The sequence below is a fragment of the Engystomops pustulosus genome, chromosome 8 (assembly GCF_040894005.1).
Source record: "Engystomops pustulosus chromosome 8, aEngPut4.maternal, whole genome shotgun sequence".
NCBI lineage: Eukaryota > Metazoa > Chordata > Amphibia > Anura > Leptodactylidae > Engystomops > Engystomops pustulosus.
Genome location: NC_092418.1, coordinates 68,436,127 through 68,724,484, shown reverse-complemented (window position 1 = coordinate 68,724,484; position 288,358 = coordinate 68,436,127). Strand labels below are relative to the sequence as shown.

Here is a 288,358-nt window from a genome sequence, read left to right as displayed (position 1 = left end):
GGAATACTGTTCACAAAAAGAACTACCACGGAAGTCTTGGTTCAGGCTGACAGAATGGAGGGAATGGGCCAACTTACCCTGCGCTGATCTACAGACTAGACCCTACAAAGGCAGAAACCCCCTTGAAGGTAGGCAGCCTCTGCAAGGTCATGGGAGGAGAGAGGAACCCAAATAGGTCTGTCAGCCGCTGTGAGGTGGTGCAGACAGAAAACTGAAGTGTGAGGGTTAGGACAGTATTCAGACAGGGGGAAAAAACAGAATAAAACAAACGTGATACAAGACAGTAAAGAAAACTAAAGCAGACAGAAGAAAAGAGAACTAAATACGAACAGACACAGAACATAGAAAAATGAGCAGAACTGCCAGGTCACAACGGAGAGTATGTCAACGTCAAAAAATGCTAGTCAAGGAATAGTAATCTAACTGGTGAAATACAACACCATGGATAAGCAAACAACGCTAAGGGAGAACAGGAGACAGGAATCCAGCTAGGCTGTGAGTTCCAGAAGGAGAAACACTGGCACAGGTGGAATGACCAGATCCAAATTACGCAGTCTGAGATACGCCCACAGAATCCCGTAGGAGCAGGAACCCAGGCTGATTCAGAAGACAGACAACATTAAATTCCCTAAAGCGAGGGAAAGCTTGCTGCGGAAAGCTGGCGGAGCTAGAGCAGAAACTCGGGGAAGACCGCTAGTCTATAGTTGGGGAGTGTCTTATTTTCAGGGAAACAAGGTTGCACTACTGCAATTGTAATTAATTTACATATGGATTGGCACTCATAAAACTATAGAAAATATACTAAGGACTAGAGATGAGCGAGCACTAAAATGCTCGGGTACTCGTTATTCGAGACAAACTTTTCCCGATGCTCGAGTGCTCGTCTCGAATAACGAGCCCCATTGAAATCAATGGGAGACTCGAGCATTTTTCAAGGGGACCAAGGCTCTGCACAGGGAAGCTTGGCCAAACACCTGGGAACCTCAGAAAAGGATGGAGACACCACAGAAATGGACAGGAAACAGCAGGGGCAGCATGCATGGATGCCTCTGAGGCTGCTTAATCGTACCATTATGCTAAAATTAAGGGCAACAGCATGGTCATGACAGAGTGACCGAATGAGGCTAGATAGCATCTAAAACATCCAATAATTGACCCTGAGACTATAGGGGACGGCATGCAGAGGCAGCGGCAGCAGTGGCAGGCTAGAGAGTCTCATGGCGACATACCCTAAATGGACTCAAGTTTCACCAAAGGAGGTGAAATGATTTCCTATGTGAACAAAAGGTTGACGGTATATTTAGTCGATAACACAGCATGGTGGCGACATAGTTCCATAATGCATCTGGTGAAACACCCGAAAAATGAGCCTGACACAGCTCTTTTGATAAGGGGACGACATGTGGAGGCAGCCATGGAGACGACTTCCATGATTAAGAGCGACAGTATGGGGAATTCATATTGCGCTGCTATGATTGCAACTTCAGGTCTCCAGCATGGCGGCGACAGATGGGCTGAGTTCCACTATGTATCTGGTGAAACACCTGAAAATTCTGCCTGACACAGCTCGTTTGATAAGGGGATGATGTGCTGCATATCCTCTCGTGCTCCAGCGTCTGGGGTATAGAGAGTTGAAATGAGACATTGGTGGACGCTGTGGAGGATCGTGGAGGCAAAATGGACAGGAAACAGCAGGGGCAGTATGCATGGATGCCTCTGAGGCTGCCTAATCTTGGGATGGAGCTGGCGGTCCACTGCCAGGCGAGATTTCGCCTGTCCAAGCCCCTGTCTCTCGGCTCCTCCCCACCCAAAATGGGCCTGGGGGCCAGAAGCGTTTACTTTGAAAAAATTATAATTTTCAAAGCAGGCCGGGTCATTTGAATATTTCACCTAGGAATAATGGAATAGCATAGTGGTTCTATTTTTAATTGTTTTTACGGAAATGGTTCCATGATTAAGAGCGACAGTATGGGGCATCCATATTGCGCTGCTATGATTGGAAACTTCAGGTCTCCAGCATGGCGGCGACAGATGGGCCGAGTTCCACTATGTATCTGGTGAAACACCTGAAAATTCTGCCTGACACAGCTCGTTTGATAAGGGGACGATGTATGGAGGCAGTGAACTAGTAGTAGATTAAAGGTGCTGCAGTTAAAACTATGTTAGTTGGATCTTGAGATGGAGCTGGCGCTCTGCTGCCAGGCGAGCTTTTGCCAATCCAAGCCCCTGTCTCTAGGCTACTCCCCAAACAGCACTTCTAAGAACCTTTTGTATAAGATTAAGTGTAGTAGCGTTCTTATAAGTTTAGGATATGGCGGGTGAGGGGAATGTAAACAGATGCGCAAGAAGCGCTGAAATAATATCAGTAAATGATAAAAGTTTGTCAGTATATTTTGTGGATTACACAGCAGGGTGGCGACAAAGTTAACAAGTTTGATGTGGAAGCCATGAAAACAACCCAAAATTCTGCCTGACACAGCTCGTTTGATAAGGGGACCATGTATGGAGGCAGTGAACTAGTAGTAGATTAAAGGTGCTGCAGTTAAAACTATGTTAGTTGGATCTTGAGATGGAGCTGGCGCTCCGCTGCCAGGCGAGCTTTTGCCAATCCAAGCCCCTGTCTCTAGGCTACTCCCAAACAGCACTTCTAAGAACCTTTTGTATAAGATCAAGTGTAGTAGCGTTCTTATAAGTTTGGTATATGGCGGGTGAGGGGAATGTAAACAGATGCGCAAGAAGCGCTGAAATAATATCGGTAAATGATAAAAGTTTGCCAGTATATTTTGTGGATAACACAGCAGGGTGGCGACAAAGTTAACAAGTTTGATGTGGAATCCATGAAAACAACCCAAAATTCTGCCTGACACAGTTCGTTTGATAAGGAGACCATGTATGGAGGCAGCTATATGGACAACTTTTGGAGGCAGCTATGGCGATGACGTGTGGAGGTAGCAATGGAGACAACGTGTGGAGCCAGCTAAAAAGACGACATGTGGAGGCTGCTATGGAGACAATTTCATTTGGATAGTGCCTGTATGTGGCAGTCCAAAAAAGTTTTAAAACCAGAGGAGCAGGTAGGTGGTCCTCCAGAAAAATTAAATAGATTGAGTGCCTGTATGTGGCACTCCCAAAAATTGCTTAAAACAGAGGACCGGGTAGGTGGCCCTCCAGAAAAATTAAATACATAGAGTACTATAGCTAGAGCCAGTTGGCCCTGTCAAAAAATAGCCAGTTTCTTATGCTTTAGTGTACAAAGAGGAGGAGAAGGAGGACAATGAGGAGGAGGAGTGCATACATTATTCAGGTTGAGCTTCTTTCACCTGGTGGAGAATGAAAATCCGGAGAAATCCAGGCTTTATTCATCTTGATAATCGTCATCCTGTCAGTCGACAGGCGTGTACGCTTATCGGTGATGATGCCACCAGCTGCACTGAAAACCCGCTCGGACAACACGCTAGCGGCAGGGCAGGCAAGAACATCCAAGGCGTACAGCGCCAGTTCGTGCCACATGTCCAGCTTTGAAACCCAGTAGTTGTAGGGAGCTGTGTGATCATTTAGGACGATGGTATGGTCAGCTACGTACTCCCTCACCATCTTTCTGTAAAGATCAGCCCTACTCTGCCGAGACTGGAGACAGGTGACAGTGTCTTGCTGGGGTGACATAAAACTGGCAAAGGCCTTGTAAAGTATACCCCTGCCAGTGCTGGAAAAGCTGCCTGCTCGCCTACTCTCCCTCGCTACTTGTCTCGCAGAAGTACGCTAGCGCTGTCAGAAGGGAAATACTGTTTCAGCTTGTGCACCAGGGCCTGCTGGTATTCATGCATTCTCACACTCCTTTCCTCTCCAGGGATGAGAGTGGAAAGATTTTGCTTGTACCGTGGGTCCAGGAGAGTGAATACCCAGTAATCGGTGCTCGAATAAATTCTTTGAACACGAGGGTCACGGAATAGGCAGCCTAGCATGAAATCTGCCATATGCGCCAGAGTCCCAACGCTCAAGAATTCACTCCCCTCACTGGCCTGACTGCCCATTTCCTCCTCCTCCAACTCCTCCAACTCTTCTTCTTCTGCCCATACACGCTGAACAGTGAAGGACTGAACAATGGTCCCCTCTTCTGTCTCGCCAACATTCTCCTCCTCTTCCTCCTCATCCTCCTCCACCTCCTCCGATATGCGCTGAGAAACAGACCTAAGGGTGCTTTGGCTATCAACAAGGGAATCTTCTTCCCCCGTCTCTTGTGACGAGCGCAAAGCTTCCGACTTCATGCTGACCAGAGAGTTTTTCAACAGGCCAAGCAGCGGGATGGTGAGGCTGATGATGGCGGCATCGCCACTGACCATCTGTGTTGAATCCTCAAAGTTACTCAGCACCTGACAGATATCAGACATCCACGTCCACTCCTCATTGTAGACTTGAGGAAGCTGACTGATCTGACTACCAGTTCTGGTGGAAGTTGACATCTGGCAGTCTACAATCGCTCTGCGCTGCTGGTAAACTCTGGATAACATGGTTAATGTTGAATTCCACCTCGTGGGCACGTCGCACAACAGTCGGTGAGCGGGCAGTTGGAGGCGGCGCTGCGCTGTCCTGAGAGTGGCAGCATCTGTGCTGGACTTCCTGAAATGCGCACAGATGCGGCGCACCTTCGTGAGCAAATCAGACAGATTGGGGTATGTCTTGAGGAAACGCTGAACTATGAGATTTAACACATGGGCCAGGCATGGCACATGTGTCAGTCTACCGAGTTGCAGAGCCGTCCACCAGGTTACGGCCGTTGTCACACACAACCATGCTTGGCTTCAGGTTCAGCGGAGCCAGCCACAGATCAGTCTGCGCCGTGATGCCCTGTAATAGCTCTTGGGCGGTGTACCTTTTATCGCCTAGGCTCAGCAGTTTTAGCACCGCCTGCTGTCGCTTAGCGACGGCACTGCTGCTGTGCCTAGAGCTACCGACTGATGGCGCCATGCCCACGGATGGTAATTCGGAGGAGGAGGTGGAGGAGGGGTGGGAAGAGGGGTGGGAAGAGGAGGAGGCATAGTAGGCCTTTGAGACCTGGACCGAGGTAGGCCCTGCAATCCTCGGCGTCGGCAGTATATGAGCAGCCCCAGGGTCAGACTCGGTCCCAGCCTCCACCAAGTTAACCCAATGTGCCGTCAGCGGACCTTGCCAGAAACAGTGTTGCTCAGGGCACGGATGATGTTCTCTGACACGTGCTTGTGCAGGGCTGGGACAGCACATCGGGAAAAGTAGTGGCGGCTGGGGACCGAATACCGAGGGGCGGCCGCCGCCATGAGGTTTCGAAAGGCCTCGGTCTCTACCAGCGTATAGGGCAGCATCTCCAGGCTAAGCAACTTGGAGATGTGGACGTGGAGGGCTTGGGCGTGTGGGTGGGTTGCGCTATACTTCCTTTTGCGCTCCAGCGTCTGGGGTATGGAGAGCTGAACGCTGGTGGATGCTGTGGAGGATCGTGGAGGCGAAGATGGGGTTTTCGCACGGGAGGTGTTTGGGCCGTGGTCCTGGGCAGGGGGCTGACTAGCAGATGACACAGCTGAAGGAGCAGTGGTGTGCCTGGCCGGAGGTGAACGGGCTTGGTGCCATTGAGTGGGGTGTTTAGCATTCATATGCCTGCGCATACTGGTGGTAGTTAAGCTACTAGTGGTGGAACCCCTGCTGATCCTGGTTTGGCAAAGGTTGCACACCACAGTCCGTCGGTCATCCGGTCTTTCTTTAAAGAACCTCCAGACTTCTGAAAATCTAGCCCTCGCCATGGGAGCTTGACTACGGGCAACATTTGGCGCTGATGCACCAGCTCTGGCCCTGCCTCTCCGTCTGGCCCCACCACTGCCTCTTCCAACCTGTTCTGCTATAGGACTCGCCTCCGTCTCAGAAGCACTGTGTTCACCCGGCCTATCAACCCAGCTTGGGTCTGTCACCTCATCATCCTCCGATCCCTCAGTCTGCTCCCCCCTCGGACTTCCTGCCCTGACAACAACTTCACCGTGTCTCCTCATTGTCCGACACCTCTTTACACACTTCTTCCACTACGTCAATAATGTCGTCATCACCCACAGACTGCGACCGGTGGAAAACCTGGGCATCGGAAAATTGCTCAGCAGCAACCGGACAAGTGGTTTGTGACTGTGGGAAGGGTCCAGAAAACAGTTCCTCAGAGTATGCCGGTTCAAATACCAAATTTTGCTGGGAGGGGGCAGACTGGGGGGAAGGAGGCTGAGGTGGAGGAGCTGGAGGAGTGCTGATTTCGGTGACATGGGTGGACTGCGTGGAAGACTGGCTGGTGGACAAATGGCTAGAAGCATTGTCCGCAATCCACGACATCACCTCTTCGCACTGTTCTGGCCTCAACAGTGCTCTACCACAAGTCCCAGTAACTTGAGACATGATGAACCTAGGGAGTGTAGCTCTGCGGCGTTCCCCTGCTCCCTCATCAGCAGGTGGTGTCTCACCCCGCCCAGGACCACGGCCTCTGACCCCTGCAGTAGTTGGACGCCCACGTCCACGCCCTCATCCTCTACCCCTTGCCATCGGGTTAAACATTTTCAAAATTAAAGTGTAAACTTCAAATTTTTTTTTTTGTGTTTTTTGTGTGTTTTTTTTAAACAAAACAATGCTATCCTATTGCTATGGCTAGTTTCTAACCTACACTGACAGCACACAACTGGATTTTGTGCTGTGCCAGATGACTTTGAGTTGTAAGATAAATAAACGTAAAAAATAAATAAATCAGCAGACTCGGCGTAATTCAAATCAAACCCCTAATAAATTGTCCCACTTCGGTGTTTGAGGTGGATATGTGTGTCACTAAGAGCTAAACACAACGGTCGCAAGTCCCCCTGCAAATTCCTCACAATATGGTACTAGCTGCACTACTAATGCCAGCAAGCCCAGCCACAAGCAAACCAAAAAAAAAAGGAAAATATAACGCTATTGTAGGCCTAAATAAGCCGTTGGGGTTCTCCTATGGCTATTTTCTAGCCCACACTCAAAGCACACTGCTTTGGCAGATTAATGTGAGTTCTAAAAAGAAATAAACGTAAAAAAAAATAAATCAGCAGACTCGGCGTAATTCAAATCAAACCCCTAATAAATTATCCCACTTCGGTGTTTGAGGTGGATATGTGTGTCACTAAGAGCTAAACACAACGGTCACAAGTCCCCCTGCAAATTCCTCACAATATGGTACTAGCTGCACTACTAATGCCAGCAAGCCCAGCCACAAGCAAACCAAAAAAAAAGGAAAATATAACGCTATTGTATTGTATTGAGGTGGATATGTGTGTCACTAAGAGCTAAACACAAGTCTCCCTGCAAATTCCTCACAATATGGTACTAGCTGCACTACTAATGCCAGCAAGCCCAGCCACAAGCAAACCAAAAAAAAAGGAAAATATAACGCTATTGTATTGTATTGAGGTGGATATGTGTGTCACTAAGAGCTAAACACAAGTCTCCCTGCAAATTACTCACAATATGGTACTAGCTGCACTACTAATAGCAGCAAGCCCAGCCACAAGCAAACCAAAAAAAAGGAAAATAAAACGCTATTGTAGCCCTAAGAAGGACTGTTGGGTTCTTGTAGAATCACTCCTGCCTAATACTATTCTAATAGAACACCCTAACGCTTTCCCTGACCAGCAGCAGCTCTCTCCCTAGTGGCATCCAAACAGAGAATGACGCGAGCAGCGCGGGCAGGGGCTAGTCTATTCCAGGGTCACCTGATCTGGCCAGCCAACCACTGCTATCGACGTGTAAGGGTACCACGTCATGCTGGGTGGAGTGCAGAGTCTCCTGGCTTGTGATTGGCTCTGTTTCTGGCCGCCAAAAAGCAAAACGGTGGGAGATGCCATTTTCTCGAGCGGGCAAAGTATTCGTCCGAGCAACGAGCAGTTTCGATTACGCTAATGCTCGAACGAGCATCAAGCTCGGACGAGTATGTTCGCTCATCTCTACTAAGGACATTTGTTTGAGAAGTTGTCTTTGAATTTGTCTAACCTTAGAAAATATGGAATACACTCACTTAGATTCTTAAACCATTAATAGGTTACCATAACCAGAATGTTACTAATTTATGGACCACTAGTGTACAGTAAAGGAAATCAACCACTAAAAAAAAAAGGCTAGAAATACTCACATCCGTTTCTCTTCACATTGATCTCGGGACAGTCCATCGTTAGTCTTGACATCCCGGAGTCACCTAGAAAACAAACGTTGGTTGTCAAGATGTCCAGCGCTCCAGGCTGCTAATTATGCATGCATGCATATACAGCAAACGATATAAACAGAATAAAACTTGACTGATGGTGAACACATCAAAAGAGAAAAAGACTATATAAATTAGCATCAATAAACATTGGTACATTAAATCAATTCTATTGTTCAGACCTTTAGGGTTTCTAGTTTCAAGATTTAAAATCCAATATGCTTCCCTATTGCCTAACTTAAAGGAAATCAACCACTTCAAAAACACAAAAAAACTAGAGATACTCATCTCTGCTCCTCTTCATCCTAGAACGCAAAGTTATAAATAACAGCACGGAGCATGGGGACAAGATGTCCAGTTCTCTGTGCTGCTAATTATGCACGCCGCTGTACCTTTCTATCCCGTGCTGGAAGAGGGAGCTGACCTCACGTGAAAGACATTGGGGGAGATTTACTTACCCGGTCCATTTGCGATCCAGCGGCGCGTTCTCTGCGGTGGATTCGGGTCTTCCGGCAATTCACTAAGGCAGTTCCTCCGACGTCCACCAGGTGTCGCTGCTGCGCTGAAGTCCACCGAGGTCCGCAGGAGTTCATGATCCGTTGCTGGGTGCAGGTAAGTGCGTGTCCAGCGACACTTTTTTTTTTTTTAAATGCGGCGGTTTTTCCGAATCTGTCGGGTTTTCGTTCGGCCACACCCCCGATTTCCGCCGCGTGCATGCCGGCGCCGATGCGCCACAACTGAACCCGTGCGCCAAAAACCCGGGGGAATTCATGGTAAATCGGCCCAAAACTTAAAAATGTGGGTAACCCGCCGTAAAAACGCAATTCAGGCCCTTAGTAAATGACCCCCATTATGTCACCTCCTTGTCACGAGGGCATGCATAATTAGCAGCCCAGAGTGCTGGACATCTTGACATCTAAGTTTGTATTCTTGGTGATCCCGGGGTGTCAAGACTATCTATCGACAGCGCCGGGATCCAGGTGAAGAGGAGTGGAGGTGAGCCTTTCTTTTTTTTTTTAATTGGTTTATTTCCTTTAACCAGATGTAAAAACACCACAACTACAGTACAATTCAATAAAACATACAATAGTTTCTAGGGATATGAATCCTTTTAGGGATATGATTAAAAAGTCTGGATTCTAGACAATGATGACACTGGCCGGATTTAGGGGAGCTCTGCACTTATGGCACAGCAGCTCATGGTCCCACGCCAACTTTAGTGCTTCCCTGAATCCGATGGCAGAGAGGATTTTAAAGATTTTATTCACACAAGCTCTAGGGATGACATTGCCTGGATCTACTTCAATAAGCAGATTCCAGGAGGTATATTTCCTTTAAAGTGTAACCGTCATTCTGAGCAAAAAAAAACCTAAAAAACATAATTCTACTCCAGGTGTCCCTGGAAATCATTCCTCAAAGTATTTTGCCTCTCGGTCCCCATTTAGTATGTTTTTTGTCCCATAGCAACCAGGGTTTCCAGCTCTCACAATAACTACAATCAGCAAGATGGAGGGGCGGGACTTTCCTCCTGTCACCTCATCAGAAGCACATGGTGCTGACCAATGAGACCATATTCATCTGTATAATATCTATCTAATATCTTTCTATCTATGTATATCCTATCTGTCTAATATCTATATATTTTTCGCATATCTATCTATGTATATTCTATCTATCATCTAGTCATATTTGTCTATCTATCTATCTAAAAAAAAATATGAGTCCAGAGCAGCACTACATAAAGCAAAGTTTCAAATGGTGCAGAGCCATATGAACAGTGGCAAAGGTTCTCTTATATCCAAAAAATAGGCAGCACTAAGTGGTTGGAACCACTGAGTGCTGCCTATTTTTTGATCTATCTATCTATCTATCTATCTATCTATCTATCAGAGAAAAACGGCAGCACTCCAAAGTAGTGAAAAAACTTGGTGTTTATACTTATTATACTTGGTGTCTTTGAGGAGGATTCGGTCTATGTGTCCCACCACTTCGATAATGTATTGAAGTGGTGGCGATACATAGACGATATCTTCCTGATATGGAAGGGGACGTCTGATGAATTACTGTCCTTTCAAAATTTCTTAAATGGGGTAGACGAGAATGTGCAATTCACTTTAGTGTGGTCGAAAGAATCGATACAGTTTCTAGATGTGCAGGTCGTGTTGAAAGATAAGGTGCTACATACGGACCTTTATGTTAAACCTACGGATAAGAATAATTTGTTACACTTTAAAAGCAACCACCCGAATAAAATGATAAGGTCTCTTCCTTACAGCCAATTCCTCAGGGTTCACCGTATAGTCTCCCTTGAATCTAATCTGCAAAAAAACTTTGATGACCTTACGGTGAAATTCAGAGGCGAGGTTATCCCAAACCATTGGTAGCTGAATATAGCAACAGGGTTCTGGACATGCAGAGAAAGGAACAGATTGAATTTAATCGCATACCTTTTGTATCAACTTACACCCAAATTAGTAGTGTAATAGGGAGAATTATTTCCAAAAACTGGCATATCCTTTCTGATGCTTTCCCTAGGATCTCAGAATTCAATGTTTCACCTCTTTTTTCTTATAGACGGACACCCAATCTCAGGGATACACTGGTAATGGCCGATATAGGCTCTAAGAAAAAAGAAAGACAGACCTTCATTGCACCTCAGAAGAAGGGTAGTTTCCCCTGTGTCAATTGCACCATGATGATTAAGGGCGATAGATTCACTCACCCGGTGACTAATGTTACATACGAGATTAAACACTATCTCACGTGTGACTCGGACCATGTCGTTTATATGCTGCAATGCCCCTGCAACCTTTGGTACATTGGTGAAATCACCCTTGATTTCAAAACTTGAATTAATCAGCACCGTTATACGATCAGGGTGGGTAGAAAGGATCTCCCGGTCCCCAAACACTTCCATGAGTGTAAACACAGAGAGGGACAACTTAGATTTCGTCTCATTGACAGGATTCCGCCCCTGAGGAGAGGAGGTGATAGAATGAAATTGTTAAAGAAACGGGAATTGGAATGGATTTTTAAACTTAATATGTTAAAGCCCAATGGGCTTAATGTTGACTTCAAAACAAGTGGACTTTTCTGATTAACTGACTTGCCTTGCTGTGCTGTACACATCCATATGCTTTGTCATCTTCCATGTTGGTTATGGTGTCTTTACCATATGATACTAATTACGATTTTCTTTTTTTTCTAGATCACGTATTTCACCATTATACTTGCCCACCATCACATTATGCTGGGCACCGTCTGTGGATCCCTCCTTTAATTTATTTTTTTTCTGGATTCTCTTTGAATCTCATTTTTGGCTTAATAATGGAATAAAGAATTGAAAATTTTAATTTTTTTTGTGTTTATGCGTGACATATGTATTGGAGTAGCAGTACAGCTCCTATGGTATAAGGACCTAAACTAAACAGCTTTCCCTTGTTATTGAATAGGGTTAGACTGCTATCCTTGTATATGTTTTTCTCACATTGAAAGCTATATGCTGTTATGAATCAGTTCACACCGACCACTAGGGCATTGGTCTTACTGTTCACTAGTGGGGGAGACCGCAGATTACCTGTCATGGAGATGGATTCATTTTCATTACAGTATGGTGTGGTTCTCCATACTTACACGTTGTGCAGCTTACTGTACTCGTTGTTACCCACATTATTTGTGACATTTTTTCCTTAGACTCTCCTTTGAGTCTTTTTGCTCATATTTTGGGTCGGTGTGTTATATTTTTAGGTGCTCTCGTGGCCCTATCCATGGGGCACTGTTAACACAGACAGTGTCTGCTTCATAGACATATAATATACAGAGTCCCATAAGTCCATTATTAAACTGTGGTCTACCATAGAGCCTATTTAAGTTTTTTAGCTGTAGTATTTTCCCTTCTTTAATATGGGGCCCGCGGACACAGTGACGAGGTCCGCGCTTGCGCCGATGACTAATAATAACACTACACCCCTTTGTTTCTTACCAAGTGGAGATACCCTTTTTCAAGATGGCGTCGGTTGAAGCCTAAATAGCTTATGCGCATGCGAGACATGCACATTTCTGATCAGCTCCCTACTACAGGTCACGGGCATGCGCAGTAGCGCTGCCTAGACGCGATCAGCGGTTATTATGATTTTTGTAAAGGAGGTTCCACACAGGTGAGATGTTTTCACTGATCAGAGGTATAATATGAATTTCTAGATACTGGATCACTATTGCACATATTGATGTATTGACCTTAAATTATTGTAATATTGTGAAATGAAGCACGATTGTGTATACTCATGTAATGTTTACATTTTGTATGATGTCATTGCACTGCGACTATAAATATCTGTATGTATTCAGACACACTTTGCTTGACAAAGGCTGAACAACAGCCGAAACCTTGCGGGAGGTGGAATAAACACCAAGTTTTTTCACTACTTTGGAGTGCTGCCGTTTTTCTCTGTTGGATATCTATTGGACTCTGACTGGTGAGAGTCAAGGACAGCACCCATCACTATCATTTACCAGGACTGTGCTGCTATTTTTCCGATTTCTATCTATCTATCTAATATCTATTTATGCATATCCTATTAATATGATATCTATTTATCCCATATCTATCTATGTATATCCTATGTATATCATATCTATCTATTTTTCCCATATCTATCTGTCTGTCGATCTATCTGTATATTCTGTATCTATCTATCATCTAGTCATCTCTATCTATCTATCATCTATCTATCTATGTATAGCCTATCTATATCTATCTATCTAGTCTTATCTTTCATCTATCTATCTATCTATCTATCTATCTATCCGACGGAAATGCGTCCGACAGACCCTTAGTAAATGTGCCCTGTAGTGTCATAGTATATGTATACACAATGATGTGAGCCCATGTTAGCTATAGAAACATAGTGTACCTGCTTTACCTCATCAGATCCTAATTTGCTTGACAAATATCTTACTTTGATAAAAGTGCATCTTCCTTTCTGCAACCAGTATACAGTACCACAGAGGAAGGATATATTATTACATGTAGAATATACTTCTTGCTGACATTTAGGGTCCTCTGGGATCTATTTAGTGGCTGTCTGGATCAGGAAGGATGTAGGTGGAGAAAGAGTGTAGGGAGTTGTTCTCCCAGGGGTAAGTTAAGAGATGCAGTGGGTATGAGGGATAAATCATTACCTCTGAGTGGAGGCTAAAGGCAATTAGTCAGAGAAATGACACAGTCAGAGAAACATAATGTCATCTGTCAGTTGTCAAATAAAAGACTGTGTCGCATCAGCAAAATGTTAACTTAGTTATGAGGGAGGAGATGTCATGTGTGTTTTTAAACACAACTTTACCCTTTCTTAGCCAAAGGTTTTAGTAGACAAAGCTGGCAATTATGGTTTGCCATATGATGATCAGTTATTATTTCTGTTAGCAGCATACATAGATCAGTTCAGCAAAGACTTGTCCCAGATTGCAGCCTAGAAATGTTTATAGTAACAGATGGGAGCAGACGAAATGCCATCTGCTTAGAAAGATCCTATCTCTGTATCATTTATTCATATGTCCACTAGCTTAACCCTCTGCTACTAGATGCAATTCATATAAAGATGCTGCTTTTTATTAGGGTTTTACTATGTTTCTAGCCGTTAATGGATCGAAAGCCCTGGAAGGTTGATCTTATTAATATGACTTGTGTAAATCATTAAAGGGGTATTCTGGGAATATGTATGTCTGCTACAAAATCCCATAATGCTATAAATAATTAAATACAACTAAACTCAATGTCATTAATCACAAACTGGAGCTAAAATTGTTTGCTTTTATGATTTACAAAATTTTATGGGCTTTCTAAAGTAGGCGAAGTTATCTCTAAGATGGCCACCACTGGAAACTACAAACCCCATGATCCTTCAGTTCTCAGTAACAGCTCCTCCCTCTTAGGCTGTGCTCCTAGTGGTGATGTAACAGACTATCCCAATCTGTTACCATAGTAATTATGTGTAACTGCCATCACTGCATATTGCCCCACTGAGATGACACCTCACCACAACAGTGGCCGTACTGGGTGCACTGCAACCAACAAACTACAGCCAAACTTAGTGATGATCACATGACCTGACCAGGCACTCCACTGCAGAAAAATCAATGGACTGATTTAAGGGCCAGTAGCATTTTAATTCTTCATTACAGTGTACACTCACCGGCCACTTTATTAGGTACACCATGCTAGTAACGGGTTGGACCCCCTTTTGCCTTCAGAACTGCCTCAATTCTTCGTGGCATAGATTCAACAAGGTGCTGGAAGCATTCCTCAGAGATTTTGGTCCATATTGACATGATGGCATCACACAATTGCCGCAGATTTGTCGGCTGCACATCCATGATGCGAATCTCCCATTCCACCACATCCCAAAAATGCTCTATTGGATTGAGATCTGGTGACTGTGGAGGCCATTTGAGTACAGTGAACTCATTGTCATGTTCAAGAAACCAGTCTGAGATGATTCCAGCTTTATGACATGGCGCATTATCCTGCTGAAAGTAGCCATCAGATGTTGGGTACATTGTGGTTATAAAGGGATGGACATGGTCAGCAACAATACTCAGGTAGGCTGTGGCGTTGCAACGGTGCTCAATTGGTACCAAGGGGCCCAAAGAGTGCCAAGAAAATATTCCCCACACCATGACACCCCCACCACCAGCCTGAACCGTTGATACAAGGCAGGATGGATCCATGCTTTCATGTTGTTGACGCCTAATTCTGACCCTACCATCTGAATGTCGCAGCAGAAATCGAGAATCATCAGACCAGGCAACGTTTTTCCAATCTTCTACTGTCCAATTTCGATGAGCTTTTGCAAATTGTAGCAACAGTTTCCGGTTCTTAGCTGAAAGGAGTGGCACCCGGTGTGGTCTTCTGCTGCTGTAGCCCATCTGCCTCAAAGTTCGACATACTGTGCGTTCAGAGATGCTCTTCTGCCTACCTTGGTTGTAACGGGTGGCGTTTTGAGTCACTGTTGCCTTTCTATCAGCTCGAACCAGTCTGCCCATTCTCCTCTGACCTCTGGCATCAACAAGGCATTTCCGCCCACAGAACTGCCGCTCACTGGATGTTTTTTCTTTTTCGGACCATTCTCTGTAAACCCTAGAGATGGTTTTGCGTCAAAATCCCAGTAGATCAGCAGTTTCTGAAATACTCAGATCAGCCCTTCTGGCACCAACAACCATGCCACGTTCAAAGGCACTCAAATCACCTTTCTTCCCCATACTGATGCTCGGTTTGAACTGCAGGAGATTGTCTTGACCATGTCTACATGCCTAAATGCACTGAGTTTCCGCCATGTGATTGGCTGATTAGAAATTAACGAGCAGTTGGACAGGTGTACCTAATAAAGTGGCCGGTGAGTGTATGTCGACAACATTTCTCTGCTAAGGTGAGCAAAATTTTAAATAACAACTAATTACACATTAGTTTATATTTTAATGACCCATTTGAATATTAATTATGCTCATTTACCCCTGGAATACCCCTTTCAGACATTTTTACCTACCATTTAATAAGTACCTAATGTGCATGGCCTAAGGGGTTAAGGAACATGAGCACTATATATATTTTGTGTTCTTTTCTTATATGCTTAAAAGACTTCTTGGCATTTACACATTGCCCACTCCTCAAGACGTGAGAAATATGTGAATATATCTTCACTACAAAGGAGACCCAACATATGCCATTATACTCATTTCAAGTAGAAAGTATACTGATGGCATAAGAAGCTAAAGAAGCAGATGTATCCATCACATGAGACACATAAAGCTATTAAATGCATCTATAGTCCATATGATCTGCTTTTAGCCCCAGGAATACAAACTTTTCCTGCACGTAGTAAATGGAAATGTATAAAATCAGCACAAAATACGCAGATTAGGCAGGTGCTGCAGTCTACAACGAAAATGCTTGTACTGTTTCACTTATGTCCTTACATCTGTTTCAGTCTGGAAAATAATATTCCTGGATCTAAGAGGAAAAAAAAATAGACAAAGTGCGCTCGACGTGCAGATTACTCCAAATAATCAATAGATTTATGATGGGTGTGAATGACCATTCACCTTCTTATGTTGTGCAGAACGGCACAAAACGCTTCACAGCTTTATAGAGTTTTGGGTCTGCTGCTCGATGGGAGTCACTCGGTATAATACCGACATAGAGTACAGAAGAGGTGGTCGTCGAGCGAGGGTGCCCTAGTTGAATCTCCCATACATCCTCAAGGCAGGGCCGGTTCTAGACAAAGTGGGGCCCTGGGCAGAACTTAGAGTTGGGCCCCAAAATAAAACTATATGGGCAGCACGTTGGCTCAGAGGTTAGCACTACAGCCTTGCAGCACTGGTCAACATTTCAGAGGACTATGGGGCACATTAACTTACCTGTCCGAGTTGGGATCCCTGATCCGGATTGTCTGACAATGTTGCACTGTCCGACGGCGATCATCCAGGTAGATTGTGCGCCCGATATCCTGCATGTGTCACTCCCTGCTCAGGTCTGCCGGAGTTCACCATCTTCTTCCCAGTATATGTAAGTGCATGTCTTGCGACACAATTTAAAAGTTAAATCTCACGCTTAGTCCGAACCAGACGGATCGTCCGCTGACCCCACTCCCCATCCCCGATTTGTGTCGCATGAAAGCCGGCAATGATGCGACAAAATCCAATCGCATGCGACACCAACATGCGATTTTAAATGCAGCGGAAATCAACAGAATTCCTGACGAGAGTGTGGTCCCCGGACCCTTAGTAAATGAGCCTCTATATCTCTGGCTCTGTGATACTTAGATTCTTACGTCTGTTTTCCTATGAAAGAAGAGAGTCTCCTCTTTTATATGAATCTAAATCTGTGATTCTAAGTGTCAGGAAAACTGAGATATTGGGGCACATTTACTTACCCGGTCCAGTCGCGATCCTGCGGCACGGTCTATGTTGAGGATTCGGGTTCTGCCGGGATTCACTAAGGTCTGTGCGCCCGATGTCCACCAGGTGTCGCTGCTGCAACGAGGTCCGCCGGAGTTTACCTTCTTCTCCCCGGTTCATGTAAGTGCTGATCTTGCAACACAAATTATTTTTTAAATTCCGCGGTTTTTCCGAATCTGTCAGGTTGTCTGACGGCCATGCCCCTCAATTTCTGGCGCTTGAAAGTCGGTGCCGATGCGCCAAAATTTGATCGCGTGCGCAAAAATCCCGGGGCAATTCAGGGAAAATCGGAAATCGGGAAAAGGGAAACCCGACGAAAATGTGCGATTCGGGCCCTTAGTAAATGAGCCCCATTAACTGTTAAAATGCCAAGTGATTTTTATATATAAAAATGGCTCCTGAAATTCTCACTTTAAACCTGAATATCTCTGGATCCATGGGACCTAGAAAAACTATTTTAGATTCATTTGAAAGAAGAGATTCTCATCTTTGCCTACTTTGCCAACCAATAGCGCCGGCCCTGCCTCAAGGAATGGGCGTGATACCACGTTTTAATAAACACTGTTTTATTTTGTTTTAAAGCAGATAAAATCAGTCTAATGTACTAAAAGCATTTAAAAGTATTTAAAGCAAAACGTGTTTCGATTCATGAACGTATTTTTCCTCAGTTGCAATATACTCTTAACCCCTTAAGGACGCAGCCATTTTGTAGCTTAAGGCTCAGCCCGATTTTTTGGATTCTGACCTGCGTCGCTTTATATGGTTATAACTTTTGAACACTGTTACTTATCAAAACGATTCTGAGATTGTTTTTTCCCCACATGTTGTACTTCATTTTAGTGGTAAATTTTGGCTGATAAGTTTTGCGTTTACTTACAAAAAAAAAGCAAATATGATAAATTTTTTGAAAAATTTGCCATTTTCGAAATTCAAAATCATTGCGTTTTCAGGCAGATAGATTTACCACCTAAATAAGTTGCTGAATAACATTTCCCATTTGTCTACTTTACATTTTCATAATTTCTGAAATGTTTGGATAATTTATTTTGATGTCACGCGGCTTACAAAAAGAATATCGCTTTTCCTGATTTTCAGAATTGACTATTTTGGGGATAAATACAGTTTTGAATGAAATTTTACATATTTAGCATCAAAACCCCCTATATAACCAACCCATTTTCAAATCTGCACCCCTCAAGCTATCAGAAACCGCTTTTACGAAGTTTGTTAACCCCTTGAGATCTTCATAGTAATTGAATCAAAATGGAGGTGAAATTTAGAATGGTCAAATTGTTCCCTTATACGTTCATTTAGCCCTAAAATTTACACATTTCCAAAAGATAAAAAGAGAAAACCCACCATACAATTTGTTCTGCAATTTCTCCTGAGTACAAAGACCCCCCACATGTGGCCGTTACTTGTGTTATGGGGGCACAGCGAGACGCAGAAGGGAAGGAGAGCCCTGCAGCTGCCAGGATTTTAGTTTCCTCATTGGCCCCTTTTGAAGGCTATAAAATTTTTGCTTTTTCGTTATTTGGGCCATGTGATGCCATTTTTTTTGCGCGATGAGATGCTTTTTCCATTGTTACCATTTTGGGATTAGTATCACCTATTGTTGAAAATTTAGGAACTTTTTTTGAGGGCAGGAGTAGAAAAGCATCAATTCTGTACTGGATTTTTTACTTTTTTTTTTTTGGTGTTCACCGTATAGACTAATAATCATATTATCTTCATTCTATGGGTCGATACGATTACGGGGATACCAGACATGAATATATTTTCTTACGTTTTACTAAATTTGTCAAACAAAACCCTAATGTGGGGAAAAATCTATCATTTATGTATTGCCGTCTTCCAAGTGGCATAACATTGTTACTTTTTTGGCTACGGAGCTGGTTGATGGCTTATTTTTTGCGGGACATGTTGTACTTTGCACCAGTATCATGTCGGAGTACACATGGTTTTTTGATCACATTTTATAGCATTTTTTGTGGGATTGAATAGCTAAAAATCATAATTTTTGGAAGGTTTATAGCAGTTTTTTTTTACGGCGTTTATCGTGGGGGTTCAATAATGATTTACTTGTATTCTACGGGTTGTTACGGACGCGGTGATACTATATATGTGGGGTTTTTGTTATGATTTAGACTTTTTTGGGGTTATATGTCTCTTTATATGTTATGGGGCTTATGGGCATTTTTATTGATTTATTACTTTATTTTTTATTGAATAACTTTTTTTTTTAAACTTTTTCACTTTTTCCACCATGGGAAATGACCAAGCAATCATCTGATTGCTTGTTCATGATAATACTCTGCAATAATCATGTATTGCAGAGTATTATCAGTGTCAGCCTATGCACTTGCATAGGCTGGCACTATGCCAGTAAGATGACGTCACAGACGCCATCTTACTGGCAGTGCCTGCAGGCTGTGCTGGGGACCAGATCGGACCCCAGCACTTCCATAGCAGCGATCGGTGCCCCCCGAAAACGGTTCGGGGGGGCCGATCGTGGGGGAAAGACACCCCAGAGACATGTTAGATGCCGCGGTCGTGCTGACCGCGGCATTTAACGGGTTACACACCCGCGATCGGAGCCGACTCCGATCGCGGGTGTTACACTGGGGTGCCGGCTATTAGTTACAGCCGGCACCCCGTGTTTCCCCATGCCGGTTCGGCTCTGATCCAGAGCCGAGCCGGCATAAGTGCCGTGGCGGATATATCCGCCACTGAGCGCTAAGTCACTGCGCTCCGTGGCGGATATATCCGCCACGGAGCGTGAAGGGGTTAAGGAGACCGGGTCTGTATTTAAAAACACAAAGAAGCACAAAAAGATTATGACTAGGGATTACTGAACTATAGATATGTGATCCCTAATTTTTTTTTTATAAAATCTCCAAAAATATAAAACACTTGGTGACTACGATAGAAAGAAATCTACATTAGTACTACCAAAAAGGACTTAAAAAGGACCTACAAGTACGGAAGCTTGCATGGACCAGACTTCCAAACCAATTCACAAAGACAAAAGTGTTTTTATTATATTGAATAATTTTGCAAAATTGGCATCTTTTTTTGTAGCATTTGGAAATTAAGGTTTTTAAATTGCTGTTATTTGAGTTCTCCCTAAATTTATGTTGTTTTGGAATACTCGGTGCCATTCTCTGTTTCAGTGTCTTTGCTGTTCTATATGTGAACTGTGGAGTTATCAGTATGTTTTTTTCTAGATAGGGATCTTTTTTCAAAATGTGCCAGTGCTTTTTTAGGACTGTTTGTTCTCCTTGTGATTGTTTGTGTATGTAGTAATGAATCTTATGCTGCTGTTTTTCTCTTTGCTCTGCTTACTGCTTTTCTTTGTTGTCAGTAGGCAGTGTTGTTTTGTATATCGTTCTGCCCTTATATTTGCATTTATCACAATCTGGATATCCTTTAGTCAAAAAGCGCTCTTCTATTATTTTTGCTTATTCACTATAGGGTCCAATATCTGTGAAATTTTTCCTGATTCTCAAGAATTGGCTATATGGAATGTTTCTCAGCCAGTTTTCATGGTGGTTGCTTGAAAAATTCAGGTAGCTACTTATGTCTACTGACTTAAAATAGGTTTCAGTAATAATACTATTATTTCTGTGGCTAATAGCCAAATCAAGAAATTACATTTTCTCTTCTTGTACATTCAACGTGAACCTGATACCCCATTCATTATTGTTTATCCTATTGAAAATTTTTTGTGATGTTTGGTCCCCTCCCCTCCCTCCCTATCTATCTATCTATCTATCTATCTATCTATCTATCTATCTATCTATCTATCTATCTATCTATCTATCTATCATATATATGATCTTCTCCTCATTTTGGGGGGACCAAACAAAGGGATCACATATCTATATTTACAGATCACTGAGAGAGAAACTATATGGTAATATGTATCAATGATTCGGTAAACCCTAGTCATTATTCTTTTGCGCTTCTTTGTGTTTTTAAATACATTACCGGTCTTTTTGAGAGTATATTGCAACTGAGGAAGAATTCATTCTGGATCCGAAATGCATTGTGCTTTAAATACTTTTAAATGTTTTTAGTACATTAGACTGATTTTATCAGCTTTTAAACACAATAACACAGTTGTCAATGCTTGGGGTCAGTGAACCCCCTGGGCCACCGCGGATGATGACACAAGCCAACACCTGGGACCGGAATCTAAGAGGCACCCGGTCTTCACCAGAGCCCACAGCAAACCAGGTAGGTCTTGCTGTGGCGTGGTACCACCAGGTTGTTTCTCGTGCTCGGGGATAGGCAATAGGTCAATGCAGACGCAGAGGTTCAAGGTCAGAGACGAAGCAAGAGGTCAGGGCAGGCAGCGTAGTCAGGAATGGAATCAGGGTAACAACCGGAAATCACAATAACAGCGCAGGGCATCAAACAAGGCTTTCTCTAAGGCACAAGGCATGGGTGTGCAGGGAGAGGCAGGTTTTAATAGATTTCTTGGAAATGGCCAGCGCCAATTAATGGTACGCTGGCCCTTTAAATTTCCTGAAGCCAGTGCGCGCATTAGGAGATGGGGACACGCACGCACAGACTGCGGACAGGAATCAGAGGTGTGCAGAGCGGACGTCGCGCCAGCAAACATGGTGGGGCACGAGTGAGCCCGTGACCCGCTATATGGGTCATGGGAGCATCCGTGACCCCCCATGACAGTACCCCCCCCCTTCAGCCTCCCCCTATTTTTCGGCTGGAGAAATCTCTGCAGATGGTCCAGCATATTGTCCTCGGGCCCCCATGATCTCTCCTCAGGCCTGAACCCCTTACAGTCAACAAGGAAGAACCCCTTACCTCTCACTGTCTTCATATCCAGGACCTCCTTTACCTCAAAAACATTGGTGGAATCAGCCTCAGGAGCAGGAGGAGGCACTTGCCGAGAGAAGTGGTTCAGGATTACTGGCTTCAAGAGAGAGACGTGGAAGGAGTTTGGAATGCGCATGGAGTTAGGAAGGCAAAGCTTATATGCCACTGAATATATGCGCTTAATCACCACAAAGAGACCAAGAAAGCGTGGACCGAGTTTGTAACTAGGAGTCATCAGCTGGGCGTATTTAGAAGAAAACTACACTTTGTCACCTGTAAAGAAGACGCTACGCTTCTTATCGGCCTGGTTCTTGGTGTGGGCAGTGGCCCGGAGGAGAGATTGGCAAGTCTGTTTCCAAATAGATTTGAGGTCCTGTACCAGCTGCTCCACCACAGGAACATCCAAGGGAATGGACAGAGGAAGAGGAGGATGAGCAATTTGTCTGTATACGACTTGAGCCAAGGGAATTATAGGAGAACAAAAGACTGGACCAGTCATCTTGATGGGCAGAGACAAAATGGTGGAGATAACAGCCCAAAGTTTGGTACACCTTTTCTACTTGAACATTCGACTGAGGGTGATAGGCAGAAGAAAAGTCCAGAGTCACTTTCAACTGATAGCACAAGGAATGACAAAACTTGGACACAAATTGAGCCCCGCGATCAGATACGATGTGTTGTGGAAGCCCATGCCGCCATAAGAACTGGTCAGTCACCACCTAGATGACCAGATTGCCAGAGGAAGTTGGAAGGCCCGTGACAAAGTCCATAGCCATGTACGACCACAAGCAACTGGGTATCGGTAACGGAAGCAAGAGGCCAGCCGGTTTCCGGGGGGAAGGCTTATTCCGGGCACAGGAAGTCCAGGATCCCACAAAATCCCGAACATCGTTGACCAGGTCAGGCCACCAGTAATAGTGGGAAATGACAGACAGGGAGCGTCGCACCCCAGGGTGCCCAGACAGACACGAAGAATGTCCCCAAGACTAAATCCTCTTCCGTAGTGCAGGTTGGACATACATCTTGCCGGGGGGAAGCTGCCGAAGATCCACTGGAGCTGCAACAACAAGTTGTTCTGGAGAGATGATGTGCCGAGGAAACGGCTGTTCTCAAATGACATCCATAGGACATTCTTTTCCATAGAATGGAAATGGATTAGCAGGTTGAAGCGGGAAAGAATACTGACCAACGGGCTTGCTTGGGATTAAGGCGCTGAGCCGTCTGGAGATACTGGAGGTTCTTGTGGTCCGTGTACACGTAAACCATATGAAGAGCTCCCTCCAGTAGATATCACGATTCCTCCAGGGCAAGTTTGATGGCCAACAGTTCTCTATCTCCAACAGAGTCATTTCTCTTTGCGGAGGAAAAAGTCCTGGAAAAGGACCAGCACGTGAGAGTTCGGCCCTTAGGCCCTTTCTGGGTGAGCACAGAGGGTGCATCCACCTAAAGATGGAAGGTTTTCTCTGTGTTAGGCTTAGTGAGAACAGGAGCCAGGGCAAAGGCTGACTTTAACTTTGAGAAGGCCTCTTCAGCCACCGACGGCCAGAGGCGGGGATTGGCATCCTTCTTGGTGAGCGCCACAAAGGGAGACACCATGGGAGATACTGCAGATCCCCTAAAATGTCATTAACAAACTTCTGGAGCATTACAGAGTCCAAATCGCATCACTAGGTACTCAAAATGTCCATCTCAAGTGTTAAATTCTGTCTTCCATTCTTCTCTCTTGCAGATCTGGATGAGGTTATAGGCCCCACGAAGGTCCAATTTGGAGAAGACCTTGGAACCCCACAGACAGTCAAAGAACTCTATAATCAATGGCAGGGGGTAGTGGTTCTTAACCGTGACCTTGTTAAGCCCACAATAGTCTATGCAGGGACGCAGGGTACCGTCCTTCTTGGTTACAAAAAAGTAGTCTGCACCAGCCAGATAGGAGGACTTGCGTATAAACCCTCTCTGGAGGTTCTCTTTAATATATTTCAACACGGGCTCGGGAGCGGAGAGAGGGTGCACACGACCGCAGGGAGGAGAGGTACCCGGCAACAGCTCTATAGGGTAGCCATAGGGACGATGTGGCGGCAATGTCTCTGCCTGCTTGGCTTGGGAATCACAGAGAAGGCCAAGACGGGTACTGGTAGAGATGCCACCATGCAGCGGGATTGACACTCTGGGCTCCAACGAAGAATTTCCTCCGTCATCCAGTTGAGCACAGGTGCATAAAGCTGAAGCCTTCGGAAGACCCAGCAGGAGAGATGAGGTAGAGCATGGCAGCACGTAGAAGGACAGTCTCTCTTTATGCAAAACATTGACATGCTGGGAAATTGGCTCGGTGCAGTACCGGACCAGATCGGAGAGCATTTTTCCACTGACCAGAGGCTTCTCAAGAAGGACCACAGGCATGTGATGCCGGGAGACCAAAGCGGCATCCACGAATTTTCCCGCGTGGAGAAGCTTTGCTTACACCTAGGGACGTTTCTCCCAAAAACCCTAGTAGCCGCCAGGCGAGGTAGATGATGTATATATACTTGGGGTTGATTGTGACGTAACTCCTCAGCGCACTCCTTAAACATCAATCTGATTAGCCAGTGCAATGAGACCATTCAGAGTACATGGCAGGTCACGTGCAGCCAAAGCGTCTTTGACTTGAGCTAGATGCGTCTAGACGTGGCAATCAGCCAAGGCCATGACCGGATTGTCTCTGTCCCAAAAAGGGGTAGCCCAGGCCAGGGCCTTCCCTGGTCTGCTGGACCAAAACAGTTGTAAGATCAGCCAGTTTTGAAAGTGGCACCTTGGCGGGGTCCATGGCCGGATCTTACTGTCACTGTTCTGGGTCAAAGAATGCTCTGGTCCACCACAGATGATGAAACTAGCCGACACCTGGGACCAGAATCTAAGTGACACCCGGTCTATACCAGAGCCTTTCGCAAAGCAGGTTGGTCTTGCTGCGGAGTGGTTCCACTAGGTCCTTCCACAGGCGTAACTTCTCCGCGTTGGCAGCCAAAGGTACAAGTCGACAATAGGTTGATGCAGGCGACAGAGGTTCAAGGTCAAAGAAGAAGCAAGAGGTGAGGGCAGGCAGCGGAGGAGCGTGGTTATGAGCGGAACCTGGGTCACAACGGGAAATCACAAATACAGTGCGCTGGCCCTTTAAATTTCCTAAAGCCTAGGAGACAGGGGGGCGCACGCGCACAGAGCGCGGCTGGGAATTATGAGCGGGGAGAGGTGAGCAGTGCCTGTGCCGCGCCAGTGAACACGGAGGGGCACGGGTGAGTCTGCGTGAGTACCCGTGACCCCCATGACAACAGTGTTTATGAAAATGTGGTATCGTGCCCATTCCTTGTGGATGTACGGGAGATTCAACTGGGACACCTCCCCGGACGACCACCTATTGTGTATTCTTGGATCTAAGCTATCTTTTAAAGAAAAGAGCTATATACTGTGGGTGCGGATAGTATTCAGACCCTTTAAAATTTGTAAGCCAATTGGTAAGATCAAAAAAGTTCTGTTAGGATAGGGTACACAAAAGACAGGGGATAGTGTGCCCTGAGCTTGCCCCAACCTCTGTCCCTTCCTATAGCCCCCCCACGCTAAACCGTGGGGCGACTACTTGAAGACTCGGAATATACTGAGTAAGTGTGGATAAGGGAAAATACAAACAGACAGACAAACATAGAACATAAAAGAATCGTAAACAAGCCGGAGTCACAACTAGAGGGAACGTCAAAAGCAGAATCAGTAAGCAAGAGTCAAAGTCCAAAACTAGCCGAGTTAACAACAATATAGATACAAATACTGAGCAATACAAACTAGCAGCAACCAGGTGGAGAAAGGGATTTTCAAACACTGGCACTGGAGACTTGTGAAGCTGCAATTTATGCAGCCAGAACTCCACCTCCAGAATCTGATAGGAGCTGGACAGTTCCTGGGAATTAACCCCTCACGGTGCAGAATAACCAGGCACCAAGCAGAGGTTCAAAGTCCCAGCCCCTCCTAGACAGCGCGAGATCTTAGCAGCCGCTGCCCAGGACGAGAGGTGGAGTTTGCGCGGATACGCGCCGGGGTACGGAGAACGCTGCTGGCACCACCAGAAGAACCAGAAGTGCCAGCAATCTCCCTAGCGAACCTGACAGTACCCCCCCCCTGACGGGGGGCCTTCGGACCCCTAGATCTTAAAGATGGCTTCTGAGGGTTGGCCTGATGAAACATCCTGAGTAACCGTGGAGCATGAACATCTCTAGCCGGAACCCAAGACCTATCCTCAGGACCAAAACCCTTCCAATGGACCAGGTACTGCAGGGAGTTACCTACCCATCTGGAATTCACCACTTTTTCCACTTCAAATTCCAGATTCCCCTCCACAATAGATGGAGAAGGAGGGTCAGGAAGAGGCAAAACAGGCTCAACATAGCGCTTCAGAAGACTCTTATGGAAGGTGTTATGAACCCGCCACCCTGCTGGAAGTGTAATCTTAAAGGAAACCGGGTTAACCATATGAGTAACAACAAACGGACCCACAAACCTGGGCGCAAACTTCAAAGAGGGGACCTTCAATTTAAGGTTTTTCGTGGATAACCACACTTTATCCCCCACCACAAACGTATCAGAGTTAGTGCGCCTTCTTTCAGTCTGTTGGACCATAGAATTTTGTGCCCTCCGAATACTCTCCCGAACTTGTGACCAGAGCGAGCGCAACTTGGATGCAATAGCTTCCGCTCGAGGAATATTAGAGACAGGCACAGATGAAAAAGAGAAACGAGGATGAAAACCATAATTGCAGAAAAACGGAGATACCTGTGTGGACGAACTACAGTGGTTATTAATAGCAAATTCTGCCAACGGAAGGAATTTCACCCACTGGTCCTGACTGTCCGAGACAAAGAGTCGCAGATATTGAATCATCTCCTGATTCATTCTCTCGGACTGACCATTAGACTCAGGATGAAACGCTGAGGAGAACGACAAATTAACTTCCAGTCTAGAACAAAATGCTCGCCAAAATTTGGAAACAAATTGTACGCCCCTGTCAGACACAATATCATCTGGTATACCATGGAGGCGTACAATATTCTGTATAAACAAATCAGCCAATTCTTCAGCTGAAGGTAACTTTTTTAATGGAACAAAGTGTCCCATCTTGGAGAAACGGTCCACTACCACCCAAATCACTGTATAGCCTTGAGATGCTGGCAGATCAGTGACAAAATCCATTGACACTTTGGACCATGGCCTGGTGGGAACTGGAAGTGGAAGAAGAGGCCCCTCAGGACGTCTCCTGGGAGTCTTTCCTCGCGCACAGACCTGACAGGCTTGGACAAATTCGTGCACATCATTAGTCATGTGAGGCCACCAGTAACTTCTCTTTAAGAGATCCAAGGTACTCCGCATTCCCGGATGACCTGCCAATACTGAGCAATGAGTCTCCTCCAACACTCTCAAACGACAAGAAAGAGGAACAAATAATTTGCCTTCCGGAAGGTCTTTGGGTGCAGATTTTTGTCCTGCTAAAATTTGAGAGGAGAGGTGGGAGGAGACAGCTGCCAACACAACACCTGGAGACAAAATATTACTGTCCGTAGTCGCTGGAAGCTCAGGAGTCCCGAAGCTACGGGACAAGGCATCAGCCTTCACATTTTTTGACCCAGGTCGGTAGGTGACCACAAAATTAAAGCGAGAGAAAAACAAGGCCCACCTAGCCTGACGTGAGTTCAAACGCTTAGCAGTATCCAAATATACTAAGTTCTTATGATCTGTGAGCACAGTTATCGGATGAAGAGCTCCTTCCAAAAAGTGTCGCCAGACTTCAAATGCCCACTTAATGGCAAGGAGCTCTCGATTACCAATATCATAATTCCTCTCACAAGAGGAAAACTTTCTAGAGAAATATGCACAGGGCCTCAGTCTGGTGAGAGTGGAGGACCCCTGAGACAACACTGCACCTACTCCTACCTCGGAGGCATCAACCTCCACAACAAACGGTAGAGAGAGGTCAGGTTGAACCAAAACTGGGGCTGACGAGAATGCCGCTTTTAAAGTTTCAAACGCTGAGCAAGCGGCAGGGGACCAGTTGTTTGGATCAGCACCCTTACGGGTTAGATCCGTGAGGGGTTTGGCGATCACAGAAAAGTTCTTTATAAAGTTCCGATAATAGTTAGCGAAACCTAAAAATCGTTGTAGGGCCTTAAGATTGGTAGGCCGAACCCAGTCCGTGAGCGCCTGAACCTTACTCGGATCCATCTGTACATCAGAGGGAGTCACAACATAACCTAAGAAGGAAACCTTCTGGACGCAAAAAACACACTTTTCCAGCTTAGCGAAGAGGTGGTTTTTGCGCAACCTGGCAAGTACCTGGCGGAGATGTTGCTGGTGAGAAACCATATCAGGAGAAAAAATCAAAATATCGTCTAGATACACCACCATAAACACACCGATGTAATCATGAAAGATGGAGTTCATAAAGCCTTGAAAAACCGCTGGGGCATTACTCAAACCAAAGGGCATAACCAGGTATTCAAAGTGCCCCAAAGGTGTATTAAATGCGGTTTTCCACTCATCCCCTTCTCGGACCCGAATCAGGTTATAAGCCCCTCTGAGATCTAATTTAGAGAACACTTGGGCCCCAGAAACCTGATTTAAGAGATCCGGGATCAAGGGGAGGGGACCTAAGTTTTTTACCGTTATCTTATTTAATTCTCGGTAATCAATACACGGCCGTAAACCACCATCTTTTTTCTCAACAAAAAAGAACCCGGCCCCAGTGGGCGACTCAGAGGGACGAATATGTCCGATTGCCAAACTCTCATCAATATAACTCCTCAGTGCCTCCCGTTCTGGTACTGACAGGTTATATATACGACCCTTTGGCAATCTAGCATCAGGAAGAAGGTCAATTTTACAATCAAACTCCCTGTGAGGAGGAAGGACTTGGGACAAGGGTTTTGAAAACACATCTGAGTAGTCAGAGAGAAAACCTGGAAGACTCTGATCTTCCGTCACTACTGTACATAGTGAAACTCTGGTCAGGTGATCCTTACAGTGAGGACCCCAATGAACCAGCTCCAGAGTTTCCCAATTAATTACCGGATTATGGATCCGGAGCCAGGGTAGACCAAGAATGACATTTTCAGACAGGTTTTCCATAACTAGAAAAGAACACCATTCTTCATGCATAGCTCCTACCATAAGCTTTATCTGCGGGGTTCGGAATTTGATCAACCCTGCCTGTAGAGGGGTCAAATCCGCACCCGACATCTGGATAGGAGTGGACAATGGAATCAATGACATGCAAAACTGAGAGACAAAATTATAATCGATTAAATTAGTCGCAGCACCTGAATCCAAAAAGGCACGACCAGTGCAGGAAACAGACTGAAACTTAACCGTACAAGGTAAATACATTCTAGACACAATAGGGAGTACCTGAGCTCCTAAGCAGTCCCCCCGACTACTGCTTAGGAGCGGAAGTTTTCCTGCTGCTGCCTCTTGGAACAGGTGTTGATCTGATGATCAGGACTTCCACAGTAGAAACAAAGATGGCGTCTTATTCGATGTTGCTTCCGCTGTGCAGGAGAGATGCTATCCAGCTCCATGGATTCCAATTCTGGACTACCTGGAGACGGACTGGCCGCTGGCTGACAGTCCGAGGACACCCGAGGTGATCGCCTGGATCTTAGGCGACGATCAACTCGGATGACCAGAGTCATAGCATCATCTAATGTCTGAGGCTCGGCATAAGCTAAGACTAAGTCCTGTACTCGGTCTGACAGTCCGGACATAAATTGGTCTTTTAGGGCGCAGTCATTCCATTGCGAGTCAGTCACATACTGTCTGAACTGGGCACAATAATCTTCTGCTGTCCGTTTTCCCTGGCACAGAGATCTAAGGTGGGAAACTGCAAGTGCTCGGCGGTCAGGTTCGTCATAAATCTGGCCTAAAGCAGAAAAAAAAGCGTCAAGAGAAGAACGGGATGGAGAGTCAGGTGGGAGAGAAAAAGCCCAATTTTGCGGATCCCCACGCAACAGGGAAATTACCACGCCCACCCTTTGAATCTCTGTGCCCGATGAACGAGGGCGTAAAGAAAAGTAAAGTTTACAGGCCTCCCGAAATGAAAAAAATTTCTTACGGTCACCAAAAAACACGTCAGGGAGAGGAACCTTAGGTTCAGGTGTGGGTGGCAGTGGATCCTGCGGTGATGTCTGCCGTGGAACCTGCATAGATTCCTGAATTTGGAGACGGGAAGCTAGATCCTGAACAAAGTGAGTTAGGGTCTGGACCTGAGTGACCACAGCTGACAAAGGCTCCATGGAAGGAGAGAATGTAGCAGGTCGGATACAGGATGCAGACCTATGTGCGGCCAGTGTTTCTGTTAGGATAGGGTACACAAAAGACAGGGGATAGTGTGCCCTGAGCTTGCCCCAACCTCTGTCCCTTCCTATAGCCCCCCCACGCTAAACCGTGGGGCGACTACTTGAAGACTCGGAATATACTGAGTAAGTGTGGATAAGGGAAAATACAAACAGACAGACAAACATAGAACATAAAAGAATCGTAAACAAGCCGGAGTCACAACTAGAGGGAACGTCAAAAGCAGAATCAGTAAGCAAGAGTCAAAGTCCAAAACTAGCCGAGTTAACAACAATATAGATACAAATACTGAGCAATACAAACTAGCAGCAACCAGGTGGAGAAAGGGATTTTCAAACACTGGCACTGGAGACTTGTGAAGCTGCAATTTATGCAGCCAGAACTCCACCTCCAGAATCTGATAGGAGCTGGACAGTTCCTGGGAATTAACCCCTCACGGTGCAGAATAACCAGGCACCAAGCAGAGGTTCAAAGTCCCAGCCCCTCCTAGACAGCGCGAGATCTTAGCAGCCGCTGCCCAGGACGAGAGGTGGAGTTTGCGCGGATACGCGCCGGGGTACGGAGAACGCTGCTGGCACCACCAGAAGAACCAGAAGTGCCAGCAATCTCCCTAGCGAACCTGACAAGTTCTTTCACATGTTGTAAAGCACCTAATCTTGACAGAAACATAAAATAAATGTCATATTTTTGCTTATTTATTTAACAAACTGAAACTAAGAAACACTGAAATATCACATGGTCATAAGTATTCAAACCCTTTGCTGTGACATTCATATTTAAGTTACATGCTGTCCATTTGCTTAAGAGGGTTCTACTCCTTCATTGGAGTCCGGCTGTGTTTAATTAAACTAATTGGACTTGATTAGTCTTGATAGACTTGATAGAACACCCCTGTCTATATAAGATCTTACAGCTCACAATGCATGTAAGATCACATGAGAATTATGGGGTCTAAGAAACTGCCCAAGGAACTAAGAGACATAATTGTGGCAATCTGGCCAAGGTTACAAAAGAATTTCTGCAGCACTCAAATTTCCTAAGAGCACAGTGGCCTTCATAATCCTTAAATGGAAGAAGTTTGGAAGAACACAACTCCTTGACCTGGTCATCCAGCCTAACTAAGCAATAATGGGAGAAGAACCTTGGTGAGAGAGGTAAAGAACCACCCTAAGATCCGTTTGACTGAGCACCAGTCAGGGCTTTATGTCAGATTGTGCAGACGGAAGCTTCTCCTCAGTACAAGACATATGAAAGCCTGCATACATCTTGCAAAATAACACTTGAAGGACTCCAGACTATGAGAAATAAGATTCTGTCGTCTGATGAGACACATATTGAACTATATTGAACTCTAAGAGGTGTGTGAGGAGAAAACCAGGCACTGCTTATCAGTCTATGGGTATATTTTTCAGCTGCTGGATGACTTGTTGCAATTGAAGGAAAAATTATTGCTGCCAAGTACAGCGATATCCAGGACGAAACTTGTACTAGCTCAAAAAGGCGCTTCTATTCAATACTGAGCAAAGGGTCTGAATACTTATGACCATGTGATATTTCAGTTTTGTTTGATTAGTAAATCAGCAAAAATATCTACAATTCTGCTTTTGTCTGTCAAAATGGGGTGCAGAGAATACATTAGTGATCTTACCAATTGGCTGCAATGAAACAAAGAGTGACAAATTTAAAGGGGTCTAAATACTTTTCATACCCATCTATATTAAAAACGGTATAAACAGTATAACAGCTTTCACAGTTCGTGGTATCACGGGTCGCGGGCTCACCCATGCTCCCCCGGGCTCGCAGGCTTGGTGCCGCCGCAGCTCATCTCTCCCCATTCCGGAATCACTGCCAAGCTCCGTCCGCGCGCGTCCACGCCTCCTAGGGCGCACGCACGGCACCTTCAGGAAATTCAAAGGGCCAGTGCACCGCTAATTGGTGCACTGGCTAATTACTTCCCCTTTAAAAACCCTGCCCCTTCCTTACATTCTTGCCAGATCTTTGTGACTCACAGCCTGAGAGAAAGCTATTCTGCGATTTGCCTGCAATTCCTGTGTCTCTTGCATTCCTGTGTCTCCTGCGTTCCTGAGTCCCTCCGTGTTCCAGTGTTACCTGAGCTCCTCCGTGTTCCCGTGTACCTGTATTCCTCCGTGCTGCTATCCTGTGTGCTGTGTTCCCGTACCCTTCTGCTTGGACCTCCTGTTGCTGACCCCGGACCGGACTCTGACGTTGCATCTCTGCCGCCTGCCCTGACCTTGTGCCTGGACTTTGACCACAAGACCGTCTCTGTACTACAACCTTGGCCGCCACTGCAGACAAGTCACGCCTGAGGAAAGACCTGGTGGTACCACGCCGCAGCTTGTCTAACCCGCCTTGCGGTGGGCTCTGGTGAGAACCGGGTACCACTTAGACTCCGGTCCCAGGTAGTGGCTTGTGTCATCGTCTGCAGTGGTCCAGAGGATCCTGCAAGCCTAACAACAGTGTCAGGATCAGTGATAGTGGATCCTCTTTACAACCGCAGACGATGACATAAGCCAACACCTTGGTCCCGGGTTTCACCAGAGCCTGCTGCAAAGCAGCTTGGACTTGTTGCGGCGTGGTACCACCAGGTCCTTACACAGGGGTCCGGGGTGGCGGCCAAGGTGTAGTACAAAATCATCAGGCAAACTCATGGTCTGGGACAGCCAGGAGGTCGGGACAGGCAGCACAGGATCAGAGTCGGGAACGTAGCAAGGCAAGGTCAAGGCAAGCAGCAGAGGAGCGTAGTCAGGAACGGAACCAGAGTCACAACAGGAAAACACAATATCAGAATAGGACAAAGCTTTCTCTAAGGCACAAGGCACGAAGATCCGGCAGGGTGTTAAGGAAAAGGCAGATTTGTATAGAATTCTGGGAAATGGCCATCACCAATTAACGCCCATGAATCAATAGCTCTTGGGATATAGAACAACTTTGCCTATTATCTTTGTTACCTATATGCAGCACTTTCCTTGCTATGCTCAGATTATCTGAGTGCTGCAATGGCTGCTTCCTCTCCATCTGATAATCAGCCATGGATTCCATAGTATAAACAAACTCTACAAACTGGATGGTTTCACGGGAAGGGAGGGGCTGCTGCTCTCTGCTCACAGAGGAGGAGGAGGTCGAAGTCATGTGACAGAGCTCTCTCTGTTTATGTAGAAGAGCTGGAGGTTTTTAATACTGTGGATACAGATGTCTCCTGCACAGAATAGTGAGGTACAAGATCTCACTGTTCCCTATCAGTGCCTCCATCCCAAACTGTGATTTTACAGAACTTTCTCTGTCTCTCTCTACACCACATGCTTCTTCCCTTGTCACTTTGTGAACTGTGCAGATAAGCTATAAACCCTTAGTGCTCACACAGCACAGGCTACAGACTTCATGTAACTAGTTTACTTATGATTTCTACCACTTATTACATGTTCCATGCTCCTCCATGTGATGAAAGCTGCCAGGCTGTCACCATTTACATCCTGTATGTATACTTGTGGGAAAATAAATGGATTTAATGCTGACCTCAGCTTGAGGGCAGGGACTAATGTCTGTCAGTCTATGCCCTCAAGCTGAGGCCAGTTAGCTTGCCCACAGATCCCATGATGCCTTGTGTTCTCTCATTTCACCTCTGATGAGAAAGATTTTTGTCAAACACAGAACAGAAAATGCCATAACTTTGGAAAGAAAAGAATGAGCAGCACTGTTCACATTGTTCTGTTTGTTTTAAAGGGGGAATCACATATAATAATTTGGTAAAATCATTATAACTTTATAGTTATGCAAATACAGACAACCTATTTAATGAAAATGTACAACAGTTGTCAGGTTCGCTAGGGAGATTGCTGGGACTTCTGGTTCTTCTGGTGGTACCAGCAGCGTTCTCTGAACCCCGGCGCGTATCCGCGCAAACTCCACCTCTCGTCCTGGGCAGCGGCTGCTAAGATCTCGCGCTGTCTAGGAGTGGCTGGGACTTTGAACCTCTGCTTGGTGCCTGGTTGCAGCTTCACTAGTCACCTGTGCCAGTGTTTGAAAATCCCTTTCTCCACTCGCTGCTACTAGGTTGTATTGCTCAGTATCTGTATTGTTGTTACCTCGGCTAGTTTTTGACTTTGACTCTTTGCTTACTGATTTTGCTATTGACGCACCCTCTCGTTGTGACTCCGGCTTGTTTACGATTCTTTTGTGTTTTATGTTTGTCAGTCTGTTTGTGTTTCCCTTCCCTCACTTATCCAGCGTATCTCGAGTCTTCAAGTAGTCGCCCCACGGTTTAGCGTGGGGGGGGCTATAGGAAGGGACAGAGGTTAGGGCAAGCTCAGGGCACACTATCCCCTGTCTTTTGTGTACCAATCTTAACAACAGTAAGTTGTGAGGATTTCATAGATACCTCACATTCGTATATTCACTAAAATATATTTTTGCATAATATTGCACTGTGCTTCACAGAAACGCATTTTATACTCTCCCTTAAACAATGGGAACCTGTCAGGTTCGCAGAGGAGAATGCTGGGACTTCTGGTTCTTCTGGTGGTGCTAGCAGCGTTCTCCGACCTACGGCATGTATCTGCTGTATATTGCAGCAAAGGCTTACCGGTAACACCTGCGGTCGGTGCTAGCAACGATTGCGGGTGTCAACCCGCAGATTGCCACCGGCTTCAAAAAGATCTGCCCATGTGCCACCATTTTGCCAAGGATTGTCGCTCCCTGTGACGAAACCGGGAACGGCGATTCGTCGCCATGACAGCCTCGGGTCTTCGAAGACCCAAGGCTGCCTCAGTTTAACCCCTTCATTACAATGTGTGAAGGGTATGGGGGTAGTGTTCCTCACTGTATGGGGGACACTACCGCCACACAGTGAGGAATACAGCCATACAGTGAGGAACACTACCCCCATACAGTGAGGAACACTACCCCCATACAGTGAAGAATACATCCATACAGTGAGGAACACTACCCCTATACAGTGATGAACACTACCTCCATACAGTGATGAACACTACCTCCATACAGTGAGGAACACTACCCCCATACAGTGAGGAACACTACCTCCATACAGTGAGGAACACTACCCCCATACAGTGAGAGACACTACCCCCATACAGTGAGAGACACTACCCCCATACAGTGAGAGACACTACCCCCATACAGTGAGAATACTACCACCATACAGAGAGGAATACTACCGCCATACAGTGAGGAACACTACCGCCATACAGTGAGGAACACTACCGCCATACAGTGAGGAACACTACCGCCATACAGTGAGGGACACTACGCCCATACAGTGAGGAATACTCCCACCATACAGTGAGGAATACTACTGCCATACAGTGAGGAACACTACCACCATACAGTGAGGAACACTACCGCCATACAGTGAGGGAAACTACCGCCACACAGTGAGGAACACTAGCGCCATACAGTGAGGAACACTACCGCCATACAGTGAGGAACACTACCGCCATACAGTGAGGGACACTACCCCCATACAGTGAGGAACACTACCGCCACACAGTGAGGAACACTATGCCCATAAAGTGAGAGACACTACCGCCACACAGTGAGAAACACTACCCCCATACAGTGATGAACACTACCCCCTATCAGTAAGGAACACTACTGCCACACAGTGATGAACACTATGCCCCATACAGTGTTGAACACTACCTCCATACAGTGAGGAACACTACCCCCATACAGTGAGGAACACTACCCCCATACAGTGAGAGACACTACCCCCATACAATGAGGAACACTACCCCCATACAGTGATGAACACTACCCCCTTTCAGTGAGGAACACTACCCCCATACAGTGATGAACACTACCCCCATACAGTGATGAACACTACCCCCATACAGTGATGAACACTACCCCCATACAGTGATGAACACTACGCCCATACACTGAGAGACACTACCCCCATACAGTGATGAACACTACCCCCATACAGTGAGGAACACTGCTTCCATACAATGAGGAACACTACCACCATACAGTGAGGAATACTACCGCCATACAGTGAGGAACACTACCGCCATACAGTGAGGAACACTACCCCCATACAGTGAGGAACACTACCCCCATACAGTGAGGAACACTACCCCCTTTCAGTGAGGAACACTACCCCCATACAGTGATAAACACTACCTCGATACAGTGAGGAACACTACCTCCATACAGTGATGAACACTACGTCCATACAGTGAGGAACACTACCTCCATACAGTGAGGAACACTACGCCCATACAGTCAGGAACATTATGCCCATACAGTGAGAGACACTACCCCCATACAGTGATGAACACTACCTCCATACAGTCAGGAACACTACGCCCATACAGTGAGAGACACTACCCCCATACAGTGAGGAACACTACCCCCATACAGTGAGGAACACTACCCCCATACAGTGAGAGACACTACCCCCATACAGTGAGGAACACTTCCCCATACAGTGAGAGACACTACCCCCTTTCAGTGAGGAACACTACCCCCTTTCAGTGAGGAACACTACCACCATACAGTGATAAACACTACCTCGATACAGTGAGGAACACTACCTCCATACAGTGATGAACACTACGCCCATACAGTGAGGAACACTACTCCCATACAGTGATAAACACTACCTCGATACAGTGAGGAACACTACCTCCATACAGTGATGAACAGTACGCCCATACAGTGAGGAACACTACCGCCATACAGTGAGAGACACTACCCCCATACAGTGAGCGACACTACCCCCATACAGTGAGGAACACTACCCCCATACAGTGAGGAACACTACGCCCATACAGTCAGGAACATTACGCCCATACAGTGAGAGACACTACCCCCATAAAGTGAGGAACACTACCCCATACAGTGAGAGACACTACCCCATACAGTGAGGAACACTACCCCCATACAGTGATAAACACTACCCCCTTTCAGTGAGGAACACTACGCCCATACAGTGAGAGACACTACCCCCATACAGTGAGGAACACTACCCCCATACAGTGATGAACACTACCCCCATACAGTGAGGAACACTACCCCCATACAGTGATGAACACTACGCCCATACAGTGAGAGACACTACCCCCATACAGTGAGGAAAACTACCCCTATACAGTGAGGAATACTACCGGCATACAGTGATGAACAAACACTACCCCCTTACAGTGAGGAACACTACGCCCATACAGTGAGAGACACTACCCCCATACAGTGAGGAATACTACCCCTACACAGTGAGGAACACTACCGCCGTACAGTGAGGGACACTACCCCCATACAGTGAGGATCACTGCTTCCATACAGTGAGGATCACTGCTTCCATACAGTGAGGAACACTACGCCCATACAGTGAGGAACACTACGCCCATACAGTGAGGAATACTACTGCCATGCATTGAGGAACACTACCGCCATACAGTGAGGAACACTACCTTCATACAGTGAGGAACACTACCTCCATACAGTGAGGAACAGTACCCCCATACAGTGAGGAACACTACCCCCATACAGCGGGGAACACTACCCCCATATAGTGGGGAACACTACCCCCATACAGTGAGGAACACTGCTTCCATACAGTGAGGAACACTACCCTCATACAGTGATGAACACTAGCTCCATACAGTCAGGAACACTACCCTCATACAGTGAGAGACACTACCGCCTTACAGTGAGGAATACTACCGCCACACAGTGAGGAATACTACCGCCATACAGTGAGGGACACTACCCCCATACAGTGAGGAACACTACTGCCATGTTCCTTTCTCCTTTCCAGAGTTCTCTGCCGCATGTAACACGTGTTTGTGGCCATTTTGCTAATAAAGGGGGAAAAAATTTGTAATTCGAATCGTGACGAATCGAAGTTTTCCTGAAATTCTAAACTAATTTAGAATTGTTAGAATCTATTCGCCCATCTCTAGTCTTATTGATAATAATGACTCTTACTTACCATACCTGCATATCACTCTGCTTTAAGTTTGTAGTCCCTTCCCTCTTCAATATTTTTTATTTTCTGAAATAGCTTTCACTGTATCAAAAATACCCAGACAAACTCAATTTTAATAATCATGGATTTATTTTTATGCCTTTATTTAAAATAATATTTACATTAAATATCAGAAACGAAGATGACTGAAGTTCCTTTATGTGTAGCACAAGCTGTTTAATGTCAAACTGTTGAAGAATAAGTTGCATTCATATTACATACCTTGTGATCTTTTCTGGGTGTTTCATTTATTGTAGTTATGAATTGCATAACTAATTATCCATTAGACTCTGCATTGTTGTGTGCCTCTACCCTGAAGTTATCATATACACTTCTAAGATACATGAACAAAACTGCAAGCATTAAGCTTGTCAATGCAATCTATAGAGGCAATATGGTGGAAATGAAGGAAGCATTTTAATAATTGAATAAGGTGAACACATCTGGGAGGCACTTAGAGATTGTAGAGCACTGCAGTATTGGGTGTGGGCATCTACACAATACATTTTACACCACTATGAGTTTAATTCACATATACTATCTACTCAATAACATCAGAACATTATTCAACAATAGTAGGTTTTATATGTTAGCTTTCATACAAGCTATGATTTCATTCTTATAAGGCCACTTTATGTTCTTTGAAAAACAGAAGTTTCATGAAATTTGTGTCAGAATTATTTCCTAATTCTATCCTAGCGCAATTTTTTGAAGTCCAAGTGCCATTCACATTGGCCCACATGTACTAAAAACAGTGCAAACTATATGCAGTTTGTGTGTGTATAGTGCAGAGTGCAACAGATTCAGGATTTCTGGCGCACGTTCTTCATGAATCTGGCACTACCTGCACTGCCCCGACAGAGTGCACCACTTTATTGGGGTGCACTTTTGACATAGGGGGTGCAACACTGTCTGTTGAATTTTTCATGTTAAATGCAGCGCATGGTCCGACTGTGCACCAGAACGCCCCCGTCAGTGTAGAAATTTTTGTCACATGAAGAATAGTGCAGCATGCGCCACAATTGTGTCACTTACGCCAGAAATACCTGTGCAAACAGTTTACACATAAAAGAATGTGCAAAGTCCAACATAAACACAAGGACCTTAGTAAGTGTGGGCCATTGTGTCAGATTTTCAGCATCTCTTAGAAATAGATTCCTGAAAAGCTGCATTTTGTTCACATGATCGCTTTAACTTACTGCAATGGGCAGGTTTCACACATGGCTCAGATGTAAATAATGCATGTTGCAATACTCTCAGAACATTGTGCACATGAAATTCTGAAAATTGTCCATGGCCAAGGTACCTTGCGTTATTTTCTGAATCATCTCTTTAACACATTGAAGACACAGGATGCGTATGCTCATCCTAATTAGTGGGCCGTTGCCGCATTAGGAGAATTCTCGTTCTTTTGATTGGTCTGACACTTTGAGAGTCCCTAAAGGGAACCTGTCACCACATTTTTCACAAACCCAGCTGGTGGCAGGTACCCATAGAGCCCTATTAACTGATACCCTTCATTTAGCTAAAAATTGTTTCCCTTATTTCCCATATAATCAGCTTTATATTTTACCTGATATCCTGGGATATCTATAGCGAGTCGAGGAAGGCATAGCCTCCTCAGGCTGAATCCAGCAACTCATGCCCATGCTTTCTGTGCATACAACAGTAATGTCATGTGACCAGGGTGACATCATATTGGGTCCTTTAGCCTGATAACATTAGCAAACTGTACACTATGCTTATATCTGATCACATGAAATCACAGCATGCCTCCATGGACCTTTACTTCTCTCCATCCTCCATGCAGGCATGGTGTGCTTCTGTACTCTAGCGCTATAAGAATAGAATTGTAACCTTCATAGCTAAGTGTAGTGATCTTGTTATTATTTTATTAACCTCATACAAAATATGTTACAAGCACTTATGGCTGTAAAATTATATGTGCAATTTTAATGGGTATTTTTGCCTCAGGCAGCTGCATTTGTAAGGCTCATCTTGTCCATCAATACATTTTTATGTGAAAGTCTATTCACTATACTGCAAAAAGCGGAAAACAAAGAAGACTGACAACGTTAATATGTTTGGCTGCAGAAGAAGTATAGACATCAACACACAAATCTCTCTGAATTCTTGTCACTATCCCTTTAGCATTATATTCAAACAGGTCCACTAACATTCCTTTCCCCAAAAGTTTGAAAAGACCTCAGATTGCAGTCAAAGTAGGTACACATTTACTGTGGTGCCCTCTGTTTTTTGCATTTTGTCATCACATCTGACTGAGGCTCATTGAAAGCCTTTTTGTACACAGTTGGGTAAATGGAGTCTTATGTGTTATGTATTTAAAGTAAATCTAACACCAGGATGGAGGATTGTAAATCCAGCACACTTTCTCCATGCTGGAGTGTGTCCACTCTGGTAGGATCTGCTCTTCTTTTAGCTTCGTATGCCCTTGTTTTAACAAAAAAACAATACAATGAGCCTGAGGGGCTCCTGGCAAAATTAAAGGGAACCTATCACCTCCGATCAACAAAATAAACCCGGACAGTACCAAACAATATAGAGTCATCTCAAAGCATCTAATACTATTATTCTGCATTGCTGCTGTGTGATAAAAAGAACTGGTGTGGCAAAAATAAGTGAACTTCTCACCAAATGAGTTCTCCATTCTGTAAAACAAATCAAACATAAAAGCTATATAAATGTATTATCGCCAACATCGTGATGACCAATAGAATAAAGATAGAATCTTATTTTTATGATACGATGATCAGACACAATAAAAAGCTTAAAACCCTAGACAAGAATGAATGAATGATTTTCTTATCCTCCACACACCAGAATTAACCTAAAAAGTGGATCTTATCTTGCAAAAAAATAATACGCCATCTGTCCACATTCCAAAAATAAAAATGCTATAGCCTGTACAATGTGACAAAGCAAATTTTGCTCTGAATGGCGCCTCTTTCCAATCAATGCCCGGTTATATGCCCATACAGCAGTTTACCACCACATATGGCAGTGGTGGCGAACCTATGGCACTGGTGCCAGAGGCGGCACTCAGAGCCCTTTCTGTGGGCACTCGGGCCATCGCCCCAGCACACCAGACAGGACTCAAAGAATCTTCCTGCAGTTCCAAACAACTTAAAAGATGCTGCTTCCAGTCATATTTTGATACTGACTTCGCTACTTTGGACTGTAGAAAGAGGGAGAATGAGTAGACAGGGCCGGATTATCTTTGGAGGACCTCCTGCTGGCCCCACGATTCTCTGTGTACAGAGGGACACTGGAAAGAAGCTACAATTATGCAAATTTTCCATCTTTCTACTGTGTTGCTGTCCTCAGGAGGCCAATATGATTGAAAGTTGTTGAACAGGGAGCAATAAGTTACTGCTTTAATTTTTAGTTGGCACCTCGCGATAAATAAGGGGGGTTTTGAGTTTGCAGTTTGGGCACTCGGCCGCTAAAAGGTTCGCCATCACTGACATATGGGATATCAGTACACTCAGAAAAAATTAGGTATTGAACTCAGTGAAGTATTTTGTCATTAAATGCATTGTAAATGTTTCATTTTTGAGCCAAATTAATATATTCAGTATAGTTAAGAAACTGAGATACCAACCTCCTCTTGTTCAAACACGGGTCCATATCAAATCACAACATAGTTTATGGTAAAACATTATTCATTTTATTAAATAATATCCTTAAAAACACACACTAAAACAATATGTATCACAAGTAAATTATTTCCGAGGGTCCATACAATTCATCACCACATCACAAAACAATTCATAGTTGCAAAATATATAATCTCCCAGCATCACACAAGTGTATGCAGACATCCTCCTCTTCTTGTCCAGATTGATCACATAAAAAACATAGGGGGACATGTACCATAGGTTTTTTTTTCTTTGGTGATTTTTTGAGACATTTGGCAGCTCTTTTTTCAGTTTTTCAAATGTCTCAAATCCACATGGACTAAATGTAGGAGTAGACACTACTGTTAATTTGGGATTTGAGGCTGTGTCCTGCATTTTTAACCCCTTAAGGACGCAGGGTTTTTGTCGCTCATTTCTCGCTCTCCACCTTCAAAAATCCATAACTTTTTCATTTTTACGTGTACAGACCTGTGTGAGGGCTTATTTTGTGCATAACAAATTTTACTTTCCCGTAATGTTATTTATTTTAACATGCCGTGTACTGCGAAGCTGAAAAAAAATTCCAAATGTGGAAAAATTGAAAAAAAACCGCACGTGCGTCACGTTCTTGTGGGCTCAGTTTTTACGACTTTCACTCTTCGCTCCAAATAACACACCTACTTTATTCTTTGGTTCGGTGCGATCGCGGTGATACCAAATTTATATAGGTTTTATTGTGTTTTAATACATTTTCAAAAATTAAATGAATGTGTACAAAAAAGAAATTTTTTTTTTTGCCATTTTCTGAAGCTAATAACATTTTCATACTTTGGCGCACGGAAATGTGTGAGGGGTCATTTTTGTAAAAAGGTGTGAAAGTCGCATTTCAGACATTTGGGCGCCATTTCCCGTCTCGGAGGTCACCACCGGCCGTAACCGTTTTTGTATTTTGATAGATCGGGCATTTTGGGACGCGGCGATACCTAATGTGTCTGTGGTTTTTACTGTTTATTATATTTTATATCTGTTCTAGCGAAAGGGGGGTGATTTGAATTTTTAATATATTATAATTTTTTTTTTATTTTTTAAACTTTTTCTTTTCTTTTTTTTTTCACTAATTCTTAGACCATTTAGGGTACATTAACCCTAGATAGTCAGATCGCTCCTACCATATACTGCAATACTTCTGTATTGCAATATATGGCATTTTTGCAGCTCATTCATTACAATGAGCCACTGGCTCATTGTAACAAATCTGCAGAAGCCATTAAGTCTTGGGTCAAAACGAAGACCCGAGGCTACCATGGCAACCGATCGCCACCCCCCGATGACGTTCGGGGGCGCGGTGATCGTAATAAAGATGGGGGGCGCCTGCGCCGGCGGCAATGAAAGGGTTAATAGCCGCGATCGGTGCAAGCAGTTATTAGCGGTGGGGGTTTGCTGCAATAAGCAACAACCCCCACCTCTGTATAAAGAGACAGAAGGGGTGGTTTAGAAAACCAAAAGAGGGCTGGAACGGCGCTATTCGGACAAGGGTCTTCAAGAAGGTTAAAATGCTTTATTCCATAGTAGACGCGTTTCGGGCTAAACAGCCCTTCTTCAAGTACAATTGGATAAAATCTAAATATTTACAAAAAACTAATTCAGAATAACATGTAATGACATATAGATGGGGATTAGACCAATGTATAAAAAATTATATATATATATATATATATAGCAGATATGTATATAAAAGTCGCCAAAAATTAACAGTATATGCAAATATGAGATTACAAAAAAACAAATATATAAATATAAATATACAGATAAATAAATACATGAAAAACATTAAAAAGAGTTAGTAGATTAATAAATTGGTAAAATTAAGGTATATACATAACCTCTATCATATAGGTAACGTCAAAAAGCTGGATAGTAATCCTAGTATTTTAGTGCTTAATTGTAGCCTGTAGTCTAGTGAATGGAGTACATCATAACATTTAGCAAAAGTATAGTGGTGACGCTCACTTAACGCGCTGGGTAGAATGTAGGTATGAGAGTTGTACTTACAGGAGGTGATTTTCAGCGGCAGCTTAATCCGCCAAACCAATAAAGCAAGCATTCCCCTCAGTGCTCATATAAGCACAATCTGGGTGGAAACCTCGGGTCATGTGAACTGGAAGTGGCAAAAAAAAAAAAAAATGGTCAGTGACTATGTTTAACCCCTTAACGCTCTGCGCCGTAGCTCTACGGCGTAGAGGTATAAGGGATGTATGAAGAGGGCTCACGGCTGAGTCCTCTTCATACAGAGGTGGGGGTTGTTACATATTGCACAAAACCCCCACCGCTAATAACCGCGGTCGGTGCTTGCACCGATCGCGGCTATTAACCCTCTAAACGCGATAGGTTGCCATGGTAGCCTCGGGTCTTTGTTTGACCCGAGACTATCTGGCATCTGCAGATTCGTTACAATGAGCCAGTGGCTCATTGTAATGAATGTGCTGCAAAAATGCCATGTATTGCAATACAGAAGTATTGCAGTATATGGTAGGAACGATCTGACTATCTAGGGTTAATGTACTTTAGATGTTCTAAAAAATAGTGAAAAAAAAAATAAAAAAAAAAGTTTAAAAAATAAAAAAAATTTATAAAATATTAAAAGTTCAAATCACCCCCCTTTCCCTAGAACGGATATAAAACATAATAAACAGTAAAAATCACAAACATATTAGGTATCGCCGTGTCCCAAAATGCCCGATCTATCAAAATATAAAAAAACGGTTACAGGCGGCGATGACCTCCTAGGCGGGAAATGGCGCCCAAATGTCCGAAATGCGACTTTTACATGTTTTACATAACATAAAAAATGAAATAAAAAATGATCAAAATGTCACACAGACCTCAAAATGGTAGCAATGCAAACGTCGCCTCATTTCGCAAAAAATTACACCTCACACATCTCCGTGCGCCAAAGTATGAAAAAGTTATTAGCGTCAGAAGATGGCAAATTTTTTTTTCTTTTTTGTACACATTCGTTTAATTTTTGAAAATGTATTAAAACACAATAAAACCTATATAAATTTGGTATCACCGCAATCATGTTATTTGGAGCGAAGCGTGAAAGTCGTAAAAACTGAGCCCACAAGAACGTGGCGGGTTTTTTTTCAATTTTTCCACATTTGGAATTTTTTTTCAACTTCGCAGTACACGGCATGTTAAAATAAATAACATTACGGGAAAGTAAAATTTGTTACGCACAAAATAAGCCCTCACACAGGTCTGTACACGTAAAAATGAAAAAGTTATGGATTTTTGAAGTTGGAGAGCGAGAAATGAGCCGAAAAACCCTGCGTCCTTAAGGGGTTAATAATGTAAGATCTGAGATGGAGTGGGTATTAGACCTTGGGTTGCTAATATAAGTATTTTTAAGTAATTTGGATGGCCTAAGTAGCAAAAACATAATCGAGGGTCTTCCAAACACTCATTCAAGCCGTTTGGTATTAGAGTTTTGAGTTTAAAAATCCAGAACATTTCTGTCTGTCTCAATTTATTGAATATTTGGTGGCAAGAAGGGTCAATATGTTCAATAGGAGTGATCGTGAATTCGTCCATAGAGCAGTCATGTTGGGAGGCTGCGTGTCTAGATACACTGGGGGACATTTACTATGGCATTTCCGCCAGTTTTGTGGCGCTCTCACCACATGTTCTGCTCTCAGACCTATTTATTAGCTGGCGGCGCCAGAAAAAATGCCTTTTTCCGCCTGCTCCGACTCTTCTCCGAAAAGGGGCGTGGCTTTGGCGGAGTGGAAACTCAGACACAATTAATATGCGTCGTAGCCCTTTTTGGGCGCTGAAAACTGGCGGAAAGGAGACCAAAAGAAAACTGGTCTAGCAGGGACTGTTGGACACATTTCTGGTGTTCGGGACAGATTTTGGTCCCAGGGACAGAAAATGGTCCCGGCGCCAGAAATGTCTCTGCACAGCTCTACAATATTAAATTCTTTCCCAGAGCAGGTCGGTAACAAAGCCAATGCAGACACCGACACTTTATGTAAATGTACCCCACTATGTTTTGGGTAGCCTTTCTGTATGTTAGTTCTGTGGCCATTTAGTCTGTTTTTTAGAGTTTGTGTGGTTCTACCGATATATTGCAAACCACAGGAGCAGCCTGTGAGCCCTCTACATACAGTCCCTGTACCTCTGCGCCATAGAGCTACATCGCAGAGCGTTAAGGGGTTAAGGAATCTAGTCACATCCCAGGGAGATGACGACTTATGAGGCTGCGGTCACATGTTGGTTTTGATTGCACATTTGAAACAGCTGAGGAGAGGTGATTTGCCTAATTACATTACTGTTACCATTTGCATTTACAAAACATATAGTAAATGCAATGTTAACGCTTGCATTAATGTTACTTTTATATTGCGTTCTGCAGGCACACTGCACAAGGTGCAGACCAGGGTACACTTGAAAAATGACAGCAAAAGTCACAGTGAAAGGTCAAAAAAACGCCAGAAGTCAGGAATCAGGGATACGATCCTATGCTGTTTTACAATCAAATCAGTAGAGCCACCAGGACAGGGCCGATTCTAGCATATTTGCTGCCTGAGGCGAATATTAAAATGCTGCCCCCCTTACAGACAGCGCACTGACACTGTGTGACTGACTACAGGATCTGAGAGGCATTAGTGGCATCTAGTACCTTATAGATGACAATCTCTTCCATCAGGAGGACTTTATTCCGGGTTCTCCAATCCATGACGTATCACTGCTGAATTCACGGCCAGATATCTTCAGCTCTGTGCAGCATCTCCACCCGGCGTCCCTAAAAATACCACAGTCACTTACAGTATAAAGTATATACCCCTCATAACTGACCGCACTCTCCCCACATATAAAACATCCATTCATTATATATATTCTACTGGAATTATAGCATACACAGCATCAATCAATATACAACACCCCCAATTTATTAATACAGACCCCTAACATTTAGTTTAAATTATGCAAAGTAATCTATTGTATCCTATAACTAATATATCCCACCCTGTTTTTATGTTACATGATTTTACATACAGTGCAACCCTAACCAATGTGAATATATAGCACCCTCTAATATACAGCCCACCCCAGCTTAGTAATATACTGTATCCCATATACAGCCCCCTCCCAGCTTAGTAATATACTGTATCCCATATACAGCCCCCTCCCAGCTTAGTAATATACTGTATCCCATATACAGCCCCCTCCCAGCTTAGTAATATACTGTATCCTCCCAGTATAAAACAATTCTGGCCCCATAAAATATATACAGTCCCCCCCCCCCAGTATAAAACAATTCTGGCCCCATAATACAATATATACAGTAACACCCACCCCCCCCCCCCAGTATAAAATAATTCTGGACCCATACAATATATACAGTAACCAACCCCCCCCCCCCCCCCCCGCCCCAGTATAAAACAATTCTGGCCCCATGTAATGTATACCTCCCCCCACAGTATACATCAATTATGGCCACATATAACTCCCCCACATAAAATAAATGACAGTACATGAAAAATAATAAAATAATACTCACCTGCAGGCAGCTGCTCCCTCGGCGGGCGGGTCCCGTCCTCACGCGGCTCTTCTGGCAGCCGCGGCTCCGCACAGTGACACAGGCACGTGACATCATGACACCTGTGTCACTGCTTAGAACGGAGCGACGCAGCTGCCGGAAAGGCGCTGCGTCGCTCCCCATATGAATCGCGCCTGTGTCTTAAAGAGACAGGCGTGATTTATTTAGCTGGTGGGCGATTCGGGCGTTAATGGACGCCCGAATCGCCCACTTTAGAGCGGCGAATTTCGCCGCCCTATACAGGGACCCGCATTCTGCCGCCTGAGGCGAGATTTTCATCTCGCCTCATGGCAGATGCGGCCCTGCACCAGGATGCTCAGGAGCCATCTTCTCCAATACAAAGAAAATGTAAAAAGTCATAATATCTCCACATAGTAACCAATGCTCTCAGTGCCCTCATAGTAGCCAACAGTCATAGTGTCCCCAAACAGTAGCCAATAGTCACAGTGCCACCACACAATAGCCAACCGACACAGTGTCCCACACCGTAGCCAACAGTCACAATGCCCCCAGTAGCCAATAGTCACATTGCCTCCACACAGTAACAATTACATTTTCCCACTTAGTAGCCAATAGTCACAGTGCTACCACACAGTAGCCAATCATTACATTGCCCTCCATGCAGTAGTCAACAGTCACATAGCCCCCACACAGTAGCTAACAGGGACAATACTAACACTTGATAGCTAACAGTCACAGTGTAGCCACAAAGAATCCAATAGTCACAGTACCCCCCAGTAGCCAATAGTCACAGGACCTTTACACTGTAGCCAGCAGCCATAGTGTCCCCACACGATAGCCAACAGTCATAGTGTCATCACACAGTAACCAATATTAAGAGTTCCACACACAGCAGCCAAGAGTCACATTGTGCACAGATAGAAGCTAACAGTTACAGTGTCCCTACGCAGTAGCCATTAGTAAGAGTGCCCCCACACTGTAGCCAACAGTCACAGTGTCCCCACAATGTAGCCAAAAGTCACAGTGCCCCCACACTATAGCCAAAAGTCACAGTGCCTCCACACTGTACTCAGCAGTCACAGTGGTCATAATACCCCACAAAGAAGTCAATAGTCACAGTGCCCCCCCACCAGGGCCAATACTGGTCTTTTTGTTTCCGAAAGCAAAATCTTAAATGCTGCTCCCCTAGCCCCCATCAGCCTACCCTTGACCCCTTGCTATATTTGTCCAACTGAATTTACAGACAAATTTTAAAAAATGACCCACATCCTGATACGAGAATGCTGACAACATTACTAATAACTGACACTACACATGCTGATGTTGTCTTACACACTAGTAGGTCCATCAGTGAAACAGACAATAGTTGGATCTAATACCTTACAGGATATAATCTGTTCTATCAGGAAGAGAACTTCATTACAACTTCTCTTGGCTATGACTTATCTGGCAGCTAATTCAGCAGTCATGTCTTCAGCTCTGTGCATCATCTCCACACTGCACCAATAAAAATAACAAATTTATAATATATGCATTTTGTTTTGAAACCAGGTGCGAAAACAAATGATCAGATGCATATGTATACATTATTCTTAAAACAACATAGGTTTTGACATTAATTTACAATGTAAAACACATGTCCTACTAATATAACACAAGTGTTTAATAATGTGTTTTACCCAATGCATTTCAAAACACAATAAAAATGCATCATGTGACCACAGCCTTAACAGTCTATATACAGCCCCTCAGTCTATATACAGATATACAGTCCCCTCCACAATCTTTATACACAACCCACTGTCTGTATACAGCCCCCAACTCCACAGGTATATACATTCCTTTACAGTCTATTTACATAAAAACCACCCCCACAATGAATATACAGTCCACAAAGTCCATTTATATGTATTTATATGCATCACCCACCTAGCATATTCAGCCCCTACAGTGTAAATGCAGCCTCTGCAGTTTATATGTGGTCCCTACCCTCTAAAGTGTATTTATATTAAGCCAAATCAGGGGTCTAAAGGGGTTGTCCGATTGTTTATAAAATTCTGGACCTGGGCTGGGGAGGCGCAGCCATCTTGCTACACTAAGCTACACTAAGGTCAGCTTCCAGCCGGCCAAAGTGGCCGTCCTTGCCAACCCTCTCTATTCCCAGCACTGTATCAGGTGCTGAGATATGGGGACAGGTGGGGGTGACTTCAGCGTTGCTTCCGTGCCCCTGTTTGTTTACACAGACCATCGAGGCAGCGATGGAGGTGGTTAGTACAGGTTTGCTTTTTTAAAAATCCCTCCCCAGCCGGCTCCAGAATTTTATAGACAACTGGACAACCACTTTAACTAAAATACCACAGCCCCCAATAATTCTATATAATCCCCTATGAATGAGTGGCAATTAATGTAAGTTAATAAAGTTAACACTCACTTGAGCCTCACTGTTTCCATGCCGCTGCCGTCTCCTCTTCTCCCAACTCATGGCTCCACTGTGCCATCATGACGTCATCACATGCCGCCTGGGCCTTCCACAGTACGGGAGTGCTGCATACAGACGGGTGTTGGCTGTCTGCATATCAATGGCATCTGTGTATCTGTGCAGCTTAGATATGATAACAGCACCATTTCTAACTAGTGACCATTCTGAGAAGGAATTGTTGACCACAAACACTCTATAACAAGCACAAAGGTATTACACAGCTCTTCAGAGCCAATACCAAACACGGCAGCTATGTATGGTCAAAATTGTTGGTAGACCCCCTTTAAAGGGGTTGTTCACTTTCAGGCAAATATTTGATATTGTTTGTGCAATGAAAAGTTATACAATTTTCCAATATACTGTCTGTATCAATTCCTCATGGTTTTCTAGATCTCTGCTTGCTGTCGTTTTATAGAAAGCTTCGCTGTTTACTACATTGAATAGAAATCTGTCCATGGTGATGTGATAGACATGCAGGCGCAGGAACCTTTATTATCACACATCTGCTATTACTCTCTCTGATAATAACAGCTTGTGTACAATGGACAGATTTCTACCCACTGGAAGCTTCCTATAAAAGCTTCCTATATAGCACCATTTCTAACTTTAAGGAGTTGAAGGAGGATTCAGGTTGTTATATAGGTGAGCAAGGGCTGCTAACCCTCCTGATTTACTGTTTATTGCCAAGTTGCCCCTGGACATGCAACCTGAAACAGCACAAGTACAACCCCTTTATAAGCTGAACTTGCAACTTAATTCTTTGGCAAGTCCAGTCACAACTGATACATTTGCATGTGTTGGTGACATCTACTAAGCCTCTTTTAGTAGAACCATTACAAAATATAAATTATTATGTTTTTACATTGTTACAGAATTAAGGCCGGCTCCAAATGAATATGCTTGGTTCATGGAAACTGACCCATGTGCTGGCCAGATCTCACAGACCAAGCACAGAGCAGTGAAGAGAATCTTTACAACATAGAGAAATCTGATGCAAGGAATCCCTCTCTGTTGGCTGAACAGCAGCACTGACACAGTTGTTATAGCAGTGATGGCGAACCTTTTAGAGATCGAGTGCCCAAAATGAGACCAAAACACACCAGCTTTTACCAAAGTGCCATCACGGCAATTTAGGCAGTAACAAACTTATTACTACCAGAATCTTTGAGCACCAATCCGACCCTGTCCACACCTTCTCACTCTTCAGACAGGACCAAGCAGCACAGGATGGGTCACTACTTGGACTGCGTGAGCCTGCAGGAAGGTGTCATGTGTGGCAAACTCTGTGCCTGGGAGACTACCAGCGTGCCCAAAGAGAGGTCTCCGAGTGCCATCTCTGGCACCAGTGCCATAGGTTCGCCACCACTGTGTTATAGTGTCACTGCTGCTGTTTGGCCAGAATAAAAGGGACTCCTTGCATCATATCTCTCCACCCAACTTTTATTTCTTAATAACAGTGTGTAATTCTTTGGTTTTTTGGAGTGCCAAATAAAATATATTATTTTAATTTAGTAAAGAAAGATCTTGTGAGTTCAATGGGTAGTGTTTGTAAGTGATTGTAAAGTGCAGTAAATCGTTACCATTTTTTGAATTATTTCTCCCAAACCATAATAAGGGGAGATCTTTCCACTGTTTTGGTTTTTCTCTAATTTATCAAATAAAGGTTTGAAATTTTGTTCATATAGCTTGTCTACGTAACTAAGCATCTTACAACCTGGGTAATTAATGTGCATGCTGTTGTGTATAAAGGGTACATTTTGCTAATTTTACTAAATGTATGTTTAGCTATTCTGATTTAGAATGATAGATTTTGAAGTCTGATAATTCCCCATATTCTTTAAAAATCAACAGAGTTGTAAGGCAGCTGTTCTGTGTTTGGGCCAAAATTGCTAAAGTGATTTTACCTTTACAGTTTTTATGGGATAATGTATCCTTTATTTTACCTTTATATTGAAATACAGTATATATACCTCAATTTATCACTAAATGTTGCTTAGCTTAGGCAAGATGGAAGCTGCCATAAACATGCACAGAAAATAAATTTAAAAAATACTGAATGGGTCCCCCTTGGGCTACATTCACACGATGTATGTCCGCTGTACCGTAGTACGGCAGGCATACATTGGCGCCGGGGAGAGGAGCAGGGGACTAGCGCTGCTCACCCCCGCCCCTCTCCATAGGAATACACAGCGCACTGCGCGGTATTCAGTCAAGAGATAGGGCATGTCCTATCTTTCTACGGGCTATGGAACAGTACGGTGCCGCACGCGTGCGGCACCGTACCGCTCCCGTACTGCGCCATGAGGCCATAGAAGTGTATGGGAGACGTATATACATCGGCCATATGTATTTCCCCAAAATTTTTGTGTGAATTTAACCTAACCGAGGTCCCTAACACCATCAATACCCTAAATAATGGGAAAGCCTCAGGCCCGGATGTGTTTCCAAAAAAGGTTAATGGAGGGTACATGGTACCGATGCGTTCATTTCACATCGGATGTTCCATGGATGGACTATGTTTTCGAGGTTATGGTCATAAGGGTACATTCCTTCATGTTTGGAGGACCTGTGATTCCCTTTTGGTCAGAAGTGTGGACCACGATCCATGACTTGACAAGGGGTAGCACTGGAGAAGGACCCTTTAATAGCCCTCCTGAATGATATTAGGCCAGAGATTCCTACGGTCAAGAGAAGCTTATACTATATGTATGTCTGGTAGCGAGAAAAGCGTGCGCCTGGAAAACCATGACAATCCCCACAGGGTTTATGTTGAATCAAAACTTATATGGATCGTGGTAAACGATCATCTGAGTAGATTATTAGCGGATACAGTAAATACATTTGAATCCGTATGGGGGCTATGGCGCTCATTTGTGCGGAAGGATCACAAACATAAGTGACAGAGTGGATATACACTCACCGGCCACTTTATTAGGTACACCTGTCCAACTGCTCGTTAACACTTGATTTCTAATCAGCCAATCACATGGCGGCAACTCAGTGCATTTAGGCATGTAGACATGGTCAAGACAATCTCCTGCAGTTCAAACCGAGCATCAGTATGGGGAAGAAAGGTGATTTGAGGCCTTTGAACATGGCATGGTTGTTGGTGCCAGAAGGGCTGGTCTGAGTATTTCAGAAACTGCTGATCTACTGGGATTTTCACGCACAACCATCTCTAGGGTTTACAGAGAATGGTCCGAAAAAGAAAAAACATCCAATGAGCGGCAGTTCTGTGGGCGGAAATGCCTTGTTGATGCCAGAGGTCAGAGGAGAATGGGCAGACTGGTTCGAGCTGATAGAAAGGCAACAGTGACTCAAATCGCCACCCGTTACAACCAAGGTAGGCAGAAGAGCATCTCTGAACGCACAGTACGTCGAACTTTGAGGCAGATGGGCTACAGCAGCAGAAGACCACACCGGGTGCCACTCCTTTCAGCTAAGAACAGGAAACTGAGGCTACAATTTGCAGAAGCTCATCGAAATTGGACAGTAGAAGATTGGAAAAACGTTGCCTGGTCTGATGAGTCTCGATTTCTGTTGCGACATTCGGATGGTAGGGTCAGAATTTGGCATCAACAACATGAAAGCATGGATCCATCCTGCCTTGTATCAACGGTTCAGGCTGGTGGTGGTGGTGTCATGGTGTGGGGAATATTTTCTTGGTACTCTTTGGGCCCCTTGGTACCAATTGAGCATCGTTGCAACACCACAGCCTACCTGAGTATTGTTGCTGACAATGTCCATCTCTTTATGACCACAATGTACCCAACATCTGATGGCTACTTTCAGCAGGATAATGCGCCATGTCATAAAGCTGGAATCATCTCAGACTGGTTTCTTGAACATGACAATGAGGTCACTGTACTCAAATGGCCTCCACAGTCACCAGATCTCAATCCAATAGAGCATCTTTGGGATGTGGTGGAATGGGAGATTCGCATCATGGATGTGCAGCCGACAAATCTGCGGCAACTGTGTGATGCCATCATGTCAATATGGACCAAAATCTCTGAGGAATGCTTCCAGCACCTTGTTGAATCTATGCCACGAAGAATTGAGGCAGTTCTGAAGGCAAAAGGGGGTCCAACCCGTTACTAGCATGGTGTACCTAATAAAGTGGCCGGTGAGTGTATAGTGGGAAGGTTTTAACTGCTCTTCGCAGGGTGTAGGACATGGCAGGAACTTTCCCTAGTTTACCCCCTTTTCCTCTCCTGTCCTTCCCGCTCCCCTTCCTCATTGGCTTAAAAAGTCTTGTCATAAATGTCTAGTAGGTGTTAACTTGTTTATGCTATTATTGTATATATTCACATCCTTCTTGTACAAGCCTGTAACAGGGCAGTGACCTTGTATCCCCCCTGGATTGTGAAGTCCTCTCTGGAGAATCATAATAAGATGCACTCATGTGCTCCATACGCTATTTACTTATCAAGGACTTCCCCACCCCCTTGTCTTGTCTTGTATTGTATTTTCATTATAATGTATTGTATTTTACTATGTCATCTATGTCATTTTTCTCTTTGTTATAATGCACCTTCACAATAGGCACTTGTTCTTTGTACGCCTCTTTTGAAATGATTGCTCCCTTGTGTTGGAGGCTAATAAAAGAAAGTTGAAAACAAAAAAGGTTTATGTACAGTAGTAGGAACAAATAGCTCCTGGTCTCCTAAATATGTACTGTGCTACCTTGCCACCTGCTACCTGTGCCCCTTTCTGAGTCCACCATTACAGTCATTCTGAGGTCCACTAAAGATCACCTAGGCTGCAGCTATTTCCCCATAGTGCTACTTAATCTACGTAATCTCAAAAAATCACCCACATTCTGGCCACTAGATTGAATTAGGTGATTCTTTCCCTGATCCTCCCTAACCAGTTTTGATTAATGCCCAGAAAATCCAACTTTGGCCACGGTCACACGTCCCGCTAGTGCTGCATTCAGAATGCGACACTAGCACACAGGAGGCGGGCCTCGGTCCGTTTCATACATGTGTTTCCAGGGATAGCCGAGGCCCACCCCCTGTGCGCTTTATGAACATAATGCTAGCGGAACAGCTGGTGCAATGTGTTTTGAAACGCATTCCTTAAGGCCCCTTCCACACTTGCGTTGCAGATCACGTCAGAGTTTGATCAGGGTGCGATCAGGGTTTGGTCAGTGAAAAACGCACATTTTGCATCAGAGTTCAATCAGTTTTCAGTCAGAGTTTGTTCAGTGTCTCGGTTTTTCACGCGCGTTTTCAATGCAATTTCAATGCGTTTTTCACGCGCAGAAAATGCGCGAGAAATGGACTCAGGGCTGAGCTCTATCTTTTCTATGGCAATTGATGCGTGAAAAACGCATTGCACTTGCAAGTGTCTCAGAGTGCAATGCGTTTTTGATGCATCTCCATAGACTTGTATGGTGCGTTTTTCACACGCGTGACTTGCAAAAGTAGAGCATGCCGAGATTTAAACGTGTGTGCGTGAAAACAAATGTAAGTCTGAAAAGACCCATTGGTTACAATGGGTCAGAGTGCAATGCAAGTTCTACGCGTCAAAAGCACGCGCAGAAAACGCGCGTGAAAAACGCAAGTGTGAAAGGGGCCTTAGACACAACGTGTGACTGCACTCAGTGGCGTAACTAGTAGAGACAGGGCCCCCTAGCAGACTACTGCTTGGGGCCCCCCTTCCCACTTAAAAAATATACAAAAATATATTAGTATACTCACACATGCGAGTTACAGTCACATATAAATACACTCATGTGCATATACACACACATACAGTGCCATATGTAACATACTCACATACAGTGTATACAGACACCATATACACATCACAGGTGCTGCATATATACATCACAGTATATGTTATATACATATTATGCTGGACAATGGGCAGTACAATATAGATATAATGGTGCACATCCTCCATTCTTTATTGTGTCAGGTCAGATGATGGGGCCCCATGGCGGCTGCTATGGCTGTTACCGCTGTAGTCTACTGATGGTAGACTCCTATAATGTACTTACTCACTGCAACATAATCTTTTCAAAAGGGTTTTTAATAACTCCTGGAAGGGGCGTTACAGCACTTTCTCATCGTTCACACTACTGGTAGTCTGAAAATCTTGCACATGTGCGCTGAGACTTTCCTTGCGTAGCCGAAGCCGGCTGCACGCAAGGAAAGTCTCTGCAAGACTTCCAGACTGCCGGCTTACGCCACCGTCAGTCTGAACGGCGAGAAGGCAGGACCCAGCTGTATTAAGATTATGTGGGTTAGCAAAAATTATTAGCCCCCAGAGCCAGGAGGCGCTCAGGTGGTGCGCCTCATTAGCATATTTTATAAAAAGTCTTTTTCCTGCTGAATTGCCCGTTGCAGGAGTTATTAAAAATACTTTTGAAAAGAAGACTTTGCAATGAGTAAATACATTATAGGAGTCCACCATCGGGATATCCATTAAGTTGGTATAATTTTATAGCTTTAGTAGGCAAGCTTCTCTGCATACCCTGGATACAGTTGTAGTATCATGACTGTATTACCATTCAATGACAGCAAGCGATGATCATGTGAGGAACTGAAACAGAAAGTTAAAGGAAATCCATCATGAAGAACCAGGGGCACCTACTCATAGATCTAGGCACTGTGACTGTGGTAATTTTCATATATTTTTGATATATTGTCTACTTCCTTGTAAAATCAATCCTAAAGGCTCTGGGGACACAGTCCCCCCCTGCTCCCTCAGCACTTCCCCTTCCCTCTGCCTGATGTAATCTCACAGCAACAAAGAACGTTTTAGCACACAGTGGGATGGGGGAGATGCTTCTGCACAATGTAACAGCCGGTGAATCTTCAGCATTGGGGGCTCTGGTAACACCTTCTGGCTCCTTAGCATAATTTTAAAAGTTGATTTTAGAAGGAGAGAGGCCATGATAACAAATATATCATGATGGATTATTAGATTTCCCTTAAAGAGAACTGAACTTTTATTTTGCTATATAATGCTATCTGTGCCCATAGTCCCAGGTTACTTCTAAGTGCCAGCACACTACCAGCCATGCACCTGTCCCCAGCTACAGTGCCCGGCAGTGGTGGAGTGACAGAGTAGAATAGCGGCGCTGTGCCGGTGAGTGTGTAGGACGCTGTACAGACGCGGCCGCTCTCCAGGTTGTGCACTGCATCCTTGTGGGAGCCTCCTCCGGCTCTGCAGCACGCATGCGCCGTGGCGGCCTCCTCTCCTAGCAACAGAAGCATCAGCAGCAGCAGCAGCCCCGGGGAGGAGGCGGCGGCGCTAGTAGCACAGTAGTAACTGGGGGAGGAGGCAGCCGCTGTCATGCACCAAGGGGGCGGGAGGGAGGCGCAATGTGCAGAAAAAACCAGACGGGTGGATACTGGGGTGGAAGGATGCAAGTGCTGCAATAGCTGATGCAGCTGTAGACAAGATCCAAATGGGAGGCAGATAACCCCTGCTGGGGTGTCCGAGCCCCCTCTGTGCCAATGAGGAGGGCGCTACTGCCAGCCACAGACTGAGCTGCATCCCAGGTCTGCAGAGCTATGAGCTATGGAGGAGGCAGGCAGCTCCCTGCGGCATCCCCGGCCCCATCTGTCCTGCCCTGCACTGCTGCACCTGCTCTATCTGCTGCTGCTCTCCTGCCCCCAGCCCTGGGGAGCCGCACTCACAGGTGAGTCACACTCTGTACTGGTACACACCTGCAGGATGCCAGCCAGAGCCCACACAAGTTCTCAGCAACCCCCCCCCCCCAGGGGCAGAAAGTTCATTCTGCCCCCACTATACAAGGTGATGACTGTGAGCAGTGGGGATTGTCAGCCATGTGTTCCCTCAGCTCCTCATCCCTGAGCATAGGATTCCTTCAATCCGATCCAAAAAGACAAATGGAAAAATCTGCAATGACCTCTGCAAGGTGTAAGGGCTGCAGGATCTATGGAAGTGAAGTCATCTGCTTGTAGAAGGGATAGATCCCATTCATGTTGCATAAGGAAATACCGCAGTATATGGAATGCGGATAATAGGAACTACTTCCAGTAGATGCTTAGTGCCACCTGAAGCAACTTTCTGCACCGGCTGTTTAACCCTGTGATGGCACACACACTTCTGCAATGCAGTGCAGCAGTCATGCTGGGGAAAGGGTTACTAAGTTTCAGGTTTGTATTCTCCTATGTAGAATCTTATCTCATCACATGCGTCCACCAAGGAATTGGACTAGTATGTTTACCCTGCTAGATGTCTTATTGGGAACTATTACCCAAATGGCTGAATTAGTTAAGGTGTAGCTGGTGGCATTGCATAGTAAAGCTGAGTGGCCTAAGTAGGACATTGCCTTGATTTCATATCTTCCCTTACTGCAGTGGCTATCTGCAATTATGGCACTAAGAAAGCACTGCTGACTCTGGATTCAGGAAGAGGAAAATGTTTGCAAGGCACATTTCTCAGATCAATTTTACTCTGTACTTAACAAATCATATTTATCTGCAATCTTTATAACCCAGAAGACAAGATGCTTTGCTGACTGTGAAGTAGCACAATATTATCCTGCTGGATTCCAATCGCCAATTCTCTTTTTTAATTTTTAGAATTTTCTAGCTCATATCATTTTTAAGACTTTACCCATACAGGTCAGGGTGCAGGGTACAGGGGTTGGCTGTCAAATCTTTCCTTTTCCCTTTTTTTTTTTTTTTTTTTTTTAAAAGAAGTGTTTGATAATATTTCTGTTTTGGAATCAGGTAATATAGAGAAGTAAAGACATGAAGTAATCTAGAACAAGGGGAACATACTTTAACACACTTCAATTCACTTCTGTGTTGATACAGGCCCCATGTTCAACAAAATTTACTACTACTTCCCTCATTGTTTAAAATATTACACTAGTTCCTGGGAAAAATCTATCGCAGGACTCTCCGCTTATCATGTGGCATATGAACACTGCTGCCACTCATGTGGCCTACTGAATGTCACTTACCCATCGCTACTATACTTACTGTAAAGTGTTACTTGTGCACTTTTTACTTTTTTGACAGTTATTAAACAGTAAATGATCAATTTATCACAACCAGAGGCGTAACCTAAATCTTCTTGTATGGTACAAGACCATCAACTATGATGCATCATTTATAGTACTAATCTCATGGTATGAAGCAAAGGGACATTTTTAGCAGGTCCTGGGTGTGGCTGCTCGCTGTAGTTACAATGTGTAGTATCTAGGTAGTAGTTGTCGTACAACAATTATAAAACAAAGTTTGTCGGTCCTTTACATTGTAGTTCCAAACCATCAAGCAATGGACTGGGGGTGGTTAGAGAATATCCATAGCTGATATACGCAGATCACATTGTATATCCTTGCCTCATGCATAGTTCAGTGATCTCTGAATTGCTTTATCCATTTATTTTTCCACACTTTTCTACCTTACACCTTAAATCTATTTAACCAGCAGACAATCTCTTCTGACAGAAAAAGACATCCATGCATTTAAATGACTTCATGTTCTTCTTGGATGTGTATAATTTTATGCATCAAAGGCTTTGCTGCATAGCTGGGTAAAAAATGAAAAAGATCTTTGGAGCGTTCAGCTTTTCTTTTTTGTTTGTAAAATTAATTAAGGTCTATCCACAAAATGAACCATCTCGCCCCCAATCCTTCTCATACTCCGCATTATAGAGCCATCTAAGTGACGTTCCTCATCAAATACTAAATTCTGCTCAGATCAGAATCTCTAGTAAAGACTCCAACGGAGGAATAAATTATGAATAAAATGAAACTCAAGAAATTCTTGAATATTTAAAAGAATATTAAAGTAGAAAGAAACACGGATGACTCATTATTCATCAGTAAGGAGACTGATGGGTTCTGATTTTTTTTATGGGTGTTTAATAACACATCAGTAACAATGTATCAAGCGTTTTTTTTATGTGCAAATTAAACTGTATTTGTTGGGATTAGAGGTAATTGATGTAACCTCTAAACTACTGGGTAAAACATACTATCCTAATAGTAACAAAACCTCTTTGGGTACAGGGAAAGTCAGTAGGAAAGTCAATTTTTCATTTTAATTGCAAATTCTTTTACCAAAAACTTTGGAGAAATTTGTTTTTAATTGGGAACTGGGCTGTGTTGCCCGCTATGAGGTTTGGCTAGTGTTTTCAGTCAGTTTGTGCAGGTCACGTTTTTTGTTGCGTTTGTGACGTATATGAAAAGACGCTCCCGTTCCTGTTCCATTTAAATTTTTAAAAAGCGCTCAAACTTCTAATAGCAATGCGTAATTTTGCGTTTTTGTGATGCGTTTCATCATTTGTGTTTTACTGGGAAATAGTTTCCCTTAACTTTTTCATCAAGGTCCCAACTTTTATGCATTTTTCAAGGTTGCAGAAGATAATTGCTTACACCCGATTAGGATTATAAAACACATTTGCAGCAAGTAGTTTGCTGCATCAAAAACGCAACAAAAAACGCAAAGCTACGTGTGTACGCTGCCTCAGGGTGCATTTACACGTGGCATTGAGCGCATGTGTTTCAAAACACATAAGATATACTGAAGAGAGATTCGCCTACTTAAATGGCTGTTCACATTTGCATTTACAAAACGCAACCTTAACACATGCCTTTATGGTTGCATTTTGTAAACCGAAATTTTAACCGCCATCTAATTATACAAATTTATCTTTAGCTGATCCATTACGTTTTGGATCACATGTGTTCAACACCACGTGCGAATTCACCCTCAGTGTCTCGGTTTTAATGCCTTTTTTTGTGTTTTCAAAGCGTGTGAAAGACTTGTGACTGTGGTCTATCTTTTCTATGGCAATTGATCAGTGTAAAATGCATTGCACTTGTATTGCACTTGAATTAGTCTCAGAGTGCAATGCGTTTTTGATGCGTCTCCATAGAGTTGTATGGTGCGTTTTTCACACATGTGACTTGTGTGTGCAAAAATAGAGCATGCTTAGGTTTTAACATGCATGTTTTTTAAATTGTGTAAAAAAAAAAAAAAAAAAAAATGCAAGTCTGGTTGTCGGAGTGAAATGCATAATAAAATAAAGATGGACTGTCTTAACCGTAAGTGATTTATGCTGCAAGATAATAACTTGGATTCTGAGCTCCATGATATATAGGTCTGCAGTGTGTCCAACAAGACAGAAAAAATGTACACCAAAGCGGGTGTGTTAGTGCTTAGTTGGACTATGTGAAATAAATGTTCATGTTTGCTTGATGAAATATCATAGAATCGATTTCTCACACTTTTCTAGATCTCTGCTTGCTGTCATTTTATAGGAAGAATCATTGGTTAATCCCCATAAATTATATATATATATATATGTCGATAGAAATCTGTGCCTGGTCATGTGATGTCACACAGGTACACAGCTCATTATATCATTCAGCTCTGATTAATCTCTGTGGCACTACAAGCTGTTTACCTGTGTGACCATGAACAGATTTATATCGAATGGCAGTAAACTTAGAAGCTTCTTATAGAATGACAGCAAGCAGAGATCTACAAAACGGTGAGGTATTAATGTAGAAAGTAAGTTCTCTCACATGGTCACTACATAGACAATGGGGCAGATTTGTATATATCTGTATATGACGGAATTCTGTTGTAATGTGTGCCAAAAATGTTGCACCACATTTATCAAGAGTTTAGGACAAACTTTTCAACAAAATTGGCATGGATACAATCGGATACTGGGGCAGGAACAAGCAGGGAAATTGCCTTGCTGCAAAAATTATGTAATGCACCAGAATGTTGGTGCAATTTTCTGGCCTAAATGGTAGGAGGTTTAATAGACAGTAATAAACTATTCCAGATTTATCATCCAGCATCTGTTGCAATATAAGACTGTCTAATCTAACTGGGGGAGATTTTTCAGAAGCGTCTGAGGTTGCCCATGGAAACCAATCAGAGCTCAGCTTTCATTTTATAAACAGCAGTGGAAATTTGAAAGCTGAGCTCTGATTGGTTCCCATGGGAAACTAGTACAGTTCTTCTCTCAGATTCTCCTGATAAATCTCCACCACTGTCTCTTACTTTAACCGGTTAAGGACCGGGCCCTTTCCTGTTTTTTCATGTCCATTTTTCACTCCCCACCTTCAAAAATCTATAACTTTTTTATTTTTACACATAAAGAGCTGTGTGACGGCTTGTTTTCTGCGTAACAAATTGCACTTCATAATGATGGTATTAAATATTCCATGCCATGTACTCGGAAGCGGGAAAAAAATTCCAAATGCAATGAAAATGGTGAAAAAACGCATTTGCGCCATTTTCTTGTGGGCTTGGATATTACATCTTTCACTGAGCGCCCCAAATGACATGTCTACTTTATTCTTTGGGTCGGTACGATTAAGGGGATACCAAATTTGTATAGGTTTTATAATGTTTTCATACATTTACAAAAATTAAAACCTCCTGTACAAAAATAATTTTTTTGATTTTGCCAACTTCTGGCGCTAATAACTTTTTTATACTATGGTGTACAGAGCTGTGGGTGGTGTCATTTTTTGCTAAATTTGATAATATGTTCAATGATATCATTTTTAGGACTGTACGACCTTTTGATCAGTTTTTATAGATTTTTTTAGATTTTTCAAAATGGCAAAAAAGTGCCATTTTCGACTTTTTTCTGCTATTTTCCGTTACGGGGTTAAACGCATTGAAAAACCGTTATCATATTTTGATAGATCGGGCGTTTTCGGACGCGTCGATACCTGATGAGTTTATGATTTTTACTGTTTATTTATATTTATGTCAGTTCTAGGGAAAGGGGGGTGATTTGAAATTTTAGGTTTTTTTATTATAATTTTTTTTTTAACTTATTTTTATTTATACTATTTTTAGGACTCCCCATGCTGTGAAAACACCCGCGATCGGCGCTAGCACTTGCAATATGCAGCAAAGACTTACCGGCTATGGAGAGGGCTCAGCCCGTGAGCCCTCTCCATGCAGCGCGACGCGACCGCCGCCGTGAATACACGGCGGGCGGTCGCGAACCGGTTAAAGGACACCAGGATGAAAGACTATGCAAATGCTCCAGGCTCCATTAATACCCCTCAGGCTCATTTACATACAATATACACTATCCTGGTGGTAGAAGCCCTTTAAGACACTTTTAATATATCTGGCAAGGTATTTACCTCTCTTTTTTTGGATCCATTTAACCTTAAGGACGCAGGGTTTTTTCGCTCATTTCTCGCTCTCCACCTTCAAATATCCATAACTTTTTCATTTTTCTGTGTACAGAGCTGTGTGAGGGCTTATTTTGTGTGTAACAAATTTTACTTTCCCGTAATGTTATTTATTTTAACATGCCATGTACTGCGAAGCTGAAAAAAATTCCAAATGTGGAAAAATTGAACAAAAAACCGCACGTGTCACATTCTTGTGGGCTCAGTTTTTGCGACTTTGACTGTGCACTCAAAATAACACCTCAGCTTTATTCTTTGGTTAGGTTTTATTGTGTTTTAATACATTTTCAAAAATTAAACGAATGTGTACAGAAAAGAAAAATTTTTTTTTGCCATCTTCTGCAGCTAATAACTTTTTCATACTTTGGTGCACGGAGCTGTGTGAGGTGTCATTTTTTGCGAAATGAGCCAACCTTTACATTGCTACTATTTTTAGGTCTGTGCGACATTTTGATAATTTTTTTATTCCATTTTTTATGTGATGTAAAAAGGTGTAAAAGTCGCATTTCGGACATTTGGGCGCCATTTCCCATCTCGGAGGTCACCGCCGGCCGTAACTGTTTTTATATTTTGATAGATTGGGCATTTTGGGACGCGGCGATACCTAAGGTGTCTGCGATTTTTGCTGTTTATTATGTTTTATATCAGTTCTAGCGAAAGGGGGGAGATTTGAATTTTTTATATTTTATTAATTTTTTTATTTTTTAAACTTTTTTTAAACTTTTTTTTCCCCACTATTTCTTAGACCATCTAGGGCAGTGATGGCGAACCTATGGCACGGGTGCCAGAGGTGGCACTCAAAGCCATTTCTGTGGGCACCTAGCAAAGAATTTACCAGATAGGACTCAAGGCTTCCTCCTGCAGTCCAAGACAGCCCACGGCCCGCCACGCTCAGTGCTATTTTAAAGTGACACCTACTTGGCTGTCAGGACTACAGGAGGAGCCAGAAGGAGTGGACAGAGATGGATTATCATTGGAGCTCCTGCTTTGGGTCCCCTGTTTCTTCCTCTTCAGGGCACCCTAGAGGGAGGCTACAATCCGAATGTTTCCTGATTTCTATTGTATGGTGTCCTCAGGATGCCAATATGATTGAAACTTGTGGTACAGCAGAGATCAATAGGTTACTGCTTAAATTGTCATGTTGGCACTTTGCGACATAAAAGTGGGTTTTGGTTGTAGTTTGGGCACTCTGTATCTAAAAGGTTTGCCATCACTGATCTAGGGTAACCCTAGATGGTCAGATCGTTCCTACCATATACTGCTGCAATACTTCTGTATTGCAATATATGGCATTTTTGCAGCTCATTCATTACATGAATCTGCAGATGCCAGATAGCCTTGGGTCAAACGAAGACCCGAGGCTACCATGGCAACCGATCGCACCGCTGTCTTTTAAATGCCGCCGGCGACAACGAAAGGGTTAATAGCCGCGATCGGTGCAAGCACCGACCGCGGTTATTAGCGGTGGGGGTTTGCTGCAATATGCAACAACCCCCACCTCTGTATAAAGAGGACTCGGCCCGTGAGCCCTCTTCACACATTCCCTATACCTCTGCACCGTAGAGCTATGGCGCAGAGCGTTTAGGGGTTAATGTGCTGACTGGGTAGCATTTAGGTTCTCGCTTTAGGCCTTCAGTAAAGAAGTAATAAATAACAATGCTCCCTAAATTATGTTCGGGGCATGATTTAATATGTTGCCAATATTAAAGGACATCTACCACCAGGATGAAGGATTGTAAACCAACCACACTGACAAACTTGTGAGTGCCCCCTCTGCTCTTCTTTTAGATTCTTATGCCCTGTTTTTTTTTATTGCATTAAAAATTATGCAAATAAGATGGAGAGGCTCTGGGCTCCATAGGTGTTAATGGAGCCTTGAGCCCCTTATGTTCATTTGCATAATTTTAAAGCAGTTTTTTTCTTAAAGAATACCAGATCCTGCCAGAGGCTGCACACACCAGTTTGTCATTGTGCTTGGTTTACAATCCTTCATCCTGGTGGTAGATTTCCTTTTAAATGACTGAACAGAGTCTAATTCTAGACAACACCTCCATAATGAGTGTTTATGGCTATTATAATAAATTCAGTGCGCTGAAGTGAAAGTGCTTCAGATGGACACAGAATATGCTTCTCATCATCCTGGATAACATACTGTAGTAAATGATGGTTCTTGTGCCATCTGCTGTATACTGTGCTTGAGCCCAGTGGCTCACTGACTACTTAAAGTAAAAATATTGATCAGGATTTTGATCTGTAAAATCATGGCCTCAAAACTTTTATAATCTGTGATTCCCTAAATGTTACGATCTATTGTTCACGCAGACAAATTGGTGTTGTGCGTGTATGGACATCATTGGTAACATATGAGGTCTGGGCAGCTTAGTAAAGCTTTTTTTGTCTATTTGTGCTGGAATAGGGATGTAGTATTGGAGATAGAAATGAAGAAATGTAGAAGAACTACAAGTTACATTTCCACAAGTGACAAGGCTCAGGACATGGGCAGGCTATAGACAATGCCGGAGAAGCATTAGCTTGAATTCATTTATTGGTTCAGTCACATCTATGCAACTGTTCACACAACTAGGGTCCCCCACCAGCATCCAAACCAACATATGTCCGGAAATTAGGACTTAAGTACTACTCTATATCCTTAATCTTATACGGTTTATAAAAGTAATTTAATGATGAGCTACAATCATGCTCTTATAACCCATCTATTTAGAAAAGCAGAACATTCCCGGACTGCTTGAAACCCTCCACCCCGACTGCCGTCCAGACCAGATCCTCCAGACCATGTTGGAGATGTGGATGCTGCCCCTGGCTGCCCGGCCTCTGTGCATCCTGCAGCTGAACTCCCCCTCATACTCACGTATAATATGAGGCTACTAAATCCCTCCCCCCCCCCCAAAAAAAAATAAATAAAAGAAACGGGAAAAGTTATTGACTGGAGGACAACCCCTAGGGTAGGAAATGCTCATTAATGAAATGTCCACCCGCAGGGTCCCCCTTTACTGAAATGTCTACCCCTGATGCTCCCTCCATCATTACTGTTATGTCCACAGCCGGACTCTCTTAAAAATAAATTTAAAAAGCTATACTCCGGCTTCTTCTCCCATGGCCCCGCTACTCTGTCTCCTCTGTTTTCGGGCCTGAGTGCATCACTCTGAAGCAGCGGTGTTGCGGCTGTGTGACGTCATAATGTAAGAGCCCGCGCAGAGCATAAATTTTGATGTCACACGGGCGATCTTCATATAGGGCCCAGGTATGGGCAGGCGTGGGTCCCTCAGAAGCAAAAGGCCCTGCCCATACCAAAAAAAAAAAAAGGATTATTATTATTATATTTCTTTGGACCCTTTCTTAAGATCCATGGATTGTCCTTGACACCTATTCACATTATGAAACAGTAACAAGTATTCAATTTTTAATGGTGACAATCACTCCCATTAATTTTACAGAGAGGTCACGACACTCTTATCCCTCTCTATGTAATTGCCAAATGGTAGTAACACAATCATGTTTGAAGCCTTGACATGTAATAGTATATGTTAAGTAAGGGATACGGTATTACCACTGAAAAACATTTCATTAATGGTAGCCTGGTTTTCACAGTCCCTTAAGGTAGAATCCGTTAGAAAAGAGTGAAATACATTGTAGTTGACTAGTATTTTTCTGTTTTTATTACATTCTTTTATCTATACACAAGAAATGAGGAGGAAAGTGAACTTATCATTGGAAACATTTAGTATCATTCAATTGCTTTGGTGGTGAATTATTTTCATTGTATTGAAGAGTATTAGTAATTTGAAGCAGCAATTCGCAGTCTATTACAATGACAGCTTCTTCATGTGCAACATAGTCACTCATGGATAATGGGTGCAATTTAATTGACTTAACTTTTCTATATTACTTTCATCACTTTAATTGTTCCTAATATTTCTTAGTCCCAATGCTGTCAGTTTGTAAGAACATGATTGAACATACAGTTCATTCTGTTTGGAGAAGTTATATATACACTCACCGACCACTTTATTAGGTACACCTGTCCAACTGCTCGTTAACACTTAATTTCTAATCAGCCATTCACATGGCGGCAACTCAGTGCATTTAGGCATGTAGACATGGTCAAGACAATCTCCTGCAGTTCAAACCGAGCATCAGTATGGGGAAGAAAGGTGATCTGAGTGCCTTTGAACGTGGCATGGTTGTTGGTGCCAGAAGGGCTGGTCTGAGTATTTCAGAAACTGCTGATCTACTGGGATTTTCACGCACAACCATCTCTAGGGTTTACAGAGAATGGTCCGAAAAAGAAAAAACATCCAGTGAGCGGCAGTTCTGTGGGCGGAAGTTCTGTGGGCAGTTCTGTGGGAGAATGGGCAGACTGGTTTGAGCTGATAGAAAGGCAACAGTGACTCAAATCGCCACCCGTTACAACCAAGGTAGGCAGAATAGCATCTCTGAACGCACAGTACGTCAAACTTTGAGGCAGATGGGCTACAGCGGCAGAAGACCACACCGGGTGCCACTCCTTTCAGCTAAGAACAGGAAACTGAGGCTACAATTTGCACAAGCTCATCAAAATTGGACAGTAGAAGATTGGAAAAACGTTGCCTGGTCTGATGAGTCTCGATTTCTTCTGCAACATTTGGAAGGTAGGGTCAGAATTTGGCGTCAACAACATGAAAGCATGGATCCATCCTGCCTTGTATCAACGGTTCAGGCTGGTGGTGGTGGTGTCATGGTGTGGGGAATATTTTCTCGGCACTCTTTGGGCCCCTTGGTACCAATTGAGCATCGTCGCAACGCCACAGCCTACCTGAGTATTGTTGCTGACCATGTCCATCCCTTTATGACCACAATGTACCCAACATCTGATGGCTACTTTCAGCAGGATAATGCGCCATGTCATAAAGCTGGAATCATCTCAGACTGGTTTCTTGAATATGGCAATGAGTTCACTGTACTCAAATGGCCTCCACAGTCACCAGATCTCAATCCAATAGAGCATCTTTGGGATGTGGTGGAGCGGGAGATTCGCATCATGGATGTGCAGCCGATAAATCTGCGGCAACTGTGTGATGCCATCATGTCAATATGGACCAAAATCTCTGAGGAATGCTTCCAGCACCTTGTTGAATCTATGCCACGAAGAATTGAGGCAGTTCTGAAGGCAAAAGGGGTCCAACCCTTTAGTCGCATGGTGTACCTAATAAAGTGGCCGGTGAGTGTATTTTTGTGGTACAAGTTGTAAATTACAGGCAGTCCCCGGGTTACGTACAAAATAGGTTCCATAGGTTTGTTCTTAAGTTGAAGTGAAATTTTTTTCTGTAATTGGAGCAAGGATTATGAATAAAGCTTAATAACAGACACCTTACAGCTGCTCATTGTAGTCTGGGACTAAAGTAATGTATCCAGAGAACATCACCAGAGGTCACAGGGGGCAGAGGATTCAGTCTTTAACTAGGGGTTGTCAGTAAATCGGGTGTCCTTAAGTAGGGGACCACCTGAATTCATTTAAATCTTCTCTTACTATGCTTAGGTGTCCAGTGGGCGGTCCTATCAGTAGTTGACATAGTTCTCTACACAAGCAAATAGAATTATCAATCATTGAGTTGGATCAGAAAGCAGAGAGGTTTATATGAAATCCTCATATGCTGTACTGTTTAGTTGCATTCACTTTTACGTGACTATCAGAGCTGAACTCCATCAGACCCATAAAAGAGTATAAGGTTTTACACCACTGTTTTATTCCCGTGAGACACTTATGCACCGGTTTTTGGGATCGTTTGGGGTCAGATCAGTCAGAACCTTTATTAATCAGACACTCTCAATTTATGGCATTTTTATAACCTTTTTTAATACTCTACTGTTTGACATGACAATGGGTCATTCAGACCAGTGAAAATATTCCTGAAATATTAGTCATAGAGCTTTAGACAAATTATAAAATCTCCTCATATGTATTTACTGAAAGAACATTTTAAATACATTTAAGTCAGTGCAAACTTATACATATCAATGTATAAGTTTAAATTATCAATTTTTAATCACAACCTAACCCCTGCTGATGTCTGATACACACATTTTTCATGCAAATGTGTTTAATAATGACTTTTTACAAAATAGAAACAAAACTATGTGACACAGTTTACATAAAATATTGTATATGCCATCCCAACCTGCCGCACTGTTAAACAGATGGTACAGAATATTCTCAGTTGTACATTTCACAGGGAAATATGGCACAGAAATTAGAACAGACAAAAACAAGGAAGATTATTTTTAACCCCTTATCACCGACGCTTGTTTTCAGCTTAGTGAGTCAACTTTTAGAATCTTACCTGTGTCAAGATAATTTGTTATAACTTTGGAACGCTTTAACATATCCGGGTGATTTTGAGATTTGTTTATCGTGACACATTGTACTTCATGTTAGTTGTAAAATTTAAGTGATAAGCGATAATTCTTCATTTTCAAAGTTTGAAATGTTCTGCTTTCCAGGTAGATAATTAAACTACCCAAAAAGCTAGATAACTAACATTTCCAGAATGTCTGCTTTATGTTGGAATTATATTTTATGCATCCTTTTCTAGGATGTTATGAGACTTAGAACTTTATGTGCGATTTTTCTCATGTTCATGAAAATCGCCAAAACACACATTTTGAGAGACAACACAGCTTTCAGGTGACTTTCAAAGGCTTAAATAATGGTAAAATACCATAAATTACCCCACTATAGAAACTACATCCCTTAACGTATGTTAAACAACTTCTATTAAGTCTATTAACCCTTTAAGTGTTTCACATGGGTTAAATTTTTGGGGAAAATACATTCATTCAGGCCAAAATGACACTTTCATAATGAATTAAATGCTGAAATGCTTGCAAAGTTTGAGTGTACCTCCTGAGTGTACCCATACAATATATGTGGTGGTAAACTGCTATACAGGCGCACGGTTGGGCATAGAATGAAGGCAGCACCATTCAGAGCAGATTTGTAATGTCACATTGTACAGGCTATAACATTATTATTGTTTTGGTAATGCGAGCATATGAGGGCTTATTTGTGGGATGAGATACAATGTATAAATAATAAATTTTGGGGTTCATAACTTATTCATGAGATTTTGTTAACTATTAACGCGGGACACAAACAAAATCATCAATTTTTATTCTGGATTTTTTGCACTTTTTTCCCCCAATCACTGTAACGGTAAATTAATATTTTATATGTATTCTCTGGTTCAATACAAATACGATCATACTTCATTTATATGGTTTTTCTTATCTTTGCTTAAAGGGGACCTACCACCACGATTCTACCTATAAAGGTAGAACGGGTGGTAGGTGGATGAATGGGACATGAGGATAGCCCTTTTTTGGGCTAATCCTCACGTCCCGGCTATACTTTGGTAAACTTTAATAAGTCTGTATGTAAATTTTTTAAAGCGGCTACTGGGGCGTGAAGTAGCCGTTCTGCGCATGCGCAGTAGCACTGGCCTCGGAGCTATGGCCGCGCAACCATAGGCCTGTGTTCTGCGCATGCGCAGAATGCCAGGTACACGGCCGAGGGCATGCCGCTACGAGGAGCTGTGCACCGAAGATTACATGGTAGGCGGAGGAACAAGGCTACTGGGGCGTGGAGTAGCCGCGACTTCTAGCCTCGTGTCCGGCTACTCCAGAAAATCGCATTTTTCTGGTATTGACAACTTTTCAGGAGCATAACTTCCGTATTTTTGTGTTGACAAATTTGGTTGAGGGCTTATTTTTTAAGAAAATAGTTGTTCTTTTCAGTTGTATCATATTAGGGCACATAACTTTTTAGAACTTTGTATGTGAGGGTAATTGATGAAAAATTATATATTACGGGAAGTTTTTAGTTTTGGCTGATGTAATCTCACTTCAGCACAGGAAGTTTCGGCACAAAGTGGGAGGTGTAAGCGCTCCTTGTACTCTGTAACAGCCTGTGAATCTTCAGAACAGATGGGCTTCGGTAACACCCCTCATTAGCAGTTCAGGCTCACTAGCATAATTATATATTAAAATTTACTCTTAGACGGAAGGAGACATGGATTACAAATATATGATGATTATCACAGTCCCTGGATCAATGAGTAAGTGCCCCTGGTTTATCCATGCTTCATTTGGATGGTAGATTTCCTTTCAGCCCCTTTAGGCCCTTGTGCATGTTTCTGGCATGCAAGACTTGCATTGAACACTGACCCATTGTATTCCGTGGTCTTTCAGACAATTATACAAATCTATGGATAAGCACAGGGGCGTAACTACAGTGGTAGAAGCCATAGCAGCTGTTATGGTACCCACAGTGTCAGGGGGCCCTGTCTTCCGAACTGACACTAAAGAATGGAAGATTATATATATATGAAAAATGAGACGGCACATACCAGTCCATCAGATGTAGCAAAAAATGATGAGTTTATTCAATTTGTGACGTTTCGGTGGGTTACCATCTTTCTCAAGCGTTTTTTTCACCGAAGCGTTGCACATCGAATAAACTCTCACACTTTTTGTTTCATCTAATAGACTGGCATGCGCTTTCTCATTTTTCCTATGTATTATTGAAACTCCCTGTCTGGGGTTTGAGGCGTTGCACCTTTCCTTTTTTTTTGTGTTTTTTTGTACTGCTGTGGACTTTTCTCTGATATATATGCTGAATGTGTTTGTATGTGAGGTGCATGTGCTCTATATGTGTGCTTATGTGTGAGTGAGTGTATAAATGTGTGGGGAGTCTAGACCAGAGTTATCAGCTTTTTTCATGCACTTGAAAAACTGACACTTTGCACAAACTGTAACAGAAAAGTGATTGGAATCTGATGGAAAATGTAAGTTTTTTACTGATTGAAACCTTTTTTTCGGAATTCAAGTAAACACACCATTGTTGGTTCCCCTTCTGAAAATATATGATGTCACAGCTTATCTACACATCTCCAGACTGCTGAGGCTGTGGTCATGAGGCTGCTGTAAAGTATATCACTAAGTGCTGCTAACAGGAGCCCAGGAAAAATGGCAACCTGCATGATTATGGACAGAAAACTGGGAAAGAAAAGTATTGCATGTATAGATTGTATGTAACTATAAAGTATGATGGCTCACTGGCTAGCACCAAAGCCTTGCTGCGCTGGGTTCCGTGTTCAAGTCCCATCCAGGTCAACATTTGCAAAGAGTTTGTACGTTCTCTCCGTGTTTGCATGGGTTTCTTCTGGGTTCTCAGGTTTTCTCCCACACTCCTAAACATACTGGTAGGTTGATTAGATTGTGAGCCCCATTGGGGACAGGGACTGATTTGGCAAACTCTGTGTAGCGCTGTGTAATCTGAAGGCGCTATATAAATAAAGAAATTATTGTATATTGTGTGTATGGAATGTATATCCTATGGAGGGTATTATAAAGATTGGTATGTATGTTGTGTATGCATAATATAGTTTATTATATTAAATATTTTATGAATGTTTGATATGTATGGATATATTTCTCAGACTAAATGTGTATGACAGTGCCCGTTACATAATTTCTTTATAATCTTTATTTCATAAAATAGGTTATGTTTAAAGTTTGTATGTTTACATTTTGCTTTCATATAAATGAATATATCTTGCTAGATAACTTTCTTGCAGGTGTCGTTTACAGATAATACAAGGAGTGTTAATTTAAGCAAACATAGCTTGCAATATATTTAAGTCTGTATAATATGTTATGAGACAAAGACTGAATGCAGTAAAGCCTTTTTCTCTCCCTCCACCAGCTCCACACCACAATGAGACTGCAGGAGGCACGGCTGGCACACTGGCAGATGAAGAACAGGCATCAACGCATAACAGCAGCAGTAGGGAAAGCACTAACCACAACCGGAGCAATGAAATGCACAAAGAAATCACACTGCCTTCAAGATTGGTCTATTACCTTAACAAGGAATCTGAAAGTCCATACCATAAACTGGATACAAAGACAAAAGACCAGCAGAAGCATAACAAGGTACATATGCCCATCAGCAACAAAGGCACAATACTTAAAATCAACATACTGTGAAAGAAATCGCACCTTAAAGTATACTGGTCTGGTGTAAAAAACGGTTAAAATATTCTCATTAATATGACAATTGTCACATGACCTTAAATTGTTGGACTACCTCTCTGTAATCAGATATCAATATCTATAGTGTTAAGGACTTGCATTCTCTCACACACATTCTAGTACACGTTTACTAGACTCTCCATTAAAGGGATTGTCTGGGATTTACAATTAATGGCCTATCACTAGGATATCATCGATCAACTATTTTTGGCACAGTGTACGGAGACGGCAGCTGACGGTTCTGTATACTCTGCAGTGGTCATGCCGCTCTGTAGCAGCGTATCTTCTTTTTATTGAAATCACAGATAAGTTGCAATAGTGCATTTATGCCACTACACAGTGCGCAGAGCCATATTAATGAGCTGGATGATCTGTGCTGGTCCTGGACCCCCATGACCTCCAATTATTGATCTATCCTAATAATAGTCCATTAACTGTAAATGCCAACAATCCTTTTAATCCCATACTGTTGTATTAGGGAACATTTCTAATATACATGGCTTTACCAGACTGAAATATTTAATTTGTTATTATACCATCTAAAGAGCTCTCATAAAACTTGAAAATGTATTAAGACCCTGCAATGGTTTGTGCTCAGGAGTCCATAAGGCAGTTTTGGTCATTCGGAGCCTTCCCTGTAGAATGCATCAAAGGACGGCCCACTGTACTCCTAAGCACTTACAGAGAGGATTTTTAACAAATAACTATATTTTACCCTTAAAATATATATTAATATTCTACAATTTCTATTAAATGTGCATTCTAAATCACAATTCATATTCATTTGGTAAATTGATACATCAAAGAATCGCTTTAGCAGACCCATGATATCCAGTCATTGCCTTTGAAATTTTTTTTTGTAATAAAGTGAGAGAATCTTTTGTAACGTCATAATAGCTATTACCCACACAGGACCTTTTCTGATATTTGGCCAGTCTATATAACTGTCACAACTTATATGGACTAAAATATGTATGGCTTCACGCATCTGTGAAATTATCGCTCACGGTCCTTGGTTAAAGAAAAAACAATCTGGGATCTACCTAATATGGTAGCTATAAATATTCATCCTTTGTTTTGCAAAAACTTAGATTTGGGAAAAATGTAGAAAATTCTTATCTTGAAAATATGCACATTACCAGTGGACACCAAAATACGGGCTACATATGCTAAAAGGGGATATCAAATTAATGCATTTTTTCTTCCATTATAGCATCACCATGATGCATTCCTAGAGGGGATTCCCTTTTTCCTTAATGCATCAAATCATAAATTGGCTAACAAATACTAAACACCTACAAACAGAACATTAAGCCAATTCAAAAATTACATTTATTTTATTGCATATTCAGTAAAAACAAAAACCAAAAATTACAGTACATATACAGTTCGACAGGGAGAAGCATGTGGGTCAGTGGGGCTATCACATAGAAATGTTAAAAACATGTGGGACGGGATCAAAAGGTGGGGTACATAGTCATATGGATCACATACATATACAATTTCAAATGCATAATGCAATTTATACCCAATAGTGGGTTGCTGTGCAAATACTGCAATAAAGTGCTTGCCATACAGCTCAATGTACATAGGTTCCCTGTAGGTATATAAAGTGCTCAATGCATGTGCAAATCCTAAAATGGAAGCATACCTTTAGCCATCATACACCACCCGTCTGCCACAAACAGGTTCCCCGACGCGCGTTTCGGCGCTAGCCTTCGTCTGACGAAACGCGCGTCGGGGAACCTGTTTGTGGCAGACGGGTGGTGTATGATGGCTAAAGGTATGCTTCCATTTTAGGATTTGCACATGCATTGAGCACTTTATATACCTACAGGGAACCTATGTACATTAAGCTGTATGGCAAGCACTTTATTGCAGTATTTGCACAGCAACCCACTATTGGGTATAAATTGCATTATGCATTTGAAATTGTATATGTATGTGATCCATATGACTATGTACCCCACCTTTTGATCCCGTCCCACATGTTTTTAACATTTCTATGTGATAGCCCCACTGACCCACATGCTTCTCCCTGTCGAACTGTATATGTACTGTAATTTTTGTTTTTTGTTTTTACTGAATATGCAATAAAATAAGTGTAATTTTTGAATTGGCTTAATGTTCTGTTTGTAGGTGTTTACATTACCAGTGGAGGCTACAGGGGCATGAAGTATCCGCGATGTGGAGCCGGAGCTCCAGCTAATCCGCGCCCCAGTAGCCTCTTTGCATCCCTCTTACCTGCCCGTCTTCAGTGCACAGGTCACTGTAGCTGTGTGCACTTATTTTCAGAGCCGGAGTTCTGCGCATTTGATCTACCATTGGATCTAACTTATTAGATACAGGAAGAGATGTAAATTCAGCACACAATACTGTGCTGGAGTATAAACGTGCTTCCTTCTTTCTTTATTCAGTTAATATACATGCTGATAAAAACCTGGTACGTCTAGATCGTCTGGATCAACGCTTTTCAAGATACAAATGTCTTACTCATGATCTCCTTATTAGGTGGATCCGAAATGGTTGGTTTCCTTTAAATGGTTGTACAATCATGATTAAAGAATCGCTTGCAATTAATCAACAACCAGATCATTAGTTTGTGCCTCCGCTTTGATTTTGGTATTGGACGTGACCAGATTTGTTTTGAATATTTGTGAGGCATTTCTGATGATATTATGAGAGGTGTGGAATTTATTGCAATTGAATCGTTTTCTTAATTTTTTTGCATATATATTGAAACAAGAAACTGATCTTTTTGCCCACGTCATCTGGCATGTTATGTACTGTTGGTTGTTCCCCTAACAATCTCTCAGAGATGTAGAAAAGAACAGTAGTGTTTGGAATTATGCAGGATTTACCCTTTCCCACACAAGGAAATGTACAGAGTACTGGTAGTACATGGTGGATTCAGAACCATAGTTTCCCTAAATATAACAAGCTGCCCCTGCTGCTTTTCTGATTGCTCTGTGCTGACTTTTCTGAGTTCTGGAGAATTACAGTGTTCCAACCTGAAATCGCTCTTTCTCCTCAGTAAATGCCATGTCCTCTATGCACAGCTAAGAGTTTCCTGAGGAAGATGTCTTTGTGACTTTTCTTCTCTAAGTGCAGGGCTTGTCAGGCGTCTTATATTTCTATTCATTTTGGAACTAGATTGAATGTCAGAATTTTCCTGGTTCTTTGGATTGCATTACAAGCATGGTTGGCAAGTCTCGCATGTTCACATGGGCTTATATGTCACAGACTCGCGTTACATGAATATTTCTTAATGTAACAGGTGTCAGGGCTGGGCACGAGCATTGCTTCTCCTCCTCATTTGACAGTTTCTATGTGTTTATTACCTATTGCAATTCAGCATACATTCCCTTATCTGCAAAAGGAGGTTATACTCCATTTATAAATGTTCTACATCGTTATATGTGTATATCTCATTTACCATATGGCCACCATGTATTTATCTATTCAGCATATTTATATTTAATAACAAATCTAATTTCCTACCAAATGTAGCAAACAGGTTTTATTCGGCAATATGTTATTCTTTCTATAATAAAAAGTTATACTGAGTTCCAATAAATATTCTGTACAAATTCATCACAAATCTGTGGTTTCTGTCATTCATAGTTAATCATTGATGGATAATAACTAGAGATGAGCGAACATACTCGTCCGAGCTTGATGCTCGTTCGAGCATTAGCGTACTCGAAACTGCTCGTTGCTCGGACGAATACTTCGCCCGCTCGAGAAAATGGCAGCTCCCGCCGTTTTGCTTTTTGGCGGCCAGAAACAGAGCCAATCACAAGCCAGGAGACTCTGCACTCCACCCAGCATGACGTGGTACCCTTACACGTCGATAGCAGTGGTTGGCTGGCCAGATCAGGTGACCCTGGGATAGACTAGCCGCTGCCCGCGCTGCTCGGATCATTCTGTGTCTGGATGCCGCTAGGGAGAGAGCTGCTGCTGGTCAGGGAAAGCGTTAGGGTGTTCTATTAGAATAGTGTTAGGCAGGAGTGATTCAACAAGAACCCAACAGCCCTTCTTAGGGCTACAATAACGTTATACTTTTTTTTTTTTTGTTTGCTTGTGGCTGGGCTTGCTGGCACTAGTAGTGCAGCTAGCATACCATATTGTGAGGAATTTGCAGGGGGACTTGCGACCGCTGTGTTTAGCGCTTAGTGACGCACATATCCATCGCAAAGACCGAAGTGGGAAAATTTATTAGGGGTTTGATTTCAATTAGGCACAGTCTGGCAGTTTCTTTTTATTTTACGTTTATTTTTTCATAACTCAGCGTCATCTCATCAGTGTGCTTTCATACTTGGCTAGAAAATAGCCAAAGGAGAATCCAAACGGCTTACTTACGCCTACAATAGCGTTATATATATTTTATTTCTGGTTGATCTGCTGGTGGCTGTCCTTGCTGCAGTGCATATACTAGCCAATTGTCAGGAATTTGTAGTGAGACTTGCGACCGCTGTGTTTAGCGCTTAGTGACGCACATATCCATCGCAAAGATCGAAGTGGGAAAATTTATTAGGGGTTGGATTTCAATTAGGCACAGTCTGGCAGTTTCTTTTTATTTTACGTTTATTTTTTCATAACTCAGCATCATCTCATCAGTGTGCTTTCATACTTGGCTAGAAAATAGCCAAAGGAGAATCCAAACGGCTTACTTACGCCTACAATAGCGTTATATATATTTTATTTCTGGTTGATCTGCTGGTGGCTGTCCTTGCTGCAGTGCATCTACTAGCCAATTGTGAGGAATTTGGAGTGAGACTTGCGACCGCTGTGTTTAGCGCTTAGTGACGCACATATCCATCGCAAAGACCGAAGTGGGAAAATTTATTAGGGGTTGGATTTCAATTAGGCACAGTCTGGCAGTTTCTTTTTATTTTACGTTTATTTTTTCATAACTCAGCGTCATCTCATCTGGCATAGCAGTGTGCTTTCATACTTGGCTAGAAAATAGCCATAGCAATAGGATAGCATCGTTTGGTTTTAAAAACTAAAAAACACAAAAAAACACAAAAAAAAGTTTAAAAAAAATTAAAGTTATAACTTTCATTTTCAAAATGTTTAACCCGAGGGCTAGGGGTAGAGGACGTGGGCGTCCAACTACTGCAGGGGTCAGAGGCCGTGGTCCTGGGCGGGGTGAGACACCACCTGCTGATGAGGGAGCAGGGGAACGCCGCAGAGCTATACTCCCTAGGTTCATGTCTGAAGTTACTGGGACTCGTGGTAGAGCACTGTTGAGGCCAGAACAGTGCGAACAGGTGATGTCGTGGATTGCCGACAATGCTTCGAGCAATTTGTCCACCAGTCAGTCTTCCACGCAGTCCACCCATGTCACCGAAATCGGCACTCCTCCAGCTCCTGCACCTCAGCCTCCTCCCCCCCAGTCTGCCCCCTCCCAGGAAAATTTGGCATTTGAACTGGCATACTCTGAGGAACTGTTTTCTGGACCCTTCCCACAGTCACAAACCACTTGTCCGGTTGCTGCTGAGCAATTTTCCGATGCCCAGGTTTTCCACCAGTCGCAGTCTGTGGGTGATGATGACCTTCTTGACGTAGTGGAAGTGTGTAAAGAGGTGTCCGACGATGAGGAGACACGGTTGTCAGACAGTGGTGAAGTTGTTGTCAGGGCAGGAAGTCCGAGGGGGGAGCAGACTGAGGGATCGGAGGATGATGAGGTGACAGACCCAAGCTGGGTTGAGAGGCCGGGTGAACACAGTGCTTCTGAGACGGAGGAGAGTCCTCGACCAGAACAGGTTGGAAGAGGCAGTGGTGGGGCCAGACGGAGAGGCAGGGCCAGAGCTGGTGCATCAGCGCCAAATGTGTCAACTAGTGAAGCTCCCGTGGCGAGGGCTCTTGCGGCGAGGGCTAGATCTTCAGAAGTCTGGAGGTTCTTTAAGGAAACACCGGATGACCGACGGACTGTGGTGTGCAACATTTGCCAAACCAGGCTCAGCAGGGGTTCCACCACTACTAGCTTAACTACCACCAGTATGCGCAGGCATATGAATGCTAAACACCCCACTCAGTGGCAACAAGCCCGTTCACCTCCGGCCGTGCACACCACTGCTCCTTCCCCTGTGTCAGCTGATAGTCAGCCCCCTGCCCAGGACCCTGCCACAAAAACCCCATCGTCGCCTCCACGATCCTCCACAGCATCCACCAGCGTTCAGCTCTCCATACCCCAGACGCTGGAGCGGAAACGCAAATATAGTGCAACCCACCCACCCGCACGCCCAAGCCCTTAATGTGCACATCTCCAGATTGCTTAGCCTGGAGATGCTGCCCTATAGGCTAGTAGAGACCGAGGCCTTTCGCAACCTCATGGCGGCGGCCGCCCCTCGGTATTCGGTCCCCAGCCGCCACTACTTTTCCCGATGTGCCGTCCCAGCCCTGCACCAGCACGTGTCAGACAACATCATCCGTGCCCTGACCAACGCCGTTTCTGACAAGGTCCACCTGACCACGGACACGTGGACGAGTGCTGCCGGGCAGGGCCACTATATATCGCTGACGACACATTGGGTTAACTTGGTGGAGGCTGGGAGCGAGTCTGACCCTGCGGCTGGTCATATACTGCCGACGCCGAGGATTGCGGGGCCTACCTCGGTCCAGGTGTTTCAGGCCTACTATGCCTCCTCCTCCTCCCACCCCTCCTCCACCTCCTCCTCCGAACTACCATCCGTGGGCACGGCGCCATCAGTCGGTAGCTCTAGGCACAGCAGCAGTGCCGTCGCTAAGCGACAACAGGCGGTGCTCAAACTGCTGAGCCTAGGCGATAAAAGGCACACCGCCCAAGAGCTATTACAGGGCATCACGGCGCAGACTGATCTGTGGCTGGCACCGCTGAACCTGAAGCCAGGCATGGTTGTGTGTGACAACGGCCGTAACCTGGTGGCGGCTCTGCAACTCGGCAGACTGACACATGTGCCATGCCTGGCCCATGTGTTAAATCTGATAGTTCAGCGTTTCCTCAAGACATACCCCAATCTGTCAGATTTGCTCACGAAGGTGCGCCGCATCTGTGCGCATTTCAGGAAGTCCAGCACAGATGCTGCAACTCTCAGGGCAGCGCAGCGCCGCCTCCAACTGCCCGCTCACCGACTGTTGTGCGACATGCCCACGAGGTGGAATTCAACACTGACCATGTTATCCAGAGTTTACCAGCAGCGCCGAGCGATTGTAGACTGCCAGATGTCAACTTCCACCAGAACTGGTAGTCAGGTCAGTCAGCTTCCTCAAGTCTACAATGAGGAGTGGACGTGGATGTCTGATATCTGTCAGGTGCTGAGTAACTTTGAGGAGTCAACACAGATGGTCAGTGGCGATGCCGCCATCATCAGCCTCACCATCCCGCTGCTTGGCCTGTTGAAAAACTCTCTGATCAGCATAAAGTCGGAAGCTTTGCGCTCGTCACAAGAGACGGGGGAAGAAGATTCCCTTGTTGATAGCCAAAGCACCCTCAGGTCTGTTTCTCAGCGCATATCGGAGGAGGTGGAGGTGGAGGAGGATGAGGAGGAGGAAGAGGAGGAGAATGTTGGCGAGACACAAGAGGGGACCATTGTTGAGTCCTTCACTGTTCAGCGTGTATGGGCAGAAGAAGAGGAGTTGGAGGAGTTGGAGGAGGAGGAAATGGACAGTCAGGCCAGTGAGGGGAGTGAATTCTTACGCGTTGGTACTCTGGCGCATATGGCAGATTTCATGCTAGGCTGCCTATCCCGTGACCCTCGCGTTCAAAGAATTTATTCCAGCACCGATTACTGGGTGTTCACTCTCCTGGACCCACGGTACAAGCAAAATCTTTCCACTCTCATCCCTGGAGAGGAAAGGAGTGTGAGAATGCATGAATACCAGCAGGCCCTGGTGCACAAGCTGAAACACTATTTCCCTTCTGACAGCGCTAGCGGCAGAGTGCGTAGTTCTGCGGGACAAGTAGCGAGGGAGAGTAGGCGAGCAGGCAGCTTGTCCAGCACTGGCAAGGGTACGCTTTACAAGGCTTTTGCCAGCTTTATGTCACCCCAGCAAGACACTGTCACCTGTCCCCAGTCTCGGCAGAGTAGGGCTGATCTTTACAGAAAGATGGTGAGGGAGTACGTAGCTGACCATACCATCGTCCTAAATGATCACACAGCTCCCTACAACTACTGGGTTTCAAAGCTGGACATGTGGCACGAACTGGCGCTGTACGCCTTGGAGGTTCTTGCCTGCCCTGCCGCTAGCGTCTTGTCCGAGCGGGTTTTCAGTGCAGCTGGTGGCATCATCACCGATAAGCGTACACGCCTGTCGACTGACAGCGCTGACAGGCTGACGCTTATCAAGATGAATAAAGCCTGGATTTCTCATAATTTCCAATCTCCACCAGGTGAAGGAAGCTCAACCTGAATAATTGATCCACTCCTCCTCCTCCTCATTTTCCTCCTTCTCCTCCTCTTTGTACAGTAAAGCAGAGGAAACTGCTATTTTTTGACAGGGCCCACTGGCTCTAGCTATAGTACTTTATGCATTTAATTTTTCTGGAGGGCCACCTACCCGGTCCTCTGTTTTAAACAATTTTTGGGAGTGCCACATACAGGCACTATCCAAATTAAATTGTCTCCATAGCAGCCTCCACACGTTGTCTCCATTGCTACCTCCAAAAGTCGTCCATATAGCTGCCTCCATACATCGTCCCTTTATCAAACGAGGTGTGTCAGGCAGAAATTTGGGTTGTTTTCATGGATTCCACATCAAAGTTGTTAACTTTGTCGCCACCCTGCTGTGTTATCCACAAAATATACTGGCAAACTTTTATCATTTACCGATATTATTTCAGCGCTTCTTGCGCATCTGTTTACATTCCCCTCACCCGGCATATCCTAAACTTATAAGAACGCTACTACACTTGATCTTATACAAAAGGTTCTTAGAAGTGCTGTTTGGGGAGTAGCCTAGAGACAGGGGCTTGGATTGGCGAAAGCTCGCCTGGCAGCGGAGCGCCAGCTCCATGCCAAGATCCAACTAACATAGTTTTAACTGCAGCACCTTTAATCTACTACTAGTTCACTGCCTCCATACATGGTCCCCTTATCAAACGAGCTGTGTCAGGCAGAATTTTGGGTTGTTTTCATGGCTTCCATGTTAACTTTGTCGCCACCCTGCTGTGTAATCCACAAAATATACTGGCAAACTTTTATCATGTACCGATATTATTTGAGCGCTTCTTGCTCACCTCCTTTGGTTCCTCTCTGCCACCCATTGGTTTGAAGCCTGAGTCCATTTAGGGTATGTCGCCATGCCACTCTCTAGCCTGCTGCCGCTGCCTCTGCATGCCGTCCCCTATAGTGTCAGGGTCAATTATTGCATGTTTTAGATGCTATCTAGCTTCATTCTGTCACTCTGTCATGGCCATGCTGTTGCCCATAATTTTGGCATAATGGTGCGATTATGCAGCCTCAGAGGCATCCATGCATGCTGCCCCTGCTGTTTCCTGTCCATTTCCGTGGTGTTTCCATCCTTTTCTGAGGTTCCCAGGTGTTTGGCCAAGCTTCCCTGTGCAGAGCCTTGGTCCCCTTGAAAAATGCTCGAGTCTCCCATTGACTTCAATGGGGTTCGTTATTCGAGACGAGCACTCGAGCATCGGGAAAAGTTCGTCTCGAATAACGAGTACCCGAGCATTTTAGTGCTCGCTCATCTCTAATCCTAAACTTATAAGAACGCTACTACACTTGATCTTATACAAAAGGTTCTTAGAAGTGCTGTTTGGGGAGTAGCCTAGAGACAGGGGCTTGGATTGGCGAAAGCTCGTCTGGCAGCGGAGCGCCAGCTCCATGCGCATCATGCGCTTCTTGCGCATCTGTTTACATTCCCCTCACCCGCCATATCCCAAACTTATAAGAACGCTACTACACTTGATCTTATACAAAAGGTTCTTAGAAGTGCTCTTTGGGGAGTAGCCTAGACACAGGGGCTTGGATTGGCGAAAGCTCGCCTGGCAGCGGAGTGCCAGCTCCATGCCAAGATCCAACTAACATAGTTTTAACTGCAGCACCTTTAATCTACTACTAGTTCACTGCCTCCATACATGGTCCCCTTATCAAACGAGCTGTGTCAGGCAGAATTTTGGGTTGTTTTCATGGCTTCCATGTTAACTTTGTCGCCACCCTGCTGTGTAATCCACAAAATATACTGGCAAACTTTTATTATGTACCCATATTATTTGAGCGCTTCTTGCTCACCTCCTTTGGTTCCTCTCTGCCACCCATTGGTTTGAAGCCTGAGTCCATTTAGGGTATGTCGCCATGCCACTCTCTAGCCTGCCGCTGCCTCTGCATGCCGTCCCCTATAGTGTCAGGGTCAATTATTGGATGTTTTAGATGCTATCTAGCTTCATTCTGTCACTCTGTCATGGCCATGCTGTTGCCCATAATTTTGGCATAATGGTGCGATTAAGCAGCCTCAGAGGCATCCATGCATGCTGCCCCTGCTGTTTCCTGTCCATTTCCGTGGTGTTTCCATCCTTTTCTGAGGTTCCCAGGTGTTTGGCCAAGCTTCCCATTGCAGAGCCTTGGTCCCCTTGAAAAATGCTCGAGTCTCCCATTGACTTCAATGGGGCTCGTTATTCGAGACGAGCACTCGAGCATCGGGAAAAGTTCGTCTCGAATAACGAGTACCCGAGCATTTTAGTGCTCGCTCATCTCTAATAATAACCACACTCAGTTTTTATGAAAATACTTCACTACTGTTCACTATTTATGCAGATTCTGCACTGAATACTGCAGATTAACTCCATGGTATTACAATATGGCTAATCCGCTTGTGGATACACTGGCCAGTATGTGGAAGAAATCTGAGCTTCTTTTAGTCTAAAGTCATTTTTTATAGTGTCGGGATAGCCTAAATCTGGTTTTATTTATCCAGATAAGTCAACACCTTCTAGGCCTTCAGTATAATTTTATGTAGGCTGCATCTTTTCTGATGAGTTCAGACATCATAGTCATAGTTTGATCTCATATGTATAGCTAGCATCAAAAGTAAGCATGTTAAAGTAGGGACACTCACTCATAGATCCAGGCCCAGTGACTGTGGTAATCTTATTATATTTGTTATCCAAGGCCTACTTCCTTCTAAAATCAACTTTTACATTATGCTAATAAACCAGAAGGGCTCTGGGGGGCTTTTACAGTGTTCAGGAGCACCCCCCCCCCCTCCCAGTGTGTGCTGAAACTTCCTCTGTTGCTGCAAGATTACATCAGGCAGGTAAGGCTGAGAGAGCAGGTAATAAAGTTAGGCAATGTAACAACCCCAGAGCCCTTATGGCTCATTGCATAGTTTTAAAAGTTGATTTTAGAAGGAAGGAGGCCATGCTCTATATTTGTGTGTGTATATACACTCACCGGCCACTTTATTAGGTATACCTGTCCAACTGCTCATTAACACTTAATTTCTAATCAGCCAATCACATGGCGGCAACTCAGTGCATTTAGGCATGTAGACATGGTTAAGACAATCTCCTGCAGTTCAAACCGAGCATCAGTATGGGGAAGAAAGGTGATTTGAGTGCCTTTGAACGTGGCATGGTTCTTGGTGCCAGAAGGGCTGGTCTGAGTATTTCAGAAACTGCTGATCTACTGGGATTTTCACGCACAACCATCTCTAGGGTTTACAGAGAATGGTCCGAAAAAGAAAAAACATCCAGTGAGCGGCAGTTCTGTGGGCGGAAATGCCTTGTTGATGCCAGAGGTCAGAGGAGAATGGGCAGACTGGTTCGAGCTGATAGAAAGGCAACAGTGACTCAAATCGCCACCCGTTACAACCAAGGTAGGCAGAAGAGCATCTCTGAACGCACAGTACGTCGAACTTTGAGGCAGATGGGCTACAGCAGCAGAAGACCACAACGGGTGCCACTCCTTTCAGCTAAAAACAGGAAACTGAGGCTACAATTTGCACAAGCTCATCGAAATTGGACAGTAGAAGATTGGAAAAACGTTGCCTGGTCTGATGAGTCTCGATTTCTGCTGCGACATTCGGATGGTAGGGTCAGAATTTGGCGTCAACAACATGAAAGCATGGATCCATCCTGCCTTGTATCAACGGTTCAGGCTAGTGGTGGTGGTGTCATGGTGTGGGGAATATTTTCTTGGCACTCTTTGGGGCCCTTGGTACCAATTGAGCATCATTGCAACGCCACAGCCTACCTGAGTATTGTTGCTGACCATGTCCATCCCTTTATGACCACAATGTACCCAACATCTGATGGCTACTTTCAGCAGGATAATGCGCCATGTCATAAAGCTGGAATCATCTCAGACTGGTTTCTTGAACATGACAATGAGTTCACTGTACTCAAATGGCCTCCACAGTCACCAGATCTCAATCCAATAGAGCATCTTTGGGATGTGGTGGAACGGGAGATTCGCATCATGGATGTGCAGCCGACAAATCTGTGGCAACTGTGTGATGCCATTATGTCAATATGGACCAAAATCTCTGAGGAATGCTTCCAGCACCTTGTTGAATCTATGCCACGAAGAATTGAGGCAGTTCTGAAGGCAAAAGGGGGTCCAACCCGTTACTAGCATGGTGTACCTAATAAAGTGGCCGGTGAGTGTATATATAACTCCAGTAAAAACTTTAATGGGTGTTTTGGTGAGTTTTTTTTTTGAGGCCACTCTCTTTATGTTGACTTCAAGATGTATGGAGATGTAATACTGTCTATAATAATGTGACAGTTGTCATTGAATGCTGTGTGCATAGGGATTCTATAAAAAATACGTTGGACTCTAGGCAAGCAATACTGCTTCACAAAATCTATTTCGTACTGCAGGTCAAAAATAGCTCATTATACTAAATTCTGGGCAAGCATAGGATTTGTTGATGGAAATGATCAGCTGCAGAACTTCTTGTTGGCATTACTGCGGATTGTGTGTTAATTGTTTTCTGCTCTCAACCCTATGGTCCTGCTGGCCCAATAGCAGTGTATGGCACAAAAAATGCGAGAGATTAATACTGGAAAATGTTGTTTAAAAGTGCAGTATTCACACAGGTACTACACAAGTCTAACAGCTTTGACATGAATTCTTTATTTGTAGTAGAGAAGATCCTGACTTTCTGCTATGAATTTTTTGGTCCAATTTATTAAACCTTTGGACTAAAGTGTCTAAAAGGACTTCACATTCATGAAGGTGAAATAGAACTTTGTAGACTTGATTTTGCTGGTCTAATTATGCACTAAAAATTGTGCCAAAAAGTGTCCAGAACTTAGGCCCCTTTTACACTCACGAGTGTGATGCGATGAACTCGCATCACACTCGCAACACGTGCTGTCCGGATCGCACGGCACCAACGCTGCAAACCGGAACTGAACTGACATGCTGAGTTCAGTTCCGGTTTGCAGCATTCGGGCCGTGCGGGTGTTGAAGGGGCCTTAGAAACACAGGAAAAGTGCTTAGATGCGTCCAAATTGAGCAACAAAAAAAAGGCGTGAGTGTGGGAAAAGAAGCAAAATTTGCCATCTTTCACCAGAACCTGTCACTAAGAACATTAACAAAAGTAAATTTGTATATTAATGCCCTTTTTGTCCTACAGTACATAGACATACCCCCAGTCTAGAAAAGACCCATAACCATATTTGCTAAAAGAAAATTATGGAAATTGAACTAGTATTGCATTTCAAATGGTAGACATAATTGAGAACTTCCTATATATGTCATGCTGTACATTTACTGTGCTCGTATCACCCAATCTGTGAGATGCATCAATGCTCCAGTCACATGATGGGTTTCAGCCATGGCATTTTCTGTTGCCATATGGCCATGCAATGAAGCGTAGAGTAAGGCAGCAAAGTAGTAAGGAGTCATAAGTTCATGTTCTTTCTCTTTAATGGGTCTATTTACATATCTTTGTACTCTATGCAAATATCATACAGTGATAAAAACAGGATTAAACCCTTATGGGGTAATATGGGTTTACGTATTAGGACATTATACAAATCTAGTTCTTAGGATCTTAGATCTAAAATTTCAGTAAATATACAGTATTTCTGACTGCAAGAGATTTTACTGTGACATTCTTTATTTAACAAAAATAATTAGCATGTAGAAGAAAGTATAGCAGCAATTACATATACTCATGTGTTCTCATGAACTTGAACATTTTAACATGCTAACTAGTCTGTGATTTATCTCCTGGTTGCTTTGCAATTTCTTTGAGCAGTGCGTGGTCTGAGATTGGGGTGAATTCCCTGGGATATCCACTTGTGGGATCTTAATTCCTATTTAAAGAACAACTGTAACGTTTTTTTTTTCCACACAAATTAATAACTCTTGGGATATGGAACACCTTTGCCTATTATCTTTGTTACCTATATCCAGCAGTTTCTTTGCTATACTCCTCAGATTATCTCAGAGCTGAAGTAGCTCCTTGCTTTACCAGTGGTGACAAGCCCTGTGAATCCGTCCTATTAACAAATCTATGGACTCGTAGGAGGGAAGGGGCTACTGCATGAAGCAAAGTGCTCCAAGAAGAATTAGGTTCAACTGTGTGCACATCCTGAAAACTGAAGAGAGGAGGGAAGTGAAATGTTGACGAGCTGTTGCCCGGCTGTGCTCCGCTAGCTCCGCATGTGATGTATGCACATGTGCACCCTCGTAAAGGTCTTCCTTGCTGTTTTGCTTCTGTGCTCTCTTTAGTGCATCTGCTCTGTACATATCTGAAGGACTTATGGTGCGGGGGTGAAGAGATGGTGCATCCTAAACGGTCATGTATCTCCCCATTTACGTCCATTTTATGCATGGATGAAGAACTAAGGGTACCCCTGAAAGGATTTTTCTTGGAGGTTCCAGCAAACAATAGAAACAAATGAAAATTGTGAAACTTTCCAAGCACTTCTGCAAGTATGTACTATGTGGGAGGATTAATAAAACTCACAAGAACTTTTTAAATACATGACGAGGAAGGGGTGACGAGGGAGCTGTAAGTTCTTGTACAATGGTCCATACTTTCTTATAAAGGATCAGAATGGGAGATGAGCATATTCCCTTGGGCTTGGGAGTGCCACACAGGACCCTGACATATTGTTGGATTGGTGGCTGTGCAGCAAAAATGGCAATTTGATGCCCCTATCTACTAGGGGACAAAGGAGGAGTACACAGGATTGGTTAGTTAAAAAAGAGTGGCAGTTACTTTCTGTTAGGGAATGTGATAAAACCCATCTCTTCAGGCAGGTCTTAGAGCATATTTGGAACTTTGATTGTTAGGTATTGTCTAATATTCTCTGGTAGGGCATTGCAGAGAATTGGTGCAGCTCTGGAGAGGTCCTGGAGACTTAAGTGGGATGTCCCAATTAAAGAAGAGAATAATATTGGGTCACTGACAGATTAAAGAGCACAGTTTGGGAAATAGACTGAGATGAGAGAGGAGAGTTAGGGAAGTGCAGTTCTGTGCAGAGCTTTGTGGATGAGGGTGATTAGTTTAAACTGTATACAGAAGGAGACAGGCAACCAGTGCAGTGACTGGCACATGCTGCAGACATCTGTGTAGCATGTGGTCTGAAAGACAAGCCTGGCTGCTCCCTTAAATGGGGTTGTCCGAGACTTTCCAAAAAAACAAAGGTGGCCGTGAGGGGGCTGCTTATATAACGGCGCCCTCTGGATGTCCCACGCTGCTATCGTTCCAGTCTGTGTAAACAAACATGGCCGCGGAAGCAACGCTGCATTCAGCTTCCGGCCAGCGGAGGTGTCCGGCCACACCCACCCGTCCCTATTCACAGCATTATATATGCGGGACAGATGGGTGTCTGGTCCGGCTGGAAGCTGAATGTGGTGCGGCTTCTGCAACCATGTTTGTTTACACGGGGCACGGACCGGAGCGATAGCAGCGCGAGACACCCAGAGGGCGCTAGGAAGTAAGTACATGTTTATTTTTTTAAGCAGCCCCTCCCGTTCACCTTTGGTTTTTTTGGTTTTTGGTCTCGGACAACCTCTTTAAGAATAGATTGTAGAGGAGAGAGTTTAGAAAGTGGAAGATCAAGAAAAGTAGGGAATTACAGTGGTGGAGACCAGAGTGAATCAGAACAGTTAGGGATTTAGATTTTTACCATTTTAAGAACTGGGTGGATTCTGGACAGACTTTTCAGTTACATGCAGCAAGTTCCTGTGAGTGATTGAATATACAGTGTAAAAGAGAAGTCGGGTCCTACACAACCACCAGATAGTGGCAGAAACCTCAGAGAGACAATCATTCAGAGAAACAATCGATGATGTTACATGCAGAAGTATATAGTTGGGAATCATCAGCGTAAAAATACTAAAAACCAAATCTACTAATTGTTTGTACAGATGGGGGCAGAGTAGAGTGAAACATGTAGTAAGTACCCATCATCTTTTCAATTCCCAGTCGAAATAAGTTAACGTTTGAATGAATTAACACAACCGTTCTTAGGGAATTGGATGGCTGCAAGGTAATCTCAAGGTCCTTTTTGTGCACAGTATTGCAAGCTTGGCAGAACCCACTTTCTCTGACCTTCTGGCTGATGGACATTGAAAGTTTTTTTTCCATTTCCTGTTATTTTGCCATGCACTGTTATAATACTATGTCAGCATATAGATCTGGAGACCAAATCTAAAGCAAAATTACAAATGTTTTATACGTGTGATTATGGCAGTGAAAATAGACAATTTGCTATACTGTTAATGATTGTCTGCTTTGTACGTGATGCCTGGGAAAGGCACATTCACAGCAGCTCACTGGTGGGTTACATATAGAACAGGGCAATCTATTGGCATTTTATTACAAATAATAGTGTTAGTGGGCCATGTTATAAGCGAGTTAGTGGGCCATGTAACAATGATATAAATAGTGTCTTCTACATTCCTCACAACATCTTTCTTGACCAAAGTGTGACATTTATAACTTGATGATTGATTTTTTTTTTTTTCTTTTTTACCATTGTGATTTTTGACATTTCTAGCCGCTCTTTTCTCTACAGTCTGCAGTCTTTCTGTGTTGGTGTGTAGAGACCTAGCTGCTCTAACTCACAGTCCCTCCTCCTTTCTCCATAGAGCTACTGTGTAATCAGACATGTCACGGAATATCTATAGCAGGACAAAATTCAGCAAAATATAAGCAGCTAATTGGGAAGGAAATCGGGATGATAGTGCTAAAGTGAAGTTGAGTAAAAAGCACTTTTTTCCTTCGTTGGTGAACATTTTATTCGGACATAAAAACCAGAAGAAGAGTAGTACACGTAAACTTTTCAACCCCATACAGACATTGTAGTGTTTCCATCTTTTACTCCCCACCTTAAAAAATCTATAACATGTGCAGAGCTGTTTGTGGGCTTGTTTTCTGCATTGTACTTCCTAGTGGCATGTATTTGGCAGTGAAAAAAAAAATTCCAAATTGGGTGAAATTGGTGAACCATTTTCTTGTGGGCTCAATTTTTATGGCTTTTATGGTCCGTGGGTTGCTTTCTTGGATACCTGTGCCTATATTTGCTTTTTATGCATGATTTTCAAATAAAGAAGAATGTTTTTCTATTGAGCCACACATCCTAAATTTGCGGATTTGTGCCGAGGTCGTATCTATTTTCTGCACTACGATGTACTGAAGCCTGTACGTGGATCTGCAAGCACCTGCACTCAATTTGAGGGGTAAGCTGGATTTGCACACAGTGCACACTTGTTTTTTGTTTGTTCACATTTACTAAGGGTCCGCGGACCGCGATTGGCGGGTTTCGCGAATATTTCCTTTTTGCGCCAAATTGCCCTGGGTTTTCAGCGCACATGATCGGATTGTGGCGCATCTGCGCTGGCTTGCATTCGACACAAATTGGTGGGCGGGCCTTCGGACATCCCGACTGATTCGGACAAACTGCGGAATTTAAAAAACGAAATTATGTTGCAAAATCAAGCACAGGAAGAAGAAGGTGAACTCTGGCCGACCTTAGCGGTAAGCGACACATGCAGGAAATTGGACGCACGACCTTAGTGAATTGCGGCAGACCCGAATCCTCGTCGGACAACGCACAGCAGGGATCGCGACGGGACGTTAAGTAAATGTGCCCCAATGTCTTAGTTTTACCATCTGATTTGAATAACATTTTCATTTTGGTGTACGGAGCTGTGTAAGGTGTCATATTTTGCAACATACGGTAACATTTTCATTCTGGGGACTGAATGACCTTTTGATTAATTTTTTTTACTTTTTTATGTGTTGCAAAATAGTGTCATTTTGGACATTTTGGTACTATTTTCTATTACAGGGATCAACGTCGGGAATAACCATTTTTATATTTTAATACACCAGTACTTTTTGCCCATGATGATACCTAACATGTTTTGATTTTATTTGCTTATTTTAATATCACTTCTGGGGAACAGGAGTGATTTAGAATTTTTAATTTTTTGAAATAGGACTCTCTAGGGTACTTTTACTACAGGGAGTCTGATTGCCCCTACCACATAGTGCACTACAACTTAATTGCCGTATATGGAGAGTTTGTTGAATCCGCAGCAATGACAGGTCCTGGTGTCCTATAAAGACACCAGGCAGTCATGGCAACTGATCGTTGCTACCTGATGACTTAACGGGTAGCAACAATCAAAGCCAATATGGCGGCACCAATTGGTTGACAGGACGCATCACATGTAATAATTCCTAGTGAACCCTTTGCCATGATCTGACGTCATAGTATGTTGGCAGGGGGTGTAGGGAGTGGGCTCTCGGTCTAAGCCCCCTCCAGCGTTTGCTGCATATTGGTGCTAGCACTGATCACAGGTGTTAACCTTCTACATGGCACTGGCAAAGCCACCAGGAGCATTTAACAGCCGGCATCACATGGCTGCTGCCTTGGCTGTGATCAACTCTTTCTGTGACATCATCATCATTTATGAAGATCTTCTACAATATGACATAATGCAACACATCATGTACAAAAATGCCATCTACTGCTGTGCTGTAGTATGGTAGATATAATCAGATGCATTAGGATTAATGTACCCTAGGGTTGTAGGGTTTAAAATCCTAAAGGGTCAAATCAACTCCTTTCCCTAAAGCTGATAAATTAATAAACAATAAAATCATAATCATGTTGGCTATTACCACGTCCTGAAAGTCCCAATCTATAAATATACAAAATGGTTATTCCCAGTTAACCACATCACCTCGTAACAGCTTTGTCATTTTGTAACTCATAATAATTTAACTATAAAGTAATCAAATGGTTTTACTGTCCCAACATATAATGGATTTATACGTCAAAGTATGAAAGTAATTAGTGTCACAATATTAATACAAAAGCTTTTCACTTTTTAAAACCTTTTAAAACCTAATAAATGCTTTATGAATTTGGTATACCTGTAACTGCTGGCTGGCATTATACTACACGGGGCTGGCTAGATACCAGAGGGGACTGGCAGGCTAGATACCAGAGGGGACTGGCAGGCTAGATACCAGAGGGGACTGGCAGGCTAGATACCAGAGGGGACTGGCAGGCTATACATGCCACAGGGGGATAGGCTGGTTATATGCTACAGGGGGATAGGCTGGCTATATACTGGGAGGCTGTGACTAATGCATTTCCCACCCTTGACTTATACTCAAGTCAATGGGGCAGATTTACTTACCCGGTCCATTCCATCCAGCGGCGCGTTCTGTGTGGAGGATTCGGGTCTTCCGGCAATTCACTAAGGCAGTTCCTCCGACGTCCACCAGGTGTCGCTGCTGCGCTAAAGTTCATCGGAGTTCACTGGACTTAACCAAGCCGGGACGAGTGCAGGTAAGCGCGTGTCCAGCGACACTTTTTTCTCCAAATCCGTCGGGTTCTCGTTCGGCCACGCCCCCCAGATTTCCATCGCGTGCATGCCCGCGCCGATGCGCCACAATCCGATCGCGTGTGTCAAAAACCCGGGGCAATTCAGGGAAAATCGGTGCAAAATGGAAAAATTTGGGTAACCCGCCGTAAAAACTCGATTCGGGCCCCTAGTAAATGACCCCCATTAGGTTTTACCTTTTTTTTTGGTGCTAAAATTAGGTGCCTCGGCTCATACTCAAGTATACACTCACCGGCCACTTTATTAGGTACACCTGTCCAACTGCTCGTTAACACTTAATTTCTAATCAGCCAATCACATGGCGGCAACTCAGTGCATTTAGGCATGTAGACATGGTCAAGACAATCTCCTGCAGTTCAAACCGAGCATCAGTATGGGGAAGAAAGGTGATTTGAGGCCTTTGAACGTGGCATGGTTGTTGGTGCCAGAATGGCTGGTCTGAGTATTTCAGAAACTGCTGATCTACTGGGATTTTCACGCACAACCATCTCTAGGGTTTACAGAGAATGGTCCGAAAAAGAAAAAACATCCAGTGAGCGGCAATTCTGTGGGCGGAAATGCCTTGTTGATGCCAGAGGTCAGAGGAGAATGGGCAGACTGGTTCGAGCTGATAGAAAGGCAACAGTGACTCAAATCGCCACCCGTTACAACCAAGGTAGGCAGAAGAGCATCTCTGAACGCACAGTATGTCGAACTTTGAGGCAGATGGGCTACAGCAGCAGAAGACCACACCGGGTGCCACTCCTTTCAGCTAAGAACAGGAAACTGAGGCTAAAATTTGCACAAGCTCATCAAAATTGGACAGTAGAAGATTGGAAAAACGTTGCCTGGTCTGATGAGTCTCGATTTCTGCTGCGACATTCGGATGGTAGGGTCTGAATTTGGCGTCAACAACATGAAAGCATGGATCCATCCTGCCTTGTATCAACGGTTCAGGCTGGTGGTGGTGGTGTCATGGTGTGGGGAATATTTTCTTGGCACTCTTTGGGCCCCTTGGTACCAACGCCACAGCCTACCTGAGTATTGTTACTGACCATGTCCATCCCTTTATGACCACAATGTACCCAACATCTGATGGCTACTTTCAGCAGGATAATGCGCCATGTCATAAAGCTGGAATCATCTCAGACTGGTTTCTTGAACATGACAATGAGGTCACTGGACTCAAATGGCCTCCACAGTCACCAGATCTCAATCCAATAGAGCATCTTTGGGATGTGGTAGAACGGGAGATTCGCATCATGGAAGTGCAGCCGACAAATCTGTGGCAACTGTGTGATGCCATCATGTCAATATGGACCAAAATCTCTGAGGAATGCTTCCAGCACCTTGTTGAATCTATGCCACGAAGAATTGAGGCAGTTCTGAAGGCAAAAGGGGGTCCAACCCGTTACTAGCATGGTGTACCTAATAAAGTGGCCGGTGAGTGTATATGGTAAGTACAAAACTAAAGATCCTATCTTGTACATAACATAGAACAGTATGTTAGGCAAAAAACAAAGCATTATAAAGCTCTGTACATGGAGAAATAAAAAAAAAAAGTTATGGATCTTTAAAGAAAAGGGGAAAAAATGGAACTGCAAAGGCAAAAAGGGAATGAAAGAGTTTGAAAAGTTTCCCATGTGCCTTTACTGCCTTAATGATAATCCCTGAATATTCTTGAAGTGATTCAGCATTCCTGATACTTACTTTAGTGCTGTCTCCTGACTCTCCGTACTTCTTTCTTTATATGTGTGAGAACTGTTGAATAGGAGGGCTGTAGCGGGAGATTATGATTCCTCCAGCTCTCCTCTCTGTCTGTCAGGATATCTTTACAAATGCAAAGCAAACTCTGGGGGCTGTTAACACATGTGTACATTGTGTACATGCAAAACACTGGGTCATTTTTACCGATGGAATGTTCAACTGTGCACCAGGGAATTTGCATTGCATTTGTAAATGCAATGCAAACGCCAAATGAGGATGCACCTTCAGTGAAAAGGAGTGAGAAAAAGACACAGTGGGTGACACCATGAAGACGGCCTAAAGCCGTGAGAAACGGGAAGTTGTGTATTTATGGAGAGGGCAGCATGGGGAGAACAGGGAAAGGCTGAGACTATGAGAGGAGGCAAAGGCAGAGGTATGTATACATTCAGAGACCTGTCTAATGGAAGAGATTTATTGAAACTTGGCTAAACCTTTTAAAGTTATTACTGATGTTGTTGGTAGTAGAAACTCATTCAGGTTTTTGTAGGTTTATTTTTAACCCCTAGGCGCACCAGGACATTAGAGTACGCCCCGCGGCTAGATGCTAAGCTCACGGGGACGTGCTATAACGTCCTGCTTCTGGCACCGGCTCACAAACTGAGCCGGCGCCAGAAGCAGCGTCTGTCAGCTGTCTATCACAGCTGACACCGCGCTGTAACACACGCCATAGGAGCCGACTCCAATCGCGGGTGTTAACCCCTTACACGCCGCGGTAAAGCATGACCGCGGTGTGTAAGGGCGTTCCCGCTATGGTTCGGATCCCCCATGCTGCTTACTGGGTGATCCGATCCACTTTGGGTCAGCCCCGTGGACTGCCGAGTGCCCCAGGACTGCCCGATCTCCCTGGCAGTCAGATCCCTTACGTGACAAGAAAAGTGCACCTCATGTGGCAAAAGAAATAAGCCCCTATAGGTGCACTTTAAAAAAAGAAAAAAATTATAGCCTGTACAATGTGACAATGCAAATCTGATCTGAATGGCGCCTCCTTCCCTTCTATGCCAGGCCCTGCGCTCATACAGCAGGTTACCACCACATATAGAGTATCCGTGTACCCGTGAGAAATTGGGTATCAAACTTTGTGGAGCCTTTTTTTCATTTAATCCATTGTAAATGTTTAATTTTCCATCCAAAATGAATGTATTGTCAAAAAATATTACAATTTGTAGACTGTACCTCCATTTTGTTTTAACCCCTATAAAACACCTAAAGGGTTAACAAACTTCTTAAAAGTGGTTTTTCACACCTTGAGGGGTGTAGTTTCCATAATAGGGTAATTTAAGAGTCTAGCTATTATTTAGGCCTCTCAGTGTCAATTAGAAGTTGAGCAGGTCCATCTAAATACAGGTTTTGGTGATTTTACAAAAAATGGAAAAAAATGGCGCCTAAATTCTGAGCCTCACAACATTCTAGTAAAATATGTGGAATCTTAGAAAACCATCCAACATTAAGCAGACATTTGGGAAATGTAAGTTATGAATTTATTTGGGTGCTGTGAATATCTGCATCAAAAGAATTTAAAACGTTGAAAATAAAGAATTTTTTCCAAATGTTGTTTTTTTCATAACTAAACACAAGAGATTTCAGACACAAAACACAAACGAGTCCCGTAGGTGTTAATAATGATCATATATGATGATGCTTTAAAAAAAATCCCAATATGTAGGGTAAGTTCCAATTGACTAGAAAGGCATACATATATTCTACTATTAATATATATTCTGTGGGTACAAAAAGAAACGTTGGTGTATAGTTTTGTCACATTACCATTTTTCAGGCATGTTTCTTTATTATAATTCTGGATATGCACATCAACCTGCAACTGCAGAGTGAAATTTAGCGATTTACCAGAGTATGTTTACCCCTTTGTCTGATGCCTAAATGTCCATAGCAATTTTTGCAGTTCTGTTATGCACTTCTTTAAATTACAGTATCTTTGGAAAATCTTTACATATAATAATAGTTTTTTTTCATGACATGTGAGACTTTAACTTTTTTTAATATGAAATTAGCCGACAAATGACTACAAATGGGAAAATATTAACTTTTTTGTAATTTTCCTTTTTTATCATGTTTTTTTAAAGATGCATGTTACAGACTGTCCATGCACTTAAAGGAAACCTACCACTTGTAGTGGCAGGTTTCCGATGGCAATACCGGGCACCAGCTCAGGGTGAGCTGGTGCCGGAGCTTATTTTAGTTAGTGTTTTAAACCACGGTATCGCGGTTTAAAACACTTTTTAAACTTTATAGCCGGCGCAGGCAGGTACGCGCTCGGCGCTTACCGTGCACGCGGCTACATAGGAAGTGAATGAGAGCCGCGTGCACGGTAAGCGCGGAGCGCGTACCTGCCTGCGCCGGCTATAAAGTTTAAAAAGTGTTTTAAACCGCGATACCGCGGTTTAAAACACTAACTAAAATAAGCTCCGGCACCAGCTCACCCTGAGCTGGTGCCCGGTATTGCCATCGGAAACCTGCCACTACAAGTGGTAGGTTTCCTTTAACAAAGTTAAGTGTTTCCATTTTTGGAAATTTTCCAAAGTAATAAATTAAGAGAATGAATAGAAAATTTGCACAAAAGAGGACGATTTTGTAATGCAATCGAAAATTATTATTAATCATTCATTTTGGGGCACAAAATTCTGACAAAAACTGTTCTGAAGAAAGCTTATGAAGATATAAGAAAAGAATGTGAAGACAACCTGTAAAAATGATAATATGAAAAATGTCATTTTTGTTCCATGCATAAAGAATATAAAAGTATATGTGTAAGAAGCCAGGGACATGCCCCAATTGGGGCGATGGTGTCTGCTGGCTTTCATGTTGAATGATTTTATTCCCGCCCCCCTCCAAAATTCTTACTTTTACCATATTCTGACTCCAATAACTTCTCATACTTAGGAGTATGGAGTTGGCTAAGGTGTCATATTCTCCTGGACAAGCTTACGTTTTTATTGCTACCATTTTCAGGACTGTGCAATCTTTAGATCAGTTTTTATTACATTTTTTTATGTGTAGTGAAAGGGTAAAAAAGTGGCAATTCGGACATTTGAGCACATTTTTACGTTACGGGGTTCACCGCTGGGAATAATCGTTTTTATATTTTATATATCGGATGTCTTATGACCATGCTCTAACAGCTGTTAACCCAGCTGTTTTGACTGTGTTTTTAAATCCGGATGTTTTGATCGCGGGAACTTCGCATTAGACTCAGAACTGATCTGCAGGGATCTACTTTATCTAAGGCTCTTCCCTACAAGCGAGTTTTATGAGTCAAATGCACATTGTATGCTGGCTTGAATGTCCACTCAGAAACCGGAACTGAACCTAGCATGTCCGTTCAGTTCAGGTTTGGATCTATAGTTCTCTCCACACAACCTTCAACATCAAAGCTCTTGTACCATGTTTCCTTATTGAATTCCCACCTATGAGCACAATTGAGGTTTATTATTTCAATGACCACTCGCTTTGCATATTGTATATGTGATATTTTAATCAGATTGGTTATCTGTGGTTTTTATGTACATTTAGTAAAACATATTGGTGCATATATTCACACAGTTTGATGTAAAAAATTGCATTAGTATTTCAGAACCATTGCATTTAAAATTAAAGGACAGTAATTTACATATATCAGTCTTAATCAAAATGAAAAATGCAAAAAGACACAGGGTTAGCTTGTAATTATCAAGGGTGATGTGAGGTTAGGAGAGTGGTAGGAACCTTATAGTATGATAATGAAGTGGGTGTTTTATGAACCTGCATGATTAGGGGATACTCTCAAGATATTCGCATTGATATAATTACCTACAACATCCTCGTATTAACACAAAATCGGAACACGGTAGGTTGTGAGAAATGAAGACCTCTCATGCCTTGTGTGACTGATATGAGAGCTGCTATAAGAGTGTGCAATCAGCCTCATTTGGTTTCAACAATTTGGGGTTGTTAATTTTGACCCATATCGAAACCCATACAAAGGTCTTTTTGAGGATTTTTAATATAAAAAGACAGAATTTGGTAGTGTCAATATTATAAAAAAATACCTAATAAAGTTGTGATTTAAACCATTGTATTTGCTTTAAATTGTGTGAAGGCCTGGGCATAGGGCAATCATCATAGAACCTGAGACACTTCTTTAAGAACTGTTGTTGACTGTGACCTATCTGTTTCTTTGAACTGTGTAATGGAAAACTCATATAAGCCTCAAGGCTCCTAGTTTATATGATTTGTGCATTAACAGTTACCTTTTATACATAATATGTAGGCAACAACCAAGGAAAACGGTACTGTTCCCAACATGCCAATAAGCAGTGTGTGGTGACCCTATGCTTTTTTTAAAGGAAATCTACCATCAAAATCCAGCATGATAAACTAGGGGCGCTTACTCATAGATCCAAGCACTGTGACTGATAATATTCTTATATTTGTTATCCATGACCTCCTTCCTTCTAAAAATCAACTTTAAAATTATGCTAATAAGTCTGTAGGGCTCTGAGGGATGTAACCAGAGACCCTTTGTACTTCAGATTAAAATGCTGTTACAATGTCTCCCCCTTCCCTTGCTACCTCAGAACTTAGCCCCTCCTGTGCCTGACAGTGGGGTGAGGGATGTGCTTCTGCACAGCTTAACAGGCAGGGAAGCATGGTGCGGATTTGGTAATTCCCCCCAGAGCCCCCATGACTCATTAGCATACTTGTAAAAGTTTATTTTAGACAGAAGGTCATGGATAATAAACATAAGAAGATTATCATAGACACAGTGGGGTATTTACTAATTTTTCCTCAATTTTTGTGGCACTTCCACCACCTGTTCTGTGGCACTTCCACCTATCTGTCTTATTTATGAGTGGCCGGCACCAAAAAGGGGTATGGTTTGTGAGGGATGGAAAATCTGCTACAAATAGTATGCCTCTTTCTCTCTCATTTTTCAGGCCCTCAAATATGGTGGCAAGTAGACCAACAGACATACTTGTCCAACTACCTCAATTCTATTTTGGTGAACAGTGCAGCCGGCGCATGTGTGCCTGGATACTATGGTTATTTTGTGACCATATCTGCTCTGATTTCCATGTGCACACATACAAATATGTGAGCAAGATGATAAACCTATACATACAGATCTATATAGCTTTATAGATATTCATTAGATGATTGTTAGATAAAACATAAATTCATAATATTTCACTGGCTGTTATTTAGCACACCTCTTGTAGATTGCTATGGGGTTTCAGTAAAAATTTTAGATCCCTGCTGCCTTCTATTTTTGTATAATATTTTGGACCAGACAAGCTGTTGGACCAAGTAAGCCACAGATGGAGTGGCCAAACTTGCCATTGCAGTGGCTCTCAGCAGCCTGTCCAGAAAATTCCCTGACTGCTGCACACATGTGTGGTGCTCTCCACATTAGACTCTTCTAAACATTGGACCTATTGTCACAGCAAGGATTTAGAGTAAATTTTTTACCTAAAGCCGCCTAAGGCAGCGCAAAATTAGCCATATCCAGATAAATAACCGTAATTATTAAAACGTCACTTTTATTAATGTTCAAAATTATAAAATAACAGTAGAATAACTACTGACTGCTCAACTTGAGAAAAGTATTAAAAACACAGATGCCCAAGGCTTGCTGGCTTTAAGGTACAGAAAAAAAGTTTTTAGTACAGAAAGCTGTAGCAATAAATCCTAACTTGGATGGCATATGGGTTTGGGCTGCAGGGTAAGGACCCTAATGGTTATAAGGTAGTGCTCTGCTCTGGCCCAAGTGCCAAAAATATTAACTGCTAAACTCCACAAAATAAAATATGTAAGTCATTACCGACAACTAGTTAGAAACCAAACTGGCTCCAGAGAGGCGTTATCTATTAGTAAGTGCCTCTGGTTTATCATGCTTGGTTTTAGGATCTATTTTGTGGATAGGTGACACCAATTAAAAAGGAAATGACATACATTTTTAGTTTTACAATGAACCATGGCATCGCCATATTCATGCTGTGACATTCCAGTATAACAGGGTTAAGAATTCTATACCATAAGCCTCACTACTAATGCTGGCAGCAGAACTTTCTTCCAGTATGTAGTTTACATTATGGGTGATATATCAATCTAATGGCTAGTAATTGTATCTATGAAGATTGTAACTACAATATTTCTTTATTACTTTTAGGCTGTGCATCTTGCCCAAACTAGTTTCCAGATAGAGGCCTTTGGTTCCAAGTTTATCCTTGACCTGACGTTGAACAAGTAAGTATAACCGCTTTGAACAGCAGGGACACACTTTCTGTACGTTGTATGGGTGTTCTGTAAACTGCACACTGAAAGCCATCAAGTCAACTTTTTATGTGCAGTTGCAATACATTTTGTAATTAAAATTTGTATATGTTATTGATTGATCAGTAGAGATCGTTCAGCTGGGTCTCCCAACTTAGTTGGTGAATTACTCAATGGAAGGTATATTTTACTCTTAATGGTTAATCATCCCTCCATTAATCATGGCCCTGACTTATTCAACTTGAGTTCCAGTTAACAAACTGATAAAAGATCGAATTAACTTTTCAGTTTTTATTGGAAAACTTGTAGCAGTTTTTCCACAGTGGATTTCAAAGCAGCAAATCTGCTACTTAGTGAGCTGGTTTTCCAGGAATTCTTTGGGGGCCAAAGAATAGAAAAGGAAAGTCAAATTAACATACACCCATTACCACCGTTGCAGCAGTACTTCCTGTTCTAAGCAGAAAGTGCTGCTATGGTCCGAGAAGCAGGTCTGATGAAACGCAGGAGCTGGTGCATGGTAAGTATCCTTTCTCTTTTCTGGTACCCCTATCTCGGCCACCACTTGGATTTCTGGAAAACCCCTTTAAGTGTGTTATAAATTGGAGAGATTTTCATCCCCAGTCTGTAAAAAAAAAAAAAAGGCATTATAAATGATTCTTTTTTAAAATAGATTTTTGCAAGGGGGGGGGGTACAGTTGAATAAACCAGTTACCAATAAACCATGGACATAAACTAAAACCATTGGATACAATCAGACATTACTTTTTACAATAGTTCCCGTCCTGTAGGACAATTTTTAGTTACTCTGCTGCTTAGATATATACAGAATAGTTGAAGAAATTGTCACTCTAAAAATCTGCCACGTGTAAACCTGTAAATATTTCACCAAGACTTTTCAGTGAGTATTGAATGTGTCAAATTAAGAAATTTGTGTATGAATCCAAAACCTTTTAGTGCAGAATTTATAGATTATCATGGGCAATGTTCTATGGATTTGTAATGAACACTAGAAGACTTCATTGCTTCCTAAAAGCATAATTTATAATCAATGCCATTTACTCGTGATATTAGGTTTCAGACACCATTTAAGGTTCAGAAGGTCAATAAGTGGATATGATTTTAAGGACTAAGCAGAAAGTAAGTCTGTTATACCTTCCTAGTAAGTTTGTACAGATGGAAAATTTAGTTCAGTTGTATTTCAAAATACCATTCTTTATTATCCATATGACAGATCCTAGATATTGATGCATATAGACATGAATGGATGCCAGGGGAGGATGGGCAATAACACTGATCCACAAAAATTACTCATGATCATGATCAGTCAACAGATGGACAGTCGTTAGTCTGGATCATGTCCTCCCAGTAACTCAAAACCTTACCCTGTAACATTTATAGGATGAAAACAATCCAGCCTACCTCTGTACTGTAGGAAAAGCATGCCTTTTGTAGCCCACTATATATAGATTGGGTTTGTGAAGGGCTAGACTGGCTATTTGACTACAGTAGATAGGTATCTTCAAGTGGAAGGCTATTTTTATAGTTGTAAGGGAATAGGACCCAACCTGCATTTGGGTAAGAACTACAATTTCTCATGAAACCAATTCAATATATATTCAATTCAATTATATTACCTGTTATAAAAACCCTTGACTGGCTATAATGTACAGTACAACCACTTGTTGTTGCACACAGACACATACAGGACAACATACCCAGCCAAGAGGAAAAGTAAAGAAGTGTAAAAAATTGATTTGACAGTCATTGAAATGTGGACTATATGGGTTATCCATTAAGGTCAGAGATGGCAGTGGTAGAGAAATGTGACCTTTTGCACACAGTTATATTTACAGCTCTGTATTATATTACATTTTATAGACAGTAGACATTAAACCTGATATAAAGTCTGTGATCTTTACACAGCATGCCATACTAGTAATGTGTGAGTGCTGCACTTAGGCTTCTCATTACATGGTGTCCATATGTCGTTCCTTGTGCTGCCAGATAGACATCATAATCTGAAAAGCGAGCATTTAAGTATTAGAAAAAAGAACTTATGTCTCCTGTACCAGCAGTGTAAAATGGCAGGATTCTGCTGAGTCAACATCCGCCACTTTTACTCTATTTCAGCATGTTTCAATAAAAATGAATCGGCACAATTGGATATTTATACAGGGAGAATAGTGCTGCTTCTTTATATTTTAGAGGAGCTGTAAATTATGCTGATTGTTATAGGACTGCCAAAATTCTGAAATGCTTTGGGATCATTCATATTTATATGTGAAGAAATAATACATTTATTATATTTAGATTTGCATATATTTGTTTTAATATTTGTCTATGCCAGGGCATTGTAGGGATGGTGGGGTATATGCAGTAAAGTGGTGCCAAAAAAGCATTAAACCTTACGTCAGATTTATCATAGTGGCTTAGACTGTTTGTTAAAGAGGCACATGAGCAACTTTTTGGGTGAACAGTTGCTCAAAATTTGCAACTTTAGGCACACAGAGGAGACTGGAGTGGATTTGCACCTAAATTTACGTCATGCATCTGTCCGATGGTAGGAATTTCCATCAGATTTGCTGCTCTTTCACATACCTGTACCAGTACCTGTTCCAGCGTGTTGTCCACTGGATATGTGCTTCATATTTTTCACTGGAGGTTATTGTATTTATTTATATAGCACCAAAAACAGTAATTATTATGAATTGGTCTTGACCCCCATCTAGAATCACAATTATTTAACTTTTTTAATTAGACATTCATTTGCAATAAGTAACAAGCATGAATCATACATACAGATCAAGACTACCATTCTGACAATCCAGATGCACACCTCATGCCATGTTACAGGACTTGTCTATGGTTATTATGATATTAAGAGGGTGGGCAATTCTCTTTACATGTCTCATCTTGTCCCAGGTAAATAGTTTTTGATGAATACACAGTTTGAAATTGAAGTTTACATAAACTATGAAAAAGACGTGTTTTTCTTACTATTTGACATTAAATTAGAACCTTTCCTGTTTTAGGTAAATTAGGATTAATAGAATTATTTAGATTTTACAAATTGCAGAATAATGAGAGGGAGAGAGAGAATTTTTAAAGCATTTTATTACTTTCTTCAATGCATTTAAACAATTTTGGACAATCAAAGATTTTGATAGCTTTATTAGTAATATCTGAGTTAGAGACACTCACCTGTGGATGTATTTTGAGGAACTGCATTTTATTTTAATTAACTTTATTGAAAAGCAATGATAAATGTGGATGTATTTTAAAGCACATCTGCTTCTTTGTATAACATCATGGGAAAGTCTAAAGAAATCAACCAAGGCATCAGGAAAATAATTATAGACTTGCAAATAATTGTACACATGAACAAGGCAACTTAAGGTAAATGGACATTGCACCTAGGAATGAGCCAGACTTGTGCAAGTACAAAGATGATGGAAAACTAAAATTAAACAGTTTGGCCATATTTACCAATTTTCTGTTTGAGGCAGAAGCTTGCAAGCCTGAGAACACCATCCACACTGTGAAATAGGGGGTGGCAGCATCATGTGGTGTGGTAATTTTACTGCAAGAGGGACTGGTGCACTTGTCAAAATAGATGTCATCATGTGGAAAGAAAAATACTGAATCAACATCTTACATCATCATCCAGGAAGTTAAAGCTTGGCGGCAAATGGGTCTTTCAAATGGACAATGACTCGAGGCATACTGCCAAACTGGTTACAAAGTGACTTAAAGGGGTATTCCCATCTGAGCATTTACATTTAATTAAATTCATTTGCCATATATAACCATTTCTTCAATTGGATGTTATTCAAAAAAAATGTTCATGTGTGAAGATAATTTCTCATAAATGTAGTCATGCAGTCCCTTCGAAACAGTCCCCTCGGATATGACCACCGCACATTTTTGCAGTGGTGGCCAGACATGCACTATTGAGTCCTGCCTGACCACATGGCTTCAGCGTTCATTACCACAGGATGGCTTTGCGACATGCAGTAACTCCTGTACATTTCATTTTTATACCAAAACTTTTTGTTTCTTTTGTGCAATACCTCCAGCAGAGGTGGCCGTATCCGAGGAGTCGGTCTCGTATCTAAGGGACCATATTACAACATTTATGAGAAATTATCTTCACACAGGAACATCTAATTGGAGAAATGTTTATATATGGCAAATTAATGAATCTAGATGTGAATGCCCAGATGAGAATAAGTATAACAAAGTCAATGGGGCAGATTTACTTACCTGGTCCTTTCGCGATCCAGCAAAAACAGGAGGAACGGGCGCAAATTCCTAACAACTATTTTGAGAAGCTTGTGGAAAGATATCCGAAAGGTTTGAACCTAGTGATACTATTTAAGGGAATTGATACCAAATACTAATGAAATGTATGTAAACTTATGACTTTGCAGAAAGTAATAAAATTTCCTTTAAATTCTCTTTCTCTCATTATTCTGTCATTTGGCAAATATAAATATTTTTGATAATCCTAATTGATCTAGAAGACAAATGGTTTATTCTAATTTCATGTCAGATAGAAAAACTTGTACAGTGGGTACAGAAAAGTATTCAGACTCTGCACAGTATCGAGTCGAAGCAGCTTTTGATCTGGTACAGTCATCTTGGGAATGATGCAACTTTTTACATCTGGATTTGGGGATCCTCTGCCATTATTCCTTGTAGATCCTCTCCAGTTCCCTTGGATGGTGAACACTAGTGGACAAACATTTTCAAGTCTCTTCAGGAATGCTCATTTGGGTTGAGATCAGGACTCTGGCTGTGCTAGTTAAGAACTGTCACAGAGTTGTTCTGAATCCACAGCTTTGTTATTTTAGCTTAGGGTCATTGTCTTGTTGGAAGGTGAACCTTCGGCCCAGTCTGAGGTACAGAGCATTCTGAAAGAGGTTTTCATCCAGAATATCTCTGTACTTGGCCACATTCACCTTTCCTTCAACAGCAACTAGTCATCCTGTCCCTTCAGCTGAAAAATCTCATCATCTCTCATCATCATCTCATCAGACCACAGACTCCTATTTCTCATAAAATGGGAGTCTTTCATGTATTTTATTGGGGTCTACCCACCTACCTCTGACCATGCCTCCATGTCTTCTACATATGGATATATGAAATTGATTGATTGTGGTATTGTTTTGGTGTATTGCTGTTTCATTAGGCTTTAACTAGGCTCTAATTTTATGCATTAATTACCACTTGGTTGCCATTTGTATGCATATATGCCTTTACGTACACCTTTGTACATACTGCATCATCAGATTTAGCTAGGAAGTGAAGGGTCCATGGTTGGCCCTTGGTAACTGAGGTACACAAGATTGGATCCATGTATGTGTCCAGGGACCCAGACTCCCAATACTTGGCATGGAATATTGCAGTTCGGCCTGCTTACCACTAATCATCATGTCTAGCAAAAATTACATCTTACACAGCTCCATATGCAAACGTTGTTACTGTCAGTATATTCCAAAACAGATTTTGGCAGTTTTTTAACCAAACGCAGGTGTGGATCATAATGGGTGCGAACATATCTGGGACTCCATTGACCTACAGGGCCACATATGGTAAATATGCCCCTACAAATCAGAATACAAGTATTGTGGAGAACCCCAAATGATAACATTTTGCTACGTGCAAAAGTCTCTTGGGGCTGATTAATTGATATCTCTGGGAGAAGAATATCCTGTAAGTGCTTTACAAATATGTCTAAAACATCAACCTGTGAAGGCTCAAGTCTACTTCCCTGACAGTTTAATAGAGGTTCTGGACATGTTTCTTCCTGCCACACCTTATTGATCCCAAAGATGTAGTTAAGTCCATTATTGTTATAGGAGTATAAAACAGAAGATCGAAGTAACCCTCAAGGATACACATTAAAGGCAGTATTTCCTGATTATTGGAGATGAGAGATAAAATGTGAATAACAAACTATACAAAACCAGACTGGATCAAGGTCGGTGTGGGCCCTTGGGCGCAAAATCTGGTGGGGACGCCAATTGAATATAGTCCAGACAGGGAACAGCAATCACTGTATACTGCTCCCCATCAATTACTATACTGCCCAACGTAACCACTATATACAGCACCCTAACAATAACTATATACAACTCTAGTATTCACTATATACAGCTTCCCCAGCCATCACGATTTACAGCTTCCCCAGCCATCACGATTTACAGCTTCCCCAGCCATCACGATTTACAGCTTCCCCAGCCATCACGATTTACAGCTCCCCCAGCCATCACGATTTACAGCTCCCCCAGCCATCACTATATACAGCTCCCCCAGCCATCACTATATACAGCTCCCCCAGCAATCACTATATACAGCTCCCCCAGCAATCACTATATACAGCACCCCCAGCAATCACTATATGCTGTCCCAGCAATCACTATATACAGCCCCCTATCAAAGCACATAGGTTTTTTACGGTTATCAGAAAATCAGAGATGAACTCTGCAATTTAACAACAATAGATCAATATGTCCTTAAACTATGATCTCTATCAAGCATTCAAAATTTAGAAGATTAGTCCTGTAAATGTTTATAATTTACAGTAAAAACTATGTCCCACACTGTGCTCCTAAGGTAATAGATACCTTAACAACTGAATATGCCGTCCCCTGCATATAGAACATAATATACCATGACCCCTAATTATATCATACTATATTGCCATGACCCTAAATAAGTAACAATCCAGACTAGATGTATATGGTGTGTGTGTGTGTATATGCCACTCATAATATATAATATCATTATGAGGGATACTAATCTAAATGTCATGTCGCAAATGTCAAAAAACAGTACAGGTTAGTGTTTGTCCAGATCGAAAGACATTTCATAGACCCCTAGATGATAGACCCCTTGAGCAGTCGAAACGTGCATCGGGGAGGTTGGTTGAGGTCTGACATTCCATGGGTAGGGGTGAACCAAGCCTGTCTGCTGCCCGAGGCGAACCATAGAAAGACTTCCCCCCCCCCCCCATATATGTAATATATCAGATACACCATGTAGTATAAAATGCATATAGCATGCCGCCATTTAGTATAAAATGCATACAGAGTACCGCCATGTAGTATAAAATGTATACAGAGTACCCCTATGTAGTATAAAACTAAAATTTGCAATTATTTCAGGGCTTCTACGCCACTTACATGGTGCAGAAACCCTGATAAATATCACCAACACTGCATAAACATACAGAATATATACACACACATACAGTATATACAACAGTATAGCTACACACATACTGAGTATACTTACAGCAAATATACACACTATATATATATATATATATATATATATATATACATACATACATAAAAGTTACTTTACTTTTTTTCTGCTTTTACGGTCCTGGCAGGTTCAGCCTTGTCCTCCAGCACGGGTGGGCGGTTGGTGGGGTGAGCGACTGGAGCCGGGGGGACTGGAGCGGACAGGTGGCGCTGCGGTTATGGATTGTGCAGGGCGCTTGGGGCAAAGTGCTGGCGGATACATGCCAGCATCGGCGGAAGGGTGATGTCACGGGGAAGTGAGCTTTGATTGGTTGCCATGAGCAACTAGAACAGTTCTCAAACAATTCTCATAAATCTCCCCCATACATTTTATACTTCTCTATTAGAACTGCATCCTTCATCTTTGCAAACCTCTCCCTTCTGTCACCTCACAGGATAGAAAAACACACACAATAATTGAACGGCAGTGCATTTTTTAGCTATAGCATGTCAACCCAATTTTATCTTTTTTAATGCACTGAAACATCCATGTAGAACATTCAGATTTTGTCACAGAATTCAAAATAAATCTGCAGTCTGTACACAATGGGTTTTTTTTTCCATATGAATTTATTGCACACCAAGCACTATAATTTAATGGGAGTCTATGATTTAATAGGAGTCTACCATCAGTTCAAATGGAGGCATGAATGAAGACAGGTGTTTCATAGGCACCAGGATTAAAATTTTAAAAGTTCAAAATGTATGTTTATTTCGAAACTATTAGCAGCAGACAAAACGTACCAAACACCTATAGCTGTCCAGCTCTTGCTAAACAGCGGGATACCTTACTGCCCCAGTGCAGAGCTAATATTTTGCACCAAATACAGTCAGGGTGTCGATACCTCCCTGATGTGCTCTCGTGGGTCTCAAGCAAATGGCCTATTCCCAGGCTTTATTCCCCCAGACTGACCCCCAGATTATGCAGTTGATTTATTCCTTACTGACGACATCAGCAAGCCTCACCTGAAAACACCCTGAATTAGGGGAAAAACATGTAGTGGACTGGGGGTGTGGACTGGAAGACTCCCACTTACTTCCTGCCCTCAAGTCCAAGAATGTTCCTGCCCTCAAGTCCAAACTATGCTAAAGCAACAGCTGCAGAAACAAGGAGAGATACTTTATACACCCCATCCACAACCTTACCATATACTTTATCACACACCCCACCAAGCACTATCATTTAATGGGAGTCTACCACCAAACTAAGCACTATGATTTAATGGGAGTCTACCACCCCACCAAACACTATGATTTGTTGGGAGTCTACCACCCCACTAAGCATTATGATTTTGTGGGAGTCTACCACCCCACCAAACACTATGATTTGCTGGGAGTCTGCCACCCCACTAAGCACTATGATTTGCTGGGAGTCTGCCGCCCCACTAAGCACTATGATTTGCTGGGAGTCTACCACCCCACCAAGCACTATGATTTAGTGGGAGTCTACCACCCCACCGAGCACTATGAATTAGTGGGAGTCTACCACCCCACCAAACACTATGATTTGCTGGGAGTCTGCCACCCCACTAAGCACTATGATTTAATAGGAGTCTACCACCCCACCAAACACTATGATTTGCTGGGAGTCTACCACCCCACCAAGCACTATGATTTAGTGGGAGTCTACCACCCCACCGAGCACTATGATTTAGTGGGAGTCTACCACCCCACCAAGCACTATGATTTCGTGGGAGTCTACCACCCCACCAAACAGTAGCCTCATGTTGTAGGGCAAAAAACAGAATATGAGGAATGAGGCATAACCAGGGGGGGGGGGGGTACTGAAAGGGTGGGGCATTACATCAGAGTTTGTTCAGTGTCTCAGTTTTTCACACACGTTTTCAATGCAATTTCAATGCGTTTTTCATGCGCAGAAAAATGCGCATGAAATGGACTCAGGACTGAGCTCTATCTTTTCTATGGCAATTGATGCGTGAAAAACGCATTGCACTTGCAAGTGTCTCAGAGTGCAATGCGTTTTTGATGCGTCTCCATAGACTTGTATGGTGCGTTTTTCACGCCCGTGACTTGCAAAAGTAGAGCATGTCGAAATTTAAACGCGCGTTAAAAAAACGTGCTTGTGTGCGTGAAGAAAAAAAAGTTCTGCGCGTCAAAAGCACGCGCAGAAAACGCGCATGAAAAACGCAAGTGTGAAAGGGGCCTTAAAGTTTTATCCCATCATAAAAAAATTTATTTTCATGAAATTGTAATATAATGTTCATACGATGGACACAAATTGAGTTTTCTTTAACATAAATGTAGAATGGGATCATTGTATACAAAATGTTAATACCCACTTTAAATCATTTATCAAAGCTAATTTAGTGTTTCTGACACACTTAACTTATATAAGCCGAATAAATTTGTCTGGGAGAAAGATGAAGGTCAGCCATGCTGGGTATATGAGCTCTGTACCATCAGGTCACGCAGATGGTGTTAGCAGGTGCACATCTCTACACTGCCAGGGTAACAACATTAGTGCTTTGCTGTGTTACAAGGCAATTAATCTAGCCTGTTGAAATCCATAGGGTAAATCTACCACACTGAAAAAGAAAAAAAATGTCCAGATGTTTTCTATATTCCTTAAAATATCTTGGATTTATTTGTTAACCATTTTCATAGTCCCGGGAGCAGGTGAAATATTTCAATTTGTGAAGCTGTGGAGCGAAGGGGTTACATTTTTCTTACTTGAGTTTATGTGTTCAGCATAATAACAAAAAGATCCCATATGAGCATGATAAAAGTGCTGAAGAAAGACTTCTCATATTTAATGATGAGGCATCACATAACAAAAAAACTGCACTAAATAACAATGGACAAATAACTTAATTTTTTCACTAGGTAAATGGTACAGCTGCACAAAACAACAAGTATTGTACATCAACCAGATGGGTATCAAGACACCAAAAATAGTAGATCTGTACTGTACATCAAATGGCTCTCAACCTTGTAATTACTGGAGGCACATGACCTCTAAAGTCCTCTTCTTCTTTAAACTTCCTGGCAAATGCATACAATGTAGAGACAAGAAATACAAGGAACCCTAAGTGCCTTTATATACAATATTTAAAGGGAACCTGTCACCAGGCGAATCACTATGAAACCACAATAAGTACCTAGTATGGTTCGTTTTCTGTGTGTTGCATAAATTGAGACTGCTAGCTGCAGCCAGTAAAATTAACTTATATTAATGGTCCGATTCCAGTCAGTGGGGTGGGGTTCCTGGCACAGCAGTATAGAAGGTGCCGGCCCTCACAGCCACATCTTTACAGCAGTCTCAATTTATAAAGACATGTCCAGCACACATGCAACTGGCCATACAAGGTAATTATTGTTGTTTCATAGTGATTGTCACGGGTGGTCCTGCAGCCATATCGTGGGCTCACCCGAGCTCCACTGTCCCTGCAAGCTCATCAACTGTGCTACTTACATGTCCTGGCTCCTGTACATCTTCCTCTGTCGTGCGGACGCATTCCTGGCTCCTAGGGCGAGCTCGTCGGCTTCAAAGGATTTAAAGGGACAGCACACCGCTAACTGGCACTGGCCATTTTCAGGAATTCTACTTAAGCATGTCTCTTCCTGCAAACCCTGCCGGATCTTTGTGGCTATGGCCTTAGAGAAAGCTCCCCAGCGATATTCCTGCATTCCTGGGTGTTTCTGCTCCTGAGTTCCCGTGTTCCAGTGTTCCTGTGTGTTCTCGTGTTACTGCGTTCCTGTGTGTTCCCGCGTTCCTCTGTGTTCCTGCGTTCCCGCTTTCCTGCCTTCCCATCTGCCTGGACCTCCAATTGCTGAATCCGGATTGGACTTGGCCTTGCATCTCTGCTGCCTGCCCTGACCCTGTGCCTGAACCTGACCATGAGACTGTTTCCTGCTAAGGTACCTTGACTGGCACCGTGGGCTAATTGCAACCGTGGAACAACCTGGTGGTACCCTGCCGCAGCAAGACCATCCCACTTTGCAGCGGGGTCTAGTGAAGAAAAGGTGCCACTTAGATTCCGGTCCCAGGTGTCGGGTAGTACCACCTCCCGCGGTGGTCCAGAGGATCCCCTAACCCGAATTCTGACAGTGATTCACCTGGTGACAGGTTCTCCTTAATCAGTTGGATCACTTATCTGTTCTGATGCAAATATCTATAAAGTCATTGCCTGTAAAAAGAAAACAATTTCCTAGACTTTTAAACTGGAGTGTATAGTCCATCTTCAATGTAAAGTCCAGTAGGCATTAAAGGGGTATTCCCATAAAGACAAGATTCTAAAACTTACTCAGGATAATAAAAGAACACACATTCTAATTCAGTGTTATTAACACAGATAAAGCATTTCACAGATATAATTCCTCCTTGTTTGTATCAGTCGTGGTGAGAGCACTACAGACAGAGGCAAATCCTGTCCAGCAGCAGCAGTGTGCAGAGGAGCTATAAACTCTATGACAAAATAATCTCAGGGGAGGGGGCATAGCAGTGCTGACTGTGTTTTGTAGGTGAGGTAGCAAAGCTAAGTGTCATTGTGTCTTATATCCATCTCATGACTCTCATCTGTCTCCTCTCTATTTTTCTATGTGTCAGATACTAGTAGAATGTTCAGAAACTAAATGAAAGTGTACATAAACCCTGTATGTGAAAGTGTGTATAAACCCATGATAATCTAAGTAGATTGTCATCACACAGTATCTAATCGCACAGAGGAATCATGAAGTTTCTGCTCAGAGAGTCCCCACCCACACTCTTCTTACAGTGACCGGCCTAGGCAGTGATAGGAGCAAAAACAACAAAAAAATGACTAAAATTGTAAAGGGTTAAAAATGATATTTATTGTGTAAACATCACTAGAGGATTACAATTAGAATTTTCTTTCATGAGCAAAATCCTTTAAGCTGCAATCGAAAATTTGGTGAAGTTCACTCACCAATTCCCATGTTGTCAATTTTGCTCACGCTGTATTGTCCCTCGTCATCCAATTGAGGAGATGTGAATTCGGTGTACTGTAGAATCGGTGAGCGCACCATGTCTCACCGCACCATGACCAGCCGCAGCCACATTGCAAATAGTGGAGAAAGTCCTATTCCTTCCCCGATTTGCAGCACATGCTACTCAGTTCTACCTAACTGAAATGGGCCACAATCTTCCCCTGTTTGTGTGCATGAAGCCTAAATGTGATGGATCTTGTATGCAGAAAGTTAAATTTTTCTCACCTGCCATAGTATAATTGGAAAGCTGTGACAGAAATCACCTGTTTTGCTACTCCAGGGATGTTTGGTATTGCTGTCAAATGTGCCCAGTGGGCATTCCATTATGATAATGCAAATTGTGTTTGTGCACTTAAAGGGGTATTCTGGGAATATGAACGCCTGATCCAAAAATCATAATGCTATAAATAAATGAATGCAACAAAACTCAATATCGTTAATAACCAAATAGAGCTTAAATAATTTGCTTTTATGATTCACAAAATATTATAAGCTTTCTAAAGTAAGCAGATTTATCTCCAAGATACATGATACTACAACTCCCATGTGCCCTCAGTTCTCAGTAACACCTCTTGTCTTTCAGGATCTGCTCCCAGAAATGATCTGAACAGACTGTCCTGCTCTGTTACCACATTAATGATGTGTGTTAAAGTGCCAGTAGCATTTTAATTCTTCATTATAGTGTATGTCCACAGTATTTTTCTGCTGTGGAGCAAAAGTTTAAATAACAACCATTACACTAGCTAATATTTTATTGACCCATTTGAATATTAATTGTTTTTTCTAATAATGACGTAAACCTTTCAAATCCTAACTTAATATCTAATAAATAATTATTACATTATTACCGTTAGTTAAAAATACCATTACAATCAGATATGACGTAGGTAAAGTTAAAATGAGAATAAGTAGGGACTAATTATACAAGCTAATGATTCTACAAACTTGTTTCTAATAATACTAATAATTCACAGTGAGATCTTGATAGTTGAATGGTTTCTATTTTAGTTCTGTTCTCAGCTCGTGGTTGCTTTGTAGAGTGCATCTTTTTGCTGAGGGTTTAGCAGATGACAATGGCTCGGGTAAAGTGCTCAAGCCAGAGGGAAACAAAGTGGGATTTGAGCTTTATATAGTGTAAACCTGTTAGTAAAATGAAATCTCCTATAATGACTTTCCAAATACCTTAGAATATATATTTAAAGGGATTGGCAAGTTTACCTCATTTTTTTTGCTTTGTGTGTGCAAGTATGAGGGGGTGCAAGATAGTAAGCAATTTACAAATTTAAATCCATTAAAAGTTTTCCACCACTTCATATGTGAAGTGAAACCTTGTGTCTTCAATGTTATCAGCCAGATATTCCTGTCTATAAAATTGGCCACGGATGGAGGGTCATGTGATCATAACTGTCCCTGAGCAATCTCCCTTCCTAGACATTATGATAGCATTCATTAAAGGCTCATGCACACTAACGTTTGCCCGCTGTGCCATAGCCCGGCTGGCACACGTCTGCGTGCGGGAGAGGAGGGGGGGGGTGAGTGCATAGAAAATAGTAGCCGCATGGCCGCCAAAACATAGAGCAGGCTTGTTGCACTCACCCTACCGAGCACGTGCGCCATAACCGTCTGTGGGATGTATGTACAACCCCTGATGGTTGTGTGCATGAGCCCTTATACTATCATAAGGTCATGGACAGTTATCATGTGACCCACCTTCTGCGGCCATTTTATGGACATGAGGTGAAAGACAAGGGGCTTCACTTTACATTTAAAAAGAGCAATGCAGGCCTTTAATAGATAGTGTATTTGTAAATTACCTAATATCCTGCCCCCCACACTTAACCATACATTACATAAAACAAGATGTAAAGTGGCCATCTCCTTTAATACATAGCATTTGTATGACTGTTTTGCTTATAGTCTCGTTTAGTCTGTGTATGTACCAAATTTTTTCTTTTGCCTTGTGGAATATGATGGCGCTATAAACAGATTTATTATTTTTAACTGGTTAAGAAATCTATTACTAAAGTAATGTGCCTACAACGTGACAGGGCAGATGTATTAAGACTGGCACCAGATGTATTAAGACTGGCACCATGTCAATGATCGTCATAGGTTTCAGTTTCAAATCCTGGACAGGTAAAATTTGACTGGCTAAGGCCAGTCTCTGCTATAGCTCGCATTGTTCCCTATCCTTTTTTAAATTCCAGTGGCATGCAAAAGAAATTGTTACTTTATACACATGTTTTTATGCATAAAAGAAAACTGCCATCTAAGCCATAAAACATCAGCCTAAAAGAAGTATTGGTTCACAGTGCCAGTGCACAGCATCACCAGTGTAAACTAACCAAGAGGATTTATTCATGTTAAATGAAATTATGAAAATTTAGATATCTTATAATACCTTTTTTGGCTTTTTTTTGTAGTGACCTGTTGTCCTCAGATTATGTGGAGATTCAGTTCAATGAAGGAAAAGAACATTTGAATAAGGTAATGTAAAATTAAATCAAATTTGCAAATAGCCACATCACCAGCAGCGTGGTGGACATAAGTTGGGGTGTTGCTACAGAAAGCGGAACATTTAGAGGCAACCAAAAGGAAAGGGGCATAATCACTGAAAGAGGCATTTTACCAAACTAAAGGGAGAGGTTTAGGCACTAATAGTAAGGGTGGTATTGAATATTGTTTAATATATGTATTATTGTGGTGGGGTGGGGGGGGGGGGTTGCTGCATCTTACCTGCTGGATTTTATGCAGACCTAGCAATCACTGAAATGCATGGTGTGTGTTGTACCTAAATGCATCTTGCTCTGCAGGTTTTTTGTGGGTTAGTAACCAGCACAATAATGTGCTGCATGTCTCCCACAGCATTGAAATACTCCTTAAAGGGGTTGTGTCACCATTGCACATTGCTGTAATTGGGTCCAATGCATTGTTAAAAGTACTTTCACCATTTACACTTATTACAAAATCTGCAGGCTTACTGAGATAACTCCTTTTGTTCTGGTTGCTGGCGCCCCCCGGTGGTAGCTGTGTCCCGTCCTGAGCAACAGCTGATCTGGCCTAGTCTGCGCACAGGGAGTCAGTCAGCTGTACTCCACTACAGATCACTCCATGGGATCACAGCTCCTCTCCACGCTGAGAGATCAGCTGACACACTGCAGCCAATAGGAGGTGAGAGAGGAGGAGGGGCAGAGATTGTGCTGTGATGGCCACTGCTCACCAGCTACACAGGAGCCTACAGCAGCAGATACAAGGTAACTGCAGCCAGACATGTCTGCTCAGAGGAGTCCTCTCCCAACATGGATCATAGCAATATGGCAGCCCTCTCCTCCCTCCACCATTAGTCAGGTCACACAGGAGCCTACAGCAGCAGATACAAGGTAACTGCAGCCTGACATGTCTGCTCAGAGGAGTCCTCCCCTAACATGGATCATAGCAATGTATCAGCCCTTTCCTCCCTCCACCATTAGTCAGGTCACACAGGAGCCTACAGCAGCAGATACAAGGTAACTGCAGCCAGACATGTCTGCTCAGAGGAGTCCTCTCCTAACATGGATCATAGCAATGTATCAGCCCTTTCCTCCCTCCACCATTAGTCAGGTCACACAGGAGACTGCAGAGATAACACAAGTAACAGGCTGAGCTCTGATCTCTCCTTCTGATCTCTCCTCCTCCTGTACTCTCCACCATTCACTGTCCCTCCATGTTACCCTGCTCTCCTGCAAAGGGGCCCCTGTGCCTGACTAGCAGGGAAGTCGCTAAACATCAGCAACATGTGAGAAGCTGTCATCTATCTATCTCCTATCTATCTCTCTATCTATCTCCTATCTATCTATCTATCTATCTATCTCTCTATCTCTCTATCTATCTCCTATCTATCTATGGGCACATTCACATGGCCGTCTGCGAGGACGTACATGCGGCCGCAAATTTGCGGCTGCATGTACGTCCCCATAGACGGCAATAGCGGCGTGGCGCAGATGCGGTGCCACACATGTGTGGCACCGATCCGGCCTGCACACCGCAAAAAGATAGGGCATGCTCTATCTTTTGGCGTGTGTGCGGCCGTGCGCCGCTATTCTCTATGGAGGGAGGAGGGGCCGCCTCCTCCTCCTCTCCAGCACACGGCGGTATGTCACATATCTATCTATCACATATCTATCTCCTATCTATCTATCTATCTCCTATCTATCTATCTATCTATCTATCACATATCTATCTATCTATCTATCTATCTATCTATCACATATCTATCTATCTATCTATCTATCTATCTATCTATCTATCTATCTATCTATCTATCTATCACATATCTATCTATCACATATCTATCTATCTATCACATATCTATCTATCTATCACATATCTATCTATCTATCTATCACATATCTATCTATCTAGTGATTTGGTTGCAATTCCTTACAAAATACACAGAAAGAGATTCAATCAACATGCAAAAATACAAAAGTTTATTAGTAAAAGTCATAAAAACAACTATTGCACCTAATTTTGTACAATCAATGCATACAATAAGAGCAAAACAATGTATTCTCACAGCATCATGGTCGGTCAGGCGGACAGTAAAGTGTAAATATGTCGGCGGTCTAGAAAAATGCAGGGACAGCAAACTCCATGCGTATCCTCACTTCAAAGTGACTTCCTCAGGGGTAAGTGTCACTTTGGAGTGACAATACACGTGGGGTTTGCCTCCCCTGCAACCACCTAGACTTCCGCCATGCATGTCAACCTGACCGACCATGATGCTGTGAGAATACATAGTACATGTGTACTATGTGCAGTGTCCTGTGTAGTGTGCAGGGGGCGCCAGATTCAGGATTTCTGGCGCACGTTCTTCATGAATCTGGTGCCCCCTGCACTGCTTTGACAGACTGCACCAACTTTTTTTGGTGCACTTTTAACATGGGGCGTATGACACATTTCAATTGGACTTCTATTGGATCAGTAAATGCAGGGACTATTTGAGCACAGCAGGTGGAAGGAGACTCTGAAGGCTGAGCGCTCTGTAGCACTGAGGTGTGGAATAACTGCCGCTGTCAGTGCTGTGCCTGGCCTGGCCCCTCCCACATCTGCTTCTGTGTGGAGCAGAGTAGAGGCTGAACACGCATCATAATAACAAATAGAAAGGTATCTTTACTTCCAGGTAACCAATACAAATAGATTTTTGAAATATTTTAACCTCTTTGACAGCTTTTTGTAGTCAATTGTTTCGTGGCATAACCCCTTTAATAATTGAGTTTTGAAGTAAAAAAATTGCTGATTTGCTGTAAAGTGGATGGCTTTTTTGAATGATCACATCCACCTACTGCAGAATAACAATGCACTAACTCTTGCAGAAAGTGACCTGTATTGTTAATTTTTAATCTGCAGTATGACAATTGTATGCTCCAAATTAGGGGTGTAAAACCAATTTTAATAAAGGGCCAACATGGACGTTCTCCTTATCCCTGTAACTCCAACACCCAGGAAAGAATTTTGTCTTATTGCACCTCACCTCCTCTAGCAGGGCCATACTTCTTAATGTGCTGCTCTCCCAGGACACAATCTCCTTAATGCCCCAGCCCTAACCCCATCTTGCAGCACCAATACTGTAGACTGTATGTATGCATCCAGCAGGAGAGGCACAATAGAATCAGGTCTTGCTTGCTGGCCACATAACCCAAGGAAGGGGCCCAGATTCTACCTGTGGGTTTTGTGTTTGACCAATGTGCTGTAAATTTATAGTGGATAGTTTCAAATGAAAAGAATGAAATTGGCAACAAATCTACAGAATTTCCATAACAAAGTCTGCAGCATCTCCGACCCGTGAGAACATAAGCCTGATCATCAGCTGTCACTATTGCTGTGTATTTATCCATAAAACTACATTTTAACATAGACAAAAAATACACTTAATCTTCATTTTCACGCTTCATCTGCCGAATGATTGTCGTTAAGGAGATCAGTGTAATATATAAAGGACATTTGATTCCTATTTCATAGGTAAATCTCTAGGGATTGTACTACTTACTGTATGTCAGCCATAAACCCATTAACAAAAGTCATTCTAGGTAACATTTAGATTCATTGCTGTGTGTAAAAGCTTCCTGCAGCCCATATCTGTGACTTGCACTCTACAACTGAAGGCTTAATATACTGGGAAATTTAGCTTTAACAGCTGGATGGAGTCAAGTGCCCTTGGTAGGTTTTTGCAGTGTAAGCAATTAAATTATAGATGGAGGTGAATGTCATTTTAATTTATTACTTTTTAGCAGGAAGGAACAATACACAATGCTTACTGGCAAACTGCACTCAGAATATGATGTCAATTCAAGAAAAAAAACTGTATTGGCTATAATATTGTCTACCATGCATTTTTATATTGACTTTAAAGTACAGTGAGATTTTGGTAATTTGGCAAACATTAAAGCACTGGGCTTTTAGATCTTCCAAATCACCAAAAGGGACAGATTTTTTTTTTTTTTTTTTTTTTAAACTCTCTTGTCTCGTAAGCAAGCCATCGCAGCACGGCTTTAATTTTTTTATTTTTGTGATTAGTTGCTATGGACAGTAAGGAAACTTTCCTTTTAAGACCAATTGATAAAAATATTTTAGCTTTTCAGAAGTAAAAGCTATAACTTTATGCTATATGATCAGTTTTTCTTCCTAGCATTAGAATTCCTAGGATATTTATATAGGGAGAATAAAGTTTTCTTCTACTCATTGAGGATCATTTAGCATTGTTGGTTCTCTTTGTTCTTAGTTTTCCTTTTTTTTGTCTAATTTATCAGAAGGTTTTTTTTACCTTGTTAGATCTGTGAATTTCCTTTTCTATTCCTTCATTTTATTGGGCACTGTATACACCTTTTTGCGCCTTTTTCCTCCTTCCATGAAAGAAAAAAAATGAGGTCCCAAATTAAAAGCCATGTATAAAAAAGTAAGTGCATCCAATGAATCAATAACATGTAGAGTCACTCATAGCATCGGCCTGTTGCCTTGTTCTGAAGGATCTTGGCCCACTATTCTTGACAACATTGCTTCAGTTTATTGAGGTTTGTAGGCATTGTTATGCACAGCTCTCTTAAAGTGGTATTCCCGTTTGAACTTGGTCATCGAAACACCCTGATTATTTCTTTTTCATTCATTCTGTTAAGACTTCCTGCTCTAGACCAGTGTCTGACTGCATGGACAAGTTTTGACTAATCTATTGTTTGATAAATGGCCATACACATGACTTTGGTATATATAAAAAAAATTTCTTTGTCAATTATATGACTGCAAGGTTTTCTCATAATGAGTTCCTCCTCCACCATGTTTTTACATTTTTATGTTTTGTTTATATATCCTGTATTTGTTTTCTGCCAAAGATGGCCCAATTGATTTTGGCCAAATATCTTACATTTGGTGCTGTCTAAATAACATTGTTCCAGGAGTTTTTTTTGTTTGTTGAAATGCAAACTTTCAAACCTAATTCATATATTTGTTCAGACTTTTTTTTAATTGAATATTGAATATTTAACATGTTAATGAAGGCCTGTAAATTTTGAGATTAAGCTTTTTTGCAATTTTTTTTAACCGGTTAAGGCCAGTTTATAGCTTAGTAACCAAACTCAATTTTTAGAGGGGCCCGATCCATGTGGGACACACTTGCACGCCGCAGCCATGCTTGACCGCAGTGTGTAAGGGGTTAAACACCCGGGGTTGGAGTTTTCCGGCACTTGCAGGATTCGATGTCCCGAAATCTTCTTCTGATGCGCTGCCGTGGAAGGCAGTGTATCAGAAGAAGGACCCTTAATGACCACCGTAAAAAGACTATAGGGCGGTCATTAAATAGTTAAACTGACCTTTTTATGAATTTGGGATAGCCACTTTGGGAAAATTGTAGTGTGTCTTGAATGTTTTTCAAGTTCAAATAATCTTTGTGAATGTACAATGAAGGACTCCAAATGGTTTGAATATAGACTTGTAACTGCCTATATTGACTTACAAGTTCATTGATGTCTTTTCTTTTAATGCACGCGTAAATGCTCCAAAACAATAAGTTGATTTTACAGGCAGTCACACTTCTTTTTCTTCTTCTTAGGAAGCAATGAGGATTATCTAGTACCTAAAATTTTACCAAAATTACATAACTGAATAGTGCAGATAACAGATAACCTTGTAATATACTGTATTAAAGTAATATGTTCCTATATACTTCTTGTTCCTCTGCCTCTTTTCCTTATTTAAGCAGTTTGTATAAATCAGCTTTTTGTCCTGTGTCCACTATAAGCTGAGAGATGAGGGAACCTGATAGAGTGATCCTGTTAAAACTTCCTGTCTTTATCGCTCCGTGATAAAATATATGTGTTATATATCACAATGTTTACTATAATCTCCCTCTATTATCACTTCTTATTATCTTCCTCTAACTTCAGAGGTTTCGTTCCACACTCATATTTCACACGTTGCTTCTCCCTGATAAAACCGTGGAATTCTATAAGGGTGTACTTTCCTTTTCCCATGACCATAAATAATCTATACTTTAAATATTTTTAAGGCACATTTTTTATGTCAATATCTGTATTAAAATAATAATTAAAATACTGTGCTCATTTCACAATTTCCACTTAGACTCAAAATAGACCAATACCTCTTGCTATGTAGAGATAATTTTTCAGCAGACATCTCATTATCATCACAATCCGTATGAAAATACAAAAATCACACCAATAAAACCAGGGGGATATCACACATTAAGTTCCCGAACAACTCCTCATTGTAAAGTAACCAGTAACCAACCCCAGAGTGCGTATGTATATGTGTATGCATACGTGTGTGTATATATACACTCACCGGCCACTTTATTAGGTACACCATGCTAGTAACGGGTTGGACCCCCTTTTGCCTTCAGAACTGCCTCAATTCTTCGTGGCATAGATTCAACAAGGTGCTGGAAGCATTCCTCAGAGATTTTGGTCCATATTGACATGATGGCATCACACAGTTGCCGCAGATTTGTCGGCTGCACATCCATGATGCGAATCTCCCGTTCCACCACATCCCAAAGATGCTCTATTGGATTGAGATCTGGTGACTGTGGAGGCCATTTGAGTACAGTGAACTCATTGTCATGTTCAAGAAACCAGTCTGAGATGATTCCAGCTTTATGACATGGCGCATTATTCTGCTGAAAGTAGCCATCAGATGTTGGGTACATTGTGGTCATAAAGGGATGGACATGGTCAGCAACAATACTCAGGTAGGCTGTGGCAAATACTCGATTTGCATTAAGATTTTTTTTTTTACAGTAGTTAACATGCCTCCATGTTTGATAAAATTGAATTGCTTTCAGAGGCCGAAAACTTGTGGCTATAAGTCTAGATGTTGGTCAATATTAATGAGGAAATACTGTACATATTTTCTCCATTTTACTCTTCTTTTTTTTTAGCTCTGCTTCATTAAGACTCAACTATAGTTACTGTACAGCAATAGAGGCAGCTACAACCCTTCTACCCCTTATCCCCACTATATCTTGCCCACTGAATTTACTAGTCAGATCTTACGAAGAACCCAACTTTTAAGTATTGACAAAGGTAATAGAAACTTACAGGAACCCCGACTGACACCCCCAGCTTGATGTCAGAAGACAGGCTTGTCTCACTGACACTACACTTGCTGAAAGTTAATGACAATTAACAAATGCCAGTAACGAATGGAAAAAGAAAAAAGTAAGTACAGCTCACCTCTCTGACACCGTCGGCTTATGATTCTTTTCCTTCGATTCACGGTTGAGTGCGGGCCAGCGAATAGATATCCAAAAGAAAAAGTAAATCCTCACGGGTTCCAGAAACGATGTCCAGAAAATATGTAGATGATATCTTGACTTTATTGGTATGCAATACAAAATTTAAGCATTAAAATTACATAGTATGGTCATAAGTCTGTAACATGTATGTTACATAAGTCTGTCATTAAACATAAACATCTTTAATATCAACATATACCTCTCTCAATCTATTGGATATCTGTTCAAGCCCCAGTTCATTATGTACTAGACATACCTGTCATAATTTTCCCGTCCCGTAATTGATGCACGGTGCAAGTGGGGTGGCTGGGCATGTGCCTGGCCGTGACGTTGCATGGCCGGCACAAGTTGGAGGCTGGAGGATTGGGCCGGTCATGTGACCTCGCGGCGGGCGCATGCGCAGACCCCGCGCCTAGACGCCGATGTAATCCTGACCAGCTCCACACAGGTGAGCGAGCACCTTTCTTTGTATATAAGAAGACCATATCTGGTCTAGAGCCTCATACCCCTGAGGAAGCCACCAGGCTCGGTGGCGGAACGCGTGGTGATCCAGTCCCCTTCCACCCTATACCCGGTGATATTTTCATTGTTTTTGCCTAACACATGCATTATGTATTCATCCTGTATAACATTTATATTGCTATTTTATAGCTCCATTGTAATTTGTTAGGCATTGGGCACCTGAGGGTAGTTGGGACAGCAACCAAATTGCTCATTTTTGCACATGATTATATGGTTGCTTATAGCAACAAGTGCTTATTTCTTGCACATTACATGTTTTTGCTGCTATATAGAGACCTAGCACTGGATAGTGCTTTTTAATTGTTTTTAATAGGTTTGGCATACACATATATTTGGTTTATGTAAATATTAATAAAGATACTTTATTTTCACCTATATTGTATACAGTATCAGTACCTATAACACGTCACCTTGCTCTGGTGTATACGTTATGTTTTCTTGACGTGTGGTACCTATTTGGCCTTTATCCATTGTGTAAAAAACAGGTCACTCCTATAATTCATGCCAGTTGGTAATCTGGTGCCCAGCTCCAGGATCTGGTACGCCTACCGCATGCGGAGGCATCTGGTCCAGTCCCCGCCCCTTCATGGGCGTGACACATGTTCAATAGGAATGACTCATAAACCAGAGAGATCTCCATGGTGTGTATATCTCAGATTTACATATACTTTCTCCTGTTCAAACATTTCTTTCCTTGACTTATAGCTAATTAAACAGCATAAAAATACATCTGTATCCATAGATCTTTATCACAAACCCATTTCAGGGAATACAGTACTCTTTGCTACCAGCAACCACCCTTGTCGTGTAATATCAAATCTCCCAAAAGGGGAATTCATTTGAGCCAAACGCACCTGTTCTACACAAACTATATACAAGAACACCACTGATTAAATTATACAAATACTAAATGCCAGAGGCTACAACAAACCCCATATGCCCAGGATGGTTACATCTTTGGAACAAAAATCAAAAACAGAATTATTACATTCTAGTACTAGACTACAAACAATAGACACACAATACGAAATGTGACATCCTGTTACCTTCAGTACAGTATAAAGTGCCCATTATTATGAAATCATGTGGATAATCAAATGATATATCCCTATTCTATACCAAGACTATGGTGGGGATTTATCAATGTGACCAAGGTTCCACCAGTTTAGTGAAGGAAAACCCTAGTCATTTTCTGTGCCAGATTTATCACTGTTTTAATGAATCTGGTGCAGGATAAGATTGTCGGTTTCCAGTTCAGACCTACTTTAAAGTGGTCTAAACTCAGCGTCACAATTTTCGGCGTATGGAACATTCAAAATCCTACACCCCTTTAGACCAAGTCACGCCCCTTTTCCAAAGACCTCGTCCCTAAGTCAGACAAGTAGGAAAATGGCTAAAAACAGGTCTAAAAAGCCTTATTAAATGTGGTGTAAGGCTTTTCACTGTTTTTTGGTGCAGAACTGCCAGAATTGTAGCGCAAGTCCGTTTCTAAATTCCGTCCAATGTCTCAGCCAAAGTATTAAAAGACGGTGTGTGTAATGCCCCCTCCTTAAGAAAAATTGTTTCACCTAATCTGTACAACAGTCTACTACTTTCCTCTCTTCCAATTCTGGTAAAACATATAACATTAATGCACATCTAAATTGTGCTAGCGATCACATTGGGGCAAATTTACTTACCCGGCCCATTCGCGATCCAGCGGCGCGTTCTCTGCTCTGGATTCGGGTCCGGCCGGGATTCATGAAGGCAGTTCCTCCGCCGTCCACCAGGTGGCGCTGCTGCGCTGAAAATCATCTCCACGCGCCGGAATGCACCACCTCGGACCAGGTGAAGGTAAGCGGTCACCAAGCGACACTTTTTCGGTTTTTAAATGCGGCGGTTTTTCCGAATACGTCGGGTTTTCGTGCGGCCACGCCCCCCGATTTCCGTCGCGCGCATGCCGGCGCCGATGCGCCACAATCCGATCGCGTGCGACACAATCCCGGGGCAATTCAGGTACAATCGGCGCAAATCGGAAATATTCGGGTAACACGTCGGGAAAACGCGATTCGGGCCCTTAGTAAATGACCCCCATTGTATACTTAGCTTCATGCCAAAGATGCAACCTACAATGTAGGATGCACTATAAGGAAACTAAAGAAAAGATTATCAGAACATATTACATCTAACAGAGAACTCACCTTTACTCAAAGCATTTCAGGTTTATCAAAATATTTCAGATTTACACACCATGGAGATCTCTCTGGTTGATGAGTCATTCCTATTGATCATATGGACTGGACTAATCCAGGAGCCTCCGCATGCGGGAGAAATACTAGATCCGGGAGCTGGGCACCAGATTACCAACTGGCATGAATTTAAGAAGTGACCTGTTATATTTATTTTAAAACTTTGAAGGCATAATTCGGGTATTTTTTCCTTTTTTTCCCTTTTTTATTACTATGGCATGCTAAGTTGTGATTGCATTTCATATGAATGAAATTAGGCAATAGGTTTGTTAGGGTTTTAAACAGAATTCCCTGGTGCTTTTTCCTTTATATACTCAGTATTGTGTCACTGTTTTTAGGCTACGACAAAGGACAGACTTGTCCGAAATGCGTCAGTTTTTTGACGATACTATGTAATTTTTATGCTTTAATTTTTTATTGCATACCAATTAAGTGAAGATTTTATCTACATCTTTTTTGGACATTGTTGCTGTCCGCAAGGATTTACTTTTTCTTTTAGTAATGATTGAATGCTGTTGGTGGCATCTATCAACTCAATGATGATGACTTTTATGGACATTACTACTGACACGTGGACCCTGAACCGCAATGTTTGCGACTGTTTCAAACATTCTGGATCAGGCTCAGGATACAGACAGGAGTACCCCAAGTGACAACGGCAACGGATCAGCCTGAAGTTCAGAGTCAGGCACAGGTACCATGCAGAAGAACCACAGGTCACAGCAATACCGAATCAGGCTGAGGTTCAGAGTCATGCACAGGTATCAAGAAGAACTTTCTGGGGATCAACTCCTGCGAGGCAGCCCTGGGTATAGCTCAAAAGCTATGTACTCAGAGTTCATTCATAGCATCCTGACAACCTGGCATCAGATGATTTTTCTAAGGGTACATTCAGATGGCGAGGTGCTCGCCGGTGCCGAATCCCTGGCAAGCACAGGGCCTGGTGGTGGAGGGGTGAGCGCTCTTCACCCCTCCTCTCTCCAAAGGAAGACAAGAGCCTGACTCGGTGACTCACCACGCTATCATTTGAACCCATTGAAGTCTATGGGTGCCGTGATCTGGTTGCAAATCTCTGCCCCCATAATGGCCGCCTGAATAAGCACTAAGGCAAACAGACTAGGCAGGAGATCGATGGGGTTCACTTATCAATCATCTTAGCAGTCATGACTTATTGCAGTAGAATTTTCCCCAAGATGTATTTGTTTTTTGCAGGACATGTTATTATGGCCCTGAAAAATCCCACATCATTTAAACTACATCATATAGTTTCCTGGATAAAAATTATGTCCCAATTCTGCTACTGTAGAAAATATACAACACAACTGACAGTGATGTGCCTCCATATATAATAAACATACACTATATTTTAGACATATACTATATCCATATTAAATAGTAGTCACTAAATAAATATGCTATAGGCCATCACACAACCAATTAATGTAATGTCTTGTAATTAATAATATATAACAGGTCAAAGACAATAACTGGTAAATTTTATTTTGAAGGAAAAATCTGTTCAACAATATGATCCATCTGTTCAGTTCATGACTTTCACCTGTTAAAATAAGAAACTGCACCTAAAACCACATCAAAACTGTTTGCGGTGCAGTTATTACTCCAATATGTGAGCGTACACTCAATGGGACATTCCAGCTGTTAGACCAAACTGTGTCGTCATGTTTTCTATTTTCACTGTGGAAAAGAGCAAAATGTTTTCATTGTAAGAGACTACAAGATTGTGAAAGCATTCTTTTCTTCCACAGGGAGGAGAGCACTGCTACTATCATGGTACCATCAGAGGGGTCAAAAACTCCAGAGTGGCGATTTCCACGTGCAATGGTTTACAGTAAGGAGAAATTTATCACTTTGGCACTTACTACAGCAAATACTACACATGCTATACATGCTTTTTAAGTCTGTATTTGATAGAATTGTACATTCATCATTTTGTTTTAGATTTTAAAATGTTTTAGATTTTTATGTTAAGAGGCTTTTTTTCTCGTAAATATGAATTCTGAAACAAAATGTGCCATGTTCCCATGAAATATTGTTTGTTCTGGATTGTATATAAATCAGGTTTCTGCAACCCTGTTAAAATAGTTGGGACATTTTTTGTTGCTGCCATGAAAATAAAATTTACTATCATTTCAAGTTTCCTGTTTGTTTTACCAATTAGAAAACCAGATATAAACTGTACAGAATTATAACAGGACTTTCCCTTTCCATTGTAAGCGTAAAATGTGAGGGTTCTGGACATGCACTGCAGTAGCAAAAACTTGTCAGATATAAATCTGAGTGATGATTTCTGGATTGTAGATAGGATTAGGTTTAGTTACATATGTGTTATACAGTCATGTAAAAAAATAAACTACCCCCTATTGAAAGATGCATGGTTGTACACAAATATATGTAATCAATAAACATCTGGTCCTTAAAATGTCTTAAAGAGGTATTCTCATCTGGGCATTGACATTTAATTTAATACACCTGCCATATACATATATTTATTTAATTGGATGTTGTTAGAAATAATGTACCTGTTTGAAGATAATTTCCCATTAATGCCACCATGTTGTCCCTTAGAAACAAGATAGTTGTCCTTGGATACAACCACCTCTGCAGGAGGGATTGCACAAAGAGACAAACCGTTTTTTTTTAATGAAATGATCAGGAGTTACTGGATGTCCCACAGCTGTTCTGTGGTAATGAACACTGAATCCAGGTGGCCAGGGATGTCTCAGTAGTGCATTTGTGGCTTCCGCTGGCAGGGTGCGAGGGTAGTCATATCCATGAACGGTTATCCCTTTTTAAACGACAACATGGTAACATTTATTTACTAAAATCCAATTAAAGAAATGTTTGTATATGGCAAATTCAATTAAATTTGATAGCCCAACTGGATAAACTTCTTAGAAGGGAACAGTGGTGTAACTTGAAGTTGACAGGCCCCAGTGCAAAGTCTGTACCAGGCCCCCTAAGAAAATCTATGGCAGTGGTGGCGAACCTATGGCAGGCTTACTGAAACTGACCCTGCTCAGTCCATCTTCCTGCTGTGTCAGGTCTCTATGGAGTTTCCTGTGTGGCAACGCTGCTGTTTGCTCAAAGCTTACACATGCTTCAGTAGGCAGCAGCATGGAGCAGACCACAGAGGTCAGAGGTTGCGTGTGGGCGGAGTCACTGACGCTGGACACTTACACAGCGTCTCCTGCCTGAGCCCCTGCTCTCCTCCTGCCTGTCATCAGGAAGAACTGAAGATAAGAGAATGATGCAGCACAGGAGTCCAGGCTGGGTGATGGCTACTGGGTGATGGCTGCTGGGTGATGGCTGCTGGGTGAGCTCTCAGTTCTGCTCATTCCACTTACATTTAGCCTCCTGTGTCAGCCCTGATGCTTATTCATTCATTGTATAGTGTACATACTGCAGGATCCCAATCCTTATCAGACAGCCCTTTGCATAGCACTGCACTATTGAATTTACACAGGACTACCTCCTTTACATGGAGGGAAAAGCTGCAGTCCTATGTAAGTTACATACATAGGACTGCTGCCTCACTCTCCCTCAGGAAGTCCTGTAAAAAGTATAAAAACATTTTACACTGTACTGTTTGTGTCACATTGAGGGAAATACAGCAGTCCTAAGTAAATTATGGAACAATAGGCTGCAGCAGTCCCGTGTACAATACAGCACTGCATGGTGCAAAAGCCATTTGAGTAACAGACTCCTGCATCTTATTGCACCATAAGTTACACAGGACTTCTGTAGCTAGGCAGCAAAAGTGGTTAAAAAAAATTGTAAACCCTTACTTGTAGGTAAGTAGCAGCCAAGTACTGCAGATCGTTTTTCCTTTACAAAATGATCATCAGGCAGTGTGACCACCTCTATAAAAGAAACATAGTTTTGGCAGTTTGCTCACTTGGAGCATTCAGATGTGAGTTAACACCAAGAGGGAGGAAAAGTGGCACCACTGATCTTAGATAAGCATTTGTTGCGGCCTCTCAATCAGTTGGATGGAGCTGAACTTAAACTAAACCACATGGCACAGAGGTCTGACATCATTAGGCATGACCACTTCAATCAACATAACTGTTGGGTGTTCAACCTCTGCCCATACCAGAATACCCCTTTAAGAGAGATGTGCATAATGAACGACAACAATCTCAATGGACTGAAACAACATTGTAAAGAGAAGGCCAAAATTTCTTCAGAGCGAAGTGGGAGACTGATAATGGTGGTTCTACAAGTCATGAGTGTTTTACTCTTGGCTTTTCCATTTTGGCTTCATTTTGTTGAATAATTAATGGCATGGTTAAAGCTTTTTGTTTTTTTTATTTTTCACCTGAGGTTGAATTTGCCTAATATTAAGACCTACTTAGGACCAGATAGTTTTACATCTTGTGCTGATAATAAAATGTTTAATATTGAAAAGGTAAAGGAATTTTTCTGATATTGGATTAATTAGCTAACATACTTTTTCCTGATATTTTTTAACTAAAGTCAAAATGAAATAAATCTAAACTGTCAAAAATTTATGTTAAAGGGGTTGCCATCGTTCAGCAAATAATTAATATTGTTTGTCTAATAAAAAGCAAACCAATTTTCCAATTTATTTTCTGAATTGATTCCTCACTGTTTTCTAGATCTCTGCTTGTAGCATGGTTATGTGATATCACACAGGAGCTCAATAGTGTCATAGAGAGTAATCGGAGCTGTGTGTTATAGCCGTGCAACTGTCTGACATCACATGACCAATGGAACGTTTTTTATCTACGGGAAGTAAGCTATGAAGCATTCGGTGGTTCTTATGCTTTTTCTCAGCATGCAGAAATCCATGAGAAATTGACACAGGAAGCATGTTAGAAAAATGTATAAACCTTCATTACACAAACATCATCAATTCATTTCTGAAAGTGAACAAGCCCTTTAATTATGTCCATGCAAAGAAATGTATCCGCATGTCAGTAAGCAGCAAGGTCTTAATTTTATATTGATGTCCTCCAACTGCTTCAAATGGCCTTGATTTCCCAAAGCAAATGTGGTGATAAAATGGAGAAAACATTTATAAACAGTTCCAGATAAACAGAGTCATTGATAAAATCTTACAGCCCTTGGAAAACCAAAGCTGTTACTGTGAGCTGACCTCAGATTCTGAGATAATAAATTATTAACAAAATGATGTTACTCTGTGTGGCTGCTAATACAGCTTTAAGAGCACCCTTCCTGTGCTGCACCAGCTAGAAAGGGCATTTTGCTAGTCTTACAACTTCAGTGTCCCTAGACACATTTAATAATGTAGCCTTCATTCTCAAGGACAGTGAAGAGTACTGACTTCCAGCTGACTGCATCCATTGCTGAACGATACATATTATACTGACACTGCTTATTGCCTGGCTACTTTCCTCTAAGGAGTACTAGTAAAAAAAAAACAACTGTATGCGAGAACTTCCAATGCTTCTATTGTTTCTATATAAATTTAGAGACCATTCTGGCCATTTTTATATGTAATTTCCATATAAGAATGTTGAATAGTAAAAAATATTATTATATATAATATACAAATGTTCCATGTAGAACAGTGATGGCGAACCTTTTAGAGACTGAGTGTCCAAACTACAACCAAAATCCACTTATTTACCGTGAAGTGCCAACGTGGCATTTTAAGCATTAACTTACTCCTATGTGTTCTTCCACATCTTTGAATTTTATCGGCCACCTAATGCCACTAATACAGTTGAAAGAAAGAGGGTAAATAGATTCTCTCCAGGATCTCTCTGTACAGGAAGAATGGTGGGTCTAGCAGGATGACCTCCATAGATAATGCAGTTCTGTCAACACCTTCTCACTTTTCCCGCAGTTCCAAACAGCCAATGAAGTGCCGCTTTAAAATAGCGCTGAGAGCAGCATCTCATAAGTTGTCTGTAACTGCAGAAAGATTTGGTGGATTTGGTCCTGTTTGGTGAACTCTGTCCTGCAGTGATGGCCTGAGTGCCCACAGAAAGGGCTCAGAGTGCCACCTCTGGCACCTGTGCCATAGGTTCGCCACCACTGATATAAAACAACTATACATACATGGACAACACATGATTTATTTATTGCTAACTTATTCCATATATTATTCCAAAATATTATTATTTTTTTGTTCAAATTCAAATATCATTCTGCGTCATGTCAAAAAAAATCTGAAAAATATCATTATTGAGAACACTGGTAAAAGATATTAAGTAAGTGATTTATATTGTAAAATAATAAGGTTTATCATGCAAGATTTTTTTAAATTGTGAATTGTTTCATTTTTAACGGCATTGAAAAAAACCCTTTAGCCACACCTTTAGTATGCAATGTTTACTTAATAGTAATAAAAATGTTAATTGTAAATAACTGCTTGATATGGTGGCATCAATTTAATAAAATGTTTCTTTTTTAGCGGAATGTTTGATGATGGTGCTCACACCTACACCATACATCCGGTGGACTTAACTCACAATTCTGTAAGTATTCCACAATGTCCAATGATTCCTTTTTATAGCACATACAATGCTGCCAATTATTAAACGAAATATTAAAAATATCTTTGGAACTGCACAATTAATTAATCAATTTGTCTTGCCCCCCATCTACTCACCTACCTTACAGTAAATTATAGGTTACTATGGAATTGCTTATACAGCAGTCAGATATTGAAGGGGTTGTCCTACTTAAAGTGTTTGTGCTAAACCTCCACACTGATATAAAGAATAAGGAATAAATTAACTCACTCACTTTTAATAGTATATAGAAATACATTTGGTTCCCCAGCAAACTGCATTGAGTCACAGGGATGTCTGTTACAAGGCTGCAGTCATCATCATTATCTGCTCTCTGCTGCGCTAGCTTTCTGACGGATACTACCTGTGTCATTGAGTAGCATGCACAGGGAAAGGCTCTTTTTTGCTTGCTCTCAATATCAATTGTATGTTCAATATTCTAAGAATTAAGCATGCAAAATGTGGAAATATGTGGTAGCACTGTATTAGCCAGAAAACAAGTGAATGGCATGGCGGTTTAACCTAATCTTCAGTCATCTTCAGTGCAGGAAAATGCTCCTTTTCTGCACTTAAACAGTATATTATAACATAATCCTGCTGTCTTCATAGATGGTAAGTGCAGTTTTCTGCTTACCAGTTTAAATTATACCTTCAGAATGACTGCGTGATATCTGACAGCAAATGTTCTGCTTGGGAAATCGCAAAGGTGTTCCAATGTTCAAGATACTGAAATTGTGCTGATTCATACTTATGCTTGCTTATTTTAACTAGAGCAGGACGTGACCTGAGCCACCAATTGTTCCTGCTCAGAACTTTTCTGAAAGTCATTTTGTTTATTTCTCATATTTGCAAGTCTCAATACCAAATCTATATTTAAAGTGTTAAAGGCAGTCTTTTATGTGCTTCTGCCCTACCATGCCACTCCCATCACTGGGAAGGACTATTAATTTGTGTTGAGAGGACATGAAAAGCAAAGTCTGTGTCTGTACCAAACCTAGACCTGAACCTAGACCTGAACCTAGACCTGAACCTGGACCTGAACCTAGACCTGAACCTAGACCTGAACCTAGACCTGAACCTGGACCTGAACCTGGGCCTGAATTGATAACAATTGCATGTAGCTTATTGGCGTATAATTGTCACAAATTTTTGTGCGCACATTGTTTTCACTTTTTTTTTAGCAAGAAAAAAAATGCAACTCTAAAGTCACGCAATGGTGGAAAAAATACACCACATTTATCAACTGAGAATTTTCAAAAGAATGCAAATTCAGTCGCAAAACTACATCACATAGGAGTGGTGTATGTGGATCCATTGCTACTACAGGAGTTTTTGCTCAATTTTGCAGTTTTTGCTCAATTTTGCAGTTTTTGCTCAATTTTATGTTTGTGGTATCTGAGAATTTCAAGTGCAAAAACATTGCAAAAAAGCAGAAATTGAGCAGATGTAAAACATACATGGGACTGGTGCAGTCTATTCGCATAGAGCACACACAGCTGATGCTCACATAGGAAGGCATTTAACACTGCACATACACCAGACTATAAATCTGACTGTTGGTAACCTCCCAGTCTAGTACGGCGGGCATACATCGGCGGTGCAGAGACGAGCAGGGGATTAGCACAGCTCAACTCCGCCCCTCTCCATAGGAATTTACAGCGCACGGCGCCGTATTAAGTAGAAAGATAGTACATGTACTATCTTTCTACGTGCTACGGAACGGTACGGTGCCGCACTTGAGCCCATAGAAGTATATGGGGGACGTATATACACCGTATATACGTCGGCCGTATATATGCCCCCATATGTTCGTGTGAATGTGTTATGCCTAACACATAGACAACTGCTCAAAATCCTGCCTAATGATAAATCTCCCCCATATTGTCTTTTTTAGATTGTGTACTTATGACTCCATTTTGTGTTAAAAATTTGAAAATAGACCTGAACCTAGACCCGATCTCGTTGGGCTCACTAAACAGCTGGTAGGCACTGATTACTTTTAGCACTGGTGCAAGCGCTGATCGCGGGTTTTACTAGGGGTGTGGTTTGGGTCTAGTTTTGGTAGTCTTGTGGGCCTAACAAAAATTATCTTAATTTAAAGACTCTTTAGTTAAAGGAAATCTACCATTAATATTAACCCCTTAATGACCGCCCTATCGGGAATATACGTCGTTCATTAAGGGTACTTCTTCTGACGCGACGCCTTTCTACGGCGCCGCGTCAGAAGAAGATTTCTGGACATCGGGTCAGTAATGTGCCGGTGTCGGGCTGTGATATCACAGCCCAGACCCGGCACTAACACCCGGGATCGGAAAAACTTGGGTGTTTAAATCCTTACACGCCGCGGTCAAGTATGACGGCGGCGTGCAAGTGTGTCCCACGTGGATCGGACCCCCCCCCGGTGTGCTTACCAGGGGATCCGATCCCTCCTGCCGCTGCCCCCGGGTCCGGCGAGTGACCCGAGGCTTCCGGCTCCTCTTCTCGCCGGGTTCTGCCTTACTGGCAGGACCCGGCTGTATGTAACTGAGCATTCGCAGCATGCTCAGCTACTTACACTATACACTGCAATACAAGTGTATTGCTGTGTAGAGGCTTGATCAAGCGATCGGATGATCGCTTGTTCATGCCAAAAGGTGGAAAATGTATGAAAGTAAAAAAAAAAAGAGTAAATCATTTTATTATAATAATTAAATAAATAAAATAAAGTCCCATAATCTCCCCAGTGACACACATAATGCAAATACAGTATATAAAACACAAAAACACACGAAAAATGTACATATTTGGTATCCCTCCGTATTAATCTGTACAATAAATCTAAATCAATATTGAACCCGCTCGGTGAACGACGAAAAAAAAAACTATGAAAAACTTCCCGTAATATACAATTTTTTATCAAACACCAGCACAAAAAATCATCTAAAAAGTGATCAAAAAAAGCTACATTCCCTAATATGATACGACTGAATAGAACAACTCTAAGCCCTCAACCAGAACTAACAACAGAAAAATACAAAAGTTAAGGCCCTGAAAAGTTGTCAATAGTAAAATCAATGCGATTTTCTCCAATATTGGTTTTGCTCAGTAAAATTGAGCAAAGATAAGAAAAACGATATAAATGAGGTATCACCATAATCGTAGTGAACCAGAGACTAAAGATAAAATATTATTTTTATGTTACGGTGAGCGGGGAAAAAAGTGCTAAAAATCCCAAATAAAAATTGATGATTTTGTTAATGTCACCCTTGAAATAGTTAATAAAATCTCATGAATAAGCTATAGACCCCCAAAATGAATTATCTATACATTGTAACTCACCACGCAAATAATAAGCCCTCATATGTTCGCATTACCAAAAAAATAAAAATGTATAGCGTGTACAATGTAACAATACAAATCTGCTGTGAATAGCGCTGCTTTGATCCTATGCTCGGCCGTGCGCCCGTACAGAAGTTTACCACCAAGTATGGGGTATCAGTACACTCGGGAGGAATTGGGCATTAGACGTTGCAGAGCGTTTCATAATTTTATTTATTATAAAACTGTCAATTTTGGCCTAAATTAATGTATTTTCCCAAAAAATTCAAAAAGTTTCTAAATTGCAGGTCCGTATTGTTTTAACCCATGTGAAACACTTAAAGGGTTAATAGACTCAATAGAAGTTGTTTTACATACATTGAGGGGTGAAGTTTCTATAGTGGGGTAATTTATGGGGTTTTATTATCATATAGGCCTTACAAAGTCACTTGAAAGCTGAGTTGTCCCTCAATATGTGAGTTTTAGCAATTTTCATGAAAATGAGAAAAATCGCACCTAAAGTTCTGCACCTCATAACATCCTAGAAAAATGACAGGATGCATAAAATATCATCCCAACATAAAGCAGATATTCTGTAAATGTTAATTATCAAGCTTTTTGGGTAGTTTTATTTCCTGTCTGGAAAGCAGAACATTTCAAACTTGGAAAATGAAGAATTTTTAGAAACTTTTGCCAAATTTTTACTTTTTTTCAGAACGAAATGCAAAACTTATCACTTAAATTTAGAACTAACATGAAGTACAGTGTTTCACGAGAAAACATTCTCAAAATCACCTTGATATGTTAAAGCGTTCCGAAGTTATAACCAATTATCGTGAGACATGTCAGATTTGAAAAATCGAGTCTGGTCATTGAGCTGAAAACTAGTGTCGGTGATAAGGGGTTAAGCATGATAAACCAGGGTCACTTACTCAGATGACTCGCCTCCTGCTCTTTCAACACTTCTTCCCTCCCTCTGCCTAATTTAATGTCATAGTACCAGAGGAAGTTTCAGCACACAGTGGGAGGAGGAATTTCTCCCGCTCACCATAACAGCCCCGCAGAGCCCTTTTGGCTCATTAGCATAATCAGAAAATTTAGATTTTAGAAGAAAGAAGGTCATGGCTAACAAATATAAGAAGATAACCACAATCACAGTTCCTGGATCTATGAGTAAGTATCCTTGGTTTATTATGCTTTGTTTTGATGGTAGATTTCCTTTAAAACTAAGGCTAGAAAATAACCATGTAGTGTGAGTAATAGACATACACTATACAAACCCAAAACTAACTGAAAAATGCGGATTTGGACTAGTTTATACTAGATTGCTTTTAAGGGGTTGTTTAAAAGGGTGGCTTTGAAACAGCATATTTTTCTTAGAAACCCTGTTCTATAAATAGAGACAGAAATAGTGACACTAATTATTTTTGTGGGTAGTGAGCTAAAGGCTAATAGAAGGCATTACAAACCGTATACACAATATATACAATAACACAGAATTTTACATTTGGATGGCAACAAGACTACATGAGAAAGACTTGGTTCATTAGAAAGGGAGATGGGAGAAAGTTCCACAAAGTCAACTATCACTGCAGCCCTCCACCAGTCAGATTGAACTTTTTGGTGTTACTTCTAAGCGGTATCTGTGGAGATAACCAGGCACTGCTCATCACATGCCAAATATAATCCAAGCAGTGACACATGGTGGTGGCACCATCATCCTATGGGAGTGTTTTTCTGCTGTAGGGACTGGATGACTGCTTGTAATTCAATGAAAGATGAATACGGCCAAGTACAGAGAGATTGTGGAGGAAATCCGGCGCCGGCATGCACACGACGGAAATCAGGGTGCGTGGCCGTAAAAAACCCTGACGGATTCGGAAAAACCGCTGCATTTAAAAAAAAAAAAAAAAAAAACACGCGCTTACCTTCACCAGGTATAGGCCAGTGAACTTCAGTGCGTTCCGATGGTCTTCAGCGCAGCAGTGACACCTGGTGGACGTCGGAGGAACTGCCTTAGTGAATCCCGGCCGGACCCGAATCCACCGCAGAGAACACGCCACTGGATCGCAAATGGACCGGGTAAGTAAATCTGCCCCAATGACTCTAAGCAAACAGCTAAAATAACAAAGCAGAGGCTTCAGAACATCTCTCCATTCCTGACTGGCCCTGCCAGAGCCCTGACTTAAACTCAATTGTTTATCTCTGGAGAGGTTTGAAAATGGCTTCAACCAACGTTCACCATTCAACCTGAGGGAACTAGAAAGGATCTGCAAGAAAGAATGGCAGATGATCCCCAAATCTAAGTGTGAAAATCTTGTTGCATCATTCCCAAGAAGGCTCATGGCTGTACTAGCTCAAAAGTTGCTTTTACCCAATACTGAGCCAAGGGTCTGAATACTTATGACCATGTGATATTTCAGTTTTTCTTGTCTAAAAAATATCTTGCAAAAATATCTACATTTCAGTTTTTTTTGTGTTAAAATTGGGTGCATTAATGAGCAAAAAAGGAACTTTTTTGATCTTCCCAATTGACTGCAATGAAACAGAGTGAAAAGGGTCTGAATACTTTCCATGCCCATAGTATATGTTCATTTGCATATAAACTTTGGAGGTAATTTTTTTTTTAGCATTAAACGTGTGAGATTTCACATAAATGAGATAACGGTAGCAAGGTTTCAGACCCTACCTGAGGGCACTGGTACTTTTGTGGGGTAGGAGCTGGTGACAGTGTTCCTTTATAGGGGAGTTCCCTCTTATAGGGGAAAATAAGGACAACTCTTTATCTCGCCTCTATAAATCTATCGCAAACAATATTACTAGAGACTTGGTCTATTACCTACTTTTATCGATTCAGCAGGGATGTATATTTAAATGACCACAAACTAGTACAACCATTCTAGCTGTATGTCATGTTATTGATATTTTATTGTATATTATCATTATCCATTTTAGAGGTGCAAGGGCCCTACACTGTATATACTTAAGTATATGTCATGTTTGTGTAGAGACATTATTATTAAAATTATTGTTTTAACTAGCAGTGTGTTTTATTAGACAAACATACAAGGATACCATTACTGCCACAGCCACATACTTACAAGCTTTATCTCCATTTTTTGCCTGTAATGTCAAGGCATGTTGTTGGGCAAAAGGTTTTGGTAAACTGTGTATTACTGTCCACTAGTGTCTTATATATGTGAGACTCGAATCGAATATTTTTTCTTGCATATAGGGGAAAATATGCTTTACCTTCTCTGTGTTGCTGAAGCTGAACAGGTCATGTAGCATTGGCCTCAACAAGCAGTTGTAACCTTATATGTGCTAAAGCAGATAGGGATAAAAAATAGAATGTGCTTTTACCATCTCCTAATACTTTCTGATTTCAAAAATATTTAGCAGTTTTTAACTCGGGATTTAGGAGCCTGTAATGGCCCTGACCTCTGGATTTTTGCATGTTTGTGGACAAGAACCAGTAAAATTTGACATGCCTGTGCAGCGCTGCGTAATCTGTGTGCGCTATATAAATAAAGAATTATTATTATTATTATTAAAATGTTTTAGTTTTGTTTGTCTGCATTAAGAAAAAATGAGTAGCTGCCATTGCCACGCTGCATTTGGCCCCATTGTTAAGCATTTGTGGCACAAAGCATTAATCATATTGACAGTGCAATAGATCATGGTGCTAAATATTCTGTGCTTGGATAAATTTAGCATTAATTGCCTTTAACTATTTCAACTAAATATCCAGTGCTGCTGACGTCCATAGCCACGCTCACAACGTAGCAGAAATCAGACATCATTCCTGCATTAAAAAAAGAAAATAATAAGAGGAAAAGATTAACAGCATTTGTCTTCATTCTAGACCTTGTCAAATACATTGACTGAATAGAATAAACTGTAATATAGGACGCTCAATTTGTGTGTCATCAGCAGACGGCCTTCTTCACCGTAGTTCACACAGCTTGCAAATGTGAAAATGAAAACGGAATAACTATTGTTCCCTGTATGTAAAGGTGCAAAATAAAGACCTCCTACTGCGAATAGCTAGTTAACTTCCTGTACAGAGCAATTTACTACTTGAATTAGGATTTCATGGACTGGCATGAAAAAAAGAAAGAGTTCTACTTTTAAATGTTGGCTATCCATTACGTGGCTAATACACACTAGGACCACAAGGCTTTCCCCATGTGTGTGATGGCATTGAAGCATTACGGATATATTTCATTTTTTAGTTATTCACTATTTAATGGGAACCTTCCATCAGGTCTTGACAGTTGAATGGGTTCCTGTAGGATTTATGTGTTGGGCATGTGCAGTGATCACTGCATTCGCAAAATTAAAGGTGCTGGCCACTTTACCTCATGTTTATTTTTAATGTGTATGTAAGTAGATACAGAAACTGAAGCAGAAATTTGAATAGATGTATATAGGTAAATTACTATATATATATATATATATATATATATATATATATATTATATAAAAAATTTTTTTTTTGCAATTGAGATCAATGTATGGTACATGCCAGGACTATAAGCTAGTTAAATATTGTTAATACTGAATATTTCTTATATTTTTAAAAGTAGATGTTGGTATGTTTTTCTATAGGAAAGCACAAGCCGGCCACACATAATAGAAAAAGCTCCTGGGTCTCAAATATCGAAACTTCCAAACCACACAGGTAAATAACACTTTGAAGTTACCCTTCCATGTGTTTATCTCTCGACTGTTCTTTTTCTTACTGTTTCTACCTCTGTTTATCACATTGAGATGAATGGGTGTGCGTATGCCTCTGTTGACAGGTTATGCTTTCTGTGTTAGAGGAAATCAACCATCAAAATCAAATATGGATAAACCACGGACACAGTGTCTGGATCTATAAATAATTTTTTTATATTTTTTTATCCATGGTCTCCTTCCTTCCAAAAACAACTTTTAACATTACGTTAATGAACCAGAAGGGCTACCCTAGCCTCCCTGTGATCTGGCTTTACAGGCTGTTACACTGTCTCACTCTACTGCCTGTTTCCTCAGTTCTGAGATTACAGCAGGAAGTGCTCACTGCATAAGTGCTGAGAAGCCGGGCTGAGGGTGATACCGTGTAACAGCCTGAAAAGACAGAATATAGAAGTGCGAGGGTAGCCCCTCTGGCTCATAGGCATAATTGTAATAGTTGTATTTAGAAGATAGGAGGTCATGGATAACATATATAAGAAGATAACCACAGTCACAGTGCCTGGATCTATGAGTAAGGGTCCCTGGTCTATCATGCTGGATTCTGATGGTAGATTTAAATTCTACTTTCCCCTCTTTTATATGACTGTCCATTTGGCCATCTACTAGACTGCTTAGAGAGTGCTTGTGCCCCCCTGACCAATCCCCCAATTGGGCGAAAAGGTGCATCTTTCAGCGATTTCATTGTTTAACTGGCTCTTTTTTTCATCTCGTGTTTTTTTTCTTCTGGCAGATACAGAAAGGAAAGTCAGCGAGCAGCCATTCTTTGCACAAACACAATGGCTGCGAAGAAGAAGAAAAAGAGCGCTGAATGTAAGTGGAAATCTAAACTGCAGATTACTAAAAATACATTGACCAAGGTTTAGGATTTTTATCCAGATACAGCTAGTTCTTAGAAGTCATTGTCATAACAATGCAGTTTATTCAAAAAGTATTATCATGGCTTTTCATCATCATCTTAAGTATCTTGAGAAGAATCCTTCCTCTATATCTTACAGCAGGAGGTAGGGAAACTGTTTGGCTGAGAGAAACACGAATGCCACATATTTTAAAATGTAATTCTGTGATAGCCATACAATATACACATGCCCCCCTGTAGATAGGTAACCACAGCACAATCCCCCGGTAGATAGGTAGCTATAGCAAATGCCCCCCAGTTCACTTCTGCACTGGGTTGCACTTTTTGCACTACATTCACTTTAATTTTTGATAATATGTTATACCAAATGCAATAATTGTTGCCCTTATCTCCTCATTATATCGTCACGCTATTATCATGTTCATGTTTGGACCCTCGTTCGTTTGCGTCCATGTTCTTATTATGCACTTTTTAGCATTGCAAAAAATTCTTTTATAAAATAGTATCTTATATATATATTCTTCTTATAAAAAACATTTCTTTCACATGTATTTTTATACTTTATTCATTTACTTGTGGGTTTATGTGCAATATGTACTTAGGTATCCCTTCTATACTTACTGGTGTGTTCCTGTGCCTTGGCGCGTGCGCAGTGTTAACACTGTCGCTGTGAGCTTTGCGCATGCGCAGTGTTCATCTCGGCCGACACCGCCGCCACGTGATTTGCGGCAGTTCCCGCGATGACACACTGTTCCCGCGCATGCGCACTTCGCTGCCGGACCGCTGCTAGCGGTTTATAGAGGCGGCACTACATTGGCTGCTACGATAAGGTGAACCAGGTGGTAATCATTTAACTATTTTCTATTGGTCCGCTGCTCCTTATATTCTTGACACCCTCAAACAATCAGCACTCCCCTTGAGAAAGCCTAAGCGGCGAAACACGTGTCGGGGTTTGTGGCGTGTGTCCCTCAGTGGTATGGTATTAGTACAACCTGTTTACATATGTCACATTGGTTTATGTTCATTTGACTTTTCATGCCTCGTTTGTGCCTATAATGTATTGAATTTGGTTTGTATAACCTACCCTTATGCCTTGTTTGGCTATCCATTTCACATAGTCACTTTTTTATCATTGTTTTAATTTCCGATCCACTCATTATTGACATTCTATGTATTTGAAAAAACTTTTTGTATATTTTGTTACCAATAAAATATAAATTTAATATATGAACTTAAAGATTGTTACTGTCTTGACCAATTTTTTGGTTATGTTATGTATGTTGCCAGTGGTGGTTGGCCCCCATTACTGGCTTTCGCTCTTTTTTTGTGTATACCAGTAGATAGGTAGCCACAGCACATGCTAATAAAAAAATGGAACTCCAGCACTCCTCTAGATCATGGTATCCCACACACGGAGCCGGCAACGGACCCACCTTGTTTGAAAAGGTAACGTAGCAAATGAAAGTAATCCAATGGTCCAGCCAGGTTCCAAGATGTATTCAAGTTTTATTCAATGATATCAAAAAACATCCACAGTGTAGATTCCCTCCACCAACGCGTTTCCGACGGCTTAACCGTCCTTAATCATGGTCTGTCTCCACTGAGTCTTGTCCGCACATTTATACACTAGTGAATTGATTCACCTGTGTAAAAGGGGGTGGGTCTGTAATCCATTGTGCGTGACAGACTCCGTCTAGACAGAGTATTAGATAACAAAAAATACAAAGAAACAATAACTTGCTTTAAACTGCAATATGACTAATACATAATGACACAAAAATGAAAACAATATATATAAGCGAGGAGAGAAAACGAAAGACTCCGATGCTTCCGGTTACCAGGGCAACAAGGTGCTGTTGGATCTAAATTTTGAAGCATAGATCACGTGACAACATCAGATCACATGATACATTGTGACGTAATCGTCAACGGAGGTGATTACCAGGGCAACAGGGTGCTGTTGGATCTAAGTTATGTAGCGTGGGTCACGTGACAACTTCAGATCATGTGATCCATTATGACGTGATCGTCAGAGGGGATAGATGTCACGATCGGCAGAAAAACTCAGGATGAAGCCAAGATGTCCCCCACTACGGCAAATCACCTTCGGACATGGAACATCTAGTTGCTCGGTAAAGTATATATTCTTGGTTTTATTGAGGATGATGTTCAATGTGCCTTCGTTGCCATGATAATCACGGAGCATCTTTCTCTCATGACACTCTGTCTAAATAAAAAACAAAAAACAAGAAACAAGAAAAATAAATGAATAATAAATTTGAACATCACAAAAATAAGATTATTTTTCATGTTAAAAGAAAAAAACACACAAGTTATCGTAATGTTAAAATTAACATTAAAACAATGCGGCCATTATAGATATTGTGAGAAGAAGATGATTTTCTAATCAATATAATCTCATCTATGTGAGTTTATTATGCCCCATGAAATGAAAGAAGAAATAGAATTGTAATTCTAATGATCATGATTCATGTGGGAGAAATTCTAAAAATGCACAGAGGGAAAGGGAACATATATGAAATAATTCCAATGAATTAGCTAATATTTCTAGCATATTTATTGTGTTTTGTTGTATTGTTGTGTTCTATGCGAACTTGGAGACCTAATCTGCAGTGGTTTGGAGTGATTCAATAATTCCTTCTTGTAATTTAGACCCCTAGGATATCGTGTGTCTAAATTCCAGATCCAAAATGCTTCCCGTTTATGTAATTTACTTTTTAAACTGCCACCTCTCAAAGGCCTATGTATTTTCTCAAATGTCCGAAGGGATTGAATGCGTCCTTGATGGACTTCAGTAAAGTGTCTGGATGCCCCTGACATTCTTCTGCAGTCATTTTTGCCAATGTCATTTAGATGTTCGAGAAATCTTGTTTTAAACTTACGTCCTGTTTGTCCAATGTACATTAAATCACATTCTGTACAAATCACAGCATATTGCAATTAATGTGACTCTTAACCCCTTAATGACCGCCCTATCGGGATTCTACGGCGGTCATTAAGGGTACTTCTTCTGACGCGACGCCTTTCTACGGCGCCGCGTCAGAAGAAGATTTCGGGACATCGGGTCAGTTTAGTGCCGGTGTCGGGCTGTGATATCACAGCCCAGACCCGGCACTAACACCCGGGATCGGAAAAACTCAGATCCCGGGTGTTTAACCCCTTACACGCCGCGGTCAAGCATGACCGCGGCGTGCAAGTGTGTCCCCCGTGGATCGGACCCCCCCGGTGTGCTTACCGGGGGATCCGATCCCTCCTGCCGCTGCCCCGGGTCCCGACGAGTGACCCGAGGCTGTCGGCTCCTCTTCTCGCTGGGTCCTGCCTTCCTGGCAGGACCCGGCTGTAAGTAACTGAGCATGCGCGGCATGCTCAGTTACTTACACTTTACACTGCAATACAAGTGTATTGCAGTGTAGAGGCTTGAATAAGTGATCGGATGATCGCTTATTCAAGCCAAAATGTGGAAAATGTAAAAAAGTAAAAAAAAAAAAAAATTTAAACTTTTTATAATATAATTAAATAAATAAATAAAATAAAAGTCCCATAATCTCCCCAGTAACACATAAAATGCATATACAGTAAATAAAACACAAAAACATACATATTTGGTATCACCGCGTCCGTATTAATCTGTACAATAAATCTAAATCAATATTGAACCCGCTCGGTGAACTACGTAAAAAAAAAACTCGGAAAACTTCCCATAATATACAATTTTTCATCAAACACCATCACAAAAAATGTTCTAAAAAGTGATCAAAAAAAGTTACGTTCCCTAATATGATACGACTGAAAAGAACAACTGTTTTCGCAAAAAATAAGCCCTCAACCAGATCTGACAACCGAAAAATACAGAAGTTATGGCCCTGAAAAGTTGTCAATAGTAAAAACAATGCGATTTTCTCCAATATTGGTTTTGCTCAGGAAAATTAAGCAAAAATAAGAAAAACTATATAAATGAGGTATCACCGCAATCGTAGTGAACCAGAGAATAAAGATAAAATATTATTTTTACATTACGGTGAGCGGGGAAAAAAAAAATGCTAACAATCCAAAATAAAAATTGATGATTTTGTTTGTGTCCCCCTTGAAATAGTTAATAAAATCTCAAGAATAAGCTTTAGACTCCCAAAATAAATTATCTATACATTGTATCTCATCCCATAAAAAATAAGCCCTCATATGTTTGTATTACCAAAAAAAATAAAAATTTATAGGTCGTACAATGTGACAATACAAATCTGCTGTCAATGGCGCCTCCATTCATTCTATACTCGGCAGTGCGCCCGTACAGCAGTTTACCACCATATATGGGGTATCAGTACACTCGGGAGGAATTGGGCATCAAGCGTTGCAGTGCGTTTCATCATTTAATTTATTCTGAAAATTTCAGTTTTGGCCTAAATGAATGTATTTTCCAAAAAAATTCAATAGTTTCTAAATCGCAGGTCCATATTTTTTAACCCATGTGAAATACTTAAAGGGTTAATGGACTTAATAGAAGTTGTTTTACATACGTTGAGGGGTGAAGTTTCTATAGTGGGGTCATTTATGGGGTTTTACTATTATTTAGGCCTCTCAAAGTCACTTGAAAGCTGAGTTGTCCCTCAAAATGTGAGTTTTGGCAATTTTCATGAAAATAAGAAAAATTGCACCGAAAGTTCTGCACCTCATAACATCCTAGAAAAATGACCGGAAGCATAAAATTATCATCCCAACATAAAGCAGATATTCTTTAAATGTTAATTATCAAACTTTTTGGGTAGTTTTACATCTTGTCTGGAAACCAGAACATTTCAAACTTGGAAAATGAAGAATTTTTACAAACTTTTGCCAAATTTTTACTTTTTTTCAGAACGAAATGCAAAACTTATCACTTAAATTTTATAACTAACATGAAGTACAATGTGTCACGAGAAAACATTCTCAAAATCACCGGGATATGTTAAAGCGTTCCGAAGTTATAACCAATTATCGTGAGACTTGTCAGATTTGAAAAATCGAGTCTGGTCATTGAGCTGAAAACTAGTGTCGGTGATAAGGGGCTAATTTGATATGTTTTGTTATGTGTACTATTTTGAATTGTGCTGGTTTTTAGTACATAGTTACAGGTAATGCAACGATTGGATCCACATTTGGTGAAACCTTGGTGTGACATCCATGTTGTTTTGGGTTGGAGTGAGAAAAGTGAGGGTGAGAGAAAATTCCCAAGTGTCTGTCCCCTTCGTGGTATTATCCTACATCCCGTAGATAAGATTGTTTCAAGAATGGGATCAGTCTGTAAAATTGGAAGATGTTTCCGTATAGTGTGAGTTATTTCTTTGAATTGTGAACTATAAGATGTTACCAAAGTTGGTATGTACACTTTAGGGGACTTTTTCTTATTTGATTTTGTGGTCAATAATAAATTGTGGTCCTTATTGTCCACAATGGTTTTGGCACGTGTGAGCATCCAATCAGGATATTTTCTATTTCTGAGTCTAGTGCTGGCATTTTCTATTTGTTTGTTGTAATCTGCGTTGCTACTACAGTTCCTTTTTAGTCTCGTAAATTCACAAACAGGGATCGCTTTGATGGTATGTTTGGGGTGTTGATAGGTAACCACAGCACAATCCCCCGGTAGATAGGTAGCCACAGCACATGCCCCCCAGTAGATAGGTAGCCACAGCACATGCCCCCGGGTAAATAGGTAGCCACAGCACATGCCCCCGGGTAAATAGGTAGCCACAGCACATGCCCCCCGGTAGATAGGTAGCCATAGCACATGCCCCCCAGTAGGTAGGTAGCCACAGCATAACCCCCCAGTAGGTAGGTAGCCACAGCACAACCCCCCCGGTAGATATGTAGCTACAGCACGACCCCCCCGGTAGATAGGTAGCCACAGCACATACCCCCCGGTAGATGGGTAGCCACAGCACATGCCCCCCAGTAGATAGGAAGACACAGCAAAAAAATAAATGAATACTCACCTATGAAGTGCAATCACTTCAGCCTTTTTTTTCATTCTAGCACTCTTTTCTATGACCCAGGCGATAAGCGCAGATTGTTATTTATTAAGATTTGTCTGCAAGCCAGATGCAGCCATCTGATTCACGAGCCATCTGATTCCTGACCCCTGTATAGAATAGTATAGAAGTAGATTGCTTGGAATTCAGGACAATTTTATTCATTTACTATAAATTTCAACATTTCTCAGATTTTGGTAATAATACAGTCTAGGAAACCAAGATGGCAAACATTTAAGATGCCATAGTCCCAAATAATATACCCATGTGTGGTGAATCGCTCTGGCGGACGGTAGGTATTAGTGCAAGAAGCAGGAACACATGCAGGTTGAAGTTCAAATCAAGTGTTTTATTTTCATACTAAAGGGGTTGGCTAATTTTACTTCATAGTTTATGTAATGTGTGTGTAGGTGTATGCACAAGATATTAGGTAATTTACCGATATACATCTATTCAAAGTTCTGCACTGCTGTATTGATGCGTAATTTGAATCCTGAAGCCTCCTGTCTTTTACCTCATCAGCCAGAGATTGCCCTATCTGTCCATGAGCAATCACCCTGCCTTATGATAGTATTCATCAATATAAGATCAAAGTCCCATCAGGGCGATTGTTCATGGATAGATAGAGATCACATGACCCCCCTTCTGCAGCCATTTATGGTCACGAATCTCTCGCTGATGAGGTAAGGCAGGAGGCTTTACTTTACTTATCAATAAAGCTGTGCAGAAATATTAATAGAAGTTCATGGGTAAATTACCTAATATCCTGCCCCCCACACGCACATTAAAAAAATAAGGTAAAGCAGTTAACCCCTTTAAGCCACAAACACAAATGCAGCCTTTGCAAAGGCACAAACCACATAAATCCTGCTCTCTAAGCAATCACTAATAAAGATTTAGGTCACTCAATATATGTGTACCTGGCTAGCAGACACTCGCTCCTCACCATCTGGATGAGATCAGGAGGTCATTTATCTGAAGTCTGGAAATGTGTGTCTAGTTTTTGTGATCGATTTTTTTTTTTTTTTGTAAGGGTTTGGGCTTGATTTATCTGGTGGTTGATAAATGAAGCAAGTTAGTTTTTATACTTTTGTATACTTTTGTTTTTATACTTTTGTCTGAAAAGACTCACAAAAGTCTTAAATGTATAAGCAACCATTTGACTATGCCTGCTCTAGCAAATAATTGCAACTTTTTACTGCAATTGTGCAAAAATGTGCGACATTTTTAAGATAAATAGGGCACAGCAGTGTAAAGCTCTGCCTTGGGGAACTTTGAAATAACGGGTGTAAAAGTCGGTGAATTACGCTAAGAAGGAGCAAAAAAAAAAAAAAAAGTTTGATAAAAGACCCCCTCAGTTACTTTTTTGTTATATGCAGTCCAGCCTTCGGATCCCCAGGTGGTGCCACACCTACTGATTCTGATATGAAGTATATTGCAGGCCCTAATGACTCATTTGACAACATTTGACAACATCCTGAAAACAGGACTAAGTTTTCACGACTTTCACTCCTCACTCCAAAGAACACCTCTACTTTATTCTTTGGTTCGGTACGATCGCGGGGATACCAAATTTATACAGGTTTTATTGTGTTTTATTACATTTTCAAAAATTAAACGAATGTGTACGAAAATAAATGTGTACGCTAATAACTTATTCATACTTTGGTATACGGATCTGTGTGTGGTGTCATTTTTTTGGCGAAATGAGCCGACGTTTTTATTGCTACCAGCCCCTGAGCCCTCTTCATGCAGCCTTCATAGCTCTGCGGCGGATATATCCTTCACAGAGCGTGAAGGGGTTAACACATTTTATTTAGTGAATTTATCAAGTCTCCTGCCTTTTAGCCACTGATTCCAAGAGGACTCTGTAACTGTTTAATGGGAAGAAGCAATCAGAAATTGGCCTAATAAACCACTACCAGTATGTTGTGAGGTAGCTTGGCATCTTCGAGATCATGTTTCTTTCATGGTCTGGTCTGGTGTGGTAGCATCATCCAGAAAATCAACTGTGAAGTGAGATGTTACTTGGTTTTATGAAGTCAAAGAGGCGGAGATTTTAACATTGAAGTCAAGCTCTCCCTGCATCCTGGAGTCATGATGTCAATCACATAGGTGAAGTTGTGGCAGGGAGAGCTTCAGTGTTCCTTGACTTTATAGAACTAACTAAAATTTCCCTACAAAGTTGGATTTTCTGGATGATACCATGAAACAAACCTGATCTAGAAGCTGTTCAGCTGCCTGACAACATAATGGTAGTGATGACTGGTTGACAGGTTTCCTTTAAATAAAATATACATTATTAAATAAAATCTTACTCTATTAACTAGAATAAGATTGGGAACTCAACCTTTTTGCCCTGCCCCGCCCCCACCTTGTATCTTTAAATGAACATAAGTGGAAATTAACTATGATGGTTTAACAATATATAATGCTCTGCCTCCATAATTCTACGTCTATGTCTTCTTAGACCCCTAGTAATGTGATGACTTGTTATGTTCTTGTGGTGTTTAGTACTTTCTCTTTACTTAGTGCAGCCATTGAATTAACAAACAATTGCCCCATTGTATCCACAGGTTCCCCGTGGAGTTTTTGAAGAGATGAAGTATGTGGAACTTATGATTGTAAATGACCACCAAATGGTAAGTCAGACTTCCATACTTTATTTTAATTCAGTGCTGTCCCTAGAAAAAACGAAATTCAGATGACGTGGGCTATCCTGTTCACAAGTGGAGTACTGCATGCAGATTTTCTCTTTTAATTTCATGCAGTTACATATATGTGGAATAGTTTAGAGAACCCTTTCCACTTATAGTAGATAAAAAATTTACATTGAGTCTGGAGCATATAATAAAAAAGCTGGAATAACTGAATGGCCTATATATTGCAAGGTTGGAAATGAGAAAGACATTGCTGGTGGCTAACCCATTGTGTGTCTGTCCCATGATACATTAGAACAGTGATGGCGAACCTTTTAGAGACAGAGTGCCCAAACTACAACCAAAACCACTCATTTAAATGCAAAGTGCCAATATGGCAATTTAAGCAGTAACATGTTGCTTCCTGTTTGTCACTGCTGTTAATTGTATCTGCCTCCTGAGAAAGAGGACAACATTGAAAGAGACACGAGAAATTCAAATTATCATTTTTCCAGGGTCCTCTAAACAGGAAGAATTGCGGGGCCCAATAATAACGCAGCCCTGTTTGCATCTCCCTGCTCCTCCTATAGTCCCAGGCAGCTAAGGATGTGTAACTTTAAAGTAGCACTGATCACAGCACATCCTTGGTGGCCAGGGACTGCAGGGTCCTGTCTGGAAACTCTGTGGTGTGGTGATGGCCTGGGTGCCCATAGAGACTGCTCTGGCATCCGTGCCATAGGTTTGTCACCACTGCACTAGATCTTTAAAGTGCATGGATGTAGAGCATTGAGGGGAATGTGTCACCAGAAAATGACCCATTTTAACCAAGTTTTTATGCTAAACATATTTTGTAGGAACCTAATTTTATTTTCGTTTTAGATATCACTATGTATATATAATAAATAAACACTATTCTGTCTTTGGACATTAATCATAATAATAGGGCTAGCCTTTTATTTTACATCTACTGTGTACACATGTCTACAGAGCTCTATACGGACCTCAGTGAGTTTACTCCAGACCATTGCTGCCTCTTTCCATGCGGCTTCTGTAAAGTATCACTATGCAGCTTTTTTACTAAGGGTCTGTAGTTGCATCGGACTTTCCGTCATTTTCGGGGTTTGCGCGGCTTTGACAGGTATTTAACAGGGGTCTGCGCTGGGATTATGTCGCCAGAATTCGGTGGTGTGTTGTCGGACGATCCGACATATTCAGACTGATCGCAGGATTTAACTTACAAATTGTGTCGCAAGACCAAGCACTTACATGCAGGAAGAAAAAGGTGAACGGGGAAGCGATACATGCAGGATATATCGGGTGCATTATCGTTGGACAATGCAGTTTCTGTGTACTCCTCCGGATGGGTAAGTAAATATGTTGATACTAGAAAAAAATTTTGGCTATCTAATTGTATGAGACAAAACATGGCAAAATGGAGATGCGTTTCCTTTAACCTGACTTCATACACCATTGTAACTGAAGAAAAGCAGACTTAACCCCTTTGTGTCTATGCCATTTTAGACCTTTAGGACCAGCCCTGTGTCATTATAGGTGGTTATAACTTTGTGGCGCTTTAATTAACCAGGGGATTTTGAGATTGTTTTTCCATCATACATTGTACTTCAAAGTAATAGAAAAATTTTGATGATATCGTTTGTGTTTAGTTATGAAAAAAAATTAAATTTGGCAAAAATTTCTTAAAATTATTCATTTTCAAAGTTCAAAATTTTCTGCTTTTCAAGCAGATAGTAATAGCACCCAAGTAACTTTATAACTAACATTTCCCGAATGTCTGCTTTATATCAGCATAGGGTTTTATACCTCCTCGCTCTTTTCTAGGTTCAGAATTTCGGGTGCAATTTTTCTCATTCTTATGAAAATCGCCAAAACCCTTATTTAGAGGCACCTGCTCAGCTTTAACTGACTTTGAGAGGCCTAAACAGCAGTAAAACCCCATATATCACGCCATTTTAGAAACTACACCCCTTAATGTTAAAAAAACAACTTTAAGAAGTGTGTTAACCCTTTAGATGCTTCACATGGGTTAAAACAATATGGAGGTGTAATTAACAAGCTGTAATTTTTTTAGACAATATATTAATTTTGGCCAAAAATTAAACCGTTACAAAGTATTAAATGACAAAAAACTCCACAAAGTTTGATACCCAATTTCTCCCGAGTATAACGATGCCCCATATGTGGTGGTGACTGCTGTATGGGCACACGGCCGGGCATAGAAGGGAAGCTGCGCCATTCAGAGCAAATCTGCAATGTCACATTTTACAGGCTATAAAATGTTTATTTTTTGTAATTTGGATATGAGAGATAATTTTTTTTGTGGATGAGATCCACTTTTCAGGTACATCATTTACAGGGGGGGGGGCTCAATAGCTAATAATCAGATTTTATTAACTCTTTCTTGGTGGTGGTTAAAAAAATCGTATTATTCTTGTTTATGGTTTTTAACATTTTTTTCGCCGGACGTTCACCGTACCATAAAAATTTATGTGTTATCTTTATTCTATGGGTCATCACGATTACGGTGATACCCCATTTATATGGCTTTTTTATGGTTAACTTGTTTTGCAGAATATAGAACTCATTTTGTGAGAAATTTGCTTGTTTTTGTATTGCCATGTAACAATGGGCAGAAATTTATATTTTTTTGTTTACAGAGCTGGTTAATAGCTTATTTTTTTGCGGGACAAGCTGTACTTATTCTTGGTATCATGTCGGGGTAAATGTTACTTTTTGATTACTTTTTATGTGAAAATTTCATAATTTTTGCAAGTTTTTTTGTGTTTTTTTTTCCCGCTGTTCATCGTACAGGTTCAGTGACGATTTTATTTTATTGTATGGGTTGTAACGGATGTTGTGATGCCCAATAAGTTGTGTTTTTTTGGTGATTTTCATTTTTTTATGTTTTATTTGATTACTGCATGGGGTGGAACTTAAGGGGACTTTTATTCTTTTTTAATAATTTTTTTTAATTGCACTTTTTTTAAACTTTTTTTTTTACGGTTTTATTTTGTACCGCCGGGATCCCGCGGCGATCTCCCGGGCTCAGCTTCTGAGCCCGGGTGATCGCAATGACGTGATACTACGTCAAGGTGCGGGAACGACCCGCATTCTATGACGTAGTATCACGTCAAGCTGCACAAAAAGGTTAAAGGGGTATTCCCATTTCCGCAAATTAATGCTATTGTTTGTACTATCAAAAGTTATATAATTTTCAAATATACTTTCTATCAATTCATCATGGTTTTCTAGATCTCTGCTTGCTGTCATTCTATGGAAGACTTCTATTGTTTACTACCAGTGGACAGAAATCTGACCATTGTCACATAGGTGCACAGCCCATTATATCCGAGAATAACCAGAGCTGTGTGATATATAACGAGCCGCACACCTGTGTGACAATGATCAGATGTCTGTCCACTGATAGTAAACAATAGAATCCTTCTATAGAATGACAGCAAGCAGAGATTTAGAAAACCGTGAGGAATTGATACAGAAAGTATATTGGAAAATTGTCTAACTTTTGATAATACAAACAATAACATTAATTTGCCAAAATGGGAACATCCCTATAACACTCTGTGCAATATAGTTTGTTAATAGAGATGAGCGGACCCAAACTTCCCGACCAGGTTTGAGTGCGTACCGCACGACCAAGACATTTTGCTGGATTAGCCAATCACAACCATGTTTTCCAGCTATGAGTGTTAATTTACCGGATTGGCTGTTCACAGTATTTCAGTGGGAATTTCAAGGCAAGCTATACAGGTTACATACAGGGTTGCATACTCTATTGTTCAGTTACTATTTAACTCGTTAGCGTCCTGCGTCCGATATATAAACAGGATGGGCCGAGATCGCTATGGGGACACTCCCCCATGACATCACAGGACTGATGTGATTGGTCGTGCAATGTTGATCGCTTCAATTGGCCAGTCAATACAGACTGGCCAATGACCTTGACCTATGACACTGGGCGGCAGCTCAAGGTAGCTTATGTTGAGGAGTAGTAGTAGTCGTGTGGAGGAGTAGTAGTTGTGTGAAGGAGGAGGAGTAGCATACCTCCCAACTTTTGTGGATGAGAAAGATGGACAAAATGGTGGCGCACGTAGTGCGGTGATATCCCTCCAAGCCACGCTACTAACCACACCCAAAATCTGCTGAGACCAAACTACAGCCCTCATGATTACAGTGTGTGCACTCCAATTTAACTGACTGAGAGTCCTTGTACAGCACAACGGGACAGGGAGGTGAGTACTAAACATCAACTATCAGTGATTCTGTTGGTAGATGTCCTTTAACCCCTTGCTGCACTATGACATTAGACTCTTCATACACACTGGGTGTGTGTTGCATAATGCCACACACGCCCAGGAACGCTTCTGACGGTGACGTGTGATGTGATCAGGGAGTGACAGTTGCCATGACAGCCTGGAGTCATTATAAGACCCCAGGAGATGTCATTTCTGAAAGTTTCATACAAAAGGGTTAAAGTATCCTAGAGGATCTAAAAAATTGTAAAAAAAAGTTAAAATCCCCCCTCCCTCTGGGTGCGGTCACACGTTGCAGTTAAAACTGCATCGCAATCAGCTTTGAGGTGGTTTTAGGTGCAGTTTTGTCAATTTAACAGGTTAAAGACATGAACTGAATGGGTTAATTTGATTTTGAAGGGGAAACCTACTCCACAAATCTCATCTACCCGTTCAGTTCATGTCTTTCACCTGTTAAGGGTGATGCCACACATGGCATTTTGAACACGTTTTTGAGCAGTCCGTTAAAAAACGCACCTGTTTTTTTAAAACGCATCCGTTTTTTAAAAAGGCATGCGTTTTTGTCTGGTTTTCCAAATTTGCGCAATTAAAAACGGACAAAAACGCATGCGTTTTAAAAAAACTGAAGCGTTTTTTAACGCATGCATTTTTTAATGGACTGCTCAAAAACGGCCCAAAAAATTCCCTAGAATTAATATAAATATAAATAAACAATAAAAAACATAAACATGTTTGGGACTTTTGGCATGCAACAATACCTATCTATCAATATTTAAAAACGGTTATTCCAGTTTGTGAACTGCGTAAGGGAAAATAGCGCCCAAGTGTCCAAAACACCACTTTATGCCATTTTACAGCACATAAAAATTAATAAATAGTGATCAAAATGTTGCAAAGATCCCAGAATCTACTAAAACATAAAAATACAAATACAATAAAGGGGAGGTGTCATTTGGAGCACACTTTGAAATGAAACAGGCCCAAAAAGAAAATGATGCAAATTTGTTTTTGGCAATTTCACCGCATTTGAAATTTCTTTCAGCTTCACAGTACACGGCATGGAATATTTAACCTCTTACCGACCATCGGGTCCCAGTGCATAGAGAGGGCTCGCGGGTTGGTAGCTATGGTAGTAGTCGTGTGGAGAAGGAGGAGCAGTCTTGTGGAGGAGGAATTTGGAGTGCAGAGGAAGTACACAAGTTTGTGTACTCTTTCCCAATTGTCGTTTTTTTTGCTTTTTTTAGGACAGGGAAAATCATGGCCAGTAAAACCTACACAGCATTGGAGGCATACAGTTATATTGCCAGTGATACCAAGTCTGCTAGTGAGGACCACTTCGTCATCCTAAAGTGACCCCGAGGAAACCCCTAGAAGGCGGTAAAACCTACACAGCATTGGAGGCATACCGTTATATTGCCTGTGATACCGAGTCTGCCAAAGTGACCCCAAGGAACCCTCTAAAAGGCGCCTTTGCTTCTGCAGAAGTGCCTGGGGCTTCTCCTGAAGTGCCTGGGACTTCTGATCCACATGGTGCCCCCCAGTAACTATGCCCCTTAGGTCCCTGATTTTACGGCCAGTCCTGCGATACACAGATACATGGCAGGGCTCAGACCAGCTTTCTTTTTTTTTTTTTTTTTAGCTTTTTAGAGACTTATTTCTTTGATGCACAACATATTGCCAAAAACTCCACTTCTTTTTACGCACAACCCCACAGGTGGACCCCTGTCACTGCAGCAGAGATTGAAAAATATTGAGGCATAGTACTGCTTATTGGACTGGTAAAAAAGCCCAAAATCAGCGGCTATTGAAGCACAGACATTTGGGGTCATTTACTAAGGGCCCGATTCGCGTCTTCCCGACGTGTTACCCGAATATTTCCGATTTGCGCCGATTTCCCCTGAATTGCCCCGGGATTTTGGCGCACGCGATCGGATTGTGGCGCTTCGGCGCTGGCATGCATGCGACGGAAATTGGGGGGCGTGGCCGAACGAAAACCCGACGGATTCGGAAAAACCGGTGCATTTAAAACAAAAAATGTGTTGCGGAGCTTGCACTTAACTTCACTAGGAATAGGCCGGTGAACTTGAGCGCGTTCCGATGCCTTTCAGCGCCGATGCCTTTCGGAGGAACTACCTTAATAAATCCCGGCCGGACCCGAATCCAGCGCAAAGAATGCGCCACTGGATTGCGAATGGACCGGGTAAGTAAATCTGCCCCATTCTGTACCACACCCGATGTTCAAGCATGACGATGAGCAGGATGCGCTTTGAAGCAATCCATAAGTTTTTGCATTATGAGGACAATGCACAGTGCCCACCTAGAGATGAATCCAGTTATAACCACTTATAAAAGGTCAGGTCCATATCAGAGTGATTGCCAAATTTATGGAAGTAAATACCCCCAAGAAGCACCTATCTATTGGCAAGTCCCTGGTACGTTTCAATGGGAGACTTCATTTTTTCCAGTACCTGCCAAATAAGAGGGCAAGGTATAGCGTGAAGATGTATAAGTTGTGTGAGAGTACATCAGTGTATACATATAAGTTCATAGTGTATGAAGGGAATAGTTTCCCCAGAATGCCCCCCTTCCTGGGAATTGATGGAAAAGTAGTGTGGCATTTGGTGTACCCAATACAGGACCAGGGCTACCACCTCTCGGACAATTTTTACACCAGCACCATAGTGTTCAAGAGCCTTGCTTCCAGAAATACTGTGACATGCGGCAGAAGAAATCAGAGCAGTCACCTTAAGTCCCTGCTAGGAGAAAAACTTAGAAGGCACGATAGTCTGATATTGTGCAGCGACTCTGTATTTTGTGGTAAGGACAAAAAGAGGTCCCTGTATTAACAACAATACATGGGCAAACAAGCACCCCTTCCCCTGCCTGAGGTACCAGTACAGAAACCCCCAAACCTGACTGCATTTTGGATTACAATAGGTACATAGGAGGGGTGGATTTGTCGGACCAGGTGCTTCAGCCATATAATGCCATGTGGAAATCGAGGGTGTAGTTCAAGAAGCAGGGAATACACATCATGTAGATAGCACTGTATAATGCATACGTGTTACATCGGTGTGCAGGCCAGAAGGGGAAATTTCTGTAATTTTAAGAGGTGGTAGTCAAGCAGTTGATTTTTAGAGACCAGTAAGGGGGGAGTGCCAGTACTTCTGGAAGCGAGGCCACATCACGGATTGTACCAGGGCAGAGCTTTCCAGGAGAAGTTCCCCAAACTTCCCCAGTGTTACACATACCCCGATAAACCTGCATTATGTATAAAGGATTGTTTTAGGATTTACACATCACCACACTGTCCTGGATATATAATTTATGCATTTCTCCGATGTACTCTCCACAGCTTATACATCAAGCCGCATGCCACACCGTCCCTTCTGAGCTCTGCCAAGTGCCCAGCCTGTAGATTATTGCCAGATATGGAGTATTGCCGTACCCGCGTGAACCTGCATCATGATAATGGATATTTTTTACTATGCACTATCCATTATGCGTCATCATTGGGGTCCACCTGTGGGGTTAAAATGCTCACTACACACCTAGATTAATTCATGGAACGGTGTAATTTTCAAATAGTCAATTCAGCACTGGTGAATCAAGTCAAAATAGATACATAAAACATAACTTTTAATTGATCACAAATAAAAGACTGCTATGCACAGTGCAGTACAGATAAAATGTTTCAAACATTAGTATTAGTAGGTGCCACAGTAGTGAAACCGGACATAAATGTACAAAAGGCACATCAAACCAAAAAGCATAGGATATATATTGATAATATAGGAACAGTCTCACCCAAGAGTTGTCCTCAATGGTCCAAGTCACTTCTGGCCAGGGGAGGGCAAATAGGTTGAAGCCCTATAATTTCCCTACGGGCTATCTTCACCCTAGTGGTCCCACAGACTCCTACCCTGACAAGGACAGTCCACAATTGTTCCTATGTAAACATTCCCTACACTCAGACAGATGATTGCCCATAAGAACTTTCCCAACGCGTTTCTTCCATGCTTCTATAGGATTCATCAGGGGCTATTAAATCAAAGTATACTGTGCCCAATTCATTGCTGTAGTGCAAAAAATAGGTAGGAGATAGTGGGCTGTGGTCCTCACTATCTACATGACGCGGCAGAGCAGTGCTGCTGGTAGGTTTTGGCGTGCTGATAGAACTTGCTACTAAAACTTTAAACCTTCTACCAACCATTAAAAAAAGGAAACGTAAAACAAATTATGGAAATAAAATGTAGACAAATAGCAAAAGGTTTCTAGAAAATAAAAATGTGGTATGACTTTTTGTCTAAAAAGTAGGACACTAAATTATTTAATATTTACCCCCCAAAAAACTAACTGATCAGTGAATTTATCCTATTAACATAAACTAAAATGTCTCACGAGAAAACAAAGTTGAAAAGCTATTATCACAGGAAAAGACACTGGTCAGATTTTTTTTAAAAAGGACAGAGCCTTAAAGGGGTAGTGCCATCTGAGCATTTACATTTAATTTAATTCATTTGCCATATATAAACATCTCTTGAATTAGATGTTATTTAAAAAAAATGTTCCTGTGTGAAGATAATTTCTCATAAATGTAGCCATGTTGTCCCTTAGAAACGAGATAGCTTCCACGGATACGACCACCTCACATTTCGGCTGCGGTGGCCAGACATGTGCTATTGAGTCCTGCCTGACCTCCTGGATTCTGCAATCATTACCAAAGGACGGCTGTGGGACAAACACAACACACCCTTTGTGTCTTTGTGCATTTGCTCCAGCTGAGGTGGCTGTATCCAAGTCAGTCTTGTTTCTAAGGGACCATAAGACTACATTTCTGAGAAATTATCTTAACACATGAACATTTTTTTAATAAGATCTAATTGAAGAAATGTATATATATGGCAGATTAATGTAATTAAATGTGAATGCCGAGATGAGAGTACACTTTTAGCGTACAAACTGGCTACATCATTAAGGGGTTTAAGGAAAGCTACCATTAGGAATCTATTATCAGAAGTAGATAAGTAATATATAAGTAATAATACTGACCCAAAGGATGAAGGAGATGTGTAATTTGGACCATAAGAAAACATGAGAAAATGTGAGAAAATGATAGTGTTGTGTATACTTGTCCAGTCCACCATTTTTGGATGCAATACCAATAAAGATATATAGGACCAAAGTGTTATCAATCAAGTAATGCTAATAACCACTTAATTATAGAAAATGTTCAACAAACTTTATTATTCAGTATTAGTATTGAATAATAAAGTTTGTTAAACATTTTCTATAATTAAGTGGTTATTAGCATTACTTGATTGATAACACTTTGGTCCTATATATCATTATTGGTATTCCATGTTTGTATATTGGTAATAGGAGTAGTATACCTAGTATTGGGTTTTCTTTTTTGGTATTCACCATTTTTGGATACCTTTCTAGCCTCCATATATGTTGTTTATAATGATAAATCATAGGACATCATATACCAACTCTCTGTAAACAGGAAATGAAAAACTTTTTGGCTTTCCCTGGGACCCACCCACTTTTTCTAGTTGTAGGTTTTTTAGTAGTGTGAAAAGAAATAACCTAGGATATGGGAAAAAAAATAAATCTACAAAATAAAATATTACTGTTAATGAATGTTATTGCCACTTTGGAGAATTTGGGAATGAATTGGGACAAGTCGTTTAAGCTGAGGTCACACAGTATTTATGCCCTAAAGATGAGATGTGATATAATAGGGATATTATCAGAAAACGATAGACCTGAATGCTGGCACAGATCAATTAGGTTGCCCTGCTGTATAGGGATTTATAAAATAAATGCATGTTGTTATGTTTATTCGTCATATCAAAATATTGTATAGAATTATGCGTTGTGAAGACTATTGTTTATAGTGTTTTTCATTTTGTATGGTTGGCATATGCTTCTCTATTGGTCCTATACATGGAAAGGATTTTTGCAGTCCAACATAAATAGCAAATGTTGTAACCCAAGTCATTTTGTTCCTATTACTTCAGGGCTATCTTTGCATTCACCACATGGTGGCAGTATTTAGCTTCCTAGTACTCTAACACTGTTTTACATCCCTAGGGAAACTGTAAGGAAATTTCTAAGTATCTCAAATTGATGAGCATTTCTTATTCTCTTTCTAGTACAAGAAACAACGTTCCTCTTACATTCATACCAGCAACTTTGCGAAATCCGTGGTAAACATTGTTGATTCTGTGAGTATGTTGTGTTTTTTTTTTTTTTTGTAAAGCAAAACTTCTATTAAACTACCCAACATCATTGGTTTACAGTCAATGGAGCCGATGCTTTAAGACTGGAGCATTGGGCATTAACAGTCTTAATAATGAGCACAAATGCTGGGTGATATGTCAGCATTACTAAGAGGTTCAGGTGCTGTAGATTTCAGCTTTCAGTGCCAAAAACCAGCGCTGATTGTACCTCATTTGTCTGGTTAAGGCGTCCCTGCAATTGGACTGCTTTGTTCCCCATTCCTGCTGTGACCACTGGTACTAAAGTCATAAAGCCAATAGTCATAAATTCAATGCTGAGCTCCAGGAACTGCAACTTTTTCATTTCTTTCTAGGCCAAAAAACTGGCGCAAAAGGCATGATACATCTGTTCCAATGAGTTTTAAAGTGGCGTATTAACCCAGCAATTGTCAGTAAACTGATGTTAGATTTGAGAGTAAAAATGTCATATGAACAAATCAGGAAACCTTAAATTTCTTGGCTTCGATCCGATACCTGCTATTGTTTTCATTGGCAGAAACAACATTCAGAGAAGTGTCTTGCCCACTTTTCTTGCATGCAAAATAACAGGCTAATGACACTTTTTTGTTTTAAATAAAAAATCTGAACACCAATACACGTGAGAGACCTTAAAAACATTCATTGCCTTTCCAAGCACATGTTTGCTAAATAAGGAGGAATAACAATGCTTTCTGCATATGGATGTGTTAAGGTGACAAAGGGGTTTTCCCATGAACATAGGGCCTAACTTGCTGATCGGTGGGAGTCTCAGTGATGAGACCCCCCACAGATCACAAAAACAAGGGGTCCAATGAGGTCCCACGTACCTCCATCTGACCCCTCGTCGATCCGTCAGTGTAATGGAGCAGACGGCCGCGCATGACGTGGGACCCCATCGGACCCCTCGTTTTTGTGATCTGTGGGGGTCTCATCACTAAGACCTCACCGATCAGCAAGTTAGACCCTATTCTGTGGAAATAGTTTAAAGAAAATATAAAGAGTTTTTTTGGTCCATTATGAAGTGTATCTGTCCAATTGAAGTGTTATTAATGGAGGTTGGATAAGGCTCCTAAATAGTCTACTGAGGTACAACTGGTTCAATAATACGTTGGGTGAAACTCTCATTATATATCATTGTTGCAACTCCTTTCTAGAAGTGACATGTCTAGCCTGAGTCTTATTTCACCATCTTGCATTCTACTTTATGTCTCAACATATTGGCAGGGCCGGGACCAGCACTGGGCATATTTGGGCAAGTGCCGGGCCCCAGAGCAGCTGGGGGGCCAACATAAGGCTGTACATAAGGAATCCATAGGGGTCAGGGGGGCTGTATATAATGAATCCATAGGAGGTTGGGGGGGCTTTATATAAAATAACCATCAAGGGGCTGTTGAGCATGAGAAACTAGGGAATATTTTAGGGAACAGGAGACTGCTTTAGTTTCAGAATTTTTAATGTATCCACTTGAGTTCACTGCAAAGGGGCCCACTGAGGCTCTGTTGCCCAGGAATCTACTGAAACCTGAAGTCGACCCTGCATGTTGGAATGGTATTTTCTTTCGTAGACAGTTGTTTGAAAGCATTTCCACTTGAAGATCCTTGGCAATCTCCGTCAGCTCCATAGAGATTAATGGAGCAGAGCGGTCATGCACGGCCGTCTGTTCCATCTGACAGAGCGACAAGTGGTCCGAGTGAGGTTTGAGGGACCCCTCGTTTTTGTGACGTATGGCCCTAACATTTGTTTGTGGGAAAACCCCTTTAACGGCATAAGTAATTGGGTAATCCAGCGCCCCCCAACCATCAGGAGGGAGACAGCAGTCAGAAACCATCAGCATTAACAATACATTGGATTACATTGGTATTTAATACATTAAAATTTAGAATTTTATCAGTTAATCCTTATTATTATTATTCTAACTTAACAAGTACAGCATTATTAAAATAAGTTATATGCAAGTCTTGTGATTCCAGGTAGGCAGAGAAACCACTTTAAATTGGGGGTTTGAGGTGCTAACAGTGTACATTGAAATCATGTTGAAATTGTGGGCACTGCTGGAGTTCACCCGACAGCTGGAAGGTTAGACATAGATCACTGCCTCCATCTTCCTCTAATTGCCCTATCATTTCATGTCTCATTATAGATATTGAAAGAAATTAAGCCCAGGAATCATAACATTCATGATAGCATGTACGTACGCACTCAATAAAGCAATAAACCCATCTTGTCAAAAATGAATATTGACTTTTTGAGTCCTCCATATGTTCATTAAAACAGGCTTACAGTGTGTGAGGATAATATATGGATAATATATGCTGACTGATAGAATATACTGTACATACCATAGTTCTTTTTACATTGTGTCATTGTCGTTTACAGCTTACCACAAGTAATTACCATGGGCAAAGAAGTAAACCCCAATATGGAGATTAACATTCTCCAAGGTTAACCCTTTATCCTACTTAAAGGCAACAAACTAAATTTCCTTCCTTTTTTTCAAAAATTGGCAAATTTTTGTTATTGATACTTTTTGTTGCTTGATCTCATAAAATATCAAGTAATTGTGAAATATAAAGACAATAAGGTGTAATTTTGCTAATTTTTGCCAATTTAAAACTATAACTATAAAATCCTTGTTGTACAATTGGATTTTGAAGCCACAAAGTACATCTTTGTTTAATTTTTGTCCTTTTTGTATGTATAAATACAGATGTTTTGTGGCCTTGGATCTTTGTTAGAGAATATTGCTGAAAAAACAGCATCATGAATTCCAAGGAACACCAAACCGCTCAGGAATAAAGTTGTGGAAAAGTATATTGCATTGTTAGGTTTTTGAAAAACCTGTTCAATCCATCATATGTAAATGGTAGCTAAAATGAACAAGATTTTCTCCAAATTAGTTTTATTCAGTAAAATTGAATAAAATACCCCCCCCCTCTCCCTCACCACATATTTCGTATCAATGTGTCCGTAACAATCTTTTTAATAAAAAAGAATCATTACTGGGCTCACTCGATAAACGCCATTAAAAAAAAAAATTAAAAACACTCCGAAAAAAGATAATTTTTAATCAGTACCCTTTAAAAATGCTCTAAAAAGTGATTTAAAAATGTTATGCGCAAATAACCCCTTAACCAGATTTGTTAGACAAAAAATAATAAAATCATGCATTTAAAAAGATGGTGATGCTAAAATTAAAAATCTATATAAATGAGGTATTTTCATAATCTTGGCGTTCCATAGATTAAAAACAATATACAGGCAGTCCCCGGGTTACATACAAGATAGGGTCTATAGGTTTGTTCTTAAGTCGAATTTGTATGTAAGTCGGAACTGTATACATTATCATTGTAACCCCCAGCCAAATTTTTTTTTATCTCTGTGACAATTGCATTTTTAAAATGTTGGGTTGTCATAAGAACCGGGATTAACAATAAAGCTTCATTGTAGACACCAGTGATAACTGTTATAGCTGTTTATTGTAGCCTAAGGATAAAGTAGAGTAAATTGCCAACATCCAGAGACCCGTTTGTAACTAGGGCTCCTAATCTTCACAAAAATTGATGATTTTCATTTTCTCCACCAAAAAAAGTTACAGTATATACTAGAGTATAAGCCGAGACCTCTAATTTTACCACCAAAAACTGGGAAAAACTATTGACTCAAGTCGAGGGTGGGAAATGCATTGGTCAAACCCCCCCCCAGTAGTATACAGCCTGCCAGCCCCCATGTAGTATACAGCAGCCCCTAGTAGTATACAGCAAGCCCCTAGTAGTATAAAGCAAGCCCCTAGTAGTATACAGCCTGCCCCCACAGCCCTTAAAAAAATAAACTTACATACTCACCCTCCGATGTCAGCGCGGCTCCCCGATGTCCCCGATGTCAGCGCGGCTCCCCGATGTCCCCGATGTCAGCGCGGCTCCCGATGTCAGCGCAGCTCCCCGATGTCCTCGATGTCAGCGTGTTCCGTCTTCTTTCTTCTCCGTGTCATGGATGCGGCCATGTTTTCTTCGTGGTCATGCATACTATGATGTCAGCAGCGGCCGCGTCATAGTATGTGCCTGGTAGAAGAAAACATGGCCACGTCCATGAAAGAAGCAAGAAGAAATAAGAGGCGCCGCAGAGAAGAAAGAAGACGGAACACGCTGACATCGGGGAGCCGCGCTGACATCGAAGGGTGAGTATATAAGTTTATTTTTTTTAAGTGGGTATTTTCTTTTAATAGACTCGTGTATAAGCCGAGGGCACGTTTTTCAGCACATTTTTGTGCTGAAAAACTCGGCTTATACACGAGTATATACGGTAATAAAATCTCATCAATTAACTATAGATGCCCCAAAATTATGTACCAGAAAAGTGCATCTCATTTGGCAAAAAATAAGCCTCTATATGTCCACATTAAAAAAAGAAAAAATTATAGCCTGTAGAATTTCACAATGCAAATCTGCTCTGGATGGGGCTCCTTCCATTCTATACCCAGCCGTGCGCCCATACAGCAGGTTCCCAACACATATAGGGTATCTGTGTACTCGGGAGAAATTGGGTATCAAACTTTGTGGAGCCTTTTTTAATAAAATACATTGCAAATGTTTCATTTTTCACCCAAAATGAATGTAGTATCCAAAAATATTACAATTTGTAGACCACACCTTAATTTTGTTTTAACCCCTATAACACACCTAAAGGGTTAACAAATTTATTAAAGTGCTTTTTCATATGTTGAGGGGTGTAGTTTCCATAATGGGGTAATTCTTGCTATTATTTAGGCCTCTCAAAGTCATTTGAAAGTTGAGCAGGTCCCTATAAATACAGGTTTTGGGGATTTTCCAAATAAATTTAAAAATTGCACCCAAATTCTAAAACTAGTAAACTTCTAGTAAAATTTGTGGAATCTTAAAAAAACCATGCCAACATAAGGCAGCCATTTGGAAAATGTAAGCTATGAATTAATTTGGGTGCTCTGCTTCAAATGTACAGAGTTTAGAACTAATTTAGAGAAATAAATTTTTTTCCCAAATTTCTGTTTTTTTAATAACTAAACACAAAAGATATCATTCAAAATTTTAAACTAATTTGAAGTACAATATGTCATGAGAAAACAAACTCAAAATTCCCTGGGTATCTTATAGCGTTCCAAAGCTATAACCACTTATAGTGGCACAGGGCAGATTTGAAACATGGGGTTGTGTTCTAGGGCCGAAATAGGCTGGGTCCTGAATGGGTTAATATATTATATAATACTGTAGTTCACAGGAAGCCTCCTATGAATAACCTGTGGCTTTCACAAGAAAACAGACTTTGATCTGGTACTCAGACTGGCAGTTGCATGACCCAAGTGCCCATAATGAAAGGGTTCAAATTCCATGGATGCAACAGAGCTGGGATGAAACGAGCTACAGTGCTAGAGTATTTCTAGTGAAATAGCATTAAATGTACATAAATACAACCCCCCCCCCCCCCCTAGCGCTACTGTACCATGTCAGCATGGGTGTCTATCCATAATCTAATATTCCCCAGGAAGGTTTTATATTTTGATGTTATTTTCTTACTCTATACTATAATAATGTCTAGCAGGTCGATCTAAGTAATCTGTTAGGGAATTGTCTGGTACATCTTAGATGATTAAAGCTTTTATGTAGAAAAATGTATTTTACTCTAAAGTGAACACGGCTGATATGTGCTACAATATACTGTAACATAAGGAGATTCACAAATCGAGAGGAACATCTGCTTGGCTTGAGTGCAGGGCAATAAAGATTACCATTTTATTGATGCACATTAATCAGCAACCAGTTCACAGCTTATATTCACAGCAAAGTACATAAACATTGTATATGTGACGCCACCAGGCTTACCTAAATGAGAGAATGGTAGGTGGGTGACGTGTTTGTGACCAGGTAGTTCAATCACACTATAAGTAGAATATTGATGACCGTAGCTTTACCGATGTCCATGTCTTGGGGAGTATGTCTCACTACACTATGATTAGTACATAGTAGGATAGTTAGTTATTATGAAAATGTCACACAGATAATGGCTGTGTGACGTGCAGAAATGGAATTTGTGCCCCAGGCTTATATGAATTAGACATGATATAGACCCCTAGATTACTTGTGCAAAAGTCCCATCTTGCCAGAATATTTGCGGACCATCACTTTTCACTCAGCATGTTTACAGATGGCATTAAAGGGGCCAGGGCTGGGGTGACACAAAAAGAAAGTCATCTTACATGGCTTCTAGTCCCAGTATTGTGATGGTCTACCAGTCTTCAGTACTAATGGTATGGCTGGAAGCGTTGGGGGCACAGGACCAAAATCTAACCATGTGACTTAATTCATCTTATATCACTGCCCCTCCCATGATCCGAGGAGGCCACTAATTGGCCAAAGTAACTAATTACTAGAGACTTGATTACCAGAAACAGTTCAAATCTAAAAATAGTACTCCAAGAGATAAAATGAAAACACTGACATCTCTAAAGCCCACATTCTACTGCTTACCAGATTGGAACTGTTCAGAATGGTTCGAGTGTGGTACATGTCTCTACTTCTGTGTGCAAGTGTTAGGAGCTGATCATTTTCTACATGCAACAGAAAAGTACTGCTTCAGATCACTTACTACCGAATAGTAAAAAAAAAGTATCCTGTCCAGGTACTTTCTGATACTCTTTTGCGAACAAAAGGTTAAAACCACCGTAAAAAGAGATCTGGTACCATGCTGTGAAAAAAAAAATGCCTTACAGAAAATCTACAGCAAGGTTTTAACTTTATTAGCTTTCCTTAATAAAGTTAGATCCCTAGATCACTTGTAAAAATCACAAGTTCCTCTGGGGTATCACCAGAACCCCTCTAGACTCCGGTGCTTAAATACCCCACTGCTCACCCAATGTTTCCTCACCACCTGACAAAATCTTGTGCCAGCAGCAGTGGCATAGCTAGGGTTTCAGCACAGGGGGGTGGAGGGGGATACGCATCTGAGTGGGCCCCTATCCACATGTTTTTAACTGCAAAGGGACATACTACTATTTGAGTGCTGCTAGCAGTCGGCAGGTCCTTGGCTGAAGCAGAAAAATACTGTGTGCTGTTAACTCTGCCCTTTTCACAGCCTTATTGTGTCACACCTATCACCTTTGTCTTCTGCCAGCCTAGAGCTCCATGTGCACACAGCATTCTTCTACTTCAGCCTAGAACCTTCCGCCTGCTAGCAGCGCTCAGTGTGTACGTCTTGGGATGATTTTATAAAAGGTAAATAGTGGTACTTATTGGCCCCAGCAGGCCAATTATGGTGCCCTAGGCAGACAAGCAAAATTGCACCCAAACACGCCCTTTCCTCCATAAAATTGTAGAAAACACACTGCAGAATCAGGACAAAACCTGAAGGAAAAAATGAATCCCCCCCCCCCCAATTTAAAACAATCATAAGAATGAAATCCAAAAGGGTTACTGCTTTGGGATCATCTACAATCAGTAGCAAACACATAGATACCAATGACTATGCCGCACAAATACATATTTACCAAAACTAAACAGCACATGAAAATATCCTGCACATATAAGTATATACCAAAAATGAATATACTACAAGCATGTGTGTATATATATATATTAGTAGTAAATAACCACATAAATATATATCAGCATTAAATGTATGCACATCTGGGCTGCACTCTGGCACAGACATCACTTACCATCAGGCTTCCGCTGTTTCCTTCTATGTCTGTGTTGGTCCGGTCCATCTGGCTCTTCTTCCTGTAGTATCCTCATTGTTGCCAATCCATCTCAATCAGGTAGCGAGCATCATAGAAACTTCTCCCAGCCATGTCTTATAACGGCAGAATTTTCCACCCTGGTGACTGTGGCCTCCACAATCAGTCAGTATAATTTCTCCTAGGTAACAGCTAATGGCTCCCCATGTGCCCCCTGCATATACAGATGATAAACTGCAACCCCTCAATAAAATATAATGTATATTACCATATACTTCCCCTCATTAATTAATATTTAACACCAGTAAATCCCAATTCATTTAGAAGAACACCCCCAGTATATATGTAGCCCTGCATATGCCCTCAGTATATAGGTAGCCCCAGAACAGCCCCCCCAGTATATATATATATATATATATATATATATATATAGGCCCAGGCTCTCGGCACATGCTCAGCAGTATATAGGCAGCCCTCAGACATACCCCAGCAGTATACAATAGCCCCCAGTATATAGTTTTCAGGCTCCAGGGGCAGTAGACCCACTGGACAACCGCGGACAATATCAGATCAACATCAGAGGCAGAGCAGAAGGTCTGGGCTGGCAGAGAAGGAGCATAAACGGAAACCGGTCTGGGGTCACAAGGGAAATCAATAAACAGGCACAGGGCAACAATACAACTTTCTCAGAGGCACATAGCACAAAGATCCAGTAGGGTGTGCAGTGTGTCCTTTAAATCTTCTGAAGCCGGCGCGCGTGTGCCCTTGCCATTAGGAATGCAAGCGCACAACCGAGGGAACGGGGACAGTTAAGCGGACGCTACAGGGTGCTATTGCACGCGGAGGACCACAGGTGAGCCTGCGACTCAAGACATGGGTCACGGGAGCACCCATGACAGTAGCTCCCCTTCGGCCTACCCCTCTTCTTCGGCTGGAGGAATTTATGCAGGAGGCCATGGTCCAGAATATTGTCCTTGGGCTCCCAAGGTCTCTCCTTGGGCCCAAACCCCTTCCAGTCAACCAAGAAGAATAGCTTACCTCTCACTGTCTTCATGTCTAGGATTTAATTCACCTCAAAGACAAGAGGAGGAACTTGCCAGGAAAAGCGATTCAGGATGACTGGCTTGAGTGTGGAAGGGTTGATGCTCCTGAGCACCTCAAAGGGATCCAGGAAATGAGGACTAGCTTGTAGCCAGGGATCTTTAGCTGGACATACCTGGAGAATAACCAGACTTTGACACCAGGAGAGAAGCTAGGAGGAGATCTGCGTTTCTTCTCAGCCTGGAACTTGGTTCGAGCAGAAGCCTGGAGCAGGGAAAAGTGTGTCTGCTCCCAAATGGACTTCAGATCTTGCACCAATTCTTCAACAGTAGGAACGTCCAAGGCCACAGGTAGAGGAAGAGGACGCAGTCCATAATTGATGAAGAACGGGGAAGAGTCGGCAGATGCAGAATCCAGAGAGTTGTAAGAAAACTCCACCCATGGCAAAAGAGAGGACCAGTAGTCCTGACGGGCAAAAACAAAATGAAGGAGATAGCAGCCTAGAGTCTGGTTAACTCTTTCCACCTGACCATTAAACTGTGGGTGATAGGCGGATTTAGAGACAAACTGAACGCCCCAATCAGAAACAATGTGCTGGGGAAGTCCATGGAGCCGGTAGATGTGATGGAAGAATTGATGAGATGAGATGGCAGACATGGCAAAGTAACAAAATGGAACATCTTGCAAAAATGGTCAGTTACCACCCAGGAAGGCGGAAGGTCAGCTGGGTATCGTCAATGGCAGAAGAAGACCCGCAGGTTTGAGACGTGACGACTTATTCTTGGCACAGGAAGCACAGGAACCCACAAAGTCCCATACAACCTTGACCAGATCTGGCCACCAATAGAATCAGGTGCCCAGACACACGTGAGCAATGTTCCAAAGTCAGAATTTTCTTCTGAAGAGCAGGTCGGATGTAGGTCTTGCCAGGAAGTAGCTGTTGAATGTCCACTGGAGTGGCCAGAACCAGTTGCTCAGCAGGGATGACATGCCAAGGAGCTGGTTCTTCCCCAATGACATTCGAGGCACAAGAGAGGGCATCAGCCTTGATGTTCTTCTCAGCCCGACGGAAATAGATAAGGAAATTAAAATGGGAAAAGGAGAGTGACCAATGGGCTTGTGGCGGATTGAGTCGCTGTGCAGTCTGGAGATAAAGGAGGTTCTTGTGATCTGTGAAGATGCAGACTGGAAAATGAGCTCCCTCCAGAAGGTAACACCACTCTTTTAAGGCAAGTATTTATTTTAGAGAAGTCCTTTTCAGCAGCCTGTGGCCAGAGTCAGGAATTAGCTTCTTTGTGAGTGCCACGTTGGGAGATACCAGGGAGGAGAAGTGCGGAACAAACTGCCGGTAGCAATTTGCAAAGCCTGGGAAGCTCTGTATTGCACATAGTCCTACCGGACGAGGCCATTGGAGGCCTCTGTTGGAGATAATATAGTCAAGGAAGGGAAGACTCCGCTAGTGAAATTTGTACTTCTCAAGTTTGGCTTAAAGGCAATTGGCCCTGAAATGACTGAGGACTTGCCGTACGTGGGACTGATGGGACTCAAGATCCAGAGAGAACAACAGAATGTCGTCAAGATAGACCACGACACAGGTATAGAACAAGTCTCTAAAGATGCCATTAACGAATTCCTGGAAGACTGCTGGTGTGTTAGAGTCCAAATGGCATCACCAGGTACTCGAAGTGTCCATCACAAGTATTAAAAGCGGTCTTCCACTCATCTCCCTTGCAGATACGGATAAGGTTGTAGGCCCCACGAAGGTCAAGTTTGGAGAAGACCTTGGCTCCACGTAGATGGTCAAACTGCTCACTGATCAATGGCAAGGGATAAAGTTCTTAACAGTCACTTTGGGCAGAGTGACCCATTCTTTTTGATCACAAAGAAGAAACCTGCACAAGCTGGAGAAGAGGATTTGCGTATGAAACCCCTCAGGTTCTCCTTGATGTATTCCAACATCAAAGTCTTGCTTCTTCGAAAAGACATCTTCAAAGTCTTGATAGGAAGCTGGGAAACCCTCCAGGGACTTGGTAACCATAGAGGAGACCATGACATGGACTGGATGGGGAGCCTACATATAACAAGACTGGCAATCAGATCCCCAACAAAGAACCTTTGCCGTCCTCCAGTTAAGCGCAGGAGCGTGGAGCTGCAACCACGCATGGCCCAGCAGGAGGGATGAGTGGGAGCGAGGCAGCACATGGGACAGTCTCTCCTTATGTAGAGCTCCAACTTGCAGGTAAAGGGCTGTGTGCAGTACCGGACTGTATCAGAGAGGATTTGGCCACTGACCGAGGAGATAACCAGGGGCAGATCGCAGGGATGTGATGCTGGGAGACCAGAGCAGCATCCACAAAGTTTCCTGCAGACCTGGAGTTCAAGAAGGCACACACCTAAAACTGTCTTCCTGTGCCAAAGCAGAGGAGTGCGCAAATGTTCAGATGTGGAGAAGCTTGGATCTCACCTAGGGACGAACAGGACAAGCCAAAATGAAATGTTCCGGACCAGCACAATACAGACAGAGGTCCTCCTGACATCGTCTGGAGCATTCCTGGTGAGAAAGTCGGGCTCTGTCCACCTGTATTGGTTCCATTGCAGCTGTCCCAACAGGAGGCTGAAGCGGCCTATATATATGTATATAGACTCCCCTACAAATGCCCCATCAGTATATAGTAGCCCCCAAATATGTCCAACAGCATATAATTCAGCCCAAAAAAGAATTAAAAAAAGGAATACTCACATATTTGTGCTCCCTGAAGCTGCCTTAAGATCGCGTGTCCAATTTCCTGCATGTGTCGCTTCTCCGCCGAGGTCCACCGGAGTTCGCAATCTTCTTCCCAGTGCATGTGAGTGCTGATCATGCTACACAAGTTGATTTTTAAATTCCGCGGTTTGTCCGAATCAGTCGGGTTGTCGACGTCCACGCCCCCTGATTTGTGTCGCATGCAAGCCAACGCCGATGCGCCACAATCCGATCGTGTGTGCCAAAAACCAGCAGCATTTAAGCGCAACACTAAAAAAACTGCAAAACCTCACGAAAATACCGCATTCAGACCCTTAGTAAATATGCCCCAATGTCTCTTCACTAGCCCTACTCTTTAAGTGTCATGTTTGTGTTTGTTTTTATCTCCTGTGAGCTCATTAAAACCCTATATGGGTAGCATACTAGGATTCCTGTAACATACAGCATATACCAAATACTGTTGTGTGGATATTATTGTAAATCCAGGTTTTCCTACTTCAAATATTTGAACTTTAGATGTGTCTGAAAATATTACACTTAACAACAACTGCACCACATCAACAAAAACCAAGGGTACATACAGCTGTTATTTCCAAAATGATATGATTATAAAGAACAAATTTATATGTAACGTTAAAGGGACATAGAGCTTGAATGTATCTTCGTCACTGATGAGGGGAGTTCCTGTAATTGTGCAGTCAAAATAATTGTGGTCCTTGTTCCTAATACATGTAGTAGTGCTTGTAGTACACTCTTGTAATTCAAAGTAATCTAGATGAAGGGCTATCATGTGCAATTGACATTATCAAAGGCCATCGATGAAAGGTTCAGTGTTTATAACACTTGTTCCCTGTTTATCCAGAACTCTGATAGAACATCTTATCTTCAAGCTGCTCACTTTACATCCACACATTTATTAAGTCAAACATGTTTATAAAACAATTCTGTGTTTTATACTTGTCTTTTTTTACCCTTTCAGAACAAAAATTTACTAAATATCAAATTTGTGGTTCTGATCATTTTTAATTATTACCTTTTTGTTTGATGCAGTAATTTGGGATATTCTTTCAGATGTTTGATGGAATCCACAATTGTGTTATGACAACTTTCATATAAGAAAATATAGACATACTCAAAGGGGTTGTCCATACGTTGAAAAACAAACCATGGTCATGTGTGGCGCTATTGTTGGAAGAAAGTAGCCATGTTCTGTAGAACCCCTTTGATTGAACTGACTTGGAATTTTGCTCCGTTTTTTCTAGGGGTTTTCTGTGTTTTTCTGTAAAATCTTACAAATGTAACTTAATAATGTTTATAACCTGTTGTGTAATATCCATGCCCTGTCTTCTGTCCACAAAGGCAGCTTAGAATGCATTTATTATCTTCTGTGTTTTGTGTTTGTGTGAACTGTGGCGGAGGTTGCTGTTGTGTTGATTGAGCCACACCCAGCTCCATGCAGCCCAACCCTGTCTCGCAAGGGTTACTAGAGTGACGAACGGCAGATCCAGTCAGCTGCTGTGGGCGGCATCCAGGAACTGCTTTCTATATTCTCCCAGTCCCATTTCACCATGCTGGTTCTACAAGTCTCCTCATACCTGTTGCCTGTTATCTTGTCTAGACTGGATGAAATAATGCTAGAATTCTGCTTTGGAAATCCTTACAAATCCGTATGGTTAATCTGTGCATTTTAAGTGTATTATTTCAGAAGCTTTAATTGGGCCCCAGATTGTTGTAGCAATCGGCTCCCCTGATTAGAGAATTGGAAGGTCAATGAAATGGGTCAGGATTTCAAAACAACCTATTATTTGCCACTTTTACCATTGACTGCAGCATTTAAAATATTTTTTTTTCAATCTCAGGTGCTATATCTGGGTGTCAGCAGACAACATCTGCCCTTCTGTTTGTTGTAGAACAGGAAGGTGTGACACCTAACTGTAGCATTTAATCTAACCTGTAATTACTTTCATGACCTGCAAACATTTTGAAGTGAAATGTCTTTTTAAAATTCCTTTATATTTCCCATAGGTTCCTAATTTCTTCTGTATGTTAATGAGGAAGTTGGTGCACAATGGTTGTCCTTAGAACCCAAAGCATTACTTCCACTAAAATCATTTCCCTTCTTCCAGTTTCTCCCAGTGCTTCTCACAAGATAAATCTCCTGTTTATAGGATAGTGGTCCAGGCAGGAATTGCAGTGTTCTGTTGACCAACTGCCTCAATAGCATATGGATTGAAACGGAATTTTTAAAAAAAGGACAGAAAGAACATTTGTGTGAATTAGCCTCGTATCAGATTTGTGCTTTGTGCCGTCTGCCTTATTCTCAAACAGGGACCTATTAAAAACTATATTTCTTTTGAATAGTGTCTTCTCCCTAAAGGAAGATGTTGATGTTTTTTGTTCTCATTATATTTGCAGATATATAAAGAACAGCTGAACACACGAGTGGTTTTAGTTGCTGTAGAAACATGGACAGACAAGGACCGCATTACAATAGGTCCAGATCCAGTGAAGATGTTACATGACTTCTCCAAATATCGACAGAATCACATCAAACAACATGCTGATGCTGTGCACCTTCTGACGTATGTACCCAATTCTCTTTTTCTTTAAACTTGATAAAAGTGTATGTCCCAGACAATTTCACCTGTAGGACAAAAAACTTCTCATATTGTAAATTATTTTTCATTTTAATAACAGAAACAGAAAGGAAAAGGGGGGGGGTGTATCTCATCTTCTTGATATCAAATTCTGTGAGAATAAATTCTTAGTAAAACAAATCTAGTTACTTACTGTATAAGATACATAATAAAGTACACCCATCTCTGTTTTTCCAGTGGTTCCTATATTCTTTTTTGATAAAGGCCTCCAAGCAGTCAATGTTTCTACGTGATTATCTAATCTATATTGTGAAGTTCACCTGAGTTCCTCAAATTTACCTAATGATTAATCAATTTAACCAATCTATAATAATAGGGGGGCTTGTTTCTAATGGATCTGAATGGTAAGCATTGTATCTAAAGAACTTCCTACATCTTATAGCAGGCTAATTATGGGATTCCCCTGGGAGAATTTCCTAACATGTTATTAAAAGCAGCTCCCAAAGTGGAGTTTTACTTAAAAGGGGTTTGCTGGCCTTTTAACTACTAATTACCATTGTGCCTCGTATATCGACAACATGCAGTGGTGTTGGCGTTCCACAAAACAAAACAAACAAAAACCAGGGGTCATGAGAAGACACTATGACAGAGATAAGGCTTTTCTACACCACAGCCAGTAGCCAGCCCAAGTGTGTCAAACGAAGATTTGAAGCCTGTTTATGGAATGGACATTGATGGATGCTTCCAGACTTTAAACTTCAGTGTAGTTTGTTCCACATTACAGAGTGGGTACATGATTTAAGCCTTCTACGAGGTGGAGCTGTGGAAGTTTACCCACAACTCTACTATGATAAGGTAAAGCAAGCTGTACTGGACTATTATTCTGATACCACAGAGACTTATTGGATCTGGTTCCACTCCTTGACCTGCAGGGGGAACATTCTTTTAAATTATATGGACAAAGGATCACCCAAGCATTTCGAAAGTGGTTGAAGGGAGAGGTTCAGGTCCTCCAAATCTTCCTAAAAGAAAGTTGCTTTCCAAATGCCCAGCTGAATACCGGTAATAAGTGCTCAGGAGGATGCTCTATACCATGACACAAGCTGCTGCTCTTGCTGAGGAGGTCCTTACCCTCAAACCTTATTGCACAAAGCTAGTGGAAAGTATACCAAGGAATGTGTATTTCCCTCAGTGATTAATGATCTATTTGACAGTATCTAGTGCTTGCCCTCCAAGATGACAACCAGCTCATGTGCCTGTACGAGTACATTATCCTCCAATGATCACACTAACATCTTTAGGATGGTCAACTGAGTGTAAATGTTATGCAGGTGGGCAATATGGGAATCTGCAAGCCAGATGCGCAGAATATCAGCAGAGAAACCCACCAAAACAGCATGTCCACTGCCTGAAAACCCCTTCAGGAGGATGTTGCTGAGCATATTATGTTCCAAGTATGTTGACTACATCCAACATGGTTGTTCCAGATACTGATGTACATAATGGGATCTGAAGGTATCCTGATACTGACATTTACACAGAACAACAACAAACTTTTATCAAATTAGTAGTCCAATGTGTGTACATAGGGAACAACCGTGTTTTTGGTCTTTGTGTAACTTGTAATTTTTATTTTCTAACGCCTTTCCCCTATCTGGCTACTTTCAATAATTCAAGTCTTCAGGTGTGGGTGATGTCCTCCCCTTTCCCCTTAGAAGAGAGCTTCGATGTAATCTTAGTGTGTTTATGGAAGTCATAAAAAACAAGGAACCATGAAAGGAGTTTGTTGAGAAAGATCCAATTTTTCCTTAGAAGATATAAAGACATATTCACATTTATTTATGCAGTATTTGTGGAGTCGGTGGGCATTTACCCTAATAAATTTCAATTTTTATTTAATATTGTCTAATTATTAAAATGTACATATTTTTATTGCTTATCAAGGAATGGAACTTTCCACTATAAAAGAAGCAGTATGAGTTTCTTTGGAGGAATCTGTTCCACCTCTAGAGGCGTGGGAGTAAATGAGGTAATATTCTATGTGAACTAATGATGTTTCATATGATCTGCAAATGGTATTTACTTGGTATTTACAATGTATAATTACATATACTTTCCTAACAAATGCTTTTATAAAAAAATAAAAGTAAAATGCATCAACTTTATAAACTGAACCCAAACATTGAGCCTTTTAGATGCTAACATAAGTGACTATGGCAGTGATTTTATTTGCTCCCTGTTCTTCAACAACATTTGATCATATTGGCCTCTAGAGGACAAGATGGAAAATTTACATCATTTTAGCTTCTTTCCAGTGTCCCTCTGTACACAGAGAATTCAGCCCCGTCTACTCATTCTCCCTCTTCCTAAAGTCCCAAGTAATGAAGAAAGTATCACTTTAATATATGACTGAATCTTTTAAGTTGCTTGGAACTGCAGGAAGATTCTTTGAGTCTTGTCTGGTGTGCTGGGGCGATGGCCCGGGTACCCACAGAAAGGGCTCGGAGTGCCGCCTCTGGCACCCGTGCCATAGGTTCGCCACCACTGGATTATGGAATCCCTTGACACTCCATTGGAGTTCCATAGATAAAATCCTAGGTTACCATAACAGTAGATTATGCCAGCATTAAAATGATAACCTTAAAAAAAAGTTACCGTATATACTCGAGTGTAAGCCGAGGTATCTAATTTTACCACCAAAAATTGGGAAAACCTATTAACTCGAGGATAAGCTGAGGGTGGGAAATGCATTGGTCACAGCGTCTCCAGTATGTAGCCTACCAGCCCTGTGTAGTATATAGTCTACCAGCTCTGTGTAGTATATAGCCTACCAGCCCTGTGTAGTATATAGCCTACTAGCCCCGTGTAGTATATAGCCTGCCAGCCCATCTAGTATATAGCCTGCCAGCCCATCTAGTATATAGCCTGCCAGCCCATCTAGTATATAGCCTACCAGCCCCTCTAGTATATAGCCTGCCAGCCCCTCTAATATATAGCCTGCCAATCCCTCTAATATATAGCCTGCCAGCCCATTGTAGTATAAAGCCTGCCAGCCCATTGTAGTATAAAGCCTGCCAGCCCCCTGTAGTATATACCCTGCCAGCCCCCTGTAGTATATACCCTGCTAGCCCCCTGTAGTATATAGCCTGCCAGCCCCTTGAAGTATATAGCCTGCCAGCCCCTTGAAGTATACAGCCTGCCAGCCCCTTGAAGTACATAGCCTGCCAGCCCCCTGTAGTATATAGCCTGCCATCCCCTTGAAGTATATAGCCTGCCAGCCCCTTGAAGTATACAGCCTGCCAGCCCCTTGAAGTATATAGCCTGCCAGCCCCCTGTAGTATATAGCCTGCCATCCCCTTGAAGTATATAGCCTGCCATCCCCTTGAAGTATATAGCCTGCCAGCCCCTTGAAGTATATAGCCTGCCAGCCCCTTGAAGTATATAGCCAGCCCCCTGTAGTGTATAGCTTGCCCATAAAAAAATAAACTGTGTACTCACCATTCTGACGGCCTGGGCAGCTCTTCTTCTATCTTCATGTGCAGCTCCATGCGCACGGCGGAATGGTGAGTGCCCAATTTCTTATTATTTTTACATACCTGAGTATAAGCCGAGTGGGGAATTTTCAGCACAAAGATTGTGCTAAAAGACTTGGCTTGTACTCGAGTATATATGGTAATTAATAATATTGATAAACTAGAAATAATTCACAGAGAACATAAAAAAGATTTTTAAATTTTATGCTGTATTTTATTAAAAAAAACTTTTGGAGAAAGTAATCATAAATTTAGTAAATTTAGTGATTAAAGTAAATTATGGGATTATAGGGGTTTAATGGTAGCAGATCAATGTTGTCACGGATCAGAGCATCAGGTCTCTGCTATATAAAACATTGGGGTGCCAGCTTTGCTGCTACTGATGCTGTCATTCAAAGATTTAAAATATATATTGAAAGTTAATATTCTGAGAGTCAAGCTATATCACAATTACATTTTTCGTACTTGTTTTTATTATTAAACAAGAAAAAATGAGATATCACATGGTCATAAGTATTCAGACTGTGAAACTCATATTTCACTCACATGCTGTCCATTTCCTTCTGATCCTCCTTGAGAAGGTTCTACTCCATGGAGTCCAGCTGTGTTTAATTAAACTGATTGGACTTCATTAGGAAAGGCGCACACCTGTCTATAGAACTAACAGCTCACAGTGCATGTCAGATCACATGGGGGTCATTAGGTCTAAGGAAATTGAAATTACCTGAAAGTTTTCATAGCAGTGGGGGAGGAGAAATCCACAGAAAAATACAATTTTCCCTCTTCTCTTTATTTTGACCGCTAATCAACTTCTAAATGTCAGTGAGCGGCCCCATGGGTGTTGCCTACTGTGGACATTAAGCCCTCTAGCATTACCAAAATTGAAAGATGGGCCTTAGTTGAGTGCAATTTTTTTAGCTTTGAATGTCTCCTGCTAGATAAAATCAGTGGAACAATTAAGGATCATGTGGAGAGTGCTACAGATTTCCAAAATTTAGGTCTAGAAATGAGTAGGAATTATGAAATCTCTTTGTTCCTATGCCTATGATGAGGTATGTGTTTATTTATTAATAACAGGCAATGATCCTCTTTATTGTTACACATTAATTGCTACACATTTGTGTCACAGTATGGCTTTCTGATGGCTATGGCCCAGCAGCTGGCTCAAAGTTTAGCGCAGAACCTTGGTATACAGTGGGAACCAGCCTCGAAAAAAATGAAGCCAAGTAAGTATGGGTTGTACTCTTCATCAGTCCTATGTCTGCCTGTTTGTTACATAGTGTACATTCATGTAAAGCACAGTAACGGTATTTCTTGTTGTAACCTAATCGCAGGAGATGAGTAAGAATTCATGAAAACTATTATATAATTATGACTGAGTAATTATAAGGAAAAACAGATAATATCATAGTTAGACAGCACTACTAACATAATAAAATAGAAGTAGACAGAAGCACAGCTTTTCTATTATTGGATAATTTCAGGTGATGTTTAGTATGTTTAATTAACAATAATTTATTATTCCTATCAATATCTTCCAGAAGAATGTGACTGTACAGAGAATTTTGGTGGATGCATAATGGAAGAAACTGGGTATGTCTAGTAGTTCCAGCACTAGCTAAATATCTTGTATTATTTTCACTATTATGTTCATCGGGATTGATAAATGTAACTAGAACAACATGAAGGTAGCTTACCTAAATTACAGTTTATAGAGATAGTAGCCACATAGTTTAGTTATTTGATGTTTCTCTACATGACCCTTATAATGTGCTGTATAACATACTCTTTATGTGCTGATACCCAGTGGGTAAATATAAAACATAAATGAACCTTAAGTTGATGTTGCGTTTACGTGTCCATATAAATCTTGTACAGTGTAGTAACTATATGCATTAGGTAGCTATTTTTATCTAAGAATTTTTGTTCACCCTTCCTCATACTCTAAAGATATGTCAATATGTACAATACGTGCCTTTGAGAGTAAAAAGAAAACTTTTTTGTGAACATCTTTCTGATGGATTTTTAAAGGATTTATTTAAAGAACCACTGCTGTCACGGGTAAAGCATAAGAGTAAAATGTGCTAACACTAGAATTTAGAAAGAGTATGTTGTGATGATTTCTATTTTTATACAAAGAAACTTTTTGTGTTTGTCACCCTGTAGTGTGTACCATTCACGGAGATTTTCAAAGTGTAGTATTGCTGACTTCAAGGAATTCCTTAACCGTGGAGGAGGGTTATGTCTTTTCAATAGACCAACCAAGGTACATTAAGGATATCCATTTACAGTAGAGTTGCTTTCATACATTTTAGAATAATTGTCAACAGTAAATCTGCATCTCATCAAGTATGTCATTTGTAGGATTACTTGGCCCCCATATCCCACACGCCAACACACAAGAAATATTTGGAGATGCCCCTTCAGCCACCAAGTTGGAGCAGTGATCCACTTTTTCCGATGCTGGACTAATGGAACATCTACAAGTATTTCTTGAGTGGCAGTGGCCATCAGTAAGTGCAGAACAGTGGGTCTTAGGTGGCATTTTAACCTAAACAGAAGGGGAATAGAGAGTGCTAAAGAACTCTATTTTAAACATGGTCACCATGTTAAGCCATGCTTACTTTAACTATATTTTAATTCCTCTCAAAAAACATTTTGAGAACCGTAAAATTGTAAGCTATTATCTGAGAAATCAATTGTAAAGTTAACATTGTAATTAAGCATTATAATGTTTTTAATAAACTAATTGATAGAGACTGTTTTTTATATTTTAGAAACTAGTGCAGTGGTTGTTAGAGTTTATAAAGGGAGTGACCATCTTTTCTATTTTTCAGCTGTTCGAAGTAACCGAGTGTGGCAATGGTTATGTAGAGCCAGGAGAAGAGTGTGACTGTGGTTCACGAACAGTAAGTCTTCTTCAATGAACTTATTTTCATTCTAATTTACTCCATCTTATGATCTTCTTATGTGTTATGGGTTGACGCTTTCCCTTTAACCTTCTTTTCCTTTTATAGAGCGATATATTTTTTGAAGGAAGAACTTTACTTGCTGCTAGCACCTTTAAATATTCCATATATGACACTAGGGAAAAAAATCCAGATGCTCTGTACATTTAATAAAAAAGTGAGAATATACTGATACAAAACAACCTTTTCCCAAGCAATTACATTTTTTTAAGGTATTGAAACATAACAAACAAAACATATAAACTTAACACACCAAGGTATCTTTATAAAAATGTATTTATGTTGCCATATTCTTATACCCGTAACTTTTTTAAACTTTATGGCTGTGTAAAGGGTAGTTTTTTTGTGGCACCAGCTGACTTTTTCATTCAAAAAATGTACAACCTTTTTGATTACTTTGAGTTAACATTTTAGGGGTGGTGAAATATGAACAAGGGGGATTCACATGCCAGATATTGTAATGAACATACATTTACAAGGGAGATTCACATGCCAGGTTTTGTCCTGTTCATAAAGCCATTAATATCCCTTATTTACTTCTAGCCTTATCTTGTATAGCTAATGAGACATTGGAAACTTATTACTACAAAGGGTGCACAGGGACTCTGGCTCTGTAGGGTGTAGCTATTAGCTAACACCTTTTGCAGCCACATCAACTCCAAAAGGCTTGAGGAGACTTCCCTCCAATTTTTAAACCAGAATGTCTGGCTCAGAGGTAGTGGACCCTCTGAACCACCGCGGACGATGACACAAGCTGGACCTAAGGATGACACCTGGGCCCAGAGTCTAAGTGGTACCCGGTTTTCACCAGAGCCCGCAGCAAAGCGGCTTGGACTTGCTGCGGTGTGGTACCACCAGGTTGTTCCACAAGCGTGACTAGTCCGTGGTGGCAGTCGAGGTACAGGAACAGCAGGTAATCGCGTAGTCGGGAGCAGGTGAGTGGCACTCGCACCATGCCAGCGGGCACTGAGGGGCACAGGTGAGCACCCGTGACAGTACCCCCCCCCCTTCGTCCTCCCCCTCTTATTGGGCTGGAGAAATCTCTGGTCCAGTATATTGTCCACTGGCTCCCAAGTTCTCTCCTCCGGCCCAAACCCCTTCCAGTCAACCAAGAAGAACTGCTTACCCTTCACCGTCTTCATATCAAGGATCTCCTTTACCTCATAGATGTCAGCTTCTGGAGCAGGAGGATGTACTTGCCGGGAGAAGTGGTTCATGATGACAGGCTTGAGCATGGAGACATGGTTGAAGTTCGGGATGCGCATGGTGGGCGGAAGGCACAGCTTGTAGGACACCGGATTGATGCGAGTCAAGACGGGTACAGGTAGAGGCTTCAGCATACAGCTTGACTGGCACTCTGATCCCAAACAAAGACTTTCCCCCGTCATCCAGTTGAGGACAGTTGCATGGAACTGTAGCCATGGAAGGCCCAACAGGAGGGATGAGGTAAATCACGTCAGCAAGAAGAAATACAGTCTCTCCCTATACTTGCATGGAAATTGGCTCAGTGCGGTACCGGACCACATCTGAGAGGATTTGTCCGCTGGTCGAGGATATGACCAAAAGCTTTTCGAGGAGGACCACAGGGATGTGGTGCTGGGAGATCAGAGTGGCATCCACAAAGTTCCCTGCAGAGCCAGAGTCCAAGAAAGCCGAGACCTGGATCTGGGTGCAGGTGCCAACACTGAGGAGCACAGGAATAGTCAGGCGTGGAGAAGCTTTGCTCAAACCTAGGCACACTTCTCCCAAGAGCCCTAGGTGCTGGCGTTTCCCAAACGTTGGGGATGGACAGGGCAAGTCCCAATGAAGTGCTCTGGGCTGGCACAGTACAGACATCGTCCTGACATAGTCTGGAACGCTCCTGGAGGGATAGTCAGGTTGTGTCCACCTGCATAGGTTCCTCAGCATACGATACAGGTGGAGGCTGGAAGGCAGTTGCCAAGCGAGGAAAACGTGTTACACGGACTTGAGGTTGCTTGAAGTGTAGTTCCTCAGCGCTCTCCTAAACTGTACATCAATCTGAGTGACCACTGTGATGAGACCACTCAGAGTAGATGGCAGGTCACGAGCAGCCAAAGCGTCTTTGACCTGAGAAGAGAGTCCTTTGTTAAAGAGGGCTGCATCGTTCCAAACAAGTTCAGAGGCCAGGGCGCGGAACTGAACTGCATACTCTCCCACAGACGAGTCGCCTTGATGCAGGTTCAGCAACGCAGGGGAAGCCCGTGCAGGTTCTTCGAACACGGACTGGAATTCCGCCAGAAATGCCATGTGAGTAGCCATGACCGAGTCGGCATGAGTTCAATGTGCAGGGAACACTGGGTAATGAAGCCCCTGCACAACATCATATTTATCAGGCACCGGGACCGGTTTTCACCAGAGCCCGCATCAAAGCGGGTTGGACTTGCTGCGGTGTGGTACCACCAGGTCGTTTCACAGGCGTTTTCCTTTACAGACGTGTATTATATTTATAGTTAAATACATTGGTGATTTCAGATACCCAAAATCTTTTTTGTCTTTGTTTATTTATTTCTATATGTGTTTAGGAGAGAGAGGAATTATTCAGATTTACATTTTCCCCCTTTTTTGATTTACTAGGGTTTTTGAACCTCAATCTGCAATCAGATACTTATTACTTATCCTTCTAATAATGTATGATGCTGGGAAACATCTTGCCTAAATGTGTGCAATTAGAAATGGCTGTACACCTGGAGGACCACCATGCATAGAATAAGCAAAAATGCACACAAATGTATGATTATATTGTATGTATAGGAACATTTCACAAAAAAAGCTACGCCAATCAATTCAGCTCCGTCTGCTCTATAACATGCTGGCAGTAGATTGGACTGCATTTTAAAAAGGTGGAATAAAGTCATCAAACTTTTTTTTCTCTGTTTGGAGTGCTGCTGTTTTCTAGGATATATTTTGAACATTATGTTGCTGGGAGGATCTAAATAGCACCCTCAGGGTGCGTTCACATGTTCCGCTAGCTTTGCGTTCATAACGTGATGCTAGCGCACAGGCTCGGGGCGATCGTCTATACATTTCCAGAAAAACCCATGCGATCAGGTTATCAACCGCATGCGTTTCCCGGGAAACGCATATGCGATCGGCCCGAGCTCTGCCCCCTGTTCATGATGCAACGCTAGTGGAACATGTGAACGCATCCTCACTCTAGTTTTCCATGGAATGTGCTGTTATTTTTTGTATTTTGGCCTGTTGTTATGCTTATCTAGAATAACTGGCATTTTACATAACCAGTGTTAACATATGTAGGTAAAAGTATAGGTAAATGCTGTACTATAAAATAAATATTTTATTAAGCCAGTAATAACCTGCATGTGTATATTGATATTCATACATTTTCATCTCATCAGTGTTCAGTGATGTGTTGAGATGGGTTGAGGACATCAGTGCATCACCTACTGTATGCGTTTCCAACATGTTTCCATGTTCTGCCTTTCTCATAGACTAAACATTTTATCCAGGATTGCTTTGGTGACTGCTGCAAGAAATGCTCCCTGTCTAATGGAGCACACTGTAGTGATGGGCCCTGCTGTAACACCTCCTGCTTGGTGAGTAAAAACTGCTCTTTTAAACAGGTATGGGTGGATGTGTCACTGCATTGCTGCTGTGGAATCTCCAGGGGATAATCCACAGCATTTAACAGTAGCAGCATAGCGTATGGGAACCAAACAAATGGCACCCACCTGCTACTGTCAATTACTGCTGCAATTTAAAGTACACGACAGCTGAAAAGAGATTTGTCTGATTACATTGCTGTCAACATTGCGATTACAAAACACATGTGTTAACACAATGTTGACAACAATCTAAATGCCATCTACTAATACCCCTTCTATATATTCTATATATACAGTTCCTTCCTCGGGAGTATGACTGCCGTTATGCTGTTAATGAATGTGACATCACAGAGCACTGCACTGGAGACTCTGGCCAGGTAACTTCATGTTAAAAATACAATACAATACAACTTTATTGATCCCTCGGGGGGGGGGGGGGGATTATTTTGTACATAGTGTTCCGGCAATTGTTACACAGAGACTGGTTGAACAATACAAATACATAAAGGTGCTTAGGTGCTCCGATGAAGCCGCTACTGGTACACTGCTCCACTGGCAAAAGATTTTACTCCATTAAACTTCATGCATACTCAGGTGGGGAATGAAATGTCTTTTCTAGAATTCCTTCGTTTATGTAAAACCTTTTTACCTATAAAAAATTGCTTCTAAATGTGAAAATTAGCAGAGAAGACTCTAACTTGAGATGAATCAAGTTTAGAGGCTCCAGGTGGAGTGTCCCTTCAGATGCCCCGGTCTTTGGTTCTGTAGTACTTAGAACTGTCTATAGCCCATTGCATTTCCAACTAGGTCGTTACTTCTAGGTCCTAAATAGAACCAAAGATAGAGGCTTCCCATCTCAGGAATACTAGAAAGGGTATTTCATACCCTGGTGGCAGGTTCCCTTTAACCCTTCTTTACCACTGTAAATGATAGTTTCCTATGCAGGCACTGGAGTTGATATGACAGTGCTGGTTCAAAGAGTAACGTTAGCAACATCAAGTACATAGGGGTCAATCAGAAGCTCAATCTCTGAAGTGTCTTAATTATTGGCGTACTTGACATGTGACATCCAGGAATTACCAAGACCGACCTAGCGTAGTGTACAGCTATAACTCTTCCAGTGTTTGGCGAGTTATGGTAAATTGTGATGCCCTAACCTGCCTTGTTTCCTGCGTGGCACGTGAGAGGAAAAAGTTGCAAGTTCTGTAGCACACACAAGCAATAGCGCACATGGTAAAATATATCAATGTACTTCTGTAGACTGTATTGACAAAAAACCGAAAAGCATCTCCTGGAGCAAGATATGCTTTCTATAGTTTTTTTTCTTTTGAGTTTAAGCTCAAGTCTACCATGTTTTGCATTCATAGTGTCCGCCTAATCTTCGGAAACAAGATGGATTTGCCTGCGATTCAAATCAGGTAATCTTTGACTGGTGGTTTTAATTATGTCTTAATACTGGTTTCTTTTTCCAATTCAGGCACTAGACTGCACAAGCATAGCTGTTCTGAAGTATTGCAGCCACTTCCGGGTGATTAATGGAGGTTCCAGTAGATGAACCCCCAATGATCTGATATTGGTAGCCTTTTCAAAGAACAATAAATCAGTTTCAAAATGCTAGAAAAACACTTTAAGGGTGATGTCACACATGGCGTTTTTGGTCCGTTCTTAAACATCCGTTTTCAGTCCGTTTTGGCTGTTTACCATGCACTTGGCTGCTTACAACCTGTTTATCTCTTAAGATAATTGGGAAAAACGGACCAAAAACAGAACTAAAACTCCATGTGTGGCATCACCCTAAGGCCACTTGCACACAACTAAGGGTGATGGCGTTTTGAACACGTTTTTGGGACGTTTTTTAAGCAGTCCATCAAAAACGCATGTGTTAAAAACGCATCAGTTTTTGATAGGTTTGAGTTTTAATTCAAACTGGTCAAAAAATCATGCGTTTTCAAAAAGCCACAAGTGCCATCACCCTAAATGTACTGCAGATTTTCAGTGCAGATCTAAGCAATGAAAACCCACAGCCACTTTGAGCACCAGTTGTGTGAATGAGATTCTGCAGTCCGAACTTTTCAGTGGTAAATTGACCTGAAGTGAAGATTTGTCAAATCCCCAAAATGACACTTTCTGCAATAGGTCATGGAAGTAAGAGCTCTCCTTTTGGAGACTTTACCAATAATGGCCGCCTTGCAGACATGACACTTACAGACATTGATGCTCCACTGGGGGATTCTGGGAAAAATATGCAAATATTTTTTTCCAGGATGGGATAAAGAAAACATTGCCTCTTATATTTTCACTTTTGGCACTACCCAGTTTTTTTGGATTTGTGACCTGCTTTTTAGCTTCTTTTTGATCTAGACGTGTTTCATTCCTTCCATAATACGGCATAAATGGCTCTGTGTGATGCACTTGTGTAGCAGAACAGTTAACTGATTTAACTACTCTTTTAGGGCCGCTGCTACAATGGTGAATGCAAGACGAGAGACAATCAGTGCAAACACATCTGGGGGCAGAGTAAGTTGAAGGGTCTGTTTCACACAAGGCCACCACAGTGATTTTGGTTATACTGTGATAGATAATGGTCAGAGCTGCTTTCATTATAATTTAAACTAAAAGCAAAATACTATTAAATGGAAAAGAGTCAAAAATCTTCTCCCTGTTTATATTTTTGGACTTTTTATACCAAAATATAAATAAAAATAACACAGCTTTGGTCTTTTCATATGTTACAACCCAGTGCTAATTATCAAGTGTTGTATAAACTCCAAAATGTCTCCAGTTAAGTCTAAAAAAAGCCCTCATCCAGGTTTATTAACCCCTTACCTCCACACCTGTTTTCCACGTTAATGCCCATTTTTTTTCCATCAATGCATTCTTTATTGTAAAACTTTTTTTTTCTGTTACTATAGTTATATGGGGTCTTGTGGGTTTTTTCGGGGCAAAATGTAGTTGTTTATAGCACAATTTTAAGTTTCATATACCATAATGTTCATCTTTTATTAATTTGTAGTGTTTTTCTTTTTTAATGACCTTCTTTGCATAATGAAATAGTATAAGGGGAAAAACAGTAGAATATCCGTAAATGCTAAACTTCACCAGATTTAACATTAAAGAGAAGTCATTTTTTAAATCTGATGCATTTAAAAACTGTCTATCCTAAATTTACACTGTATGTAATGACTATTATAATGACACATAATAAATCTTCCTGAAAGCATCTATTGAAACAAGGTATCTTCTGTAGAAAATTACCAATAATGCATTTAGCTGTAGCTGTTAAGTTAATGGAAACATGTCAGCTTTTATAGTGGGGATTACAGATGTTCTAGAAGAGAGGACTAAAAGTAAATCAATAAGCACTTCTTAGGCTCTATATATGTTCGTTCCTGTTTATTCTCAATTTAGCTTTGTGATATTATATAAGAGTATCATAAATTAATGTTAGGACACAAGATTAAGGAAGCAGCGTAGAAAACTACACTAATAGTAAAGCAATGATGATATAAACTGTATATGGGACCCAGACATATTACCGGTTCGGCTGCTGAGCAATACGGAAAATTAAAGCCCCTAGCAACTAACTGGGACTATTATGATTGGCTATCACAGGAATGGCTAGTAGCTAGTGGCATTTCCAAGCCGGCAATGTGTCCAGGTCCCGTGCGGCGCACTGGAAGCTTGGATCCGATTCATATATATATATATATATAGTGTGTGTGTCCTATGTTCATCTAGTCCTAATGTGTTAGAAAACAGAATGTCCATAGTGTCCTTGACAGATTTCTGCTATATCTTTCTTCAAAATAACAGAAGCTGCAGGCTCAGATAAGCATTGCTATGAGAAGCTGAATACTGAAGGCACAGAGAAGGGAAATTGTGGGAAAGATGGAGATGGTTGGCTTCAATGCAGCAAACAGTAAGTCAGACGGCACATAATGTGTAATATTTGATTTGAGGTTTTACATTCTGTGTAGGTGATTACCCTCAATGAACTGTATGTAAAACATATTTTTCCACCACAATCATCCTCTGTACTTCTAACCTCTCTAATTCCTTTTATTCAAATCTTATGGTTCAGTCAGGGGGCATTGCTAGGGTGGTAAAAGATCCGGGGCACAGGCCCTAATGCATATGTACCGAACATTCATTAATGCCCAATACTGTATACAACCTATACACAACAAATACAGTTACAGAAAACACAGGAGAAATCCCTACTTATTACATCCGGTGACTGCAGGTTACGTGTCCTCTTCTCCATTAGGTCCAGCATCACCATTTCTCTTCCTCTTCAGCCATGTGTCTGCAGTTTACCACACAGACTTCTTATGTTCATCTTATGTTCTTTATTGTCCCAACATCTTGGTCCCCTAACAATGTTATCTTGCTACTACCCCAAACACTCCCCCTCTTTTAGTGTAAGGCCCCTTTCACATACATGCACGCTACACCCAAGCCAGGACTGCTTCATTGGGGAGATGGAGGGGTGACTGTTCCTCACCCCTCCTCTCTCCATAAGATTGACTGCTCCTCGCCTCTTCATTTTTTCTGGCAATGGCACGGTGTCACACGACTGTGCTCATTATGTGCGCACAATGCACTCCTATTGCAGCCGTATGCTAGCCACTGTTTGCATGGCTTTACAAACACCATATACGATCATGTGAAAAGGGTCTAATAGAGTACACAGAAAGTCCTCTTGAAAATACTGTTAACATAGAAATAATAAATGCTTCCTAGTAACATGTTGTAAAAGCCATAAAACCTATATATACTGTATATTATATACATACATTTTGGTTTACAAATAGTACATTTACAAACAGTCCCCATTGTGGCCTCCACACTTTATAATGATGCTGACAATTACTGCCCCCACTAGGGTATAAGGCCCCATAATTTACATTACATCCCCTCATTGTGCCACCCACCTAATAATGTTCCTTAAAGAGAACCCGTCATGCAAAATAACCCCCCTAAACTAAATATATTTTCATAAACTGCCATTAGAGAGCATTGCCTCTATCCCTTCATTGTCCCTCTACATGCCTGTAAACCTAAGCAATGAGGTCCTAAAGCTGTATGCAAATGACCTGTAAAATGTCCAATGAAGCATTAGCATATTCAAGCTGTCCACTCTATTCATGAGTGGGAGGCACAGCCACACCCCCAGTGCTTGACTGACAGCCTGTATAATTATGTGAGGCGGTATAATGATGTGCTTCCTGGTGCTGGTGGCCACGCCCCCTGCAGCCTGTGTGTGTGTTTAGGAGAGACACAGCAGCTCCAGGCAGCCATGTTATAGCAGAACATGTCAGGTACTGTGTCTCTTACCTGTATATTAGGAGGATGCAGCATGTCAGCAGATGACATACACACACTAGCCATGCATTACTATACATTACACACAGACATGAGCAGGGGGAGGAGAGGGGAGGGGTAACAGGAGTGACATCACTGCCTCTGACCATGTGACCAGCCTCATTTACATGATAAAGAATAGATTATTTTACAATGAATAATGTATGAAATAACTAGATAAAGGCTGGGATGGGATCCTTGTGAGCTGCTCCAACAGGTAGAGGTGACAGGACAAGTGACACAGACCTGATGACAGGTGTCCTTTAATCTTGAACTTACAAATACGAATGCAATCTGCACTTAATACCTGTGACTCCACTAATTGGCGTTCAATGTGACCCCAAACTAAATAATGCCCTGCCTAATCATGCCCACATAAAGAATCCCCTAACCTAATAACTAGACTACTTTTGTAGTTATTGTGTAATGTCCACACAGCCTACAGTAATGTCCCCCACAGTTCCCAATAAGAAGCCCCCACAGCTCCAGTAATGTCTCGAACAGCCCCCCAGTAATGTTCCCAAAGCCCAATTTAATGTCCCCCTCACAGCCACCCAATGTCCTCACAGACCCTGATGTTTCCCACAGCCCCTTGTAATGACCCCCACAGCCCCCCTCAATGTATTCTTATTCACCAGTAATGTCACCACAGCCCCCTGTAATATTCCCGACACATCCCCAAATGTCCTCACAGTCCCCCAGTAGTGTCCCTAAAGCCCCCTGTAATGTTTCCCACAGCCCCCCAATGTCTAAATAGATCCCAGTATGGGTGACAGGTCCTCTTTACGGATGCTATAATTTGCAGGTTGTAAAATTTGTAGCTGAAAAGCAGATTTGGTTACTTCAGTTTTAGTAATTGTATGAAGATATATTTATGTGAACATATAACTATGAGGTATGTATGAACTCTACATTTTTTTTTGTCATCAAACTCATTTTTATGCATTTTATAAATAAAAATGTTCACTTACAATGTCAATGTTGATTGCAATTTTGACATTATGATAAGAGGCTGCTTTCAAAAATTATATGGTTGAACGGGGTTTAGTATGATTCCTAAAGTTTTTATTTTGGATTTATTTGTAGATAATAATAATTCTTCTATTTATATAGCGCACACAGATTACGCAGTGCTGCACAGAGCTTGCCAAATCACATGTCAACATTGTAAAAATTGCCCTGGCAAATGTTGGTGCGCAATATCTGCAAACTGTTGGTAGGAAGGGTTAAATGATATTTTGTGGTTTTCTGTTTTATAGTGATGTATTCTGCGGTTTCTTACTTTGTGCAAATGTTTCTAAGATTCCCCGCATTGGTAAATTAGCCGGTGACATTCCACCGACATACATCAATTACCAAGGGAGAGTGATGGACTGCAGGTACGCATAGTTCACCCAATGTTTTTCATGCCAGTATGTGTTTGCCACTTTAATAATTTTTTATAGTTCTAAGACTAATTCACATGTTTTTAGTATTTTTGTCCACCAGAATATTTAAAATAAATAGATAATGTTGCGTGTTTTGCTATTGTGCAGTATTTCTTTAACCTCCACCCACCATAGCCTTTAAAAGCAATAAATAGCCATCTAAAAGCAATAACTTTTTTATTTTCTGTTTTACAGAAGAATTCGAGGGTTTGTTTTCTACAGAACAAAACATACTTCCTAGTTTCCCAGTTGGATTGACACAGTTGCTACATGTTTGTATGCTTTTACTGTGTGGTCCCTATATGTTTTGAATCAGTACAATCATGCCATATTTTTTTATAATTTTTTATGTTTAAAATATGTTATACAATCCTTTGGAGAAAAATGTCTTCATATTGCTATATTCTCATACTAGTGACAAGTGATTTATGCTTGCATTTAGATTACTTTTTCCATTATGATATTAACTATATGGAAGGGGGGGGGGTAAATCATATATCAATATAATATATACACAATATCTTGACACTTTGAAAGCTTGCAATCTTTAGTTATGTATTGTTTACAATTGAATAGGAATCCACAGTTAGGGCATAAGGACAACAACAGGATCATCAGAATTAATATCAATATGGTATCAGGATAGCTGGGAACTTGAAATTCTGCACAGGTGTAAATGCACAAGGTGGTAATAATAATACTTTTAATTTTGTTTATAGGGGCCATCATATTCCGTAGCGCTTTACAGATTATGGGGAACAAATATAAATAAAATAAGACATTACAGAGTGATAACATAGTCATATGAAAAAATAGGAATGAGCGCCCTTCCTCTTGAGAGCTTACAGTCTATGAGGATGAAGGGGATTACAAGAGGTATAAAAAGCTTGTTTAATGGCCCTGCCATTCTTTATAATGGAATAAAAATGATTTAATAACTAAAAATGCTGTGCTTGCACCCGTTATTAAAGTCCAAGGTTAATGGGACTGAAGAGAAGCCTGTAGTTTAGTACCTGGCGTTTGCCAGGGGCATACACAGAATTGGTTAATACAAAGAGAGTTAAAGTTGTATATGTTGGGGAGTATGATAGGCCTGCCTAAAGAGATCTGTTTTAAGGGCACTTTTTAGCTTTGGAGGTTGGGTAGGGAGATAGACCGTGGTAGGACATTCCAGAGAATTGGTGCAGTTCAGGAAAAATCCTTGAGAGATGTGAGTGGGAGGTTCGAATTAAGGAATAAAATAATCTAAGATCACTGCTGGATTGAAAAGCAAGGGTTGGGTGATAGAGTGAAATCGGAGAGGTTGGGAGGTGCAGAGCTTTGTGTTTGAGGGTGATCAATTCGAACTGTATCCGGGAGGAGATGGGCAACCAGTACAGTGACAGACATAGACTGGAGGAATCCGTGTAGAATTTGGTCTGAAAGACAAGCCTGGATGCTGTGTTAAGAATGGATTGTAGAGTAAAGAGTTTAGTAAGTTGTCCACACAAACTCTGGAACAGCATAACACCAGCTCACAACCCCGAGATCCACTAGCACCGCAGGCCGCCACCAACCGCACAAGGGATAGGTGTCTCTATCACAATATGAGTACAAGAGAGGTCTATGCAGAGATAAGGTGATCAACATATCTCAAAATATCAGTACATTAAGTTATATAAACACAGTAAGTGATCAAATACCATCTATGTTACAAAGTCATATATACTGTTTTTTCATATGATACATAGGTATATAGCATACATATAAGGGATATCTAGTATTGATCATTACATTGGTGGCATCATGGTAAGGTATGGTTGGAGTGAGAGCAACACATAAATGTGCTGTAGTGGACAACTCACCAGAACTGCTGGAGGGAAGAAGCAGAATAGTAGAAGAGGCCTCTGTGAGGCTAGCAGTGTAGCCAGATATCAGCTACTATACTGCATTGGAGTCTGTTGCTATAGTGCCAGAAGCAATGAATAAATGCAAGAAGGAGAGATCATGTAGCCTTTGTGGTTTGGTGCCAAACCACAGACCAGAAGTGACGTTGTGCCAACCATGATGCACTTCGAGTTGGCTATTTCGCAATGGAAGAACATACCAAATTGGGTAAGAATGCTAGGAACACTTACTAGGTAAGTGAATAAAGATTTGGGAGGAACATATTATATACTATGTTAATGATAATATGAATATTGCAGTTATACAATATAGAGATGAATAAACAAATAAACAAAAACTATCCTATTCTCATTAGAGGAGGTTGCATGGGATTTGGGCTGTAGAGATTCAGTATGCTATCTGCATAACCTCTTGCTTTAAATTTGGTGTTTGTCATAATCTGACACCATCTATGTGGGATCTAGGAAGTGCTCATTTAATAGATATAGAATGGGCACTATTGAAATTGAGAAGACCATTCCTATCTGTAGGCTTGGTGAATAAGTCAGTGGATAGATTGGTATTTGAGTTTATGAGTTGGTTCATATCATTGGTCTATGAGTTTGGTATCTAGGAAATAAATTCTGGTATGGTTAAAGTGTTTTGTGAACTTCAGTTCAGGCCAAATGTTGTACAGTATATTTATCTTTGAAATGCCATGATGGAATCCAAGGACCCTCACAATTGCATACAATGTAACAATGTAACAATCAATGCCATCAAAGAGAATGTAATTGAAACAGAGAATTGGAGTATATAAAAAAAGTATGCCATGTACACATTTGTATGGGGGGCGGGGGGCACGTAGGGCGCCATTTGTAGTCACACAGACCTGTAAAAAGAACATATCCTGAAATAAAAAAAAATAATTTTATTTAAGTATCAGAGAAAGTAAAAGTATGCAAAGTTGGATAACTTTCTGTGGGGAATCTGTGTTAGGTAATAACTCAGCTACCACTGTGATGCCCTTTTTATGTTCTATGGCCTTGTAAAGACTGGTGACAATTCCATGTCTCCAAGTATAGTCAACTGGAGTGGGGATCTTTTTTATTTGTAATAGTTTTATTTGGATATAATAAGGAATCTTTTGATGCCATAATTGGTCTTCCCGTTTCAATTGTAAACAACAAATAACCAATGAACTTATTGCCTTTAAATTGAAATGGAGTATTCTCTTACATGGGTACCCTCAGGTTCTAGAAGGAGTGACTTATTAATGACAACTTCTTTAATTGGCTCCTTACGGTGTTTGGGTGTATTAACCCATCTTTTCAGACATATAACATTCCCTAAATGCATGTAGCGTTCACTTTCTCTATTTTCTTCTTTATCTTTCCCATCTTTTAAATCCCTCACCACTTGATACCATTGAACATATGATGGGATCATGAAGGATGTATGATGAAGGAGTTTTCTACATTATGCAGTTAACATCTTTTGATCAGTGATGACACTGATCGTGGGTGTTAACCATTGAAATGCTGTGGACATAGCTGCCTATGACATTTAAATTCCTGACATCTTGGTTTGCATTGTTACCATCCGTGGCGTCATTGCAGGCCTAAAACAGCTGGGAGTCTCTACACAACTCCCACGCCTTTCATTCTGTAGGCTCAGTCTTTCTACAGATCAGCAGTAAAATCCCAAAATACTGCAATACAATTGTATTGAAATATACAGTAGGAGTCATCAGACCCCCTAGGGTTAAAGTATCCTAAGGGTCCTAAAAATAAAAAAAAAAAAATTAAAAATTAAGAAAACCTAAAAGTTCAGAACACCTATCTTTCAGTAGAACACAGAAAAGGAATGTGAGACGAATGCTTAATTACTTTTTTTTAAATACACTAAACCATAGTAAAATCTATATAAATTGTGAAATCCATAAAACAGTACCTACAAGAAAATGTGTTTAGAATGTTTTTCCAGTTTCCCAGTACATTGGGTGGAAAATGAAATGGTGTCAGTATGAAGTACATTTTTTTTAATCAGAAAACAAGCCCTTGTACATCTCTGTTAATGGAAAAATAAAAAATTTATGGCTTTTGAAGGAGGTGAGCAAAAATTTGAAATGGACAAAGAAAACGGTTAAAGAAAACCTACCATCAAAATCAAGCATGATAGACCAGGGGCACTTACCCATAGATCCAGGCACTGTGACTGTGGTAATCTTCTTATATTTGTTATCCATGGCCTCCTTCCTTCAAAAATCAACTTTTAAAATTATGCTAATGATCCAGTAGGACTGGGGGCTATTAGCAGAGCCCCTCCACGCTGTAGATTCACAGTCTATTACACTTTCTCCTTCTCCCCCCATTCCCACAGCATTTCCCTGTCCTGCTGTAATTTTACGGGAGCATACTAACTTTTATCACACAGTGGGAGGGGTAGAGTGCTCCTCACACTGCAACAACCTATGAAATTATGGCATGGAAGAACATTGGTAACACCTCCAAAACCGTTCTGGCTCATTACCATTTAACCATTGATTTTTACAAAGAAGGAGGCCATGGATAAGAAATATATACGTAGATTACCACAGTCACAGTGCCTGGATCTATGAGCAAGTGTTCATGTTTTATCATGCTGGATTTTGATGCTAAATTTTCTTTAAAGTATATCAGCTGATAAGTATGGGGACTGGAGACTGCTGTCAGTATAGCAGCACCCATGTGCCTCAGCTTATTGAGTGTTATAAATCAGTTGTGCTTTAACAAAAATGTGTTAAATATTTTGGAAACATTTAAATACTTACAAATTTCTATGTTTTACAGTGGTGCTCATATTCTTTTGGATGATGAGACTGACATGGGATATGTGGAGGATGGAACACCGTGTGGCCCATCAATGATGTGTTTAGACAGAAAGTGCCTACCTATTACTTCACTAAATATTAGCAGTTGCCCACTGGGTTCTAATGGGAAAACCTGCTCTGGGCATGGGGTAAGACCAATACAATGGTAACATTTCATTCTGAAAATATTACTTATTTAATTGTCTGGAGAACAATAACTCTGGCACAGTGTTAGGCTACATGCACATAGTTTTCTACAGACAGAAAACAATGGATGTATTGCCTGTATTTGTTTTCTATGTATGTCCTATTGACCTTGTCACCCATAAGTCCAGCGTATTTATGGTCCGTACTAAATACTGGCTTGTTCGAGTCACTTGATTTTGTGTTACATAGCAGCTGAGTAACAGTATTTTTCATTGTTCCAAAGACTTCTATTGGAAGGCACAGGCCACAATTATGGACAGGAGTAGGACCTGCTTAAAAAATGTTGTGGAGTTGGTGTACACATATGGACAGTCGGCGTACATGAACAACACTGAAATGTGAGACTGCTATATCAAATATGGATGAGACACGTCTGTGAAACAGCATAGTGTGCATGTAGCATTAAGGTGACCCAGTGCATTTGACCCAGAGTTTACATTTACAATTATATGTGAGTTTCTTTATTTGTGTTTCCATCATTGTCTTGACACTGTGTGATCTTTTCAGGTTTGCAGCAATGAAGCCACTTGTATATGCATTTCCACATGGGCCGGAACTGACTGCAGTATATATGACCCAAAGAAAGAGCCTGCTGTTAGAAAGGACGAAGGACCCAAGGGTTTGTGTCATTCTGTTGTCAATGTAATGCATGAGTATGCAGACTATATTGTACACAGGGAATTTGTTACTTATGGATTTACATAACATTAATTGTGGTTACATATACAGTTTATTAGTAGATGTCAGAATAGGATATATTAGGTTTGAAAAATGCTCTTTGAGGTTCAATAATTAGAGGGGCAAAAGAAGAAAGTAAGAAAGTCACACCATTTAAGGAGAAATCTTCAGGTTTAGATGATAGAACTTCATGTACCTAAATATTGAGCAGCTGTATAGAGGGATGGCAAGCCTTGCTGAATGTTGTCATGTAGTACATGTCTGTCTGAAAGTTTAGTCAGAAGTGTACATGTGTCTGTGTAATAATGGCAACAATGGATAACCATAAGGAAGGAGAAATGTGATAACTGAATTCTGAGTGTGAATGAAATTGAAGATCCAGAAGTGATATATAACTATTATAACTATTTATTTATCAAGCACCTTTCAATGGAGCTTTAGATTCGAAAAGGGGGTCAGATACATTGCTTAAAGGTGAGTGCAAATTAGTACAAAAAAAACTAAACTAGATTGATCAAGCTGAAGGAGGACTCTGACCATGATGGCTCAGTGGAAGGCTCTAGTGGAGATTCTAGATGGCTTTTCAGGTTATGTTTAGAAGGTTTGGAAGGTGGGGGACAGCCAGACATGTTTCAGTAGACAGTTCCATATTATGGAGGATGCGATGGAAAAGTCTTTCAGGTGGTTGTTAAAAGAGTAAATGATAAAGTGAAGTAGAAAGTCTTGTAAGGATGGGAGATTACTTGTGGGACAGTTTAGGCTGATTAGGCTCGAGATATGAAAGGGACAGGTTGTAGATGGTTGTCAGTTACAATACAGAAAACCTAATACAAATCTTTCAACATAACCTTCACTCTCAAATTAATTCAGTTGTTATCTGTTATTTACCATTTTCTAGGTATCCAATGTACAAAATATAATAATAGCAATAAGTTACCAAAGTGCTGATTCAATTTGTGCCCAAAGTTACACACATGCCACGTACTACATGTATTATTTGGATCTAACTCTACAGCAAATGGTATTGCTTAATGTGGCAGGTAGTATAGAGAGGCAAGAATAATACAGGCACATTTATGCATAAATATAAGGGCTTGTCTGCAAGTCGGTTGTCCCAAACGAGGGCTCTTTAACATTGTATAACCTAGACTTGTGGCTATAATGATGACACAGTAATGTGCATGTGTTATACACATATTTATATATGCTATCAAATCTTAATAGTTTATCTCCTGATTCATCCACATTTACCAGCAACCCTAAAAAGAAGCCTTCAAAGCAGTGGGGCCCACTGGGGGCAGAAAAGCTAAAAAAGTTGGAGCTGGAATCTAATTAGTTTCTATAGGCAAATTATTTCACTTTTTTTTAATAATAACCACATATCGTATATACTCAAGTATAAGCCGACCCGAGTATAAGCTGAGACCCCTAATTTTACCACCAAAAACTGGGAAAACCTATTGACTTGAGTATAAGCCGAGGGTGGGAAATGCACTGATCACAGACTTCCAGTATAAAGCCAGCAAGCCCCCAGTAGTATATATCCAGCCAGCTCCCAGTAGTATATATCCAGCCAGCTCCCAGTAGTATACATCCAGCCAGCCCACCGTAGCATACGGCCAGCCAGCCCCCCGTAGCATACGGCCATCCAGCCCCCCGTAGCATACGGCCAGTCTGCCCCCCATAGCATACGGCCAGCCTGCCCCCCGTAGCATACGGCCAGCCTGCCCCCCGTAGCATACGGCCAGCCTGCCCCCCGTAGCATACGGCCAGCCTGCCCCCCGTAGCATACGGCCAGCCTGCCCCCCGTAGCATACGGCCAGCCTGCCCCCCGTAGCATACGGCCAGCCTGCCCCCTGTAGCATACGGCCAGCCTGCCCCCTGTAGCATACGGCCAGCCTGCCCCCTGTAGCATACGGCCAGCCTGCCCCCTGTAGTATACGGCCAGCCTGCCCCCTGTAGTATACGGCCAGCCTGCCCCCTGTAGTATACGGCCAGCCTGCCCCCTGTAGTATACGGCCAGCCTGCCCCCTGTAGTATATAGCCAGCCAGCACTATATACTCACCTTCCGGGGCCCCGATGCTCATCGCGGCTCCCTGATGTCAGCACGGCTCCTCTTCTGTCTTCCCCGTGGCTCCTCTTCATTCTTCAGTCTTCTGTAACAGTCGGCAGAGACGCGGCCATGCGCTCTGCCGGCAGGCATATGCTGTGACGCAGCCGCTGCTGACGTTATAGATAACATGGCTATGTCTATGCCGGCTGTTACAGAAGAGGAGCCGTTGGGAAGACAGAAGAGGAGCAGTGCCGACATGGGGGAGCTGCACTAAGCATCCGGGCGCCGATGCAAGGCTATTGAGAAATTTCAGTTTTTGCATTGCAGACCATTAGTATGTTTTATTGGTTTCTGACAGAAACACTCAGCAGTAGTATCCCTGTAATGACGAGAATTAAGTGATTGTTAGTCCCATAGAATAAGGGAAATTTCATAATATATACTTGACGGCACAAGTGGGGTGGGGGAGATGGATAAACACCATCCAGCTTTAGAGCGCCTACCTGCTACACACTGCTGGTCTCATACAATATTTAATATGTAAATGCAATTTACCAAATGTTTTAGTTAGAAATAATAAATTGTCTTAATATTTTTTTTCATTTTTGTTTTTTTTTATTTTAAAAGTGTTATCATCCATTGAATATTTAGTTCTTTATTCATTTATTTATTAATTCCTTATCTACATATTGCACATTTTTTTTGTTGTAGTTTTTCCATTAAAATTGGGATTACATTTTTATATACTTTACAATTGTTGAAGATTTGCTTTTGGACTGATAAATACAGTATACATACAGTAATATTATAATTAAGGCAATGTAAGCCTCATATTTTCTGCAAATGTTTAGCATGCATGGTGGACTTACATGTGCATGTTAAATATGTCTGTAGAGCTACCTGCGTTTGATGGAGGCCAAAAAAGTGTCTTTTTGTCTGGCTTCTGTCTGCTAACATAAAATCAATGTATGGACCTACACTTTTCCGTATAAAAAGTTTTCCTAATTCAGAAAATAATGTAATGTCATTGTTTGTATGGTGAATAAATACGAGCAAAATTGTGCAGTTTAAAACTTGTCCTTTACTTCATCAATAGTCAAAAATAGCCCAAATAAACCGTTTGTTCTTAAGTTGAATTTGTATGTAAGTTGGAACTGTATATTTCATGATTGTAACTTCAGACAAAACTTTTTTTATCCCAGTGACATTTGGTTTTTCTATATTAGTGGGAACAAGGATTATCAATAAACCTTCATTACAGACACCTTACAGCTGATCACTGTAGTCTGGGGCTAAAGTAAAGCTTCACCAGAGGTCACAGTGAGCAGAGAGTTCCGTCTGTAACCAGGGTTTGTCTGTTAGTCGGGTGTCTTTAAGTAGGGGACTGCCTGTAGTAGAAATACCTCCATGTGCACCAGCGAAATAGTAAAAATAAGAACCATGGCATTCACTTTATTTGAACATTTACCATTTATTCCATCTTCTGTAAAACATCAGCAGGCATGCAGGGTGGGAGCAGGCGGCAGATGGGACGAGCTCTTCATTGGAAAAGACCATACAATTACAACAAATCATCAAAGAGTATAAAAAAAGATAGGTCTCACCAGAATGTCCTCATGAATGGTGGGTAGTTTGACACTCGAAGTGGAGCAAAAAAACGCTGTAGGAGGGTGGCTCAGTTCCAACTGGATGGTGGTTTACCTACTAGAAGTAAACATAGAAGATTTCTATAGAATCAGAGATCTAAAAAACTGTGAGAAATTAATACGGAAAGTATATTGGGGAATTGTAAAACTTTTCATTATACAAACCATGACATTCATTTGCTGAAACGGGACAAATTTCACTATATGCTATCTGTCTGAAGTATCCATTTAACATATACAGTACCTCTTGGCAATTATAACCTCATAAAATGTGTTGTGAACAGAACGTGAAGCCACAAAGATCAGATAATTTTCCATATTTCCATGTTACATGGTAAAGCGCAATAGTGCTGTAGTAAGATCTTAACCAGGATTTATACATTCAGAATTCAGAGTTGTTTTTATATATTTATATATTTATAAAAAAAATGACTTATTTCTTGAAAATAATCTACCTTTTCCCTTTCAAACAGTGAGCATGGCCACTAACAGACTTATAGGTGCAGTGGCAGGGACCATTCTGGCTCTGGGGGTGATATTTGGAGGAACAGGGTGGGGAATAGAGTAAGCAATTTTTCCAAGTTTAATGTCTGGTGCCTAGTGTGTGAGGTATAAGTATACCGTGTGTCTGAGCCTTCTGTGTACTTGTCCCATTGGCTTTGTGTCATGTGGTGATGACCGTACCAGTCATGTGATTTGACCGTGTCCATGTCATGTAATTTGCTCATGCAGTGTTGACCCTCTCCTGTCTGGGACAATGTGGGGCATAATATCAATTTATATCCTTCTTCCCCAAACCCAATCAGAACTGGATGTGTCTCTGTTTGTTGTCTAAATTTGTCTATAGTAGGAAAAACAGTGTAAACTGCATTCTATAAAGAAGTATTTATATATCTTTATATAAGACTACTTATCAAGCTTTTGATGTCTGGTTTTACAGAAACATGGTGCTAGTACCAAGTGGTTACCATGCCAGAAAACTACATTTCTGTGCAGTTACATGGTAGCCATGATACCCTTATATATTGTTATAGTATTCACATCTGTGTTAATTTCACACTGCTTGATATTCTGCAGCTATTGTAGAACATTAGATTTTTTTTTCCCCAGAAAAATAACATGTTTTATAATGGTGTGATGTTGAAAAATTCCAAAGTACCTAACCCTGGTCCCCTTTGACAGAAGGTTTTTCAGTTTGTGTCTTTAATGGTTTGCAGAATGCTGACTTGATGGCTTGTCACTAGCATAGTAATATAATGTAAGATTGGTGGAGATATTACCAACAAGACCTGACACATCTGCAGCATATCTTTAGTGTCACGGCCCAACCAGTGTTATCCAAATGCAGAACTATACATGCCAGTGTATTGAGATTAAATTATTGATGATAATCAATAAGGAACTTACACTTGCCTCACGCTAAAAATTAATAAATTTTCTTAATCTATTTGTTACTTACTAGTGTTTGTATTTTATCAGAAGTCTCTGAAGTGGATATATATAACTGTACTGAACTCTCCACCACCAGTACATTAAAGAGTAACCTTCCTTTCAGATGTTTTTCGATATTGTTTGGGGGAGAGTGTTGTGATCATGTTTCAAATATACTTCATTAAGAAATTATCCTTGGGCACCTCTCACAAACGTAAATGGCAGATGTATGCTACCTATACGAACGTCAGCAGCATACAGCCGCCATATAAGTGCATTGTGTATAAGTCCAGTATGGTGAGCACAATAGGGGTCATTTATCTTGGGCTTTACTTTTTTTCCTCTAATATTGTAGCTTTTTTGGCGGATTTGCACCACAATTTGCTACATTTCCACTCGCATGGCAAAGTTAGACACACAAGAATTTTTCAGTGTTGCACCTGATATATCTTTAAAATCCAGATGTAGGCATAAACAAATTATGCATTTTTGGTGCAAATCATGTTCAAAAAGTCATAAATAAACTCCAGTTCAGATCATGCGTAGGAAAAACTTTAAAAGAGATTGCAGAATAGTGTTCAACTTTTGAATAAAAATTCCCAAAAATCCCGTAGATTCACCAGCCAGATATATCAACCTCACGTAGGTTCAAAACCCAGAATAAGGCTACATTCAGACGGCCGTTGGCACATAGGAACATAGGAACATGTTCCATAGGAACATATGGCGCACGGCGCCGTACTACGGAGAAAGATAGTACATGTCTATCTTTCTACGGGGTACGGAGCGGTACGGGGTACCGTTGGGCGCCATACGTCCATTGCTGTCTATGGGGGGCGTATGTCGGCAGTGTGAATGTAGCCTAACCAAAAAAGACTCCCAATGTGTCTCTCAGTACCATGCCACAGCAAAAAAATTGTAGAGCATGCTCTATCTTTTGTCGGAAATACAGTGTGGCTACATGGCTCCATATGGAGAGGGGAGGGTGAGAATCGCTCCCCCTACCCTTCTACGCCATCATTTGTGAGTGAAAAGGGCCTTAGAAAAAGTGCTCCTTAGTTACAATGTTACATATTTGTTGCTTTGGCAAATCTGTCTACAAGATTGAAGAACGGTCTCTCTTTCTTGTCTTCTCCTGTTGCACAGCTGTGAGTGTTAATTCTTTCTGCTCTCACTCTGGCTGTAGTATGCTATGAGCATTATATTCACATATCAAGCTGCACGTAAAGGGCTCAATCCTCACTGCCAGAGCTCTTTAAACACACACAGGGAGATTAGATGTGAGCTCATGCAGCCTCCATACACTATAACGGCTGGAATACCCACCCCTTTGGCATGGAGTAGCTTTATTTATTTATTTATTTTTTTACAATCTAAGCAGAATTTGTTAATGAAGTATAGGAGAAAAATATTCACCACATTCCCCTGCACACAATATAAAAAATTATCTCAAATGATGGTAAGTTTTTAGCATTTAGTTCCCATATCAGTACCTCCGTTGACCTTTGTTTATAGTAAATTTCATGTGAAACTTTTTGTGTGAGATATTTTTACAAACTTTAACCAACAGATTTAACACCAACTTTAACACCCAGAACCACAGGCCTGATTTGAGGGATGAAACACTGTAAAGTGACCCTCCCCCTTTGGCCTTTCAATGTGACTCAGCTCTTCAGCTTATTTGCATATGGTTTTGGAGGACATTTTTTTTTTTATGTAAACAGGTGAGTTTTAACATATAGTAGAAAATTCTAGAAAGGATATTTTATAGCCCACAAGTTACCACTTATGAGGTCTCCATTTTAGTTAATGACAACTGTAAAGGATCTTTTCTTAGAGGCGTTCCTGTTTCTTTTGTCAAAGTGACATTGATAAGATGAGATAGATGCTTCTCATGTAAAATACTGAATTAAGTCATTAAAGTTCTGTATTTATCCAGTGCAAAGCAGCACTGGAGGTAAAGAAAAGCTGCTTCTATTCCCTTTGCCATTGAAATAATATACATAATAGGTGGAGATGTATGTTCATGGATGAGGACATTGACCATTCCATTGACATCCAAATAGTGAAAGGTCCAAAGATATCATCTCTGTTATAACCCAAATCAACTATTGGACTCAAACTGTGCTTAAATATGTAGAAAAGTGGTGTTTTATCCTGTTATTTATCAGTCGTGTGTCCATGATCTAGTGTACTTTGTATCTATGTGAGTTTACTTTTCAGTAAGTGTTAAAAGTAAAGTGTTATTGTTTCATGTAGCCATTCCCGATGCTGTGCAATACTTATTTGTATAGTTTCACTTTTGTTAATCTGTTGTAGATGTAGTAATAGTGAGTTTTTTTGTTACAGTTAAATGGAACACAGCAAGAAGGCTATGCTGTAGAATATATATTGTGCAGAAAACTATAGTAAGGTATAGAGTTAGGTACTTATATCACAATTACTCACTACTAACAAACTTTTCATAGAATGTACTACAGCTTAAAGTAATATTGTATTAGTCTGCTTCCAAACCATTGAGCTGTTATTATAAGCAGATGTTATAATGGTATGTACCACTTGTGTTTTCTGCAGGTAAGTACAATCAGACTTTCCTAGTGGACATAGGAAGATTGCTATTGTTTGAGCACTTGTCACTATTTGCATGTTTGCCATTTTTAATAAAAATATAATATTATGTTCTATGAATTTGCCAATATAATAGTAATAAGTTATGGTGGCTGTATGTTACAGTGTTAAGATCCAAAATTGTCATCTTTGGAGATGTATCACATTTAAGGGATATACATTAATATCAATATTAGTAATATGTAAGGAGACTACATTGCAATACCAAAGGAATAAACCATGTTGCCATCAGGAGACTGAGAGCTCTGTTCTAACTTTTGGCATGAGGAACAGTATTGCTTCTACGAAACAATACCTCCCTATGTATGGTGCCCAACAATGCCTGAATCACCATGTATAGAGTTCACTTCTCTAACAAACTAAGGTGCTGTATAGACTTAGTACTATTATCACTAATAAAATGCTACCGTATATCTAAGTCTACAATTGAGTTGAAATTAAGCCTATTAAGGATGTTTTCAGCAACATTACTTTTTGCCTCATATGTAGCCTCTTTTCACATTGATTATTTTCTCATTTATACCTTTTAAGTAGACAGTGATTCCATTGATCATATGTCTCAAAATTGCTGGGTACAAACTTAGTAACTGTGATTCCCATATCCTTTCCCAACAGAGTTTTTATGTAACACTGATGCTTCGATAATATACTGTCCCTTTTGCTAGCAATATAGTCACTAAAAAAATAGAAACATCTAAAAGATAACCTTTATTATATTCATTAAAATAGCATTCAGCTGGTGACTGCAACAATATCCACATAAGAGAGTGTTCTGCAATACTTATGATATCTCACCCCCAGGAACACTTTGTCACTCCACATTTCGAGACATGGTACTCGTAAAGAAATCCTGACTCTCAGGTCCACAAACAGATTAATAACCCACTGACCGTACACCTTTTGACGTTCACATAGCCCGGCTCCCCAGGGGTCTCGCTGTGAGAAGAGGGACCAAATCTTGTCCCTTCAATGGGTCTCAAAGTCTGTAAGAGTACGTAGGGTAAAGACAGACACAATAAAAACCTATTATAAGCGTAGGTAATACATGGCTGGATAATGTAGCCATATTGCACATGCCCACTAGACTAGCAGCAGGGTATAGCATAAAGTGCAATCGTTAAATGAGTGAGCACATAGAACAGCTAATATGACAAAGACTTAGCTCAATATGTATTTGCAGCATAGAGGTAGATATGGCATGAGTCCATATTAGAGGTGGAGAGTCAATTCAATAATTTCTTGAAAGACAGAATTCAGCGGATATTTCATAGGGAAATTAGAAGGGAAGAAGCAGGAATAATAAGAGCTTCAGTGAGTGCAGAAGAAAGCAGTTTGCTCACTTGACTAGTGTTAAGTTTGTTGAATAGTTAGTGGCCTTGCAAATGAAATATATGTCAGCCCTCATGCTTTGCTTGCTGCCATTAGAATGAGATAATCTCAATCCTTACTATTTATTCTGTGAAATTTGGTAAAGTTCAGTGTAATGGGAATACAGACTTAATAAATAATGCCTTGGCACATGATAGAAGAGGAAGCAAAAGAGGTGCCCACAGGGTAATACTGCAAACTTTAATTGTAAATGAATAGATGATAAAAAAAAATGTGCCATACCAGGCACTATTTTAAAATTAATATGTAATGGGAAACACCATGAAATTCATATGTAGTGTGAAACATATGGAATGATACCATCATACAGAATTCTTTAACTGCCGCACTGGTTTGGGATTGGTAAACTGGATAGTCAGAACCTTGGAGGAAACACAAACCACAAGAAGCATTGAGTAAACAAAAACTCTATATTGGGTCAGTTTCTGATTTCAAAGCACTATTACCTGTTTTTAAGAAAAAGAGACTTTCGGTGAGAGCTTAAATATTGTGGCTAATGGGGATTTCTCACTTCTTGGAAGGCTTTTTCTTTTAAAAAAAAGCCACTTTTGTCTCATGAACTGACCCAAAGAGTTTCTGGTCGCCCATTCCTTTCTGTGGTTTGTCTCCTCTGTACACAAAAGTCCTTATTCACTGCAATTACTAGATATAATTGTTCAACTGAATGAAATACAAAGGGGCAGGGAGGCAAACTGGCCTGGAAATCTACTTTCCTAAGTGTTATACTGAGCTCTGACAATGATCTGTCTAAGCAACATGTTGTAGTAAATTCAAAGTGACAAGGCTAAACAGTGATTATGAAGTCATTACCTCAAGGGTCCTTTTCGATATTCAAGTGTTCTGTGCGGTTTAAAGGAAATGATCTCTCATGTACCACCTTTTTCTTTAAAGCTTGCTCACTACCTAATATTGTTTGATGGTTCATATAAATGTCAAATAAATTGCTTTGATGTTCAGAATAGTACAATAATAGTATAATAGTACAACAAACATAAAAACTGTTATTAAAGTATGAATAAAGGTTATATAAAGAGGGCAATTTATTGATAACTTTTACGTTGGTCATCAAATTAGCTTCAAAGACAGAGTCATATAATGAATCATAAAACTAACTGTCCTCTCCATTCTGGAATAAAAAACACAATCCACAATAACATCTTGTAACTCATGTTTCAGAATTTCACAACTATGGAATATGTAAAGGTTTTAAAAACAATGAAAAAGAAAATGCAAAAACAAAATTGTATTGCCCTTTAAACACCCTATTACTAAAACATCTAATCTTGGTCACATGAATGCCCCCCTAACCTTTTTTATTGCAAAATAAAATGCTGTTAAATTATTAGCAGTTAAAAGCTTAATGGAATGAGGCCAGTGTAGAGAATGTATTACAAATTCCACATTTACTAGATGATAATAGAGATTAATCTGTTTGTATTTCTTAGGTTAGAACACAAGATTATTTGCCTGCTTTTCCCTTTTGTGGTTGGTTCTTATGTTTTTCTTCCCATAATCCTTTACCACAGGTCCTAGTGCCACCAACCTTATAATAGGGTCCATCGCTGGTGCCATCCTGGTAGCAGCTATTGTCCTTGGGGGTACTGGATGGGGCTTTAAGTAAGGAACAACGCATGTCTTCTCTTCAATGGCAAAGCCATAACTCTTTCTGCTTAATGTATATCACATTTGAGTTTCTGCTACATGGTTCAAGTATTTTTTACTACTTAGAAATGTTAATTAAACCACCGGCAGAAAGAAATGAATGTCACTTGGGTGATGAGATAGCTTTGAAAACAAACGTTTGCCCAATTTTTAGATACATTTGAATCTGAGCTTCAATTTTGTTATTTTTGTGTTCTAATGTAGACAGATACTTATAGCCACGGAAGATTGTCTTAAATTCACCTGAACAAAACTCCTTCAAAAAATCATCTGGCTGTAGATTAAACACAGTATAACACTCCAAAAGTACAGTTTGGTGGTGCTCTATTCTGAAGTAGCAAGCATCGTATAATAGCAGAGAAGAAATAGAATGAATGGGACTCAAAGCTTTTCCTTTTTTTCAAAAGAAAGGTTTATTCAAAAATACATATCTGTATTGCAAAAAACATGTTACAGGGTAGGAAGGGTTGTGAGGACTATAGAGTTCTATTCAGTTAGCTTTCTCCAAAACCCTTCCCTCCTTGTATCGCGTTGCAATGTGAGTATGTATTTTTGAATAAACCTTTCTCTGGTAGATAAGGAAAAGAGGTGAGTGCCATTCATTCTATTTCTTACTGGATATTTTACAGTTCATAGTATTAAATTATTCACCTGATCCACACCATCACACCATCCTGCTGAGGTCTTCAGCCTCTTCCTCTAGTTTTGAGGCCTGGTTCTTAGCATTAGTGAAATCTTCATAGGTTTAAACCATTCATAAACCCCATAGGAGTGAGCAGTGTTAAAAACAATCTGCCAGGTTAAGTTGCTTAGGGTTAGTTTATCTATGCAAAAATGTGATTTTACAGCAGTACAACCATCCTTATAATTTGAAGCTCTATGCTTGTAATGTTTCACAGTGAGTTTGTAAAGTTGACTCACCATCTGTATAAATGACGACATGTGATCCAATCTTTCCTCTGAGCTGAGTCCGGCATATGTCCATCCTGCTCAGCTGTACCCTAAGAATAAATGAGGAGGTTGAGAGAGTGTGCTGAAGAGAACAAGGGAGAGTTGAGGAAGCTAGTGTCACACACAGACAACGGCTCTGTTGCATATTAGTGGGTTTAGTTAGTGAGGATTATTTTAATTAACAGGTTCCCTTTAAACTTTGTACTCCACTTAGCGATCAACCCCTTTTAATAGCCAGGATCACATAACAGCTTTAGCATAGTTTTTACCATTATTACACTGTATTTACAGATACTATTTGTCATTTTCTTGTGTTCAGCATCCATATCTTCAAAATCCATTTGCTTTCTTGACCCTTAAACTAAAACAATGTGGATCATATTAATTCCTACATATTTAATGGAAATGGAATTAATACCTTTATAGTGTAATTGGCCTCACATGGAATAAAATAATTATCTGTTTAAATGTTTGTCCTAATGCATATTTTATCAAGCTTTTTTCACAAACTAAACACATTTATACATCATATTTCATATAAGGAAAGCATTCTAATAGTTATTTATTTGCAGTAATGTGCAGCTGGATTGCCCTGTTACCCTTATTTTCTATATTTTCTGCCACCCAAAAAATATATGGCATACACCATGATACTCATGAAACACAATTATTCAATTTATGTTTTAGCATACAAAACAAATCAATGGGCAGAGATGTTATCATATTATTTTAATCAGATAATTTTATGCTTTTGTGAAGATGTTATAGATAACGGCGCACATTTAAAAGAATTATCTAAATCTGATGGTAACCATCAAGCGATTTAAAAGACATATATCACCAGTATAAAGGATTGTAAACCAAGCACACTTGCATGTACATGGTGTATGCCCCATTGGGCAGGATCTGTTCTTCTTTAAGACAAAAAAGGCTTTTTTAATTATGCAACTATGCATGAGGGGTGTTAACGGAGCTTGGAGCCCCTCAGGCTCATTTAATACTGTTCAAAGCCTTTTTTTCATGCAAATTACCCCCAAAACTAAATATATTTTCATAAACTGCCATTAGAAAGCATTGTCCCTATCCCTACATTGTTCCTTTATATGCCTGTGAACTTAAAGGGAACCTACCACCACGAATCTACCTATAAAGGTAGATCGGGTGGTAGGTGGATGTATGGGACGTGAGGATAGCCCTTTTTAGAGCTAATCCTCACGTCCCCGCTAGCGTCACATAAACTTTATTGCCCTAATATGTTAATTTAATTAAGCGGCTACCGGGGCGTGGAGTAGCCGGACACGAGGCTACACGGCGCGGCTACTCCACGCCCCAGTAGCTGCTTTCCCCCGCCTACCCTGTGATCTTCGGCACGCAGCTCCTGGCAGCTGCGCGCCCTCGTCCGAGAAGCCGGAGTTCTGCGCATGCGCAGTAACTCCGGCCAAGATGCGCGATCTCGGGAACGAGGCCGGAGTTTGCTGCGCGCCGAAGATCACAGGGTAGGCGGGGGAAAGCAGCTACTGGGGCGTGGAGTAGCCGCGCCGTGTAGCCTCGTGTCCGGCTACTCCACGCCCCGGTAGCCGCTTAATTAAATTACCATATTAGGGCAATAAAGTTTATGTGACGCTAGCGGGGACGTGAGGATTAGCTCTAAAAAGGGCTATCCTCACGTCCCATACATCCACCTACCACCCGATCTACCTTTATAGGTAGATTCGTGGTGGTAGGTGCCCTTTAAGCAGTGAGGTCCTAAAGCTGTATGCAAATGACCTGAGAGAGGTCCAATGAAACATTATCATATTCAGGAGTCCAGCTTATTCATGAGTGGGAAGCACAGCCACACCCCCAGTGCTTGACTGACAGCCTGTATAATGTGACCCTCCTGGCGCTGGCTCCTCTATATACTTTGTGGTTCTCTAGGCCATGCCCCCTGCAGCCGGTGTGTGTATTTAACTGCTCCACGATGCAGCCATGTGTATAGCAAAACATGTCAGGCACTTGTGTAGAGCAGAAAACAGCATGTTAGCAGATAAACACAGACACTAGCAATACTTTACTATCCTTTACACACAGACATGAGCAGGGGGAGGGGTAACAGGGATGACATCACGTTATCTCTCAACCTCATTTAAATAATAAAGGAAAGATGATTTTATAATGATTAATGCATGAATTAAATAGATAAAGGTAGAAGTGACAGAATTAGTGCTTTGGTGTACTTGGTTTACAATCCTTCATCCTGGTGGTATATGTCCTTTAACTTTAGTCTGTAGTCAAGTCATATTTAAGATCTCTGTGGTCAGCAATATTCATTATTTTATGCTGGGACTCTTTTGTGAGCTCAGTGTCAACATTCCAGGTAAATACATTTTATTTACAGTGGAACATAGTATAATTCTTATTTCATAATATTACAGTGTACTTGCAAGTTTTACATACTGGCTCCTAATGACATCTATGATGTTTGATTAGAAAGAGGGTGAGCATGGGACCCTACCAAGACCCCCCTGGTCTTCCCCAAGCATATGTATATTTGTGTTTTCTTTTCTGCCCCAGAAATAAAATTAGCATGACATTAGCATAATACCATAAATAAAAACGTCTTCCAAAAAACAAGCCCTCATGTGCCTATGTTAAGGTAAATATAAAAAAAATTCTGGGTGTTTGAATTTCAACAATGGAAGAGCAATGCCTTCTCTTTGTTGCACCGAAGACCAAACTTCAGTACAATCAGCAATGGTTTTAAAATTAACCACCAAATATAAATAAATATTAGATAATATCTCTGTAGACAATGAATACACTTTGTTTTAAAAGAAAAATTCTAAAACTTTTGGATATTTACATCTGGACATCTAATGGTACAGATCTCTTATTAAGGACTGTGGTAGGAATAACAAACAAAGGCTTATAATAAAACTATAACATATAATGTAATGAAATGATATAATTTACTAGAAAAAACAACATAGTTGTCAAGGTACAGGAAATCTAGATTGAAGTGCATGTTTCTCAAAAAAACTATTCAGCAGCTATCTTTCCACCCAAAGTGTCATTTTTCATTTAACTTAAAAACAAAATTGAGTTCTATTTTTCAATGATAACTGCATCAAAAGGAACCCAATGATAATAATATTCTGTAGCAGAACCTCAATCACTGGCCTGGCCTAGCACACAGCTTGACGTGCATGTTATTATTCAAGTGGATGGGAACATTAAGATACTTAATTTAAGCTTCTGGTGAAGGGGCTAGCTGTGGTAACCTTACTCACTGTATGTTTTTATTTGTCAACTACGCAATAAGCTTGAAAAAAAAATAATAAAATAGTTCTACAGATATGTGACAATGCTTGAATACTTGGACTGCTCCAACATCTTATGATATGATGATTTATTCTACTGTGTGCAGCTTTCTAGTTTGTGAGATATGAAGAGGACAAAGTACTGCTATAGCAGATAGCTCTGTTGCTGCAGGAACGACATTGCAATCTCATTGGACTGGCTAGTTCCCTTCACATTTCAGCAGGACGCCACCGAGTCGTAAAGTGTTGGCATAACCTAATAATATGCTATCACTTTGTAAGATGAAAACCCTTTATACTGAATGTATGCTCAAAAGAGAGTAAAAGGAATTCAAACATGGGAATTGCATAGATGGACCTTTGTGGAGACAAAATAGCTTCTTTACTTAAAGGGAATCTTTTAGCAGGGTGGTAGCCATGTACTGTAAGCCCCATTGCAAATTAGCCCACAAGTGTTATGGTGTCCATCACGAAGCACTAAAGGCTTCTTACTCTACCACTGTAATCTGCCCAAACCCACTCAGTCAAACCCCTCAAAGCCCCTCTTTCTTTGTCATTCCTCTGGCTGATGGAATCTCTAAAAAGGTGAAAGGGAGGAAAAAGGATCAGGGATTATGGTTGCATGTCCTGGTCTTTCGGATAAACAAACAGAGGCTATGAGCTTGCATACAGAAGATACTTATAGTCAGAACACGGGGAAACGCATTATGATGCCATATTGGCGACTTCATCTGGCCTAAGACCAAAGGAAATTTGATTCTTGTTCTGTAACTATACAAAACTGGGATTTACATCTTATCACTGCACCTTATGAATTTGTGCTTTAAGATTTGTTAATAATATGGGTTTTGGTGGAAAAGTTCTAGTTATATTTCACACTTAACATGAACAGTGTTCTAGCTATTTTATCTTATAAATAAATAGGAAAATATAGAAAGATCTAGGTATCAGGAAAATGCTGAATATATGGAATAATACTAAGATGTATTTGTACTGAAGTCTACAGAAATACTGCATTTTGTGCCTCAGATTGGTCTTTTATTGCAGTTGTCTTGAAACCATTCCATGTGCCCCATGATCCCTAAGGTTTAACATTGCATCGTGCCCTCAACTATGACATTATGATATATACATGACATGTGATCTTCACATGAATCAGATGGCCATTGACATCTTGTCTTAAAAACATCAGTATAGTACAGTCGTTAAACCAGTAAGAACTATATGTGTGCTGTAGGAGATTCCTCTATTTTCCACAACTTTAAGACTACCCCGTATATGTGCACATCGAAACTCCTTTTAGTGTTCCAAACTTACTTTTTACCTTTTTCATCTCATATAATCATCATTATTTACAATCAAACTTCAATCTATTCACCATATTGCACAAAGTCTATTAAAGTACATAAATAGATAATATTAAAGTTTCCACGGTTCACTTCTGCATTGGAGTCCAGGTGAGCCAAGCACAAGGCCGCTCCTTCCTCAGGCACGCACGCTCCAGCTCCTCCTCTTCACTAACATATCACCAAATGCTATAGAATCATTCAATCACAATTTAATAATATGCAGGATGCCCATCACAAAAACACATTGCAATTACACTGTTCATTGAATCCAAATGGGTTCTTAGTTTGTAATTGTGTAATCCAATACACTTCTCTCCGTAACTATTCTTAATCTGTTCAGTGTCACTGCCACTTATCTGTTCCAGGACCACTTTACAGTATGTTCTTTTTCCAAAAAATGTCTGGCCAGCCCGATTTCATGTAAAAAAGATAAAAAGTATGTTTGGATATGCTAAAACGAGTCAAGGTATACATTTACAACTTGGCTCCACTGTAACAGACAGAACCATAGAACCCCTTTGATCCTGGCTGTTTAAGTCTTAGATACAGAAGTGAATACTGAACATGATATTTAAGTGGTTTAACAGTGGATGTCAGCCCATCACTTTCCCTTCCCAAATACATTTGTAGTTTTGTTTATTCTGGTAAAAGTATTGCTTTGTATCTTTGATCAAGCAAATACAGTGAAAAGTTCTATAATTTATTAAAAAGAAGCAAACAAAGTTAAAAGCTAAGACAAAAGTCAAAAATGCTGTCCCAGCTTACAAAAAAATGGAATCAATAAAAATGTAGATTATATTAGTTTAAACAGTTTTTAATGTGCAAAGAATAAAAATATAAAATACACAGACTTATTTGATTTCAACCCATACAATAACATTGATGTATTGTTGCTACATTGTGATTGGCATAAATATGACACACAAAAAAATGAATGCCTAAAATAGCAGTTTTTTTTCCTTTTCCTCCCCCCCCCCCCAAAAAAACAAGTGACATTGACAAAGACAACTAATTTCACAAAAAACAAGCCCATATAAATTGATGTCAAAACAGTAAGGAAACATCAGGCATCCTGATTTAAAATTTTTTTTAAAAAATGTACACGTTTTTTTACTTTAAAATATGTGATATTTTGGGGGTTCAAGATTTAATATTTTGACATTTTTTTTCTTTATACATTGTTATTTAACGAATTTATTTTGACATTAGAAATGAGTTAAAGGAAATCTACCACCAAGATGAAGGTGTGTAAACCAAGCACACTTAAATGCTGGTGTCTGTTCCTCTGGCAGGATCTGCTCTTCTTTCAGCTTCTAAAGCCATTGTTTTTATGAAAAAAAGGTTTTAAAAATCATGTACATGAGCCTGAGGGTTATATTGACATCTATTGAGCCTAGTGCTCCTCTGGCTCATTTGCGTAAAGTCTTATTTTTGTAAAAACAAGGGCATAAGAAGCAAAAAGTAGAGCGGATCCGGTAGAGGGGGCACACCTCAATATGTCGGTGTACTTGGTTTACAATCTTTCATCCTGGTGGAAAATGTCTTTCAAGATGCAGTCTTTACTTGCCGTATCCTCTTATAATACCTACTATTATAATACCTATAATAACTACATATGAACAACCATAATTTATATTTTAACTGCCAAATAATTAAGATCCCGGAGTTTACTGGACCATAAGCCATTTAAAACCCTAAATTAGCTGTCTTCTTCCTCCAAGGACTACTTTATACCAACAACAATCCTGGAATGGAAATTATAACCATTGGTTATAACCTGCACACATGATAAGAATCCATTAATGCCTCACATTTCTGTATGTATATTACACACTTCCTGTTATTGTGGTATCAGAGTGTATTTTTAGATCTAGCTGATAAGGATTAGTATTTACACTGATACTTTTAGATTGATAAACTAGCTGATAATCAGCGGTTAAAACCAAGAATATCAGGTTTATCAAACATAAGGTAAAGTACAATTACAGTAACCTAGAAATTAACAAAGATCTCTGTTCATACTTTCTAATTTAATGGGTTATATTGCACTCTATAAACCTTTGGAGAATGGTAGGTTTTTGTAAACATAGATTTTGGCCTAAAAAGGTTAATAATACCCACGTTACAGTTTGAGACATAATGGCAGCTGTTAGAGTATAAACAGCCATTTGTTTCCCTATTTCTTTTTTTCATGTAGTTTGTAAGTCAAAGCCAAGTGTGGATCATAAAAAGAAATAATAGTGAAATTAAAGAGATCTGCTGATTGATAGGGTGCCAGCAGTCAGATCTGTTAATGCTAGGATATGTGTAATGCTGTAAGGGAACAGACACAAATGGAAAGGTAGGGCAGACATGGATAATAAGCCCTAAAGTCACAACTTTCCCTGCCAAAGTGGTCGGCATTCCCTTCCTGCGCCAAAGTAAAAACACAAACAGGACAAAACAAACACAGAAGAATAGTTGTACAGATACAAAGAGGACAATGCAGTACAGAATCACAAGGCAAATGGATAGTCAGAACACAGGCAGTTGGTCAAAGAATTCAAAGTACAGAAGTCCAGAAAATGCTAGCTAGTTTCAAATAAGACTTATAGGAAGCACAGGTAAATCTCTTAAGAGATTTCAGTCCCAGTCCATAAAGTGATTGGAGGAAGCATCTGTCCATCACAGCTAGCTAAGAATCTAAGAAGCTAGCTTAACTGTCTGTAGCCTAGAACAAAATCAATGGGAGACAGACGGGTCTGCTGGAAGTCAACTAAGACAGCCAGGAGTGAAATAAGTCAAAGGAGTTCATACTAATCTAGGACACAAACTAAACTAAACACAAAATTACCGCCAGCAGCAAATCTTCTGCAACAATTTATGGGAAGAGGATGATGCTGAAGCCTGAATGGGTACAGATGTTACAATAGGATAATTGATCTGTATTCAAGTCTGAGAATACCTCAGTGATGACTTATATGTTTTTCCTCCTTCCTCTGAATCAGTATATGGAAACAAAGATTTGCTGCCAGTTTCATCCATGTCTATTCATCCCCCATAGGTCTGTAAGATAGGTCCCATACAGTAAAGATCCTTTACAAACTCTGTAGATAGTGATGACCTAAAGGAAAGGCAATTTAAAGGTAGAGGAGGAACATGAAACAGAGGAGATTGAAGGGAATTGTGAAAAGGTAACCACTGCATTACTTCTAAGTAAAGAAAAAATGTCAAGTAGAAAATATATTTATTTACATTATTTTAAGATGTCTAAACTTAAAGACTATGTTGGATTATGTGCTATTCATCAGAGGGTTGAAGAAAAACTAACTGTACTAAATGTGCTGCATGGAGTAGTGGAGGATATGCAAGAATCTTTGATTAATGTGGCTTTATGTGGACCTGGTTGCTGTCCATGAGCTTAACCATATGTTGGAACCAGCATTAGTAATGTACGACATGAGCAACGTCTAACATATAATATAAACATATAAATGTGTATATATATCAGTATATGTATATATTTATGTGCCACATTCCTGCTTTTTCAGCTCACATGTATCTACAACTGCCTGCTTTTATCTTGTGCCTTAAAGATGTGTTGAAAATCACTTTTTTGTTTGGATTAATAATACTATTCACACAAGTGTCACAGAACACATGGCTGCATATGCATATTTTGATACTACTGTTCTGTGTTTTGCATGTAAAACTGGTGGCGGTAGTGGTGCATATGCCAAGTGTTACCAAACTGAATGCATGAGCCCTTTTGCTTGATGCCCCACATAAAGCCAGATAATGGGGAGGTTGCACCCTATGTATGTTGCCTTGTAATGTCATGCTACATTTCTTTACAAACTTCACTCTATAAGGAGAATGGACATCAGTGCTCTGTGTACTTACCATTTAACAATACTTTATAGCTGCAATTTCTTTACTAACCAATTAATGAGTCCATTCCCCTTGGCGTGCATTATCTTTGTGGAAACAAGTTACATATTTTTATTTATTTTATTGTGTACAAGTTGGTCGGCTAAAGTGGTAGAGCAACGTTCACCAACTGACTCTTCATTCCTTGTTATCATTACACTTTGCATAGACCAAACCACATCCTTTGTAACTCTCATGGCTATAGACTACTCCATAACTATTGAATAATAGTAAATTACAAAAATTATAAATACATTTTTATAAGTTTTCCAAACTTCTGATGATTATTTGGACTCATTGTCCGTGGTGACGCGTCTGCTCTGCCATGAACATAGCCATTATTTTCGTGTTTATTAAATGTCAACTAACAATACCTTGCTTTTTTCTCACCATTCCATCTTTCTTTGTTGTATTTTGGAAGAAATGTCAAAAAGAGAAGATACGACCCATCACAGTCTGGAATATAAAGCAACTTTGCCACAAACGTCTTCCTTCACTATCAATGAGCGCAAGTTCATTACTATGTGGAATCTGCTTTGTCTCTTCCATCACCATTTACATTAAGCCTTCAAAACTATGATACAATATTCTCAATAGCTTTTTATACAGGTCTAAGAATTCAGACAACTCCTGGAAAGTGCATCAACTACAAGACACCCTATAAAATAATAAAAAGTGCAATAGTTTTTTTTCATAAAATGCAGGGCTGATCGTGAGAAACAACTGAAATGTCTAAGCATTGTCTAGCATAAGCATGACTAACCTTCCTCAATGAACACTGGTAAAAACCCAAGGCATGTCAATTTTTTTGAAAATAGAGTAAAGCTGCATGGCACAGTGCTAGCTTGGACAACCAGCTATTAGGCCAACCTTCAACACCATCCCCAAACGATCAACGATGGAGAAAACCAAGGAAAAGACTATTTTATGACACAGGATCATAATAACATGCTTTGCAGTCTTTTAAACTTAAAGCAAACTTTTGCTGAAATCCAAGCCATGATTTTCTGCAACAGCAGAGCGGACATGAAGTCATTTAATGAAAAGCAAATTATTGAGGACATGTACATATGAAAATAGAAAACTTTAAAATATCAAATGTATTGAGAGATTTTCTGACAACAAAAGCTTTATGTGTATGTAAAAAATATAAAAAAAAATTAAAATACATTGAAATATATGCATATATTTATATGTATATAGGTATGTGCTATATATTTTCTATATTACATACATGAATGAATATATATATATATATATTTATATATATATATATATATATATTCTACCCCCTCATTTTTTTCTAGCATGTAGGGTAGGCACGCTGGGCTTGCATACATAAATACGGAAGATTAAGCATGTACATGCAGGAAATTTTGGCACAAAACAGGTGTGATCTAGGGTTTGTATGCTTGAAACCAAAAACGTACACCTTTATTAAAGTATATACTGTAAATGGATATGTATTTAAGAAATCTAAATATGATTAAGTTCCATTTTTTGTCAAGCAAATTTTGTACATAATGTATGAAAACAAATATAGCTACATACTCAAATTATTCACTAAAGTGCCAAGATCATATGCACATTTCTTTTATCACATCTCCATTGTGCATGTAAATATGTAACTGTTTGCATCATTTTCTTAACTTTTTTGCAAGGCTAGGAATGTCATTATGTCAATGTATAAATACATAAAATCGCTGTAAGAATTAGGCACCGCTGCTTATAAAAATCTGACGTATCAGGGAAGATTTATGGAACTGACTGAAAGTAAAACCATATTTCTTAAATATCAATTCAATCACAGTTCAGTTTTTATTTTACAGATGCTTGTTGTGATGCATTTTTCTTAAACATTTTTAGACAGTTTCATAAATTTCCCTCTGTCTATAATTCAGTGTGATGAAGAATTCAATGCTATGTCACAAAGTCTTCTATCTGTTGAAACACATCTTTATTTATATGTTTTTAGGAACAATACCCTTAGGATGACATGAAAATATTGTCCAGGTCACGTAAACTCTAAACATTTGAGTAAAAACTAACCACTCCATTGCACTTCCATTGGTCTAGATTAAATTGGACAGCTTACTACATGCATTAGATACTGTTGTGTAAGCTCTTCTTGATACCTGTCACTTTCGACCAGCTAAAAAAAAACTGACAATACTTTAGAGAACACTTTAAAGTAGTCTCAATGCTCTAATCCAGTTAATCTACATTTCTGGTATGGGATAAAAACAACTTTCTTCATCATTTATCCAGTCAAGGAGGGAGGAGAGATCCAGTTCCAGTCAAGCTCCCGTGCCCCCTTACATCGCTACAGTTAGATATGAAACTTCTTGGAATGCGCTGTCCGTCTGTTACTTCACCGCCAGAGTGCTCATCTAAGGTCGGCTCTACAGGTGAACAGTAATGTGCATGGTGCTGGTGGGATTGAGAGCTAGCCAGCGTATGCAGTGCACCTGTAGTGCCCCCCCAGACATGCACCCCAACACCAAACTAACAGGAAGTGTGAAGCTGAAGTGTAGTGACTTAAAGCTGGGGACTGTGTGGAGGGAATGTGGGTCCGAGCAAGAGCTGCCATGAGAAGGCGGGGGAGCTGCACTGTTTTTGAAAGCTCTCCTACCTCCTTGACTCGATAAATAAAAGAAGACAGGAACAATAAAAGTTGCTTTTATCCCAAAGCAGTAAAGCAGATTAACTGGATTGGAAGTATTGAGAAGACTTTACAGTGTTCTCTAAGGTACTGTCAGTGTTTTATTAGCCGGTTGAAGGTGACCAGTTCCCTATAAACACAGTTTTAGTTATTGTATCCTCTTACACTGTACCTACAGATGTGTCCACATAACCTTTGCTGCATATGTCCAGATGTTTTTCGCAAATTGGCAGTTTTTCACCTATTGATATTAAAACCTAATATGCAATCTATCTAATATATGTGTATATGCAGTCCACCTAGTAATTGTGTTAATTATAGCACTGCAAGAGTTCTGCTTGCATTTAAAGGTATTGGACCACATTTAGAAATCAATTTGCGCCTGTTTTCACCCATAGATTGCACATAAATACATGTTCAAACTGCATACTGCAATACTGCACATGTATTCATGAAGTGTCTGTGCTCATATTGTATTGCTGCTGCACTATGCATGCTGCAAAACAATACTGTACACAAAATAGGGCGTTCCGGTGCACAGTCACATTGGCCCCCACATTTATGTTGGAAGTCCGTTATAAATGTGGTGCATGACGGGTAAATTGAGTGTACCAGAAAAAAACTGGTGCTCTCAGTTTATGCACTGCATCACCTGAGCATGCACTACATTCATGAAGATTGTGCTCCAGTCTTCATGAATGTGATGCAACCTGCATATTAGGGACTTTTGCCTCACTAATAATACATGTGGACCACTGTGTAAAACTGATGAGATATTTAAGCTCTTAAATGGAGTCAGTGTTGACCCTGAAAACCTAAGAATATGTTATGTTGCTTTGAGTAACTTCTATAGTATAGAACCAGAAACCTGTTTTTACTCAGGGCAAATTGGAGAAGCTGTGGACTAACCAGAGCTGTCAAAGCATCTAACACAATCTGCCATTTTGTTTGGTCAAAAATGATAAATTCCCTTTAACTGAATTAGGAAAAAGTTGAAGGTGGACACATCTGTAGATAGTGATAATAATACTGATAGCTTAATGTAGAAGTGAAGACAAGGTCCTCAATCCCTGTCACTTGTTTTATGCTTAAAACATCCCGAAAGGTCCCTCAAATAAGACATCTCATATTGTGCTACTGTCATAGTATGAGGGCTTAAGGACCTGCAGGATGGGAGGTCTTTCACCCTTTGGCATCTTTTTACCATACTCTTCTCACCTGATGTGCAGGACACAGCCTCAGAGCTGTTGCAGAGAGCAGGCGAGCCGCTTTATCAGCGATTCTCATGATAATTAAAGGGGTCTGCACTGAGTCATCCTGCGAGCTGGGCTGAAAGTTTCATAGAAATCTATAAAGTTTTGGAAACCTACCAGAAAATTGTTTTTAGCTTTCAGCAGCGCACTTACAATAGGGCAAATTAATGTCTAAGCAAGTCCTCAGGGTCTTGCCTTTGAGCAATAAGGAAAAGGATCCAGCATTAGTGGAACCTTTGAATACGTTTTACTTCCGAACAGGTTATTCCATAAAAAGCCTCAGCTATAACTTACATATGAGCAATGACCTGGCATTTTCTATATGTATACTTGTCTTTTAAAGTAGAAAACCTGACCTAAAACAGAAGAGTGGCAAAGGATTTCAAAGATATGACTTTCGACTGAAAACCCACATCTGTCTATGAGTAGTATGTTGTGTTTCAGCTCAGTGCCAGATACGACCCATAAACAAATGTTGTCACCATGCTTTTCAAATCCTGTACAACTCATTTGTATTGGCTGTACATGGTTAATGGACATTATTTTCCCCCATATTTAATTTTTTCCCATTTCTATTTATTGTTAAAAAGTAACTGTCATTTGAGATCATTTTAATATTGTTGCGGTGGGAGTGTTGTGAACATTTTTCTAATATACATGATTAAGAAATTGTGTGACCATTTTTAATGAAACAGGCTGCCCCTTAGTAACTGCTTTATTTCTCTGTTGATAAGGAAGATGAATATTCCAGTTAGACTCCTCTTGCTCATTTTGCTCATACAAATTTTTATTTTTTAATTTAATTTAACTCATCCCTGACCGCTGACAAAAGATGTTCTCTTCTGCTCCCACTATAATGAGGGTGCAGAACTGGGTCTCCGACTGTACCCAACAGCCAGAGACTCTAGGGGGGAGGGAGATGCGGTTTATTACCTCTTCTCCCTTCTCCACTCCTCACAGCATCAAACTGATGCAGTTCGGTGCACAGAAGAGGAGATCCAGCGCAGCCGCCGGCATAACAGGCTTGTTGAAGTGAGACCCAGTCCATCTGCCACCACAGTGGGTCATTCCCCCTTAAACATTCCCAGTTACAGGTGAAAATCAGAATTAGAAAAGAAAATTACATAAAAAAAAAAAAATTAAAATGAAAAAAAAAAAAGAAACATTTTTGTCTTTCATGACCTAATGGGGGACATATAAAGTTAAAACACACATACACATATTACATATAAATAAATATTTAAAAATAAACTTTAATATTCCCCAATAAAATAGTAAAATAAAATAATAAAATAAAATTAAAAAAAAAAAACTTGCTACACTATTAAAAACATTGCCATAGTCGCCCCGTTTGCCCAAGACTATACATGTTATATATCAAAACAACTGCCACACATAGGGAATTCATTTATAATGGCCATTTTGAGTTCATTTGAAAGCAGAAAAAATATACTAAACATAATAATACATACATACAATAATAAACATATAATTATCCTTATGTGTCAAGAATAAAATACATCACAATATTTTACGGTATTGAACAAAAAAAAAAGAAGCTTTGGCCAGTAAGCCATTAAGTAGGAAAATTTGGTTTTTGTCTGTTTTTACTAGAAAGTTTTTATAACTCTGTAGAGATCCATATTCCGGTCTGCTTTTAGAGACTGAATGATACTGTCTATGGGGCAGATTAATCCTCACTTCATATCATGTAGGCAGCCCTATAGACATTACAAACTGTAATTCCTATTTAGTCTCCAAAGACACAGATTTTACAGATTGGAATATGGATCTCTACAGAGTTTGTTAGAAAGGAGAGAATCTGCAGCCTATTTCATTTTTACAAACTATGCAGAAGTTCTTAAAAACGTAAATTATAAAAATGTTCACAACTCTACACCCAAAGCAATATCAAAAATAATCTCTCACTGCGGGTAAGCTTTACGGTCCTACAAACACTATGGCTGGTTTTAAATAGAGTATTTCTTTGCGTACCAATGTTCTTTACACAATGCTTTTTATACTGATGATTGCTATATTTAATTGGTCCACAATTATAAAGTTTCTATTTACTTTATTATATATGTCTTTCTTGGACTCTTTGTATTATGATTTCTAAAAACTTTAACTATAATTGTAGGTTACATATTGGTCCCAAAGGCATGAAAAACCTCTCCTTCAGGTAATAAAATGATCCCCATGTCCCCAAGTCAAACTATGCAAACTTATATTAATATAAGTGATTTAAGAGGTATTTTACTAGATTATGGTGTATTTGGTTAATTATTGTGTCTGAACACATTTACGTGTCTTATTTTAAAGCAAGCACCATTATTTTAATCAAAAAATATTCCAAAACATGGACAACCCATGTATTCTTCTTCTAGTTTAGAATCTTAAAATGACTTTTGTTTTATTTTGCTTTACAATGGTTTTGATATATCAGACTCAATACATTCTATTGTTGAGAATTACAAAGTTTTTTCTAGGAATGTAAATATGTATGTTTTTCAATTTCATATATAAATCTACTGTTTAGATAATGTTTGTGTGACCTCCTATAGTCTGAACATATGGTTATGTTTTCTCCTCTAACCCTTTTCTATAGTACAGTACATAATACATCACATGCCCCTTATCTTCACTACACTCCATCTCCATCCTCTTTATCTCTATTTCTGGGTGGACCAGGAGAGTAAAAAGGAGAGGTAGGGCCCCATAGCAGGCTTCTAAATGGGGCCCCCCTTCCCACTTAAAAAATATACATATTTGTAAACTCATACATGCGAGTTACAATCACTCATTTATATACTCATGAACACACATATAGAGCATATACATGCATACAGTATAGACACACACCATACACCATATACACATACAACATTCACACATCACAGATATATGTGTGAATATACATAAATGCTGTACAATGTGCAGCATAATATGTATATAATAGTGCACATCCTCCACTCTTTAGTGTGTCAGGTTGGATGTTGGGGCCCCCAGACACTACAGGCCCTATAGCAGCTGCTATAGCTGTTACCAGTGTAGTTACGCCCATGGGGTGAACCATGTTTAACATTTTGGGCAGCCAGTAATGCAGCAATCAGCAAAGCAAGAAATAATGGAAGCTCTACTCATTTACATTGTTAATACCACATATAACAAGCCCTGGCAGCATCAAAATAAAAGTGCAATGTTGGGCAAGACAGGTGTGCCATTATTTAGTGAGCACATATAGGTACATCTCTGATAAGATCCCTTTAACAAGTATACCTTGCCATATTAACCCATTGATGGATAGAAATAATGCTGCATGCGTGTATCACTGGATATGCCTGTGTACTCACATACTATTAGTATAGGTGACACCATACCCGCAATTGCATAGTTTTATGGTTACATGGTTTAAGGTTTCCAGAATGGAACTGGAAACTGAATTGGGGAGTGAAGAGTTTTATATAAAGCAGAACATTTATATATGAAATAATAATATGTACATTGCTACAATGCTCCTTTTTAATTTTCTGATTTACTTTTGTCCTGAAATCAATTTTCCATATGGCTACCCCTACATATGGGGTTCGTCAGACAAAGACTTGTACCTTAGTTTATTGCACCTTATGAGTGCAAAATATCATTAGAATTATGGAAATTGACTGCAGTCACGTAAATGTTCAGGTCTTGGGTTACTTATAATCTACATTTTATAATGTTATAAAAAGACTAGGCATGTTAAAGGGGTTTTCCCACAAACTAATGTTAGGCCCTATCCACGGCGTTCTCCGTCAGCTCCATAGAGATTAATAGAGGAGAGCGGTCATGTGCGGCCGTCTGCTCCATTAGTTGAAATCTATAGGGGTTTCAGAACTAACTGTAGTTGGTGGGAAAACCCCTTTAATTTGTGAATATTAAGGGTATTTTTCTTCCATTGGGTATCCTGATATTGCTGTAAACCCCTGTAATTCTGTATATATAATTAGAAAGAATTTAGCTCTATTTAATATTTCATTGCCACGTTGCCTTGTTTAGAACCGTTTCACTTTTTAGGAGAATTATATTTTTATTTTATGTTAGTTTCATCTTTAGTGTAATACCATGGTCATCTTAGTCAAAAAGAACAATTGTAAAGGGAACATTTAGGCAATTTGGGACATGAAACCACCCACAGGCCCTTATGGGCTGGTGGTTTAGTGTCCTAAACTGCCCTATAAGAATTTTTATGTGGGCCTGGGAAAAAATAAATATTTGTAGTCAATTTGTTCCTTCGGCACCTGCATGTTCAGGCAAGTGAAGCCAGAATATTACACCCAGTTTTACTGTGCAAGTGCTTTAGATCAGTGCATGCACAATGAAGCAGGGGTATTAACTTGGCTTCACTTGCCACAATACGGGAAGAGGTGCCATTGCATGATCTGCAGGTGTGACTGATGTCCGATGTGCCTGAATGGATCAAGATCTAGGTGGGTAAAAAGTTTCTTTTTTTTATTTTAACCCACCTACAGCCTTCATACGGGTTGATTTAGGATGCTAAACAACAGGTCTATATGGACCTATTGATTTAGTGTCCTAAATTGATCTATCAGGCCATAGATAACTGCTTAAGACAGGCAACCGATAAATTGGGATCTACAAATATATATCTCTGATATTTGATCAAGGGGAATTGTTATTGGTATTGTGCATCTTTAGTTCTTAAAATTATTACAGAAGATGTTCAGAGGATCTTAACCAAAACCAAGTCGTGGTAGCACCACTATTGTCACCTTTATCTTAATTTAAAGGAATGTCTGACCGAATTAAAAAGCTACTAATTTTCTGCTGTTCAAGGACACATGAATTCTGCAAACACCATAGATTGCAGAAAAAACATGCCATTTGTGTAGATTTTTGTCATGCCCAGTGTGCACCAGGCAGAAGGAACTTGAACATAGGGTCCAGGTAAGATTTTTTTTAAACCAGCAGTTGGACAATCCCTTCATTGCATCCTTCTTCTCATCACTGGTACAAAGTGGAATCAAAGGAAATTGCTAATCTGCTCCACTACAATGTGATCACATAATAAAAAGGAAGACAAAACCTCTTCAAATATCTTGAAGGAAGATGTCAATATACCATGTCACATTACTGACAAATATTTGGATTTTGGGCACATCTCCTTATAACCTAGTATTCATCCACTCTGGTAATTAATAGTAAAGCATTTTTTTCTAAACTGACTGTACATCAGTTTCATGCATAGACAGAATTGTCATAGAGATATCATGAAGTTCATGAACATAAATGCTGTAAAATCCTTGCCTGCATATGAATCTTTCATAAATTCAATTTTCAAATAGGAATTTATATGTTGCTTTTTCCCAAATGACGTAAATGGGGAAAACAACACAAAATCTCCACATTTATTTCATGCTGCAGTGGAAGAACAAAGAAATCCCAGCATGCTCTAAAATTATATCCGAAAAGATCATATCCTTCATTGCTTTCATATCTGTTCTCTACAGTGAAATTCTGTAAAAGCTAAAATTTACAAAAAGCTAAAATATTAAACCTACAACTGCTTGACCTGTACGGAGAGGCTTCTGTTGTAATCAATTTTGGTTTGGATGAAATATGGGAGTCGGTGGTTATATTATGCATCCGACCTTATGAAATCCAGGTGAAACCAAACCTGACTGTATCTCAGATCTTAACTGTAATGTCAATGTGAACATGATAAACCTGTTTAGGATACATCTTGTTTTTTTCATTGTATGCTCATATGTAGATAGATCTTATAGGATCCACAGATGATGGAAACTGCCAATCCAATATTTGCTGTCGCTCTCTAAAGATGCTCTACAAATATTTTTTGCACCACTCTCTGCACGACTCCTTACTAGTAGATTAAGCCTCCTGTATGACAGTGAAACCCTATCATTGAACATGTTTAGGTGCATGTTGGGACAATCCAGTTTATTTGTATCTTCAATTTCTGTTTTTTTCTTCACTATGCAACCTAATGAATTGCACAAATCTCTAAATACTTTAAAAAATACTTGAATTTGTTTTTAATGGGAGATAATTGTATTTTCATTTTATCCTTCATTTAAATTGTCACTGTTCACCGTATTACTTTGGGGGGGAATTTGTGTATCTTCGTTTTAGTGCTTAGATTCTTTGACTTTTGCTTTCGCTGAGAATTAATGCTCATTTGCAAGTGTTATAATCAACTATGGAGCTTCAATGAAAAACTGGTTATGATTTAACTACATATTGGTTTCTTGTATGTTTTTAACATGCAGCACAAAACTTAATCCATTTGAAGTTTATGATATTAAACAAGAATTTAGTAGCTTGTATTTCAACACAGAAGGGTCTTTCTTAAAGTGATAATCCAGTAGTGTGACTCTGACCTTCTTTTATAGAACGGGGTGTAACTATTACACTTGTCAAAAGTCTAATATCCAAGCATTGCTACCTGAATCGAGTTAAGAAGTCACCTTATTGGCAAGAGTAATGGTTAGGCCCAGTTGTCCATTTGGCTACAGAGTTACTCAAAGATGAAAATATACATGCCAACGAATATTACAGCTATTCTGTAAGTTTAATGAATCCCAGATGATGTCTTAACTCATCCAAAACATTGGGGCACATTTACTAAGAGTAGTGCAAACTGCACTAAATGCAGTTTGCCTGTGTATAATGCAGGGTGCTCCATATTCAGGATTTCTGGCACCCGATCTTCATGAATCTGACGCTCCCTGTATTGCCCTAACAGAGTTCACCAACTTTTTTGTGGTGCACCTTTAACATCGGGGCTGTGACAGATTTTTCATGATAAATCTTGGGCATGATGCGACTGGGTACCGGAAGGCCCCCTAATTGGTGTAATTGGTGCATAATGCCTATTGCAGCTGTGCCACAAAATGGTTACATGCAACACAAATGTGGTACAGACACTTCTTAAATACCTGTGAAAGCAGTTTTCACCTAAAAGAATGTGCAAAGTTTGCCAGAAAACAAACTGGCACAAGAACCTTAGTAAATGAGCCATTTCTCTTTCCCTTTCTTTTCCATTGGGCTCATAATACCATGTCAACTTATAGAAATCAAAGAGTTTCCTGCCAAGACATCTTCAGTTCCTTGCCTTCCCTATTATACATATATTAGGACCCCAGACCAGACTGCTAATTAACACAGGCCGCACAGTGGCAACACATATAAATGAAGATAAATAAATCTTAATTTAATGGAGACCTCAAAATAAATTCAGCCCCCAGACCAAATGCACTAAGTAAATACAGATCATACAGAACATTGAAGAGGTTTCATAGACTGTGAGACTTTAATAAAGGGATTATGTGCAGTCTTAATAGTGGGTTAGAGTTGGGGTTGTTTGGGTGGTGGTCTAGAACTTTGTAGGAGGTGGTGAAGGATTCTTAGGTTCTTAGGAACCTGTACATTCTAGACATAACCCTGTGGTGCCCTGTAGATTTGTCCCCTGACTTTCTGATATACAGTTTGGCTGTGAATTTTCGATGCTATTTACAGCAAATTTTTAGACACCTCAAGGCTGAGTGTCATCCTAAGGAAATATGCAAATACACTTTCTAGGATGGGATAAGGAAAACCACACCTCTTTTAGCTACCTTGTAAGGTAGCTCCCTTGACAACAAGCATGACCTTCAGGAAGCCTAATGACATAATGCAGGATTAAAGCAAAACCAGTATATCTATTCCAGTAGGAACAGATTCCCAACTGTAGACAGCACTGTTTCCTTCTTAAACCACACATAATGTATAATTCACCTTTGTGAGGTTTGGCACTAGGATATTTGACACTGATCCTCTAAACTCTATAAATACATGGTTACCTGCAGTCTTCCTGGATGTTATTCCTGGATTAACTGTGCAGTCAATGGTGGGGGAGAAATACTATTGCAATGTTGTGTTCTTGGTCTTAAACCATATATAGGTTGGTGTTACTTACCAAAACCCTATTAATGGTAAATTATCCAGTAGAACTGGATAATGCCCTGGTCATCACATTTCCTCTGGTGCCGTGCCTACATAGATCCTGGGGCCATCTGTTCCACAGGTAAGTGACATACAGCTATCCACTTGATGTTAAATAAAGTATGATTCTTCTAACCCATCTACCATCTGTTTTAATCCTCACATGCCAATTCTACACACTTTTGGTGACAGTAAGGCCATGGGCACTCTGATTGGTCTGTGGCTACACACCAGATACACTCTACAAAACATCAACTTGTGCCACTGTAATAAGAAAATTGATTCACTTTAGTGGTTTTAATATTTTGGCTGATCAGTATATAGCTAGCTTGGATAGATGATTTTCCTGATTTAAAATCCCAGGTCATCATTGCACAGACAATTAATTTACCAGAAATATGGTGAGGAATATATAACCAGTTTAGAAATGGAACCGCAGACACCTGAACATTTATTTACCATTGAATGGCATATATTATTTATAAGGAAAACCATCATATAATCTCAGGTTTTAATTTAACTTTTACAAACAAATGAATAATGAATGAATAGAACCTCTGTGAATTAACCATTTATGTATTAGCTGGGTTTTAATCCCCTGTACTGGACTCACTTATGGTGGACATTGTCTCAGACTACAGTCTGAAAAAAAGATCTGTACTGCACGCCCAAAATCTATAAGTCTAAGGGCTTATTCACACATCAGTTTTTTTCTCAATGTGCTCCCTGATTTTCATGGATAGCAGACTGACCCTTTATTTTCTATGTGTTTTACACATGTCTGTTAATTATGGAGCCTGGCCTAATTTTTTCATGTTTACGGATAACAGATGTCAATAAAGTTTATGGCCCCCGATACTATGACTCCTATCTGATGGGGTTGCCCGCTACTTCAGCCTTTTTGGTCCCCCCTGTGCAGACTAATAGCCAACCTGACAGGCCACTGACTCGAAAATGATCCTGCTGTTCTCCTACTGTCTCTACTTCACACCATAATATCTAAAGCAAAACACTGGTTAATGGGATTTATGCTGATTGCTGCCCGCACCCTTATTCCACCCTACGGAAATCCTCTAGAATCCCTCGGATCATCAACTGGTTTGGCATAATTACCCATTTATACAGACCAGAGGAACTCATGGCAGACTCCCACTGCACAGGAGTCGCTTGCCTGGGGCCCATGGCTGACTTTTAAGCAATCTCCTGCCTTGTAATCTCTCTCCTAAATCTTGCTGCTGCCCTCTCAGATACCCTTCTACTGCAGAGGGCTCCTGGGAACCGTCGCTAACACCTTAAAACAGATGTATACTACTTCTTGTCCTCTATAACTAACCCCTTTCCCCTGCCCATTCCTCTGTTTATTGATGCCCCTCAATTACTCACCAGTTACTATTTTGCAAGCCATTCTAGTTATTTATTTCTTCGTTGTATTTTTTTTAGCTGTACTATGTGATATTTCTTTGTGGGACTTGATTGTTTTTGATCTGTGTCTATTAAGCTATGCTCTGATGTGTACTATTCTTTGCACACATCATTCCTGGACGTACATGTCCCGCAACGTCACTTTCATTTGCTATAATAAAGAAAGATTTTTTTAAAATTGCCACTTAGATTTTGACACTTTTTCTGCTTGGCTGAATTAATAAGGTTCTTGGTTACATTTTGATAAAATTACATTAGCCCAATACACTGTGTACCTAGTTTTACTGGGTCCCTACACTTGGATCACATGGCATCTTTCGCGGCTGCAACACAGTTCAAGCAGTAGCTAGGACCAGCAGCCCACCAGTGATTTTTTTTTTAATTCTGTACCAGAGTAAAAACAAAAAAATTAAATAAAAAGGGGACAGAATTCAAAAAATTTGAAGAATAACTTTTTCCCCCTCTTTGTTTCATTGCAGCGAATTGTTACGATCCAAAAAGTTGTGTTTTCTGCTCACTAATGTACACTCTGCACCTCATCTTGACAGAAAAACAGAAATGTAGATATTTTTGCTAATTTATAAAACAATGAAAATTTAAATATCACATAGTCATAAGTGTCCAAACCCTTTGCTGTGACACTCATTTTTAACTCACATGCTGTCCATTTCCTTCTGATCCTTCGTGAGATGGTTCTATTCCTTCATTGGAGTCCAGCTGTGTTTAATTAAGTTGATTGGACTTGATTAGGAAAGGCACACACCTGTCTATATAAGATCTCACAGCTCACAGTGCATATCAGATCACATGAGAATCATGAGGCTATGGAACTGCCCAAGAAGCTTAGATAGAATTGTGCCAAGGCACAGATCTGTCCAAGGTTGCAAAACAGTGCTCTGGACCTCAGACTGGGCAGAAGGTTCACCTTCAAACCAAACAATGACCCTAAGCACACAGCTAAATTCAGAGATGGGCAAACCATTTAAAAATTCAGGAAAACTTTGGTTCGGCACAAATCCGTAGTTTATGGTGATTCGTGGGAACAATTCCCCCCCTCCCCTTTATTAGCAAACTGGCCGTGAGCACAAAGTGTTACAAGGGGCTGAAAACTCTGGGACGAAGAAAGTAACACCCTCGATCACATGTGCAGATATGTAAACCAATCAGCGACCGGCAGGCTTATGTGATGTCACAGCCCTATAAAAACAGATGGCCATTTGCAATCCCGTCATTTCACATTGCATGTGCTATCTCTTGCGTCTAGCTGCTTGTACTCGGTAGCTGATGGAGTGATTTTTGCTAAAAGTCCAGGGTCTCAGTTTATGGGGTTCTGTATTCCCCAAATTTCAATTCTTTTTTGTTGTTAATGTAGATATCAATAAATCTGTGTCAAATTCACATAGTTCATTAACCAATATGTCAGACAGAGAGGTGGCAGATGGAGCAGACACAGGTTGCAGCTCAGTAAGGTGACGTCGCAGCAGGGGTGACTCTGTGAGGTGCCGCTGTCTATGTGTGCCATTGTCCATTCTCTGTCAGGTCTAACCAGGGGATTCCTGGCAGTCATCGCTCACGTACTACTGCCACGGCTGCTGTGGGGAGATGGGGGAGGGGGTAGAAGTAGCAGCTCCATCATCAGCAGCTTAAGTCTGGAGTCCTTAATGAGCAGCTTCTTGCACCCGCCTAGTGAGGAGGGTAGCCGCCACCAGCAGCAGCATCTGGACATGGACAGACCCTCTACTACCCCAGGTAGAGGATCCCCAGAACTACTGGACGGCCAAATTTGATATGTGGCCGGGTTTGCAGTAGAGAAGCTGTCCTGCCCGGCCAGTAGTTTGGCATCAGAGTGGGTGTTCAGTAAGGCGGGGCCATCGTTACCCCAAAAAGAACCCGCTTGTCCCCTTGTAATGTGGAGAGACTGACCTTTGTCAAGTTGAATCAGAGCTTAGATCGGCCAGGATTTCAACACACCAATGCCTTACGCATCCATGATGCCTCCCCCATACATTGAGAAATGAGTCTGGATTCTAACTACCTGCCTCAGCCACTATTCTGATCCTGCTGCCGCCACCTCCACAGTCATTCTGCCACTCTGTGGCCTACGATGATGCTGCCACCTCCATAATTTATCATTGTTCCACTCTGCGGCCTACTCATGCTCCTGCCAAGTGACCGCTGTCTCCCTGGAACGCCCTGTGATTTCCATGATGCTGTTTTCACCCCTTACCACTCTATGACGTTGCCACTATGTTTGGTTTTCCCGTTCATTTCATCTGTCAGAAGGAATGAAAAGCTTCTGGATTGATAGCCAAAAGCAGGAGTGGATACAGAAAACAGAGGACATGCAAATATCCCATTTACTGGTCATCTCTGACCAGTACTGATGGATTATTGACTGAATGAAAGAGGACCCTGACAGATGAAAAGAAGGGCAAAATGATCAGTGACATCAATGCAAAATTACTGCCGACACCCTCTGCACTCTTTTGGGGCGTTTCTACATGTATCCGCATTTAACAGAACAGGTTCTGTCGTAATCTATGGAATCATCTGATGTCAGTGTAAAAAGAGTGCACTCTTTGATGTTATAGTGGGATCTTGGCCCTCAGCTCAGTCCTTTCAAGCTGGCACAGATGTTATCTTGTCAGTCTGCGTTCCCACTTCACTTATTTGGTGAAGTTGGCCCCTGTAAGCAGGCACGGACTGGCCATACAATCTGCCGGGGAAGTTCCCAGTGGGCTGGTCCCCTCTGGGGCCAAATCACACACATCGGGCAGTAGCATGGCAGGGGGAGAAGAGCCCCGCCCCCTGTGCAGAGTACTCGCTGATGGTGGAGCAGCAGGGGTCTGTTTTCTCGCTGCTGCTCTCCATCAAAGACCAAACACATTGGGGGTCATTTACTAAGGGCCCGATTCGCGCTTTCCCGACGTGTTACCTGAATATTTCCGATTTGCGCTGATTGTACCTGAATTGCCCCGGGATTTTGGCGCACGCGATCGGATTGTGGCACATCGGCACTGGCATGCACACGACGGAAATCGCGGGGCGTGGCCGAACGAAAACCCGACGTATTCGGAAAAAATGCTGCATTTAAAAATCGAAAATGTGTCACTTGGGAAGCGCTTACCTTCACCTGGTCCAGCTCGGTGTATTCCGGCGCGTTCAGATGATTTTCAGCGCAGCAGCGCCACCTGGTGGACGGCGGAGGAACTACCTTCATAAATCCCGTCCGGACCCGAATCCTGTTCAGAGAACGCGCCGCTGGATCGCGAATGGGCCGGGTAAGTAAATCTGCCCCATTGTGCACTAACTTTGAGGGGGCATCCAGAAGCTCTGTGGGGGAGATGCTGGTCTGCTTTGTGAAAAGGAAAGCAGAAATAACTTGCACTGTCCAGTCAGGATAAGGGGAGGGGAACACAAAAGTAGCAGGAACAGAAGATCAGAGCACACTGTGCAGCTGTTAAATGCTTCCTGCCTGTGAGTGCCATAATAAAGCTGTCTGCTGCCTATAAAAAGTACATACATATCTAGCTATTGTAACTCTGTCTTATATTACTTCTATCTTTCTATCTATCTATTTATCTCCTATCTTTCCCATATCTTCATCTCTATATTTCAATCTTAACCAAAGAAAAGATGGATTGTAAAAATATAATCTTTCCACATTGCAGCAGTTTCTCTGGCTGTCTGGCTTGGGATAAGTTAGAAGCGGGTTTAGTACGGCTTCTGCCTTCTCCTTTCTTCACTGCATAGCGGTAAAGTAGCACTATGCAGTGAATAGCAGGGCAGCGCTGCTTTTGGCTCTGTAGACCCGGTGGTTACATGATCGCCAGATCCGCAGGGGTTAAAAAGAGATGTTGAATCTAATCTGGCCCAGTACAGCTCTGCCTCAGGGTGCGGTCACACGTTGCATTTAACGCATGCGTTTAAAAAACGCACTGCAACAGCTGAAGGGAGATTTTCCTAATTAAACAGTTGTTAACACTTGCGTAAAAAAACCCGCAAATGTTAACGCTTGCATTAACATTGCATTAAAGGGGTTGTCCGAGTTTAAAAAATATATATATATGTGGCCGGGAGCAGGCTGCCTAAAACAATAAAGCTGTACTTACCTTCCGGTGCCCTCCCGTATCCAGCGCTGCTGTCGCTTCGGTCCGGGCGCCATGTAAACAAACATGGCCGCCGGAGCAGCGCTGCATCCACCTTCCGGCCGGCCATGGCCGGGTACGCCTATCCGTCCCTATACAACATTGTGTATGGGGGCCGGAAGGTTGTCGGTTCCGGCCAGAAGCTGAATGCAGCGCTGCTCCGGCGGCCATAGCCCCAGTATACAGCCAGGCAGCCCATAGCCCCAGTATACAGCCAGGCAGCCCATAGCCCCAGTATATAGCCAGGCAGCCCATAGCCCCAGCATATAGCCAGACAGCCCCTGCCCTAGTATATAGCCAGGCAGCCCATAGCCCCAGTATATAGCCAGGCAGCCCATAGCTCCAGTATATAGCCAGGCAGCCCACAGCCCCAGTATATAGCCAGGCAGCCCACAGCCCCAGTATATAGCCAGGCAGCCCACAGCCCCAGTATATAGCCAGGCAGCCCACAGCCCCAGTATATAGCCAGGCAGCCCATAGCCCCAGTATATAGCCAGGCAGCCCATAGCCCCAGAATATAGCCAGGCAGCCCATAGCCCCAGTTTATAGCCAGGCAGCCCATAGCCCCAGTTTATAGCCAGGCAGCCCATAGCCCCAGTATATAGCCAGGCAGCCCATAGCCCCAGTATATAGCCAGGCAGCCCATAGCCCCAGTATATAGCCAGGCAGCCCATAGCCCCAGTATATAGCCAGGCAGCCCATAGCCCCAGTATATAGCCAGGCAGCCCATTGCACCAGTTTACAGCCCCTGCCCCAGTATACAGCCTCCTCTGGTTTACAGCCTACCCCCGTTATAAAGCGCCACCCCCACCCCAGTACATAAAAATAAACACACATGAACTCACCTCTCCGACGCCCCGACGCTGCTCCCCTGCTTGATCCCAGTCCGGGCGCGGTGACAGAAACTTAAGCGCCGTCGTCGCACAGACCATGGCGTCAGCAAGCGGCTGACGTCATGGCCTGCGCGACGCCGGCCTGTACAGAGCTGACACCGCGACCGGACTGGGATCAAGCAAGGGAGCAGCGTTGGAGTGGTGAGTTCATGTGTTTTTATTTTTTTACCGGCCCCACCAGTCCCAGACCGGCCCCGGACTGGCCCTAAACCAATCTGGCCACCGGGATTTCTCCCGGTGGGTCTTATGGCCAGTCCGCCCCTGTACACACCTCAGTTTCAACATAACCTCATAAACACACTCCTCAGGTGCTGCAAAACCTAATTATACACACCTCAACTGCTGCAAAACATCATAACACACACCTCAACTGCTGCAAAACATCATAACACACACCTCAGCTGATGCAGGACCTCATAATACATAGCTCAGATGCTGAAGAACCTCATAATACTCACCTCAGCTGCTGCAGAACCTCATAATACACACATCAGCTGCTGTAGATCATCATTTAACACACCTCAGCTGCTGCAGAACCTCATAATACTCACCTCAGCTGCTGCAGAACCTCATAATACTCACCTCAGCTGCTGCAGAACCTCGTAATACACTCCTCAGCTGCTGTAAATCATCATATACACACCTCAGCTGCTGAAGAAGCTCGTAACACTCACCTCAGCTGTGGCAGAACCCTGTAATACACAGATCAGCTGTGGCAGAACCTCATAATACACAGCTCAGTTGCTGCAGAACCTCGTAATACTCTCCTCAGCTGCGGCCAAACCTCATAATACACAGCTCAGCTGCTGCAGAACCTCGTAATACTCACCTCAGCTGCTGCAGAACCTCGTAATACTCACCTCAGCTGCTGCAGAACCTCGTAATACTCACCTCAGCTGCTGCAGAACCTCGTAATACTCACCTCAGCTGCTGCAGAACCTCGTAATACTCCCCTCAGTTGCTGCAGAACCTCATAATACTCCCCTCAGTTGCTGCAGAACCTCATAATACTCACCTCAGTTGCTGCAGAACCTCGTAATACTCACCTCAGCTGCTGCAGAATATATTATTTATATTAAATGTTATAATTGCAATTTTTGCATAAGCAGACCTACTACAAACATGTCTGTGGATTGTATTCTGAACCCGCCCCCATCTGTTGACTCCACCTTCTGAGAATTTGGACCAACCCACAAAATGGGGCCACTTTGAAAAATTTTTTCCATGGCCATTTTAATTTCCCACTTCGCCCCTGCTTGTAAGTGCCAATGGAATTGAAGAGTGAAGCGATTCTAAGAGCGGCAGATGTCATGTGCGTGTCATACTAAAACACAGCATTGTTTGAAGCCCAAACCACGCTCCATATGCATATTTAAGCATGGCACAATGTTCTACAATACCCTACAGGCTCTCTGCAGCCAGGAAATACCTGGTTTTTAACGTGATTCATCATGATTCGATTCGGCAAATCGACAAATAGAGTTTTTTTAAAAATTCGCTCTAGCTAAATTAATAAAGCAATGGCTTCAGAACAACTCTGTGACTGGCCCAACCTAAACCCAATTGAGCATCTCTGGAGACACTTGAAAATGTTCACCAACATTCACCATCAAACCTGAGGGGACTGGAGAGGACCTGCAAGGAAGAATGGCAGAGGATCCCCAAATCCAGGTGTGAAGAACTAGTAACATCATTTACAAGAAGACTCATGGTTGTACTAGATCAAACTTTGCTTCTAATAATACTGAGCAAATGGGCTTAAAACTTATAACCATGTGATATTTCAGTTTTTCTTTAATAAATTAGCAAAAATATTTATATTTCTGCTTTATTTCCATCAAGATGCACAGTGTACATTAATGAGCAAAAAAAGAACTGTATTGATCTTACCATGTGGCTGCAATGATACAAACATTTTTAGGGGTCTGAATAATTACCATACTCACTGTATATTCTTGAGGTGCTTTGTCGGTTTACTAAAACTTTGCAGTGTCCAGCTCTGCCTTTCATTAAAGGGGTATTCTGTGGATATGAACGTCTGATACAAAAAAACATAATGCTATAAATAAATGAAGATAACAAAACGCAATGTCATTAGTCATAAAATGGAGCTGAAATAGTGTGATTTTATGATTCACAAAGTGTTATGGGCTTTCTAAAGTAGGGCGAGTTATCACTAAGATGGCCGCCACTGGAAACTACAAATCCCATGATCCTTTAGTTTTCAATAACTCCTCCTGCCTCCTACGATCTTCTCCCATTGATGATCTAACAGACTGTCCTGCTCTGTTACCATGGTAGTGATTTGTAACTCCTTTAACTGGACATTGCCCCACTGTGATGGGTCTCACCACAACACTGGCCATAGTGGATGCGCTGTAACCAAAAGACTACAGCCAAACATAGTGAACATCACATGACCTACCCAGGCAGGTGCAGTACATGTAATGTGGACATGTGACCAGCAGCCACCTTTTAATTCTTCATTACAGTGTATCTTAACTGCATTTTTCTGCTAAGGGGAGCAAAATATTAAATAACAACTTACATATTAGCTTAGATTTTAAGCACTCATTTGAATATAAATTCTGCTTATTCCTGGAATTCCCTTTTAACAGTCCTCATGAGCATATAAACCAATGATTTCATGAGAAGGGCACCTAAACCAGAAATTTTAATTACTGGTAATGCAGAGCTGAAACTGGCAATAGTGACATTCTAGCTGGGTTTGCATGTCTCATAGAAAAGTACCTACTCTTTCATTACTTGTGGTATTTTTTCCAGCACTGACCAAGGGGCGATAGTTGTGAGTGTATGCAGCATGTAAAGCTGCAAGCAGTGTTAACTACCCTCCCAAACTTGGGAAGAACTCCTAAAAGTCCTGAAAACTTTGGATTATTTTTTTAAACATTCAAGAACTTTAATGTAACAGAAGTGGGTAACATGTCATACAAGGCATTGCTACTGGCCAAATACACACATACATCAATGTACATTTTGAATAAGAACGTTTGTGATCATGACTAAGACGAACTAGCGTCAAAAAGCGTCAATGCTTGTTTGTTATTAGAGATGAGCGAGCACTAAAATGCTCGGGTACTCGTTATTCGAGACAAACTTTTCCCGATGCTCGAGTGCTCGTCTCGAATAACGAGCCCCATTGAAGTCAATGGGAGACTCGAGCATTTTTCAAGGGGACCAAGGCTCTGCACAGGGAAGTTTGGCCAAACACCTGGGAACCTCAGAAAAGGATGGAAACACCACGGAAATTGACAGGAAACAGCAGGGGCAGCATGCATAGATGCCTCTGAGGCTGCTTAATCGCACCATTATGCCAAAATTATGGGCAACAGCATGGCCATGACAGAGTGACAGAATGAAGCTAGATAGCATCTAAAACATCCAATAATTGACCCTGACACTATAGGGGACGGCATGCAGAGGCAGCGGCAGCAGCGGCAGGCTAGAGAGTGGCATGGCGACATACCCTAAATGGACTCAGGCTTCAAACCAATGGGTGGCAGAGAGGAACCAAAGGAGGTGAGCAAGAAGCGCTCAAATAATATCGGTACATGATAAAAGTTTGCCAGTATATTTTGTGGATTACACAGCAGGGTGGCGACAAAGTTAACATGGAAGCCATGAAAACAACCCAAAATTCTGCCTGACACAGCTCGTTTGATAAGGGGACCATGTATGGAGGCAGTGAACTAGTAGTAGATTAAAGGTGCTGCAGTTAAAACTATGTTAGTTGGATCTTGGCATGGGGCTGGCGCTCCGCTGCCAGGCGAGCTTCCGCCAATCCAAGCCCCTGTCTCTAGGCTACTCCCCAAACAGCACTTCTAAGAACCTTTTGTATAAGATCAAGTGTAGTAGCGTTCTTATAAGTTTAGGATATGGCGGGTGAGGGGAATGTAAACAGATGCGCAAGAAGCGCTGAAATAATATTGGTAAATGATAAAAGTTTGCCAGTATATTTTGTGGATTACACAGCAGGGTGGCGACAAAGTTAACAAGTTTGTTGTGGAAGCCATGAAAACAACCCAAAATTCTGCCTGACACAGCTCGTTTGATAAGGGGACCATGTATGCCTACAGTTCATGCCAGTCGCTGCACTGGCTGCCAGTCTCCTTTCGAATACAGTTTAAAATAATAACCCTCATCCATAAAGCTCTGTATAATGCTGCACCCCCCTACCTCTCCTCTCTTATCTCAGTCTACCGCCCAACCCGCGCTCTTAGATCCGCCAGTGATCTTAGATTAACCTCTACCCTAGTGTGGACCTCCCACTCGCGTCTCCAAGACTTCTCTAGAGCTGCACCAATTCTATGGAATGCTCTGCCCCGGACTATCAGACTAATACCTAACCTCCAAAGTTTCAAACGTGCTCTTAAAACCCATTTCTTTAGGCAAGCCTATAACACTCATTAACTGCATGAAGTTTTAACTCTTCTACTAACCCGTCCTGTGTCGTCCTCCCATCTGTTATCCAGCAACCAACAGGCACCGGACTTCTCTGCAGTCCCATTCACCCTGGACCTGGTATATAAGATGACGGCTGAGTGGTTCAAGCGACAGCAATTCCATTTATTATATTTTGTTCTATTCCCTAAGAAGAATGGCTTGACCATTAAATATTCTTTTACCTCGTGTTACCCCATCATCTTCATAAACCGTAAGCTCTGGCGAGCAGGGACCTCACTCCTGTTGTTCCATACAAATGTTGTGCTCTGTTACATTACATTTGTATTTGTTTCCTATGATTTGTAAAGCGCTACGGAATATGATGGCGCTATATAAATAAAGATTATTATTATTATGGAGGCAGTGAACTAGTAGTAGATTAAAGGTGCTGCAGTTAAAACTATGTTAGTTGGATCTTGGGATGGAGCTGGCGCTCCGCTTCCAGGCGAGCTTTCGCCAATCCAAGCCCCTGTCTCTAGGCTACTCCCCAAACAGCACTTCTAAGAACCTTTTGTATAAGATCAAGTGTAGTAGCGTTCTTATAAGTTTGGGATATGGCGGGTGAGGGGAATGTAAACAGATGCGCAAGAAGCGCTGAAATAATATCAGTAAATGATAAAAGTTTGCCAGTATATTTTGTGGATTACACAGCAGGGTGGCGACAAAGGTAACAAGTTTGATGTGGAATGCCCTGTAATAGCTCTTGGGCGGTGTGCCTTTTATCGCCTAGGCTCAGCAGTTTGAGCACCGCCTACTGTCGCTTAGCGACGGCACTGCTGCTGTGCCTAGAGCTACCGACTGATGGCGCCATGGCCACGGATGGTAATTCGGAGGAGGAGGAGGTGGAGGAGGGGTGGGAGGAGGAGGAGGTATAGTAGGCCTTTGAGACCTGGACCGAGGTAGGCAGTATATGACCAGCCCCAGGGTCAGACTCGGTCCCAGCCTGCACCAAGTTACGTGTAGTAGCGTTCTTATAAGTTTGGGATATGGCGGGTGAGGGGAATGTAAACAGATGCGCAAGAAGCTCTGCAATGGAGACAACGTGTGGAGGCTGCTATGGAGACAATTTAATTTGGATAGTGCCTGTATGTGGCAGTCCAAAAAAGTTTTCAAACCAGAGGAGCAGGTAGGTGGCCCTCCAGAAAAATGAAATAGATTGAGTGCCTGTATGTGGCAGTCCAAAAACGTTTTCAAACCAGAGGAGCAGGTAGGTGGCCCTCCAGAAAAATGGAATAGATTGAGTGCCTGTATGTGGCAGTCCAAAAAAGTTTTCAAACCAGAGGAGCAGGTAGGTGGCCCTCCAGAAAAATTGAATAGATTGAGTTCCTGTATGTGGCACTCCCCAAAATTGTTTAAAACAGAGGACCGGGTAGGTGGCCCTCCAGAAAAATTAAATGCATAAAGTACTATAGCTAGAGCCAGTGGGCCCTGTCAAAAAATAGCCAGTTTCCTCTGCTTTAGTGTACAAAGAGGAGGAGAAGGAGGAAAATGAGGAGGAGGAGGAGTGCATAAATTATTCAGGTTGAGCTTCCTTCACCTGGTGGAGATTGGAAATTATGAGAAATCCAGGCTTTATTCATCTTAATAAGCGTCAGCCTGTCAGCGCTGTCAGTCGACAGGCGTGTACGCTTATTGGTGATGATGCCACCAGCTGCACTGAAAACCCGCTCGGACAAGACGCTAGCGGCAGGGCACGCAAGAACCTCCAAGGCGTACAGCGCCAGTTCGTGCCACATGTCCAGCTTTGAAACCCAGTAGTTGTAGGGAGCTGTGTGATCATTTAGGACGATGGTATGGTCAGCTACGTACTCCCTCACCATCTTTCTGTAAAGATCAGCACTACTCTGCCGAGACTGGGGACAGGTGACAGTGTCTTGCTGGGGTGACATAAAGCTGGCAAAAGCTTTGAAAAGCGTACCCTTGCCAGTGCTGGACAAGCTGCCTGCTCGCCTACTCTCCCTCGCTACTTGTCCCGCAGAACTGCGCACTCTGCCGCTAGCGCTGTCAGAAGGGAAATAGTGTTTCAGCTTGTGCACCAGGGCCTGCTGGTATTCATGCATTCTCACACTCCTTTCCTCTCCAGGGATGAGAGTGAAAAGATTTTGCTTGTACCGTGGGTCCAGGAGAGTGAATACCCAGTAATCGGTGCTGGAATAAATTCAATGAACGCGAGGGTCACGGGATAGGCAGCCTAGCATGAAATCTGCCATATGCGCCAGAGTACCAACGCGTAAGAATTCACTCCCCTCACTGGCCTGACTGTCCATTTCCTCCTTCTCCAACTCCTCCAACTCCTCTTCTTCTGCCCATACACGCTGAACAGTGAAGGACTCAACAATGGTCCCCTCTTGTGTCTCACCAACATTCTCCTCCTCTTCCTCCTCATCCTCCTCCACCTCCACCTCCTCCGATATGCGCTGAGAAACAGACCTAAGGGTGCTTTGGCTATCAACAAGGGAATCTTCTTCCCCCGTCTCTTGTGACGAGCGCAAAGCTTCCGACTTCATGCTGATCAGAGAGTTTTTCAACAGGCCAAGCAGCGGGATGGTGAGGCTGATGATGGCGGCATCGCCACTGACCATCTGTGTTGACTCCTCGAAGTTACTCAGCACCTGACAGATATCAGACATCCACGTCCACTCCTCATTGTAGACTTGAGGAAGCTGACTGACCTGACTACCAGTTCTGGTGGAAGTTGACATCTGGCAGTCTACAATCGCTCTGCGCTGCTGGTAAACTCTGGATAACATGGTTAATGTTGAATTCCACCTCGTGGGCACGTCGCACAACAGTCGGTGAGCGGGCAGTTGGAGGCGGCGCTGCGCTGCCCTGAGAGTGGCAGCATCTGTGCTGGACTTCCTGAAATGCGCACAGATGCGGCGCACCTTCGTGAGCAAATCAGACAGATTGGGGTATGTCTTGAGGAAACGCTGAACTATCAGATTTAACACATGGGCCAGGCATGGCACATGTGTCAGTTTGCCGAGTTGCAGAGCCGCCACCAGGTTACGGCCAATGTCACACACAACCATGCCTGGCTTCAGGTTCAGCGGTGCCAGCCACAGATCAGTCTGCGCCGTGATGCCCTGTAATAGTTCTTGGGCGGTGTGCCTTTTATCGCCTAGGCTCAGCAGTTTGAGCACCGCCTGCTGTCGCTTAGCGACGGCACTGCTGCTGTGCCTAGAGCTAGCGACTGATGGCGCCATGCCCACGGATGGTAGTTCGGAGGAGGAGGTGGAGGAGGGGTGGGAGGAGGAGGAGGCATAGTAGGCCTGAAAGACCTGGACCGAGGTAGGCCCCGCAATCCTCGGCGTCGGCAGTATATGACCAGTCGCAGGGTCAGACTCGGTCCCAGCCTCCACCAAGTTAACCCAATGTGCCGTCAGCGATATATAGTGGCCCTGCCCGGCAGCACTCGTCCACGTGTCCGTGGTCAGGTGGACCTTGTCAGAAACGGCGTTGGCCAGGGCACGGATGATGTTGTCTGACACGTGCTGGTGCAGGGCTGGGACGGCACATCGGGAAAAGTAGTGGCGGCTGGGGACCGAATACCGAGGGGCGGCCGCTGCCATTAGGTTGCGAAAGGCCTCGGTCTCTACTAGCCTATAGGGCAGCATCTCCAGGCTAAGCAATCTGGAGATGTGGACATTAAGGGCTTGGGCGTGCGGGTGGGTTGCACTACATTTCCGTTTCCGCTCCAGCGTCTGGGGTATGGAGAGCTGAACGCTGGTGGATACTGTGGAGGATCGTGGAGGCGACGATGGGGTTTTTGTGCCAGGGTCCTGGGCAGGGCGCTGACTATCAGCTGACACAGGGGAAGGAGCAGTGGTGTGCACGGCCGGAGGTGAACGGGCTTGGTGCCACTGAGTGGGGTGTTTAGCATTCATATGCCTGCACATACTGGTGATAGATAAGCTAGTAGTGGTGGAACCCCTGCTGATCCTGGTTTGGCAAAGGTTGCACACCACAGTCCGTCGGTCATCCGGTGTTTCCTTAAAGAACCTCCAGACTTCTGAAAATCTAGCCCTCGCCGCGGGAGCCCTCGCCACGGGAGCTTCACTACGTGACACATTTGGCGCTGATGCACCTGCTCTGGCCCTGCCTCTCCGTCTGGCCCCACCACTGCCTCTTCCAACCTGTTCTGGTCGAGGACTCTCCTCCGTCTCCGAAGCACTGTGTTCACCCGGCCTCTCAACCCAGCTTGGGTCTGTCACCTCATCATCCTCCGATCCCTCAGTCTGCTCCCCCCTCGGACTTCCTGCCCTGACAACAACTTCACCACTGTCTGACAACCGTGTCTCCTCATCGTCGGACACCTCTTTACACACTTCTTCCACTACGTCAAGAAGGTCATCATCACCCACAGACTGCGACTGGTGGAAAACCTGGGCATCGGAAAATTGCTCAGCAGCAACCGGACAAGTGGTTTGTGACTGTGGGAAGGGTCCAGAAAACAGTTCCTCAGAGTATGCCGGTTCAAATGCCAAATTTTGCTGGGAGGGGGCAGACTGGGGGGGAGGAGGCTGAGGTGCAGGAGCTGGAGGAGTGCCGATTTCGGTGACATGGGTGGACTGCGTGGAAGACTGACTGGTGACAAATTGCTCGAAGCATTGTCGGCAATCCACGACATCACCTGTTCGCACTGTTCTGGCCTCAACAGTGCTCTACCAGTAACTTCAGACATGAACCTAGGGAGTGTAGCTCTGCGGCGTTCCCCTGCTCCCTCATCAGCAGGTGGTGTCTCACCCCGCCCAGGACCACGGCCTCTGACCCCTGCAGTAGTTGGACGCCCACGTCCCCGCCCTCGTCCTCTACCCCTAGCCCTCGGGTTAAACATTTTGAAAATGAAAGTTATAACTTTAATTTTTTTTTAACTTTTTTTTGTGTTTTTTTGTGTTTTTTTTTTTGTTTTTGTGTTTTTTAGTTTTTAAAACCAAACGATGCTATCCTATTGCTATGGCTATTTTCTAGCCAAGTATGAAAGCACACTGCTATGCCAGATGAGATGACGCTGAGTTATGAAAAAATAAACGTAAAATAAAAAGGAAATGGCAGACTGTGCCTAATTGAAATCCAACCCCTAATAAATTTTCCCACTTCGGTCTTTGCGATGGATATGTGCGTCACTAAGCGCTAAACACAACGGTCGCAATTCTCACTACAAATTCCTCACAATTTGCTAGTAGATGCACTGCAGCAAGGACAGCCACCAGCAGATCAACCAGAAATAAAATATATATAACGCTATTGTAGGCGTAAGTAAGCCGTTTGGATTCTCCTTTGGCTATTTTCTAGCCAAGTATGAAAGCACACTGATGAGATGACGCTGAGTTATGAAAAAATAAACGTAAAATAAAAATAAACTGGCAGACTGTGCCTAATTGAAATCCAACCCCTAATAAATTTTCCCACTTCGGTCTTTACGATGGATATGTGCGTCACTAAGCGCTAAACACAGCGGTCGCAAGTCTCACTACAAATTCCTCACAATTTGCTAGTAGATGCACTGCAGCAAGGACAGCCACCAGCAGATCAACCAGAAATAAAATATATATAACGCTATTGTAGGTGTAAGTAAGCCGTTTGGATTCTCCTTTGGTTATTTTCTAGCCAAGTATGAAAGCACACTGATGAGATGACGCTGAGTTATGAAAAAATAAACGTAAAATAAAAAGTAAATGGCAGACTGTGCCTAATTGAAATCAAACCCCTAATAAATTTTCCCACTTTGGTGTTTGAGGTGGATATGTGTGTCACTAAGAGCTAAACACAACGGTAGCAAGTCCCCCTGCAAATTCCTCACAATATGGTACTAGCTGCAAATAAAAAAAAAAAAAAGTATAACGTTATTGTAGCCCTAAGAAGGGCTGTTGGGTTCTTGTAGAATCACTCCTGCCTAACAGTAAGCTAATAGAACACCCTAACGCTTTCCCTGACCAGCAGCAGCTCTCTCCCTAGCGGCATCCAGACACAGAATGATCCGAGCAGCGCGGGCAGCGGCTAGTCTATCCCAGGGTCACCTGATCTGGCCAGCCAACCACTGCTATCGACGTGTAAGGGTACCACGTCATGCTGGGTGGAGTGCAGAGTCTCCTGGCTTGTGATTGGCTCTGTTTCTGGCCGCCAAAAAGCAAAACGGCGGGAGCTGCCATTTTCTCGAGCGGGCGAAGTATTCGTCCGAGCAACGAGCAGTTTCGAGTACGCTAATGCTCGAACGAGCATCAAGCTCGGACGAGTATGTTCGCTCATCTCTATTTGTTATCCTTCTGTATGCACCACAGCTATAATAAACGACCAACCTTATACAAAAAGAAGGAGGAAAGTAGGATGTGTACACAGGACTAAACAAGTATAACAATATTTATTAATTCATTGAAAAGAAAATGTATTTTCAAGGAATTAATCCTATTTTTTCTCCTTTTTGTTTAATGTAGTCTATTGGGATCCGTGAATGTCTCATTAACATGTTATTTCGGTATTTTGTTCTGTCGATAGTTGGTGGAGGACATATCTGTCCCCAATAAACAACCAACCGGCATCAGTATACAGTAATAGTATGGTTCACTTGAGTGCCACTAACCCTTTTGTGTGTTTGCCAATATTTAACAGTAGCTCAGTTGGATATTATAAAGCTTCCACATCAAAGATAAGGGTAACATACATTGTGCAAAGGATTATAAATAGAGATGATCGAGCACTAAAATGCTCGGTTACTCGTTATTCGAGACAAACTTTTCCTGATGCTCGAGTGCTCGTCTCTAATAACGAGCCCCATTGAAGTGAATGGGAGACTTGAGCATTTTTCAAGGGGACCAAGGCTCTGCACAGAGAAGCTTGGCCAAACACCTGGGAACCTCAGAAAAGGATGGAAACACCACGGAAATGGACAGGAAACAGCAGGGGCAGCATGCATCGATGCCTCTGAGGCTGCTTAATCGTACCATTATGCCAAAATTATGGGCAACAGCATGGCCATGACAGAGTGACCGAATGAGGCTAGATAGCATCTAAAACATGCAATAATTGACCCTGACACTATAGGGGACGGCATGCAGAGGCAGCGGCAGCAGTGGCAGGCTAGAGAATGTCATAGCGACATACCCTAAATGGACGCAGGCTTCACCAAAGAAGGGTGCGCAAGAAGCGCTGAAATGATTTCCTATGTGAACAAAAGGTTGACGGTATATTTAGTCGATAACACAGCATGGTGGCGACATAGTGACCAAGTTCCATAACGTATCTGGTGAAACACCCGAAAAATGAGCCTGACACAGCTCTTTTGATAAGGGGACGACATGTGGAGGCAGCCATGGAGACGACTTCCATGATTAAGAGCGACAGTATGGGGCAATCATATTGCGCTGCTATGATTGCAACTTCAGGTCTCCAGCATGACGGCGACAGATGGGCCGAGTTCCACTATGTATCTGGTGAAACACCTGAAAATTCTGCCTGACACAGCTCGTTTGATAAGGGGATGATGTGCTGCATATCCTCTCGTGCTCCAGCGTCTGGGGTATAGAGAGTTGAAAGTTGCGCATGGAGACATTGGTGGACGCTGTGGAGGATCGTGGAGGCAAAATGGACAGGAAACAGCAGGGGCAGCATGCATGGATGCCTCTGAGGCTGCCTAATCTTGGGATGGAGCTGGCGGTCCGCTGCCAGGCGAGCTTTCGCCTGTCCAAGCCCCTGTCTTTCGGCTCCTCCCCACCCAAAATGGGCCTGGGGGCCAGAAGCGTTTACTTTAAAAAAAATTATAATTTTCAAAGCAGGCCGGGTCATTTGAATATTTCACTTAGGAATAATGGAATAGCATAGTGGTTCTATTTTTAATTGTTTTTTCGGAAATGGTTCCATGATTAGGAGCGACAGTATGGGGCATCCATATTGCGCTGCTATGATTGCAACTTCAGGTCTCCAGCATGGCGGCGACAGATGGGCCGAGTTCCACTATGTATCTGGTGAAACACCTGAAAATTCTGCCTGACACAGCTCGTTTGATAAGGGGACGATGTATGGAGGCAGTAAAGTAGTAGTAGATTAAAGGTGCTGCAGTTAAAACTATGTTAGTTGGATCTTGGGATGGAGCTGGCGCTCTGCTGCCAGGCGAGCTTTCGCCTATCCAAGCCCCTGTCTCTCGGCTACTTCCCAAACAGCACTTCTAAGAACCTTTTGTATAAGATCAAGTGTAGTAGTGTTCTTATAAGTTTGGGTTATGGTGGGTGAGGGAAATGTAAACAGATGCGCAAGAAGCGCTGAAATAATATCGGTAAATGATAAAAGTTTGCCAGTATATTTTGTGGATTACACAGCAGGGTCGTGACAAAGTTAACAAGTTTGATGTGGAAGCCATGAAAACAACCCAAAACTCTGCCTGATACAGCTCGTTTGATAAGGGGACCATGTATGGAGGCAGCTATATGGACGACTTTTGGAGGCAGCCATGGCGATGACGTGTGGAGGTAGCAATGGAGACAACGTGTGGAGGCAGCTAAAAGGACGACTTGTGGAGGCTGCTATGAATTAAATAGATTGAGTGCCTGTATATGGCAGTCCAAAAAAGTTTTCAAACCAGAGGAGCAGGTAGGTGGTCCTCCAGAAAAATTAAATAGATTGAGTTCCTGTATGTGGCAGTCCAAAAAAGTTTTCAAACCAGAGGAGCAGGTAGGTGGTCCTCCAGAAAAATTAAAGTACTATTATAGTACTATAGCTATAGCCAGTTGGCCCTGGAAAAAAATAGCCAGTTTCCTCTGCTTTAGTGTACAAAGAGGAGGAGAAGGAGGACAATGAGGAGGAGGAGTGCATACATTATTCAGGTTGAGCTTCTTTCACCTGGTGGAGAATGGAAATCCTGAGAAATCCAGGCTTTATTCATCTTGATAAGCGTCAGCCTGTCAGCGCTGTCAGTCGACAGGCGTGTACGCTTATCGGTGATGATGCCACCAGCTGCACTGAAAACCCGCTCGGACAACACGCTAGCGGCAGGGCAGGCAAGAACCTCCAAGGCATACAGCGCCAGTTCGTGCCACATGTCCAGCTTTGAAACCCAGTAGTTGTAGGGAGCTGTGTGATCATTTAGGACGATGGTATGGTCAGCTACGTACTCCCTCACCATCTTTCTGTAAAGATCAGCCCTACTCTGCCGAGACTGGGGACAGGTGATTTGTCTTGCTGGGGTGACATAAAACTGGCAAAGGCCTTGTAAAGCGTACCCCTGCCAGTGCTGGACAAGCTGCCAGCTCGCCTACTCTCCCTCACTACTTGTCCCGCAGAAGTACCCCCTCTGTCGCTAGCGCTGTCAGAAGGGAAATACTGTTTCAGCTTGTGCACCAGGGCCTGCTGGTATTCATGCATTCTCACACTCCTTTCCTCTCCAGGGATGAGAGTGGAAAGATTTTGCTTGTACCGTGGGTCCAGGGGAGTGAATACCCAGTAATCGGTGCTGGAATAAATTCAATGAACGCGAGGGTCACGGGATAGGCAGCCTAGCATGAAATCTGCCATATGCGCCAGAGTACCAACATGCAAGAATTCACTCCTCTCACTGGCCTGACTCTCCATTTCCTCCTCCTCCAACTCCTCCAACTCCTCTTCTTCTGCCCATACACGCTGAACAGTAAAGGACTGAACAACGGTCCCCTCTTCTGTCTCGCCAACATTCTCCTCCTCTTCCTCCTCATCCTCCTCCACCTCCTCCGATATGCGCTGAGAAACAGACCTGAGGGTGCTTTGGCTATCAACAAGGGAATCTTTTTCCCCGGTCTCTTGTGACGAGCACAAAGCTTCCGACTTCATGCTGACCAGAGAGTTTTTCAACAGGCCAAGCAGCAGGATGGTGAGGCTGATGATGGCGGCATCGCCACTGACCATCTGTGTTGACTCCTCAAAGTTACTCAGCACCTGACAGATATCAGACATCCACGTCCACTCCTCATTGTAGACTTGAGGAAGCTGACTGACCTGACTACCAGTTCTGGTGGAAGTTGACATCTGGCAGTCTACAATCGCTCTGCGCTACTGGTAAACTCTGGATAACATGGTTAATGTTGAATTCCACCTCGTGGGCACGTCGCACAACAGTCGGTGAGTGGGCATTTGGAGGCGGCGCTGCGCTGCCCTGAGAGTGGCAGCATCTGTGCTGGACTTCCTGAAATGTGCACAGATGCGGCGCACCTTCGTGAGCAAATCAGACAGATAGGGTATGTCTTGAGGAAACGCTGAACTATGAGATTTAACACATGGGCCAGGCATGGCACATGTGTCAGTCTGCCGAAATGCAGAGCCGCCACCAGGTTACGGCCGTTGTCACACACAACCATGCCTGGCTTCATGTTCAGCGGTGCCAGCCACAGATCAGTCTGCGCCGTGATGCCCTGTAATAGCTCTTGGGCGGTGTGCCTTTTATCGCCTAGGCTCAGCAGTTTGAGCACCACCTGCTGTCGCTTAGCGATGGCACTGCTGCTGTGCCTAGAGCTACCGAATGATGGCGCCATGCCCACCGATGGTAATTAGGAGGAGGAGGCATAGTAGGCCTTTGAGACCTGGACCGAGGTAGGCCCCGCAATCCTCGGCGTCGGCAGTATATGACCAGCCCCAGGGTCAGAATCGGTGCCAGCCTCCACCAAGTTAACCCAATGTTCCATCAGCGATATATAGTGGCCCTGCCCGGCAGCACTCATCCACGTGTCCGTGGTCAGGTGGACCTTGTCAGAAACGGCGTTGGTCAGGGCACGGATGATGTTGTCTGACACGTGCTTGTGCAGGGCTGGGACGGCACATCGGGAAAAGTAGTGGCGGCTGGGGACCGAATACCGAGGGGCAGCCGCCGCCATGAGGTTTCGAAAGGCCTCGGTCTCTACCAGCCTATAGGGCAGCATCTTCAGGCTAAGCAGTTTGGAGATGTGGACGTTGAGGGCTTGGGCGTGTGGGTGGGTTGCACTATACTTCCTTTTGCGCTCCAGCGTCTGGGGTATGGAGAGCTGAACGCTGGTGGATGCTGTGGAGGATCGTGGAGGCGAAGATGGGGTTTTCGCATGGGAGGTGTTTGGGCCGGGGTCCTGGGCAGGGGGCTGACTAGCAGATGACACAGGGGAAGGAGCAGTGGTGTGCCCGGCCAGAGGTGAACGGGCTTGGTGCCATTGAGTGGGGTGTTTAGCATTCATATGCCTGCGCACTCTGGTGGTAGTGGTGGAACCCCTGCTGATCCTGGTTTGGCACAGGTTGCACACCACAGTCTGTCGGTCATCCGGTGTTTCTTTAAAGAACCTCCAGACTTCTGAAAATCTAGCCCTCGCCACGGGAGCTTAACTACGTGAAACATTTGGCGCTGATGCACCAGCTCTGGCCCTGCCTCTCCATCTGGCCCCCCCACTGCCTCTTCCAACCTGTTCTGCTATAGGACTCGCCTCCGTCTCAGAAGCACTGTGTTCACCCGGCCTATCAACCCAGCTTGGGTCTGTCACCTCATCATCCTCCGATCCCTCAGTCTGCTCCGCCCTCGGACTTCCTGCCCTGACAACAACTTCACCACTGTCTGACAACCGTGTCTCCTCATCGTCTGACACCTCTTTACACACTTCTTCCACTACGTCAATAATGTCATCATCACCCACAGACTGCGACCGGTGGAAAACCTGGGCATCGGAAAATAGCTGAGCAGCAACCGGACAAGTGGTTTGTGACTGTGGGAAGGGTCCAGAAAACAGTTCCTCAGAGTATGCCGGTTCAAATGCCAAATTTTGGTGGGAGGGGGCAGACTGGGGGGAAGGAGGCTGAGGTGGAGGAGCTGGAGGAGTGCTGATTTCCGTGACATGGGTGGACTGCGTGGAAGACTGACTGGTGGACAAATGGCTAGAAGCATTGTCCGCAATCCACGACATCACCTCTTCGCACTGTTCTGGCCTCAACAGTGCTCTACCACGAGTCCCAGTAACTTGAGACATGATGAATCTAGGGAGTGTAGCTCTGCGGCGTTCCCCTGCTCCCTCATCAGCAGGTGGTGTCTCACCCCGCCCAGGACCATGGCCTCTGACCCCTGCAGTAGTTGGACGCCCACGTCCACGCCCTCGTCCTCTACCCCTAGCCCTCGGGTTAAACATTTTCCTAATTAAAGTGTAAACTTTAAATTTTTTTTTTGTTTGTTTTTTTAAACAAAACGATGCTATCCTATTGCTATGGCTAGTTTCTAACCTACACTGACAGCACACAACTGGATTTTGTGCTGTGCCTGATGACTTTGAGTTATAAAAAGAAATAAACGTAAAAAAAAATAAATCAGCAGACTGTGCCTAATTCAAATCAAACCCCTAATAAATTGTCCCACTTCGGTGTTTGAGGTGGATATGTGTGTCACTAAGAGCTAAACACAATGGTCGCAAGTCTCCCTGCAAATTCCTCACAATATGGTACTAGCTGCACTACTAATGGCAGCAATCCCAGCCACAAGCAAACCAAAAAAAAGGAAAATATAACGCTATTGTAGGCCTAAATAAGCGTTGGGGTTCTCCTATGGCCATTTTCTAGCCTACACTGAAATCACACTGCTTTGCCAGATTACTTTGAGTTATAAAAAGAAATAAATGTAAAAAAATATAAATCAGCAGACTCTGCCTAATTCAAATCAAACCCCTAATAAATTGTCCCACTTCGGTGTTTGAGGTGGATATGTGTGTCACTAAGAGCTAAACACAACGGTCGCAAGTCTCCCTGCAAATTACTTACAATATGGTACTAGCTGCACTACTAATGGCAGCAAGCCCAGCCACAAGCAAACCAAAAAAAAGTAAAATAAAACGTTATTGTAGTCCTAAGAAGGGCTGTTGGGTTCTTGTATAATCACTCCTGCCTAACACTATTCTAATAGAACAGCCTAACGCTTTCCCTGACCAGCAGCAGCTCTCTCCCTAGCGGCATCCAGACAGAGAATGATCCGAGCAGCGCGGGCAGGGGCTAGTCTATTCCAGGGTCACCAGATCAGGCCAGCCAACCACTGCTATCGACGTGTAAGGGTACCACGTCATGCTGGGTGGAGTGCAGAGTCTCCTGGCTTGTGACTGGCTCTGTTTCTGGCCTCCAAAAATCACAACGGCGGGAGATGCCATTTTCTCGAGCGGGCGAAGTATTCGTCCGTGCAACAAGCAGTTTCGAGTACGCTAATGCTCGAATGAGCATCAAGCTCGGACGAGTATGTTCGCTCATTTCTAATTATAAACTAAGTATTAATTTAAACTTTTAGTTTATATAGTTCCAGCAAATGAGGAAAAACGCCCACAATATTACCTCTTGATGAGAAGCAAATACTTCAAGGGAGCGCTAATGTCAGCAAGATGCAAAAAATAAGGATGAAGAGAAAAGAGATTAAAGAAAAGATTCAGATGGGTTGCAGAAAGGGTAAAACAGGGGAAGTGAGGGAAGGGAGATGTCAGTTTCCAGCTATGTTTTAGTGAAAGGTGCTATATTCAGGAGATCCACGAAAGTCCAACCACGGGGACCAGCAATCATAATATTTGGATACTGTATTTTGGATGTCAGCAGGTAACACCTCCATCTGCTGACTGTGGGCAATTTCATCAAACCAGTTGGATACTGAAGGCGTTCTGTTGCTCTTCCAAAGTCTAGCAGACCTAGCCTCTACAAGTTGGTGGCTAAGTAGACAATGGGTTGGTTTTCTGATGGGATATGGCAATAAGGAGAGCAAAACTATGGAGAGCTCATTAGCCAAAATGACAACTAAAAGCTTCTTAACTATTGCTAGAACGTTGTCCCAAAAGGTCTTTAACATTGAACTTTCCCACCAAATGTGTGTCACTGTTTCTACAGCCTGTGTGGACCACCAACACTGGTCAGATTCCAAAGCAAATATAAACTGCAGCTTGACCGGAACGCTATACGAGCAAGATAAAATTTTGTAATTTGTCTCCTGCGCTTTACAGGAAATTGAAAACCGGTGGCAGAGATCAAAAGATCGGAGCCACACAGCTTCTTGGAAGGTTTTGCCCATTTCACACTGACCCGTAGATCGCTGATATTTGGCCCTTTGTCATGGAGGAAGATGTGCAAAGATTCTCTAATGGTGTGAGGTCTCTGTGTAACCTAAGGCTGGCCTTCGTAGACTCATAGCTTGTGGAACAGTACTTAAGGTAGCTTATATTTCTGAGCGCACCCGAAAGTATCCAGGGGAGCAACAAGGGTGGGTGAGGAGATAGATCTGCTTCTAGGCATATCCAGAGCTTGGTTTTGCCATTATGTACACAGTTCAGGACCCTAGTGGCGGCAGCAGCTATAAGATATCCTCTGCAATCTGGGAGGGCCAGCCCTCCAGACAACTTCCTACGTATTCGAAATGCTCGCACTACTCTAGCTGGTGAAGAATCCCATACAAATTTTTCTATTGAGGATGTGAACGACCGGATGAAGGATGTAGGTGGACCAATTGGGATAGTCTGGAATAGACAAAAAGCCTAGGTAGGACCGTCATATTGATGTGTCCCAGTCATGAAACCTGCAACCCCCTCCAAGAGGCCTGGTCCTTCTTGTGCGCAAGAAGAAAAAGGGCATACTTTTTCTCTAAATTATCTTTTAAATCCGCTGAAACCTGTATTCCTAGGTATTTGAAGGACCGTGGGGCCCAAGAAAACTCTGTGAATGTACATCACACATCAGATGGCACTAGAAGGTTTATCAATATAATCTCTAGAACTGCAACCAAAAACTCCTTCTCTGCTCTTCACTCCAAATGTATTAGGAGAGGATATATAAATGTTTGTTTTTTTTACTCAAATACTCAGAAAAACTTAGGATAGTGAGCACCTCATCAACCTCTATGATGGTTATAGGTTTATTTAGGCCTGTAGGTAGGTGATTCCAGGTCCTCTAGATATGTCTGTATCCCGGCATCTAGTTATTTGCTAAGGAAGAGTACAGGTCTGTGAAGAATTTTGTGAACCTGGTGATGAATGGACTGAATATGAAGCAATAGGGACCCAGAATCCACTATGTAATCAATGCGGGGAAGATAATTGTTTGAGGGGCTATAACATGAGATGGGGCAAGTTGTAGGAAATTTTTGTCTCCAATCCACCCCATTTCTAACAAAAATGTTTCCAAGGCAGTTGGTGTAGAATAGGGTGGAGTCAGCCTACAAAAGCATAGGATGAAGTAGCAAATCAAGCAAATAAATCAGCCTCATGTAAAACCCTTCTGGAGGCTGGAGCAGGTTATAGATGCCCAATATATTGTATGGGGTACCATCAATATGTGCATCTAAAAATAAATTACCCTTCAACATCTATATGACTAAAGTGAGGCTCCCAGCATACAGTCCTATTGATTTTGTAGTATATGGGTTCTAGCTGCAGGAAGGTGGTTTTCCTGCAGACAGACCATATAGGGATTTTGGGATTTATTTTGGTCCCATATTATGAGTCGTTCCAACATCATGGACATTCCAAGAAAATATTTGGATATCAGTCATATATCCGATTGGGAATGGATAGTACTGAGGGGACGCCAGGCAAGATCCTTTGGATGGAGATGGACACCATAGTAGTGTGTGGGTGAATCAAAGATGAATGAACCATGTGAGTGGGTGTAACAACCAAGTCTATCAAACCAAACTCTCGTAAACATTAGAGTTAGAGATGAGCGAACATACTCATCCGAGCTTGATGCTCGTTCGAGCATTAGCGTACTCGAAACTGCTCGTTGCTTGGACGAATACTTCGCCCGCTCAAGAAAATGGCATCTCCCCCCGTTGTGATTTTTGGCGGCCAGAAACAGAGCCAATCACAAGCCAGGAGACTCTGCACTCCACCCAGCATGACGTGGTACCCTTACACGTCGATAGCAGTGGTTGGCTGGCCTGATCAGGTGACCCTGGAATAGACTAGCCCCTGCCCGCGCTGCTCGGATCATTCTGTGTCTGGATGCCGCTAGGGAGAGAGCTGCTGCTGGTCAGGGAAAGCGTTAGGCTGTTCTATTAGAATAGTGTTAGGCAGGAGTGATTCTACAAGAACCCAACAGCCCTTCTTAGGGCTACAATAACGTTTTATTTTACTTTTTTTTGGTTTGCCTGTGGCTGGGCTTGCTGCCATTAGTAGTGCAGCTAGTACCATATTGTGAGTAATTTGAAGGGAGACTTGCTACCGTTGTGTTTAGCTCTTAGTGACAAACATATCCACCTCAAACACCGAAGTGGGACAATTTATTAGGGGTTTGATTTGAATTAGGCACAGTCTGCTGATTTATTTTTTTTTATGTTTATTTCTTTTTATAACTCAAAGTAATCTGGCAAAGCAGTGTGCTTTCAGTGTAGGCTAGAAAATAGCCATAGGAGAACCCCAACGGCTTACTTAGGCCTACAATAACGTTATATTTTACTTTTTTTTGTTTGCCTGTGGCTGGGCTTGCTGCCATTAGTAGAGCAGCTAGTACCATATTGTAAGGAATTTGCTGGGAGACTTGCGACCGTTGTGTTTAGCTCTTAGTGACACACATATCCACCTCAAACACCGAAGTGGGACAATTTATTAGGGGTTTGATTTGAATTAGGCACAGTCTGCTGATTTATTTTTTTTATGTTTATTTCTTTTTATAACTCAAAGTCATCAGGCACAGCACAAAATCCAGTTGTGTGCTGTCAGTGTAGGTTAGAAACTAGCCATAGAAATAGGATAGCATCGTTTTGTTTAAAAAAAATAAAAAAATAAACACAAAAAAAAAGTTTACACTTTAATTTGGAAAATGTTTAACCCGAGGGCTAGGGGTAGAGGACGAGGGCGTGGACGTGGGCGTCCAACTACTGCAGGGGTCAGAGGCCGTGGTCATGGGCGGGGTGAGACACCACCTGCTGATGAGGGAGCAGGGAAATGCCGCAGAGCTACACTCCCTAGGTTCATCATGTCTCAAGTTACTCGTGGTAGAGCACTGTTGAGGCCAGAACAGTGCGAAGAGGTGATGTTGTGGATTGCGGACAATGCTTCTAGCCATTTGTCCACCAGTCAGTCTTCCACGCAGTCCACCCATGACACGGAAATCAGCACTCCTCCAGCTCCTCCATCTCAGCCTCCTTCCCCCTCCTTCCCCCCAGTCTGCCCCCTCCCAGCAAAATTTGGAAATTGAGGAACTGTTTTCTGGACCCTTCCCACAGTCACAAACCACTTGTCCGGTTGCTGCTGAGCTATTTTCCGATGCCCAGGTTTTCCACCGGTCGCAGTCTGTGGGTGATGATGACATTATTGACGTAGTGGAAGAAGTGTGCAAAGAGGTATCGGACGATGAGGAGACACGGTTGTCAGACATTGGTGAAGTTGTTGTCAGGGCAGGAAGTCCGAGGGGGGAGCAGACTGAGGGATCGGAGGATGATGAGGTGACAGACCCAAGCTGGGTTGATAGGCCGGGTGAACACAGTGCTTCTGAGACGGAGGCGAGTCCTATAGCAGAACAGGTTGGAAGAGGCAGTGGTGGGGCCAGACGGAGAGGCAGGGCCAGAGCTGGTGCATCAGCGCCAAATGTTTCACGTAGTCAAGCTCCCGTGGCGAGGGCTAGATTTTCAGAAGTCTGGAGGTTCTTTAAAGAAACACCGGATGACCGACGGACTGTGGTGTGCAACCTGTGCCAAACCAGGATCAGCAGGGGTTCCACAACTACTAGCTTAACTACCACCAGTATGCGCAGGCATATGAATGCTAAACACCCCACTCAATGGCACCAAGCCCGTTCACCTCTGGCCGGGCACACCACTGCTCCTTCCCCTGTGTCATCTGCTAGTCAGCCCCCTGCCCAGGACCCCGGCCCAAACACCTCCCATGCGAAAACCCCATCTTCGCCTCCACGATCCTCCACAGCATCCACCAGCGTTCAGCTCTCCATACCCCAGACGCTGGAGCGCAAAAGGAAGTATAGTGCAACCCACCCACATGCCCAAGCCCTCAACGTCCACATCTCCAAACTGCTTAGCCTGGAGATGCTGCCCTATAGGCTGGTAGAGACCGAGGCCTTTCGAAACCTCATGGCGGCGGCCGCCACTCGGTATGCGGTCCCCAGCCGCCACTACTTTTCCCGATGTGCCGTCCCAGCCCTGCACAAGCACGTGTCAGAGAACATCATCCGTGCCCTGACCAACGCCGTTTCTGACAAGGTCCACCTGACCACGGACACGTGGACGAGTGCTGCCGGGCAGGGCCACTATATATCGTTGACGGCACATTGGGTTAACTTGGTGGAGGCTGGGACCGAGTCTGACCCTGGGGCTGGTCATATACTGCCGACGCCGAGGATTGCGGGGCCTACCTCGGTCCAGGTCTCAAAGGCCTACTATGCCTCCTCCTCCTCCCGCCCCTCCTCTACCTCCTCCTCCGAATTACCATCCGTGGGCATGGCGCCAACAGTCGGTAGCTCTAGGCACAGCAGCAGTGCCGTCGATAAGCAACAGCAGGCGGTGCTCAAACTGCTGAGCCTAGGCGATAAAAGGCACACCGCCCAAGAGCTATTACAGGGCATCACGGTGCAGACTGATCTGTGGCTGGCACCGATGAACCTGAAGCCAGGCATGGTTGTGTGTGACAACGGCCGTAACCTGGTGGCGGCTCTGCAACTCGGCAGACTGACACATGTGCCATGCCTGGCCCATGTATTAAATCTCATAGTTCAGCGTTTCCTCAAGACATACCCCAATCTGTCTGATTTGCTCACGAAGGTGCACCGCATCTGTGCGCATTTCAGGAAGTCCAGCACAGATGCTGCCACTCTCAGGGCAGCGCAGCGCCGCCTCCAACTGCCCGCTCACTGACTGTTGTGCGACGTGCCCACGAGGTGGAATTCAACATTAACCATGTTATCCAGAGTTTACCAGCAGCGCAGAGCGATTGTAGACTGCCAGATGTCAACTTCCACCAGAACTGGTAGTCAGGTCAGTCAGCTTCCTCAAGTCTACAATGAGGAGTGGACGTGGATGTCTGATATCTGTCAGGTGCTGAGTAACTTTGAGGAGTCAACACAGATGGTCAGTGGCGATGCCGCCATCATCGGCCTCACCATCCCGCTGCTTGGCCTGTTAAAAAACTCTCTGGTCAGCATGAAGTCGGAAGCTTTGCGCTTGTCACAAGAGACGGGGGAAGAAGATTCCCTTGTTGATAGCCAAAGCACACTTAGGTCTGTTTCTCAGCGCATATCGGAGGAGGTGGAGGAGGATGAGGAGGAAGAAGAGGAGAATGTTGGCGAGACACAAGAGGGGACCATTGTTCAGTCCTTCACTGTTCAGCGTGTATGGGCAGAAGAAGAGGAGTTGGAGGAGGAGGAAATGGGCAGTCAGGCCAGTGAGGGGAGTGACTTCTTGCGCGTTTGGACTCTGGCGCATATGGCAGATTTCATGCTAGGCTGCCTATCCCGTGACCCTCGCGTTCAAAGAATTTATTCCAGCACCGATTATTGGGTATTCACTCTCCTGGACCCACGGTACAAGCAAAATCTTTCAACTCTCATCCCTGGAGAGGAAAGGAGTGTGAGAATGCATGAATACCAGCAGGCCCTGGTGCACAAGCTGAAACAGTATTTCCCTTCTGACAGCGCTAGCGGCAGAGGGCGTACTTCTGCGGGACAAGTAGCGAGGGAGGGTAGGCGAGCAGGCAGCTTGTCCAGCACTGGCAGGGGTACGCTTTACAAGGCCTTTGCCAGTTTTATGTCACCCCAGCAAGACACTATCACCTGTCCCCAGTCTCGGCAGAGTAGGGCTGATCTTTACAGAAAGATGGTGAGGGAGTACGTAGCTGACCATACCATCGTCCTAAATGATCACACAGCTCCCTACAACTACTGGGTTTCAAAGCTGGACATGTGGCGCAAACTGTACGCCTTGGAGGTTCTTGCCTGCCCTGCCGCTAGCGTGATGTCCGAGCGGGTTTTCAGTGCAGCTGGTGGCATCATCACCGATAAGCGTACACGCCTGTCGACTGACAGCGCTGACAGGCTGACGCTTATCAAGATGAATAAAGCCTGGATTTCTCCGGATTTTCATTCTCCACCAGGTGAAAGAAGCTCAACCTGAATAATGTATGCACTCCTCCTCCTCATTGTCCTCCTTCTCCTCCTCTTTGTAAACTAAAGCAGAGGAAACTGGCTATTTTTTGCCAGGGCCAACTGGCTCTAGCTATAGTACTCTATGTATTTAATTTTTCTGGAGGACCACCTACCCGGTCCTCTGTTTTAAACAATTTTTGGGAGTGCCACATACAGGCACTCAATCTATTTAATTTTTCTGGAGGACCACCTACCTGCTCCTCTGGTTTGAAAACTTTTTTGGACTGCCACATACAGGCACTCAATTTATTTAATTTTTCTGGAGGACCACCTACCTGCTCCTCTGGTTTGAAAACTTTTTTGGACTGCCACATACAGGCACTATCCAAATTAAATTGTCTCCATAGCAGCCTCCACATGTCGTCTTTTTAGCTGCCTCCAAAAGTCGTCCATATAGCTGCCTCCATACATGGTCTCCTTATCAAACGAACTGTTTCAGGCAGAATTTTGGGTTGTTTTCATGGCTTCCACATCAAACTTGTTAACTTTGTCGCCACCCTGCTGTGTAATCCACAAAATATACTGGCAAACTTTTATCATTTACCGATATTATTTCAGCGCTTCTTGCGCATCTGTTTACATTCCCCTCACCCGCCATAACCCAAACTTATAAGAACGCTACTACACTTGATCTTATACAAAAGGTTCTTAGAAGTGCTGTTTGGGGAGTAGCCTAGAGACAGGGGCTTGGATTGGCGAAAGCTCGCCTGGCAGCAGAGCGCCAGCTCCATCTCAAGATCCAACTAACATAGTTTTAACTGCAGCACCTTTAATCTACTAGTAGTTTTCTGCCTCCATACATGGTCCCCTTTTCAAACGAGCTGTGTCAGGCAGAATTTTGGGTTGTTGTCATGGCTACCACATCAAACTTGTTAACTTTGTCGCCACCCTGGTGTGTAATCCACAAAATATACTGGCAAACTTTTATCATTTACCGATATTATTTCAGCGCTTCTTGCGCATCTGTTTACATTCCCCTCACCCGCCATAACCCAAACTTATAAGAACGCTACTACACTTGATGTTATACAAAAGGTTCTTAGAAGTGCTGTTTGGGGAGTAGCCTAGAGACAGGGGCTTGGATTGGCGAAAGCTCGCCTGGCAGCGGAGCGCCAGCTCCATCCCAAGATGCAACTAACATAGTTTTAACTGCAGCACCTTTAATCTACTACTAGTTCACTGCCTCCATACATGGTCCCCTTATCAAACAAGGTGTGTCAGGCAGAATTTTGGGTTGTTTACATGGCTTCCACATCAAACTTGTTAACTTTGTCACCACCCTGCTGTGTAATCCACAAAATATACTGGCAAACTTTTATCATTTACCGATATTATTTCAGCGCTTCTTGCACATCTGTTTACATTCCCCTCACCCGCCATAACCCAAACTTATAAGAACGCTACTACACTTGATCTTATACAAAAGGTTCTTAGAAGTGCTGTTTGGGGAGTAGCCTAGAGACAGGGGCTTGGATTGGCGAAAGCTCGCCTGGCAGCGGAGCGCCAGCTCCATCCCAAGATCCAACTAACATAGTTTTAACTGCAGCACCTTTAATCTACTACTAGTTCACTGCCTCCATACATGGTCCCCTTATCAAACGAGCTGTGTCAGGCAGAATTTTGGGTTGTTTTCATGGCTTCCACATCAAACTTGTTAACTTTGTCGCCACCCTGGTGTGTAATCCACAAAATATACTGGCAAACTTTTATCATTTACCGATATTATTTCAGCGCTTCTTGCGCATCTGTTTACATTCCCCTCACCCGCCATAACCCAAACTTATAAGAACGCTACTACACTTGATGTTATACAAAAGGTTCTTAGAAGTGCTGTTTGGGGAGTAGCCGAGAGACAGGGGCTTGGATAGGCGAAAGCTCGCCTGGCAGCGGAGCGCCAGCTCCATCCCAAGATCCAACTAACATAGTTTTAACTGCAGCACCTTTAATCTACTACTAGTTCACTGCTTCCATACCTCGTCCCCTTATCAAACGAGCTGTGTCAGGCAGAATTTTCAGGTGTTTCACCAGATACATAGTGGAACTCGGCCCAGCTGTCGCCGCCATGCTGGAGACCTAAAGTTGCAATCATAACAGCGCAATATGGATGCCCCATACTGTCGCTCTTAATCATGGAACCATTTCCGAAAAAACAATTAAAAATAGAACCACTACGATATTCCATTATTCCTAGGTGAAATATTCAAACGACCCGGCCTGCTTTGAAAATTATAATTTTTTCAAAGTAAACGCTTCTGGCCCCCAGGCCCATTTTGGGTGGGGAGAAGCCGAGAGACAGGGGCTTGGACAGGCGAAAGCTCGCCTGGCAGTGGACCGCCAGCTTTATCCCAAGATTAGGCAGCCTCAGAGGCATCCATGCGTGCTGCCCCTGCTGTTTCCTGTCCATTTTGCCTCCACAATCCTCCACAGCGTCCACCAATGTCTCATTTCAACTCTCTATACCCCAGACGCTGGAGCACGAGGGGATATGCAGCACATCATCCCCTTATCAAACGAGCTGTGTCAGGCAGAATTTTCAGGTGTTTCACCAGATACATAGTGGAACTCGGCCCATCTGTCGCCGCCATGCTGGAGACCAGAAGTTGCAATCATAGCAGCGCAATATGAATGCCCCATACTGTCGCTCTTAATCATGGAAGTCGTCTCCATGGCTGCCTCCACATGTCGTCCCCTTATCAAAAGAGCTGTGTCAGGCTCATTTTTCGGGTGTTTCACCAGATACGTTATGGAACTTGGTCACTATGTCGCCACCATGCTGTGTTATCGACTAAATATACCGTCAACCTTTTGTTCACATAGGAAATCATTTCAGCGCTTCTTGCTCACCTCCTTTGGTGAAGCCTGAGTCCATCTAGGGTATGTCGCCATGACACTCTCTAGCCTGCCGCTGCTGCCGCTGCCTCTGCATGCCGTCCCCTATAGTGTCAGGGTCAATTATTGCATGTTTTATATGCTATCTAGCCTCATTCGGTCACTCTGTCATGGCCATGCTGTTGCCCATAATTTTGGCATAATGGTGCGATTAAGCAGCCTCAGAGGCATCCATGCATGCTGCCCCTGCTGTTTCCTGTCCATTTCCGTGGTGTTTCCATCCTTTTCTGAGGTTCCCAGGTGTTTGGCCAAGCTTCCCTGTGCAGAGCCTTGGTCCCCTTGAAAAATGCTCGAGTCTCCCATTGACTTCAATGGGGCTCGTTATTCGAGACGAGCACTCGAGCATCGGGAAAAGATAACGAGTACCCGAGCATTTTAGTGCTCGCTCATCTCTAATTAGAGTGCATTGAATATACAAGGCTGATTCTGATCCCCTGGCTCATTTGGGCTTATCTGAGGTTCCATACCAGACAGCACTGCCCGGGTATCTCAAAGATACTAAACATGTCATACAACTGCTGCATAATAGAAAGTGGCATACAGAAAATTGGTGGTTTACATGTGATGTTATAAGTCTGTACCCATCCCTAAAACACGATGTAGCATTACATTGTTTATCATACATATTGGAAAAATATAGCAATTATACAGCTTCCATAAAACAATTTTTTGGGGGGATGCAGTAGAATTTCTATTAACTCACAATTATTTTGTTTTTGCTAATTGTTCCCCTTCCCTAACCAATTTATACATGACAAAATTGGAAGAATTATACCTGTTCATTCACCTTAATCCTTTCCTTGACCAGATTGAATGGTATGGATGTTTTATCAATGACCTGCTACTAATATGGAAAGGTCCCAATGAAAACACAGTACAGTTTGTTGAGTACATCAATTCCAACAATATGAGGGGGTCATTTACTAAGGGCCCGATTCGCATTTTCCCGACGCTTTATCCGAATATTTCCGATTTGCGCCGATTTTCCCTGAATTGTCCCGGGATTTTGGCGCATCGGCGCCAGCATGCACGCGACGGAAATCGGGGGCGTGGCCGAATGAAAACCCGACGGATTCGGAAAAACTGGAGCATTTTTAAAAAACAATGTGTCACGAAAATTGCACTTACCTTCACTCAGTTCGGCTCGGTGTATTCCAGTGCGTTCCGATGCTCTTCAACGCAGCAGCGCCACCTGGTGGACGGCGGAGGAACTACCTTAGTGAATCCTGTCTGGACCCGAATCCAGCGCAGAGAATGCGCCGCTGGATCGCGAATGGACCGGGTAAGTAAATCTGCCCCAAAGTGTAACCGTCATTCTAAACAAAAAAATAATAAAATACATAATTCTACTCCAGGTGTCCCTGGGAATCATTCCTCAAAGTATTTTGCGTCCCGGTCCTCATTTAGGATCTCTTTTGTCCCATAGCAACCAGGGTTTCCAACTCTTTCCAATCAGCAAGATGGAGGGGCGGGACCTGCCTCCTGTTACCTCATCACAAGCCTCTGCTGCTGACCAATGACACCAGAGCTATCTATGTAATATCTATCTAGTCATATCTATCTATCGCATATCTATCTATCTCATATCTATCTCATATCTATGTATCTATCTAATATCTATCATCTATCTCTCATATATCTATCCCATATCAATCTATCTATCTATCTATCTATCTATCTATCTATCTATCTATCTATCTACTTGTAGAAAGTTCAAGCAGCACACAAACGAAAGTGCAGGTGGGTGCAGGCTCGTTAAGACCAGGCTCCAGGTCCTTCAAATGTAATATACGAGAATCAAGCAGCACTCCAGGGCGTCAATGGTTAGGTGAAGAAAGTGAAAATGCTTTATTCCATGTTTAGAAGTACATCAAAGTACAGCAGCAATGTTTCGGCTGCAAGGAGCCTTTTTCAAGCCAGCTTGAAAAAGGCTTATATACAAGTGTACACAAGTGTAGGGAAAGCTGAGGAGAGAGAAGAATGTAGGTGCTTGGTTATTACATTAGTTAGGGCTTCTCCCTGCACATGACTGAGTGCTGGAGTAGTGACACATGAGTGCTGGGGCAATGACACATGAGGTAATCAGCTGTGAGCAGGGAGGGGGATGGGGGCGTGTCTCCAGCCCATAGTTCTTTCTGAAGACGGAATGTCCATAATAACAGACATAAGAGAGATCACTGCCATCTAGGGGAAGTCTAAAGTGCTTAAAATTACCTGCCCTACAACATATCAAAAGTTTTTTGAAATGACGGTTACACTTTAAAACTTACTTTTTCGTTACAGAAACAACAAATTAACTTTCTTGATATCCCCCTAACTGGTAGAGATTTTGTACATATTTCCCCATATATCAAACCCACAGCTACAAATTCCATCTCACGAGCTGATTCCTTTCACCAAAAATCTGGAATCTAGAATATAACTGTGGGTGAATTAATTAAAACTAAAATAAATTGCTCGGATGAAATTACTCTTAAGAAAGAAAAGAACAACAAATGTAGTAACCAGAAAAATAGAAAATATCATTTCTGGATGCTGCAGCATGCTGATAAAATAGTTTCTGATTAAAGATGGGCGAATTAGTGAAAATTCGATTCGACCCGGTTTGCCAAATTTTCCGGTAAGTCACATGCCAGGTGCGGGTGCATGGAGAGGTAAGTCTTTTCTGCATAGGCTACCTACAACACCCGCGGTTAACCCGCAGAACGCCCCCAGCAAAGCCACCGCCATCTTTCCAAGGATTGTCGCTCCCTGTGAGGTCATCGGAGAACGGCGATCCCCTTTATTACAATGTGTGATCAGCACATTGTATTAAATGAGGGAAATCCCCATATATTGCCATACTGTAGTATGACAGTATATGATAGGATTGATCAGAGAACCTAGGGTTAAAGTACCCTATGGAGTCTGTAAAATAGTAAAAATAAAAAAAAGTTAAAAAAAAATAATAAAACCTAAAAATTCAAATCATCCCCCTTTCCCTAGAACTGATCTAAAATAAATTTTAAAAAATCTGCATCTGAAAATGTCCGATCGATGAAAATAATAAAGTTTTTTCAATAAAAAAGTGATGAAAAGGTCGTACAGTCTTTAACCCCTAGGCGCACCAGGACGTTATAGTACGTCCCCGGGGCTAGATGCTTAGCGCACGGGGACGTTCTATAACGTCCTGCTTCTGGCACCGGCTCACGAACGGAGCCGGTACCAGAAGAAGCGGCTGTCAGCTGTCTAGTACAGCTGACAGTCTGCGCTAACACCCGCGATCGGAGCCGGCTCCGATCGCGGGTGTTAACCCCTTACACGCCGCGGTCAAACATGACCGCGGCGTGTAAGGGTGTTTGCGCTGTGGATCGGATCCCCCGTGCCGCTTACCGGGGGATCCGATCCACTTCTGGGCAGCTCCGAGGACTGGCATGTGCCCCGGAGCTGCCCGGTCTCCATGGCAGTCAGACTTCTTCCGGGTCTGACTGTAAACTGTCTGAGCATGCGCAAGCTTGCTCAGACAGTTTACACTGCTCTACAATAAAATAGTATTGTAGAGCAGTGTATTGAATTTAAACCAGTGATCAGAGCATCACTGGTTCAAGTTCAAGTATGTATAAGTAAAAATATGCAAAAACACTTAACACTACACATTATGATAAATAAAAAATAAATACATAAAAATATAAGCCCCTAAAATGTCACTTTCCCATAAAAACACTTAATAAAGTATAAAAAACACAAAAACACAAAGAAAACCCGCATATATGGTATTGCCGCGTCCGTAACAATCTGTATAATAAAACAGATTCGTTACTGGACCCACACGGTACACGCCGTAGAAAAAAAAACGCAAAAACGTTCCGAAAAAAGATAATTTTTAATTAATACCCTATAAAAAAATGCTCTAAAAAGTAATTTAAAAAATGTTATGCACTCCAAAATAAGCCCACTAAAAAGAACAACTCTTCTCGCAAAAAATAAGCCCCTAACTAGATTTGTCAGCCGAAAAATAAAAAAGTTATGCATATGAAAAGATGATGATGCTAAAATGAACAAGATTTTCTCCAAATTGGTTTCTATTCAGTATAATTGAATAAAATACACAAAACCCCCACATATTTGGTATCCCTGCGTCCGTAACAATCTGCATAATAAAACAGAATCGTTATTAGATCCGCAAAGTTAACCCCGTAAAAAACAAAACAAAAAAAAGCTCCAGAAAAAAGATAATTTTCAATTAATACCATATAAAAATGCTCTAAAAAGGGATTTAAAAAATGTTATGCACTCTAAAATAAGACCACTAAAAAGAACAATCCTTCTCGCAAAAAATAAGCCCTTAAACAGATTTGTGAGGCGAAAAATAAAAAAGTTATGCATATGAAAGACGGTGATGCTAAAAGTAACAACATTTTTGCCAAATTACTTTTTATGCACTAAAAATGGGAAAAAAATAAAAAATCTATATAAATGAGGTCTTTTTGTAATCGTGGCGACCCATAGAATAAAAATAATATACTATTTTTATGGTATGGTAAACAGCCAAAAAAAAAACCCCATAAAAATCTTCCTGAAAAGTGATGATTTTCATTTCCTCCACCAACAAAGAGTTAATAAAATCTCACCAATTAGCCTATAGATTCCCCCAAATTACGTACCAGAAAAGTGCATCTCATGTGGCAAAAGAAATAAGCCCCTATAGGTCCACATTAAAAAAAGAAAAAAATTATAGCCTGTACAATGTGACATAGCAAATCTGATCTGGATGGCGCCTCCTTCCCTTCTATGCCCGGCCGTGCGCCCATACAGCAGGTTACCACCATATATAGAGTATCCGTGTACTCGAGAGAAATTGGGTAACAAACTTTGTGGAGCCTTTATTCATTTAATCCATTGTAAATGTTTAATTTTCCACCCAAAATGAGTGTATTGTGAAAAAATATTACAATTTGCAGACTGCTCCTCCATTTTGTTTTAACCCCTATAAAACACGTAAAGCGTTAACAAACTTCTTAAAAGTGGTTTTTCATACGTTGAGGTGTGTAGTTTCCACAATGGGGTATTTTACGAGTCCCACTATTATTTAGGCCTCTCAGTGTCAATTAGAAGTTGAGCAGGTCCATCTAAATACAGGTTTTGGTGATTTTACAAAAAATTTGAAAAATGATACCTAAATTCTGAGCCTCATAACATTCTAGTAAAATATGTGGAATCTTAAAAAACCATGCCAACATAAAGCAGACATTTGGGAAATGTAAGTTATGAATTTATTTGGGAGCTATGACTATCTGCATCAAAAGTAGAGAATTTAGAACGTTGAAAATAAAGAATTTTTCCAAATTTTTGCCAAATTTAGTTTTTTTTCATAACTAAACACAAAAGATATCATCCAAATTTTTAAACTAATTTGAAGTACAATGTGTCACGAGAAAACAATCTCAAAATCCCCTGGATATCTCATAGCGTTCCAAAACTATAACCACTTATAGTGACACAGGTCAGATTTGAAGAATGGGGCCGCGTCCTTAAGGCCAAAATAGGCTGTGTCCCCTAGGGGTTAAAATCATAGCAATGAAAACGTCATCAAAAGTCACAAAAAATGTCACTACCCACAGCTCCGTACACCAAAGTATAAAAAAGCTATTAGCTCCAAAAGATGGAGGAAAACTACCGCCATACAGTGAGGAACACTACCGCCTTACAGCAAGGAACACTACCGCCTTACAGCAAGGAACACTACCGCCATACAGCAAGGAACACTACCGCCGTACAGTGAGGAATACTACCGCCATACAGTGAGGAATACTACCGCCATACAGTGAGGAACACTACCTCCATACAGCGAAGAAAACTACCCCCATACAGTGAGGGACACTACCGCCATACAGCAAGGAACATTACCGCCATACAGTGAGGAACACTACCGCCATACAGTGAGGAATACTACCGCCGTACAGTGAGGAACACTACCTCCATACAGCGAAGAAAACTACCCCCATACAGTGAGGGACACTACCGCCATACAGCAAGGAACATTACCGCCATACAGTGAGGAACACTACCCCCATACAGTGAGGGACACTACCGCGATACAGTGAGGGACACTACCGCCATACAGTGAGGAACACTACCCCCATACAGTGAGGAACACTACCCCCATACAGTGAAGGACACTACCCCCATATAGTGAGGAACACTACCTCCATACAGTGAGGAATACTACCCCCATACAGTGAGGCATACTACCGCCATACAGTAAGGAATACAGCAATACAGTGTGGAACACTACTGCCACACAGTCAGGAACACTACCCCCATACAGTGAAGAATACTACCCCCATACAGTTAGGAACACTACCCCCATACAGTTAGGAACACTACCGCCATACAGTGAGGAACACTACCACCATATAGTGAGGGACACTTCCCCCATACAGTGAGGGACACTACCTCCATACAGTGAGGAATACTACCTCCATAAAGTGAGGAATACTACCGCCATACAATGAGGGACACTACCCCCATTCAGTGAGGGACACTACCGCCATACAATGAGGGGCACTACTCCCATACAGTGAGGAACACTACCACCATACAATGAGGGACACTACCCCCATACAGTGAGGGACACTACCGCCATACAATGAGGGACACTACTCCCATACAGTGAGTAACACTACCACCATACAGTGAGGGACACTACCACCATACAGTGAGAAACACTACCGCCATACAGTGAGAAACACTACCCCCATATAGTGAAGGACACTACCGCCATACAATGAGGGACACTACTCCCATACAGTGAGGGACACTACCCCCATACAGTGAGGGACACTAACGCCATACAGTGAGGGACACTACCTCCATACAGTTAGGAACACTACCGCCATAAAGTGAGGAATACTACCGCCATACAATGAGGGACACTACCCCCATACAGTAAGAGACACTACCCCCTTACAGTGAGGGGGGTATAAGCTTCTTATCTCATAGATATATCAAAAAATTTATATCAAAAAATTTTCGTTTGTGCCGCAATCGGTTTTAAGATATTAATGAAAGTTTTCCGAGGTCAACAGAGGTCAACCAGCCCCCCCACATTGCCCAAACCAAACCAAACTGGTGCCGAACAATTCTGCTACATTTGTGCTGCTCAAATTTTTGTTTGTGCTGCTTTTGTTTTGAATAAATGAAAAAAAAAATTAAAGGTCAAAAGTTCAAGCAGCCCCCCCACATTAACCGAATCAAACAAAACTGGTGTCAAACGTTAGTGCTACATTTGTGCTGGTTTGTGCAGCAAAGATTTTCGTTTGTGCCCCTATCATTTTTAAGGTATGTTCAGGTGTTTACATAGGTTAAAGGTGTTTAGGATGAACTGGTAAAAAACAAACTTAGTGACACTTCCCTGGTTTGATAACCAGGGGGAGCTAGCAAACACATTGTACTTTGGAAGAAATGAACTCTGATGACCTCTAGAAAAAAGTGTGAATATCTTCAAAACGATAGCGGCAGAATTTTTTGCTGCACAAACGTAGCACTAACGTTTGACACCAGTTTTATTTGATTCGGTTAATGTGGGGGGGCTGCTTGAACTTTTGACCTTTAATTTTTTTTGTTCATATATACAAAAGTTTGAGCAGCACAAACCAGCACAAACGTAGCAGAATTGTTCGGCACCAGTTTGGTTTGGTTTGGGCAATGGGGGGGGGGCTGGTTGACCTCTCATGACCTCTGGAAACATTCATTAATATCTTAAAAACGATAGCGGCACAAACAAAAGTTTTTCCTGCACAAACGTAGCAGATACGTTTGACACCAATTTTATTTTATTTGAACAAGGTGGGGGGGCCAACTCCACTCAGGTAATGTATATCTATGTAAACCAACTTTCTGGAATTCTGCAATATCATTATTGTAGTTAGTAGGCACTTTTATTTTGCTTTTAAGTTTATTTTTTTATTGAGTACTCTGGCCCTAACATTAAGTGGGCACCCTGCTGTGGACATAACATTAAGGGGGCACTTTGCTGCAGACATTTCATTAAGGGGGCACTTTGCTGCGGACATAACATTAAGGGGTTAAGGGGGCACTTTTCTGCAGACATTTCATTATGTGGGCATTCTGCTGTGGACATAACATTAAGGGGCACTCTTCTGTGGACATAACACTAATGGAGGCATTCTGCTGTGGGCATTTTATTTCCCAACCTTCGGCTTATGCTCGAGTCAATAAGTTTTCCCAGGTTTTTGTGGTAAAATTAGGTACCTTGGCTTATACTCGTGTATAAACGGTATTTTGAAAATTCAATAAAATACAAGATAAAAATTGAAAAAATACATCAGTGTTGGTTCTGAAGCTGTGGGATCTGAGATACCACTCCAGAGCTGCAATGAAGCTGGGAAATCAGGAGGCAGCATCAGCTTCCTACTGCTGTCTCCCATTGTCCACTTCCTATCTGTAGAATGGTGCAGCAGTTCCCCTTGCCCTAGGTCCACCCCATGTAAGACTGTGCCCACATGAAAACTCCCATAAAGGTGAGGAGATGATTATCACACAGACAGAGCACCAGGAAGCCCAAAGGGAGTGGACACTTTTTTGCACACTTTTTGCAAAATTAACAATTAAGTTGACCAAAATAACTAAAGATGCCCAGAATTACTATAGATTTTACACATTTTACACATGATTCTACATGGTACAATCTGCCATATTAGGACGTTGGTGGGCAGCAAGGGTGTATGTGAGGCCGATCCAAGTTAAAGCCCATGTGTCCACCCTTGAATGAATCCCTTCACGCACCACGATATACTATAACTTTGCTGGGGGCCGGGGAGGTATGGAAAGAGCTCACGGATTTAGCTCTCTCCATACACAGCTGACACCTGCTAATAGAGACTCCTAGGCCTGCCACGGATAGTGATCTCTAATAGCCGTTCTATCAAAATATATAAAAGATTATTCCCGGCCTTGAACACCATAACGGAAAATGGCACCCAAATGTCCGAATTGCCCTTTTTTTGCCATTTTTCCATCCATAAATATGTGAATAAATAATGATCAGTAATTTAGGTCCCAAATTGATATTAAAACATCTTTTTTTTACAAAAAAGGAAACCTTACATAGATCTGTACACTGAAGTATGAAAAAGCTCTTTGCCTCAGAATTTGGAAAAATGCTTTTTTTTTCGTACAAAAAGGTTTACATTTTTAAAAATCTACTCAAACTTTATAAAATCTATTTAAATGTGTTATCCAGGTGCTCACACCTACCAAAGAATAAAGGGGAGGTGTTATTTGGAGTGCAAAATGAAAGCCTTAAAAACTGTGTTTTTTGTCAATTTCACTACACTTAGAATTTTTTTCCAGCTTTCTACTACATGGAACACAAACGCAAAACAAAAAAAAGGCCTTTTCCCAAACCAGTTAAATTCAATTGGATAAAAAAAACCAGATACCTCAAGAAAACACAACACGTACACCACAGAAGTAATGACTAAGGGGCACAAAACAGGTGTACCCATGGCCCATGGCCCTCTATCTGGTCATATAAATTCTAATGCCTCACAAATTCACAAAAAAACAGAATTTTTATGAGCATTCTCCATACCAGTAAATACACTTTCTACATCAATAGAAGATACTGTATAATTACTCTGCAATTTGTATATTCTTCACCAGCCACAGAATAATATGGGTTTCTTTTATGTTTGATGGAATACATAAGGAAGGTCGTAGAAGCTATTCCAAATATTGGGATAATGATTCAGTTATAGAACCTCTAGTAGCCACTATAGGGCTACCACGGGACGTTACAGAATTTTTATGAATTTTAGGTACAAAATACCTTTATACTCTGAATTTAACCATTCTGCACAAGGCAGGGAAAAATTATTTTTATATAACAATGGATCAGACATTGGGTAGTGGGGATACCTAACATATTTGAGTTTTTTTTTGTTAAAGGAGGTGATTGTAATTTACATTTTTTTAAAATATTTATTCAAACTTTTTTTTTAACATTTCAGGCTACCAAGGTTACTTGAACACTGTTTTGTAGTATATTGTCAATAAACTGCTTCTATACCACCGTGTACCTCCAGCAGAGTAATACTGAGTCATAGCTAATGGAGTCTCCCAGCTGCCATGGCAAATGATCACCACCCTCTGAATACTAATCCACACCCACCCCCATGACATCATCAAACATTTTGGCGCCCATGCGCAGCACTGTTAGGTGCCGTGCCTGCCATTAACACAGTTGATCCCACTACATATGGAGAGGGGTTGGCTCTTGTGCCCTCTCCAAACACCCTTGACATGAACAGTCCATTAATATCTGTAGGCTGATCATCATGGGGGTTACTATTAAACTTTTGTTGGGAAGTTTAATGATTGCAGTTCTAAATAACTGCAATAGACTGAAACACATTTGTAAATGAACTTGCGTATAAACTGTTGTACCCAAATAAAACTTTTGCAACATTTAAGAAGGTACAGATTTTGGATATTAAAAGATTACCCTGATATTAATGAGCTGTAGACAGAGAAATTAGATAATTGTGGCACACCTGAGCCCTGCTGTAGCAAAAGTCTTCACACAAAAACAAAATGTTCTTATTTATAAAGAATCCATTTTTAATGAAATATGTTCCATTCCACAGAACATCATTCATAATCTCAATTAAATATCCAGTCTTCACATAAAACAGAACCTAGGCAAATGTTTTCCTATGTGGTTTCGACAAAGGACACAATATGTACTAGAAATAACACAGTAGAACATCTTCAGCTACAATAAGAAAAAACAAGACTAATGCCATCATTTATCTAGAAAAAAATTGCACTTGTTCATCGCCTGAAAGCTATAGTCCTGAAAATAAGTGTTTGAAACATTGCTAATTTTGCAAGTTTTCAATTCTACTGAGAATTGAGAGGGCTGTAATTTGTACAATGGGTACACTTCAACTGTGAGAGAAGGAATCTAAAATAAAATCCTGAAAATCACATTGTATGATTTTTAAATAATTAATTTGCATGAAATAAGTATTAGATACAGTAGGCAAATAGAAATGTATGTTTTGTACAGAAACCTTCTTTTGCAATTACAGAGCTCAGATGGTTACTGTAGTTTCTGACCAAGTTGGTCCCAATCCTCCATACAGATGTACTCCAGATCTTATAGGTTTACGGGCTGTCAGTGGGTAACATTGAGTTTCATCTCCTCCAAAGTTTTTTAATATCGTTCAAATCTGAAGACTGGCTAGGCCTCTCCAGGATCTTGAAATGGTTCTTATGCAGCCCCATCCTTCCTCCCTTCAATATGGTACAGTAGTCCTGTCCCTTTTGCATTATTCTTCCTCTAAAAATAGTGAATGTAGTTGATACCAAAAAGTTATATTTTGAACTCATCTGGCAAGATGACCTTCACCCATGTATCCTCTGGATCATCCAGATGCTCATTGAACACTTCAAATGGACCTGGGCATTTTCTGGCATGAGCTGGGGGACTTACAAGCCCTGCAGGATTTTAATAAATGACAATGTTGTGTGTTACTAACAGTAATCTTTTAGACTATGTTCCCAGCTGGCTTCAGGACGTTGACCAGGATCTCTTGTGTAGTTCTGAACTGATTACTGATTTTTCTCAAAATCATCCTTACCCCATGAGGCAAATTCTTTCATGGAGCCTTAGATTGATGTAGATGTACAGTCATCTTTTGTCTCTTCCATAATTGTGTCAACAGTTGTTGCCTTCTCGTCAAGCTGGTTCCTATTATCCTGTAGTCCATCACAGCCTTGTGCAGGTCTTTTTGGTCTTGGACACAGTAAAGCGGTTGCAGTGTGATTTTGTAGAATAAAAATTAATTATTAAAAATCATACAATATATTCAGGATATTTTGGATAGTTTTTAGATTCTGTCTCTCACAGTTAAAGTCAACCTAAAAAATATAGACCTCTCCATTCTTTGCAGGTGGGAAAACTAGCAAAATCGGCCTAATTACATTCTAAAGCCAAAATGCATTGTGGGTTATTTAACACTTGCGTACCTCTACTAGTATTTCCTTCTGCTTGAAAGAATCCACTTGTCCTTCCCAAATTTAATACGCAAGAAAATTAGTCTTGAATATCCACAGAGAGGTTGTGAGAACATTTGTTTGATTTAACTTGTGTATTTCCTGAAACCAGTGGCCCGTGGGTTTACCTGCGGCGCAATGATCACATGATGGATCATTAATTCCTGCTGGAAGCCAGATATGTATCACATACATGTAGATGGAGCTGGATCTTTGAGAATATGTGGCAATTTCCTAGACGTCTGTCACAGCATGTATCATGGATTTCCCTTTGTGATCCGCAATACTTACGCAGAGGGTTATGGAAATAGGCTTTGAACATTGGAGATGTACACTCACCGGCCACTTTATTAGGTACACCTGTCCAACTGCTCGTTAACACTTAATTTCTAATCAGCCAATCACATGCAACTCAGTGCATTTAGGCATGTAGACATTGTCAAGACAATCTCCTGCAGTTCAAACCGAGCATCAGTATGGGGAAGAAAGGTGATTTGAGTGCCTTTGAACGTGGCATGGTTGTTGGTGCCAGAAGGGCTGGTCTGAGTATTTCAGAAACTGCTGATCTACTGGGATTTTCATGCACAACCATCTCTAGGGTTTACAGAGAATGGTCCGAAAAAGAAAAACATCCAGTGAGCGGCAGTTCTGTGGGCGGAAATGCCTTGTTGATGCCAGAGGTCAGAAGAGAATGGGCCAGACTGGTTCGAGCTGATAGAAAGGCAAAAGTGACTCAAATCGCCACCCGTTACAACCAAGGTAGGCAGAAGAGCATTTCTGAACGTACAGTACGTCGAACTTTGAGGCAGATGGGCTACAGCAGCATAAGACCACACCGGGTGCCACTCCTTTCAGCTAAGAACAGGAAACTACACAAGCTCATCAAAATTGGACAGTAGAAGATTGGAAAAACGTTGCCTGGTCTGATGAGTCTCGATTTCTGCTGCGACATTCGGATGGTAGGGTCAGAATTTGGCGTCAACAACATGAAAGCATGGATCCATTCTGCCTTGTATCAGCGGTTCAGGCTGGTGGTGGTGGTGTCATGGTGTGGGGAATATTTTCTTGGCACTCTTTGGGCCCCTTGGTACCAATTGAGCATCGTTGCAATGCCACAGCCTACCTGAGTATTGTTGCTGACCATGTCCATCCCTTTATGACCACAATGTACCCAACATCTGATGGCTACTTTTAGCAGGATAATGCGCCGTGTCATAAAGCTGGAATCATCTCAGACTGGTTTCTTGAACATGACAATGAGTTTACTGTACTCAAATGGCCTCCACAGTCACCAGATCTCAATCCAATAGAGCATCTTTGGGATATGGTGGAACGGGAGATTCGCAACATGGATGTGCAGCCGACAAATCTGCGGCAACTGTGTGATGCCATCATGTCAATATGGACCAAAATCTCTGAGGAATGCTTCCAGCACCTTGTTGAATCTATGCCACGAAGAATTGAGGCAGTTCTGAAGGCAAAAGGGGGTCCAACCCGTTACTAGCATGGTGTACCTAATAAAGTGGCCGGTGAGTGTATATACCTGATTTTTGGGCCTATTGATATCAAGATCTTATGTATCATTGTGTACACATACAAGTATTTTGACTGGTGATAAATTGAGTGCAAATGCCGCAAATAGGTACACTGTAGAGATAGTTAGATGCAGATCATATAAAATCGGTTGTAGAGAATGGAACAGGCATTGTTAAGGTGAGGGCAGTCGTAAGAATCACATAATATTAAGTCCTATCTACTAAGAAGTGTTTGTGTCGCATTTGTTTAGCCATGGTCCATTCCTGTAACGAATGTAAAATAAGCCGGGGTGAGACAGAAACAGGGAACAGGAATTAAAGAGTGAAAGGCAAGGCAATTAGAGGACAAGGCACTTAGAATATCTGTTTCACCACGCTGACCATGGTGGTGCTGGTATTGTTTTTGGAAGATAGCAGCCATGTTTTTTATCTTCAGCATCACCCCTTTAAGCACATCTGTGTCGCTCTCTAGTTTGGCATAGTAAAATATGTCAACCGGGACAATTTGAACATTATAATTTCAAAGTTCACAAATAGGTTAAGTACTGCTATTATATTTGTGCGTAATACCTGGTTTAGGTTTTCTAGGAAAAGACATTTTCTGTTTACTCAAGTAATGCATTTCATTGATAATTCACAAAGGGACTATTTAGCTTCAATGGCAGCAGAATTGCCATCTCCATAGGCTTTCTCTATAATACACGTTCTGCCTTCTAACTGAAGCGTGCATTAAAATGGTCTTATTAAATTAAAGGGTGATTTTTATCTCTGTTTAGATAATAAGGAAGACCTCATATCCAGAGATGGCTGGACTCGTATGCTAGACTCTGCTAATGAAAATAATTTATTTATGAAAAAGCTTTTCAGGCATTAATTATATTAACTCTTTTTGGTTTTGCTTTGCCTTATTCTCTAAAATATCTGAAAAGTTGGAAAGGGGAATTTAGGATTTATTTACAATTAAAATGTATTTTTCTGACTAGGCATAGGTTCACAACTGTATCAGAGACTCTATTAGGAACCTCTGTCAAAGTTAGACAGACAAAATGATAGACATCATAGAAGAGACTATTCTGGGCCCCAATATAGTCATTGGGGCTCATTTACTTACCCGGTCCAGTCGCGATCCCGCGGCTCCTTGCCCGAATCTGATGGGTTGCCTGACGGCCACGCCCCCCGATTTCTGTCGTGTGAAAGCCGGAGCCGATGCAACACAATCCGATCGCATGCGCCAAAATCCCGGGGCACAAATCGGAAATATTCGGGAAACCTGACGAAAGTGCGTCGTTCTGACCCTTAGTAAATGAGCCTGATTGGGTTCTGTCCCTGTCTGGCTCTCCATTTTTCTTTTATAACCAGTCTCTATATTAAAACGTTTCTGAACCACTGTTTCTTTTACTTACAGATGGCATCTGTACAGAAAAACATTATATGTGGGGCATAATTCCAGGGCCAATCACTTGCAGTTGTAATGAACCCACTGCATTGTAGTAATTTATAATAATACCGTGAGCTTTGAAATGACTGGAGGGCATCTATATTGATCTTAGAGATTGGTACAGTAGCAATTAAGCTAGCTAGCTGCCTCAAAGCATTACTTTGATACTGTAGGGAAAATTTATGAAGACAGTTGTATTTAACGCCAGTCTTAATTTTCTATTCCAGCCTCTTAGTAAAGAATGAAATATCTGGAAGAGTTTTCAGCTGTAGTCTCTGCCAGTGCACACAAGGGGTAACTTATCATTGGGTTTTTTGTCTATGTTTTACATTGTTTTGGTGCAGTTGTGGTACAAATGCTATTTTATGACTTTCCATTTCCATTTAGGTGGTAGTTTGGGTGCAAATATATGTTGCATCTTTTGGTAGTTTTCAAAATAGAGAAAAATATTTTCACTGTGACCGGAGCTCCAAGGATTCTAAAACTTTGATGAACAGCACCAATCTTCAATTTCTCCTGCTGAAAGTATGTCACCATTCAGACTAGCACCATCACACTCTCATTCTCCTCCTTTATTATATTGTAACTGGAAGAAAATATGCAGGCAGATGGTGTGGTACGTTCCAACAAGGTTAAAATTTATTCCAATTCATTATACGGAAGAAGCCTTGCCGGCGAAACCCTGGGTCGGGTGGATAGAAAGCTAGCGTCCCGTTATGTGAATTTGTGATATGCGCATTTTTATTGGATTTTTGTGAGTATAATGAATTGGAATAAATTTTAACCTTGTTGGAACGTACCACACCATCTGCCTGCATATTTTCTTCCAGTTACAATATAATAAAGGAGGAGAATGAGAGTGCGATGGTGCTAGTCTGAATGGTGACATACTTTCAGCAGGAGAAATTGAAGATTGGTGCTGTTCATCGAAGTTTTAGAATCCTTGGAGCTCCGGTCATAGTGAAAATATTTTTCTCTATTTTGTGGACTTTTGCAAAGACTGTGTGGACCGGTCTTATACCGTGAGTAGCTCCTTAAAGGGGCAAACTGTGCACCACAAACAACTGTGGTTTTTTGGTAGTTTTATTGCGACTTTACATGCAACAGCCACACATAAGCAGAGTTATCAAGGGCCAAAGCCACTTTCATGAATCTCACTGCAGTAGAACTCCAAAGACAGACATAGAACTGTCACAGTCAGTGCACACTCGAGTATAAGCCGTGTTTTACAGAACAATTTTTGTGCTGAAAATTCCCCATTCGGCTTATACTCAGGTATATTTAAAAAATGAACTCAGTACTCACCATTTCGACGGCCCGGGAACTTCTGCTTCCAGGTTCAAGTCCACGGCAGGTCCATGGCAGGTCCGCGGCAGCTCTGTCTGCAGTGCCTCTTCCTTCTTTCTTCAGGCCGGTGCCATGGCTGTGACATCTCTGTGGCAGGCTATATACAACAGAGGGCTGGCAGGCTACATACTGCTGGGGGCTGGCAGGCTGTATACTGCTGGGGGCTGGCAGGATGTATACTACTGGGGGCTGGCAGGCTGTATACTGCTGGGGGCTGGCTGTATACTGCTAAGGGGTTGCAAGCTGTATACTGCAGGGGGCTGGCTGGATATATACTACAGGGGGCTCGCTGGATATTTACTGGGGAGGCTGTGACCAATGCATTTCCCACCCCCGGCTTATACTCGAGTCAATATGTTTTTCCAGTTTTTTGTGTTAAAATTAGGGATCTCGGTTTATACTCGGGTCGGCTTATATACGGTACCATCATAGTGTCTACCTGTACCCACATACAATAGGGAAACGAGTAGCAAAACTAGTAAATAAATAGCAATGGGTGCACGCTACATGAATCTGAGTTAAGGGTTCCCCAAATATAATGGAATAAAACATTTTTAAATTATCTACGACCGTGTAGCATGCTGTTTTATTTCTGTTGTTTATGAGTGTATATATAGTTCAACATTCACAAATCCGCATCATTGTTAGTTCTGCTATCTACATTCACAGAACTCTGCTACCAACACAATCCCGCTAAATACATAGGGGTGGACTGCCATGCGCCCTCAGCTGTATGAATATTATAGCCCCTACAAGCTTTGAATCACTTTCTACATATGGTACTAGAATCGACTTCTTGGGGAATGGAGGATGCGTCCCTTCTGCCTGCTTTCAATCTGCAGTTCCAGGTTTCCTTGCCCAATCTGTATACAGGGGTGGATTAAAATAGCAAAGTACTGCTACAAATTTCTGCTATACATACCCATTGTACGGAATACTGTGTGTATTTAACTTTAATCATCCCTAAAACCACAGTACATTCCTTTCCTACATGTGACTGATCCTATGCTTCTTATATCACCAAAGGTCCTATACACCGTCTGTGTCCAACTGCAGGGCCGGGGGCCAAGACTGGGCCGTGGAATACTTGTTCCCGGACGGTGGCCAAATACTTAAACTTGGAAAAATCTCTGAAATGTGATAGATTCAGTCGAAAATTGTAGCTCTTCCTTTGTGATGTAGGAAAAATATTTTATTATAGTTTGATTTCATAAACCTGTATATGAATAAATAAAGTAGGAAAAAAGATTAGAGTAAAAATTGAGTTGGGGGATTTTTAGAGCCAGGTGCCTAAGAGTGTGTGCACAACAGGGGGAGAAAAGGTGTGTGGGGTTTCTGGTCACACTGGAGTTGCAGTGTCTAGCCCCGGAGCTGGACGGTAGTCCAATAGAAGTAGGTAGGCAAGGAAGGAAAAATAGGGTACCGGGTCGAATTGATTGACGCGCTACATCCAGAATAAGGTAATGAGAGTTTTATTAATTTTGACAATGCGTTTCACCACCGTATTGGTGTCTTCATCAGGTCAGAGACTCATGGTAAAATAAAATGTATGGATTACTTTTCAGAACTTCAAGGACAAAAAAGACATTGGCAGGGTTAAAACTCCTCATAATTTTCTGTTAGTATGGGTTACTCGCAGTTAGCGAGTGACAAATGGGTTAACACATTGAGTTAGAAGTATAAATATAAGTAAATATAAATATAATTAAATATAATATAATTATAAATATAAATATATATGTACACATATAAAATGATATAACATAAAATTAAAATTAAACATAAAAAATAAAAACACATTTCCAATGGAATGTATAGGAACAATATTAGATACAGCAATGGGTATATGCATAAATAAATATAATATAAATAATTCATGTAATCTGGTGAATTAGAATAAACCCATGGGCAGGTACTCAATAAGCAGACATATTATGATACATGTAGTTATGTGAGCTGACAGTGTGGTTAGATTAAAAGGGTGCAAGGTTTATATACACTTAGAAAGAGAGATGAGACAGATCAGAGAAGATGAGATCCATTCTATGCCTATTACACACAATGACAGTCAGCTCTCCTACATCTCTGCTGTTCCTACATTCTAGCCTGTAGTTCTCCTCTGGCAGCTGTCTCAGGAACTCATTGGGGAAGATATACTTACCCGGTCCATTCGCGATCCAGCGGCGCGTTCTCTGCGGTGGATTCAGGTCTGGTCGGGATTCATTAAGGCATTTCCTCCGAAGTCCATCAGGTGGCGCTGCTGCGCTGAAGAGCATCGGAACGAACTCAAGTTCACCGGCCTATTCCTAGTGAAGGTAAGTGCAAGCTCCGCGACACTTTTCTTCTTTTAAATGCGGCGTTTTTTCCGAATCCGTCGGGTTTGCGTTCAGCCCCGCCCTCCAATTTCCGTTGCGTGCATGCCAGCGCCAATGCCGATGTGCCACAATCCGATCACGTGCGCCAAAATCCCGGGGCAATTCAGGGAAAATTGGCGCAAATCGGAAATATTCGGGTAACACGTCGGGAAAACGTAGTTAGTAAATGACCCCCATTGTCTGTGTATAAGTGAGTGAGCTCCCTCCTGGACTGCAGGGGGTGGGGCTAGATTGCAGGGAGCAGAGAAAGAGACTCAGCAACATGAAGCCTCACGCAAGATGGCTGCCGACCCTAAAGTCAGAAGTTACAAGGTCGTGTCTAGAGGCAACTGAAATGGTGTACAGCCGGACTGATAGAGACAGGTTGGAACTATATCTGTGAAATGTGTAGAATCTCAGGCGTGCCAGCTTCTCAATTTTTCGCCGAAACTTAAAGATGGTCGTTATGGCCAACAATTTTAGTTTAGTCCGACCCGTTTCCAAAAAGTCAGGCCCTTATGCCTGTGTGCATTTGCAATCATTAATCTGGCTTTTTTATGTTTTATTTGGGGCAATGACTTCTTGCTGAACAAGTGGCATTTCAGACCATGTTGATACAGGACTCATTTTACTGTGGATAATGTCACACTCAGTCCAAAGCATACCTATGAACAACAGGCGTGCACACTGCTTAGAAGCTTTGGGGCGCAGTCATACGTTGCAGTTACAACTGCATCGCAATCAGCTTTGAGGTGGTTTTAGGTGCAGTTTAGTTGAAAGACATTTGTGGAACAGTTTTACCCATTCAAATTCACCCTCTCAGTTCATGACTTTCACCTGTTAAATCAACAAAACTGCACCTAAAACCACCTCAAAACTGATTGCGATGTAGTTTAACTGCAACGTATGACCGCACCCTCAAGACATACCCAATCATATAATAAATAATAATAATATTTACGTTATTTATATAGCACACACAGAGCTTACCAAATTAGCTCAATCTGTGGGACAGATATAATGAAACCAAGCGCATGCTGGATCCAACAATATATTAGCACATGTGCTAAGCTACCAGTTGCAAAATATGCATGTGCTGTCACATATGCATGCAGCTCAACCTAAGTGAAACTAAAAGACGTAAAAGCTGTGATAGGTGGCTACCTGTACAGTGGCTACAGCTTTTTCCCATTTTCCCCCAATTTCCCCAGTATTCATCACTAGTTTAGCTGGTCTCTCCAGGGTTTCCTGGCCCATGCTTACCATCCCAAAATTCCAGTAGTGATTCAGGACATGGAGTTACGACCAAGCAGCAGGAAAGCAGCGGAACATCATAGAGTTCAAACATGGCACTTGTTTTGCCCCCACTCTGACAGCTCTCTGGGGGACCGAATGACCACTTCAACCGTCTATCGGATGTTCTCAGAACATATCGGGCATCTAAAGAACCATCCGCGGCACATACACTGTCTGCTCTTATGGAGCCAGAGGCTGCCTTCAGAGATTTTCTTTGCGGGACAGAGTACCTGCCGCACCTGTGTGTTCTACACCAATGTCCACTGTCCACAGCAGAGCCCCCTTCAATAATGAAATATCCACAGCAGAGCCCCCAGTGCCGCATCATAGTGTGCATGCGTGGGCAGGTAGAGAAGAAGACAGAGCCACAGTGATAAGAAGCCAGAAGAATAGGATTTTTTAAAGTTGAAACTACTTGGCCACAGCACGGCGGTTGGGGACTGCTGAAATAGAGGGAGTTGCGCAGATGCTAAGAGAAGGAGCCCTGTGCGGTGGATTTAATCACTAGTACCCACATTTTAAAGAGGTGTAAAACATTGATTTAAGGAATATCTACAATCCAAATCCAGCATGATAAACCAGGGACACTTACTCATAGATCCAGGCACCGTGACTGTGGTAATTTTCTTATATCTGTTATTCATGGCCCCCTTCCTTCTAAAATCAACTTTGTAAATCATGCTAATGAGCCTGAAGTGCTCCTAGGGGTGTTACTATAGCCCTCTGTGCTGATGCTAACCTCTTACATGCCATAGTCAAGCATGACCACGTCGTGTAAGGGACTTGTAAAGTGTATCGGACCAACCCCCATGGTGCTTACCGGGGGGTCCAATTCTCCGATGGCAGCCCAGGTCTGACCACTGCCCCGGGGCTGATCAATGTCTTCCAGCTGCCTGCCCTGCCTCCAGACAGGAACCGGCTGTAGAGGCAGAAAAAGTTTAAAACATTAAATAAAGTTATTTTAATAAACATAACTAATTAAATAATGTCTCCTAAAAATCAACATACACTATACATATCTCATAAAGTACAAAAACCACAAAATCACAAAAAAACCATATATTTGGTATTGCCACGTCCATAAGAATCTGTACAATAAATAATAAATATTATTGGTCCTGCTCAGTGAACACTGTAAAAAAAAAATATTAAAAACTTGCCAAAAATTAACATTTCTTTCTTAAAATGCCTTCACAAAAATTAGAACATTTCACAAAAGTGATCAAAAAATTTATGTATGCCAAAATGGTACCACTGAAAAAAACACCTCAACATGCAAAAAAGTCAACCAAAAAAGTTAAACGTTATTGTTACGTCTCCGAAAAGATGGCAATATGAACATAAAAGAGATTTTCTCTGTCTTCTCCCTATTTTCGGCCCCCTGGCCACTTGCCAGTAGTCACTGGTCATATCAAGGGTGGAGAAGTCAGCTGACCCTAAGGCTGTGAGGGATTCTATGATTCAAGGCAACAGATAAGTGTCCTTGTGGGTGATATTGTTGATCTTCCTATAGTCAACGCATAAGTGAAGAGTTCCATACTTCTTTTTCACAATGACCAGAGGGGCAGCCCACGGGTGTGGCTCTCCCGGATGACATTGGCTTTCTTCATCTCTTGTACTAGCTTCTTCACCTCTTGATGGCAGGCTGGAGGAATTGGCTGATTCCTCTTCTTGATAGGAGGATGAGAGCCAGTAGGGATGGTATGCTGGATCAGGGTAGTCTGTCCAAAATCCAGCGGGTGTTTGCTGAAGGCCTGGTGATGCTGCATGACAACTTCCAGTACACCTTGCATTGGGTCTGCAGGAGTTCAAGACACAAGGATTGCTCAGCAGGCTCACCTTCAGCACTCCAGTTGACTTCCACTTTTGGAGGCAAACTGAGGTTTACACCAGGTGTTCGGGATGGACACTGAAGAGAGTGGATATGGCTTAATATCTTCTCAAATACACTGGCGTGTCTCCCATGTTTAGCAGTCTGATTGGTACTTGTCCTTGAGATACCATGACTAGACTCCTGGCTGCCAGAATGGGTAGGTCTTCATCGGCTGGTAGAGACCATGGCCGGGTATTCTTGACCTTGGACACCCATGCAGGCACCATACCAGCTTCTCTGTCAGAAGTTGAAGGCAGACAGGTTTAGGATCTTTGATCCGGCAAATCTGGCAAATTTCTCAGTTGGGGCCAGCAAACTTCTGTTGCACTGCTAGGACTTGCATGATCTCTTGAATCCCCTTCCTAGAGTCACTGGGCATTGATGGTAGGGAGTTCTGGAGAGCCTTCAGCACTTGAGTGGAACAGTGCCGGAGAACATTGTTGCCCAACACCAGAGAGAAGTGACCGTCACTTGTGTTACCACTACGCCTTGTCTGGATAACTTGGTATCCCCGATGTCTAGCATGGGCTCCCTGTAGCCACGAATGGGTACAGTTTACCCATTAATAGCAATGATGTTCAAATAGGCCTTTGGAGTCTGTAACAAGGATGCTCCTCTTTGGAATTTCTCAAAGGTAGCACTGTGGATGGTGGTCACTTGAGAGCTGGTATTGATTACGGCTGGTAGGGTAACTCCATTTATTATCACAGGAATCATGAGGTGAGTCCCCACAAACCTTGGCACTCGTTCTCTTCATGTCAATATCTGCGGCAGTATCTACACCACAGTCTCAGTTCTTTTTGGCTCCTGGTGTTCAGGGACCTAGCTGGAGTAGGACACAGTTTGGCCCGGGAATCACGAGGGGCAGCTGGCTGTAAGGAAGCATCAGGTGGTCTTTTCCTCTTTGAGGGTTGCTTCCAACTGCGCCAGGGGCTCCAGCATTTTCGTCATGGTATCTGCCAGGACGGTGACTTGCTCTGTCAGGACAGCAACTTCTTTGGCCACCACAGGTGGTGTTGCCAGCTGAGCTGGAGTAGAGGCTATAGTGGCATCTTCCAGATCCATAGGCTCAGGCTCCTCCTGGGGCTCAGCAGGCAAGCATTCTCCCAGGATTTCAATTGCGATCTCCTTGAACTCAAGAAAAGAGGCCTGGGAGTGTTGAAGAGACAGCATTTTTAATTTGCATTTATGGTGTTTATCCAGAAGCCCATTAATAAATAGTTCCTGGAGGGTTTGTGTGGAATTCTCAGCCTCTCTAGGGTCAAGGAGGATGACAGCCTTCCATGTCTCCTGCAGGGAAAGGGCAAATTCTCTAAAAGATTCTTGGTGTTTTTATCTTATTCCAAAGAATTTCTCTTTCAGCTCGAAGGCAGTACACTTCTCAAAGGTGGTGTGCAGCCTATTGAGGATTTGGGCCACATTTTGTCGTTCCACTTAGGGACAAAACTTGATTTCCCAGAGAGTGGTTAGGATGCCCGGTTAGGATGCCCACTTTCTTCTCTTCCATGAGCGGGTACAGGGTGAAGGTAGCTAGTATCTTAGCTGTAAATTTGGAGAGAGTGTGTAACTTCCCTTCATAGTGGAGCAACCAGGGGAACCCAAGATAGTAGAGCATAGTCAGGGACATAACAGTGGTGGCACTGGTTGTAGTTGAACTAGGCGGGAGTGGAGTGTTTGGCAGACTCCAGTGCTCTGATGAGGCTCCCAGTGACAGGAGTCGCTTGAACAGAGTTTTCTCTTTCTGATCCAACATGGTCGGGCTAGTATCCCTGAGGCTGAGGGCCTAGGAGGCTTGTCAATGTCCGTTGCTATGGGCGATGGTTGATAATGGGGCGTGGTCCTTTTAAGGCACAGTCACTATTTCCTGGGAAGTGAGCCAATATACACCTAGCTTCGGAAAAAATCTCTACCTTCTAACTATAGCTTCTAACTATCTCTATCATTAACTTCCCCAGCGGTACTCACTCAGGATCAGCCGCAATTACAGGACAGCTCCGGTGCACGATGGTCCCTTTTCCGGACAGTTGGCAGGCAGGAGATGCTTAGCAGGGATCAACGGTTCTGCTTTCTGGTAGCAGGACACTTGCGACGGCACTCCGTTTGGTGGGCATATGGTCTGCAGGCTTTTCAGCATCTTCCTTGGTGGGTCGCAACCGCTCCGGCTCCTCCAAGGTTCTTTGCTTGGGGCAGAGCTTAGCAAGCAGCCTGGTTTTCCTGCAAGGGAGGATTTTTGCTGGCTGGAACTTCTTGCTGCACAGCACAGTCATTGCAGAGGCTAATGCTTTCAGCGCTGCAATGACAGATGTAGCAGGGCTGACACAGTACTTTGCAGAAATTTACCTCTTGGGTTCTGGAACAGTGCTCTACAGCATGTGGCAGCAATAAACACAGTCTATCTTGTAAAGTACAATCACACTGGCCTTAACCCGTATGGCAGCAGGGTAAGGAAGCACAGTCTTTGTAAAATGACAGTTCAAAGTGCCAGCATAAGGTATAAGGTATAGAAGTAAATATCCAGTTTGTGACGCTGATCTCGTCAGGTGTCAGTTAGCTGTGCTCGTCTGGAGAAAATAGCCTGGTCCGGTCCCAAGTAGACTTATGCATGGAGAAAAGAAAAAATCCTTCGGCAACAGCATGAGATAAGTTGCAGTAAAAAACTTCCCTTTATTAAAGATCCATTAAAATGTCCATAAAGATGCAGGAAAAAACATAAGATAATGTGTACACAAACAAATAAAAGGTTATGCATTTCGAACCATGCTGTAGCGGTCCTTACTCATACCTACACTCACCGGCCACTTTATTTGGTCCATATTGACATGATGGCATCACACAGTTGCCGCAGATTTGTTGGTTGCACATCCATGATGCGAATCTCCCATTCCACCACATCCCAAAGATGCTCTATTTTATTGAGATCTGGTGACTGTGGAGGCCATTTGAGTACAGTGAACTCATTGTCATGTTCAAGAAACCAGTCTGAGATGATTCCAGCTTTATGACATGGCGCATTATCCTGCTGAAAGTAGCCATCAGATGTTGGGTACATTGTGGTCATAAAGGGATGGACATGGTCAGCAACAATACTCAGGTAGGCTGTGGCGTTGCAACGATGCTCAATTGGTACCAAGGGCCCCAAAGAGTGCCAAGAAAATATTCCCCAT

General features: G+C 41.9%; 1 protein-coding gene across 11 annotated transcripts; it reads left to right on the top strand.

The window, feature by feature from the left end:
• The first annotated feature begins 57,327 nt into the window (after nt 1-57,327).
• ADAM23 (ADAM metallopeptidase domain 23) lies at nt 57,328-219,657 on the top strand. 11 transcript variants are annotated; one of them, XR_011849397.1, is made up of 27 exons: nt 57,333-57,715; nt 72,993-73,222; nt 101,054-101,130; nt 115,859-115,922; nt 127,736-127,818; nt 132,394-132,457; nt 140,402-140,474; nt 141,261-141,340; nt 149,986-150,051; nt 160,499-160,570; nt 174,505-174,671; nt 176,631-176,715; nt 179,349-179,445; nt 179,761-179,812; nt 180,386-180,485; nt 181,057-181,128; nt 184,659-184,763; nt 185,069-185,149; nt 186,140-186,190; nt 187,226-187,289; nt 188,586-188,691; nt 191,396-191,515; nt 196,261-196,429; nt 196,995-197,106; nt 204,646-204,709; nt 216,618-216,747; nt 217,905-217,990. XR_011849397.1 is itself a non-coding variant. In XM_072121072.1 (26 exons), exons 1-26 carry the CDS (start codon nt 57,595-57,597, stop codon nt 217,948-217,950), a joined length of 2,427 nt encoding a protein of 808 aa, XP_071977173.1. In that variant the 5' UTR covers nt 57,328-57,594; the 3' UTR covers nt 217,951-219,657. The 11 variants fall into 11 exon arrangements, 9 of the variants coding, with proteins under 9 accessions (XP_071977173.1, XP_071977172.1, XP_071977175.1 ...); XM_072121072.1 differs by lacking the exons at nt 204,646-204,709; nt 216,618-216,747 and adding an exon at nt 201,339-201,429 and having other exon boundaries at nt 57,328-57,715; nt 179,764-179,812; nt 184,677-184,763; nt 217,905-219,657; XM_072121073.1 differs by lacking the exon at nt 216,618-216,747 and having other exon boundaries at nt 217,905-219,657.
• Nucleotides 219,658-288,358: the final 68,701 nt, after the last annotated feature.

Bases quoted from the DNA above. Each gene is read 5' to 3' on its own strand.
- ADAM23 (XM_072121066.1), top strand. From the start codon at position 57,595: ATGGAGGAGGCAGGCAGCTCCCTGCGGCATCCCCGGCCCCATCTGTCC. The intron at 187,290-188,585 runs GTAAGTTGAAGG...TCAAAATAACAG, and splicing joins CAAACACATCTGGGGGCAGA to AAGCTGCAGGCTCAGATAAG. The intron at 188,692-191,395 runs GTAAGTCAGACG...TCTGTTTTATAG, and splicing joins TGGCTTCAATGCAGCAAACA to TGATGTATTCTGCGGTTTCT.